The 288,358-nt window shown below is 38.1% G+C and overlaps 1 protein-coding gene and 3 pseudogenes across 8 annotated transcripts; 2 read left to right on the top strand and 2 right to left on the bottom strand.

Annotated features, from left to right (window-relative positions):
• Positions 1–101,472: 101,472 nt before the first annotated feature.
• Positions 101,473–274,397, bottom strand: IL15 (interleukin 15). Of its 8 annotated transcripts, none has more exons than XM_072621123.1 (9): positions 274,299–274,396; positions 264,441–264,639; positions 197,119–197,173; positions 168,311–168,435; positions 112,731–112,837; positions 110,475–110,562; positions 110,154–110,198; positions 106,727–106,864; positions 101,473–104,508 (listed from the first exon to the last, which is right to left on the bottom strand). In XM_072621123.1, exons 4-9 carry the CDS (start codon positions 168,374–168,376, stop codon positions 104,398–104,400), a joined length of 555 nt encoding a protein of 184 aa, XP_072477224.1. In that variant the 5' UTR covers positions 168,377–168,435; positions 197,119–197,173; positions 264,441–264,639; positions 274,299–274,396; the 3' UTR covers positions 101,473–104,397. The 8 variants fall into 8 exon arrangements, with proteins under 8 accessions (XP_072477224.1, XP_072477221.1, XP_072477220.1 ...); XM_072621120.1 differs by lacking the exon at positions 197,119–197,173 and adding an exon at positions 258,270–258,367 and having other exon boundaries at positions 101,473–104,511; positions 274,299–274,395; XM_072621119.1 differs by having other exon boundaries at positions 101,473–104,511; positions 274,299–274,395.
• On the bottom strand, positions 137,240–154,602 carry LOC140511883 (actin-like protein 6A; annotated as a pseudogene).
• On the top strand, positions 147,379–149,494 carry LOC140510821 (acyl-coenzyme A thioesterase 1-like; annotated as a pseudogene).
• LOC140511884 (nicotinamide/nicotinic acid mononucleotide adenylyltransferase 1 pseudogene) lies at positions 253,258–254,154 on the top strand (annotated as a pseudogene).
• Positions 274,398–288,358: the final 13,961 nt, after the last annotated feature.

Here is a 288,358-nt window from a genome sequence, read left to right as displayed (position 1 = left end):
ATGGGTGTTGAGTTGTTTATTCTGTTTTTTTCATCTGGCTTTTTTCTTCTCTCTGTCCTGTTGATTATTGAGTTACCGTACTCTCCTACAATTCTCTTCCTCTTTGGATTAAAAACAAAAACATTAACAACAAAAAAACAACATGGCAAATCTTCCTACTCTCGAGTTTTATTATTTTAGCAAGACAATTATTGACCAAGTGACCGTAAGAGACACATGAGACCCCTTCCCACAAGGAGATCTTTCTCCGAATTCACATGGACTATATTCATGCTTATGGTGACTTTACCCTGAAAACATATGATTAGGCTCCCCTCACAAGTTCTGCTTTGTTATGTTCCCCATTCTAAAGTAGATTTCTAGAGAAGACTTCTAAACAGTGCTTACATAGAGCTCAAATCTATGGGTCTCCTCAAAAGGACCATTAACATGATGTCTTCTTTGAAAAAGTGCTCATTGTGCAAAGTAGCTGTCAAGTATAGGACAGTTATTTATTTCCTCTATCACAAATGAAATATTTAAAATATGACTCAAAAGGAAACATTAACAAATATTTAAAATGTTAAAAAAAAATACCAACATGTATATTATACTCTTTGAGAGGTAAAGACAACTTTGTGGAATTGTTGAATGATATTTCACTTTTGCCTTGGATCGACGCCATCCCAGCAACTCCAGATCTTCTGTCAGTCAGGCATAGCCCTTCAGTCACTTTAGGTTCATGATGATAATATTGATGGTCATCTTGTCCTGTAGGATTTGGTGTAGTTGCAGGCATCCCCTCTTGTTGGGGAGCCATGACCTACTCATACTTTGAGAACCCAAGTGTTCTCAAACATTAGAAATAGTCTTCAAGCCTAGAGGTATCCATCTCTCAAGTTTTCTGGTCACATGTGCTCAGGGGAAAAAACAAACATGAAACAAAAGGGGCAGCCAAGGACTTTTGGTTGTGTCGCAAGTTCACCCAGATATTCAAATGTTTTGCTACTATGTACTTGCAAGCCACAATTGTTTTGGGGTGGATGGGGGAGGGGGCAAGCCATTACCTATCTCCTTGGCTAGAAGTTCAGGCAAAAGCTGACAATGACTCCCTAAAAAGCAAAAGAAAGTTGAGGCTTTTTACAATTTTCATCACCTACTGAGGTAGATGGCTACTCCTTGTTCAGTAGACAATCAACTTTGATGCTACCCCAATTCCTGAGACCAAGGGATGTATCAAGAGTTTCTGGGCTGTACATATGTTTTAGAAAGAGGTCAGAGCCCATGCCCAAGTCCATGGAAAGTGCCCCGGTCTCACAGATCAGAAGGCTCTCTTGATTAACTATGTGACAGACAAAATAGACAATATCAGTTATATAAAATTAAAAAAGCTTTTCCATGAACAAAAGCAATCATGATGGACAAAACAAAACTGATCAATGGAGAAAAATATTTTTGTCAAATATCAAAGATAAAAACCCCAAGATGAAGAGGAAATTGATCTCTCTCTCTCTCTCTCTCTCTCTCTCTCTCTCACACACACACACACACACACACACACACACACACAAACACACAGACTTTCACATTCATATATATATATATATATATATATATATATATATATATATATATATATACATACACACACATATATACATATATGTGCATATAAACTATGGACCATTTCCTCAATAGAGAGCTGCCAAAGGACATGATCAAAAAGATTTCAAAAGAAGAATTAAACACTATAAATGATTACAAGAAAATATACTACAAATCTCTAACAATCATAAAAATTTCAAGTTATAAGACTCTGAAGTCCTGTTCTGCAAATTGACAAGGACTAAACAAAAATGTAAGCACTCAATGTTAGAGGAATTAAAGAAAGGCAGGTACATTAGTTTGCTGTCGGTGGAACTATGAATTTTTCCATTCATTTTGGAAATCAATTTGGAATTCTACAAGAAAAAAGACTAAACTCTTCAGACCCTGTGGCCCAGCAATACCAACCCTGGCCCCATACCATAAGTAGGTCAAAGACAGAAACAAAGGTCCCCATATAGGAAGAAAGTCACAGTAGTGCTTTTTGGGGTAGCAAAGAAGTACAAAGTGGGTGCCCATCAACTGAGGAATGATTGACCATGCATTGTATGCAGTGTTCACTTATGGGGAGTCTTTTATTGGCCTTTTTTTTTTTTGACAATGGAGGATTTGATTTAGAGAAGAGGAAGGGTAATATTACCAGAAATAAATGTAATGTCAAAACAAAAGGTATCGATAGAATGTATTTAACAAATAAGATTACAGTTAGCTCTCTCTACAGAGAGAAACCATTTGGAGATTCTAGAAGACAGTCACTCCTTGAGGAAGGGGTGAAAAGAGTGTTGAACAAGCTATTGCTGTTCACCTCTGCTCTGACTTCCATTCTTCAATAAGGGGATTTTGGCACTCAATTCAATTTTAGTAATAGAAACTTTCTGAATCAATTCCCCCCCCCCCCACCTCCACCTTTCATTCAGCCTTATTCATTCATTCTTCTTATAAAGGGCTCAGTAATTTCAGTCCTTGTACCTGCTACTCTTAAGCCCACTCAGTTCAAAGATATTTGGATTTCTCTGGGTCAGACTATCTTTCTCTGAGTTAATGGATAGATCTTGTTTTGGGAAGTTATGGAAGATGAAACCAGGGCTTCAGGATTTATGCCAACCTCCCACTCATGGCTCTTAGAGCATGTGTGCCCACTTACACTTGTCCCCTTTCACCCACCTCCAAATACATTAGATTGACTTAGGGGAAGAAAACTTCATGTTTGCCATCTAAGGATAGGAGAAGAAATCAGAATGGCATCCTGGGCAGCTGAATTCTACAAGGTGAGCTAAAATAAGAAAATATAAGAGATCAAATTAAGCCTTTACCAGTTTTAGCTGACCTTGGAGAATCTAGTTGCACAGGAAGTCCTTTTCATTTATACCCATGATCTTTGATGGCAAAAAGTGAACGCTTTCTTTCCTAGCTCAACAAAGCTCTAGCACCTTCCCAAACCACAGAATGGGAAAACCATTCCAACAACAGCTTCAATAGGGTGTAGATACGTAGTGCATCACAGAACATTGACTAAGGGTGCTATTTCTATAGCTGTAGGACCACAGATCATTAGGAGTAGGTCCCTCCTATTTAAGTTACTTTTGTCCCTTGAAACTATCCAAAAAAATGCCCAGTTCCCCAAGATTGAATTTTTGAGCACAAGCTCCAAATAGTTGATTTGGAGGGAGCCCAGCAGTCACCTAGAGCAAACTGAAATCTTTTCACAACATACCCCCAAATGGCCATCCAAGCTCTGCTTGAAGACCTCTCCCAAGGTAGAAACTGTAATCTCCCAAGGTGGTCCCTTCCATTTTTGTGTGCTCTCATAGTGAGAAAGATTTTCTTTACTTTAAAGTCAAATTGACTTTGCTTTGACTTTCACTCATTGATCCTAATTCCATCCTCTGGGATCAAGTAGAGAAAGTCCCTTTCACCCTGACAATCCTTCTAATATTTAATTATATGTCTCTCCAAGCCTTCACTTTTCTGGACTCAGTATTCCAAAAATCTTGGATGAATCTTCCTATTGTACTTATTCAAGGTCTTCTGTCATGCTGATTGCCCTTCTGTGGAGACTCTCCAGTTTTGCAAAGTCCTTTTTACAATGAGGTGCCCTGAAATGAAACCAGAACTCCCTACACTAAAAGTGACCAAATCCTCCCACCCCCCCATACACATGTCCTTGCCTTTTTTATCTTATTGTAACTTGCTCCCAGTCTCTGGCTTATGAAAGAAAAGTGCTTTCATTCTCTTTGGTTTAAGCGATAAATTATGAAAGTTGTGTGTTTGCTTCTCATAACCTAATACTGAGGTAAGTTGAGTTTCTTTAGATTTGGGTTTGTTTTTGTTGTTGTCTGCTGGGGGTGGGGTGGTGTAGAGTTCTGATTTTTTATCATCTTGGGGAAACTTCCTGCTTGGTAACAAGTGGTAGGTGTGTTGACTCCCCACACTCTCTGTTCCTTACGCTGAAGTTTTCCAAGGCTAAGCAGAAAATCACGAGCCTTTTGTATTGGTCCTTTTTGACTCCCACTGTGCCCTGACATTCAAAATTGTCTAGAGGATTTGAAAATCTTTAAGTAGGAGGTCAGAGTATTGGAATAGAAAGAGGCACATGCAGTCACCACATCCAAATCCTTGTGTCTCTTGTACTTGTTACTAGTTGCTAAGTTCAGACTGTGAGCTTACTCAAGAGGATTACCTAAACAACAATTCTAGAAGAATTGTGCAGAGATGGAAAAGTTAATTAGGTGCAGTTGTTCTATTGTTATGTATTGAATGAGATTCCCTCTACACTGGGATCCCTCCTTGGGTTAAATGTGGGGAAAAGGAATTATATTCTCAGTTTGAATGCCCATCCAGTGGAGTGTCCACTCACAGATCAGGTAAATAGAATTTTTAAAAAAGGGTTTAATCGCATAGTCTTGTCTAATGTCTAGGAGGATGCCCATGTTATAAATCAGGTTTAAGCCACTCATATAGCAATAGAAAGGAATAGAAAGGAATCCTCCCTCTCACCCAGACAGACTCCTGTGCCAATGAGGAAAAGGAAATAGATGGTAGAATCCTTGAACTGCAGAGACAGTGGACTCCTAATGAACATTAGGAGCTCCTAATGAGCATTAGGAGTGACTCCCCAAGACTTCTCTGGGTGACGCCTTCCCTTTACCTCTGAGGAGATTGAAGAGAATCCCACCTTGAGGGACTCTCCAGGTCAGCTCCTTGACTCTTTAGCAGGCAAGTAGTGACAGAGTGTCGTAAACACTCCCAGTGTCCACCCTAAAGCTGCCACCCCCACCTCTGACTTGCTGACTGCAATCTGGAAAAAGTTTCCCTCTTCTGCTTCCTGATGTTTTGGCTTTCAGCCAGTCTCTTACTTTTAGACCTCCTAGGTCTAAGTATACCCTGGCTACCATTTAGCCCTGGTTTCCTTCCAATAGTCCTGTCCTTAAGTTTGCAGTGTGATTAATGTCTTAGGATCACAACACCAGGACCACGTGAATAACTTGTGAACCATCCCTCAGATTGACTTTTGGATGTTTTTACCTTCTCCATCTAAGTGACCACAGAAAGGCCTTTTGACCAGTTTCTGGGAGACATTTCATCTCTTCTCTCTACAGAAGGTCCCTGGACTTGTACAAATAAAATTTCCTTTACCTCTTTCAGCAAAGGAAGACCTCAGGGGCAGGCAGCAACACTCCCTACACTCTGTTTTATGATGAAGTTCTCTAAGGTTGAGCATAAAATTATAATCACCCCTCTTCTTTGGTCTTTTTTGACTCTCTCTGGGCCCTGCCATTTAAAATTGTCTTGCAGTTCTGATAATCCTCAAGCTGGGGATGGGGGCAGCTAAATGACCCAGTGGATAGAGCCCTGGGCTTAGAAAATCAGGAAGACTCTCTGAGTTCAGATCCAGCTTCAGACACTAACCAATTGTATGACCCTGGGTAAGTTTGCCTCAGTTCTCTCATCTGTAAAATGAGCTAGGGAAGGGAAAGGCCAACTACTTCAGTATCTTGGCCATGAAAACCCCCCAAAATGGGGTCACAAGGAGTGGGATACAACTGAAAAGACTCAACAAGCAGCAACAGGGTGTGAGAGTGCTAGAACAGGAAGGTGTAATGCTGGTATTTCTTCCAGAATGGCAAATTCCTTGTCTCCTTTGTACCTATGCCTTGTTAATCAGTTCAGACAGTGAGTTTTCTCAAGATAGAATACCTAATCAACAGTTTGAAAGTCAAGAAGAATAGGACAGAGGTGGGAATGTTAATTAAAGCACACTGGAAAAAATATGGATTTTAGAGTCACAAAGACCTGCATTGGAATCTTGCCTCAGACATTAAGCTACATGTTTGATCCTGAATTCTGTCTTGATTTCCACTTCTGTAAAATGGGATGATTGTAACACCCATCCCCCAGGGTTGTTGTGAGAGTAAAATGACAGTATTTATGAAGCACCTCACAAACCTTAAAGTGCCATATAAATTGTGTTATTGCTTCTCTGATTCCATTTTCCCCTTTAACCAGACTAAAAAAGATATGTGGAATCATATGGAGACATTTAGAGCATTAGCCCCCTTTGCGGCACATAGAACCCAGCTAGCAGCCCTAGCTCCCTCTCTAACATACCCATTTTTATGTAACCTACTGTTGGGGTTTAAACTCTGCCCACCCAGGGACACTATGCTAAAACCTGTTGAGGTTTCACTATGTGTTGTGGTAGAACTGTCTCAAAAATTCAGTCAGACCACCTCTAATCCAAGTATAGGCATTTATTAGGATTGATGACTCTCATGAAACAGGTTAAGTTCCAAGAGGAACCAGCAACTTCAGAAAAAGCAAGGTGAATTTTTATAGGGTAAAGATGCAATTACATAAGAGAAATGATAAATATTAAGAAGGCAGGAGGGAGTTGTTAAGGGTTTAGGTAATAGGAGAGGTGTTTCAGCCACAGTGGAACTGCTCATGCATACAGAAAAAACCCACTGGAGGGGGAATGTGTGTATAATACTGATGATAAGCCTATGTCATATGTTCACTCTAGGTCAGTTTGTTATTATTACTGTGCAGGTGACTACTTAGAGAAAATCCCTTCTATTATTTTTGGGTCCACATTCTGTTTGAGCATGCTGGTGGTGCTGCTTTCTGATTGGCTGAGTATTGTGGTCCTGTCTCAGACTACTAGATGGATGTCTTTGTGGTTGAGTGCATGGACATACCTGCTGTTCTGGGAGAAATATAAATTCATGGACACACCTGTTGTTATACTGAGCAGTGAGGCATATTGAGTATATGTATGGGGGTGGGGTGAGTGGCTAGGTAGGGGCTATGTGCCTGCTGTTCAGTGAGGCCTATAAAGAAGTTAGAATATTGGGGCTGGGGGCAGCTTTATTAGGATTCCTTCACTATATCTCCTTGGAACCTATTATTTTAAAACCTCCTTCTGGGATTCCAAGTTCAAGGTTCCTGATGGAATAAGCCATAAAACATATGTTGTTCATAGATTCAGCAAAGTGGCCTCAGAGACAAGAAAACATACATTCAAGGCCTATCTCTGGTGTTTGTACCACCACCTCCCTCCATAGTTAGTATAATGCTTGGCACATAGTAGGTACTTAAGAAAAAGTGCCTACATAGTAGGGGCTTAATAAAATACTTGTTGACTGATTGATTGGCATCCCAGCTGTGTGATGGGGACAGATCACTTAACCTCTCAGTGCAACTCCCTAAGCTATAAATTTCAAAGGAGGTGCCAACATACATTAGTAAAGGAAGTTTCCTTTCCTAGGAGTTCCCTATACATAGGAGATCTCAAGTTTAGTACTTACATGCTAGAGTAACAATGTACTAACCTCTCTCCTTTTACAAAGGTTGGAAAGATCAGGAGAATTTTAAATGGGGAATAAATTCTGATTACACAATGGTCAACATTCTACTGTGTGTCCACGTTAGTTCTTTCAGTCATTTTTCAGTCACTTCTTACTGTGAACCCACTTGGGGTTTTCTTTGGCAAAGATCTTGTCAAAAAAGCTTTGCCATTTCCTTCTCCAGCTCATTTTACAGATGAGGAAACTGAGGCCAACAAGTGACTTGCCCAGGGCCACATAGCTGGGAAGTGTTTGAAGTCAGATCTGAATTCAGAAAGAGGAGTCTTCCTCTGAGTCACCTGACTGCTACCTCTACTCTTAAGAGGCTCCAAGTCTAATGGAGACAACATATAAGAGTTTTATTTGGTACATATTTTCTTTTTTTCCCTAACGTTTATTAAAATTAATAAGCATTTATTCTTTTTGCTTCTCATCTTCCCTTCCATCCCCTAAAAAATACAAGGAAAAAATTCCTTGCAACCGTTAAAAATTGATTATCTGAAATAAAAAGGGAACTGAGGACAAAGTTACCAAGCCATCTGTGATTTAATTGGCAGAGCTAGCATATTGCATATCAAACCAGGTCACCTGACCCCTCAAAGGACAGAGACCAAAAGTGACTTATAGAGATGGTTTTTATAACAACAAAAAAAGAGGAATTGGAAAAATGACACAACTTGTTTTGAATACAATTCCATTGGACAAGGCAGCTCACCTGACTAGTGAGTTTCTCCCAGATTTTCTTAATCCTATGCCTGGTAATCTTCTCTCCAAGTGGTATCTTTTGTAACCAGAATGTGTATTGGGAAAGAGGAACTTGTGTTCAGTTGTGGTAGTCGATCTCCACCTTCCTTAGCGCTACACCAAGACTGGAAAGAGGAACTCAGCCTCTAGCTAAATGTTCTCTAGCTACCAGAAAGGGGGATTTAGCCTCTGGGCAACCCCTCTTTCTGCCAGAAAGGAAAGCTAGTTTTTAAAAGACTAATCCTATGATCATTTTATTATGCCTTTTTCTAAATTATCTGCTACTAAACGATAAAGTCTTCTCAATCTATTCACTAAATCTATAGGTAACCTAGATTTAAGAGACTATCTGTATTAGTCTGGCTTATTTTAGAATCTTTCTAAAGAAGTGTGCTTAATCCTATAATCAAATGAAAAATAAATCACAGTAATCAAAAAATAGCTGATTTCTTTTTCATAACAAATTCACAGTCAAAACCAAACAAATTCCCCTATGAGTCATATCGAAAAACATGAGTCCTGTTGTGTACGTTTTATCCATCATTTCTCTCTCAGGATGTGGATAGGGCATTCATTTCCTAAAGAACAGAGAGGGGAATTCTGACATTAGCTTCCAAGTTACAACAGAGAACAATCTGCTTAGTAAGAGTAAGAGTAAGAACCAAACTTCTCATTGCTATAGCTCATTGCTATAATCACAGTGTTAGATTGAAATTGGAGGAATTGAACCATAGAATTCATTAATTGGGTGGAAAATAAGGTATGGAAATCCAAATGAAAACCCACTTCTTTAAAGAGCTGTGTGAGTGGATAGAAAAGATTTGGTCTTTGGGGAGCTTCAAAAGTCTTGCATAATGATAGGAATCCATTGCTGGCAAGGCAAAAGGAATTGCTCTGAATCCTGTGTCTTTCATTCCCTAACTTCTCGGAGACACATTTGAGACGTTCAGGAAATAGTTGAATGAGTGAATTCTTCCCAGTGCCTGGCTGGTTCATACCTTCAGACTCCTTGAAATGATGAAGAAAAATATGCCGGCAAAATAAGTGCCTTAAATTGAATGGTGTCCAGTCCAGGGTTGTCTAATCTGGTTAGGGAAATGGAAGTGAGGTTCTCACCTTTCAACATTTTGGGCCCTCCAGTAATTGTCCTCACTGTCTTAGATGAAAGTAGGTTCCTCATTAGCATGGTTGCTCACTCTAAAGGCTAAAAGAAGATAGAAGAGGACACAGTAGGGAAAACAGTCCCTGATCCTTCCAGAGAAGGAGGAAGGCTGTAAGAAAATCCCTTCCAGTCTCATTGCTGAGATTTCTGGCTTATCAGAATTAGCATTTTTATCCTTTGAAGCAAAACACCTTATGCCATTTTCTTTCGAGGTTATACATTTTCCTCAGGCCTATTTTAATTAAAGTTAAAACCCTGTTCTTTATACATGTGACATTTTCAGTAACACAACTCTAATGGTCACTAGGAGAGTACAGGGCAATCACTTTCTTTGATTTCAGAATGGGACTGGGCAGCATGCCCATAGAAGGTGAGTGTGAGAAAGGGCTATAATGCCTTGGGGGAAATTGTGTACCCACTGTCTTTCCCACAGGCTTCTCCTTGAAGTAAAAGCCCCTGAAATATATACCCTTATGTCTTAAGAATTGACCTGATGATCTCCCAGAGGACTTTTGGTGGATCTTTAGCAGGCTGCAGTATATTGCAAATAAGAGAACAGGGTTTAAAGGATATTATGAGGGAAATGTATAATAGGGAAATGATGAGCTGGTCATGAGGTTCAGTGAACAGAAATCTGGGCCTAGAATCAGGTAGATCTGAACTCCAATCCTGCCTCGGACATTGACTAGGTTGGTAGCCCTGGGCAAGTCACTTAACCTCTCTAAAATGGGAGTCCTGGTAGCACGTATTTCTCAGGGTTGTTATAAGCATAAATTGAGATAATATCTGTATTGCACATAGTAGATATTTAATAAATGCTTGTTTTCTTTCCCCCAATGATGGGAAAAGGAAAGAAGAGTTGTAGAATATGGGAAAGCAAGGTCATATATAACTATAATACAAAATGTTATATGGGAAATTCCAAAACTAATTGTTCTGTGAAGTTTGAGAAAGAGGTTCATTACCTGCTCAGAGTAACAGGAAAATTTCTATTAAAAAAAGTGACATTTGAGGAATTTAATTGTAGAAATAGGGCAGGAAGAATGGGCATTTAAGGCATTCATAAAAAGCTTGGGCAAAGTTCTAGATATACAAAAGTATACAGTAAATTCATCAGGCAAAAAGTAGCCCAACTGAACTAGAACACAAAATGTGTGAAAGAAAATAATATAAAGCAAGACTAGAAAGGTAGGTTGACACCAGAATGTTAGACAAAGGAGTTTAGCTATCACCTGGTAGCCAATGTAGAGACTCTGAACATTTTTTAAAGAGGCATTACATGACTGACTCTATCTACATGAAATTCCTGGCAGCATTATAAAGACTAGACTGGGAGAGTGGGGCAATGAGATGGTTATCGTCCTTTGTCTTTGAAGGGGACCAAAATGACACCACCATGACAAAGTGAAATTTCAGTGTGTCCGACTGTGTCTGATCAGACCAATACAAGCTGGGAATGCTCTACCACAGATTGAGGACAGATAGGCTATGTGAATATTTGGGGTGGATATCCCCAATTTGTGCATCCTGTGTTTACTTTATGCTGTATTAGTTCTGCTTTGCTCAAAGAGCATAGCACCCTTTCTGATGCAGGCACATCATACTGAGTGGTCCTATGCCAGTATCTCCCATGTTGCACAGTTTTTGAGAGAGACTTTGAGAGTATCCTTGTATCGCTTCTTATGGCCACCCTGTGATCGCCTGCCCCATGTAAGTTCTCCTTAAAATAGTCTTTTTGGCAAGCGTACATTCCATCAGAGTTGCACTCTCTGAAGCATAGTTTGAATACTTGGCAGTTTAGCTCGAGCAAGGACTTCAGTATCTGGTACCTTATCCTGCCAGGTGATCCTCAGAATCTTCCTAAGACAGTTCAAATGGAAGCCATTCAGTTTTCTGGCATAGTGTTGGTAGATTGTCCATGTTTCACAAGCATATAACAATGAGGTCAACACATCAGCTCTGTAGACCTTCAGTTTGGTAGTCAGTCTAATACCTTTTCTCTCTCAAACTTTTCTTCGGAGCCTCCCAGACATTGAACTAGCTCTGGCAATGAGTGCATCAACCTCATTGTCAGTGTGTACATCCCTGGAAAGTATACTACCAAGGTAAGTGAACTTATCCACAAAAACTTCTCCATCTGTTGTAACCACTGGTTCCATGTAAGGATGGTGTAGTGGTGGCTGATGGAGCACCTGTGTTTCCTTGGTATTAATTATTAGGCCAAAATTAGCACAGGCAGCAGAGAATTGATCCATACTTTGTTGCATCTCATCTTCAAAGGGCAATGAGATATAGAAAAGCTAAAAACATTTGGACATGGTATCAAGTTTAGATGGACTTGTTTTCACATATGGAATAGAAATGTTAGGGGAGTTCTTAAATCAATCAATTGGATATATGGATGAGGCTCTAGAGGGTTCACTTAGCATAGACCTGCACAACTTGGTCGTAGGTAGGGGCCAACATTAAAACTGGCTAAACTTCTTCAGGCTGCAGATGTGTTAGACAGATGGACAATGGTTCATGTGGACAATGGACAGTGGACAAGGGTCATGTGACAAACAGGAGAGTGTGCAGTGTATAGCCAACCCTATTTTTTTTGTAGGCCACCAGAAATCCCTTGGTGAGCTGCAAGAGGCCCACAGACCACATGTTGTGCAGTCCTGATCTAGCCCCACCCTCCTATTTTCAGACAAAACCATCTCTAATAAATGAATATTTTTTAAAAAGACCTTTAAATCCCTAAAAAGAGGCATTTTGCAATCTCACTTTTTATGTCCTATAAGGGTAAATATCCTTGTTATCAAGAATTCTTCCTTTTATTTCCAGCACAATGCCCAGCATGGAATAGATAATTAAGTAATGATTCATTGTTCTTCCATATATCTGTCCAATATTCTTCCATATATCCATCATGGAAGTCACCCACTATATTGCAGACACCCCCCTTGAGCTCTTCATACACATGGGTAGCAATAGGGCACATGGTTGGCATATTGGTCTTCCTCCATTGGTCTACCTACACAACCAATATTCTACATTTATCAGCTGTAAATCTCCACAATGATACTTTTATAACACTTCTGGTTTGCAATTTTTCTTGTTTGCATCCTACACTGTATTCACATATACCAGGCATCTTGCCTGCTTTGGGTGACCCATGATTTTAACACTCCGACACCGTGACACTCCAGTCACATAGCGTCCTTTCAAGGTATGAGGAATATAAATATGAAATTGAAAAAGTGCTTGCGCACAAAACAGCTTACATTCCTCTAGGAATCTTAAAGAGATCTACTTGGGTTATGATATGTACTCTTAGAGGGAATAGCCCCATTAATGAGATAGCAAATCCATCCAGATATCAAAAATCCTTCCTTATACGAAGTGTAAGAGGCAGCGTAGCTGAGTGGGTAGAGAACTGTCATTGGAGTCAGGAAGATCTGAGTTCAAACTCTTCCTCTAATACATAATGGGTGTATGAGCCCAGAGAAGGCACTTAATTTCTCAATGCACTAGGCAGCTCGCTGGGACGAAGTTTCTAATTAACCTGAGGAAACTTCCTCAGCTGAGAATTCCTTATATCAATGAAATCCCAAGTCCAGTCCTATCCTATATTAAATTTAAATTCCTCACTCTGCTGTTTATGATTGTTTCCTCTTTCCATCCACCTCACAATGCCATTAAAACTGTTAAGAATGGCATTGTTCCACCTCTTCTCTCTTTTTAGTTTGTAAATCCTTTAATTGTTTCCTGCTTCTCCCCTCCCCCCACCCCACCCACACACCTACACACTCCTTTTAAGTTCAAGTAATTCTCTAACAAGAAGGAGAACTGTTCCAGACCATCTTTGAACACTGGGTCCTACTAAGACTTTTTTTTTCTAATGAGAATTCCTCTCTTCGGTTGTTTTTTGTTGTGAGTTTTTTTTTTTGGGGGGGGGGGTGTCGTGGGGGAGGATGTCACTCTGGGGAGAATCACCAGAAATGTAGTATTTATTAGAATCATTTCCTCACATTCCTATCTGTGCCTACCTTGACAAGACTCACTCAAGCTGTTGGGTCACATTGCAAACAGCTGACACAAAAGAAGCTGTCAGTTGAGGGAGAGATGTCACAGAAATAACTCATCTAAGAAGAAGGGTGACTAAGGCCCAGCCTTTCCTTCAAGTTCTGTCCTTTTCTGAGGTCAGAGAAAAAAGTTGGCCAAAAAAAAAATCTGCTTCCTTCTTTATTACTGTCAGAGACATTTGCCCCTTGATCATTTTCTTCCTAACTGAAGCTTGAAGAGTATATGCACTCACATGAGGTTTCCTTGTTTCTCCTAAAGAAGAACAGGTCTCTAAGCAGCACAGAAAGGTCAGGATGGAGTCAGTTCTGAATCCTGGAGCCCCAGAGCACAAGGGGTGCCATATCTCTGGCCAGTGAACCGCTTTTCTGGTCTCTGAGTGAGGGAATTAGAGGGAATATTCCTGAGATTTTCGACTTTGTCATCTAATAATACATCTAGTCTTCTCCAATTATTCAATAGTCACTTGGCCCATGCTGCAAAATGTGCCCCTAATAGCTCTACTGGGATTTTCAGCTTATGCTTCAAAAACAGAACCTCATTTCATTCAAAAGGAGAAAGACAAGCATCTTACAGGTAGTCTAGAATGCTTATTTTTTGCCTATTTCCTACATGTAGGATCTGAAGCTAGAGAGAGAAACAGCTAGAAAAAGAAGAGGTCTTCAGTGTGTGTGTATGTGTGTGTGTGTGTGTGTGTGCACGCGTGTGTGTGTGTGTGAATGTGTGTGTGTAACCAATCCAGACCAAATAGCAAAGACAAAAAAAAATCTCTGCCCTCCAGGAAGTTAAATTCCATTGCAGGGCTCAGAGGGAGAATAAAATGTAGCATAAAAAAAAGATAGGTATATAGATGCCTATCTGTCTGTCTGTCTATCTATCTATCTATCTATCTAGCCATCTAATCTCTCTCTCTATGCATATATAATTTATTTTACATAATATATACATTTATATTATATTATGTATATGTGTATATACATATATACATACATATATATACATATATATATATACACATATATAGTTATCCTTTCCATACTGCAGGGGTTAGGAGTGCTGTACCCCTGAAATCTGGAAAATCCGTATAAAAAATTTTGGCCCTCCCTTTGTACCAGAGGAGTCTGATTTTTATTTTCTTTTTATGGGGTGTTTACAATGCCTTGTTGTAAAATTTGGGTTGATGTTATATAATACTACACAGACATTTTCTGCATTTCTGAGTTTCTAATTTTTTCTCTTGTTTTCTGACTTTGCATATCACATACAGTTTCAGCAAAATCCCCCCCCCCCAAAATTCTGATTTAATTTCTTGTGCCAATATATCAAAACCAATGGGGAAAGTCATGTTGTGGAAAGGATAGCTGTAATTGAGGTTTTCATATATATGTGTATATGTGTGTGTTCATGCTCATGTGTGTACACACATGTATATATGTTTATTTATATATTATATAGTATATATGTGTATATATATGATACTGTATATGCATGTATATTTGTTTGAGGTAGAATAGGGAGTGCTAACAACTAAGCAGATTGAGAAAGATTTCCCATAGATGATGGTACATGAGCTGAGCCTTGAAAAGAATCAAAGATTCTCAGAGAAGAGCACGATGAGAGTGTGCATTCTGGGTATGGGGGATAGTCTGTCCAAAGCTATGTAGGTGGGAGATAGAATGTTATAGAGAGAGAAGTGTACGTAGCCAGTCTGACCAAAATGCAAAATGCTGGAGGTAAAATAAGTCTGAAAGGGCAGGCTTTTCACAACACATTGTGAAGGGTTTAATGCACCAGAAAAAGGAGTTTTTAATTTTATCCTAAAGGTAATAGGGAAATACACAAGATTCTTGAGCATGGGGTGTAACATGGTCAAACAAATGTTTTACATATGTCAATTTGATAGTTGCATGGAGAATGTGCGGGATAGGGAAGAGACCTAATATAATAGCCATCAATAAAGTGACTACTAAAATAGTCCAGCAAAAGGAAACTGAGGACCGCAGCTAGTTTGGTATCTATGTAAGTGGAGAGAGGGGCAGATGCCAGATTATTATGGGGCAGAATCAATAACACCTGGCAATTGACTGGATATGAAAAATGAGGGAGTGAGAGTTGATGATGATGCCAAGGTTACGAATCTTGGTGTAACTGGAAGTGTGGTGGTATGCTTAGCTGAAATAGAAAAGTTTGGAGTGGAAAACTTGAATGGATTGGTCACCTCTTGGGCAGTGAAGTTTGTCATTTTCACAAAGAATGAAATTACCTGTCATGGTGCAAGATAGCTAAGAAGAAAAGAGGATGACTGCATATCAAGTACTTCTTCACCTCAACCACAATCAAATCCATATAGCACAGCTTCAATTGATAAATAGGTTTAATCAGGCTGACTATAGCAAATGGTTTGCTTCAGAACCAAAATGACCAGCTCTGGCTTTAATTCATTAACAGGTAATTGTTCTTGAGAGTTTCATAATGAGAAAATGTCATGGTGCCAGTGAGGCTGTTGGGTGATTGACACAGCTGTTCAGGTTGTCAATGGCCAAAGTAACCATTGTTATTTGGACCCACAGTTTATTATCTTAGAAAATCACTAGTGCCTGAAATGAGACTCCCAAGGGGGAAAGTAGCCAAGTAACTGAGGTAAACTGAACTGAAATGAACACTCCATGGACGGTACATAGTCTAGTGGAAAGCCAGGGTGAGAGACTGTCCTCATAGTAACTGGACAATGCAATTGTCTCTTGAAATTCTTTGCATTCTGAATGCTACCTCTGTTTTAAGGGCTTTGGGAATTTTGTGTTTCTTTTGGGACTGCAACTCAGGCCACCAGAGTCCGACTTTCTAATTCTGGACTATTTCTATGGTAGTTGCTCTTATTAAAGATTAGGTGTTTTTACTTGTCAAGATTCATATTTTTGTCGCATTTGCCAATGTTTTTGCAGCCATTTTGGGACGCTGATGTGAAAGAGAATCTTCCCTACCCCATCTCCCCAGTACAGGTGAAAATTAAACTTTAAGTACATTGGAACCACTACATTCTATTAAAAAATGGCTTTCTAGACTCTGACTTAATTTAAGCCAAGCCATAATATGAATTCTGACAATCAGGGCAAGGAAAAATCAAGTATGTCATTCATGATGTGAAAATAATTAAGTTCTAAAGATAAATCCAATTGAGCAGCAGAAGAAAGGCATATGTTAAATTTTAGTATCCTTACAACTTCAGTACCTTGAAGCAAAGCCTTGAAGCAAAGTTATAGCTCTGACTCCAAGGGATACTTCCCTTCTTCAGTCTAGCTTCTGCCTTCATTATTCAAATGAAACCGTTCTCTCCAAAGTTTCCAGTGACCTCTTACTTGTGATCAGTGATAAGACAAGAGAGCAAAGGATGCCAACGTAGAGGATAGTAATAAAGTTTAAGTAATTTACCAAGGGTTCAATATAGGGGGAGTGGGGCCAGTCAGAGAATGTAACCAGTGCAGGGATGTTGGTGTGAGAAAGAAATGAGAGACAATGGCATCCAAGGTTAAAATAAAGATGAAGAAATTGGGGCTTTAAAGTATAAGGAGTGATATAAGAGATTATGATCAAAGGTGTTTTGGAATTCATGAAGATGAGAATGTAATGTGTGGGTAATGATGAAAGGTATGGCCATATCATAGGTCATGACAATTCAGTCATATGAGGAATAGTAGTGTGTGAGATGATTCTAAAACATTTTAGGAACCTTAAAGCCTTATATAAACACCAGCTATTTTAATTCTCATTCTTCCCATCTTTTTAAGTGGAGTTCAGATAAAATGGTCCTGGGACAAAGCTTTATCCTACTCTCATTCTTTTATGTAAAGTTCTGGGGGCTATTGCACAGGCACATAAAGTATCTGTTTTTTCAGTAATTGAATGAAATTACTGGCTTTTAAACTTATCTTCTCTAGGTTCACTGAAAGCATCTTCGGGACGACTTTAGTATCATATAGGGTGATTGGCATGATTTGTGCATTGTCCTGTTCCCACACAACTGATTTTTTTTCTACTGAGTTTCTGTTTGGAAAGCTTTTTGTTCCATATTACTTAGAGATTAGGAGTATTTGATATGGCTGGATCCATTAAGAAATGTTGTTTTTAAAATTTTTATAGATCAGTGTTATACCTGAGTGACTTGCTGTTACAATTCTGTCTCCAATAATTGTGCAATTCCAATAGTTTATTTTTTTATTCTCAAGAGTATTTTGTGGTCTGTATTTGTCAAACAGGGATTTATCAGCTATTGGTTTATGAAGTATAGTGAGTTTTTGATGTAAAACTCTAGCCACCAGATGGAATCTTTCTAGGTACCCTTTTGGTTATATATATATATATATATATATATATATATATATATATATATATATTCATATATATATTCATATATATACACACACATGCAAACACATATACATATATGTATACATGTGTATATATGTGTGTTGTATGTGTATATGCATATATGTATATATTTTGCATGTTGAAGCATTGCGTTGCATAATGTATACTATTTCCTTGCAAAATATACAGTGATGTATATGTCTAGTGTTACTTTCTAGAAACAATGGCCTACTTCTGAATCAATATAAGCCCCTGTCTTTCTTTATCAGTCATTTCTTGGATGTTTCTTGTTAACTCATTGTTGGTTGAGTTCATGGAGATATTCTCCAAGAAAGGCCTTTTGACCAGCCTTGGATTATAATCATTTCATTGACTCTATCCAAAGATAATCATTTTATAGGTTCAATCCAAAGGTAACCACTCTGGGGTTCATTTAAGAAATGTAATTTGGGGGCAGAACCAAGATGGCAGAATAAAGGAAGGGACTCTACCGACTGTCCCCCAAACCCCTCCAAATACCTTTTAAAATGGCTCTAAACAAATTATGGAGAAGCAGAACCCACAGAAAGACAGAGTGAAAATTTTCAGCCTAAAATAGCAGGAAAGGTCTGTTGCCCCAGAGGGCAGACCAGGTCCTAGGAAATTTGGAGCAAGACTGAATCATTGGTAGCAGTGGTGGTTTCCTGACTTCTCAGCCCACAGATGCCAAAGGCAACTTAGAAGGTCAGCTGGAAAGGTCTGTCAGACCTGGGTAAGAGTGGAGGGCAGTCCAGCGCAAGCTGCACCAGCACAGCACCTACCCCAGTAAATCAGGAACAGGCCATGAAAGTGATTGATCCAGTAGTGGCAGTGGCAGCAGTTGCTTCCAGAGCTCTTAGCCCACAGATGGTAAAGGGGTCAAACAACTGTTTAAAAGGAGATTACAGAGATCTTTTTCATAGTACTGAGGCAAGATTCTGGTGCTTTGTCCAAACTCAGATCCAGATGACAGTCCTGGGTGGCAGTCCCAAGGTAAGTAATATTAGCATAGCAGAGCTTACAATAGCAGAGGAGGAGGGCCCCTCCTCACAGTTCCAGGGCAGAAAAGATTGCTTGTGGTTGCTCATAGACCAGAGCATAGGCCTGGAAAGTATTAAATACCTCTCCTTAGATAATACCACCTTGAAAAAGCTGAAAACCTACAGGTCCCTAGAAGTGTCTCTGAAAAGAGCTACACAAAACCCCTGAAGCTTGGGATAGTATGCCCTCCACATTGGAAGCAGAGCCCAACCATAAAGAGGTAAAAAGCCAGGGTTGGGGAAAATGAACAAACAATGGAAGAAATAAAAAACATCTCTGACTATAGAAACTTACTTATATTACAAGGCAGATCAAAACATACACTAAGATGAAACAATAAAGTCAAAGCTTCTCCATCCAAAGCCTCCAGGAAAAAATATGAATTGGATCATGGAAGAGTTCAAAAAGGATTTTAAAAATCAAGTAAGAGAAGGAGAGGAAAAAAATGGGAAGGGAAATGAGAGTGATGCAACAAAAACATGAAAAACTAGTCAACAGTTTGGTAAAGGAGACACACAGACACATAAAAAAATACTGAAGAAAATAACACCTTTAAAACAGAGTAGGCCAAATGGTTAAAGTCCAAAAAACCAGTGAGGAGAAGAATGCTTTAAAAAACAGAATGGGCCAAATGGAAATGCTGGTCCAAAAACTCACTGAAAAAAAAATTCCTTAAGAATTAAAATGAAGCAAAGGGAAGCTAATGGCTTTATGAGAAATCAAGAAATCATAAATAAAACCAAAAGAATGAAAAAAATAGAAGACAGTGTGCAGTATCCCACTGGAAAAACAAGTGACCTGGAAAATAGATCCAGGAGAGATAATTTTAAAATTATTGGACTACCTATCAAAAAAGAGCCTAGACATCATCTTTCAAGAAATTTTCAAGTAAATCTCCTCGATATTCTAGAACCAGAGGGGAAAAAAGAAATGGAAAGAATTCATTGATCACCTCCTAAAAAAGATCCCAAAATGAAAACTCCCAGGAATATTTTAGCTAAATTCCAGAGTCCCCAGGTCATGGAGAAAATATTACAAGCAGTCGGAAAAAAAAAAATTCAATTGTGAAAACACAATCAAGGTAGCATGAGATTTATCAGCTTCTATATTAAAAGATCAGAGGGCTATATAATACATATATTCCATAGGGCAAAGGAGCTAAGATTACAATCAAGAATCACCTACCAAGCAAAACTGAATATAATCCATGAAGGGGAAAATGGACATTTCATGAGATAGAGGAATTTTAAGCATTCTTGATGAAAAAAACCAGAACTGAATAGAAAATTTGACTTTCAAATACAAGACTCAAGAGAAGCATGAAAAGGTAAACAGGAAAGAGAAATCCTAAAGCATTTATTAAAGTTAAACTATACATCAAAAGATGATACTTGTCACTCATAAAACTCTTCTCATCATTAGGGTAGTTAGAAGTATGTATAGACAGAGGGCACAAATGTGAGTTAAATATGAAAGGATAATATCTAAAAAATAAAAATTAGGGTGTGTGAGAGAGAGGAATGTACTGGGAGAAAAAGAAAGATAGAATGGGGTAAATTAACTCACACAAAAGAGGCAAGAAAAAGCTTTTCCAGTGGAGGGAAAGAGGGGAAAAGTGAATGGAGTCAGTGAACCTTACTCTTATCAGAATTGGCTCAGGGAGGGAATAACATACACACTCAATTGGATATAGAAATCTACATTACCCTAGAGATAAGTAGGGGGAAAAGGGATCAGAGAAGGGGGAGGGGTGATAGAAGGGAGGGTTCATTAGGGGAGGGGGTAGTCTCAAAAACATTTTTGAGGAGGACAGGATGAAAGGAGAGAGAGAATAGGATAAACAGGTGGAGGAATAATATGAAAGGAAATATATTTAGTCATTCACAACATGACTTATGAAAGTGTTTTACATGACTATACATGTATAATCTATATCGAATTTCTTGCCTTCTCAATGAAGTAGGGTGAGGAAACAGGAAGGGAGAGAAGTTTGGAATTCACAGTTTCAAAAGTGAATGTTAAAATTATTTTTATATGTAACTGGGAAAAAATTAAATGCTAAATAAAAAAAAAGAGATGCAAAATCACATACATATTGTCAGCCTTTAGAACTGACTGGTGAAGTAGTATTTACCTATTCCGAAAGAATTTCTCTTAAATGCTTACTTATCGTGTGCTTCCTCCTTGATAAAAAATATTCATTTTTCTATATAACTGTTTTGAGGCAATGGGCATTGTGTTTACAAATGTTGTCCAAATTTTTGTTAGAATATCTTTCAAATTTGTTATGCTCCATTTTATAGTTCTGAAAGCATATGTTAACATTGGTATTGCATAGGTGTTCATTGCTTTAAACATGTTGCTGATGGTCTTATTATTATTTTCCCTGGTGCAGAAATTTTAGATTTCAACATTATCACTGTTACTGTGGTCTTCTCCCATTTTCTGCCAAAAGAAATTCTTTTAGTTTTCACAATAGTATACCTGTAACTTTGTGTCTTTGGAATATCAGATCATAGCTTTAGAAGGGGAATTATATGACTTTTGCCCAAGATCACCCAAATTGTAAAGAGCACAGATAACATTTAATCACAGGTTCTTCAGCCCCATATCCCACACTCTCTATACCTCACCAAACCCTACATTTTCCAATTTGAGCTGAAAAGTGTCCCTGTCGTGATTAGAACATTGAACTAAGATTTAAAACACCTGTATCCTCTCAATTTTGACCCTAATTCTCTATAGGACATAAGGCAGTTATCAATCAACATTGAATTAAGTACCAATTTCTCAACTAATTATAATAATCATGGTGATAATCCATGATTTTTCTATGATAGTTTTTGCTAATCACAGGTATGCGTGTGTTTGTCCTTCGTTGCTGAAGAAGACCATGCCATCAGAGAAATAATGTTATGACTTGCACTTGACTTTGTTTTGAGTGAGGGAGGGCTGTGCAGGTCACCAGCCTCACTTCTCCTCCAGAGTCATCTGAATCCAGTGAGCAAATATTCATCAGGATGACTGGAGATGACCCAGGATGAGGCTGTTGGGGTTGTGACTTGCCCAAGGTCACACAGCTAGTGAGTGTCAAGTGTCTGAGGTGAGATTTGAACTCATGTCCTCCTGACTCCTGCACTGTTTAACTTTAATAAATCCTTTAGAATTTCTCTTTCCTGTTTACCTTTCCATGTTTCCCTTGAGTCTTATATTTGAAAGTCAAATTTTCTATTCATTTCTGGTTTTTTCATCAAGAATGCTTGAAATTCCTCTATCTCATTAAATATCCATTTTTCCTCCTCATGGATTATATTCAGTTTTGCTTGGTAGGTGATTCTTGATTGTAATCCTGGCTCCTTTGCCCTATGGAATGTCATATTCCAAGGCCTCTGATTCTTTAATATAGAAGCTGATAAATCTCATGCTATCCTGATTGTGTTTCCACAATTAAATTGTTTGTTTTGTTTTTTTCTGACTGCTTGTAATATTTTCTCCTTGACCTGGGGATTGTGGAATTTAGCTAAAATATTCCTGGCAGTTTTCATTTTGGGATCTTTTTCAGGAATTGATCAGTAAATTCCTTCCATTTCTTTTTTCTAATGCCTGGTTTATCATCCACCAAGCTTTATCTAGGCAGGGTGACTGGAATTTTGGCCAAAATTATCAAATTTAAAGGAGCTGAAGCACTTTCATTCCTTCAGCAATTAAGAAAATGCAGGGTTTGGAACTTAGCAAGAACATTTGTCTAAAATATGCAACTAGCAGGTGGCCCACTTCTTTCCCTACTAGCTGTACCCCTAGTGAGTTGTTTTTTTTTTTTTTTTCTGACCTAGCCTCTGGATATGGTGATGTTTTCTCCAACAGTAGCATCCTCAGATCAGAACTGGAATCAAGGCTTAAGTTAATTAAGGACATGTTTCCAGCTTCTTGCCTTACCTGCAGTTGGTTATGGCCTCCTCAAAAAAGATCACTACTTATGGCTCTTTTAGTCATTCCCCTGCAGCCATCCTGAATATTCAATAGATGCACTACGAAGTGATTTTATATATATGTATGTATTTTTTTTTACTACAGTGTTGCTACTAAGTTAGTAGTAGCCATTTACTATGTTATTGAAGGGAAGCAAGGTGGCACCAGGCTTGAAGTCAGGAAGACCTGACTAAGTCCAGCCTTAGACACTACTAGCTCTGAGACCTCAGGCAAATCACTTAACCCCGTTTGCCTCAGTTTCCTCATATGTAAAATGTACTGGAGAAGGAAATGGCAAAGCACTGCCAGTATCTTTGCCAAGAAAACCCCAAATGGGATCATGAAACAACTAAATAATAAGAAATTATTGAAAATATTTAGTGAGCATTAAAAGGGGGTTGGAATCTATATTGATGGATGAACTTTCATTGAAATCACATATTTTTGGAGCATTGAAATTTTTATTGATTAACCAATAAGTGAGATCTTGTAGAGTAAATGAGAGCTTGTTCCAATATTCATGTGAATGCTACATATCAGAAGGATTACCTATGCTCTACTTGGCCCCAGAGGGGAAAATCAGGAACAAGTTGAAGTGACAGAGTGGCAAGATTTAGTCTTGATGCAAAGGAAAACTTCCTCCCAGTTAGAGTTACCCCAGGAGGGAACTGGCTGTCACAAGTGACAGTCATTCCCCCTCACTGGAGACCTTACAGCAAAGGTTGACAGGGTACCTGTCAGGTGCATTATGGGATTTTAGACACAGCTCTGATAGGAACTCAGAGGTTATCTAGTTCAACCCTCTCCCCTAGAAGATAGGGAAATTAAAACCTAGGGAGATTAAAGGATTTACATAGAGATAGGGTTTGAACCTGAGCCCTCTGGCTTTAAATCCTACAGCCTGATTTAAAGTGGGTATCACTATGCATTGTTCATTATATTACATTGTCCCCCTAGAAAAACAATGTTTTATCCACACCAGCCTATAAGAAGCATAATCCTGCCTCTTGGTGCTTATCTCTGTACAAGAGAAGAAATAATTTCCATATATTGAAAAAGGGTTCCTGCCAAGTAAATGGTATAGAAATTTGTCTGAAATAATAACAGTGATGAGAACAAAAGATATTAGAGTGCAGAGAAGAGAGTGCTAGACTTTGAGTCAGAAAGACTTGGGTTTGAATTTACTCCCTCCGACCAACTTCTCTGTATTCCTAGACAGCTCACTTAATCTTTACATGCCACAACAACTTCCCTTGGACTTATCTGTTCAGTTGTGAATGGATTATACATTGCATTGATGGAGTAAGTCCCAGATCATAGATGGCTTAGTGTTAGTAGAGGGAATTTCCACAGCAGGAGTTCCCTATGCCAAAGAAATTACAGATTATTCTCATATTTGCAAAGTAATTAAGATGATAGATTTTCAAATCACCAAGGTAATGTAATTTGGGATTCAGTTAACCTTCTACCCTTTAGGAACCGAGAGTTGTTTTTCCCAGTCCTTGGTTCTATTAAGTTCATTTCAAGGGGGAACACTGAGTATTTCTCAGTTCACAGCTGAAGTCTTCTGTTCCCAAGGAAGTCAGCTTACAAGAGCAGCAAGTATTCTTTGCAAATAGCCAGCCTCACACTGCTGGATCAGGTAGCTAATTTAGTTCTTCATAGTGATATGACAATGTTCCTTCTCAGGAGACATAAAGTGGAAATCAGTGTCCTCATGAAATAGGAAAGAAGTCATGAAGCTGCTCAATGAGCTTGGTTTGTTGAGACCAAACTTCCTCCTTTTTCTATAAACTCTAAGACTGCATTTGTAGAAGGCCTAGTTTAGGAATTAGTGGAAACAGGAAAGGTATACCTACAGTTACCACTGCAACTGGACTTCACTCTTCTGTGGATACCTAAGGAATAATTTCATGCCTTTGAAATGCTCTTTCTGGAGTAAGAACTCTCTTACTGAAGATGGAGACCAAAGGAAGGATATAAAAGATGGATTTTCTATAATATGATTTCCCCCCAAATCTCCCCTTTTACCTCATCATGAGGCTTTTAGAAAGCAAAAGATACTTTCGAAGAGCTTTAATATTACATCTATAGAAAACTTCTTCAGAAATAAACGCAAATGATCTCATCATAACAACTCTTTTGAGTAGCAAATTATTGAAATAACCAATTCAAACATAAGGGATAATCAGCTTTTAAATGATTTGACAATGATTCAAGTACCAATGAGAAGAAATTAAGTTCATTCCATGACTTGCAACTTTCTGTGCTTGGTGATATTCAAATTTATGATCAAAATGTCTTGTGCTTCCTTTCTGTTCTCCACCAAGTGATAAAGAAATTAAGGCCACATGTTGATCATAGTATTTTGCAATCACAAGAAATACTGAGAATGAGTCATCAACCCAATTCAGAAGGGTCATATATTGGCACACATACTTCATGTCACTTGTTGTTCAGCTGTTTCATTTGTGTCCAACTCTGTGAGCTGGACCCCATTTGGGGTTTCCTTAGTAAAGATACTGAAGTGGTTTGCCATTTCCTTCTCCTTCTACAGATGAGAAACTGAGGCATCAGCAGGGTTACATGGCTTGCTTGGAATCACACAGTGTCTGAGATATTTAGAACTCAGGTTCTCCTGACTCCAGGCCAGGTGCTTTATTTACCGTGCCATTTTACTGCCCCTTTCACTATACTTTTCACTATACTTTGTAATCCAAAATAAAGCTGTTGCCAATGCCTATCCAAAGTATATAGATGTGGCTGAAAAGATCAGTGCTTTTCCCAATAAATACACATAATTACGGCTGTTCCCTCTCCTCTTTTATGGGTTTCAAACCCTCATTTGTTCTAACTACACAATCATTTGCTATTTTTTTGGCATTATATATGTGGCTTGTTGTGTTGTTGTTATCAGAAGTGTTAAAAATTTCACTCTATATAATGTCTATTCAAGAGAGTCAAGAAAAGAAAGAAAGCAGGTCACATGAGCTGACCAAAGAGCCCACTCTACTGTTACCTAGAGTGACATAAGATTAAAGAGACAATGATGTTCACCTAAGGTGGGCAGAAGGCCAAAGAAAATGTTCATCGAGTTAACAGAAGGTCAATTCCTAGTGGACAGGAGGATAGTGGATATTCACAGAATGTCTATATCCAGAGAGTCAGAAAGAAATACTTGAGTATACAGATGTTTAGGAAACTATCCAGGGAGTAGACAATCAAGGGTTCTGTCCTTAAGTCTTTAGGAAGTTAAGAACTTGTCCAGAGGTGGAACTTATAGTTAGTATATGTGTGGCAGATAGAAGAATAGAAAGTGGAAAGAAGGCCAGAAGTTATCTATTTAAGTGGAGAAGAGAAAGCTATGACCCTGTCAAGGCAGGGTCTTCCTCAAGAGGATATAGCTGAGCCATTTTCAGGAGGAAGCAGACTCTTATGTTTTAAAACAGAGGTTCTTAACAAGGTGGTGATGGTGGGGGCAGTCTTGGACCCCTTTGGCAGACTGGTGAAGTCTATGAACCCTTTCTCAGAATAAATATACAAAGTAGAATACAAAGAAAAGATTCAATGATTAATTTTCTGTAAGGAAACTTGACTTGAGAGCAATGGAAAAGAAAGATGAGATTTTCCTTAATGAGGGAAATTATAAAGACAGAAATCATTCGAGTTGGGACAAAAATGGGGAGATATCTAAAGATACAAATATGGCTGCATAGGGAATTCATTGAGCAATTTGTGTTTTTTAAAGAACTACATTGAAGATGAAAGCAATAACATGTAATTTACAACCAAGAACAACTTACCAAAACTTCCCAACAGAGGGGAAATGATTAAATAAAAAAGTTCTAAGTATTTTTGGTGAAAAGATTAGAGCTGAGCAGAAATTTTGAAATTTGGAACATGAAAATAAAGAAAAACTTTATATTACCTGTGAGCATGTAGAAAATATTTTTTAAGAATGAAATGTTTGCATTCTAATGAGAAGTGATATAAATGTCAAATAAGAACTAAAATGTCAGTAAAGGTCACATAGGAAATCAAAAAAGATGAAGGACCTGGGAATGATTTTTGTGTTGTTTTGATGATCTTAAGAGGAGAGGGAGAGGTAAAGGACACATGTAACAATGGAAGAGCTTCTATCTCAAATCAGGTGAAAATAGAAATCTATAGAAGCAAGGAAGGGAAAGGGTGGAGGAAGGAGATATCAATTGAACCCCACTGTGAACTGATAGAGAGTGTAGTGAGCAGAACCACTGAGAATTTTATATTTTTTGTAGAAGCTTACCAATTGCTCTGGAATTGTGATTTTTACTGTTATAATGGTTTTCAATCATGCTTTTATATTTCCTCTGTTTTAAATTTACCTTGTTCACTTTTTTATTTTGGTAATTTGGTTCTCCTCTCTCTTTTTATCTGGTTAATAATATATCAGTTTTTATCTCAAAAAGAACTCTTGGTTTTGTTTATTGATTCTATAATCTTTTTATTTTGAGTTCTCTCTATTTTCTTCTAACTTTCAATATTTCTTTTATTTATGTTTTAGGAGAGCTACCTTTTTATCAGTTTGTTGATCCATTGTTTTTCTAATTTATCAATCACTAAGCATTTATTAAGCACCTACTAAATGTAAGACGTTGTGATATGCAGAGGATCTATAAATAGGTAACAAGACAGTTCAGGCTTTCAAGGAGCTCCCAGAACATGCAAATAACTATATACAAACATGCTATATACAGGATAAATTGGAAATACCAAAAGAGAGAAGGCACTCACATTAAGGAAAAATCAGGAAAGTCTTCCCATAGAAGGTAAGAATTTCCCTGAAACTTGAAGGAAGCCAGGAGACTGAGATGAAGAATATTTCAGGTATAGGGAATAGCCATTGAAAATGTCCATATTTTGGAAATGGAAATGTCATGTGCAGAGAACAGGAAATAGGCTACATTGCAGAGAATGTGGTATGCAGAGAGAGAAAAAGATTAGAAAGGTAGGAGGGGGTCCATTTGGACAAGCTTTGAATACCAAATAGAGGATTTTATATTTGATCCTGGAGTTGACAAGGAACAACTGGAGTTTACTGAATAGGAGGTGACATGGTCAGATCGACACTTCAGAAAGATTAATTTGATAGCTGGATATGAAATGAGTGGATTGGACTGGGAGAGACTTGAAGCAGAGATAAATCACCATGTTCTTGGAATAGTCCAGTTGTGAGGTGATAAGGGTCTACACTAGGGTGGCTCCCTGTCAGAAGAAAGAAGGAGGGATGTGAGATAGACGTCATGAAGATAAATCAATAGGACTTTGCAACAAATTGGTTGGGGAGCACAGAATGAAAAGTCAAGGATGCAGCCCAGGTAAAGATGGTTGAACCCTTGACAGTAATATGCAAGTTCAGAAGTAGAGAGTGTTTGGTAGAAGAAAATAGTTCCATTTTGGAGCTAAAACTCTGAGTTTTGGACATCTATGAGGCATCCTGTTTGGGATGTCTAATAAGTGGTAGGAGATGCCAGCTTTGAGGCAAAGAGAGAAGTTAGAGCTGGATAGGTAAGTCTGAGAATCATTAGTATAGAGGCGATAACTGAATGCATGGTAATTGATGAGATCACCAAGAAAAATAGCATGGAGAGAGAAGAGAATAGGGCCCAGGACAGAAACCTGCATGATAATTACCTTTAGTGGGCATGACCTGACAAAGGAAACAGGTAGAAGAAGAATCGGGATATAGTAGTATTAAAAAATAGTAACAGCACCCACAGTAGTAGTAGCAACATCAGTAGTAGCAGTAGCGGTAGTAGCGGTAACAGTAGCAATGATGTGAGGAGGAGGAGGAGCAGTGCGGCAGCAGCAATAGAAGCTACTTTCTCTTTCTCTTTCTTTCAGAATATAGCACTAATAAGAAAACAGAAGGTTTCCAGAGAGTGAGGATTCCTGCTCTCCTTCTCTCTCTACCTCACCTTTTTAGCTTCCTTCCCATTAGATTACAGGTTCCTTGAGGGAGCAGGGACTGTCTTTCTTTTTCTTACTTGTATACCTAGTACCTAGTTTATAACAGGTACTTAATAAATGTTTGTTGTATTGTATTATTTTAACTACATGCCATAGGTTTTGTTTTGCGTCTTGTAATTCTCTGTAATACAATTATTTATGGTTTGCATAATGTGTTTATTAGCCCTGTCTTTATTCAGTGCATCATTACTTAGTCTCCCGTTCTATTTATATCCTTTGATCACATTACCTTTGCTGATGAAATTGGTTTGCTTTTCGGCTTTTGTGTTTTGCATTATGCTGTGGAAAGGGCATATTTATTATACCTGATTGGTTATATTGGTCATTGGTTGTAATTCCATTATGACCTTGTAAATGTCAAATTTTTCAACCTTCCCAAGCTAACATGGGCAGCTGAAAAAAATGTATTTTCCAATATTTCTATTCAGATGCTACCATAAATCAATAAAATCAAGTCTCTCCAACAGTTCTTTCAGCTCTAAATTTCCTTTCTTGTTTATTTTTCTATTGAATCTATCCGTCTCTCAAAAAAGGGAATAATAAATTCTCTTCATATGACTGTTCTCTCCAGCACTTTCTACCAAATTGCCAAGCTTCTCTTTGAAGAACTAGCTGTTCCCAGATGCTTGATTTTTAATTTCCTTATTTTTCCATACCTTTAAATATAGTATAGATTTTGTTGGGGGTTTTTGCTTGTCTCTTTTGATTTTTATTCATTTTTGTGGTTGCTATATCTGAGGTCAGAACTACAAATCTTCCTTTTGTTTACAGATGACTTAAGTGTAGTAGGTTTTATTCCATGCCTACAGTTTCACTCTATATATGGTTCTCTGACCATATTGACTTTGACTATACATAGGAATGACAACTAGATCTGTGATTTCATTAATGCAGGGAAGGGGAGGGCCCAGTGACGCATTCTCTTTACCAATACAGGTGACATTATCTGCCTAGAGTCTAAATGAGCTGCCTGCAGCAATGTCTTGGCCTTTATGTATGTGTGCATATGCATAAACACGCATGTGAACATACATACACAACCAAGGAAGCCAAACTGCAAGACCCTTTCAGCAACTCATCAATAAATGTTTAATAGCCTAATAAAGCCCCAAGCTATAGTTATAACTGCTTCCTCAGTCCCACATACACACTTCTACACATTAACGACTTTCCTATCAGGATAAGACCAAGTTTTAATAGCTCTTCAAAATGAGCGTCAGCCCCACATTCTTTGATGATTTTGCAGTCTTTAAGATTCTTCTTTTTTTTTTTTTTTTTTTTTGCATATTCTTTTCCAAAACCCAATTTCAAGCGGATCAGACCTGTTTTTGAATAATTTTCACATTAGGGATACTATTTATTTTACCTTCAAATAGGATAATTCCATTTATAGGGAAGTCAAAGTAGCCTTTCTGGTCTCTGTTAATTTTTACTAATATCTTTTTTCTTATATTATCTTAATTTTTAAAAACCTTAGAATTTAAAAAGAATAATTTTAAATTAAAATAGAATTTAAATTTTTTTTTTAAATTTTAAATAGAATTTTTAAAAAAGTAAACATTTTTTGTAAAAAGACAGTTCAGTAAAACTAACCAATACATCTACCAAGTTTGGTAGTATAGGCAAGGTTTCACAATCAGACTCTCTCACCTTTGCAAAAAATGGTACCCATTCTCATCTCTTCTCTGGCTAAACTTGACATTCTAGTTTCAATAGAGTTTCAGTTCATGCCCAATTCTTTAAAAATACTTTCAGTTACACTTTGCTTTTTGGATGCTGCAGTCTTTTGGATTCAGACCAAATAAGATAATATTTGTAAAGTATTTTGGATTCAAATCAAATGAGATGATATTTGTAAAGTACCTGGCATATAGTAGGCACTCGAATGCTTGTTCCCTCCCTTTGCATTGCATTTAAATTTTTAGATCTGTTTCTTAGTTCATTTTACTTTCACTTCAGTTTACTTCATTCTGCAAGAGTTCATATAAGTCCTCCTATGCTTTTCGGAATTTTTTATATTCATCATCTTTCTTGACTAAATAATAATGTATTACATTCTTGTATCACAATTTGTTTGGCCATTCTCTACTCAATGTTCCTGATCTACTTCAAACATATTTTTGAATATTTTCACTTCCCTAAGTTCCCTATACAACAACAAAAAGAGAAAAGAGAAAATACACGAAAAAAAAGATATTCCCCAGGGCAGAAATTCTCTGGAGTATACTGGTTTTGTTGCCATTAGGCAAATATTCTGTCAAAGAAAAAATTATTCCAAAGACTTGTGAATAATTCCATCCCTTCCTTATACACTCTTTCTCTTTATATCATGTATCAAATATTAATTAATTAATTAAGCTGTGTGAAACATGAAAACTAACATTATTCCTCTAAAAGATGAGACGGTTAAGGTTGGGATTTCAATGAGGTCTTCCCCTCTAAAGCTAATTTTCCTAAATATTTTTTAATGATTAAGTCAAATGGCATTTTTCAATCCTGATCAGGTTAATTTACTAAAAGGAAAACTAGCTAGAAATAATATGTAGCAAGTTGTCCATGTGTCACATAAAACACTACATATTTATTTCCAGAAAATGCCAAAAATGAGACCCAGGTACCAGCACAAACCCAAATAGTCATTAGAGGTACTTGTTCTTTTCCTGTAAATATTTATGTTTGATTAGCTAGTAAATGAATACCAAAACTAAAGGTAGCAGACAGAAGAGATGGAAGAATCAGAGAAATGAAAATGGCATTAATGGAGAGAAACGGGCAGAAAGACTAGAGAAAGGGAAAACCCCAGACTCTGAAGGTCCCAAGGGAAGAGAGAAAGCATATTTTACTCAAAGGTATAAAGATAATTTTTTGGCATTACGCTTATGTACTAGGATACAGGAAAGCCTTTATTCTATGGGCATACAGAATTTGAGATCCAATTCATAAGGATGATATAGTTCAAGGGTGGGGGAACCTGTGGCCTCAAGGCCACATGTGGCCCTCTAGGTCCTCAAGTGTAGATTCAGTCAAAGGGCCACACTTGAGGACTTAGAGAACCACATGTGTCTTTGAGGCCCCTAATGATGGTCCATACTCAGTGTACTGATGACTTAGGATACTTACTTCATTGGGCAAATCGCTTCATTTCTCTAATACTAGCCTTGTTCCCCTTCAAAATGATGAGGTTGCACTAGAGGATGACTAAAGTCCCTGAGGAGATGGAGGCCCAGAGCAGTTAAGTGATTTGATCCATGTCGCAGGGCTGTATATTGGCAAAGATAGGACTAGAACCCTGGTTCCTAGAACCCTAGAACCTCTATATCTATAAAATAATGAAATTGGACTATAACCAGACGAAGTCAAAGGTCAACCCCTTGACATTGCATCCTCAACACTTCAACTAGGCCTTCCTTCTCTATTTGTGCGTGTACAATGGGAAAAGGCAAAGTCTAAAAGATCACGTGGGTTAGCTAGAATATTTCAAATGTGACAATACTAAGAAATACAAAAGGACTTGGGATGATTTCTTAGGTCTCTGATGCCTCCGAAATTCTCTGACTCAAGGTGTAGTTTAGGTACGATATACCACAAGAGGCCTTTCCTAATTCCCCCAGATTTTTAGTCCTTCCCTATCCCACCCCATGAAACAATTTGTATTCATATTGTATATAATTCGTATTTACTTACTTGAGTGTATATTGTTGTCTCCTAGGAAAATGTAAGTTCCCTGAGGGCAGGGGAGATTTTTTTAAGTTTACCTTTGTATTCCCATATGTCACACAATACCTGGCACATGGTAGTCACTTATTAAATGTTTTCTTGGATTATTGGATTGGATTGGATTGAACTGACTTGAATTTTGGATCTATGTATTCATTCCTTCACTAAGTATTCACTGGTATTTCACTGGAACATGAAATTGACTTTGGGTGCTAAAGGCTATGCCAGAGAGAGGCAATTAGCAACCAGTCTTATCAAGCTGGAAAGTACAGGCCCGGTAAAGATAGCTATTTTCTTTGAGCATCATTAAATGTTTCAGTAAGAGACAGCACAGCATGGCAGATGGAGCTGGCCTCAGATTCAGGTGTTGAAATATATGCTTGTCATCTCAGTACCAGTCTAGCTACAATTGCCACATTAGTTTCAGACAATGAATTTTTTGACCACAGAAACCCTTGAAGACCACCTACTGAGTAGAAATTATAATATGTGTTCTCCCCTAGAGCATATTACATTCTTCATAAAAAAATAAATAAATGACTGAGTAATTAGCTATTCCTGGCAAGAGAACCCATACTGACAAAGTCATGTATGCTTGATATATTGAAGTTAGGCTTTATTAATTTTATTTAATGAATTTTATTATTAATTTAATTTAAATAATTCACTGGGGGGAAGGTGGAGGGAACCTCAAAATCTGTGTATCTTCTTCTGCCAATGCAGATAAAAATTTCTATGTAGTGTATAATCTTAAGAGAATCACTGTTAATTGATTTAGCTAGGGTCACATGGCCAGTATTTTGTCAGAAGTGGTTCTTGAACTCAAATCTTTCAGACTCAAAAGACAGCCCTCATACCATTTATCATTGGAATACCTTTTTATTCTCAAAGAAAATAGCTCTTTTCATTTACATACTAAAGATTTCTCATTTTAACAGATTCTCCCATCTGCTCATTGACGATATGTCCTCCCTCACATTATATGCTGTCTTTTAGTGCTTATCTTGATAGTATGTCGAAAAGCCTCTGGATAGAAATTGAAGCAGAGGCCTCCTGAGCAGGGAATGAGCATCTCCAGGATGAAGCAGTTTATCCTCCTCTGCCTTCAGACAAAACCCATCAGGTAGCCTGTCCTCAGAGACAGGGCAGAGAAGCTGTCCAACTCAGGTGCACGTATCGGAGCCAAATGAAGGAATGGCATCTCCAGTCTCATTAGAGTGTGGCTTAATGACCCGTTTCCCTGATAGCTGTAGGACATTTTCATGTTGTGATTTTAAATGTGTGTTCTCTAGCAGCGAATGATCTATGGGGTTTTCTTTGTTTGTTTGTCTGCTTCTTGACTTCAATGTTATTTCAGCCCACTGGAGATTCTTTCCACATTCTTTTCTGAGGGCTCAATTTCATTCCTTTATGATGACTTCCCCTTGAGAAATAGGGAATAGTAAAAACGTTCCTGTCATTCTTTCTGACCCATCCTTGGAGCCGGCAGGGATCTTTTCACCATCCCATGAAAGCAAAAGGTTTCTTGGCTAGAGAAGCCCAGGACCAGAGATGTGGATTTTTGGAACTAGAGGAAGACCTGTCTCTTCCGTTACTCTGAAGTCTTTGGTGGAGGACTCTTTTCCAAAGCCAGTTACATCCTTGCCTTAGCCTTGTCACCCCAGGAAGTGTTTGTTCTCTTTCCACAGCGATACCTCAGCTTCTAAAGACATTAGAAGTCTGTGGTAAAAATGTGTGCTTGAACTTTTAATGACAGAAATCAGCTGGAGGGGAAATAGTATTTTTTCCCCAGAGATAACCACACTAGTCTATTAAGTAAGCCATAAATAAACTTCTTACAGAGAGTTGGCTTAATATTCAGCCAACAAAAAGATGCTTTGACATCTGAAATGTCTATTTAAGGTGTCTATAAAATTATAAAGCATTTTTTAAAAAATATAATGAATGAATTACTAAATGAATGGCTTGAATATGAGAATCATCTATGGTTCTCTCTGTGCCCCAGTGACTCCCAGATAGGGATCTGGGAGGTTTGTTTTTTTTATGGAATTTTTTATACTAGCATTTGCCATGTAGATCTCAAACGTAGACTTAATGTTAGCCTTTTATTCTGTTTTTCCCTTTCTTATACTACACATTCCAGGGTAGTAGGACTCCTTACACTTCCCCAACTTTATTAATTCCTTTCCATGACTTTGTATAGGCTACCCTCCATGTCTGGAATAAATTCTTTCCTTGTCTTCAATCCTGAACTCCACTAAAGGTTTATTAGCCTTTCATGATTGGGTAGAATTAGATTTAGTGCACAGAGAGAATCCTTAAACTTGTGGCTTCATTCAGTTAAAAAAATCAGTCATAGCTTTTCACTTTGTATTTGGAACTTAAGATGATACAATTTAAGATTAACAACGTAGAAAGGCAAGAGTCCTTAGAGATCTTGGAATTCAACCCGCTTAATTTAAAAATAAGGAAACTGAGGTGCAGAGAGGCCAAGTGACTTGTCTCAGATCACAGACGTAATAAATGGCAGTCTGGGTTTGAATCCAGGTCCCTGACTCTGAATTTAATATTCCCTCCACTGCACTGTGTTGTTATTCTCAGTCATCCTGATGAACATCTGGCTACTGGACCCAGAAGACTGGAGGAGAAAGTGAGGCTGGTGACAGCCCTCCCTCAGATCAAAGTCAACTGCAAATCATGTCACCATTTCTCTAATGTCATGTCCTCTCGAAAATAAAACACAACCACCAAAATTAGAAAGTTCACAAGGCCAGAGCTATTTCCACAATAAGCCTAAGATGTTACTTACCTATTAAAATACTCCTCCCCTTTTAACTAAATATTTGCTTGAGGTTGAATTTTCTTCTTTTTATGGTGTTGTTCAGTTGTTTAGGTCATGTGCAACTCTTCTTTTGAACCCATTTGGGATTTTCATGGCAACGATACTGCATTGGTTTGCCATTTTCTTCTCCAGGTCATTTTACAGATGGGGAAATTGAGGCAAATTGAGTTAAATGAATTGTCCAGGGTCATATAACTAATAAATGTCTGAGGCCAGATTTGAGCTCAGAAAATGAATCTTCCTGACTCCAGGTCTACTGCTCTATCCAATGTACCACCTATCACAACAGGTTGAATACAGAAGCAGATATAAGAATGCAACTGTCTTTTATTAAGCCAGACATTAAAACCTGCAAAAATATGTAAAACAATATTATTTTTCTCACTAATGTGTGTAACAGAGAAAGAAAGAAAGAGAATGAATGAATGAGAATGCTTTTGTAGCCTTAAAGCACGATGCAATTGTTAGTGATCATTATTATTAGCTTAGCAGGAACTAAAGATGTTGTAGGGGGAAGATGAGAAAGGGAGAAATAGGTGTGCTTCACAGGCTTTTAGGGGATAAAATTGCATGCAATTCCTTGGCCATTTTAGGAGAGCCAAGCAGCCTTAGAGCTGATGTTGGTTATTTGTAAGTTGAAAAACTAACCAGGGAACATTGACTAAGTAACTGTGGACAAGAAGCTATTATTATCCCTGTCTTACAAATAAGGAAACTGAGATAAACAGAAATGACTTGCCCCAGGTAACACAGTTAAGAAGTATCTAAGGCTAAATTATTCTGCGATTTGTTTATAAGGCTCAACATTTAAATGTGTGTCTCAGTCAGCTTACTTACCTACTTAACAAGTCCCCTAACCTCTCTGGGCTTCAATTTCTTTATCAAATGAGAGGATTTGCACCAAATGACCTCCAAGGTTCCTTACAATTCTAAAATTATGATCATAAATCACTCTAAAACTACTAGACTCAGAGGAAAAGTCTGTCATCTCTATTAGAGTCTATAGAAACTGCAGAGCTAGAGACTTAGAAAGATGTTTTGGCTGAAAAGAAGGTAGAGCAAACATCAAATTACCCCTCCCTGCCCCAGCCCACACACATACTTTTGTCCATCCATTCTCAGGCTGACAATCTCCCATGACATTCCAAGAGTTTTCACTTAAGTGTGTGGAATACATCCAGGATTTTTCTAAATTAGCCACTCAGCTCAAAACAAAACAACAATAATAAAAATGTGTTTTACCTCCAATATCCCCATCCCAAACTCACCCATCAACCAGCCTCTCTTGTCATAAGTGATGCTTAAGCTTCACATGGAATCAAGGCCTTTTTCTTGACTGCAGTCAAAAGTAGTTTCATGATAAGTCCAAAGAGCTTATTCTCCAAATTCTCCAAAAAGAATTGACTTACTGGTCAAGTCAATTCCAAAAATGGCACCAGCAGATTCAGACCACAGATGACAAGCCTCCCCTGGGTAAAGGCAAAGTGATGACCTTCTTTGTTTCCAAATAGGGACTTGTTTACAAATAAGATCTTCCATTACCTTGTAATTGCAATAGACATGAAGACTTGCTTAGAAAAGTACCAGTCATATTTGGTGAACAAAGTAGATGAGACAGACTGAAAAACAGCAGTTTGAGCAGTTACCTTATAAATACTCTTTTTTTCAGAGTTGTGGCATCTTGGTGTCTTGACTATATCTTCTTTCATGTAGAAATAAGTGAGTTTGAAAATGATAAAATGATATTTTTTCTACTCCCCTTTTCTCTAACTTTATTAGTTCTTTAACAATCAATTTATTGAAGTTGTCTCAAATGTTCATTTGGTGGAGAATTGGGAATTTAGGCCAGTTTGGCCAGAGTTTCTTTCCCAAGTTCATGTCTACACACACAGCGTCTATATATGCAGTACTCTTACAATTACTCGTTAGACCAAGAACTAGTTTCTGAGCCTCTTTGAGTCTTCCTTTTCTAATTTATAAAATATAGATGATGATACCAAAATTAGTGCAAATAATGAATACCTTGAGATGTTCTCGAGAATTAGCTACAGTGGCCACATTACCCAAATACACAGTGGATAATCCCACTGGATAAGAGCCAATGAACATGTTTCATATATAATTTTTAATAATGTGATTTGGAATAATGTGACTACATCAAGGGATTCATTATTCACACTAATCAGGACCTAGCTATGTCTCCTAGGGTTACTGGGAGACAAAAATGAGTATATAAAGCAAACTGTATAAGTATCACAAAAATATCAGCAGTAGTATTCGTGAACTAAAAGAATGCTGATGTATGAGTAAGGAAACCCAAGTTCTAGTCTCACTTTTGGGATTGACTCCATGGGATCTTTAGAAAATCCCATGCCTGCACAGGGCTATGCAAGAAGGTTCTAATACACAAAAAGGGGACCAAAGAATTTTGTTGTTAATGTTTTCCTTTGTTCAGGAAGATGATGTCATGACTTACAAATGAATTGGATGTGAGGGAGGGCTGTGCTAGGTCACCAGTCTTACTTTCTCCTATAGAACCTTCTGAGGCCAGTAGAACGATATAGATCCAGACAACTGGAGATGGCCCCCTCATAGAATTTATAGCCAAGATGTATTTAGAGGGCAGACTATCCTGCCTTCTAGGCCAATTGTAAGGCCAAACATAAGAGGGCTGATCTGTTCTGTCCTGATATATCCATTGTAGGGACACGGACCATTCAGACAATACTGAGATACTGAAGAAGAGGGGCCTATGTCAGCTTGGTAGTGAATAGGTTTTAATAGTCTTTGTTAGGTTAATTGGGTTATTTAAAGGAGTTTACTCACAGGACCTAGTCCTTGGTGGCAGGCAGACAGAATGGTGTGATGGATCCCTGTGCTAGCCCCAGGCCCCATCAGATATTATATGAAAACAGAACAGAAAAAGGCATAGGGCCCCAAATAACATGCAAGTGTCCCCATGAGATAGTGGGAGCTTCTTTTGCTGTTTACCTTTACTCAAAGTAGTTTACATTCTTCTGCAGAGTCATAGATCATATTCCCACTCTGGCTACCACAGTCACCAGTAAGAACCCAATTTTAATAATCATTATAGATAGAGCACTTTAATGATTGCAAAATACTTTGACAACAAAATATTAATAACCATAACGTGAAAAGAGCAAGTAGTGAAAATATTATTATCCCCATTTCATAGATGAGTAATGGAAACTTTTGTAGATGAAAGGCATTACCCCCGGTTGCACAGTTAGTAAGTATCTAAGGCAGGAAAAACCCAGGACCTCCAATCAAAACAGTATATATGTGAAAGAGTCCAGATCTGAACTTAGGTCCTGTGATGACTAGGGCCCTTTTTTTGTTCATACAATGCTACCTTTCAAGAAGAAGAGTTCTACTGTAGAAGAGCAGGCAAGAAAGGGAGTTGGCAAATCTCTCATTATTAGTAACTCACCTTTGACACACTTAAATCTTTATTCCAGTAAGTGTCCCTGTTCCTGGAACACAAGATCACCAAGAAATCCAGTGTCTAGAAATAGAATCACATGATTCTTATTAACATTAATAGGCAACAGCTCATTGACTTCTGGAAGATCACACAGAATGCACAAACCAACTTTTAAGTTAAATCATTACTACTTGGCAAGGTGGCAAATGGAGTTTCCATAGCAGATCAACAGGGTGGAGGTGGATGCTTCCTTAACATATGCACTAAGATCTCTGCATTCTCTGCACACATCAGAGTCCTATTGTAATGGTGTCCCTCTCCCAGTTGGTCTTGCCCACAATTCCAAGGGGCACCCTCTTCTGCCAAGATCATCCTTCTGGTTGTACTGTCCTTAGCTGCTGTTGGATTCTCCCAGGCCCACCCCACTTAACTATTTTTTTTACCGATTGAAAAAGTTTCTGTATTGCTGCTCTATTATTTGCCTCTTGTCATGTTTCCTCCTAATATGGCATCAGCTTCATAAATTCATTCTTCATTTAGACCCATCAGACAAATCCTAGTAGGTTCCAGGGGACTTCACCATCTAGGGAACTGGTCTAAAATAGCCCCTTCCATCTTACAAATGTAAATCAGGCAATGATTGAACTCATCAGTCCCTTTCAGTAAGTTGTACTTTATTTTATGCTCCTCTCTGAGAGCAACCAGCTAAACACCTGTTGCCCAATTAAGGGAGAGGATGCACACGGCAAGACTGGGGGTCCACGGTCGTCAATTTAAGGGCAGGCTTTCATTTTCAGTGCAATTAGTTGTCTAATTGAGCATCCAAATTTAGCAGGGCATTTGCATGTGCAATTAATTATGATTTAAAGGCATTCTGCTGTAGTGCTTTCTTTCCCATTATCTACAAATGTAATTACTGAAGGGCGGATTGAATTTGGAAGTCACTTGGGAAAAAACATTTTAGTCCCAAGGAGCCCTGCACTGTTCCTCTGCATTAACTAGGAAATCAGAGCAACGTACATAGTACTCAGGAAGCTTTAGAAGGACAAGGAGATAATAAGATTAGGGATGGGATAGGTGTCTACTGACAATTTTCTACTTTATTCACATTAACTCAAAACTTTGGCAATTGTAGGTGATCATTTTGGCTGACAGTGTCTCATCCATTTAGGAAAAATCTCAAGATTTTGGAAAGTGTAAGAGAGGAGTGGTACTGACTAGTCTTAGCACCTTGTAGTTCTAAATACAATGACTTCACAGAATGTGTTGTGACAAAGGAAAGAGATGTTTTCTGAATGCAGGAAGGCTTTGTTTTGTTTTGTTTTGTTTTTGTCCCAGCTTTTTCTTTAGAAGTATTTCTGGGTTCTCTCTAAAAGCCCACTACAGATCAGAGGATGAGGAGTGAGCACCCTGAACCACACCTTTGCTTGCTGTGTTTTATCCCAACAAGCCTATATTCTGTTCATCATTCGCAATACCTGATCTCAGACATCTGTGTTGTTCCTCATGCTGAAAATATTCTCTTTCACCTCCATTTCTTAGAATCCTCAACTTCCTACAAGGCTCAGCTCTTGGGCGAACTGCAAGAAGACGTCCTGAGAGAATCAATGAATCATAAATATGTGCTTTTCAATTAAAAAAATACACAGAAGTCTCATGAGATCTTTTAAAACTGATCTTTATCTCTTCCTTCCCCCACCAAAAATTATTTTGTATGATTACCTGTGGTTCTTCTCCACTCTAATAGAATATAAGTTCCTTGAAGGCAGAAACTATTTCATTGTTGTCATCATACACCTAGAATCTAACACAGTGTCAGGCATAGGAAGAATTTATTGTTAAATAAATGAACAATGAAGTTCAAGGGCTTGGATATTAAAAGATTTAAAGATTTTGATTAGATTATATCATCATATTCTTCAAAAACTAAAAAGGAAAAAAAAAGACTTCAGAAATTTTCCAAAGTTTAGTAGATTAGAATCATTTTTAGTCAACAATCCCACCAGGACTAGCACCAGACCTGAATCAGCAAAGGAAAACTGACATGGTTGTCTTGATAAAATAAAGGAAAACAGTGACCAGCAAACAGCTTGGATGAAATTAAAATCAGGTGCTAAGAACATATAAATAGAAGAAACACTGATATCAGAGTTAAGGAAAAGAATATATAGTAGGATTTGGTCTTAGTTTTTAGTTTTCTTACTTTGAAGAAAAAATGTAGAATTCAGACTTTTTTGATTTTGTTAAAAAAAATTATTGAAACTGCTCCAAGAATTTGGGACGTCCTGTCTATGGGAAAGGTGGCCTGGGAAAGGAGAGGTTTCAGGATCATCAGGAGTAAAATCTATAGAGCATACAAATGACAAAGTCCTTTCTAGGAGTACTTCTGGCCATCTCCTCACCAAGTAGCTTATGCTCAGTCATCCCCATTCCCAAATCCCCCAAATTGGACTTGACCCTTGGATTTCCAGACCCTGGAGTGGAGCAGAGCACAGCCCAGCACAGGCAGAGCACACTGATGCAAGGACAGGACTGGAGTGGGCTTCAAGGTGCCATGCCACCAGTAGCAGCTGTGGGTCCCAGATTCCTCAGCTCATTAACACCAGACAGCTCCAAAGGCCAGTGAGAAAACTCTTTCACTTGGGTGAGAAGGGAATGCAGTGATCTAGCCCCAGCCCCAGGAGGTGGCAGCTTCCATTGTTGGAGCCCTGGCCTAAAGCCCCTGGAGGAATTGAGCAGCTGATCTGGATCTCAGCCCTGATGGGCCATCCTGGGGTGAGGAGGAGTCCTGGCTGGTGGTGGAGCTGGTAGAGGCTCTGGACAGGGAATCCTGCTCACAGACCAGAGTGCAGGCCAGGAGAGGAATAAACTCCCCTCCCTTGATTGGGCCACCTTGGAGGAACTCAGAACTTACAGGTCCCCAGAATATACCCTCCCCTTGACAAAGAATTCAAAAGTCAAGTACCTGGCTGGGAAAATGCCCCCAAAAGGGAAAAAGAATAAGACAATAGAAAGATTATTTTCTTGGTGAGCAGGTATTTTCTTCCATCCTTTTGAATGAAGAGGAACAATCTAGGTCTTCAGAGGAAGACCTAAAAGTCAAGGCTTCTGCATCCAAAACCTCCAAAATAAATATGCAATGGTCTCAGGTCATGGAAGAGTTCAAAAAGGATTTTGAAAATCAAGTAAGAGAGGTGGAGGAAAAATTAGGAAGAGAAATGAGAGCAATGCAATAAAATCATGAAAAGCAAGTCAATAGCTTGCTAAAGGAGACCCAAAAAATGCTGAAGAACTTAACATTTTGAAAAATAGACTAACTCAAATGGCAAAAGAGGTCCAAAAACCCAACAAGGAGAAGAATACTTTAAAGAACAGAATTAGCCAAATGGAAAAGGAGATTCAAAAGCTCACTGAGGAAAAAAGTTCTTTAAAAATTAGAATGGAGAAGATGAAAGCTAACGACTTCATGAGAAACTAAGAAATTACAAAACAAAACCAAAAGAATGAAAAAATAGAAAACAATGTGAAATATCTCATTGGAAAAAAAAGTGACCTGGAAAATAGATTCAGGACAGACGATTTAAAAATTATGGGACTACCTGGAAGATATGATCAAAAAAAGAGCCTAGACATCATCTTTCAGGAAATTATCAAGAAAACTGCCCTGATATTCTGGAACCAGAGGGTAAAATAAATATTGAATAAATTAACTGATCACCTCCTGAAAGAGATCCGAACAGAAAAACTAGGAATATTGAAGCCAAATTCCAGAGTTCCCAAGTCAAGGACAAAATATAGCAAGTAGTCAGAAAGAAACAATTCGAGTATTGTGGAAATATAATAAGGATAATACAGGCTCTGGCAGCTTCTACATTAAGGGATCAAAGGGCTTGGAATATGATATTCTAGAAATCAAAGAAACTAGGACTAAAACCAAGAATCACCTACCCAGCCATACTGAGTATAATACTTCAAGGGAAAAAATGGTCATTAATGAAACAGAGGAATTTCAAGCATACTTGATGTAAAGAAAAGAGTTGAATAGAAATTTTGACTTTCAAACAGAAGAATCAAGAGAAGCATGAAAAGGTAAACAGAAAAGAGAAACCATAAGGGATTTACTAAATCTGAATTGTTTCCATTCCTACATGGAAAAATAATATTTGTAACTTTTGAGACTTTTCTCAGAGGGCACAGGGTGAGTTGAATAGGAAGGGATGATATCTATATAAGTAAAATTAAGGGATGAGAGAGGAATATATTGGAAGAAGAAAGGGAGAAATGGAATAGGGCAAATTATTTCTCATAAAAAAAGGCAAGAAAAAGCTTTTTCAATGAAGGGGAAAAGGGGAAGGTGAGAGGGAAAAAGCAAAACTTACTCTCATCACATTTGGCTTAAAGAATGAATACTATGCACACTCAATTTGGTATGAAAATCTATCTTACACTATAGGATAGTAGGGGAGAAAGGGATAAGTGAGGGGTGGGGGGGATAATAGAAGAGAGAGCAAATGATGGGGGCAATTAGAAGTAAACACTTTTGGGGAGGGATAAGGTCAACAGAGAGAATAGAATAAATAGGGGGCAGGATAGAATGGAGGGAAATATAGGTAGTCTTTCACAACGTGGCTATTATAGAAGTCTTTAGCAAAACTACACATATATAGCCCATATTGAATTGCTTGCCTTTTCAGTGGGAATGGGTGGGGAGAGAGGAAGGGAGAGAAGTTGAAACTCAAAGTTTTAGGAATGAATGTTGAGAATTGTTTTTGTGTGTAACTGGGAAATAAGAAATACAGGTAATGGGGTATAGAAATCTGTCTTGCCCTATAAGAAAAGAGAGAAGATGGGGTTAAGGGAAAACAGGGATGTGATAGAAGGGAGGGTAGATTGGTGGAAGGGGTAATCAGAAGACATGGTTGTCTGGGGTGGGGGAGGAAGAGAGATAGGGAGAAAACTTGAAATTCAAAATCTTGTGGAAATAAATGTTGAAAACAGAAATAAATAAATAAATTGGGAAGATTCCAAAATAAAAAAAAGGAAAATAAAATTTGAATCTGCATTACAAAAAAGAAATTTATTTTGCTAAGCTCTCACTTCTGGAAATACATCCAGTATCTTATGCAACCAATGTGACTAAACTGAAGAATTCCTTCTCTATGTTCTAAGATGTAGAAGAAATTAATCTTGAAATTACTCCATGATCTTTAGTCTCTATGTTGTGGAACAAGGAAGCATTGGATCATTGGACCATGCATTTTGGGGAGTTAATGGTCAAAATGGCTCAGAAAGCAAGTGGAGACCAAGCTGTAGTTCTTTCTCAATGGGAAAAAAAAAACTGACTTGAGAAAGAAGTTAGGTATAAAAGGAGGGGAAGCTAGTAAGGCACTGGGGGTTCTTGAAATCAATTAAATCCAGACAGTGGAAGAAATGGGGTAAGAGAGTATGAAAAAATAATTTCAGAAGAAATCATAGGTTTTCTGCACTAAAAAATAGTCATTATAATAGATTTTAATGTAACACTTTGCAAAGCACTTTTCAAGGATTATTGTTGTTAACAGCACATTATTCCTGAGGGTCAAAGGAATGGAGTGACATGTCAGTATCCCACAGCTGTCATAAGTCAAGGCTTAAACCTAAGTATTCTGACCCCAAGTCTGGTTCTTTCTATTCTACTGCCTTGCCTCTTGGGAAAGAGGACAAACAGGAAACAGGACAAATGACAAGTTAGGATAGAAGAAGGGACCACTCCCATTTGTAGATCACCTTTCACCTACTGAACCTTCATTCCAGTAAAGGTATTGCTTTTCCTAGAACTTAACACTGAAAATAGATTCAGTGCCTAGCGATAATCACATGATTCTTATTAACATTAATATGTAATGATTGGTTGACTTTTTAGAGAGGGCACTAAATACATAAACCAATTTACTAGAGTTAAATCATCTCTGAAGATTTTTTTTGAACATCATAGAAATATAATCTTATGTTTGCATGTTTTATGATGTGTTATTCATAGCTGATCATTTTGTACAATATTTCTGGGAGTGATGTATTGTAAAATGCTTTAATAAGGAAAGTAGCAAAGAGGCAAGGTAGGGGTGTGGGTAGATATATTGATTGGTTAAGGGATTTCAAGGAAGAGAGAAGAAGTTTCACATTCAATTAATCTTACTATAGGTCTTAATGAATAAGTCAAACCAGTAGTAGATTGAATGTCAGCCTTGTAATCAAAAAAGACCTGGATTCAAATTCTACCTAGGCAGCTAAGTGGTAAAGTGAATAGGGTGCTGGACCTGGAGTCAAGGACCCAAGCTCCTATCTGACTGTTGTGTATACCTGGGCAAATTTCTTCAACTCTATCTGCCTCACTTTCCTCAACTATAAAATGGGGATAATAATAGCACTTACTTCCCAGGTTGTTACAAGGATCAAATGAGATATTTGTTAAGTTTTTAGCACAGTGCTTGGCACTCAATAATTCTTTTTTTCTTTTTGTACTTCTTTCTACCTTTGACACATACTAGTTACATGCCCCCAAGCAGGCTACTTAACCTTTTAACCTGAGCAATTCTCTGGTGGGAAAGAGGTGTCCATAGGCTTGGATAAAAATTAATTTTCTTTGGAGAAGTTCCCTATACAAAGAAGTCATTAGTCTGGTTTCCTCTTATTCCTCTAAAAATTAACTCTGTGGACATATTCATTCAACTTCTTCTAAAATGCATTTATTAAGTGCTTACTATATAAAGGTACCATTATAGTTCCAACCATTCCACCTACTCATTCAGTTCATCGCAAATGTGTTTATTAAATATCAAGGCACCATTATAGTCCCTAGAGATACAGACAGAAATAACGTAGTACTTGCCTTTGTGAAACTTACATTCATGTAGAAAAGACAAAAGAAAAATCTACACAACTTTTCTTGCTGCCTGCTGGTTCCCCTTCTTTTCTTCTAGCTTGGGAATAATCAGTGAATCCCCACCTTTCCAAAAACAAAAAGCCTGACTGATGTCATCAACCCTTTTACTAACACCACCATGCCTGAGTAGGTCAAGCAAGTATAAATATGAGGCTTCTTCTAACACCCTTAGAGACAAGGGCTGCAGCTATGGAGAGGTTTCATTAGCTGCCCCATCCTTCCTCCAACTGGATGAAGAGGCCAGATCTAACCAGTCTATATCAATGAAGAACATCAGCCACATAAACAACTGTTAGACTTCAAACTCAGCTTGTAAAAAGAGAGCTGATGAATGCTTACGTCTTTGCTGATAATCTCTTCAGTCAGAGGATGGGAGACTCAACAAAGGCACCTTGTTGTTATCTTTGTCTAGTGTACTCAGCATTGGTATGTTTGGAAGCTTCTTTTGACCACCTCAATAGAACCATATAATTGCAGACCAACAGGTGATCAAGCTAATTATCTTTGCTCCCTAAAAATAATTACCCTTATTAGTTTTGGTACTTGATTCTGACCAACAGGAATTCTGATTCCTGAAGGGGAACTCAATTCATCAATAATTAATGTTTATCCTCAAGAAAAAAATTCCCATGATGCAACCAAAATATATTCAATGATGATGGAAGGGGGAATAGTATCTAAGGACCTCTCACACCAATAGCTGATCCCATCAGCTTAGATTTTAAAAGGATACATACCAATGATGGTAGAAAAAATCATGAACTTGAGCATAAATGCAAAAAAAAGCAGGTACTGCTTTATAAGAAGGCTGTGTGTGTGTGTGTGTGTGTGTGTGAGAGAGAGAGAGAGAGAGAGAGAGAGAGAGAGAGAGAGAGAGAGAGAGAGAGTTAGTTTTAAGAACAGCTCAAATTCCATAGTATTCTAAAGAGAGAAGCAAAATCAGTTCTACAGTTAAGATTTAAGGTACTATCTTAACATAGTCCTTTCTATAGAGCTAAGCAGAGCAAGGCTAATACAGTTTCACAAACATTTGTTAACCACAAAATATGTGCTAGGCAATAGAGATATAAAGACAAAGTTTGATACAGGTCTCTACCCTCAAGGAGTTTATGTTGTAGAGGTTGTAAAACGCAAATGAGTAAGGATGTAGGTGATCATTTGAAGAGGAGAGAGCACTAATAACACACAACAGAAAAGATGTCTCCTGGGAGGTGATCAGGAAACATGACTGGCCATTCTCCAAGAGCTTACAGAACACAAACAATACTGATGTGGTTGAACTTATCAAGGAATTAATGAAATAACAGCTTATCATAACATTCAAACAAAAGCCTAGGAACCTACTGGGGAGAAGTTTAGTAGGAAGGGTTTATGATAATTACATGTATTGTCACTGAAGGGATTTTGTGATCTCTCTTTGTGTTAATCAGAGAATGGGCAATTTCAGGAATGAGCTATGTGAAGAGAGAGAGCTTGGTGAACTTCAGTAGGGTGATTCTTCAGACTCAGGGCACAGCCTAAGCAAAAGTTGGAAAGTAGGTGGAATGTAGACCTAAGAAAATCAAAGAAATAGACTGTTGTGCAAATATATAAGGAGTAGGTTGGAAAAGCAATCTGAAAAGGAAGAGACAATAAAGGAAACCAGGCAGGGGTTTGCTGGTCAATGTTTAACAAACAGCTCACCAAAAAAATATATATGTATGTCCAGGACACACACACACACACACACACACACACACACACACACACACACACTACAATTAAATGTAAACATTTTTTAACATTCATTTTTTAAAAATCTTGAGTTCCAAATTCTTTCCTTCTCTCTCTGTTTTCCCTCTTCCCTGAAACAGTGAGCAGTTTGATATAGGTTATAATGTACAATCAACCAAAATATATTTCCATCTTAGTCATGTTGTGAAAGAACACACAGACCAAAAAAAAATGAAAGAAAGTGTGGGAAAAAAAGTATGCTTTGATCTGTATTCATACTCCATTCGTTCTTTTGTGGGGAGAGAACATTTTTCATCATGAGTTTTTTTTTTTAATTGTGTTAGTTTGTTGTGGCTGTGTATAGTGTTCTCCTGGTCCTGCGCACTTCATTTTCTATCAGTTCATTTAAGTATTTCTCAGTTTTTTTCTAAAATCACCGTGCTCATCACTTCTTTCTTCTTATATTCTATTACAGTCATGTACCTTAACCTGTTCAGCCCTTCCCCAATTGGGGATGAATTTCCAATTCTTTGCTGCCACAAAAGAGCTGCTATAAATACTTTTGTACAAATAGGTCCCTTTCCTTTTTTTTTTTAGTCTCTTTGAAATACAAACCTAGTGGTGACACTGTGGGATCAAAGGGTATGTACAATTTTATAGCCCTTTGGACATACAACAATAACCTGTTCCATTGAAAGAGCAGTACTTTAAAGGGCCAGTACCTTAAAAAAGGAAAAACTTTCAGGATCTAAAAGTCACAGATAACATTCAAAACGTTTTATGCTGTCTAGTCTTCCAAAAAACTTAATGAGTAGGTTAGACATTATTTTTCTGAAATGATTTGCTCTTACCCAAAGGCAGGTTTATGCTATTTAAATTCCATTTTCCCCCATTACATATGGATTATTTTTTTTTCTCAGATGCAGCACTGAATACCTGCTTCTATTCTGAATGGCTAAGTGTAACCTTCTCACAAATGGCATTTTTTTGTTATAAGGAAATCAGAGCTGAGTTGTTGTACTTCAATGATAATTATTTGTAGAAACTTGCTGTGCCCAGGGAAGGAATTGGAATGGGTTAACAGAGTCAACATAAAAATGAACTGATAGTTTGTTTAAATGTACAAGGGAGAATGACTAATAGTCACATAAAAAAGAGATTACTCATTTGTAGAGCCAGGCAGAGGTCACCGTATCAAGCAACAAAGCTATGTGACACAAATCTGAGGGACGCTGAAAAGGTCCCTTCTTGAGATTAAAAACAAATACTTCTGCCACATAGCAAGACATCCGAAATTCCACCATTAGAGATTCATTTCCTTGAAATATGAAGGAGTTCGTTGTAGGGTTTTCACTGTTGCTGTGATTATTAAGCAGTTCTATTAAAATACAAATATGACTGAGAGGAGTAATAGTTTAACCTTATCTGATGTCATTAGCACTAGTTAATTAAGCAGTGGAATACAAGATAAAATGTTTAGGGAGGGAAGAGTCAGGATACTGAAGAGATAATTTAAAAACATCAAAGGCAAATTACCCTGGATTTTCAGCATTTCCTGAGGACAGTCCTGTGCTGAAGCTGGATTTTTTCCCCATCTTTATTTGAATAATATTTTATTTTTCTCCCAATCACATTAAAAATAATTTTAAAAATCTCTTAAAAATTTTTTTGAGTTCCAAATTTTCTTCCTTTCTCCTTTCCCCCTTCCCCAGATGGAAAGCAATTTGGTATAGGTCATGGATGTGCAGTCATCCAAAATATTTCCATATTAGTTATTTTGGGAAAGAAGACATAGACCAAAAAAGGAAGGAAGGGAGGAAGAAAGGAGGAAAGAAAGAGAAGGAAAGAAAGAAAGAAAAGGGAAGGAAAAAAGTGGAAAATAGTATGCTTTGATCTGCATTCAGTCTCCATTAGTTCTTTCTCTGGAGGTGGATAATGTTTCATTATGAGTCCTTCAGAATGGTCTAGGATCATTGTGATGCTGAGAATAGCTAAGTTATTCACAGCTGATTCATCACTCAATATTATAGTTACTGTGTACAATGTTGTCCTGGTTCTGCTGTCTTCACTTTGCATCAGTTCATGTAAGTCTTTCCAGTTTTTTTTGAGAACATCCTATTTGTCATCTCTCATAACACAATAATATTCCATTACAATCCTATACCACAACTTGTTTAGCCATTACTTAATTGATAGACAACTCATCAATTTCTGATTCTTTGCCACTACAAGAAGAACTGCTATAAATGTTTTGTACGTATAGATCCTTTTCCCTCTCTTTTTTTCATTTCTTTGGGATACAGATATAGTTGTGATATTCTAGGTCAAAGATTATGCACAGTTCTATCACCCTTTGGGCATAGTTTCAAATTGCTCCCTAGTATGGTTGGATTGGTTCACAACCCCTCCAACAGTGCATTAGATTCCAATATTTCCACATCTCTTCAACATTTCTCATTTTTCTTTTCTGGCATGCTAGCCAATCATATATGTATGAAGTGGCACCTTAGAGGTGTTTTTAATTTGCATTTCTTTAATCAATATGATTCAAAGCATTTTTTTTCACGTAACTAGAGATAGTTTTGATTTCTTCATCTGAAAACTGCTCTTTGTATCCTTTGATCAGGTATCAATTGAGGAATGACATATTTTCTATAAATTTTACTCAGTTCTCCATATATGTGAGAAATGAATCCTTTATCAGAGACACTTGGTGTGCAAATTTTCCCCAGCTTTCTGCTTTCCTTCTAATCTTAGCTGCATTGTTCTTTTTGTTTGTTGTGTATGTGCAAGAACTTTTTAATTTAATATAATAAAAATTATCCTTTTCATATCTCATACTGTTCTCCATCTCTTGTTTGGTCATAAATTCTTCCCTTGTCCAAAGATGTGACAGGTAAACTATCCCTTGCTCTCCTAATTTGTTTATGATATTGCCATTTGTTTTTAAGTTACATTCCCATTTTGATTTAATCTTAGAATACAGGGTAGGATGTTGATCTATACCTAGTTTCTGCCACCCTATTTTCTAGTTTTTGTCAAATAGTGAGTTCTTGTCCCCAAAGCTTGAGTCTTTAGGTTTACCAAACACTAGATTACATTAATACAGTGTGTTATGCACCCTATCTATTCTAATGATCCACCACTCTATTCTTAGCCAGTACCAGATTGTTCTGATGGTTGCATTTTATACTACAGTTTGAGATCATGTATGGATAGGGCATCATTATTCACATTAAAAAAAATTCATTCTCTTGATAATCATGGTATTTTGTTCTTTCAGATGCACTTTGTTATTATTTTTTCTAGTTCTTTAAAATAATTTTTGGTACTTGGGTATGGCACTGATTAAGTAAATTAATTCAGACAAAACAGTTATATTTACTAAATTGTCTCAGCCTACCTATGAGTAATTGATATTTTTCCAGTTGTTTAGATATGACTTAATTTGTGTGAAAAGTGCTTTGCAATTCTGTTCATACAGTCCCAAGTATTTTATATCACCTACAGTTATTTTAAATGGAATTTCTATTTCTATCTCTTGCTGATGGACTTTGTTGATAATATGTAGAAAGACTGATTTGTGTGTTTGTTTTATGTCCTGCAACTTGCTAAAGCTGGTAATTATTTCAATGAGATTTTTAATTTCTCAGTTTTTCTAAGTATACGATCATATTATCTGCAAAGAGTGATAGTTTCACTTCCTCATTGTCTATCCTAATTCTTTTAATTTCCCTTTCTTCTCCTATTGCTATAGCTAACATTTCTAGTACCATACTGAATAACTGTCCAAAAAGGTTATTTGGTGCCAGATCATAATGACTCTTAAAAGCTAGGATTACTTTCATGTTGTGCACTCACTGTCATGCAGAAGCATGTTCTCTACTTTATCAATGGATTCCAAAAATGTGGAGCTGAAGACCAAACCCCATAATCCAGATTGTGTCTGAGCAGGGCAGATTACTAGCATACCAGCTTCCTCATTCTGGATACCACAGCCTTCACTGTTGTTCCACCATCTTTCAATCATGTCTGACTCCTCATGATCCCAAATAATACAGCCTTTATCATCTGACCCACCACATTGTTGACTCTCCTTGAACTTTCATGTTACTTCCATTTTTATCCATGGATTATTGCTCTGTCATCATAAAGAAAAAAAGTGAAATTTAGATGTTTTCCTATACATTCAATGAACCCTGTGCAATAGAGGGTAGGGCAGTATGTCAGCAGCAATTTTCAGAACCTGAAGTACTTTTTGAACCTAGCACTCAGTCTATCTTGGTCCACTCTTTGGTTGAGATTGGACTAAATCATATTTTTTGTTTGTTTTTTTAAAATAATGTTCAATTCTAAAAGGGAGGGAGAAGGCAAATAGTCATACTGTGGTACGGTGTATTTTGTTTAAATATCTTTCCATTCTCCCATTTTTCTCTCCCTGGACTGAGAGACCACAGTAAAATTAAAACACTTAATTGTAAGTGGGTATTTGGTATGGCTTAATTAAGGCTGACTTACTACTGAACTCAGATGACCTTTATTATTACAGTAACTATGCTAAATTCCAAATTACTTCCTACAGATTTAATTTATGTCCCAATTCATCATCTATTTTTTTATGATTTATTCAGACAATATAAAATAGGAGGGGAGGAAGCAGCAGAAGTTACTTAGCTTATATTCACCAAAAGGAATGTCATTTCCCCCCCCAAAAAAACCCCACTATTCCGTAGGAATAACAATTCTTGGGTCTGGGCATATGGCCTTTGAAGCAATTGGCAAGGACTCAAGAATGCGGAATGGGGTTAGGAGCAGCAGGGAATTACCAATGTCACTGTATCAATGTTGTGCGTCAAAGTTAGATTAGACTCTTAGAAAAACCTGAAATGATTTTACAAGAGATAACTCATAAGGCAACATGGGGGAAAATTTTTTCATAGTATGATGGCTGTCATTTATATATTTGGATTTGAAAAAACAAAAATTCAGATGATTATCTGTTTACTTCAATAGTACTTTGAATATAATTAGGATAAGCTGCCACTAAGACAAAACAATATCTTATTTGAAACCTCATTGTCCAAATAGCTGGAGATCCTCTAGCTGCAGTGGTGACTCAGGGGGTAGAACACTGGACATGGAATCAGAAATTCCTGAGTTCAAATCTGGCTTGAGACAAATAATCCGTGTATGGTCCTGGGCAAGTCACTTAATCCCTGTTTGACTCAGTTTCCTCATCTCTAAAATGAGGACAATAATAGCACCTATTTCAAAGGTTTGTTTTGGCAATAGAATGAAATAATATTTGTAAAGTGCTTACAGCACAGTGCCTGATACTAAGTAGGTTCTCTATAAATGTTAACTATCATTATTATTATGGTTTTAAAGAAAAGGACATGAACACTTTTCAATTTGAATGATGTTATTTCTTTAAAAAAAGAATTTTAAAAATAACCATTAATTCAATTCAACAAACATATTGTTAAACCTACTATATGGGAAACAGTGTTGTTAACATATAATCATATTAGGCTACAAAATTCAGATCAAATATTTAAAATGAGATTTTTTTTTTTTACTTCTTTGTATAAGTCATGGACCCATTTGGCAGTCTTTTGAAAATTAAAGCTCCCTTCTCAGAATGCTTTTAAATGCATTACATAAAATCCACAGGATTATAAAGACAACCAATTATAATGAACTATGGTTATCAAAGTATTTGAAGTCCTTAATCCCCTGAAATTTGTCCATAGAACCCAGGTGAAGAACCCTTCTTTTAAAGGAATATAATCTCCGTGTTTAATTATTTCCTTCATCGATATTCAAGCTATTGTGAATCACTGTTTAATTTAAAATGCGCACTTGGCTTGAATAGAACTATTAGATTAAAAAAAAAAAACGTTCTCAGTTCCAATATGCTTCAGAGTCTCTGGGCAATTTGTTATCAAATGCCCCTGTAAGCAAACCTTTCTCACCTACCAACAACTTCTTTCTGATCTTGTCATAAAAGGGCTCTGTTGAAAAGATGGAAGTTAATGGAGATGTCTAGTATATACTATACTCCAAGTATATGAGTAAGTACAACAGCCATCTATAAGTAAAGGGTCTTATCTTTTCCTGAGCATTTATCTCTTTTTGTAAAATACAAGTTAACTGGGCATCTTCTGGCCTTCCAAATTTACCTTCCTTTGGAGAGGAGAAGGAAGGGGAGGGGGGGACAGACAAGAGAGGAAGAGCTGTTTCCTTCCATGCCTCACTAAAGGGGCCATTCCCTGGCTACTTCTTAAAGAGGCCCATTCACTGAATGGGCATTACCTCACCCTGAGTTTCCGAATAGACCTTGGCCTGAAGGGGCCAAGGTCTCCCATTGCATCCTGGGTCATCTCCAGTCATCCTGATGAATATCTGGTCACTGGATTCAGACGGCTCCCAAGGAAAAGTGAGGCTATTGATCTTGCACAGCCCTCCCTCACTCAAAACAAAATCAAGTGCAAGTCATGTCATCATTTCTCTGATGGCATGGTCTTCTTAGACAACGAAGGATGAACACACAACAACAACATCTTTTCTTGTATGACCATCCCTTTACTCTCTCCTGCACTAGGAAGAAGCAGAAAGATCTCAGTTGAAAGATCACATTTATAGCATCAAAACCTATGGTGTTATTTTTCAATTTGTTCTTTTTCAGTTGCATGCCCAATTCATTGATCTCCTCTTTCTCTATTTTATTCGTGCAGGCATTCAAAGATATGAAGTTTCCCCTAAGAACTGCTTTTGCAACATCCCATAAGATTGGTAGGTTGTCTCATTGTTGTCATTCTCTTGAATGAAGTCGTTGGTTGTTTCTGTAATTTGTGGTTAAACACACTCATTCTTTAGGATTAGATTGTTTAGTTTCCAGTTAATTTTTGGTTTATATTTCCATGGCCTTGGATTACACATAATTTTTACTGCATTATGATTTGAGAAGGATTCATTGGCTATTTCTGCATTTCTGCACTGGATAGTGAGTTTTTTATGCCCTAGTATAAGGTCAATTTCTGTATATGTGCCATGAACTGCTGAGAAAAAGGTATATTCCCTTCTATCCCTATTCATTTTTCTCCAGAGATCTATCATATCTACCTTATCCAGAGTTTTATTCACCTCCTTAACTTCTTTCTTTTTTATTTTAAGGTTAGATTTATCAAATTTAGAGAGGGGGAGATTGAGTTCCCCACTAATATAGTTTTGCTGTTGATATCTTCCCTTAACCCCCTTAACTTCTGCTCTAAGAATTTGCTATACCACTTGGAGGTATATATGTTTAGTAATGAAATTGCTTCATTGTCAATGGTGCCTTTTAGCAGGATATAGTTCCCTTCCTTTTTTCTTTTGATTAGATCTATTTCTGCTTTTTCTTTGTCTGAGATTAGGATTGCTACCCCTGCTTTTTTTATATCCACTGAAGCACAATATATTCTGCTCCAACCTTTTACCTTTACCCTGTGGATCCCTCTGTTTCCAATGTGTTTCTTGTAAAGAACATATTGTTGGATTATGGTTTTTAATCCATTCTGCTGTCTACTTCTGTTTTATGGGAGAGTTCATACCATTCACATTCACAGTTATCATTACTATCTGTGTCTTTCTCTCCATCCCCTTTTCCTCCATTTATGCTTTTAGTTTTCTCTTCTCCCTTCCCCTCCACAAGAGTTTTAGTTTTTGACCACCACCTCCCTCAGTCTTCCCTCCCTTCTTTCAGCCCCTCTCCCTTTTAATCCCCTTTTCCCTTACTACTTCTTCCCTCCCTTTTAGCCTCCCCTCCCTTTTCTTTCACCCTTCCTCTCCTACTGTCTATAGAGCTAGTTGTATTTTTATACTTAACTGAGTTTGTTGTTCCCTCCTTGAACCCAATCAGATGACAGTAACTCTCAAACAATATTCATCTCCCTCCCCTCTTTCCCTCTGCTGTAATATATTTTTGCACCTCTTCCTGTGATGTAATTTACCTTTTTCTGATTTCTCCTTTTCATGTCTCCCGTGACAATCCCTTCACACCCTTAATCACATTTTTATCATATACCATTCCCACTATCTATGTATATCCCTTTTATATATCATAATAATTATACAATTCCCAAAATTAACAAGTACCATCTTTCCTTATAGGGATGTAAACAATTTGTCCACATTGAATAACAAGTTTTGGTTTTTTTTTTTTCTGCTGTTTACCTTTTTATGCCTCTCTTGAGATCTGCCTTTGAAGATCAAATTTCCTATTGAGCTCTTGCCTTTTCATCAGGAAGGTCTGGAAATCTCTTATTTCAATGAATGTCCATCTCCTTGCCTGAAATATTATGCTCAGTTTTGCTGGGTAATTGATCCTTGGTTGTAGTCCTAGCTCCTTTGCCTTAGAGAATATCATATTCCAATGCCTTCGATCTTTTAATGTATAAGCTGCATGGTCCTGTGTGAGCCTGACTGTCATTCCTCGATATTTGAATTGTTTCTTTCTGGCTGCCTGCAGTATTTTCTCCTTCACTTGATAGTTCTAGAATTTGGCAATGATATTCCTTTGTGTTCTTAGTTTGGGTTCCCTTTCAGGAAGTGAAAGGTGGATTTTTTCAATGACTATTTTGCCCTCTAGATCTAGGACTTCTGGGCAATGTTCCTTGATGATTTCTTGGAAGATATTGTCCAGGTTCTTTTTTTCATCATGACTTTCTGATAGACTAATTATCCTTAGATTTTTCTCTCCTCAATCTGTTTTCCAAGTCAATTGTTTTTCCAATTAGATATTTTACATTTTCTTCTATCTTTTCATTCTTTAGATTCTGTTGAATTGATTCTTGATGTCTCATTTAGTCATTAGCTCATATTTGCCCAATTCTAATTTTTATCAAATTGTTTTCTGTGCATCTCCTTTTCCATCTATCCAGCTGTTCCTTTTAAGGAGTTATTTTCTGCACTTCAGTTTTGTACTTCCTTTACTATTTGTCCATTTTTCCTTTTAAATTCTTCTGTGATTTCTTTATTCATATTTTTAAAATCATTGGAGAGTTTTTCTTCTATTTCTCTAATTTGGCTTTTAAAATTCTTCCTGATTTCTTCCAAGAATGCTCTTTGTACTTCAGACCAGTTCATACTTCCTTCTGATGTTTCAGGTGGTAGTACAATCTCAATGGTGACCTCTTTGGTATTTGTGTTTTGGTCCTTGTCCCCATAGAAAGATTCTATGGTCTTTTCTTTTCTGCTTTGCTTTTTACTCGTGATGATCACCCTTTTCCTGGCTTTTAAAGTAGATGTCTGCATCTGGGGCACAGGAGGATCTGTCCTACAGTTCTTTTGCATAAAACTTGAGGCTTTCTGTGTTGTAGCCTCTGGTTCTTTCAGCTATAAGCTAAAATGCTGCAGCTTAGATGCTGAGCTGACCAGTATTGGAAAGCAGAAGCCAGGTGAAGTCTTTTTGGGTTTCCTCAGCGCTCCCCTGGAGCCAGCTGTGTTAAGTGTGGGGGAGGAGTGGTCTGGCCACAGGAGGTCTCCTTTGCTGAGCTAGAGCATAGGGAAGCTCAGCAGATGATGATTGCATCTGCACTAGTGTCTTCCCAATTCCCCTGGGTTGCTGAGGCACACCTGAGTTTCTAGTGTTGGCAGTTGCTGACTTTACCCGACTGGGGCTCAGGATCTTCTCCCAGTTTGTGGAGTTGTGGATATCTGGGACAGCTCTGGTCCTGCACTTGTCCCCTTCAGCCATAGCAAGAGGGACCATCCTTAGCAATCTCCTTAGCCTCATGGGTTGAGGGACTGTTTATCCTTCTCCTGCTCCCCCTGTTCCAGGGTTTTTCCTGTGGAGATATTCTCTGGGCTTGTGAAGGTCAACAAGGGGAATGAGACAGCAGTTACTGATCACTCTGCCATGTTGGCTCCCGGAACCAGAAAATGGTGTTATTTTTCCATTTGGAATGGATAGTTTTTTTTCCTCTCCCACTGGACCATCTTTATACACCTTCATCTTTAGCTCTGGCCATCCATTTTTTGCATGTAATTTGCATTATAAAACTTCAGTTTGGAAATTAAACATTTCACCTAATAGCCCTGTACCTCACTTATCATGTTGAACTTTAGCTTTGGGGCCAGATTTATTTCTGAAAAAGCTTGAAGTTAAATGCTCATGATATTTCAACTATGTTAATTTCATACTATGATGCTTGCTGAGTAAGTGACAATGGGCAAGTCATTTAACTGAAATTTCAGCTATCTGAGAACCACAAACCAGGTGTTCTAGTGATCATTGCAGAAGCATTAGCATTAACCCTTCCTCTGAGGGATGGTGTCTGCCTGCTCATATCCAGAAAAATAACCTTTTAATGATACACTTAGAAAATAAAACATTTTTGCTCAGAAATATGCAATATATCTGATGGTCAAACGTTTGCTTTAACACTGTACCATCAAAAGATTTGGATCAGGATTTTTTTAAATAAAAAAAGGTCAAGTAGTTTTTACTGTGAATGAGTCATGAAATCAGTACACAATTACTTGAGATGTTATTTGGTTTCTATGAGAGACCTCGTGGAATTCAAACATATAAAATACAGTTGTAAAATAGGTATTGTTATCTAAACAAAACCAACACTACTAGGTCTTTTAACAATGGAGCAAATTTAAATATAAGCAAGTAAATAAAACAAATTATATTAAAGTTGTAAAAGAATGAAGATAACTATCTACATGTGTACAGCGGCAGTATGGTAATAATAGAGTATGCAGGTTAGTCGTGGAGTCAAGGTTGGAGATCAAATCTCTCCTTTGACACTTTGGACAACAGACTGAGAAATGGAAGGAAATGTAGATGGAGAAACTAACTCCTAGAGAGGTTCAGTGATTTAAGTGACTTGCATAAGATCAAATAGTAAATAACTTGGAGAACCTGGATCAGTCCCTTAACCCCAGGCCTCAGGCCATTCCCTAGGATTTATTGTAATGAAGTCACATTTTGGCCTCTAAGCTGTTGAAGTGGCAGATAGTGAACAAAAAAAGGAAGCCCTCTGCTTGTGGTATTGTAAATTATGGTTCATCCCCTTGGAGGGTTAAATGCCCTGGGTATAGTCTTTGCCCAAGTACTATTGGCTATTTATGTCCACATCTTTAATGATTTCAGCATCTGAGAGTTGCAAATATTCTATCTGACCTATAACCTTTTACCATTAACTTAGAAGCAGCTGGTACACTGGTCTGGGAGTTTGGAGACTGTAGGTCACATCCTGGCTGTGTGACATTTGGTAAGTTAAGTCACTTTTCTAGGCCTTGATTTCCTTGTCTATAAAACCGGAATGTTAACTATTCCTAGAGTGTGTTTTGGAGAATGGACTTGATACCCCATAAAGAACTATAAAAATGCAAATTGCTATTTCTATATGTCATCTCCAGTAGGAATTGCCCCTTCTTGTTGAGAGGTTATCTGCTAAACACTAATGTGGACATGTTACCAGCAGTCCTGACTTCATTGGAATCCGCTGTATAAATGTGACTCCAGTTAGAGGGCAGGACCAATGGCGAGCAAAACCCACCCATCACGGCAATAATCTCACTTCTCTGCACTCAGAAGTGCCAGTTGTTTTCACTGGATATTATAATCATGATGCTAATAGTGATAACAGCAATAGCATTTATGTGGCACTTTAAGGTTTGCAAAGTGTCACGTTGTATAAAATGTTACCTCACTTTATCCCCACAACCCTGTGACATAGGTGCTGTTATTAACCCCATTTTACAGATGAGGAAACTGAGACTGAGAGCAAATAAATGACTTGACTCAGGTTATGTAGCTAGTAAGTGACTTAGGCTGCATTGCTCCTCAGGTCTTCCTAATCACAGGTCCATTACATCTCATATCACCTACTTACATAAATTGCTGAAAAGTACCTTAGAGCTGAACAGCTGATTGGAATAGAGCACCAGTCTTGGAGTCAGGAAGACCTGAGGTCAAATCAGGCTTCAGATATGGGCTATGTGACCCTGGACAGGTCACTTAACTCTTGTTACCTCAGTTTCCTCATCTTTCAAATGGGCTGGGATGGTTCAATGAATAGAGCACCAGCCCTGGAATCAGAAGGACCTGAGTTCAAATCCAGCCTCAGACACTTGACGCTTACTAGCTGTGTGACCTTGGGCAAGTTACTTAATCCCAATTGCCTTGTCTTCCCCCCTCCAAAAAAAAAAAAAAAAAAAGAGGTGGAGAAGAAAATGGCCAACCACTCCAGTATCTTTGCCAAGACAATCCCAAATGGGGTCATAAAGAGTCAGACATGAATGAAATTACTGAATAACAACAACGTTTAATACTCTCATTGTACAGATGAGAAAACTCTGACAGAGAGGTTCAGTGACTTGTTCAGGGTCACATAGCTAGTAAGGGGCAGAGGTGGGATTTCAGATGTCCTCAACTCCCAAAACATTATTCTTTTCCCTCACATGGAGCTGCTTTCTTATATCCATGTCACTTGTTAAGTTACTAAAGAAAAGCTACTCAGGATTCAATAAGGCCTCTCCCCGCATCTGAGAGAAGCATCTCAGGTGATTATGAACTGATGTGTAACCCATCCATTCCATGCATAATGTAAAGTGTTAGGCAGGCATTTTATTAAAAGATTAATCCAGGTCAGAGGCTCTGAGTGCTCATTTCAAAAGCAAACATGTTAGACCATCAAACATATGGGCCTACATCACACTCTGTGGATGCACCAGAAACATTAAGTCAATCAATTAGCTCCCCTGATGGTTTAAACTAAGTAGGCTATAAAAGAAAAAAAATCCATCATGTAGCTTTAAATTCCTTCATCAGAGATGGGCAGTGAAAGTAGCCTGTTCAGCAGACCCTTTATGTTAATCTGCTGTAAGTGGCTGCGAGAGAGGCTAGGGCTCTTAATAACTGAACCACAGAAAACTCGTACCAAGTAAGAATTTCCTCATGATGTGGGAAGCTGTTTTTATCTAGTTCTGTAATTACTACACAATTATAAAATAATACTACAAGTGTTTATTAGGCACCTACTGTGTGCAGAGCACCAAACTAGACACTGGAAGAGATGCAAAGCTAAACTAGGGCTTCTCTCTTGGAGCTTAGGTGAAGATAACACAGAATAGGCTTGTAAATTCTCCTTTGGAGAAACTCTGTTGCAATCCTTCCTCTAAAAGTTTTTTGGCTAAGTAAATAAACTAGACTGGGTCACAACTTCTCTGGGCCTAATTTCTTCATCTATAAAATGAGGGCATTGGACTGGATGACCTCTGAGCCTATAATCCTCAGATCTAAGGAGGATTGTAATATGTCATATGTGGCAGCACCTTCGAGAGGTATAGGGCTATGAAACAAAATGCCCTATGAGGGCAAAAGGGAAAGATTATGACAGATCTGGCAAGCAGGATCTATGAGAAAGTGAAATTATCTTTCATCCTCTGTTCTTTGCAACTTTATCTACACTTGGTAAGTACTCAGTTCAGTAATCGCCTGTGTACCAGGCTAGGCACCATAGTTGCAAAGAGAAAAATGAAATGACCCCTGCCTTCAGGGGGCTTATAGAAGAGACATTCATTAAATTTTCAGTATGAACCTCAATGGCTTGGAAATCAGCAAGCACTACAGATCAGGGCTTGACTTGTTCTTTTGTTGATTTCTACGCTTAAAAAAGTAATAGGGGAAATGCTGATAATCTAGATTAAATTTAGAAGTGTGACAAGCATTCCCCCCCTTGGGAGAATATGTATGTATGTTTATGTGTGCGTGTGTGAGTGTGTGTATGTGTATATATGTGTATGTGTGCATATGTATATGTGTGTGTGCATACATGCACACACATATACATATACATGCATACATACCTGTGAGTGTGTATATATGTATATATACACACGTAGATGTACATACATGCATGCATATATATATAAAAGATAATTTTGGGGGGGAAAGGAAAGAAGGAGGGAAGGAAGGAAGGAAGGAAGGAAGGAAGGAAGGAAGGAAGGAAGGAAGGAAGGAAGGAAGGAAGAAAGAGAGAGAGAGAGAGAGAGAGAGAGAGAGAGAGAGAAAGAAAGAAAGAAAGAAAGAAAGAAAGAAAGAAAGAAAGAAAGAAAGAAAGAAAGGAAGAAAGAAAGAAAGAAAGAAAGAAAGAAAGAAAGAAAGAAAGAAAGAAAGAAAGAAAGAAAGAAAGAAAGAAAGAAAGAAAGAAAGAAAGAAAGAAGGAAGGAAGGAAAGAAAGAAAGAAGGAAAGAAAGAAAGAAAGAAAGAAAGAAAGAAAGAAAGAAAGAAAGATTTATTAAATGCCTACCAGGCACTGTGCTAAAGCTTTTTACAAACATTATGTCTTTTAGTCCTGCTAGACAACCTTGTGGGATAGATGCTGCTATTATCCTCATTTTGCTGATGAGGAAACAAAGCAGACAAAGGTTAAGTGACTTGTCAAGGGTCACCCTGGCACTTGTGCCTGGAAGGGTAGAGAAGTGTGGATCAGGAAAGGTTTCATATAGGTCATGCTTAAGTTGAGGCTTGAAGAGTCCAGGTTATTGAGGAAAAACAGGAATGCATTCCAAACATGAGGAACAGCTATCACAAAGGCATGCATTTGGGAGATGGAGCATTATGTGTGTGTAGGTCAGCAAATAGGTCAGTGTGCCTGGACAGCAGATTGAAGGAAGGGGAAGGAGAGAGTAAGAGTAATGTTTAAGGAGGCTGACTATGTAGGATGAGGACACATTAGGAAGAGTTTTAAATGCCAAAGGAATTTTTACTTCCTCCTACAGTTAAGAGAGAGGTATTAGTATTTTTGAATGGGAAGGTGCTGTGGTTAGTCATGCTTTAGGAAAAACATTTGGCAACTTGTGAAAGATGGATTGGAGTGACCGGCCTAGGGGTGATAACTGAACGTGTAGGAGCTAATGAGATCACCAAGGGAAAGAGTGTACAGAAGGAAAAGAGAAGAGATTGCCAGGGCAGAACCAGAGTCTGGAATAATGATGCTGAACTCTAGAGCAGGAGATGAGATTTTTCTGTTTTATTTAGAGAGCACTGTTGTAGTTGACATGAAAATTCACTATTCCTTAGTACTTTGAAATGGAGAACTGTAAGTAATAATACCATAAATGTATGTTAGGTCTAAAGTGTTTATCTCCTTTAAAAGTGTGCATGTTTTCCATTATATACCTCAAAGTTTCAAAGTTAAGTTTGGCATTGGTGCTAAATGAAGATTTTAGGTAATTAGATTGAAATTGTTTTAAGGAATGATTGATTTATCAATTTTCTGTCAGTCAGTCATGTTGGTGGCTTCTAATTATGTAATGAGTGTGACAAATTCCACCAAGCATCTTTTTAAATATAAAGAAGGAAAACAAGAGCCATTTCCCAATAGATTAGTGGTCAAAGGATACTAAAAAGTATTTTTCTAAAGAAGAAGTGCAAACTGTCAACAAACACATGAATGCTTTAAATCCCTAATAAGAGGGATGCAAATTTAAACAACAATTTCAAGGTTCCAACTCATATTTGTTAGATTGGCACAGAAGAAAAAAAGACAAGATGGTAAATACTGGAGGGGCTATGGGAAAGAAAAGTATGTGATACACTGGTGGGGGAACTGTGAATTGGACTGAATATTCTTGAAAACAATACATTAAATTGATTTTGCTTAAAGCTTATTTACACATAGATGTTTGTATGCTGTATCCCATTAGATTATAAGCTCTTTGGGAGCAAGAATTGGCTTTCATCTTTCTTTGTAGTCCCAGGACTTAGCACAGTTCTTGGCACATAGTAGGCATTCAATAAGTATTAATTGACCAACTATATCATACTATAAAAGTCAATAAACTGTACATACTCTTTATGGATAACCCTAGTAGCAATATATACTCAAGGAGGTTAGAGACAGAGGAACAAGTCATAATATACAACACAATACTTATAGCAACTCTCTCTATATTGGGAAAGAATGAGAAGTTTATACCCATCAACTGGGGACCTGTAGTATATGATTGTCACAGAATACTATTGCACTAAAATGATACATTTGAAGAATTGAGATAAATGTGAGAAGATTTGTATGAACAGATGCAAACTAAAGTTAACAGAATAATTTTTAAAAAACACCTATACAATGACCACAATTTTATTTCTTTGAACCAGACCTGGTGTAGGGAATTCCCAGTAAAGAAATCCTTTTCACTGATGTAGAGAGGTACATGTTTTGAAATTAACTGGAACCTGTCCTGAAACTTAGAGAGCTACCTCAGGCACTGAGAAAAACTACATGACTCAATCAGGGTGAAACAGCAAATATATATGTCAGAGGCACTTGAATCTAGCTCTCCCCAACTCCAAGGTATTTGCTACTCTGTGCTGCTTCTGTCTGCAGTCACAGGAAGAACTCATAATTGAAAGACACCCAAACTCTTATCAGTGCAACAATCAATTTTGAGTCCAGAACTCTAATTCAGAAATTTTCTTCCTTCTCCTCAAAGAGGTAGTGGACTGAAAGCAGAACTTTGCTAGTCAGCTCAAACTGATTCTTGAGAGCCAATTGTTAAATTTTTCGTTGTATTTACACTTCAGAAATCAGCAAACTCTATACATCAGGGCTTTTATTGTGAGCTCAATTGTCTAGATTTAAGAAAGTGATGAAGAAAATATTAATAATGCATATTAAACTTTCTCATGCATGCTTTCCCTACCCCTGCTCAGAGCTGATTGTTACATATTTACCACCACTATAACTTGAAATGAGACACGTTGTCAAAAACTGCCAAGTTATCCCTTTATCTTGCTTAGCAATACTTTGTGACAGAGGGAAAGTCTGCTGAGATAAGGGGTTAGGGAAAGAAGAATTACTGGGAAATAACAGTGATGTAGGAAAGACATAAGCATGAATATAATATCTACTTGCAATATAAAACCAAGGAACTTGGGGAAGTCAAGAACCATGGGTTACATACTGAACTAACGAAAATCTGCCAATGGGTGTTGTGCCATAGGTTTATAAGTGAGAAGGAAACTGTCCCACCACCACCCACCCTAAATAGGCTCCTACATGCATCTGCTCCCGCATGTTTTCTGCCATATTTGCATATAAGATACCCTCTTTAGGGGTGTATTTGGGAATCAGAATAGGACATACACATTCTTAGGATTTAGAGCTGGGAAAAACCCCCATTTGACCAATGAGAAAACTGAAGCCTAGAGAAGCTAAATAACCTGTCAAAGAACTAATGGAAAATAAATTGAAAATCTAGGATTCAAACCAATATTGCCTGTCTCAAAATCCAGTGCCCTGCCTATTCACTACACCTTATTATACATCTTCATGGGGGAGCAGTTGATACAGGTCCTGAGACTTTCCTACCCCACTGGGAGGGCAATTTGATTATGTGTAGAAGACTGTGGGCTCCCATACACACCTCTGGCTGATTTCAGCTCTCTCCAGGTGTGAAGAACTAGGCATATTCATTCAGATCCTGAATATGGTTAACATTCGGCAGTAAAAAAAGAAAAGGAATTTGGGAGGAAATAGAGAATATACTAAATATGAGGAATGAACTGCTCTCTTGGAATTTTAATATTAACCTACAGAACTGCTCATCAGTATTGGTTGAGATCTATAGGGAGTTGGCTTAATTTAAAATTTTTCAGGAAACAACTTCCCATCCCCTCCCATTCCATTTTACTTGAGAGTTAACAGACTAAAACTATTACACTTTCAAGCTGTTTTCTAAGTCTTCAAGCTTTGTGCTTCAGATTAATCCCGAGGTAGCTGCTGCCTTTCCCATTGTTTTCTTTATTAGGAAGGCAAGATTCCCATATGTTTCGCTATAAGACAGAATGACTCAGCCATTTTATATTTAGTGCGCCCTCAGATATCTGCTTTAGGTTTTATATGCTGCAGCAGAAGAGTGCCAATTGACTGTGATGCCGTCTGTTGATAGAAGACAGAACATGTCATGGGGGAAATGGAGTTTTTATGTTTGGGGTGAAAATAGGCAGGAAAATGTTTTCTGTTGATTCCACTATTTGCCATTACCTAGGAAATGTACTCTTCTTTCTAAAAGGAAGTCAGATTAGGTCATGGCCACACCTATTTGGACTTGAGAAGAAGAGATAACAGAAGCCACTTCTACCCTGAACACAGTTTTGCATATTTCAGCACCAAGAATTCATGTTAGATTCATAAAGACGTTGCTTGGAGGAATGCATCTGGTCCTTCCAAATTCTGGTTGCCCAAACTGATTCAACTGTTCCAGATGAGTGGTCCTCTCTGGACCCTAGCTTTGGCTTCTGTAAAATGAGTGGACTAGATTTGATATCTTTTCCAACTGTAGGTAGTACGGACCAAGGAAAATCATGCAGAGGGCCTTCCTGAGACATTTTCAGTGTATTTACAGAGCATGGATTATGGGCAGCTACATGGCTCACTGGATAGACTCTTCCACCTGAGTTCAAATCTTGACTGAGGTACTTACTAGCCATATGACCTTAGGCAAGTCACTTAATCCTGTTTGCCCCAGTTTCCTCATCTGTAAAAGGAGCTGGAAAAGGAAATAGAAAACCACTCCAGTATTTCTGCCAAGAAAACCCCAGATTGAGTCACAGAGAGTCAGACATGACTAAAATGAGTGAAAAACAAAAGATTTGGAGATGCAAGGGACTTTAGAGGTCTTTTACTTCAATCCCCTCATTTTACAAATAAAAAAACTGAGTCCCAAAGAAGTTAAGGGATTAACCTGCAGTTACATAAGTAGTGAAAGAGGTGGTGCTTGAACTCAGGTCCTCTGATGCCAAAGACAATGCTTTCTCTCATTTTGCCAGACTACTCCAGAAGGTTAGTAAAGAAAAGGGCATTTTCCATTTCCCAGGTACTCACCAGACAAAAAGCTAATGTCCTGTTCCCAGACATTCAGGACATAATAGTATTACCCCAGATAGGACTCTCCTGTGCCACTCTGGTGTCCTATTGGCCAGAGTCAACTGCCTCTGAGGAAGACCTAGATAGGGCTATGACTTCGGATCTCATTCCTACAACAAGCTGAAGATCATACACAGCTTCTACCTTTAACCCTGGGGAGGAGAACGCTCATTCAGGTGAAGTTTCAAGAAGGCTCCCTAGGAAACTGTCACCTTCTTCATGTTACTGCTTCTGTGAACCTAAAAATGGCTGGTTTTTAGGAGTGTGGCATATAGGAAAGTAGGAGAAGCCAGAAGGCCCCTAGGAAGCCTGGTTGCTATATGCCATGTGGAAAAGCAATGTATAGGTCTCTTTGCCCCCTCAATTATCTATTTTTATGGATGCAAATGTATATCTCCTGCTGCATTTATGTTATAGACATATGGCTCTGGAGGAGAAAGTGAGGCTGGTGACTTTACACAACCCTCCCTCACTTAAATACATTTCACTTGCAAGTCATGGCATCATCTTCCTGGTATCACGGTCCTCTTTGAGAATGAACGACAAATAGCAATACACACATATACATATACATACACACATACATATATGTATAGATGTGTATAGACCTAGAAACTCTCCATTATTAAGAATAATTATTTTCAGCACTTTCTCTGTTCTCCTTGCTCTCCCTCAGTACATAACTATAATTTCTCTATAGACTATATAAATCCCACACAGTTATATTGATTCTTCATCAGTCTGCCTTTTGTCTCCTCTGAGGTTATGCTCCTAGTAAGGCATGTTTATGAAGCAATGTTACTGATCTTTTAACAACCACACCAGAACTTACACATCCCCATGAGTATCATCCCCTGAGAAGGCTATTACATTCATTATTGCCTCAGGATTTCATCAGTTGAGGGAACTTTTAGGTAACAAAACTTATACTACCAATGTAGGTTAGCACCTTCTCTGTAACCTTTGGAGAGTTTCCAAGAGTCCTTAGTTAAGTGACTTCCCTGGCATCAAATAGCCAGTATGTATCAGGATCAAGAACTGAATTCAGGTCCTTTGGTCTTCCAGGCCTTAAAGTCTGTTCATTACCTTGCTGCCTTTTGTAAGAAGGAAGGAAGGAAGGAAGAAAAGGAGAGGAGAGGATAAAGGAAAGCAAGCAAGCAAAGATGAAAGGGAAATTATTTATTTATTGTTTATATTTGATATTTGGGAACTCCTTTGTTGGAATCACCTTTAGGACCTATCCTCAGTGGTGGAAAATGGACATCCTTTGGAAATTTTGTTAATTTCTAGAAATGGCTGGAAGTTATTTGCAACCAAACCTGGACAATCAGATGAGTCACCAAGCAGCATCCTACCATTTTGGGGGGTGGGGTGGGCAAATTGCAAGGAGTGATCATAAATTCACAGCTGACTGTCTCATCAGTTGTCTCTGAAGACCACTTCAAAGGAGTTCCAAAAATACTGTGTACTCTGTCCAATGGCAGCATCAGTGCCTTGATCACATAACTTATAAAAATAATTATGTGGCTTTTCTTGTTCACTTCTAGTGCTTGAAAAAATAAACATTTTAAAATCCACCTTGCTATTCTATTGTCATGCTTTGTATTCTCCCAAGACCCAGTGCCTTGCAAAGCACATTCATGGAGAGGTCTGGACCTATGATTTCATCAGAGGAATTCTCTGTTGACAACTCACCCATAACTTTATGGTCTTTATGGTCAGGGACCATAAGATATTAAATACCTAACTGTACATGGTCACACAGTTAATTTGTGACACACTCAACACTTGAATGCAGATTTTCATGAATTTCAGGTCCAACTTCTATCCCCTGTGCTTCACTCTCTTCCATTTACTCAATAATTATTTATTAAATACTTGATTATGTTTTGGAATATTTTTCCCTCTTTTCCCTCTTCTTCTTCATTCCTTCTCATTTTTTTACTTATTCTGTTTTTTCTTTTATATTTTTCCACCTTCTCTTCCCTCTTTTCTCTTTATTTCCTTGTTATTTTATCTCTTCCTCATCCCTTCTTCTTCAGTTCTTTCTTTCAGAAGTAACAGGTAAAAGCAGTGTTGGCAAAAGCACTTCAATAGCCTAAACATTTTACATTCCTTTGAAGTAATACTGAACTACACAGTGAAAATGTACTCCATTTGTTAAGCTAATTGCAACGATCAGCCCTTCCCCACTTAACAGCTGTTTTATTCCTGCTATGGAATGAACCTCATTCACTAATTATCCTTGTTTTCAATCTTTATGCTCAAAATGGGTTATCATCAGTGTCCTGGAATCATTTCAGGGTCCAAAGATGGCCAAAATCTGACTGTAGTTGGTCTAATTCAGTAGAGAAAAAAGTAGACATCTGTCCATCCAGGGAGAATAGGTTAGAAAATGAGCTGTATTGTATTGTTGTCTATATCAATGGCTATTTTAAAAAGTCATTCTGGTAGCCATATGAAGGATGTGGTCTCTGTAATCCACACAGCAAAAAGTGATGGAATGATATAGCAATTTTCTAGCTCAATGGACTAAGGCAGATAGATCTGTCCAATAACTCAGGCCTTAAAACAATTTCCTATTTGAACTGTTAACAAGACTTTTTTTGCATCAGTCTGTGTGTGCATATATAGAGAAGTATGTCTTCTTGCATTTTATACAGAGAATTCTTGGTGCCTGTGGCCTAATATCTGGGAAAACATGACAAGTGAGAAATACACAAGGTAAGGATTCCCAATGGGGTATGTGAACAAAGGGAAAAGCCAATCAGGTCTTAAGTGCTTCTGGAAAACAAGACAAAGTGGAGTGAAATTATTTCTAGCAGTGTCATTTCAGTAACTGCAAGGGGTAAAAACTGGAATCTCTGGTCAACAGCAGTTAGGACAGTCTCTAGTAAGGTGGGCTTTGTTTCACCCTCAATTTGATAGCCATAGAATAAGGTAAAACTGAACAAGGGAAGCTTCAAAGGAGGAAAGAAATTACCAAAAGGGCACCCTGAAATGTGTATACTGAACTGAGGTGTTAGGAGAAAGACTCTTAGGTCAGGTTCAATTTTTAGAAGAAATGAGATACTTGTAAGTTATTGAATAATTAACAAAAAGAGGTTGACTTAGCCCTAACAAAGCAAAGATATGTAACAATGATATAATGCCACTTAGTTTCTACTGATGCACCTCTCCTCACCATATCCATAAGGAAAAGCTTCTGGTCAGAAGGGCAAGACATGGGGACTCCTATGGTCTTCAGACATCCACCACATCAGAGGGGCCTGACTCCATATAGGTGGGACATTTCTGCCCTTAGGTGATCAGAAAGGGAGACAGAGACAAATCAGGTGTAGATGACAGCTTTGTCTCCTTTTAGTGAATACTAATCTCCTAGACTTATCACAGGAAGATAGGTATTCAAGTCATACCTACTTGTCCTGAGTGATGGTGGGGAATGGGCAAAGGGTTGGTTTACTGGTTATTTGTATGTAAAAGAGCCTCAGGATTCTCTTAGCACGGATTCTTGTGGTCACTTGGGGCCAATTCTTTTCCTTTTACTGATTCCTGAATCATTGCCATCGGGAATAAGTCATAATTGGTGACTCCCAGAGTTCATCTTGGTTTAAACCCATTCAATTGGTTTGTGAGTAGCGGAATCCATTGAAGAAAGTCACTTAACTAGTAGTGCAGTTTCCTTATCTGTGAAACGCAGAGACTAAACAATAACCTCTCAAGTATCTTTTAACTTTAAATCTATGGTACTATGTTTGTGGTAATGTTTTTTTTTTTTTAAAGTTAATGTTGACCCTCATTGGTAATTCTATTTTACTATATTTCTTAGTACTTTGATTAAGTATTTATTGTAATTAGGAATAGGGACTTAAGTGGGGATCAAGATGATGGGGGGGTTTCTTTGAGGAAGCTGGGGGTGATCCATGAGTTCTAACAAGATAATATATAAACTAAATATTAGGCCAAGACCAAAGTAGTAACATAAACGGGGTAGATTTAGAGAAAGAGAGGAGATCAGCTCTTTGGGAATTATAACTTAGAGGTTATGCTCTAAGGTTCACTCACTACTGAGTGCAGAAAATGGTACATGGGAATGAGGAACTGATTGATAGTTCCTGATCCTTATTATTGAATGAAAATCATCCCTAGTTACTACATTAGCAAATCCACCATCTGATGAATGCAAAATTTTTGACTTCATTTTGTTAGCACCTTGAGGTTCGTGGAATGCTAAGAACTTCTTGTGTTTTGGTTACAATTCCTTTTCAAGGAAGAAAAAGTAGTCTCTACATAACTTTTTGATCTGTATTTTTTGAAGTATAAAGAAATTCACCTCTAAAGATTTAAATTTAATTTCCTTGATGGATATCTAGTTTGGTTAGTTTTCTTTAGATTTAGTAAGACTTTTCAACAGAGAACCTCAGAACCTTAAACTCAGAACATCAGTTTACTTCTCTTCATCTTCTACACACATCCTTCATCTTCCATAGTTTGTGAATTCATGGAAAAGATCTTTTCTACGAGTCTGGGTTCTTTAGTTCAATTGGCAAAAGCATTGTCCTAATGGCATCCACATGTGGGTCAAGTTGCTTCACAACTGAGAAAATTTGGACTGGAACCATAGAGTTGATGAACCTGGTTCAGTTTCTAGAGTTCAAGAGCATGCCCCAGACTACCAACATAGGTTTCTTGTCACATGGTGGAAGATTCAGAAAATAATCCCAGTTCCTCAGGATCCATAGTATCATTTTATACAAAGTTTTAGGTCATTACTGTTATTTTTCATGATCCCCCCAGTTAGGAGATATCTTTGGACCCATCCAGTCTTCTTTTTGTTCGTCCTCCATTTTTTAAGAGGACCAGTGACATCACAGATGATGTCTTGACTTGTGCACAAATTGGATTTCAGTAAGGCAGAGTTGAACAAAATTGTTAGCCTCACTCTCTCTTCCAGAGTCATCAGAGTCGAATGTCAAGACATTGAAAATGACGGATGATCTAACCTTTGCTTGAAGACCTCAAGTTCAGAGAGAATAACAATAAACAACAATAATGTTAATAATTTGATATTTAGTCATTTTTTCAGTCACGCCCAACTCTTTGTCACCCCTTTTGGGATTTTCTTGCCCAAGAGACTAAGGAGACATTTTTTGCCATTTCATTCTCCAACTCACTTTACAGTTGAGAAAACTGAGGCAAATAGGGTTAAGTTACTCGCACAGGGTCACACAGCTAATATGTGTCTGAGTCTAGATTTTAACTCACAGAGAGAAGTCTTACTAAGTCTAGGCTGTATCACCTACTTGCTCGATGCTAATACTAACTCCAAGAAATTACTGAAACAGTATCTTTAAGGAGACCAAATTATTGATTGATGCAGATTATATTAATTAGTGTCCTTCCTAAATTTTGGTACCCAGAACTAAAACAAGCACTCCAAAGCTGTCTGACTGGGACAAAATATATTGATTCACCTCCCATGTGCTAGACTCATTTTTTTTTTGTCAAAATCTATGATCTCGTTGATATAGGGAAGTCCCAGTGAGAAAATTCCCTCTACTAATGCCAATGGGCACCTGTTCTGCAAATTAGAGTCTTAGAGGGTAACTGACAGATTACATGACTTGCCCAAGGACACACAGACAGTATGTGTTGAAGTCAGGAATTGAATTAGGTTTTCCAGAGTGATGATGCATTTATGATGCAGAATGAAATAGACATTTTTAGACATGAATAATGTGGGAATTTGGTTTTGACTATGTATATTTGTTACAAGGGTTGTTTTTCTATTTTTTTTTAATTAAATGGCAGTGGGAGCAAGGCGCGTGAAAGAAAGACAATTAAAAACTTGTTAATTGAAAGATGAAATGAACCCAGAGCTCTCTAACATGGTAACATTTAAACTTTATCTCAGTATTTTCATCTGATCTGTGAAGATCAAATCAGATAATACCTAAGTACAGTGTCTAGCATTTAGTAAGCACCACATAGATGTTAGTTATCCTTGTCATCATTATTAACTCTGATTATTATTAACTCTGTTTACTGAACTGTGCTGTTTCTCAATCTGTTCGCTTTTGAGTCCCCTGAGTATTCCAACATCAAACCTAAAAGATTCTCTGCTCAAATTAAGCACCTTTTATGTAATTATTAGAGGAAATCAGGAACCTAATCTTTCTAAAGGGACTCACCCATATGAGAAAGAAAAACATCTGCTGTTTTTAAAAACCCCTGGAGAAAGAACACAACCTCCCTTCCTTCAGTAACTTTTACCAATCCCATTGAGAGGTGAACAGTCAGCAGTTCCTTAGTAGTTTATGGGCGCAGCCCTACAGACCAAGCCTGAATTTCTTTTGTGACAGCAATCCTCATTTCCAGTTGATGAATTTTCCTGTGTCTGATTGCTACAACACTAAAACAAAATCATTCATGGGAACAATTTTATTTTTGAGTTATTTGGAAAAGCAGCTGTGTAGAGATCAAATTATTTCTCCTTGAAGAAAGTGGTAGTAAAAAAAAAAGACATTTAGTCTTGTACCGACAGCGTACAAAATGTTTCCATAACTTAAACTCAGAAGACTCCTTAAAAATAAAATGTTCCTTCCTGTGTTGGGATGGGCAATGAAAGTGTTCTCATCTTGTTTCTGAATCCCTTAACTGACCCAAGGGCAACCCCTGATAGAATTATGGGGAGGGACAGGGAGGACTCTGCCTTACTTCAGTCTAATTTATGCACAAGTCAAGCCATCGTCTGTGATGTCACTGGTCCTCTTAAATCGTGTAGGTAGCCATGAGACAAAGGAAGAAAGAACCTCTCCCACTTCCTGCTTGACTGACAGATAACACCTGTCTGTATGTAGTAGCTATAAAGGAACTGTTTGGATAGAAAAGAAGATGTTTAGCTTGAGGAGTAGACGACTAGGTTTGGAGACAATATCTATTTTCAAATTCTTGAAGAGCCCTCATACAGAAAGGCAATTGTTTATTCCTCTTCTCTTCAAGGGTCAGAACTAGGGGTAGTGGATAGAAGAATGAGAAAGGCCATCCTATCTTCATCAATAACAATGTTTTTCAATAGATAAACTATGGATGATGCTACAGACTCAAATCCTAGTGCCTAGTACTACAGGAAATGAGTGGGTGACTCCTTTATGCACCCTGATGTCAATCAACTGGAGTTAGTCCAGAGAAAGAGAGTCAAAGTGTTCCGAGAACTGGGGACCATGCCATATGAGGATAGAGGGTAAGAACTAGAGATATTTTATTTGAAGAAGAGGAATATTAGAATAGATAAAATAGTTCTCTTCAAGTATTTGAAACCAGTCAAGTGGAGGAGGAAGAGACTTGCTCTTTCTGTTTCCAAAGGGCTGAACAAGGATCGGTGACTGGAAGTTGAAGAAAAGCAGATTTTGGCTCAACAGAATGGAGGGGTCGAGTCTTTTTAATAGAGATGTACAAAAGTAGAAGCAGCAAGCAAGAAGAAAGAAATGGAATCCCTCTCCCTTCAGGTCTTCAGACAGAGACCCCAACCTTCATTCCCTATAAGGTGTGCTTCTGACTTTTTAGACTTCATTCTTATCCCCTCTTTGTTCCCCTGCCCCATCCCCAATGCATACCTTCTTGCTCCTCCCTTTTAGTTGTATTTTATATGTTATTTTCCCCATCCCCTCCATTAGAATGTAAGCTGCTTGAGAGCAGGGACTGCCTTTGTTACTCATATTTGTGTATGTGCTTGGTACATAGTAAGTGCTTAATAAATGTTTGTTCCTGCCCTGCCTACCTATTGTAGTTACCTTCCCTTTTTATGTCTTGCGTTCCTTTAGTACTCTGATTAAGCCCATGGAACCATTATCAAAATAGTTTTTTTAAAGCATAAAATACATAGGACCACAGAGGAAACCTATTACATTGAAAGAGAGATATTGAAATGTTTTTACAAACAAACTCATGGACCCAAAGTTAAGAACCTCTAAAGATCTAAGCATTCCTCTAGTTGCTGTATCATCATGCCTTGGCAACCTAGGGAAAGCAAAGTTGGTGATAGTGAGCAGACTGAGAAAGCTCAGGGTCTGAAAGATGTTGCATCTTATCACCTGATTTATCAAGCTTTGAAATCTGATGGATATTGCTTTCTTAGGATGAGAACCCAAAGGAGGAAGGTATAATTATCCACGGCTTTCCTGAGTGGAAGAAGGGAAATCTCATAGTAGGATAGCTTCTTGGCTCTGCTGGCCCCACCTTTTCTTCTTCCTCTTCATTTCATCCTTCTCCTTCTTCTTTTCCTCCTCCTCCTCTTTCCCCTGCTCCTTTCTCTCCCCCTTTCTCTCCTCCCTCTGCCTGTCTTTCCTTCTTCTTCCTTCCCTGTTCACATCTTGTGTTTTTCCCTCTGTCAAGGCAGTTTGTATTTGATCTCTTATTTAGCACACTGAAAATGTTCCTAGAGTTTGCAGAGGGTATTGTCAACCACTACATTACCCATGGGCTTGTGGAATATTGAGTTCCCAACAAGAAAGTGAAATACCCACATGAATGAGAACATGGATCCACTGATGCCTTGTCTTGGAGTATTGTGTAATTTTATCTACTTCTTTTCCTGGATCTGTGATTTTTCACAAATAGAAATTGTAATCCTTGACACCAAAGGTCATTTTTATCACTTTATCAATGATGTCACTGAGAACTGAAAGGCCGAATGTTTTCTTTAATATTACCTTAATAAAAGACTGAATTCATGATTCACATTTTAATTGTGTAACCCATTACATAATGCTATATCTCTATTCCTGTTGTGACCTTAGATATAAATATAATCCTAGATATGAGTTACTTGATAGTACTGGTCACAACTAATTTATTGCTGTGCTTTTTCCACAGTACTAGGCAACATAAAATAATGGAAAATATCCTAGATGTAGACAGAAGACCTATGTGAAGATCGTGTGGAGGAGCTGAGAATGTTAAGGTCAAGAAACAGAAGGATTGGGAGTGGGGAAACAAGACAACTGTCTCCATATATCTCAAAGGTCTCCAGGTGCAGGAGAGCTTAAATTTACCAGATTATGGCATAATATAGACTCATGGGATCTCAAGAGATCATATGCTTTGACCCCCTCATTTGAAAGATAGAGAAATTGAAGTACAAAGAGAGACAATGACTTGTCCAAGTTGACAGAGATAGTGAGTGACAGAGCCAGGAAGTGAACTCAGGTCTTCTGACTCCCAATCTCTCATGCCTCCTCCTTTCATTGTCCTTCTTTGTTTTAAATGGCTGAATTAGGTTTTATGGGTAAGACTTTCAAAAAGGCAAGTGTAGACTTCTTACAAAGAGAAACTTCCTCCTCATCATAACTATTCCAAAGTGTCATGGGATGCCACTGGTGCTGCAGGGTTCCTCCTTATACGATCAATAGTCTGAATGGCCATAGGTCTCAATCAAGTGGATGCTTCCACCCCTCAGATTCCATGACTTAAGGGTGTGTGAGGCCTCTGTTAGTGAAGAAATTTCATTATTCCTTCTCATTTCTTTTTATCAGAAACTCAGTTACCCAAGGTGATGTCAGGTAATGGTGATCAGGTGGGGGAGGATGTTGAAGCATTAAATCCTAACTAAAATTGTGTCAAATGTAGCAGGAAACTGAACTCAAGAAGTAGATCACTGCATTTGTTCCCATCCCCTCATCACCTTCCTCAGCAGTGATGGATAGGTCGGGTGAGAGCAGGCCTCAAGGGCATGATATCCTGCTGGATTTCAGAACTGGCTGTCCTGTCATCTGGTAGGGAGTAGTAAATTCTGGTAGTAAATCCTCAGCATCTCTAAGCCATAAATGAGGCAGGATTCATGTGGCTGTTTTCTTAGATCAACATGGACCTGGAAACCTTAGCTACTATGCACCTTCCCTCTCTAGCAGACATCTCAGAGAGAAGTTGACCATCTTGTCTGGCCAGTCTATGTCTTGTACTGGCCTTAGCTACCAGAAACAATTCAACATTAACACGCGATGTCACTGGTATAATTGTTCTCTCCTGGAGTCCTTGGGGAAACAGAACCCACTCTGCAGCACGAGGTAAATCACAGAATTCATCTTTATATTTCAGTGATTTGAAGTGACATCCTATTAAAGGTACTTTCAGACACAAACAGGATCAGGTGGTTAGAAGAATTAAACAAGAATTATGCTTGGCTGGTTAACCTTGAGCCTAATATTAACCATCAGCCCTCCCTGGTTGCTTTGCCTTGACCTTTGTAGTGAGTTCTTATTATAGGAGTACTGTCAAAAGCAGAAAAAAATAAAAAAATAGGGTTCCAGCCTTTGCCAGTGCCTCTATTTATTACTCTCAGCTTAGCAACCTGCTGCCCCTCACTTGTGATGGGGATTTTTTAGAAGGTAGACTTTGTTTCATCTCTAGGCTGCGATAATTTTCAGTTTTGACAGTTCCCGAGTGGCAAAATGGCACTCAATAAATTATTCAGTGGGAGGGCTAAGTCAAATGCTAGTGACAGAAGTAAATGAAATAGCAACATCATAGGCACCACCTTCTAAACGAAGCTTTTCCTGATTTCTCTAACTGCTACTAGGGTGGTCAAGTGTCCTGTCAATAGCACCCACAACTCTGAGTCAGAAGGGCATGAGTTCAGAAACCACTTCAGACACTTACTGACCGTGTGAATCTAGGTAAATCACTCATCCTCATTTCCTTATTTATAAAGTGGACATAATAATAAAATCTACCTCATGTGATTTTTACAAGGATAAAATGAGTTATATCAAGCCAATGAGTCAATTCCTGACTCTGCCACTCTCTACATGCATGACCTTGGGCAAGTCACTCTCTAGCCATCAACTCTTCACATGAAAAATTAGATGGTTTAGTTAGATAGCTACTAAGGTTCCTTCCACTGCAATACTTGTGATTTTTTTTTTTATCATTCCATTTAAGGCAGATAAAATAATGGTATATAGCCATTAAAAACTTACTGAAATATATAAAATAAGCACTGAAATGTGATAGTACTCTCTTTTCATCTGATTTGCATTCACTACTTGAGATTATACATCCCAAAATCACAGTCTCAGAAACAAAGCTCACTTGAATAGACCCAGGGACTATTGCTGCACTGGGAATATGGTCAGATGAAATCAACCTTGCAGTTCCTTTCTCCCAGGACATAGGAAATGAGATCCACCTCAATTCATTATGTATTTCTAAATTGCTTAATTGTTTCAGCCACTCTAGCAGGCACTGAAAATATGAAGATCAAAGTTAATTATTCCCCAACATCCCTGACCTCATATTCTCCCCTGAGCTCAGTTCCTAAGGCTGTGGTTAAGGCTTGAACCTGTAATTTAATTGTCATAGAGAACTCCTAAGTGAAGAAACTGTGTCTACTAATGTCAGCACCATCTCTACAATTTATAATTTTAGAGAGTTGCCTAAAAAGGTGAAGTCACTTGCTTGGGGTCACCTAGTTAGCACAGTTCAGAGGCAGCACTTGAGTCCAGCTAAATCTTCCTGGATGTGAGGTCCACTCACATATTTCTGGGGCTCAAGACACACAGTTAAAACATACAAAAGAAACATTTAGTCCACTGCTGGATTCTATAGGAGAAGAGTTTCTCACAGTATCAAGTCCTACATGAGCTTCCTTACTCCATGGATACATAGTCCCTCCTCTGCAAAAATTCTGCAGAAACGAAAGGCAGCAATAAGTCAGGTCACTTATACCAACAAACTTGGATCTGATTTTAGAAATTTCCTGCTGCTTTTTTCAGGAACACTCAGACTCTAACACAGAGATACAAACCATCATCAGTTGTGGTGAGATCCAGCTGCTTAAAATTTATTTTATACCAGCCAAAGAATGGTGAGGAATGTGCATCCCTGCTTTGAAGAGGTGTAACAAAAGAATTAAAAACAAAACAAAACAAAAAACAAATCCATTAAAAAGGAATTGCGGAATACTGAGGTTGTATCTTTTGTGTTTGTTCAAGAAGGATGGTTCAAAGTAGTGCTATTTGCTAGCATTTGGGAGATTAGAGTCATGTTACAGAATCAGGCATCAACCACAATGAAAGAAGTGACCAGTTAAGTTTAAAGACCATGGTCTCATAGAATTCCCACCTGATCAAGAGTGAGCCCAGTGGCAAACAGATTAAGTATGTGAGTAGTTGTTCTGTGGACCCTTGCAAGGGAGACTCAAAAGACTGAAGGCCAGGAAGTATGGGTATGATGTATAAAAAGTTAAGAGGCATAGTTTCTGGGTAATAAATCATTTTATTAGTCATGTTAGCATATAATTACGAAAAGCAATCTGTGGCACTCTCAAATGCAAAGGCCCCTTGTGGAACCTACTCAAGGCTTATATGTCTTTAGAAAAAAGGGTGCTACTGAGGGTGGTAATCAGTTCTGATTGGTTAACAATTAATGAGAAGAGTGAATATTATTATGAGAGATGGGCTTATTCTAATGAGGGGCTGGGGGACATGACTCTCATCTCGGACAAAGAAATTTCTCTCTTATCCAGACTACCCCCACCTGGCAGTTCTCCTGGAGTTGTCAGGCAGCAAACATCATATTGACTGTTCCTCAGCCCTTTCTGAAGCCACACTAACTCACAGGCAGATGACCATCTTACAGGTGAAGGATCAGCCTATTAAGGAGAACTCTGGCAAGAATCTTGCCAGTGATGGTTAAGAGAAAGACACTCCCCCGCTATGATTGCTGTAGAGCAATCTCTTCCCTTTATCTTTACAGATCACTAAACTGAATATCTACAGAGCTCATCGTGAAACCTGTGAAACCTAGACAGTATACCAGCACCATGCCAGGAAACTGAATCGCTTCCATTTGAATTGTCTTAGGAAAATTCTGAAGATCAACTGGCAGGATAAGTTATGACATACTGAAGTCCTTGCTCTAGCTGAACTGCCAACATTCAAACTATGCTTCAGAGAGCACAACTTTGATAGACTGGCCACATTGTTTGAATGCAAAACATATACTTGCCAAAAAGACAACTTTATGGAGAACTTGCATGGGGTAGAAGATCACATGGTGGTCAGAAGTGATAAAAGGACACACTCAAGAACTTGGAATTGATTGTGTGACATGGGAGACACAGGTCCAGGACTACTCAGCACGGCATGCCCATATCAGAAAGGGTGCTGTGCTCTATGAGCAAAGCAGAATTTAAATAGCTCAAAGGAAATGCAGGATGCACAAATTTAGAGTATCCACCCCAAATGTTCACATGGAAAATTTGTGCCCTATCTATGATAGAGCATTCTCAAGCTCTTATTGGTCTGATCAGTCACAGTTGGACACATTGAAACTTGACTTTATCATAGAGATGTCATTTTGGTTCTCTTAGAGAATGAAGGACAACAACCAGCCCCCACCTAGGGCATTCCAGACAAAAGTGAGTCCAGGTCAGCTCAGATCTGGCTAAATGGAACACAATGGGCTGTAATTCACCTTAGATTAAATTCTTTGTAAGATTCTTTCATTGGGTGGGGGTAACAATTCCAAGATTTTATCTCATTACTTGCCCTACCCTAAGCTTTGATCCAATATTCAAATGAGGAAGGATAAAAAAATTCTGCCTCTCCCCTATATTTGGTTATTTAATAATAATTTCTCTCATTGGTATACCCTATCATATATATATATGTGTGTGTGTGTGTGTGTGTGTGTGTATGTGTGTGTGCATGTGTGCATGTATATAGATACACATTCATACATACATATATCTGTACATGCATGTATGTATATGTGCATGTATGTATGCATATGTATATTTGTGTATGTATGTGTATATATATATATATATATATACATATTCATGCATAAGTGTATATAAAATCAGTTGAACATTGTTGAAATGAGTTCTCAGAATAAAACTGTGGAGTGAGGGGGCAGAGCCAAGATGGCAGAGTAGAAGGATGAACCTATTGTAGCTCTCCCCCCAAAGCCTAAAAAATACCTGTAAAAATGACTTTAAACAAATTCTAGAGCAGCAGAAGCCACAAAACAATAGCATGAAAGACATTTCTTGTCCAAGGTGGTCTGGAAGGCTGACAGGAAAGGTCTACTGCACTGGGTTCAGAGCACAGCACAGTCCATGGAGCACAGCTGGGCAGCACAGAAGGGACAGGAACAGAGCAGGCATCAGGGTGTGAAATCCCGGGTAGCAGCCTTGGTTCTCAGATTCCACAAATGCCAGAGACAGCTTCAAAGGTCAGTGGGAAAGCTCTTTCACATGGGTGAGAAGGGAACAGGCTCCTGCCCCAGCCCTGGCCCCAGGTGGCTGCAGCATCCATTTTTGGAGCCCTCCAGCCTAAAGACCCTGGAGGAATTAAGCTGTTGATCTGAATCTCAGCCCTGAGTGGCAGCTCTTGGGTGAAGAGGAGCATTGGAGTGGTGAAGCTGGAGGCAGTTGTGGAGAGGGAACCCTACTTTCAGATCCTGGGCAGAAAAGCTTGTGGTTGCTCCCAGACCAGAGGAGGAACAAACTCCCCTCCCTTGATTGTGCCATCTTGGAGGAAATGAGAATTTACAGGTCCCTACAGTATACTCTCCACTTGACAAAGGACTCAAAAGTCAAGTAAATAACTGGAGAAATGCCCAAAAAAGGGGGAAAAAAATAATAACAGAGAAGGTTATTTTCTTGGTGAATAGGTATTTTCATCCATCCTTTTGGATGATGAAGAATAAAGCATAATGTTAGAGGAAGACACCAAAGTCAAGACTTCATCATCCAAAACCTCCAAAATAAATTTGCAGTGGTCTCAGGCCATGGAAGAGCTCAAAAGTGATTTTGAAAATCAAGTAAGAGAGATGGAGGAAAAATTGGGAACAGAAATGAGAGTGATGCAAGAAAATAATGAAAAGTGAGTTAACAGCTTGCTAAAGGAGACCCAAAAAATGCTGAAGAAAATAACACCTTGAAAAATAGGCTAACTCAATTGGCAAAAGAGGTTCAAAAAATCAATGAGGAGAAGAATGCTTTATAAAGCAGAATTAGCCAAATGGAAAAGGAGATTCAAAAGCTCACTGAAGAAAATAGTTCTTTCAAAATTAGAATGGAAGAGATGGAGGCTAATGACTTTATGAGAAATCAAGAAATCACAAAACAAAACCAAGAGAATGAAAAGAATGAAAACGTGAAAGATAATGTGAAATATCTCATTGGAAAAACAACTGACCTGGAAAATAGATCCAGGAGAGACAATTTAAAAATTATGGGACTACCTGAAAGCCATGATCAAAAAAAGAGCCCAGACATCATCTTTCATGAAATTATCAAGGAAAACTGCCCTGATATTCTAGAACCAGAGGATAAAATAAATATTGAAAGAATCCACCAATTACCTCCTGAGAAAGATCCAAGAAGAGAAACTCCTAGGCATATTGTAGCCATATTCCAGAGTTCCCAGGTCAAGGAGAAAATATTGCAAGCAGTCAGAAAGAAGAAATTCAAGTATTATTGAAATACAATCAGGATAACACAAGATCTAGCAGCTTCTATATCAAGGGACTGAAGGGCTTGGAATATGATATTCCAGAAGCCCAAGGAACTAGGATTAAAATGAAGAATCACCAACCCAGCAAAACTGAGTATTAATACTTCAGGGGAAAAAATGGCCATTCAATGAAATAGAGGACTTCCAAGTATTCTTGAGGAAAAGACCAGAACTGAATAGAAAATTTGACTTTCAAACAGAAGAGTCAAGAGAAGCATGAAAAAGCCAACAGGAAAGAAAAATCATAAGGAACTTACTAAAGTTGAACTCTGTACATTCCTACATGGAAAGATAATATTTGTAACTCTTGAGACTTTTCTCAGTATTTGGGCATTTGGAGGGATTATATACATATAATATCCATATAGACAGTGGGCACAGGGTGAGTTGAATAGGAAGGCATGATATCTAAAAAAATAAAATTAAGGGGTGAGAGAGGAATATATTGGGAGGAGAAAGGGAGAAATGGAATGGGGCAAATTATTCCTCATGAAAGTGTCAAGAAAAAGCTTTTTCAATGAAGGGGGAAAGGATGAAAGTGAGAGGGGAAAAAGTGAAGCTTACTCTCATCACATTTGCCTTAAGGAGAGAATAACATACAACATTCAATCTGATATGAAAATCTATCTTACACTACAGAAAAGTAGGGAGAAAGGGATAAGTAGGCTGTGTGGGGGGGAATGATAGAAATGAGGGCAAATGGGAGGAGGGAGTAATTAGAAGTAACCACTTTTGGGGAGGAACAAGGTCAAAAGAGAATAGAATAAATGGGGAACAGGATAGGATGGAGGGAAATGCAGTTAGTCTTTCACATTATAGAGGTCTTTTGCATAACTACACATGGATAGTCTATATTGATTTCTTTGCCTTCACAGTGGGGGTGTATGAGGAGGGAAGAAGGGAGAGAAGTTGGAACTCAAAGTTTTAGGAATGAATTTTGAGAATTGTTTTTGCATGCAACTGGGAAATAAGAAATACAGGTAATGGGGTATAGAAATCTATCTTATCCTATAACAAGAGAGAGAAGATGGAGATAAGGGAAGGAAGGGGTGTGATAGAAGAGAAGGCAAATTGGGGGAAGGGGTAATCAGAATGAATGGTGTTTTGGAGTGAGGGGAGGAGAGAGATGGGGAGAAAATTTGGAACTCAAAATCTTGTGGAAATGAATGTTGAAAACTAAAAATAAATTAATTAATTAAAAAAATAAAACTATGGAGTAGAGTTTAATGTACTCGTATCTTTATTGTGAAACTACATTGGTCCGGGTCACATTGTGCAGAATATGACTATGTGGACATTGACAGAATGACTTCAACATATATACTATACCTGAGTCATTTGTCATAAACATGCAAAAAATATAAGCTGATTTCCCTTCTTTGAGAATGTAGAAATTCTCAAAGAATTGTTCTCTAGTCTCTGTTTTATTTGGTAGGGTGAGGAGTTCTTAGGCAGGGTGGCAGAAATAAATCTAGGAAGAAGCCAAAAATAATTTTAATAAATCTGGAAAAAGTGAAAATAATTCTAAAATAATGTAGGAAAAGTTGGCAAGTAGAAGAATGTGACAAAGAAAAAATAGTGTCATCTAAAATGTGAGCTTGTTTGAATGTGATTAGTCATGTTGAGGACACGCATATTTCTCAAAAATAGTAAAATACTTACTTTGATTATCCATATGAGAAAACAGGAAGTGGAGCTAGAGCATCATATTATTAATATCAATATTTCAAGAAATCAGTGATAATCTGTGTAGGGAATGGACTTCATCTGTAATATTTAAGCCAATTCAACAAACATCTGTTAAATTAGTCATTAAATATTTATTATGCACCTACTGTGTTCCAGACACTGAGGATACAGCAAGGGGCTATCAACTCTGGCAACACATGACCAAAGAGTCACAGAAGTTTCACAACCACTATTAACTCCCAAAATGTCAAGGAGTTCACACAAGTTAAAAGCACAAAGCTTAACTGTTAAGGAAGAGAAAATAGACTCAGGGTCTCCTCTAGTAGACCAGGAGGCAGTGGGGCTAAATTCTAATTTACATATTTGTGGCTGGATAAAGAATCAAGCAGTGTAGTGTAGCAATAGTGATGAGGCACATTAGCAACAGTGACAAAAAGTCCATTCACAGCAGAGTTGCATGTCTGGGTCTGTTGGTGCTTCCTCAAGCTCAGGGATCATCTGTTCTGTAATTTAGTTGCAGCAAAGTTCATGCCGAAAGCAAGAATTGTGGTTATGACAAGCTCAGGACATAGCTTGCTTGTTGGGTCTTAGCTCTGCAAAAGAGGGTATTTAAAAAGAGAGAGATTTAAAAGAGAGAGTCTTACAGAGGAGACAATAAGCAAATAAATATGTACAAACAAACTACAGAAAGTATAAATAGGAAATCATTAAAAGAGGAAAGTACTGAATTAAGAATGGTTTCCTGTAGAAAGTGGGACTTAATGGGAGCCATTAGGTGAAAACATGGAGGGAGAGCCTTTCAGGTACAAAAGATAGCTAGAAGGGAAAATGCCTGAAGCCAAGAAATAGGGTGTTTTATTTATGAAACAATGAGGAGGCTGGTGCCACTGAATTGAAAAGTACACATTAGGGAGTAAGATATAAGAATACTGGAAATAGGAAGATGAGTTGTGAAGGGTTTTGAATACTGGAGGATTTTGCCTTTGATCTTGGAGGTAACATGGAGCCCCTAGAGTTTATTGATCAGCCTTATACTTTAGGGAAATCACTTTGGAGGCTGAATGAAGGATGAATTGGAGTGGGGAGAGACTTGAGGCAGGCAGATTCACCAGCAACCCACTGCAATATTCATAGCATGAGGTAATGAGGGCCTGCCCTGTGTCAGGGAGATGGTAGTATTTGAGAGGAGAAGGGGGCTTATTTGAGAAATGTTGCAAAGGTGAAGGTAATAGACTTTGACAACAGAATGGCTATTGTGGGGTGGGATACAGTAAGGGGGTAGGATGTAAGGAGTTGAGGATGACACGTAGCTAGGGGAATGGGAGAATGGTGCTACCACTAACAGTAATAGAGAAGAAATGAGTGTGATATGTTTAAAGGGAAAGATTATGAATTCTATTTTTTTATTTATTTTAAGTTTTCAATATTCATTTTCATAAAATTTTGAGTTTCAAATTTTCTCCCCATCTCTCACCGCCCCCTTGCCCCAAAATGCCTTGCATTCTGGTTACCCCTTCCACCAATCTGCCCTTCCTTCTAAAACCCCTCCCTTCCCTTATCCCCATCTTTTCTCTTGTCCATTGGGCAAGATAAATTTCCATACCCCATTACCTGTATTTCTTATTTCCCAGCTGTATGCAAAAACAATTCTCAACATTTGTTCCTAAAATTTTGAGTTCTAACTTCTCTTCCTTCCTCCCTCCTCAACCATCTCCACTGAGAAGGCAAGCAATTCCATATAGGCTATATATGTGTAGTTTTGCAAATGACTTCCATAATAGTCATGTTGTGTAAGGCTTACTATATTTCCCTCCATCCTATCCTGCTCCCCCATTTCTTCTATTCTCTCTTTTGACCTTGTCCCTACTCAAGAGTATTTACTTCTAATTGCTCCCTCCTCCCATTTGTGCTCCCTTCCATCATCCCCCCCACCCTGCTTATGCCCTTCTCCCCTACTTTCCTGTGGTGTTTTCATACCAAATTGAGTGTGCATGTTATTCCTTCCTTGAGCCAACCATTATGGGAGTAAGCTTCAGTTTTTCCCTCCCACCTCCTATCTTTTCCCCTCCATTGGAAAAGCTTTTTCTTGACTTTTTTATGAGAGATAATTTGTGCCATTCAATTTCTCCCTTTCTCCTCCCAATCTATTCCTCTCTCACCCCTTAATTTTATTTTTTAGATATGATCCCTTCCTATTCAACTCACCCAGTGCTCTCTGTTGCTCTCTCTTTCTCTCTCTGTCTTTCTCTGTTGCTCTCTCTTTGTGTATATATGTATATGTATATATGTATATACACACATATGTGTGTGTGTGTGTGTGTGTGTGTGTGTGTATAATCCCTCCAACTATCCAAATACTGAGAAAAGTTTCAAGAGTTACAAATATTATCTTTCCATGTAGGAAGGTAAACAGTTTAACTCTAGTAATCCCTCTTGATTTCTCTTTCCTGTTTACCTTTTCATATTTCTCTTGATTCTTTTGTTTTAAAGTCAAATTTTTTTTTTCAGCTCTGGTGTTTTCATCAAGAATGCTTGAAAGTCCTTCATTTCATTGAATGACTATTTTTTCTCTGAAGTACCATACTCAGTTTTGCTGGGTAGCTGATTCTTGGCTTTAATCCTAGTTCCTTTGATTTCTGGAATATCATATTCCACACTCTTCAATCCCTTAATGTAGAAGATGCAAGATCTTGTGTTATCCTGATTGTATTTCCACAATACTCAAATTGTTTCTTTCTGACTGCTTGCAATATTTTCTCCTTGACCTGGGAATTCTGGAATCTGGCTACAACATGCCTAGGAGTTTCTCTTCTTGGATATTTTTCAGGAGGTGATTGGTGGATTCTTTCAATATATATTTTACCCTTTGGCTCTAGAATATCAGGGCAGTTTTCCTTGATAATTTCATGAAAGATGATGTCTGGGCTCTTTTTGTGATCATGGCTTTCAGGTAGTCCCATAATTTTTAAATTGTCTCTCCTGGATCTGTTTTCCAGGTCAGTTGTTTTTCCAATGAGATATTTCACATTATCTTTCACGTTTTCATTCTTTTGATTCTTTTGGCTTTGTTTTGTGATTTCTTGATTTCTCATAAAGTCATTAGCCTCCGTCTCTTCCATTCTAATTTTGAAAGAACTATTTTCTTCAGTGAGCTTTTGACCCTCCTTTTTCATTTGGCTAATTCTGCTTTTGAAAGCATTCTTCTCCTCATTGGCTTTTTGGATCTCTTTTTCCAATTGAGTTAGCCTATTTTTAAAGGTGTTATTTTCTTCAACATTTTTTTGGGTGTCCTTTAGCAAGTTGTAGACTTGCATTTCATGATTTTCTTGCATTGCTCTCATTTCTCTTCCCAATTTTTCCTCCACCTCTCTTACTTGATTTTCAAAATCACTTTTGAGCTCTTCCATGGCCTGAGACTGTTGCATGTTTATTTTGGTTGTTTCAGATGCAGAAGCCTTGACTTTTATGGCTTCACCTAATGGTAAGCATTGTTCTCCCTCATCTAATAGGATGGGAGAACCAAGAAAATAACCTTCTTTAGAAGTCCTATTTTTTCCCCTTTCTTGGGCATTTTCTCAAATGAGTCCTTTATCAATAGTAGGGTACACTCTGGGGACTTGTAAGATCTCAGTTCTCCAAGGTGGCACAATCAAGGGAGAAGCTCTGCCAGGCCAGGACTCTTCCTTACCCCAGTACCATGCTCGGGCTGAGATTCTGATCAGCTGCTCAATTCCCCCAGGGACTTTAGTGGGAGATCAGCTGCTCAATTACCCCAGGGAGTTTAGAGGGAGTGTTCCCAGGGCCAGTCCACTGCTCAGTGTTAGATAAAGATCAGCTGCTCAATTCCTCCAGGGGCTTTAGGGGCAGGGTAGGGCCTCCAACTCAGGGCTGAGGTTCAGATCAGCAGCTCAATTCCCCCAGAGGCTTTAAGCTGAGGGCTCCAACCATGGACACTGGTTGCTGCCTGCTATGGCCACAGCCTCCTGCATACACCGCCACCCACTGCTGCTGCTTCTTCTGCCTCCCCACTGCCTCGAGCTTGGGTTAGGAGAGGACCCTGCTCCCTTCTCGCTCTGATTGAAAAAGCCCTTTCACTGACCTTTGAAGTGTCTTTGAAGTGGTTTGAGAGATCTGAAAACTGCTGCTGCTGGTGGGCATTCCACCCCAAAAGCCTGCTCTGGCCCTACTCCTCCTGGTCCTGCATGACCAAGGCTGGGCTGTGCTCTGCTCCATGTCCAGTGAGACAGAACTTTCCCATCATCCTTCCAGGCCATCCTGGGCTGGAAATCTCCTCCACTCCATTGTTCTGTGGCTTCTGCTGTTTTAGAATTTGTTGAGAGTCATTCTTTACAAGTATTTTATGGGCTGTGGAGAAAGAGCTGGAGTATGTCCATCTTTTTACTCTGCCATTGTGGCTCCACCCGTGTGAATTCCATTTTGGACATGTTGAGTTTAAGATGTCTATTGAACATCCAGTTTGAGTTGTCTAATTGTCAATGGGAGATATGAGATTAGAGTCCAGTGGAGAGGTGCTTAGGATCAGGGAAGGCTTCTCATAGAAAGTGGGATTGTATCTGGGATTCAAAGGAAACCAGGAAAAGTTCCCATTCCCAACTGAGGAACAGCAAGGAGGTCAGAGTACATGGGGGTGGCAGTGAGAGTAGAGTGCAAGGTATAAGAAGACTTGGAAAGGTAGAAGGGGCAAGCAATAAGGGGCTTTGAATGCCAAAGAGGATTTGGTATTTGATCCTGGAGGTTAAAGGGAGCGGTGGGAGTTTGAGGAGAGGAGTGATGTGGTCAGGCCTGTGCTTTAGAAGATCCTTTGACAGCTAAGTGGAGGATGAACTGAGTGGAGAGAGACTTGTGGCAGGAAGTCCAACCAGCAGACAATGAGGTAACATCAGAGGAGAAAAAAGAGTGTATGCAAGAGACTAACATCAACAAGCCTTGGCAACAGATTGTATATGGAGGTTAAGAGAGGGAGAAGTTGAGGGTGACTAGGCTGTGAGTCTGAGTAACTGAAAAGATGGTGGTGCCTTTGACAGTAATAAGGAGGGGTGGAAGGAAGGAGATTTGGGGTCAGGAGAAAATGGCTTCAAAAGTAAGATCATCCTTGTCTATATCTGAGGTGAGGTGGAGTAGGGCAATGAGAAAGCTAAGGAGAGCAAGAGAGAATCATTGCGTATGTCAAATTCCTTTAGAGACACTGTGAACCAGACTCTGAACAGTTATCAGAATTTCAGAATATGATTGAGTGAACATCAAAGTAGCAAAGGTTTCTGAGCCATGGTGACAGGAAGAACCTGAAAGTGGCAGTGGGTGCCAAGGAGTATGCCAACTCCCCTGCCATGACTAATGAGTCTGGAGAATGAGGATAAGTTCAGCCACTGCTGGAAAGGGTGGCCAAGGAGGCCGTAGCATCATGATAGTTACAAGTCTCAGAGAGAACCAGAATACTGAAAAAAGTAGGAAAGGAAAAGATTTAGGATGACAGCAAGTTTGTTGTCTATGGGACATTCTTTAGAGTACAGTGGAATGAGTGAGTAGTTTTAGATTGGGACATTGGAGATGAGTGAGGGAAGACTGAGGGGAATGGACACATGGGATTGGTCTGTGGGGGACGCAATGTGGTTTAAATGATCACGCATGAGGGTTCAGAATCATTGGGATTGTTAGAATATGGTTAGCAGTGAATCACTAAGAAATTATTTTAGATGGATTTTGATTGTCTGTAAGGTGGAGTCCTCTAAGGACTGTAGGCATCTCAGGTCTGGGAAGAAGCATGTGTTATTTCCCTTCCCCCAACACAGAAAACCAGGCTGAACACTTGATGGAATGGCCTTTTACCTCTTCCCTGGAAGGGAGGAGTCTGACGCTTGATGAAATAATGTTTCTCCTTTACAATCAGGAGGCAAGAGCTCAAACACAAGACCTGGTCCAGTTGAATGGAATCCTCACTCCTAAAGCAGAAGACTTTGAATGATGGAATAGCATTCCTCTTCTTCCCCCAGGAGACTGGAAATAAGGCAGGAGATTTCACATGATAGAATGGCATTTTCTCCCCTTACCCTGTAATAGGCTAGGGCATAGCTGCCTGGGGGAAGAAGAAGCCATCTGGAAGCTTCTTGTTCTAATTTTTCTTGCTAACTAGGTGCCAAACTTTCCTGTTTCTTCTGCTGGATGAATCAGAAATGCCTGAAGCACCTTATAAATCCAGTGTCATGAGCTCAGCAGTGAACACTTTGTCCTAGTTATGGCTCTGATGACCAGGCAGAATTCAAGTGCACAAACAGTCACACAATTAGAGAAATAAATGCCTACCCATAAGTGCTATACAAAGGCAACAGCTCCTCCCTTCAAGCAACTTATCATTATTGTACTACCCATAAGGGGATCTGGAAAGTAGTAGAGAGCAGCCCCCCCATGCCTTCTCATACTCTGTGACTCTTTCCATGTTGTTTTATAGGTTCTCAAATGCATGGCCAGTCTTATTCCAGCTCTTTCTAGCAGCACAGCGTACTTACTCATTACACACTTAATCATATATTTATTTTCTCATGCTTACCCCACCCACTTCCTTGGCCACATGGCATTGGTAGATATATGCTGCCATTTATTTATGGCTGCTATATGTTTTTCTATTTCCCTTGTGGGTTATCTGCCAATTTGATTCTTGTGGTAGTTCTGTGACTAAAAACCCCATGCCAATGCTAGGAGAACATTTGTGTTAGAAAGATGGTATTCTGTGTTCCACATCATTTTTGGCATCTTTGAAAGTGCTGTGTAGGTTTGAACATGAAATCAGGTTCATTCTGTCTTTTTGAACTTTGTTTGCTCAAATCACTGTCTATCTGCTTTATCTGGCCAAGGAACTTGTACTAACTCAATGAAATGGCTATCTAAGGGGAGGTCTTAGCCCAGATAACAGGCATTTTGTTATCCAGTTGATTGTTTCTTTATAGATGGTTAATCTCTTTTGAGTAATCATGACACTTATTGAGGAGATTGCAATACTCTGGAGTGGGATAAAGTGACCCAATGTCATCTCCAAACAGGAACATTTGAGGGGACTCATTCTCTCTCTCTTTTTTTAGAAATACATCCAAAAGGTGATTTTATCAAACTTTCTAAATAATGAGGATATTTGTGTCAGCAATGACATTGTCTAAACATTCCCTACAAGTAAAAGTTATGCTTTCTCTAGTAACAGCTACAAGTACTACAGGTGGACTTACAGAAACTTCTCAGTAAACACACCTTATTTTATAAGGTCCAGTCCCCAAGCAATGTCTGGAAGCAACATGCTGATGTGGTCTTAATGGCTGAGATCCATTTGCTTCCAAATACACCTCTACTATCTCTGTTCTCCAGGGTTTATTTCTCTGGGTCCCTCTCCCTGACCTTCATTCAGTTTCAAGGATAAGGCCAAGGACATAACCTGGTTAATTAGAAATATATCCAATAAAACAAATATTCATTTTATCACAGGCATTTTTATTAGCAGACCATTAGAAAAATAATCACAGTAGAGACCTTTAATTCATTCTTCTAATAAGCCTGTTGATCTGGTGTTCCCTGTTACCAGTATCTCCACCTTCTGCAAAATGTGTAATCTTTTTCTTCATTCTGCCTTGTGGAGAAGATAATTTGAAGGGCCACCAGAAGCTGTGAGAAGCTTTGAAGTGCTTACCAACAGTGCAGATCTCTTGAATCAAGTCCTCCATGTAGCTCACCAAGAGTCTGCATTGCATTGAAGAAAGTGTATTTCTTTTCAGATAAGTTGCTTAGAGGCAGTACTCTTAATAAAGCTGTGTATAACAGCTGCCTCTATTTATTCATAAATACGACACAAACATCTTACTTGTCAAAAGGAGAGGATTTTCTTTGAGAGGATGGGCAGCTAGATGGTGCAGTGGATAGAGCACCAGTGCAGGAGTCAGGAGGACCCAAGTTCAAATCCCACCTCAAACACTTGACACTCACCAGCTGTGTGACCTTGAACAAGTCACTTCACCCCAATTGCCTCATCCTGAGTCATCTCCAGTCATCCTGATGAATATCTGGTCACTGGATTCAGATGGCTCTGGAGGAGAAGTGATGCTGGTGACCTGCACAGCCCTCCCTCACTCAAAACAAAGTCAAGTGCAAGTCGTGTCATCATTTCTCCAATGGCATGGTCTCCTTTGGCAACGAAGGACAAACACATGAAAATATGGTAACAAGAGCAGTTTGTGAGGATCAAATGAAATAACATATGCAAAGTGCTTTGTAAACCCTCAAGAGCTGTTCTTATAAACTATCATCTAACTCCAGCAGTTTTCCTGTATATTCCTCTTTGTGAAAAAGTATGCAAGTAAATAAAGACTTTGTGAACTGAACGTTTTGCCTCTGCCGTGGAATTCTTGCCGATTAAATGAATGTAAGACAGCAGAGACTTGAGGTGAGCGCTTTGAGAGTGTTGTGTTCATTGTTGTAACTTCTAAGACCAGCCTCAAGATAGGCTTGTCACTGGATTTCAAAGCTCCTCAAGAGCTCATGCTGTGTTTGTGGGGTTGAGGACTTAACCCTGGCCTGCTTTAGAATGTCTCACTGAGAGGATGAAATTCCCTCTCGTTGTATGTGTCTGGGGCCAGAGGATCTGTGACTTTTCCTGATAAGACTCCTCTCTCACCAGGTTGCCCCAATTCTATTCCAACATGGCTCCTTTGACCAAATTTTTTTAAAAATGGCAGTGAGGAGAAAGTGTTGGCGTTAGTCCTACTGTTGAGATGACTGTCTTCAGCTGTTGTTGCCTAATAACAATACTGATGTGAGCGGGTACACCCTCCAGCCTCATGCATCTTATCTGAAGCTAGACCTCAAAATCCCAGCGACAACAAACCAAAAAGATATGCTTTGTTTATGTGAGAAATACCTGACGTTAAAGCAGAGGGGTGCTTCCCAGAGAATATAGAATTGTCCTTCCTTTGCTGCAGTTTGGATCATAGGATTGTGGTGTTTACTCTTTAATAAACTTGAGCTCACCAAGAGTCTGCATTGCATCAAAGAGGGTACATATTCTTTCCAGATGAGTTGTTTAGAGGCAGTGCTATTAATAAAGCTGTGTATAACAGCTGCCTTTATTTATTCATAAATACAACACAAACATCTTACTTGTCAAAAGGAGAGGATTTTCTTTTACTATAAAAAGATAATTAATTCAGGCTAGATAAACTTAATGGCGCATTTACCATCTGGGCAAAGCAAACAAAACACCAGAATAGAATTGTGTGAAGACAGAATAATCAAAATATGGAATAAAATTCCATGCTTAAACTGGATGTTGATCTCTTGAGCAACAAATAATTTTCCACCCCAAGTACTTTGCACATGTTGGTTTGAAAGGAGAAACACAACACAGTAGTGCACGGGAAAACAGAACAGCTGAGCTGGGGACCAAAGTGACATCCGTTCGTGCTTTAAATGGACAGCCACATTAAATGTTGGGCTCTGTTGCGGTAACTCAGCAGCTGAATTCCATGGATCCTCATGAGAAATATTTGCAGATATGGACCACTCCCTGAGTCCCAAAGTTAATCACTGAGTCTCAGGGAGCCCTTGTTTTGAAAAGTGAACAGTAATTAGTTGATGATCAAGATCTTCAAAATTTTCAGTTCAATAATTTGAACACTTAGCTACAGCAGAGCTCATCATCTTTCCTCCCCACTCCCCCTGCCCTCCAAAAGCTTTCTTTCTTCTAAATATCATTGTTTCATAAAAAAGGGGCCCACTATTCTTCTAGTCACCCAGGTCCACAACCTTAAAGTTATCCTTGACTCCTCACCAACCCCTCTTAATATATTCAATTGAACTGTTTTCTACCTTCATTACATCTTTCCCAGATGTCCCCTTCTCTTCAATTTTAGACAATCTAGACTCATCTAGATCAGATCCTTATCACCTTTTGCCTGGATGATCACAATGGCCCATTAAAGATCCTCCCAATTTCAATGCCCTTATTCTGATCCATTCTTCACATAGTGGCTAAAATGTTTCCCCTTCTGACCATATCACTATTCTGCTCAATAACCTCCAATGGCTTCCCATTATTTCTAGGGGTAAGTACAACCTCCTTTTTTTGACTTTTAAAGGCCTTTTACAACCTGGTCCTAACCTACTTTTCTACACTTCAGAAAGCATTTTATTATACATTCCTCCCCTTCTTGGACTCTGTGGCATGGTTGAACTAGTCTTCTTTCTGTTCCTGAAGATTGATAATTCATCTCCCATCAGCATATCTTTGCACAGGCTCTTTTCCATGTGTGTAATGTTTTCCCTCTTTATCTCTGTCTCTCGGAGTCTTTTGTTTCCTTCTAAAGTCAGTTCAAGCAAAACCTTTTACACGAAGCCTTTCCTGACTATCCTCAACTGAGTGCCCTCCCCCACAAATTACTGGACATTCATTACATAATTTGTCCATGCTTACTTTTTTTTACTTCATCTCCCCTCATAAAATGTAAATTTCTTGAGGGAAGGGATCGGTGATTTTTTTTTTTTGTATACTCAAGTGAATACTTCGCATAAGACAGTAAATGTTGATTGTTGATTGAATGTTGACAGTGTTGATTAATTGACTGATGGTTGTCTCTTAACTGGCGTCTTAGAATCTAGAGTTAAAAATGACCTCTAAGTTCACCTCATATAACCCTCTGCAATATTCCCAACAAGCAGTCATCTAGCCTTACTATAATACCTCCAGTGACAGATGTTAAGAGTGGGTTTCCAGTCCCATCCCAATGAATCAGCCTAGCAGCAGAGTCAATTAAGTAGTAAGAAATTTTTCTATAGCCCCATCACAAGATGTAGACATATTTTTAATTGTATTGAAAGGATGATGGGACTTTTGGTCATTGGACGAAAAGTAGATGATGCCGCATAGGACACATCTTAAGTTAAGAAGAATAAGCTTTTGGGGGCTTTCTATAAAAATATATACACATATACACACACTGTGTGAGTGTCTCTGTGTGTGTGTGAGTGTCTGTGTGTGTGTTTGGAGAGAGCTAGAGAGAAGATGGAGGATTAGATAGATATTTGTCTGACATGGGCTAAGATAACTGGTGAACCATTTTAGCACTAAAGGACTCCAGGTTTAGAAATCATTTTATCACTCTAGAGAAGAGTTGAGGGGAGAGTTTCCTCTGTCTCTCTCTCTCTCTCTCTCTCTCTCTCTCTCTCTCTCTCTCTCTCTCTCTCTCTCTCCCCTCCCTCCATTTCTCATTTTTCCCTTCTCTCCCCTCTGTCTCTCTCCCCTTCTTGCTGCGTCTTCATATTATTGGAGAAACTGAAGCCATAGAAGGCAACACATCCAACCAAAATCAAGTGAAAGTAAACATAGTATCAGTGATTTAGAACTGGAAATTACCTTAGTGGGCAGCAAGTCCAACTCTCTCATTTTAAAGATGAGGAAACTGAGGCTGAGTCACTTAATGATTTGCCCAAGTTTGCACAATTAATAAGTGTCTAAGGTAGGATTTAAATAAGGTCTTCCTGATTCCAGGACTTTATCCACTGTGTCATCTTTGCTGCCTAAGTGGAAAAAAGGGAGGTTTCAAGAGAAAAGGAGATGCTATACCTCTAGCTCTGATTTCTCCCCTCTTATCTGAAAGGTAAAAAATCCTAGGCCTAATGACCTTAGGGCACAGAAAGAGAAGGGTGTCTGTCTCTCACCCAACAGGAGGCTCTGACCACACAGCAGCTTCTGACTTTATACCTATTTTCCTCTCATCATTGATAAACAAATATTCTGAGTGAAATGGGTGATCCTATTTAATATCTAGGCAACAGATTGCAGATTGCATGGCACCAGCTGAATGACACAGCTCAGCAGCCAACTGACCCATATAGCAAAGATGTCATGCCCTTCAAGAAACCAGCCCAGAGGAGTGACTCATCTAATACTGACACCAGCATCAGATTTCCTAAGGATGTCAAAAGAGAGAAAAATTATTCTAGGACTAGGAGGTGAGAGGTACCCCTTTGCCACACATGTTCTCAATATGTATGCTTCATTATCATAGTACTTTAAATGTGAACCTACTCCCTGAAGGAAGTCATAGGCAAGGTGAGAACATGTTCCTGGTTTGGAGGGGAAGGAATGTTTTTATGCCAACTCTTCTTGCTATCATATCTTAGTCAATACCTTTCCTAAAATACTTTTGCTTACTATCTATAGTAAGCACCCTGATAGGGGCTTAAGAGTGACAGAACTAGAAACTCAGTCCCTCAGGGGACTGAGAACCCTGAGGAGAGTGGGAGTAGAAGCCTCTCTCTGCGGGCCCAGACTAACAAAGCAAGTGAAAGTTGAGGGAACAGCTCTGTCATGCTAGCCCATCAAGCAGTCTGTTTTATTTTAGGATTTTCTAATTATGTGAAAGTTGTTCTTTATATTGAGCCCAAATCTGTCACCTTATAAATGATGTCAAGCAGAACAAGCAAAATCCTCAATCTTGGGGTAGAATTTTACATATTCAAAGTCAGCTATGGTATTCCTGCCCCACCCCACCCAAATGTGCCCTCTTCTAGACAAAGTATCACCCATTCCTATCAGTGCCTGGCACACAGTGCTTCTTGTGTCATTGATGGATTAATTCAACTAATCTTTAAATAGCTTCTTCTCTCATCTACTCATCATCCAAGATGCCCCACCCAAGATATATTCTAGTTTGTCAACATGTCTCCCGAAATCCAGTGCCCAGGAATATGCCCACCATTGTCAATTTTGTCCAAGTACTTCAGAAAACAATAGAACTTTTATCCACCTCCCTCTTGGCTGTTAACATAGTTTAATTAGTAAGCTTGGTTGCATATTCCAATTGTTTACTCATAATGAGCTTGTGGGCAAATAAAGAGCTTGGTTTTAAATGTGTGTGTGTGTATGCATATATGTATGTGTGTGTCTATATGTGTGTCTATATGCATATATATATGTATGTATTGTGGAAAGTGTTTTTTCTTAGTAATTGTTATTGTGGAAACTCCAAGTTTCCCTTTTGCCCTTTCTTTCAAAGTTCGGTACTTAAGAAGAACTTTAAGTTCTAATCTACATGATTCTGTTCCTGCTCGTTATGTTGCCCTGACCATCTGGGAAAATGCTGATTCTTCCTTATTATTAAGATATTTGATATGGAAATTGATATCTTTTTGACCAGGATTAAGGTATTAATATATATTAATATACACTTATACACACACATATATATGTGTATATATGTGTGTATGTTTATGTGTGTGTGTATATATACATATATGTGTGTGTATATATATGTATATATATATATATATATATATATATATATATATATACACATATATGTCACACATACTCAAGACCTCATTTTAATATAGCCCACCTCCCAGCATGTCAACCAATCAGAGTTGATTGGTCTCCCTTGAGAACATCTTATCTTTAAAGGGCATATAAGCTGTATCTCGAGCCAGTTCTCAATCAGCCTCCATAGGGTTACACCGTTTTGCACTGTAACTCCCATGCAATCCATGTCAAGTCTGCTTGAAAGGAATTAAACTTTGAACACACTTACCCTGATTTCATTTTTCTCTTTCTTAGAACAAATTGTTTCAAATTGGAGTTTGTGAGTTTCATAGGGTTCACAGTACTAAAAACTGATTCACTGAGTTATGCCTCTGTTATTCTGTACAGTTGGGTTTTTGAAATTATAGTAAGAATCTGACCACCAGCCTCTCTGACCTTTTCATTCTTTCAAAAATTATTACTTTCTTAAACGCTTCCTCCAAAGACTAACAGTTTTACATCATTCTTCAACATGTCACACAACAAAGATACAGTTTCAAATCCTACTATCCTGTCAGATTGAACTTTTTAAATATAACTTTTATTTATTTAGGGCTTTGAAGTTTACAAAGTGTTACTGACACCTCAGTTCTTGAGAGACAAAATCACTGTCAGGTAGTTCCTATGGGAACATCACCCCAATTTTGCCTGAAGACCAGTCATTTTGGAAGTATTGTATTCTTTGTGTGCCAATCTCAGGTCTACAATCTCAGGTCTTTAGAAGTACTGAACATAGGGTTAATGAGTAGATGCTGACATCAACTCAGCACATGCCACCCGAAAATATGTTTCATATACTTGGACTGAGCTGTGGATTCACTGTTAGAAAACCTGGGTTTTAATCCATCATTATTTGTGAATACTTGTGTGAGCTTGGACAGGTAATTTCATGTTTCTTGATCTTCTTTTGTCATCTGAAAAAATGAGAGGGCTGGACAGAATGATTTTTAAGATTTTTTTTCCCAGATTATATTCAATGAAGATTACTAATTTCTAGGAAAGGGTAGCTAGATGGCACAATGGATAGAGTGCCAGACCTGGAGTCAGGAAGACCCTAGCTTAAATGTAGTTTTAGACATTAGCTGTGTGACCCTGGGCAAGTCACTTAACCTTATTTGCCTCAGCTTCCTCTTTTGTAAAATGAACTAGAGAAGGAAATGGCAAACCACTCCAATATCTTTGCCAAGAAAACACCAAAATGGGGTCACGGAGAGTGGAATACAGATGAAGTAAACTGAAGAACAATTCATAGGAAGAGGTATCGTACATGCTTCTCTGAGAGCTTCTACCAATAGGAAGGAAAGTCCTTGAAGGTCAGAATTTGTTTTTGATTTTGACTTTGTTTTTGTCACCTCAGCACTTAGCAAAGGGCCTGGCATATAACAGTCAATAAACATTTCTTTAATATAATAGACTTAAAGAATTATTGATTTAAAATTGATCAGAGCCTTAGAAGTCCAACCGCCTCATTTTAGAGATAAGGGAATCTAGGTTTAGAGAGGACAAGAGATTTGCAAAGGGTCACAAATCTAATAAATATCGTCTTCCCAACTCCAAAGTCAGCACTCTACTAGAGGCTACATGCCATGCTACAGACGAGATGGAGAAATGGGTAGTGTACTGGGCCTAGAGTTAGAAAGATGTGAGTTCAAACAAAGTCTCTGCCACTTGTTAGCTGTGTGACTCCAGACAAGTCAATTAACTTCTATTTGCCTAAGTTTTCTTACCTGTAAAATGGGGAAAAAATAGCCTCTATCTCTCAGGGTTGTTATGAAGATCAAATGAGACAATTATTTTGTAGTATTTCAATACAGTGCTCAGTGCATAGTAGGTCCTGAACAGATTCTTCCACCCTCTTTAATAGAATTTTTCTATTGTTAACTTTCCTTTCTTCCTTTTATAAATTCAGTTTTATTTTCACTTTCAAATTCCCTCCCCCTTTCATTTCCTCACTCATTGAGAAAGCAAGAAAAATAAAATCTATTACTATGGATAGTCAAGTAAAATTAATTACATCATCAGTCATGTTTAAACAAATTCTCCAGTCTGCTCTCTGAACGTCTGGAGTGGAGAGCATGTTTTAAGATGAGTGCTCTGGAATTACGTTTGGTCGTTTTGTTTGTGTTTCAAAGTCTTTAAAGTTGCTCATCTTTGAAATATTGTTATGGTACAAATCGTTCTGCTCATGTAAGTTTCCCCAGGCTTCTTTGAAACCATTTGCTTCATCATTTCTTTTTTTAAAAAATACATTTATTTTTTTACATTCTTTTTTCTTTTACATTTTAAGTTCTAAATAAGTTCCCTCCCTCCACCCCTTCCCCAACCCACTGAGAAAACAAGCAGTATGACATTATATATAAGACATCATGCAAAACATTTCCATATTAGCCACGTTTAAAAAAAATAAAACAAGAAAAAGAAAGTAAAAAAGTATGTCTCAATTGCACTAAAAATTCATCAGTTCTCTCTTTGGAGGTAAAAAACATGTTTTATCATAGGTCTTTTGGAATTGTCTTGGATCATTGGATTGATCAGAGTAGGTAAGTCCTTGGCATTTGATCATCTGCTGTTACTGTGTACAATGATCTTCTTGTTCGGCTCATTTCACTTTGTGTCAGTTTATGTAAATCTTCCCAGTTTTTTTAAGTCATCCAGCTCATCATTTCTTATGGTCCAACAATATTTCATCTTATTCATATACGATAACTTGTTCAGCCATTCCCCAAACATGGCACTCCTCTGTTTTCAGTTCTTTGACAATACAAAAAAATGCTGGTATAGATACTTTTCTACATATGGCTTCTTCTCATTTTTCTTTGCTCTCTTTGGGGGTTTAGACCTAGTAGCAGTATCATAAAGTCATAGGGTGTGCACAGTTTAATAGCTTTTGGATCACAGGCAATTAGGTGGTTCACTAGCTAGTGAACTGGGTCTAGAGGAAGGAACACCTGAATTCACATCTGACTTCACTAGCTGTGTGACCTTTGACAAGTCACGAAACCTCTTTTTGCTTCAGTTCCTTCTTCTGTAAAGGGAGGGAGGGTAATAAAAAAGCACCTTCCTCCCAGGATATCTGTGAGGATGAAATGCAACAATACAGTAGGCGCTATATAAATGCAACTATTTTTATTGTTATTAGCTCCAAGTCATCCTCCTAAAAGCTTGATACAACTCACACACCATCAATAGTGCATTAATTTTCCTGTTTTCCGACAGCTCTTCCAGCACTTGTCATTTTCCTTATTTGTTAACAGCTAATCTAATGGTCTTGAGGTGATCCCTTAGAGTTCTTTTAATTTGCATTTCTCTAATTATTAGTGATTTAGAGCATTTTTCAGGTGGCTTTGGACAGCTTAAATTTCTTCTTCTAAAAAACTGTCTGTAACCATTTGTTAAGACTAAGATGATTTTTTAAAATGGAGTGGAGCAGCCAGATATATCTTGCCTCCAAGACTTCTGTCTAACTCTTGGCAGTCATTTAACCTCTCCCAATCTCAGTTTTTTCTCATTTGTGAAAAAAAAAAAAAAAGGATAAAAATTGTCCCTACCTCACAGGGCTGTTGTGAGAATCAAATGGGATAATGTATATAAAGTGCTTTACAAGTACTATCGTTATTACTAACAATAATAATTTTTGTTGTTTAGTCATTCCACCTGTCTCTTTCTTTCCATGACCTCATTTAGGGTTTTCTTGGCAGAGACACTGGAGTGGTTTGCCATTTCCCTCTTTAGTTCATTTACAGATGAGAAAACTGAGGGAAACAGGGGTAAGTGACTTGTCCAGAGTCACATACCTAGTAAGTGTCTGAGGCCAGATTTGAACCCAGGAAGATGACTCTTCTTGATTGCAGGGCCTGGCACTCTATGCCATGTGCCACTTACCTGCCCAAAAATAATAAAAATAATGATGAAATCACTGTGCTCACTAACTTTACACTGATTCTGCTAGTAATTGCCAATGCTACTCCCTTCCAGACAGCCCTTTCTCCTCATCAGTGTCCAGAGATCACGAAAGCTTGCTCCCACGAGGACCTTCAGCATTCCTGCCTTTATCAGCATTAATACCTGACCCTGTTGCCTTATTCTCACTCAGCCCACCGTCCCTTCAGAGACCACGGACATAAGAGATTAATGTTTTACTTATATTCCATGTGAAATGCTTTCAACTTTTCAAGGGAAAGGTGAGATAGAAACTAAATGCATTTTTCTGAGATGATGCCAATGATAATGGACATTTATATGGAACTTTATGGTTTGCAAAGTACTTCGCATCTGTTGCCATTTATTATCTCCATTTTAAAGATATGAAAATGTAAGTTTCAGAGGACTCACAGGACTCAGCCATAGTCACACAGCTACTAAGCGTCAGAGATGGGATGAGAACCAAGGGCTTCCTGACTCCAGGTGGATCATTCTATCCATCAGAACACAGTGTGTATGAATGGATGTATAGTCTGCACCCAAGAATTTTTTTTGAGAGAACTCATAACTAAATAGTTATCATTTAAAAAAGAACTAAAGTAAGATACAAACTTATGAATTGAGTTTAAGTGTTTAATGTTAAGAGGTAGCACAATGTAGAGAAAAGGCATTGATTAGACTTAGAGTCAGGAAGACCAAGGATCAAATCCTGCCCTCTATTCACTTAGGATCATAAATCTAGAATCAAGGGGACCTTCGGAGGCTACCATCCAACCCTCTCCACTCTCTCTTCCTCCTGCTGCTTATTTTATAGCTGAGGAAACTGAGGTCCTTGGGCAGGTTAAGTGACTTGCCTAAAGTCTGACAAGTTATGTGAGAGGCAGAATTTGAATTCAGCTCCTCTCATTTCAGAACATCTCCATATCTGTGTGAGTATGAGCAAGTCCTCTGACCCCATTTGTGCCCAAAGATCCTCACCTGTAAAATAAGGGGATTAGATTCAAAGAAGTACTCTCAGCTCTAAATTGATGATCCTAGGAAGTGTGAAAGTCCCTTATATAAAACTTTATTTGCACATATGTAAGTATGTTTATATATATATACATATATGTAAACATATATATGTATGTATATATATATATATATATAGTGTGTGTGTGTGTATGTGTGTGTGTGTGTGTGTGTGTGAAGACAGGATGATACAGAAGACTTGATGAAGTTGAAAGCTCTGGTTTCGAATCTCTCCTCTTGCACTTACTCTCTGTGTAATAGCCACCCTGGGCAAGCGACTTCATGGAATACCAAGGTTGCCTCAGAACTGAAAGCATCAGTAGACCAAGATATGAGCAGAAGCCGGGTCTTCCTGTTGTCAAGGCTGGCTCTCTTACAACCTGGCCCTTCACAGTTGTGCATAAATTCAACACACGCACAATCAAAGTTTTACCAGTGAGATCATTGTTACTTCTCCCTAGTCCTATTTTCCCCTGTGCTCACCTACTACCATCTGGCGCTGAGCACATCCTATTCCTTCTTTCAAGCCATGATGATACCACTGAGTACACTTTGGAAATAAGGCTCGTTACTCAAGAGTGACAGATATAATATCAAATCTATCTCACTGGACCCAATTCTCTAAAATATACACTAAAGATGGTTATAAACCCAGGGAGGTGAGCCAGTCACAGGTAGGAGGATATTCTGGAGAGGGGAGAGAAAGAAAACATTGTGTGTGTGTGTGTGTGTATGTACAAGGCATAAAGGTGAGATCCATTCATATCCCATTAAAATAACAATCACATCCCCAAGAACATATGTTCTACACATTCTGCAGTGACTTATTTTTCTGTCAACTATTAAAAATTGTAGAATAGAAATAAATCAAAATATTTTCTTTAACACAACATGAACATTGTGAATAGTTTGTAACCTGAGTTATGTGCTCTATGCATTGAAAAAACCAAGGATAAACAACACTATAATCCATAATTTTCTTCATAGCATCCTAGATTTTGAGCTGAAAGGCACCTCAGAGACCATCTACTTCAACACTCTCAAAACAGATGTCCAGAGAGGCTGAGTTAGAAGAGTCCAGATTTCAGTCCTTATCCTCTGACTCCAAAGCCTGTGCTCCTTCTCCTGTGTATGGACCACACTGTCTTTTTCACTGATTTTGGTTTGTCCTTTACCTTTCAGCTGAAGTCCTTAGCTTGTGAAAACAGCGTCATACTCTCCCCTCCTATATCTCTGGTATTGCCCCAACCGTTTACCAACTTAAACGCCCTGAGCTATTTACAGATCTTCATTGATGAGTGTAGCAAAACCATCTTGACACATGTGTCATAGTGGGGCAGTGTTGGGGATGGAAGTTAATAATAATGATAATAATAGCTAACATTACATAACACCTACTATGTGCCTGGCACCATGCTAAGTGCCAAATATTCTCACAATAACTCTGGGAGGTGGGTGCTATTATTATACCCACTTCATAGCTGGAGAAACAGGTTATACTACATGTAGGACAATTTTATGAATACTTTATTGTCATCAATAGATGGCAAAAAGAAAAAAAAACCTACAGGATGTCTCCTGTGTTATGTTTCAACAATCCTGACGTAGTCTTCAATTTTGAAAAAAGAAACATTTTATATATGGATTATGTAGACTTAAAATGTAGTTTTTCATCTCATAGAATCATGGATTCAGAGAAGGATCAGATCTTTGAAAGTGTTCAAATTTGGCCTTTTCCTAGGCCTATGACTCTCAACAAACCATTTAACTTCTATCTGCCTCAGTTTCCTAATTTATAAAATGTGGATAATAATAGTATCAACCTCCCAGGGTTGTTGTAGGGATGAAATGAAATTATATTTGCAAACCTCAAAGCTCTATATGAATGCTAGACAATATCATCTTATCTAACAACCTCCTTTTACAACTGAGGAAACTGGTCACACAGGTACTAAGTATTAGAGGCAGGATTTGAGTTCATGTCCTCTCTCTCCAAATTCAGCACTCTTTCCACCGTACTTTGTTGTTGTCTTATTTCGCTTTATTTTATTGGAGGCATTCAAGGTTGAAGGACTTGTCCAGGGACACACAACTAGTAAGTTCTTGAGGCCAAATTTGAACTCAAGTCCTCTTGATTCCCGGGCTGCTGTGCTATCTACCACACCACCTAGCTGCCCCTGTCTCATCTCCTTCTAAAAATCTTGTTCAGATACATCTGTTCTTTAAATGTGAGGCTTAATTCAGGGTAAAAAGGCCTTGGTTGCCCGTGCCATGTCACTTAGGGTACAAGATAAAACTAATAGTAGGACATTGTAGAGTTTCAATAATAAATTAAAAACAAAAAGACAAAAGAGGTCACGAGATGCTTGGTTCTTTTTCTGACTTTGTTCTGTGATGTGAATTAATTCCATAGTCCTGAGCATTATCTTGATAGAAAGATGAATTCTTGTGGCTCTTGGAGATGAGTCCCTGTGTCAGGAGTTCATACAGAAAGTTTTCACTGACAGAAGCAAGGATGGGGCACCAAGTGGCATCAGGATGTGCCAATAAAGGACTGGACTATGTGTATGAAGCTCTGTAAAAATTCTCTGACATTTTTTTCCTCCAACTCTTCACATTCTTTGCATCCTGATTCTGCGATGTTCTGCTAAAGGAGACAAAAACATGACTATAACAAGGTGAGATTCCATCCCCTTTCCTGGTAGTAATATCCTATCCACTGAGCATTATGCCAGGAATCTGAGATGCCCATGAGCCTCCTGGGCAGAGCTTCCAGAGCATGTAAGAAGGGACTATGGGGGTTTGTTTTTCCTTTGATATTGATAAAGGTTGTAGCAGCACCACAACCAAAAAAAGTTACATCTGCACGAGTTAACCCCATGAAACTATCATTCTCAAACAAAAAGTTTTGCATTAATTGAAAAATTTGAAATTATTTTTGTAGCAACTTGGCTATATGTGATTAAATACAGTTTCAGCCTTAAGAACTGTAAACTTATCTTCAGTGCTGATTCAAAAGCAAATTTGAAAACAATAAAAAGGTACTGTTTAGAAAGTTGAGATACCAAATAAAAAACAATACAGTCTATACCTCCCAAAAGCTACTAATTTGATGGAAAGCATTAGAAATAGAATTTAACTGTCTAGAGCTCTTTGATTATCCATAGGACAAGAGCCTTTCCCTGATCTGTCTCCTAACCTCTCTTTGTTAGAGCGTTCCTCCTCTTTAAATTTCTGTTTTAACTCTTATGATACTTTATATTTATCTGTGTGCATGTTCTCTATTGCCCCAGTTAGAAAGTAAGGTCCTCCAAGGCAGGCCCTGTTTATTTTTTGTCTTTGTCAATACAGAGCAAGATACTTGGTGATTGTTAAAGTCAGGTTAAAGTTCCTTTCAGTTTCAGTTTCCTTTTGAAGTTGTTGAACTGAATGACATCTGAAGTCAAGTCTAGTTCTATAACTCCATGCATTATTCTAGGTAAAGGTTCCCAAAGTGGCTGATACTGCCCCCTGAAGGGTGCTGGAACAATGGGGGGAGGGCTGCAGCGGTAGCATTGGGTGCAATTGGAGGGAAATAAATAAAAATAAGGGGGGTGTTGGAAGTCCAAGGAAAGAAGACAAGGAAATTTTGAAAACTTGCTCATACATGTTTCATCTGTTATATAACAGAATTAAAGTTTGTGGTGATTAAGTAATTACATTATTTTCAAATAAATATCACAAAATGTAATTTATAACCCATCAGTGGTCAAGTCTACTGACAGGTCTTAACAAGCACGTATTAGACGAGTGTGTCATTGTCGGGAAGACCAGCATGCATCAGCAGAAATATGTGCATGCAGTGACTTGCTTACAATATGATCACATGACACAATATTGTATCAAAATTTCAATGCAGGAAAGAATCCACAAATTTATAATAAATTATTAAATTTATTACTATATTCCATTATATTATATAATAATTATATTATTATATTTAATAAATAACATTATTTATTATTAATAATAATAACACAAATTTAAAAAACAGAATTAAAATTTTCCAGGGGGGCATTGAGTAATTATTTTGAAAAGGGGGCACTAGGTCAAATAAGTTTGGGGGCCTCTGTTCTAGAACAAAGTAGAAATAGTAAGTTTATAAATTATCCTAGTATGTAAATTCCTTGAGATCAGGAGCTATATCTCATTCTGTATATCTGTAGCACAAGGTCTGGCACATACTAGTGCTTAATAAAAGTGTGTTTGATTGAATGGCCCAATTTGAGGTTCCCCCTATTTTTTTCCCTTCAAATTGAATGAAGCTCATCTAAAAACTGAATGCAGCCAATAAATCTGTGTTCAAATGGCGTCTGGAAAGTCTCCACTCAATCTGTCTTAAACACAATGAATATAATCTAGGAAGTGTGTGTAAAGTAGAATAGATTCCATTAAATCAGATTAGAGTTAGTGATGTATTCTCACTGCAGCCCATCTCCTTGAGCTCCTTGCTTTTTCTGGGAAAGCTCCAGATCACTTGACTGTCTATTTGCTTGGATCAGGTTCCCTCTCAAGCAATCTAATGAAAAGGTTTTCAGAAGTTCTTTAGCCCCTGCTTCTTTGCACAGGTACAGATGCGGAACACGGTGTATGACATCAGACTTTTTTCACTGTGTCTTTGATTTTGCTTTGATTTTTTATCTCTTTTTAAAAATTATTTTTATAAAGCGTTGCTCTCTGAGAGCGACAAAAGAGCAGAAACAAAGGGAAAAATGCAGGTGATATAAAACCAAAATATATCAATAAATATCTACTAAAAATAAACCCAGACAAAAACCAAATTTATATCATATTTGAATTTTACCAACAGAGTGAAAGCTTACCCTGCCTGATGATAACGTGGCATTGGCAATGATGATAATGTTTTCTATCGTCTGACTGAGCCTGGTGTTATCGTATTCGTAGGCAATCACACGAAGTTCCAGAAGGAAGCATCTCATCATGGTGATTTTGCAATTTGGCTACAAGCAGAATCGCGAAAGAGCTGCCTTTACAAGAATTCATTGTTCTTTTCTTTACTATATAATTTCATATTTTAAAATTTGGGACCAAAACCTCATTCTCTCCAAACATTTCCCAAGAAAATGGTATGCTCTGAGACGTTAGTGAAATCTAGGAAGCAGCTAGCTTAGAAAACAAAAGATAGAAAACAAAGATAGAAAACAAATGATAGAAAACAAAAGAAAAATGTGCATTCAGAAACATTCCTAGTCCAGGCCTGCCATGTGGTGGTACGTGGGAAACATTCTGCACTAGCAGACCTGGATTCTAGTTCTCCCACTGGCTCTTCCTTTACCCAGTCCCTCAAGAGAAACTGAGGATCTAAAGCTGGAAGAAGTTATATAGTCAAAACTCCTTTCATACTCATGGAATCTCATAGTCATTCCTTCTGATAATATGGATCTCAATGGGAATCCCTTTCTACATCCCCACGAGGAGGAAGGGAGGAGCAAGGCTTCTACATGAAGTCTTCCATAAGGAACTCCTTACCTCTGAGGCTCATTCATTTTGGACTACTCGAATTAATAGGAAATAGTCCTGTTCAGTCAGAGGTTCTGGGTTTGAATCCCAGTTGTATAATTCACTACCTGTCTTGACCTTAGGCAAGTCACTAAATCTATAGTTATATGAAATCTGCCCATGCAACTTCCTAGGCTCAATGATTTAAATCTAGAAGGGACCTTGGAGGTCATCTAGTCTATTTGCCCCACTGCTTTACAGATGAAGCGATTTGCCTCTGGAGTTGAACCAAGCGTCTCTTTCCCCACAAGGCAAAATGGAGAGTACCTCCTATCCACCCCTCAGAGGTATTATTGGAAGGATCACATGAGTGCTGTCTTAGAAGTGCCTTGAAAAGGTATGAAACATTTACATAAATAGATTTTTTTTTTTTTACTACTAATCCTTAGAAAGTAGTTTTGCTTTCGGAAGGGGAAAGACTCCTAGGACCAGACAGAAAATGCTGGAAGCCAAAGTGCCTGTTCAGTGGTCTGACTCATTCAAGGAAGAAGGTCTAAAAAATCAAAATCTGCTTCAACTAAGACCTTGAGACTTGCAAGCCTACTAAAAATCAATGTCTCAGCTTGTTGATGGTTAATTATTCACATAGTTGCATGGAGAAAGTATAAAAGTACAAGGAAAGCCATACTCAGGGCACGGAAGATGACTGAGGCTACCTAAATAGTGCTCTAGTTGTCTGGGATACTAGAGATCACTTTCCAAATAATGAGAAGCTTTCTCTCAATTTTTTGCAAGAGGCTCTGAATTGGTAACTACATAAAAACAATGCCATGGTCCTGCTGTTGGCAAAGACTGACATAGCCAAAAAGATTCTGATTAGGATACTATTGACGGAAAGCCCAATCATAAATTAACCCAAAAATGTCTTCTAGGCAGTAAAGGCAAAGGGAACAGAGACTTTGTTTTTATACCCAGAAACATGGGAGAAATTGGATGTGCCTCAGGTTAATTTTGGTGCAATTAAGCAAGATCAAAATGTTTCTTTTAGGCTTTTGAGAAAAGTACTCAGTTTTATAGATTTGTTGCTTGCTTTATGTAACTGGTAATAGGCAGAATTTTTGTTTTATTTGTAAGAGAAGGAGAGACCATCTCATTAATGCATGCATTTGCTTAATTTACAGAAAACAGGAAAGTTGATGTGGGTACGTAATGAAGGCCTGGCTGGGTCCGCCATGGCATTCTGAGGAGGGTGTCATACAACTGGTAATATAATTTGCTGGACCTTAATATGTTTTCTAACAATGACTTCTATTTTTCCTTTTATTACAAAGAAAAAGGTCCAGAAAAGGTGAAGGATAGTCTTATTATGATTTGATATGTTTTTTTTCTTCTTCTTATGGCCTGCCCAGTTTCATTCTGAGAAAGGCAACACCATATAATAAATATAGGGCCATGTTTGGAGTCCGAAAGACTTGTGTTCACATTCTACTTCTTACATTAATTATCTGTGTGACCAAGTGAAAGTCCTATTACCCTCTCTGTCTGTTTCCTGGTTTGCAAAAGGAGAGGGTTGGACTAGCTGACATATAAGATCCTATCCATCTATGAAGCTATGATCCTATGAATCTGAAACTGAGTTCAGGTATCTACCTAAGACACTTTGATTTGTACTGATAATTTATACAATCCGGTTCCTTGACACACTGATGTACTGTTTGTTTGGAGCTGGGGGATTGTTTGTTCTTTTCATCCTGTCGCATCCTATGAATAGGAGTTCATGGAGATCTTTTAATAATATTTTTAATTTAAAGATTTACTGACTACAGAAGAACACACTGAAAAGTGAAATGTGAGTTCTACAGCTTCAGCTAAATACATTATAAGTCCTGTAAGATCTCACTTCTTTTCTGGCTTCTCACACTTGTGGGTCTGATTCTTTAAGTCTGTTTCTTCTCATTCGGTTCAGGAAAGTGGATTTGGCATGAACTGACCCTAGAGACAGATCTAGGAAAATCTAGGCCAGCATATGTCACAGAGAAGAAGGTGGGTCTACAGGGGCTGTAATCACATACACCCAAGGGGACATTCAAGAGCCATACAAAAACAAGTTTGTGTCAACTTTGTTTTTAAGCCAGATCTGGGGTGATAGTTTTCTGGATGTGGGTGAGGGGAAACGTTGGGGACTGTAGTAGAGAATCAGGAGACCCAAGTTCTAGCCTGTTTGTAATATTAAATCATTATACTTAATCTCACTAGGCCTTGAAAAATGAGGGGTTTGAATTGTATGACTGTGTGATCTCTATCATAGAATCAGAGAATATCAGGGTGGCAAGGAGATTGGGGGGAAGGGACTTGGGCGTACTCAGAAGTCATCTAGCCGTTGATTGTCAACCTTCAATAATGGGGAACTCATTCATTGTCCCTCATTAATTATCCACCATCAGACATTTCTAATTGGTAAGAAGTTTTACCTTCTATGGAAGTCAAATATGCTTATCTGCATTTTCGCTCATTATATCCAGTTCTGTTCTCTGGGGTCAAGCAGAGCAAAGTTAGCCCCTTTCTTCCCCGTGACAGCTTTTAAATTCCTGAAGGCGGCTATCATGCCCTCCCCTCTCCCCCAAATCTTCTCTAGGATAAGAACATGCCAGTTCTTTCATATGACCCACACAGGGTTTGGTCTTGTCCAGTGCAAATTTTCTGTGATTCTAAGAAAATTCCCTCCTCCGGCCTCCAGCAATTAAACAACACAGTAATTATGGCAAAAAGAAAGTAGCAAATTTTACTCACGTGGGCATTACTTTCAGTATACAGAGTGGTATCAATATCCAAGGACTAAAAGGAAAGAAAATTATATACATGAAAAGTTGGAGGATGAAAACAGCTAAAAAGTTTGAAATTAAACATAAGGATTTTTTTTAAAAAGAAAGGAAAAGTATTTATTTACCAGTCAGCTGGAAGCTGTTTAATGGAGCCCATACATCCCCATGTTTGGGCTGCATACCAGCTTTATCTATCTACTACCCAGACAAGAGGACTCCTAGTGACTCTCCAATGTTATACAGGTGAAGTTGGTTAACCCAGGGAGATGATGGGAAAATGAAAACTTACTTGGATGAGGAACTGAAGGTACTCCAAATCACTTATGACATCTTGCCAGTTAGAAGCTTCAGTTTTAGGCAGATGAGCACTGATGCAGCTGAAATAAAACCAAATTATGAGGTCTTTCTGCACCAGCATGATTCTGGTATTAGTTAGCTACTAACAGGAAGAAAACATGGAATTAGAAGATCAGAGGCTTAAATAAAATCACATAGGTACTAATGAAGTCACAAGTATGAATATTAAAATCAAAAGCATTGATAAGACTTCTTACTCAATGAAAAGTTAAAATTCATTTTTGTTGTTTTCATAGGGCAATTAGATGCCACAGTGGATAGAGTACCAGGCCTGGAGTCAATATGACTCCTCTTTCTGAGTTCAAATTTGGTTTCAGATAATTTCCACCTGTGTGACCTTGGATAAGTCACTTATTAACCCTGTTTGCCTCAGTTTCCTCATCTGTAAAATGAGCTGGAAAAGGAAATGGAAAACTGCTCCATTATATTTGTCAAGAAAATCCCAAATGGGCTCATGAAGAGTCATAGGACTGAAACAAGTGAACAGCAAACATTCATTTTCATAGCATTGCCAAGTAAGTCTTCTTAAAAATAATTTTCTCTTTTAAGTAAGTTAAACATACTCCCTTAAATCATGAGCTCACTACTCAATCTGATTGACACATCCATCTTTTACAGATAACACCAATGCTGGTCTACCAGAAATTTAAAAATCACCTATTCAGATTTAGTCATGCCTGGGTTAAATACAGAGACAGTGACCAAATAATGAACTCATTCCCCTTAAAATGTAGAAAAGTAATTCATATTCCAAAGTGGAAAGACCTATGTATTTTGAATGTGAGTCACCTGTGTGACCTTAGCCAAAGTCACTTTTTCACTGGATCTCAGCTGCTTCATCTGTAAAATAAGTGGGTTGGTGAAATGACCTCTAAGGTGCCTTTTAGCTGTAAATCTAAGATAAAAGAGGCAGGAGTAACAGCTGATTTTAGGGAATTTTCTATAGATGAGTCTAGCCCAACCCTGTTCTGCCTTGCCAGAAAGAATGAGAGATGGCAGCTCATCTCTTTTGTTTCCTCTCTAAATCTGACTCCATTACCCTTCTGATGATGTTTGTTACAGGGTAAAATGGGCTGTCAGATTTTTCAGGTTAGGGAATGTGCCACCCTAGGAGAAGCCTCGTGGCAGAAAACAAATGAGAAATACTTTTGGAAACAACGAAAGGAAGGGAGAAAAAGAAAACAAGAAGGAAAAGAAAAAAAACCTAGAGGGGAAAAAAACCCACAATCAGAGAAAAATGAGTATGTAGCAGAGAAGAATATAAGTAGACTTTCTTTTGTTTCTTTTGTGCTCTCATTGATATAGGGAATTCCCAGTGAGGAAGCTCCTTCTGTCAATGGGGATCATCAACTCCTCTGCAACTTTGAGTCTTCAGGGAGTTGCCTGGAAGTTTAGGTGACTTGCCCAGCGTCATACAGCAAGTAAGTGTCAGAGACAGGACTTGAACCCAGAGCTTTCTGGCTGGCTCACTATTCACTACACCTTGCTACACTTCCATTCTGCCTCATCTCCATTTCCCCAAAACAAACCAGGAGATGGATTCCTTAAGAGTAGGTATGCTAGAGGCTAGGCAAGAAGAAATAGAAAGGGGTCCAATTTATTTCAGGATAGATACAATCATGAGAAGTAACATGGTGTAGAGCCGAGATGTCAAACAAATAGAACGGGACTCCTTTGGACTACATATTGATCTAGAAAACCACATGTTAAATGTCATTATTGGTGTATATTTTTATGTATTTTGTTCAACATTTCACAGTCATGTTTTAATCTTGTTGGGACCCACTTGGGAATTTTTCTAGCTACATGAGGTCTGCCACCAGCCTGAATTTGAGACCTCTGGCATAGTGGATACAAATCCACTTTAGGAAGATTTGGATTGAAGGCCTGATGCTGTTGCCCTCGGCAGCTTTGTAAGATTATAAATTGCAGACAGGTTTCAGATGTGCACTGATAGAGGGTGTTTCCCCCATGGGTGTTCTTCATGGCGATGAAATTGCAAGTCTAGATTCATCACCACAGACACATCACTCTATTCATCCCAGATTAGTCAGAGGAAGAAAATAAATGAGTGGCTATGTGCCTGACCCTTAAACCATAGTTTTGTACCAAAGCACCCAGTTTGAGCAAGCCGAATGAAGCAGAGCCAACCATTTCTACACATAGTCATGATCACAGAGTGTGTTACCTGAGGATGAAGAAATGTGTTCCAGCTTCAGTCAAAAAACTGAAAAAATGGCTATTTAAAATGAGGCACAGGTAGCACTGAATATGTGTGCTTCTTAAGTTGGATTTCTGAAAAACATAATTAGACAAAGGTTATTTGAGCAGTGTTCATTCTTTGAAAGGTGACATGCTATGGCTAATAATATTCCATTTTATTTCTGTATACAAATTAGCTGTTTTTCATAGTTCATTACAGTTCATTCACTTTATTGGCACTGATAGGAAGAATTTATTAAATTCCTACTATGTGTCAAACACTTTATGATTATCATCTCATTTGATCCTCACACTAACCCTTTTTATAGTTGAAGGAACTGAGGCAGACAAATGACTTGCCCAGGATCACACAGCTAGTAAGTACCTGAGGCTATATTTAAACTCAAGTCTTCCAGATTGCAGTCCCAGAGCTCTCTCCATTCTGTCACCCAGATGCCTCTAAGAGGCATATAAACAATCCCGAATTTACTAGTAACACATCCACTCACTCATTCGGTATTCATTCTTTTGCTTACTTATTTCTTACAAGACTTGAGCCTGCATCATTTTACTCTGCCTGGGTCAACAGTAACATTTTTTCTCTCTAGAAGCATAATTGAGTAAACGGTCTAAGGAGGAAGATTAGAAACAACTCTCTTCTACAAATAATTGATTCACAAAGCAGAGAATTCATGGACAGACAATCTAGATCTGGCCCTGGAGGGGACCAGAGTCCATCTGGTCCAACTCCCCTCCTTTTACAAAAAGAGTAACTGAGTCCTAGAGAAGTTAAATGATTTCCCAAAGTCACAAAGGTAGGAAAGAACACAGCTTAAATGGAAAGCAGGTTTCCAAAGCCAGTATCCTTTCAACTATACAACACTGCCCTCCCTGACAGCTGAGAGGCCATGCAACCTTCTGGGTTTTAAAGGTCTGATGGACCTGAAATTCAAAAACAAAAACTCTCACAGTGGGTACTTAGAAAATCCTGGTAAACTTTACACATATTCTCTAATTCATTCCTCTGAATGCTCTACAAATCTAATTATCCTCATTTACAGATAAGGAAAAGAGGCTCAGTGAGATGGAAGTGACTTCCTAAAGGTCCTGCAACCCAATAAGCATTTTAATAAATACCTCAATTCTGTAATGAAACAAAGGCCAAAGAGGGAAAAGTCCCTGTTCTAACTGAGTTTCTTCTTGCTGTTCAGTCATTTTCAGTCATGTCCAACTCTTTGTGGCCCCATTTGGGGTTTTCTTGGCAATGATCCTGGAGTGGTTTGCCATTTTCTTCTCCAGCTCATTTTACAGATGAGAAAACTGAGGCAAACAGGGTTAAGTGACCTGCCCAGGGTCACACAGTTAGTATGTGTCTGAGGGTAGATATGAACTCGAGAAGAAGAGTCTTCCTGACTCCAGGTCTGGCATTCTATCCACTGCACTACCAAGCTGCCCTCATGGAGTTTCTGTTCTACTGGCAAAAGGGAGATAACTAGTTGGGTCTCCCATTAAAAGACGAAATGCCTCATATACGGAAGGATTTATATGGTAAAGGGGGGAAAATTCTAAATCAAATGATAAATGATGAGTTCTAGGTCAGGTCCAAAGCCTTCAGTATTATGTGACTAAGGGGTGGCCAGATGATATAGTGGATAGAGTGATGGGCTTGGAGTAAGGAAACCTGAGTACAAATTCTTGGCATAAATTAAAGTTTCCAGGTTTTCTACATTTATTTTTGTTTCACTGAAAATAATGGTCAGATATTTTGAAAATTGAATAATCTAAGTATTGCAGTCTTCCATGAGTATCACTCTGTTTTAATTTTAATGTATTTGCCCTGAAAATGAACAATTCAGGCCATGAAACTAAGGAGAGATTATAGGAAATCACACGAGTTCACCTTCTCTTTTTTGTAACCTCCTTACCTGAAATTTGTACTTGTGGGTGGATTTATCTGTTAGCTTATGCTGACACTCTATGAATCTAGTAGCACCTAAGGCATGCAGTTAGGGTTAGTGTAACTAAAAGCACATGTTGACATAAGAATGTCAAATTTAACATGCCTAGAATAAGGTATTACTGTAAGTTGCAAAGAAAGGAATGACTGCATTGAAAGAGTTTCCTTATCCAAGAGGAACCTTTACCCATAAAATCATAGGTCTGGTCCTATCAGTTTGTGATCAAATATGTCATCTGTCATCATTTGATAGAGTTAATTTTTCACAACATACACCCTCTTTAAATTATTTAAGTTTTCCTAAGCATTATTCCTGTAATTTAGAAGTCTGACACCAGATGAATAATGGTGCCTATCTAAATAGGCAGGAGAATTAGCTGGGGTACCTGAGAGATAAGAAAGCACAAGACTTTGTCTCTTAATTACACCTTCCATGTTAAATAATATCATGTAAAATAATAGTATAAATATAAAACACTAAGTTATTGTTTGCATATTACTTTTAGGATAAAATATCATTTGGAGCAAGTCTTAAGAGAAAAAAAAGTCCACAGTTGCCTTCATTGTAAGCAATCATTATTTAGTTTTCTTTGTTACTTTAAGAACAAATTTAAATCTATGACAGCAGTTGCCCATAGGTTGCTGGTGACCACATGCTTTACCTTAAATTAAATTTTTATTTGTTTATATTTTCAGAGTAGTAACTACCTATGCACATCTGTTTGTTCTGCATTTGTTTTATCTCTTTTTGAATTCATAAATTCTCTACGTGAAAGATTTCTAATTTGTAACTGTAATTAATACAATTTACAAAAAAATTCAACATAATTCTGTTTCCAAATGTGAGAAGGCCAAAAAAATGGATTAGAAATGCTTTTAGAGAGCCACCTATTAAATTCACGGAAATTACTTAGAAGGAATTTAATCAATAAGAAGCAAATCAACTTTCACTTAAAATGATTAACCTAGAACTCCCAGTAACATGGGAGCAGTTATAAGGGCATGTTAGGATATGCTAGGCATCCTAATTATCAAAAAGTATTTATTATGTTTGCAAAAAGAATGATGCCAATATAATTCCTGTCCTCAGCCACTCTACGTCTGATAGAGATATTCTTATGTTCCTGAAATCAGGTAGAGGAAAGGATGGGGAGTTGTAACCCTCTCCCTTCTGGGTATATCCTTGTTATATAACAATGTGGCTATGTTTTGTCTTCAGGCTATGGAAAGCTTCAAGAAAAGCATGGCTAGATGACCATGCTGGTAGGATTACATTTTAGCTCTGGCCAGCTCTCCTAGAGTGTTTTTCTCAGCAACCACACAGCTATTTTTTTCTTCTTGGACAGAACCCTGATTGCTCATAATAATAACAGCTCATAATTTAAACCGCTTTACTCTCATGAAGATACTTTCACATAGATTAACACATATGAGCTTCACAACCAGCCACCTGTGCTAAATAATCATTATCAAATTTAGCTCATAATATTTCTTTACACATACTCCCCAATCCCCAGTGCTGAGGATGATAATGCAAGGTTATTTTTTTTTTCTCTGACTAATTTCCTCCATGGTGGACTGCCATTATCATAAGCAGCCAGGCTAAACCTATGACAGCTTGCTAAGGGCAGGTGAAGGGATGTGAACAGAATTACACTAAATTCTGTTTGCTGAAAATTTTGCTCCAGGGCACGCATAGCTCTTCCAACTGGTTTTAACAAGCTTTCAGAGGACAAAACTTGTAGATGACACTATTTGCTACTGCTGCTAACCACTTCAGCAGACTGGGAAGCTAAATTGAGGGGATGAAGAACTATATGCTTTGATGCAGCCACAGTCTTTAGGAAAATCAGTAAAACAATGGTTCTATGTTTGAATTACTGAAAAAAAATTAAGTGCATACAATAAGCCAAGCACCAGACACAAAGTGCTGGAAACACAAACACAAAAATTAAGCCAGTGCCTGACATCAAGGAGTTTACACTCAAATGGGGCCACAACATACCATACACAGATCAAGGAGAGTACTCTGATCCAAAAAATTACAGGAAGGATGAGTATTTTGAAAGAACAATTGCAGAGTTGATTCAGTCATGGTTCCGGAAAGGTCTGAGAGGAAGAGGAGCGCAGAGAGTAGGGAATGAAGTGAGAAGAGATGATGGAGGCTTTCCTGAAATAATGGTCTAGGAAAGGTAAATGCCAATCAGGATAGAGAGATTCCAAGGTGGTAAGACAATAATATATTTATATGCTACATTTTTAACAGCAGTTTCCCCAACTGATGAGCATACACTCTGTTTCTAGTTTTGTTATCACAGGCTGCTCTGATGACTATTTTGGCATACCTGAAAACTTGTGGATTTCCCTGGGGTATAATGATTCTGGGTTCTTGAAGGTCCTGTCCACACAGAGCAAAGGATAGAATCCTACATATTAACTGGAAGAGACCTGAGAAGTCATCCAGTTCAATGTCCTCCTTTTCCAGAAGAGGAAACTTGAAATCCATGGAGTTTAACTGACTCCACCCAAAGATCAAAGTCCTAGGGATGTTGACAACCTATGTGAATTCATTTATCAATGATTAATGAACTACCTTCTCTACTGGAGAGAGCATAACTCTGATGGGCTGGCCATGTTGTTGGAATTCCAAACCTATACTTGTCTAAAAGACTATTTTATGGAGAACTCACACACTCACATGGTGATCAGAAAAAGCAATACAAGAATATGTACAAAGTCTCTCTTAAGAACTTTGGAATTGATTGTGTGACATGGGAGACACAGGCCTAAATCTGCCCAGCATGATGTGGCCTCATCAGAGAAGGTGAGTACTCTGTGAATAAAGCAGAATTGAAATAACTCTAAAGAAATGTGAGATGCACAAATATAGAGAATCCACCCCAATGTTCACATGGACTACTTGTGCCCCACCTGTGGTGGAGCATCCCCAGCTCATGTTGGTTTGATTTGTATGATAGAGATATTCTGACGGGACGAATTGTAACTTGACTCTAACATTGTGATGTCATTTTGGTCCTCTTCCAGAACGAAGGACAACAACCAACCAATCTACGTTGTCCACTTCAGAACCTACTGCCATCATCATACAAACCATATTCTCCACCCTCCACTAAACCCATCTTTTGGCTTTCACTAAGACCTTGTTCCTTCTGAAGACATGGCCATCCTTGGCCACCTTTTCTAGCACTGGTTGCACATTCACTTATTCTTCTGACTCCCTGTTCATGGTAGTGGGGGTTGAACTTCTCCTTGCTCCATATTGTGAATACAAGTTCTCTTTCTGTCACCATAACTCAGTAACTTCTCCTCTTTTGAGGTACAGTTTTCTGCCAAGCTCCAAGATACTCCTCATTTCCTCAATGAGATTACTGCCTGACTCACAGTCTTCCTCTGTTCTTGAACTCCTGCCCTTATATAAGGAGATTTAAATGTACATATTGATACCCCTTCAAACACTGTACTCTCACAGTTCCTCAGTTTATTTCATATGACCTATCCCTCTACCCCACTCCACTTTATCATGGTTATACCCTTGCCATCACCCACAAATGTATCACTTCTATGTTCAGGAACTCTGAAATTCCATTTTATTATTACAATTTACTGTTATTCCACCTCTCCCTTAAAACCCCAAGCCCTATTCTTCATCCTCACCCTGACCTCCAAACCTTCAACCTCTCAATTCTCTCTCAAAGGTCATTGCCCTTGCACCTTTCCCATCTTAACCCCTTGCTGAACTACACTCTAGCACTGGTTGCACATTCACTTATTCTTCTGACTCCCTGTTCATGGTAGGGGGGGTTGAACTTCTCCTTGCTCCATATTGTGAATACAAGTTCTCTTTCTGCCACCATAACTCTCCTACTACACTCTCCTTTTTTCTCTAGCCCCTGGTCTAATTAGTCTATCACCAATCTCCCCAAGTCATACCCACTGTCTTTGCTCCTAGCTAACCAAACACTGCTAGCAGAAGGAGAAAATCACTGTGACTTAGGCTCAAGTAGATTCTTTTATACCTCCCTAATTCATCCACTCTCCCACTTACTAAAGTGACTTTTCCAAACTTTTCCATCTCTCCTTAGACCTTCTGTGGTTCCCTCTCCTGCTGTTTTCTCAGCTGAGAACCTTGCTCATATTTCACTGAAAATCTGAGGCTATTTACCAAGAGTTCCTTTCCCTCTCTTCATCTAACATCACTGATCCTTTTGACCACTGTCCGCACCTTCACCAGACTCACAGAGATGAGTTCTTCTGATTGCAAAGGCAAACCTACCTATGACGCACAATGGATTCCCCTCCATTCTGTCTTCTCCATAAGATTGTCCCTCCTACAGAAAAACCTGGAAAGATATATGTACTGATGCCAAGTAAAGTGAGCAGAACCAGGAGAACATTGTACACAGTAACAGCTGCAGTGTTCAAGGACTGACTTGATAGACTTGGCCCTTCACAGCAATGCAAGGACCTAAAACAGTTCCAAAGGACTCATGATGGAAAACACCATCCACATCCAGAGAAAGAACTTTGGAGGTGGAATGCAGAGAGAGGCGGACTGTTTTCTTTTTTGTTTTGTTTTGTTTTCTTTCTTATGGTTTCTCTCATTCATTATAATTCTTCTGTGCAACATGACTAATGTGAAAATGTGTTTAATAGGGATGTATGTGTAGGGCCCATATCAGATTGCATGCTGTCTTGGTGAGAGAGGGAGAAAATTTAAAACTTATGGAAGTGAATGTTGAAAACTAAAGAAAAAAAAAAAGATTGCCCCTACTATTGTTTCCACTCTCTCACTTATCTTCAATCTCCCTGCCCACTGGCTGTTTCCTTACTGTCTGCAAACATGCCCTTGTCTTCCTTAACCTCAAAAAGCCTTATTTAATCCATTCAGTCCCACTAGCAATCATTCCACATTTTTCCTCTCTTTTGTGGCTAAACTCCTTAAGAAAGCTACTTATAATCAATGCCTCCATTTCCTTTCTTCTCACTCCTTTCCAAGTCTGGATTCTAACTTCATCATTCAACTGAAATTTCTCCCTCCAGTTACCAGAAATCTTTTAATTGCCAAATCACATGGCCATTTTTCATTGATCATTTTTATTGACCTCTCTATAGCTTATGACACAGTTGATCACCCACTTCTCCTTAACACTCTCTTTTCTCTAGATTTTTGTCTCTTCTCTTGCCTGTCTGATCACTCAGTCTCTTTTTCTGGAGCTTCACCCAGGTTACACCCACTCACTATATGGAAACCCCCAAGGACGTACTATTCTGTTCTCTCAGAAGAGAGACCTTCTTCACTTAATCTCATGAGCTCCCATGGATCTAATTATCACCTCTGTACTGATGTTTCTTACACCATTTATCCAACCCTAACCTATTCAATCTATTCTCTCCCTACACTCTAGACTTACATCTCCAACTGGATATACTAATGACATCTTAAACTCAACATACCCAAAACTGAACTCATTATCTTTCCTCCCAGATGCTTCTCTCATCCCAACTTTTCCCCATCCTCCAGGTTTATAATCTAGGTGTCAGCCTTGACTCTTCACTCTCTCATTTCCCATATACAATCTGCTACCAAGTCCTATTAATTTTATCTAACATCTAAACTCCCTTTTCTCCTCTGACACAACCACCACCCTGATGCAAGCCTTCATCAACTTAACCCCCACTGGTTGGTCTTCCTGCTTCAAGTCTGTCCTTTCTCCACACAATTGTCAAAGTAATCTTCCTAAAGTGCACATCTGACCATGTCAGCCTCCCTTTTCAATCAACCTCAGTGGCTCCTTAACATTTCCAAAATCAAATAAAAATTTTGTTTGACATTCAAAGCCCTCCTACCCCCAATTCTAGCACTTCTTTATCCAGATCCAATGGCTTCCTTGCTATTTCTGGCACAAGACACTCTATCTCCTGAGTCCTTGAATTTCCATTGGCTGTCCCCCATGCCTGGCTCTCTCCCTTTTCTTATCTTCCTTCATTTCCTTCAAGTCCCAGGTAAAATCCCACCTTTAATGAAAAGCCTTTCTTGATCCCCCTTAAAACTAGCCCCTTTCCTTGGTTGACTGTCTCCTATTTATGTTGTCAGCAATTTGTTTGTATGTACCTTGCAGGTTGTCTCCCCAATTAAGCTGTGACTTCAGGGTAGAAACTATCATTTGCCTTTCTTTGTATCCCCGAGCATAGGGCTGAGTTCACCCAATAGACACTTAAAAATGCTTATTGACTCACTTGCTAACAGCTATTAAGTATCTGAGTCAGGCTTTAAGCCAAGGTTTTCTTGACTCCAGGTCTGTCCAATATTGCATTTGATTCATGAGGTCTACTACCTCTCCCTTGTGACAAGAATGAAAGTAACACAAGAGGGACCAGAAATTATGAAACCACATAGAAATTAATCACACATTGCAGTGATTTGCAAAACAATAACCACATTGTTTTTGGCAGTTGCTTCTTAACCATTCAAAAACTCAACTTTTCGCATTGTTCTTCGGCAGCAAGTTAAATCAATATAAATTCTTTTGCTCGTTTTGATTCAAAGACTAACAAAAAAGTTCCTCTTTTTTTTTTTTTCCAGCCCTGACTACACAGTAGATATGCATGGAATTTCAACCTCCCAAATCACTTTAGCTATAAATGCTGTATACATGAGTGTCCAACAATGAATTCTAGAGAAACAGATCAGAGAAGAGATCAGAGTGAGCAGGCAATGTATCGGATAAGTATAGATAGGGTCTACATCTGCCTGGAGCATTTCTGGAATGACTAATATTGTTGATGCTTTGCAAAATAGGCATATTGATACACTACTGGAATTTTGAATTGATATAACTACCTAGAAATCAATCTGAAATTGTGCTCCAAAAATGACCAGATTGTACACAGCCTGACCTAATAGTACCATTACTAGAAGTACTTCCCACAGAGATGAAAAAAAGAGGAAAAGGACTCATGAGTATAAAACGACAGCAGCTTTCTTTGTTATAGAAAGCCGCTGGAAACTAAGGAAGTACCCATCAGCTGGGGAATGGCTGACCAAATTATGGCAGATAACTGTAATGGAACACTCTTGTGCCTTATGAAGCTAAGAAAGATGGTGTCAGAGAAGCTAGAAAGATTTGTATAAATTTATTTTGAGCAAAAAATGGCATCAACATTATAAAAACAATATTGAAAGTCTTAAGAATTCTGATAAACACAATTATCAACCATGCTTCCAAGAATCAACGAAATGATAGAGAAGTGAGGAAATAAGAATATCATATTTTTTCATCATGGCCAATATAGGAATTTTTCTGTTTGACAAAGCTTACTTCTTTACAATTATTTTTTTCTTCTTTTTTGGACTTTTTTGGAGATGGAGAAGCAAAAGGGAGAAAAATAAAGGTTTGACAGTTGAAAAAATAAACTAATTTGAAAAGAAATAATGCTTTTTTTGTTTTCATGATACGTATCTCTGACTACATCCTTCCCTATTCTAAGCAAAAAAGACATTTTTTTGGTATAAAGATTTTTAAAAAGAGAAAAAAGTCATTTCAGCAGCTAATCAACACTTTAGCTACAGCTGACAACTTGTACAGTATTCCTCACTCATAGTCAGCCACTCCTGAGATGAAAGGAAGGAGATGCAGTTTTTTTCAATTCTTTTCTAGGGTTCAGTTTAGTTAAAATTATATAATATTCAGCTTTGGGCTTTTTTTTTGTCCTTTCCATTTATATTGTTGCAGGTATTATACACATTGTTTCCCTGGCTCTATCTCACTTCATATAAATTATCGAAATCATTTTTCTATGAATTCTTCATATTTGCTCTTTCTAATGGCATTGGAATATTGCATTATCTCCATGTACCAAAACTGGTTCAGCCAATGCTCTAGTCATTAACCACTTATATGATTTCTATTCATTTGCTACATGGCATCTTTTTATTTTCACTTGCAGGCATAAAAAAAAAAAAAGAAACAAAAACCCAAACCCTTCAGTTTTGCTGTTTCTTCCCCCATCTCACTTTTTTTGGCTGTTCTTGTGCCTCTTGTATATTTTTATGTTCTATCTAGGACATTCCATTCCTCAGAGCATCCACCAGTTTACTAAGATATTAAGTTCTTAAGATCTACCATATGTTTTAAGCTGTCATACCATGGTACATTTTTAATCCTACTCTACTTTAAATGATTTTATTTTTAAAAATATATTTTATTGATGCTTTCTGTCTTCACAAAGTTGAAATGACTTGAAAGCAAAGTCATTTCAGACACCACCCCTTGAAGACTGAATCATCCCTTGTGAAAAAGAAAAACAAGTAAGAAAAACCACTCCATATGGTGATTCCAGCTGAGGATGTATCCAGTGCTCCATCTTAGTTGTCCCTCACCTCTCTGCTAGAATGGAGAGCCATGATTCTCTCTTTGTTCCACACACAGTTCAAACTCCTATTTGTGATCTCATTTACACACACACACACAAAGTCGAGGTTGCTTTTCTTTTTGTTTTTGCTGTTTTTACTTTCACTTTGTATTCATTTACACAAATCTCATGTTTCTGTGAATTTCTCATATTCATCATTTCTTGTTTCACTAAATTACTCCATTACCTTCACAAGCCATCGCTTTGTCATCTATTCCCCCATCCAATGGGGACCTACTTTGTTTCCAGTTCTTTTCCACCACCAAGAGGACTATTAAATTATAGACATATAAACATATGTACATGTGTTGTGTATATAAATGAATATAGGCAAACATATTTTACATATGTATGCATACATTTAAGCATATTGTAATATATTACATACATGTTATATATTACACATACACTTATGAGTATGCATATTTCATATTATAGGTATCATACATTGTTGTTAAATGTTGTCCATTGTTGTTAAATCATGTCCAACTCTTTGTAACCCAATGGACAGTAATAAACCAATACTACTGATGCGGTGTTTTTGGCAAAGATAATAGAGTGGTTTGCCATTTCCTTCTCCAGTAGATTAAGGTAAACAGTGGTTAAATAACTTGCCCAGGGTCACACAGCTAGAAAGTGTCTGAGGCTGGATTCAAACTTGGGTCTTCCTGACCCTAGGTCCAGTGCTCTAACCACCAAGCAATCACATTATATGCCTCATTCTATGTGTACACACATGCCACACACATATATACATATACATATGCATATAATGTACAATACATATAAAAACCACCTTTTTTCTGCCCTTGACTACTCTGAGAAATATTCCTAGTAAGTGAATTGCTAAGCCAAGGGGTATGGAAAGTTTAGCCATACTCAGTGCTGAACTATGATTTTTCTGCTTCCATTTATGACAGGCTTAGAAAAGTAGTTTCAGGAAAAGTGACATATGCTAACTTCTTGATATGAAAAGAGCCTCTGGGGACATGTTCCTACTGTGTTTTTCCCCTTCAATTTAGCACTGTGGTTTTAATTTCTGCAAAATAGCAAAGATGGAGGTAAAAAAAGTAGAAGGGTAGAAGGAACATTTCTGAATCACAGGATCATGGACTAAGTCTTGGGGGAATCAAGAACAATCCTCCCTTTTGACAGATGAAGAAATCGAGGCCGTAAAAAGCAAAATGACTTGTTTAAAGTCACAAAAGTGGCAGCCAGGATTCACCTTCAATGCCTTTTCTGCTAAATCTCATTTTCAGGGGTAGAGAGATTGAATAACTGTGTGTGTCAATGTGAAGGAATGATATAGATTGAAGTGGATTGTCCATCTAATCAAAGCAAATTATTTCTTAATCTAATTGTAAATATTTGAACACCTGAAAGGAATTAGAAAAAGAGATATAAAATGATTATAATTATACACATACACATACCATATATTTATGAGCAAGAAAAGCTGGGTCCCAATTCCAGCAAGATATCAAACTGGAAAGATAGCTTAGGAGAATGGAGAACTTAGGTTTGGCAATCCAATAGTTTCACATCTGATGACTCAGTGGGGGAATAAGTAGAAGTGTGAAAACAAAACAAAACAAAACTGCAATATGCATAAGCCATCTCCTCTCTCTCTCTCTCTCTCTCTCTCTCTCTCTGTCTTCTCATTCTTAGCAAACTCATCAGTTCCAATAGATCTAATTAGCATATTTATGCAGATGACTTATAGGTGGCTATTCAATTATACAGTCCTCTGAGCTTTAGTCCCACATTACAAATTGCTTACTGAATATTTCAAACTGATTGTCTTGGAGGTGTCTCAAATTCAACACTGCCAAAACCAAACTCATTCCCTTTCCCCCTAAGCCCATTCATTCTCCAAATTTATCCATTTTGGTTGAAGGCACCACCATTCTTCGAGTCTCCCAGATTTGTAACCATGGTGTTATCCTCAACTCTTCTCTTTTTCTCACTTGATACATCCAGTTAGCTACCAAATCTTATTCGTTCTACCTCCATACCATCTCCCTCATATGATGCCCTTCTCTCTGTATTCACAGAGCTACCACCTTAATTCAAGACCATATTACCTCTTACTCAGATAATGACAATGGCCCCCTCATTGTTCTTGATGTCTCTTCCAATCCAAATTTTAAGCTGTTACCAAAATGATTTTTCTTAAATTCCAATCTAATCATGCTATTTTCTTGCTCAAACATTTTAATAGATCTTCTCTGTTTTGATTTTCAATCTTATGCCAACCTACCTTTCCAGCTTCATTGGATATGGCTCCCCTCCCCACACTGTGACCCAGCCAAACTGACCATCTCTCTTTTCTTCACTCCATCTCCTATTTCTTTGCTTTTGCCCTGGCCATCTCCCATGTCTGGAATCAACTTTATCCATAGTTCCATCTCATATAATTCCTCTCTTTTTTCAATATGTAGCTCAAACATTCCTTTCTACATGAAGCTTTTTCTTCTCCTCCCCAGAAATGCTAGTGTTTTCCTTCTCAAACTTCTTTGTATCTTTAGCTATTCATTCTCTTTATGTTTGTTCTACACATATTTACTTGCCTCCCCTTCTGAATAAGGATTATTTCATTTACTGTATTTGTATGCTCAGGACCTTACCACAGTTCCTGGCACATACATGAAAAAAAACTTGTTGACTTTATGGGAAACATTCACTAGGATCAAAGCTTTGAAGCTGGAAGGATCCCTTAGAGTTCATTAATTTCATTCTCCTAATTTTATAGACCAAAAATTGAGATGTGGAAATAGAAAATACCCATAGTGGTAACTAGCATATTTGGGACTTGAACTCAGGTCTTCTGACTTCACATCCAATGCTCTTTCCACTGTATCAACCAGATAGAAAACAATGATTGGTCTAATCCAGAACAGAAAAGAATGAATATTCTTACCTGGGAGGGATAAAGAAACAGGAAAATGTAGGTAAGCAGGAAAATGAAAGCTAGGTTTTTAACAACCTTGAATTAGAATTAGAAATTCCAGAATCTAAAATTAGAAAGGGTTCCATTTAATATTTGGGGGAGGGCAGAAATTTTTAATCAATCAATAAGCATTTATTAAATGTTTGCTTTGTGGCAGACACTGTGTATGAATGAGATACAAAGAAAAATAGTCTGCACTCGGAACTTTGCATTCTAATGGGGGAAGATTACATACGTAAATCAGAACAAATGCAATAAATACCAAGCCCAGGGAGAACAGCCTAAAAGCGGATTGTGCTATCTGTGGGAGGAAATAGGAAAGACCTCCTGGAGTCAGTAGTACAGAAGGTATCTTTCTGGAAGAGAGGGAGTCTAAAATTTAGAGGTTGGGAAGGAAAGCGTTCCAAGAATAGGGAAAAGATTGTGCCAAGCAATGTGTGAGAAACAGCATATAGGCCAATATGATGGAATACCCAGTGGTATAGACTCTAAGAACATTGGAAAGGTAGGAAGAGGTCAGGGTATAAAGACCTTTAAATGCCAGACAATGGACTTTATATTTGACCTCAGAAGTAGTAAGAAGCTACTGGAGCTGGGCATGGGGGAAGAGGTATTTCAGCAATATGGCAACCATCTAAAGAACCTATTACCTAATGTCTCCTGAATAGGCTAGACACAACTGGTGTTCCTGTGGGGATCCTGTATAAGGACAATGCCATAGTTTTCTAGATGGTCCAACTATGGCAGATTATTCCCAGTCTACATGGAATTGGCCAGGGATGTGCTGGTGCCAGTTGCTATGAGCATTTATACCTCAGAAATCAGGGCTTCATTTATGGTTCTACTGATTATGGACTTAAAAGAAACCATGGAGAAAAATATTAATACTGCACATTAAAGTTAAAACCATGTCTCGTCTATAAGTTTTCCTCCCCTTCTGGAGGGCTGGTTGTTAAAACATTTATTAGCACATCCCTAGATGAGCATGACCCAAATTACCTGCGATGACAGGTATTCTGCACATCTGCTGGCATTCAATAGTGGAAGAGCACAGCTTCAACATATAAGTAATAGGATCTTGAAGAATATATAGTCAACATTTTAATCCCTGGAATGAAATTATTCTATATGGAAATATTAAGTTCAAATACTGGATAATATCACTTGGGATGAGGACTATTAAACAGGTTACTCTATTGCTAAGAACTATAGAAGTAATTATATGACCTTCTACACCATTCAATATGGAATTGATGCATTTATTGACATAAATGAATAATTTCTTACCTTAGATTAGTATAGTAATACCTAAGTAAAGTAATACCTTTAGTATATATTACTGAAGTATAATATATACTTTAGTACAATAACACCTTAGATTAGTATAAGATCCTTATTTTTGCATTAGCTAGCATACCTTTTCTAGGTTACTTCATTGGCTATAACAGCCCTGTGAGGCAAGGATTACTATTATCCACATGTTACAGATGAGCAAGTTGAGGCTGTCAGAGGTTAAATAACTTGAGTAAGGTCACACAGCTAGTAAGTGTCTGAAACAGAATTTAAACTCAAGTCTTCCTGACTCCAAGGCCAGCACTCTATATACTGTGCCATCTACATTTAAAATGACATTTTTCTTCCTAAAATTTCCTCTTGGATTCCATTAATACTACTACTAATTCTATATTCATTTAGTAGTCTGCTACTTAACCTATTATTATCTGGAAAGCACTTACTAACACTTCGTCCACTGATCCTAGAGACAAGATAGGAATACTTCCTGCCCTACTTCCACCTATGTCCCAATCACTTTCATATCTCCCCTTACATCCACAATTCGGCAAATTTCCTCATTAAAGTTTACTAAATCAAAATTTTTCACCCAACCCAAATTATGGTGGCTTTAGGATACCAAACACCAGATCATTCTCAAGGAGTTCATCATCTGACTTAACGTCTTCCTGTCCTCCTCCCCTCCCTAACCCCTGTCCTTATAAGAGGTACTTTAATACTCATGTAGATTCACCACCAAATGCCCTGGGGGCAGGGGGGAAACTTGTGATTTATTCTGTGAAGTTTGGATTCAGTCAGAGGGCCACACTTGAGGACCTAGAGGACTACATGTGGCCTCGAGACTGCAGGTTCCCCACCCCTGGCCCAAACCTTTTAATTCCTCAGCTTTCTTAAATTTCATACACTAGAGGGTGGTCATACACTAGATCTCACCATTGCCAACAAGGGTTTCATTTCTCAAATTAGAAACTCTGATATCCCTATCTGACCATCCTCATCTAACCAAAACCTCCCATCATTCCACCTTTCCTTATGCCCCACCCCTCCTTAAACTATTCTTCACCCACATTGAGACCTCCAACCTTTGTTATTTTCTCAAGCCATTACCCAAGCTCTACCAGTATGGACCCAGTAGCTAAATTTTAACTCTACCTTGTCCTCCACCTTAGTCTCACAAGGGTGCTAACAAGCTAGATTATAAATTCATATTATTCAACCTCAAACTGGGCTCTCACCATATCAAGACAGTCCTTTTATTTCATTCCCTATTTTATTACCCATAAAAGATAATTCAAAGCCTCTTATTCCTTCTCATCTCCATCCCCTCCCCATCTCCCATCTTTGAGTCTTTTCTCTTACTTAACTGGGGAAACCAAGACCATTTAATAGGAGCTCTTTCTTCTCCCAGTCTCTTCACCTGAAACCCCCTGGGCATCCCCTTTTACTCTTTCCATTCATTGTCTGCCAAAGAGATAGCCCTTCCTCTTGTAAAGGCCAATTCCTCCATATGAGCACTTAAATCACATTCCCTCTCATCCTCTACAGCAGGTTGTAATCTCAATCACTCAGAACTCCTTGCATCAGCTTCGTGGTAGACTAGCATTTTCCTAAACATGCACTATCATAAATTCAAATGGATAAAAGTTTTGTGGTGTGTTTTTCAGACATTATTAAAAATTATCAGAAAATTAGACCTCTTACAATTGTGAATAAGGGGAAAATTCTAAGCATGGCTAGAGGAGATTTACAAAAGACAAAATGGACAGTTTCGTAGAACCCCAGAATTGCAGATATACAAGAGACCTCAGAGGCTCTATTATTCAATCCATCTCACAAAAAGAATCCCTTCCACAACAAATCTAGCAAGTAGTCACCTGGGCTTCGTCTGAATACAACAATAAGGGAGAAACTACTACATCCTCAGGAAGGTCTTTCCATTTGGGGATAATGCTAAGTGTTAGGAATATTTTTTTGATATCAAGACTATATTTGCCTTCCTGAAATGCTCAACTATTTCTCCTACTTCTGTCTTTAGGAAAAAGCAAAAAAATCTAATTCAGCTTCAATATCACAGTACATTAGATCCTTAAAGATAGCTATGATGTTCCCCACACATTTTCTTCTCCAGACAAACAAACCTCCTAGCCTTCAAATGATCTTCAAATGACATAAACACAGGACCTTTACCATCCTTTTTTCTCTTCTATGGATGCTCTAAGATTACATATGTCCTTCCTAATATGTGATGCCCAGTACTGAATATAGTATTTTCTGGACACATTTGTCTTTTGCAGAAATAAATCAATGGAACTAAAATAAGAAAGAAAGGCCAAGTTTATTGAGGGGGGAGTGTTTGAATTAAATATCTTTGACAAAAGCCTTATATTCAGAATCTAGAAGGAGCTGACATAATCCTATATGATTAATAGCCATTAAATATTAGACACATAATCAAAGAATATGAACAAGAATTTTCCCCAAAAAGAGATATTAACTATGAACAGCCATCTGAAAAAAATGTTCAAAATCCCTCATCCTGAGGGAACTGTAGATCAAAACAACTCTGAGGTAGAAATTCATCCTCATTAAGTTGATGAAGACAATAAAAACTGAAAATTTTGGCATTGGAGAAGTTGTGGAAAAGACAGGAATGCTAATTGACTCTTGGTGGAGTAATGAATTGCTCCAACTGAAAAACAATTTGGAATTTAATGAAAAAGTCACTACCTTTTTAATACTCAGATTCACTGGTCCCATTAGAAAGTAAATTTATACAAGGAAGTTCAACTGAGTAAGAAAGAGCTCACTTTTTTTTTCTTACTCATTGGATCATTATGTGTAAGTCAATACTTGAACCCAAGCTATTTTTCAACAACTGGGAAACAGCTAAAGAAATCATGTTTATGAGTGCAATAAAAAGATCATGCCATAGTGAACAATGAATGGAAAAATTAAACCAAATATGTGAAGACTTGTAAAAAGTGACAGATGGCAGAGACAAAAGAACACTATATGTTGTACAATTATCAGAATAAATGATGACTGCATTAAAAGGCAAAAAAAAAATTCTGGCTCAATACAATGAACAATGTTGATCCCGGATTTTGAAAGCATAATGATCCCCCTACATTTAGTACTTTAAAAGTCCTAAGTACTTTAAATACATTATCTCCTACATCTTTGCAAATGGTGAAGCATCAAAATGGAAGCTGACATACAATCTGTCACCATCATTTTGTTAAGCTGTTTTGCAACAAAGCATGGGGGGAACGTTCTCTTCCTGGAGTTGTTTGGGTATTTTCTTGAGGATATCTTCTGAGTTGAAACAGAATGTTTTTAGAAAGGGGACCAAAGGAAAGAAAGAGTAACACGTCTAAAGCTGTACTGCCAATAATAACTATGAGACTGAATTCCAATTTTCAGCTTCCAAGCCCTGAGCACTTTCTACTTCAACAACTTGGACAGTCCAGAATGTCCAACCCTCCAGAAGACATAGAATCATCTAATTTTTGAGCGTGAAATGATTTGGAGATTATTTGATCCATTTTTCAAGATGAGAAAACTAAGAATATGAATTTAATTAGTTAGCATCTCACACCTAATAATAGCTGACATTTATATAGCACTTGAAGATTTGCAAACACTTTGCAAACATTAACTCATAAGAAATCTGTAAGGCTGGTGCTTTAGTAATTATTACCTCCATTTTACAGATGAAGAAAATGAAGCTGCCTGAGGGACCATTAGAAGGATTGGAATTTTAAAATACCTGGAAGGACCAAGCTGAATCAATTGTGATGTACTACACTATTTTGGCAAAGAAAATAGAATTTTATTTCAAAATAAAATAACAATGTGTGCATCAATTGTCACTCAGTTGTCAAAGTCTTAGTGGGATTTAAACCTAGGTATTCATGCCTCTTTTTGAGCCCAGTGTCCCCTCCACTAAATGGTATTTCACTGCCTCTTGAATAGCAAAGTACTGGCTAGAACCCAGGTGTCCTAGTTACTAATCTCACTGCTTTTCTCAGAAAACTAAGCTGTTTCTAAAATATACATAACCATAAGGTAGCCTAAAAAATCTTGGCACAATTTTAAGCTTTAATTGATTAAATTCATTTAATTTAAGTTTTTCAAGCTTAAAACTACTTTTGGGACATCTTGCATAATGTTAGTTGTTGTTTAATTAATGCTCAATAATCATCAGTGAACTAACATTTGATGATTGATAAGTTTTGTGCTTTAAGGCTTATAAGGCTAAGAGGCCAGTGAAGAGACTCTAATTGGCTTACATTGGGACATAACATGAAATATTATAAACGCACAGCAACCAATTAACAAGTATGTCTTCTGTGTGCCAGGCACCAGAGATGGGCAGTGTGAGGACCTGGAAGATCAGCAGACAGGGTTGGAGATACAGGAAGCAAGGCAGACTTTTGAGAAACTAGATTTCTCAGAAAGTGATTAAGTATCATATAGACTTGAGAAAAGACAGCCTGGATCCAGAGATTAACTAAATGCTAACACTTATTTACATGGCTGAAAGAAAACCTTGGAGCAACCCTTTCATCCATTTGCTTATCTATTAAATGCTGAGCAGCTGTTTCCTTTATTTGACAAATGTTTCATGTGACTCACAGAGCCATGCAACGTCAGGGTTGAGGAGATCTTGTGGAGCCATGTAGCCCAACCCATACCTCAAAGGGGTTACATGATACCTGACAAGATATTATCTAATCCATGCTTAAATACCTCCAGTGAAAGAGAAGAGAAGTCATTTAGGCTTACCAGCCTAGGAAGGCTGGCTACCTTTAGGGCCAAGTGGACATGAAAGAGTCCTTGGTCAGAGTACTAGTTATGATGGTTTGGATATCGCTTAATTAATTAGTTAGTTAATTCTGTAATCAGACTAGAGAAAGGGAAATAGAGTCAAGACCTCTTTCTCTCTATCTTTTTGCCAGGGAAGAGAAGTAACGATAGAACTTTTGGCAGAAAAGGCTCATGGTGGAATTGGGTCTAAGGAGAGCTTTACTGAAGAGAGATTAAAAATAACATATGATATCTATGAGGGCGGTGGTGAAAAGGGAGTCCTATATCCTTCAATACACAGAAAATTAATTTGCAATATATTCTACCCCATGATACCTTTATCAGGTGGGAATAACTCTTTGAGATTATATCAGGAAGGACCCCAGCATACCCAGGAGGGCCTGCTGTATAGGTTCTTAGATCTGCTTTTCTAAAAGAAAAGTAACTATATGTACATATGTATGTATGCATATCAGAGAGAGAAACTCCAACATGTGGGTTTTCAAAGCTGTGGGGGGAGGGGAAGATGGTGAGGTAGAAGGATGACCTGTAGGAACTCACCCCCCACAGCCCACAAAATAGCTATAAAAAATGACTCTAAACAAATTCTAGAGCAGCAGAAGCCACAAAATGACAGAGTGAAAGAGATTTCCAATCCAAGCCAGCCTGGAAGGCTGACAGGAAAGGTCCATCACACTGGACTCAGAGTGGAGCATAACCCAGCCTTGGCCATGTGGTGCTGCAGGAACAGGACTAGGGCAAGCTTCAAAGCACCACCATCAGCAGCTGTGGTTCCCACATCCCTCAACCCACAAACACTAGAGACAGTTTCAAAGGTCAGTGAAAAAGTTCTTTCACATGGCTAAGAAGGGTATGCTGTCTGATCCCACCAGCAGCAGTCACTGCAGAGGAAGCATCCATTTTTGGAAACTTCAGCCTAAAGACCCTGGGGAAATCAAGGGGCTGATCTGGATCTCAGCCCTGAGTGGCTGTCCTGGGGTGAGGAGGAAAGCTGACTGGTATGGTGGAGCTGGTGGAGGCTCTGGAGAGGGAATTCTACTCACAGATCCTGGGCAGACAAACTTGTGGTTGCACCCAGACTAGAGAGCAGGCCAAGAGAGGAGGAAATTTCTCTCCCTTGATTGTGCCACCTTGGAGGAACTGAGAATTTACAGGTCAGCAGTGTATATGCTCCTCTTGATAAAGGACTCAAAAGTCAAGTAATTGGCTTGGAAAATGCCCAAAAAAGGGGGAAAAAATAAGACTATAAAAGTGACTTTCTTGGTGAACAGGTATTTTCCTCCATCCTTTCTGATGAGGAAGAACAAAGCATACCATTAGAGGAAGACATAAAAATCAAGGCTCCTTCATCCAAAAACCTCCAAAATAAATTTTCAAAGGTCTCAGGCCATGGAAGAATTCAAAACAGATTTTGAAAATCAAGTAAGAGAGGTGGAGGAAAACTTGAGAAGAGAATGAGAGCAATACTAGAAAATCATGAAAAGTGAGTTAACAGCTTGCTAAAGGAGACCCAAAAAATGCTGAAGAAAATAACATTTTTAAAAATAGACTAACCTAAATGGCAAAAGAGGTCCAAAAATCCAATGAGGAGAAGAACACTTTAAAAAGCAGAATTAGCAAAATGGAAAAGGAGGTTCAAAAGCTCACTGAAGAAAATAGTTCTTTAAAAATTAAAATAGAGCAGATGGAAGCTAATGACTTTATGAGAAACCAAGAAATTACAAAACAAAATCAAAAGGATGAAAAAGTAGAAGAAAATGTGAAATATCTCATTGGAAAAACAACTTACCTGGAAAATAAATCCAGGAGAGACAATTTAAAAATTAGGGAATTAACTGAAAGCTATGATCAACAAAAAGAGTCTAGACATCATTTTCCATGAAATTATCAAGGAAAACTGCCCTAATATTCTAGAACCAGAGGGTAAAATAAATACTGAAAGAATCTATCAATCACCTCCTGAAAGAGATCTGAAAAGAAAAATTCCTAGGAATATTGTAGCCAAATTTCAGAGTTCCCACATCAAGGAGAAAATAGTGCAAGCAACCAGAAAGAAACAACTCGAGTATTGTGGAAATACAATTAGGATAACAAAAGATCTAGCATCTTCTACATTAAGGGATGGAAGGACTTGGAATATGATATTCCAGAAGTCAAAGGAACTAGGATTGAACCCAGGAATCACCTACCCAGAAAAACTGAGTATAGTACTTCAGGGGAAAATATGGTCATTCAATGAAATAGAGGACTTTAAAGCATTCTTGATGAAAAGACCAGAGCTGAATAGAAAATTTGACTCAAACACAAGAATCAAGAGAAGCATGAAAAGGTAAACAGGAAAGAGAAATCATAAGAGACTTACTAAAGTTGAACTGTTTACATTACTACATGGAAAGATAATATTTGTAATTCTTGAAACTTTTCTCAGTATTTGGGTAGTTGGAGGGATTATACATACACACACACACACACACACACACACACACACACACACACACACACATAGACAGAGGGCACAGGGTGAGTTGGATAGGAAGGGATGATATCTAAAAAAATAAAATTAAGGGGTGAGAAAGGAACATATTGGGAGGAGAAAGGGAGAAATGCAATGGGGCAAATTACCTCTCAAAGCTGGGGGGGGGTGCTCCTTAATGGGGACTCAGAGTCTCATCTAACATATGAACCTTCTTCCAAAAGATAAGCCCCAAAAGAAAACTTCACCTTAGAATACATATATATGCTTTTCAGAGCTGGAGGGCAAAACCCTCCAACAACTGGGCAATGACCCAGTGGCTCATTGGAAATTAGCAAAAGGTATCTGAGGCCTATTAATGGGTGGGGAAGATCCTTACTTCTTCCCCCCATCCATCATTAACCTTTCATTAACATTAAAGAGATACAGAATTAATCTTTAATCTATCACAGATATAAACTAGGTGTGCATTGAATGACTCCACAAAGGAAAATTTGATTAGTTGCAGAGCAATCACTACTGTCCTCATCACTGCTTTTGCCTTTCTTTGTACCCTCAGCTACAATGTCTAGCTCACAGCAAATGTTTGATTTATTTACTTTGATTGATAATTGACTGGATGGGAGGGGCACTAGAGATGTTGTATAAAGGAATACTAACAACTGAGATTACTGATAAAAGTTCGTTTACAGAAGCTAACAACTGTGCTAGCTCTTTCTATTTTAAAAAGTCAGGAGAACTTAAGCACCTTCTCTTGATGGAAGAGAAAACTAAATTTGCACCCTAAAATCAATTATTTGTATTATCTAGGAATTTCAATTATGCATCGTTTCCCTAGCCATGCTTTACATATAAAATGAAGAGCTGACTCTTTATGAGTCTGAAGCAACACAATGTGGGCTATATTTTCCATGGCCCATCTTCTCTTTGAAAACATTTGGAGTAGGGTGGGGTGAGGGATTTGGAGTATCTCTATAAAGAAAGATGTGTTAAGATGAAGTGAGATGTTAATCATCAGCATGGGAACACATCTATTTAAATGTGTTTTGTTTCATGTTAAATTTTGTGTTGCAACTTGTGGGGAAATATATGGAAAGCCTGAGAGTATCACACAGAATAAGATGGCATCAAAGGATTGTCCCCTTGGTCAGTGGAGGGAACACCTATATTGAAGGAATAATAACTCTTTCAAAAGGATTAGAGTTCAAAAATGAATGTTAAAAATATTTTACATGTAATTGGGAAAAAATATAAAATTTTTCACTTGCAAAAGTATAAGCGTTAACTCTTACTCAAGAATTCCAAACAAATTCATACAAGTAGAAAAAAATCCAGTTTCTGCTCAGTAGAATGACCAAACAATTCTATGTTAGAGGGTCCCAAATTAATGAATCTTGATGTGGTACACAAAAAAATTTCGTTTAGAAAATCCTCATTCCACTGTAGATTTAGTCATTCAGCAGATCAAACCATATTCCATGTAACCAGCTGAGTGATTATTGAATTAAATTGAAATGATTAGTCTACTTAGTCTATAGGATGCTCCCAAGGAAACTCTTGGCTCAGTGGCTCAATGACACATTGATCAAAATCAATGGGAAGGACAGAATTTCTTCACTAACAACCAACCACATAGTCAAACCAATTAATGATTAACAAAGCTTGTCATGTACTTACAGCACAGTGCAAAAGTAAGGTGAAGAAAAGGGAAAAGATCTGCAATAGGGGAAAGAGGCTATAAAGAGGAATTACTTCTTGGGAAACTACTTCTATCTCAATTACAAACAACCAACCCCGTATAAAATTAGATGAAAAGAGGGGTAATGAAACCAATCTATTTGTTTCACTTACACCCCCTTGGGCACCCATTACTGAATAAGAAAAAAATATGTTCTTCAAGTAAACAACACAATTAATTAGAAATCAAGAGGTTTTGAAATTTTCCTCTCATTTATAACATTCCAACATCTGAACTTCCTTCAGCCATTAAAGACAAAGAATGGGCTTAACCACGTTTGTCTAACAATAAGAATGTAGAGGGTATAGGTATTGTGCCATCTCTTTTTTGCTATGGGAAAGTTTGATCTTTTTAAGACCCTATAGACCAGAGATGGGGAACCTGCAGCCTCAAGGCCATATGTGGCCCTCTAGGTCCTTAAGTGCTGCCCTTTGAATCCACACTTCAAAGAACAAATCCTTTAATAAAAGTTTGGATTCAGTCAAAGGGCAGCACTTAAGGACCTAGAGGGCCACATATGGCCTCTAGGCTACAGGTTTCCCACCCCAGCTATGGACTAATTAAGCTTATGGGTTTCTTTTTATTCTCCATCTCTCAAGGAGTGTGTGTGGGAGTGTGTGTGTTTGTGTGTACATACATATATCATATATAATATTATATAAACAAATTATTAAAATTATATATAAAAGTTAGATAAATATATTAAATATAAGAAAATATATTAAGATACTAAATATACTATAAGTATATTGTATATCATATTATATCATATCATATTATTAAAATTTTGAAAGGTTTTATATCTTACCAGGGAAGGGGCCAAAAAATGTTCTAGGGAAAGAGTAAAATTCAATCCTACTTAAATGACTACTATGCACCAGGCACTAATTAACTCCTGGGGATAAAAAGACAAACAAAGGAAATAGTCTCAAGTTTTAGGGAGTTTATATTCTCAACTGGGGAAATAAGATAAAACAGGCAACTGTGTCTAAACTGAAACAAAAAAAAAATCAAAGTAATTTTGGAGAGAAGTATTGTTCGTTTGTTTTCAACTCTTTGTGACCCTGTATGGGGTTTTCTTGGCAAATATAGTAGAGTGATTTGCCATTTTCTCCTCCAGTGCATCAAGAGGTTAAATGACTAGGCCAGGGTCACACAGTCAGTTAGTATCCAAGGCAAGAATTGAACTCAGGGCTTCCTGACTCCAGACCCAGTTCTGTATCAGCTGAGCCACCCAGGTGCCATAATTTTTCAGAGAAGTATGAATACCTAATATAGGCTTCCTAATTGAGGAAGGGGGCCCTTGAGCTGAGTGTTAAAGGAAGCTAGGATTTTAATAGGTAGAGGTGAAGAGAGAGAGGGTTGAAGGTCTAGCAGACAACCTATGTGAAGGCATCATGACAGCAGATGGCAAGTCCTGTCCAGGAACACTGATTGAACCAGTGAACAAATAAGTGAAATATGGAAGAACTCATTTAAGGTACCTTGATTAAGTATATACTATGTGTCATGGCATTGGGCTGGAACCTGGGGAACCTGAACAGCAAAGAGTCAGAAAGGTCTCCTCTGACTCTTGTTGAGCAGTTGGATGCAGAAATCTATCCAGGGGTGGGGAACTTGTAGCTTTGTGACCATATGTATCCGTCTAGATCCTCAAGTGCAGCCCTTTGACTGAATCCAAACTTCACAGAACAAAATCCCTTACAAAAAGGATTTGTTCTGTGAAACTTTGAGGCTGCAGGTTCCCCACCCCGGTCTATAGGGAATAGTGATGATGTGCAGAATTATATGGCAGTGGTGGAGGAGATGATGATGATGATGATGGTGATGACGGTGACAGGTCTGGCATTTCGCCCCTGCCTTAGGATAAGTAAGTGGTGGTAGTAAGGTAGGTAGAAGAGCATGAAGAAATGAGTCCAGTTGGGGGCAGACCATCACGGACAGTGCAACCAGCAATGTGGGGAGGGTGAAAGAAGGGAAATTCTACGAAACACAAAGTTAGTACCTTTGGTAAGGAACAATAGGAAAGTTTGTACCAGCTCATAAAAATAAAGGCAATGGAAATCAATGTACTTATTTAAAGTAAATTCAATCAAAATTAAAAATTGAATGAAATTCATCTTTAAGGAGTACACACAGAGTATGAGATGATTTATAAGGTGCAACAGGTTGTAGTAGAAGGGGAAAGAGAATGAATTACAGAATGGGGATAACATTTGATTCCCTGAATTACTATGTGCCTGACACAAAGAAATCTCTTAATAAATGTTTTATATATCAAATATTATACCAGTCAAAGAAAAAAAAACCTAGTATAAACATGAAACTGAAAGACAAATATAGACTGGGATGGTTTCACTTTCTCTCTAAGATGAAACAGGGCCAGGAGACTGTCTGATTCAGGGGATCTCTGGGAATACAAGTGAAAGAAATGGCCTATAGGAAAGAAAATATAATTATGAGGCTTGAAGCTGAAAAGTTCAGTCAAGAACATCAATCCTAACCCTCCCTTCTTTTTTAAAAATTTATTTAATTTTAAGTTAGGGAATAAAACAAGCATTTCCACAACATAGTATATATTTTTTAAAAAATAATTGCACATGCAACTGCAAATCTACTATATATAACTTGATATTCCTTTTAAATATATATCATGTATATCATGCAAATTTATTTTTTTTTCTTCCCTCCACCCTCCACCCCTACCTCTGAAAAGTCACATGACATACTGAAAGTCATATTTGGTGGTAAGGAGCCCCTTGGAGTTACATTGGACTTTGTCGATTTTAAATCTAACATTCTATTCACTGTCACTGGCTGCAACATGCCTTTAGTAAGTATTGCTAAAGACATGAAGGAACAGAGCATTAAGATCTGGCGAGGGCAAAGAATTGTTCTGAGGAAAAAAATATATCATGAAGTTTCAGTGTTGCTGTTTTAGTATAAGAGGATGGGTGGTATCATGGAAAGATGATATCCAATCAGATTTTGTGAGATTTTTTTTTTGGTTTATAGCCAGGAAATAAAGCAATCTCAATGCAGGAATTCTTACAATAAGCCTTTCTATCAAGTTTTCGACAGTAGAGCCATCTGATATGGATCTCATGTTCAAACAAAAAAAAATGAAAACAATAATATGGTATTCATTCAGGAGTTGAGAAACATAAAACACAAGCAATGACGGGCTTCTGGACAAAGAGCTGCACACATTAGCCCCTTTGCCTCCAACACTCCAATTCATGATTTCCCTCCAGCTATCATAAAATAACGTTATTGAGCTCGGAAATCATTGGGTTGTGTTCCAAAGCACATGGACTCGGTAGTTCCCTATCAATATCCTACAGCTTTATGAAGCCCCATACTGACAGAATGGCCATGTAAAAAGAAAATAAAACTCAAAGAAAACAGATAAACAGCTGTTTGCCTTTGCACTGACTGAAGCATCCTTACTTTTATGTAGAGATATATATGTGGGTACTGGTACACACTGCAAAAGCTCCCTTCATTCCTCAAGTTCCAAATGAAAATGAGCTGGCTTGAATTTTGTACTTCATTTGCCAAACATTATTAATAAGTATTTCCTATGCACATGCTATATAGAACCCTAGCCTCCCAAAAATAAGGACTGCGGCACAGCACTTCATTTTAATGTATTTATCCATTTGTTTGTTTGAGGAAATGCAACAGAGACTTAACCAATGATTTCACTGATGTAAGAAACTCCCAGATGATGGGGACTACTTCTTTCAACGTAAGTTGGCACCTTCTCTGCAAATTATAACCTTAAAGAATTGCCTAATTGTACAGGGCAACTAAGAAGCTTTGGAATTTACGTATAACAAGTCCAATGGGCCGAATAATCACGTAGGATGAATTCTGCATAAACAATGCCATGGATGTCCAAGACACAAATCAACCATTAAAAAAAATTGCCTCTCAGAGAACACATCTAGTGCATATATCAAAGATAATACTTAAATTCAGGTCCATCCTGGCTTCTACTACCCCACGCTGTCTCTCCTGATTATTTGAAGACTTTTTAATTGTAAAGATGCCTTGACTTGTATTCAGGAGCCTTATATTTTTAGGTAATACCATTAAAACAGTGAAAGCAAGATGACATATGATAGGTGTCCTAAAGATGGATGTGATCACCTCTGCGCTCTTGACCATCAGGCTTCCGTCAGCATTCCAGTCAGTCTTCTACATTTTCATGATTAAGGTAGCTAAAATATCCATTTTGGTTTTTGTGCTATGCAAAATAGAGATGAGTAATCTCTGAATGATCATGGGGTCACTTCTGGTTATGTAAGAAAAGAAGCGTGTTATTTGTTGGCCCTCTTAGAAGAGCTGTAGGAGCAAAGTAGAATAAAAGGAGACCTGTTCACATATAGAGAATGCAGACTAATTTTATTAAATATGCAAAACCACACCCATCACTTGGTCATTTTCTTTTTTTTATTTTTTATAGTATAAAAAAATTTATTTTTTATATTTTTATATAATCTTTATTATTTAGTTTTGTAAGTAGGAGGGTAAAAGTATAGGCAGTAAGTTTTACTAGTCAGTAAAAATCAAGTCTACCAATCATTTGAAAAGCAGTTTGCTAACCAGAGGGTTGAAAAGCAGTTTACTAAAAGGAAAATATTTAGAGAAAATTGATATTCATACAAAAATTACAAAATGCTTATAGGAGTTATTGCTTTACAAGGAAGGCAAAAACTCATTTTAAGCTATATGACCAGGTAAAGGCTTTAAAATTTGTTAAATGGAAATTGAGGTATCAAAAACGTATAAACACTCTGCAAAAGACGTTCATTTTTGTTCCTGATTATACTAAAGCTATGAAATACAAGGGATCATAGGGAAGGCCACAGTTTGTTGTTTTGTTTTTTTTTCTGAACTTGTTTCAAGGGCATTTCCTTTCTCCACATTGTTTGCCTCCTTCATACTCTTGTTTAGAAATCCACATCTGTTGAAAGGTACCCAGAGAAGCTAGAATTGAGCCACTATTTATGAACTAAATTTATCAACTAAATCATCGTTCCATAGTTGTGTTATTTGCAACCAACTTCAATGTTATGCTGGGCGGTGTCTTCCTTGACAGCTCCTGATTCAATCTATCAGTGAAATTCTGTATCAGAGTATTTCCTCCTGCCACTATGACACTGATATAAAATCCTGGTCTAATGTCAATGTCACACATTCCAATGCTTTTGGTTACAACATGACTGATGCCCAACATTGTGTTACCTGATAACCCCTTCATATTAGACGGGTCAAATAAACCTTCAGGAATCTTGAAGTGCTCAGCACCAAAGCCACATTTGTAAACATTGGGAATTCATAGTGTACTGTTGGCATCTATGCAGTCATTTGTTAATCATAAGTTGAATCTGAAACTTGGAACACAGAAACTTGAAAATCTTGGATCACACAATTACACAGGTAATTGTGCCAAGACCTCATAATCTGTGGCAACTTTTCTTTTCTCTTCCAATTTGCTGGGGATCCTACATAAATGGCTTCCTTTGATGCTATCATGAATGGTGGGATCAATTCTACATTCATTTTTTGGAACAGTTCTCTGCACTGCATGGTAATAAAGTCTCTTGCAAGAGGTGACTTCACAATGCTTTGCTGAGTGATGTATCCATTTTGGACTGGAATTGCAGTAGTGTGTGTGGCCCCACTATTCAAAATTAGCCCTGTGGAACAACCATTAGCAAAAGCAGTAAGAGCTGCAGTGTTACAAAGGAAGAATGCTGGGATGTTGTAGTGTTCAAACATCAACTCTGTCATTTTCTTTCTTTTTGCTCTGATATTCCATGGTGCTTCTCACTTTAGAAAAGGGTGCAGACTGACTTTTGATTTGACATGCATCTTGTAAGCATGATCCAAAATGGCTTGGAAGGGGGCAGAGCCAAGATGGCAGGGTAGAAAGATGCATATACTCTAGTGCTTCCCCCACAGCCCACAAAATACCTGTAAAAAGGACTCTCAACAAAGTCTAGAGCAGCAGAAGACACAGAACAACAGAGCCAAAGAGGTTTCCAGCCAAAGGTAACCCAGAAGGCCAAAAGGCTGAAAAGAAAGGTCTGTCTCATGGGATGTTGAGCTGAGCAGAGCACAGCCCTGGCCACATGGCACAGGGAGGAACAGGACCTGAACAGACCTCCAGGCAGATCCCAGGCACTTCAACCCACAAGCAACAAAGAAAGCTCCAAAGGTCAATGGGGGAGGGCTTTCCCAGGTGGGTGAGAGGGATGGGGGTTTCTCCAGCAATAGCCCCAGGGGACAGCAGAGGCCAAGGCAGCAGACCATAGGCAGCTCAGAGGCCACAAAACAACCTGGATCCATTGTTCAGTCAGCTCAGCTTAAAGCCTCTGGTGGTAGGGAGCAGCTGATCTAAACCCCAGCCCTGAGTGACAGCCCTGCCACCACCCAAAGCACAGGGGAACCAAGCAGCTGAGTCTAATCTCTTAACAAAGGATTCAGAAGTCAAGTAACTGGCTGGGAAAATGCCCAAAAAAGGGGAAAAAAATAAGACCATAGAAGATTACTTTCTTGGTGAAGAGGTGTCTCCTTCCATCCTTTCAAATGAGGAAGAACATGGCATACTATCACAGGAAGTCAAGGCTCCTGCCTCCAGGGCCACCAAAGTGAACTTAAACTGGGCTCAAGCAATAGAAGAGCTTGAAAAGTGAGTTAGTATCTTGCTAAAGGAGAACCAAAAAATGTTGAGGAAAATAACAGTTTTAAAAAGAGGCTAACTCAATTGGAAAAAGAGGTTAAAAAGCCAATGAGGAGAAGGAGGCATTAAAAAGCAGAATTAGCCAAATGGAGGAAAAAGTTCAAAAGCTCACAGAACAAAATAGTTCTCTGAAAGAGAGAATTGAGATGAGGGAAATGAATGAATATGAGATAAACCAAGCAGTTAGAAAACAAAACCAAAAGTTTGAAAAAATAGAAGACAATGTGAAACATCTCATTGGAAAAACAACTGATCTGGAAAATAGATCCAGAAGAGACAATTTAAATATTATGGGACTACCTGAAAGCCATGATCAAAAAAAGAGCTTAGACATTATCTTCAATGAAATTATTGAGGAAAACTGTCCTGATATTCTAGAACCAGAGGGCAAAGTAAATATTGAAAGAATCTACTCATCACTTCCTGAAAGAGACCCAAAAAGGGATACTCCTAGGAATATTGTGGCCAAATTTCAAAGTTCCAAGGTCAAGGAGAAAATACTGCAAGCAGCTAGAAAGAAACAATTCTAGTATTATGAAAATACAATCAGGATAACACAGGATCTGGCAGCTTCAGCATTAAGGGACTGAAGGACTTGGAATAGGATATTCCAGAAGTCAAAGGAACTAGGATTAAAACCAAGAATCACCTACCTAGTAAAACTGAGTATAATACTTCAAGGGAATAAATGATCATTCAATGATATAGAGAACTTTCAAGCATTCATGTTGAAAAGACCAGAACTATATAGAAAATTTGAATTTCAAACACAATAATCAAGAGAAGCATGCAAAGGTAAGCAGGAAAGAGGACTCATAAAAGGCTTTCTAAAGCTGAACTGTTTATATTCCTACTTGGAAAGAAAATATTTATAACTCTTGAGACTTTTCTCAGTATTTGGCTAGGTGGAAGGATTATACACACACACATAGACAGAGAATACAGGCTATGTTGAATCAGAAAAGATGATATCCACAAAAAAAAAGATATAAAATTAAAATTAAGGGGTGAGGGAAGAAAATACTGGAAGGAGAAAGGGAGAAATGGAATGGGGCAGGAATGAATCATAAAAAAGATCAAGAAAAATCTTGTTCAATGCAGGAGAAAAGGGAGAAGGGGAGAGGGGGAATGTGAAGCTACTCTCTCTTCATATGGTTTAAAGAGGGAATAACATGCTCACTAAATTTGGTATGAAAATCTATCTTATACTACAGAAAGTAGAGGAGGAGGTGACAAGTGGGTTGAGGGGAATGGTAGAAGGGAGGGCAAATGGGAGAAGGGAGTAACTAGAAATAAACACTTTTGGGAAGGGACAAGGTCAAATGAAGGAATAAAAAAATAAAGGGGGATAGAGTAGGATAGAGGGCAATATAGTTAGTATTATACAACATTATTATTATAGAAGTCTTTACAAAACAACACATATGCAGGCTGTATTGAATTGCTTTCCTTCTCAGTGGTGATGGGGAGGGAGGGAGGAAGGGAAAGAAGGTAGAATTCAAAGTATTAAAAATGAATGTTGAGAATTATTATTGCATATAATTGAGAAATAAGAAACACAGGTAAAGGGGCATGGAAATTTATCTTGCCCTACAAGAAAAGAGAGAAGATGGGGAAAAGGGAAGGGTGGGGTGTGATAGAAGGGAGGTCTCACCGAGAGAAAGGGTAATCAGAATACAAGGTATTAGGGGGTGGGAGGAGGGGAGAGAGGGGGAGAAAAATTGGACATGTTACAAAATGATGTAAAAGCAATCAGTATTAAAATAATTGACTGAATTAGTTACTGAGACTAAATCAGAGACATCCTTAGTTTGGGGAAATGAATTTTAGTCTAAGTCTCCTAGAGGCAGGTAACTTAGGGTAAAAATTGGCATTGATGGAAAAGCTATGGTTTTAATGGTAAATTTCATTTTATGATTGTTATTTAAGCAAGAACTAGAACAGGTATAGAAAGGCATGTAAGCCACTTAAGACTTGCCTCAAAAGATGTTCCTTAGCCAATTTGAAATTATAATCATATCTGAAACCTGGTTATTGGAACTTGCTATTTTAAGATGGTAAGGGATTATTAGGTGACTCTTCTTCTGAGGCTAACTCCAGGTAAGGATAGCAACAAACGTGGTCTGAGCCTCCAATCCATGATGCCAGTAAGCCTGTGAGATGCTGGTATGAACTGAAAAAGGTGATCTCATGGGAAGGGTGGGAGAGTAGCTGTTCAGCCTGGGCTGAAGTAGGATTCTCTTGACTCAATTTCTCCACTCACCCCTGGCAGACTCTAAGCCTCACTGAATGCAAGTTGACAATCTACTCCTGCCTGGAACTGACATGAAGCTGGGGAGATATTGTATCCCTGCAATGTCCCTACTCTTGGTGGCAATTTCCTATATTCAAAAGGTTTGTAAGCTTAATATCAGATCTATTATATTATAGATTGTTGGTAGGGGAACATCCGAGATCAAGTCTAAAATTAAGCTATTAGGCTTAGGACTTTAGACCAACAACAATAAGTTAGGGTCCTTTTACTCTTAGTAATAGTGTGGAGACAATTAGGTCAAGGGTTTATGAAGTTAGCATTTATAGTTATTATTTGTGTCTTAGTTGATTAATGTTAAAAAAAATTCATTTGCAGTCTATATTGTAAATGTTTTAAAAGAAATGTCACCTGACCAAAAGTTGGAATTGTGTTATGTGATATGAACTGTGTTAAAAATGAAAAACAAAAAACAAACAAACAAACAACGAGACACACAGACTTTTCAATTTTTATTATTGGTCACTCAATGAAAGCCAGAGCAATGTGGGTTGAAAGGTATTGTCTAACAGTTCTATGTAAAAGAAAATGGGCTTTTTCAAAACCTATCTTTTCAGAACTGTATTTCAAGAAATCAAAAATGCAAACTGCACTGGACAAAAAGTAAATTTTCCTAGTTCTTTGAAAAATAAAAAAAAATTAAATGAAGAATTGGTCATGTAAAAAGGAAGGCATTTTGAGCCTGATATATATCTTTACTCCATGAAGCTATCTTTCAAGGATGTCCAGCTTGCTGTCAAAAGTCTGGGCCACTATCTGACACTTAGATTCAAACAAAGAGTGCTTCTTAGACTCAGGAGAGAAACAGAGGGGCTATTGCTATACCCATTACCAAATTTCCCACCAATCACGTTCGTCCCTATGTCTCAGCTCTGTAACTAGTCATGATGCCCTTAATTCCATGTCATCTACCTTTTTATCTTCTTGGTTCTACACTTCCAAAAACTCTTGGGAGGAGACATACAAGTGGGGTTGGGCAAATAGGGCTGTGCCCTCAGGGCATGCAGCCTTGGAGGAAGGGAGCTTTTGCCTCAGGCGAGTGCCCTTCCTTCCAATATCAAAAATTGCCCCCGCATCCCAGGCAGTTGCAAGTCGCCTTGACTCTTGTCTTGCCCCTGGACTTCCATGACTCTGGAGGAGAAAGTAAGACTGATGACTTTGCTGAGTTTTACCTCACTTAAATCTAATTCACAAGCAAATGAAAATATCACCCTCCTGACGTCATTGATTCTCTTGGGGAATGAAAGATGAGCATCTCCCCCAAATCTCTATAATGTAAACTGTGCTCTTGTTAGAGGTCTGTGGCGTTAATGGAGGCCAGCCCTTGGCTCATTTATTGACAGGTAACATGTCTCTGCTAATAAATACAACTTGTTCAGAGATCTGCCTCAATTCCCCCTTTTGTTAAATTTCATTTGAAACAAGACACTGGTTTTATGACTGTAAGGAGGTCACTTTGATGCCTCAGTTTCCTCAACTGTAAGATGAAGGTGATGGTAATAGCACCTACTTCACAGGACTGTTGTGAGGAACAAATGTTTAGAACATCATCTGACAGCTAGTAAAAACAGGATAAATGTTAGCTTTTCATTTTCTAGTTATTGAGGTGTTTTAAAATTTCACAAGGTATAGATGTAACCAGTTGTATTGTTTTCAATGCAGATGCAGTAGTGAACAAGGAGTCTTATGGTGTCTCAGAATATGTCATCTAAGAGCAAACAACTTGATTATCCTCAGAATTCAGAGGGAAGACTTTAAAGGGAATGCTTTATGACTTTGAGTTTCTTATAGGTTCAGGGCCCTTCCCAGGGATCATAGACCTCTTTGGAATTGGAGGTGGCCTGTTTGAATATAGAGCCAGCCTGCTGGCTGGACATGGCTTTGTTGTATTGACCATGGCATACTATACCACTGAGGACCTCCCCAAAGACATAGAAGAACTTCATCTGGAATACTTTGAAGAGGCTGTCCAGTACCTGAAGAACCACTCCCAGGTTGTCTTCTCATTTTATGACTTCTCTTTGCTTTGATTTCTTTGATTCTGGGGGTAGATTCTTTCCCTGATTGCATTTCATTTTTAGAAATTGTCCCAGGAATGAAAACTCCTATTTAAGTATTTATTGGGAAGTGGAGTTTGCTATTTCCTTCTCCAGTCTATTTTATACATGAGGAAACTGAGGCAAACAGGATTAAGTTACTTGTCCAGGGTCACAGTTAATAAGCTTCTGAGGCCAGATTTGAACTCAGGAAGAGGAGTCTCCCTGACTCCAGGACAGGCGTTCTATCAACTTTGCTATTTAGATTCCTATTTTGCTTTGAAATTTTTCCCTACTTCCAAAAGGTAGTTTAACACTGGCTACTCCCTCTCTTGTTTTTAAAGAGAAAACTGAGAGAAATGCAAATTCCCTCTGATAATGTTTATCTGTGTGGCCTTTGTAAGAGGCAGATTTTTAACCTCCCTGATCTGCAGTTTACTTATTTGAAAAAGGAGTGAGAGTGGACATCTTTTCGAATCCAGGATCCAAGGAAAAATATCAGTGAGGAGGGACTTGAGGTATGCACAATGTCTACCTGCTCCAAATTATATTAACCATCAGCCTATAAGTCTCCTTAGTAGAGTCATTAATAGGTTGGAAAATAGGTAAAGGGAGAGTTTTCTCCAAAAGGCCTCAATTAAAATACGTAATCAGTTCTCCACCATAAGTATGTGAGTTGCTTTGAACCAGAAGGAAGAAAGGATTTATTACATGCCTACTCTGTACTAGGAATCAGGCTGAGTGCTTTGTAAATATTTTCTGATTTGATCCTCACAACAACCCTTTGCTCTTATTATCCCTAATTTACAGTTGAGACAACTGAGGCCAACAGAGGTTAAAGTGACTTGTTTAGGGTCACATGTCTGGTAAGTGTCTGAAGCAGGATTTGAACTCAGGTCTTCCTAACTGTAGAAGTTCCAGGGCTCAATCTGTTCTACTATCTAACTTTCTTGAATTTTAAGTAACTGTGATTGTGGGCAAATATTTATCCTCAGTTTCCTATCTCAAAAATTGATATCATAATATTTCTAATATAGTGTCTTAATGAATATACTATAACATGAGCTTTACATGTCATGTTGATATGAGGAGAGGTTGCTACAAAACTCCGTAAGGTCCCAAAAGAACTGTTAGGGAAAAAGTAAATGTATTGTTAAGTTTCTTGTGCTTTTGTTTTTTGAGGCATTCAAGGTTAGATAACTTGCCCAGGACCACCCGCCTAGTAAGTGTTAAGTGTCTGTTGTCATATTTGAACTCAGGTCCTCCTGACTTCAAGGCTGGTTCTCTATCCACTGCACCATCTGCCTGCCCCATTTTGTTACTCTTAACATTATTCTCGTTCCCTATCTGACTTTCTGACTTTCTCAGGTAAAGGGTCCAGGAGTTGGGCTGCTTGCATTTTCTAAAGGGGGTGATCTCTGCCTCTCCATGGCCTCCCATTTGAAGGACATCACAGCCACTGTCATCATCGATGGCTCAGTGGCAAATGTAGGGTGTGTGCAACACTACAAGGGTATGACCATTCCTCCATTGAAGAGTGACCTCAAAAGTATCAAGATGACTGAAGATGGTTTTTCAGACATCATTGATGCTCTCAGCAATCCTTTGGAGGAACCAAACTGAAAAAACTTAATTCCAATTGAGAAGGCTGAGAGTTGCTTCTTGTTTCTTGTTGGTTTGGATGACCACAATTTGAAAACTGAATTCTATGCCGGTGAAGCTGCCAAATTGGTACGAGCCAATGGGAAGAAAAAACTCAAGATTATCTGCTACCCTAAAACAGGACACTCTATTGAGTCCCCATATTTCCCTGTGTGCCTGGTTTCCTTTAGCAGTTCTTTTTGGCAAACATATAATCTCAGGAGAAGAATTTAGGGCTCACTCCATGGCCCAAATCGATGCTTGGAAACAACTCCAAGCCTTCTTCCACAAACATTTAGGAAATAATCAGATAACACATCCCCCCAAATTGTAATTCACCACTTAGAATTTAAAATAGTGAATACTAAGGTTATGTTAAGATGATACTAACTAGATAGATTGTTTTTAGAGTAATTGGAAGAGGATTTTTTCTCACCATTAAGATAAAGTTGAAAATAACTGTAATTCTAAAAAACATGGCTTGGAAGCTGTCCCAATCTTCAATCATTCCATTCTTTAAAGGCGATATTGCCTCCATATTCTCCCTTAGAACAAGCAATGCATTGGTATCTATGTAGTATATGGGACTTCCTTGTTTGCCTTTATCACTATCGATCTCCATCAACATGCTCCCATCATCCCTTTCAAATACCCCACCAATAGTGGTGGGAAAATCAAGCTTTGGGCAGTCCTCACCAGCATATCCAGCTCTCACTGTATAGGAGCCAATGTCAAGAACAAGAGCCCCAACTTCATCTCCTCCACAGACACCACAGTTCATGGCTGCTGCTGCCCCCACGCTGAAGAGGTCCTGGCATCTCCTGAGTCACTTGGTCATTTTCTTTATAAAAGTCATGTAAAGATATCAGCATAATTCTTTCTATGAGTTCTCCAGAGGTCTAACAAATGTATTTTTCAGTACTCACAGAAAATGAAATCATATGAAAAAGAAATTTAGTCAATTTTCATCTTAACCAAGGCTAATAAGGAGAAATAGGAGATTTTTTTAAATGTACTTCTGAGCTCCTCATTTTAAAGATGGGGAAAATAACTGAGATTCCGGGAGATCAGGTGGCTTTCTTATGTAACTAACATGTTCTTTGGCTTCACCCAACGAAACCTAGGCTGATTACTTCTCCCCCTCAGGATTCCAGGAGGAGCCTCTGAGGGGTTGGAATATCTCTAATACTATAGGCTCAAGTCCCCAATGAAGTATATTTTCCCCACTGTTAGGACTAGAGATTAGCACTGCAATTCCATTTAGCCAATTAATACCAACTACCTTTTACAAAAGGAATATTTACTCTGAAAATATAACAAGACCACAGTAGTACAAACGTTTTACCCTAACTGTAGGAGAACATTGTCTTCTATAAAACCGTGGTGACCAGAAAGAGTGGGCTCAAATTTAATACAGCTTCCATATAACTTTGGCCCCACCAAGTTCACGCTCAAATGTCGCATTACTGCTGGATGAGTCCTTATCTCAGTTACTGGTAGGCTGGATCAGTCCCAAGAGTTATCTCTTTAAGCCTCAAAGCTGGGCTGGCCACAAAGCCTATCATGGATTTCCCTCTTGAACCTTAAGTGGTTGCCTCTCCTGACTTCTTGAAACTTACAATCTCTGATTTCTATTTTTAGTCTTTTTTTAAAATCAAAAACAAAAGAAGAAACATGAACCCAAGGACCAAGGTTAATATTTAGAAGTCACATGATAGCCTCAGAGGGAGGTCCCAAGGCTCTTTTCTCTTATATGACAGAGTCAGGCAGGAAGAAGTCTTACCAAGAGATAGGACGGTTGCTCTGGGTCATCTAGTGCGCTCACCCCAACCACTTTTCCTAGCTATGTAGCCATAGGCAATCAAAGAGGCTCTTCCTCACCAAGTCATTCACAGACCAGAAACAGAAAATTTTGCTCATGCTCCAAATCTGTCCAAAATACTTCTATTACACAACCTGATCTTTACGATTGGACTCAGTGGCCAGTCCCTCTTTACACTTAAGATCTCAGCATACTGTAGAAGTCAGGTCTCCTTATTCCTATTCCACTATTCTTTCCAATATAACCAAATTGTTTTTGATGACACACCAAAGTTAGTCCTTTCACACAGGGCACAATATACCTTCTCCCCACTTCCCTAGCCTTTGTATTGTCCCCAAAACCTAAAATGAGAGGAATCAACATATATATCCCTTACTACATGCCCGGCACCGTACTAAGCACTTAGAAATATTGTCTCATTTAGTCTTCATTTAATTTAATTATTTCATTTAATACGACCTAGGAACTAGGTGCTTTTATTATTCCCATTTTATAGATGAGGAACTGAGGTAAATAGGTTAAATGATTTGCCTAAGGTCACACGGTTGATAAGAGCATAAGATAAATTCAATATGTAATGTTCAAAGCTCTCTTGCTTGTCTGTTTCCCCTTGAACAATCTTTTCATCTCTGCATTAAAAATGCTTCAGTGGCCCCCCTGTAGTTTTTCTTTTTTTAGGGTGGGGGTATTGATATCACAAGGCTCCCCCTTCTTCTCGAATCTCATTATTCATTAAAAAAAGAACACAATCCTTGTAATAAATGGGCATGAACAAAGAAAAGCAAATCCCCAATTTGACATTTCAAATGTATATATCTCATTATTTACCTGGAGTTCGCTCAGTCGGGAAACTGGTAGCATTGCTTATTATAGATTTTTTAATTTTATCATAACTTATTTGTTCTGATTATGTATTATATATAATATAGTAAGCTGATTCTAATTACAGAGTATTGTTCTGGATATGTAGTTGGTCACTGCATTGGTCAGTATTCTTAAATGTTTCCAAGTTGTTTTTTTACAGTATGGTTGCTAAGGTATAGGTTATGTGATTCTTTTTCTTCCAAATTCAACAAACACCTCCCAAAAGAGAATATTTCCGTATATATATAATAGAACAGAAAAGGAACACTATGTGTGAAACCATGAATCTCTATTATATACAACTAGGATTTTAAAAAAATATATAAAATATATTTGGAGCAACTAAGTGGTACAGTAGATAAAATGCTGGGTCCAGAAGACCTGAGTTCACATCTGGTCTCAGACACTTACTAGCTGTGTGACCTGGACTAGTCACTTGACCCTGTTTGCCTCATGTTCCTCATTTATGAAATTTATGAAATTATTATTATTATCTAATATTATTATCTAATAATAGCACCTACTTCCAGGGTTGTTGTGAGGATCAAATGATATAATTATAAAGAGTTCAGCACAGTGGCTGGCACATAATAGGTGCTATATCAATGGTAGCTATTTTTATTACTCTCCTGAATCTGTTCAATTCACTATCAGTCCATTCCAATTTTCTCAGATTTCTCAGGAACTTCATCACTTCATCACTTCTTAAATAATAATGATATTCCATTATATCCATATCCCCTAAATTGTTTGACCATTCCCCAACCGATAGGCCCCCTCTTTATTTTCAGTTTTCTGCTACAATGAAAACAACTACTATTCACATTCTATTTTTGTAAATACCAAAGACCCACTCCAAACTGGCACCTGCCTGAAGCAACTTTATCTCTACATTTTTTTGGAAATAAGAGATTCCCATTTATTCTCCTAGTAGACAAAAATAGCTCAAAGTCTGCCCCCAGTGATTTGTGGGAAATTCCTAACTCTCTAATGATTTTGTCCCCAATTCCCTGAAGAGCCACATTCCATCTATCATCATTTAAAATTAACACCGGAACAAAGGAACAGTATTCAAAGGCTTACTTATTATTTGTTTCTCTCTTGTGGATGGCCAATGTTCAATCTCCTAATTTTCGGTTTTGCAATGTAAACTCCAAGAAGGTGGGTGTAATGTTTTGTTTTGTTTTCTTTTCTTTTTATTTAATGTTTATACCTCGGATATAAAATACTGAGTTATGGAACAAGCAGGCACTCTAGTGGCTCATAGGAGAGCCAGAAGGGGCTCCGGGGTTCATGGGGTTTGACACCTTCATTTTATAAATGAGGAAACTACTCAGAAAAATGGAGTGATTTCCTTGAGGTCACACGGCTAGTGAGTATCTGAAGCAGGATTTGAAACTAGGCATTCCTGATTTTCCTCGTACTTCATCTACTACAAAGGATGTTGATGTACAAGAGACAGATTAAACTCAGAATTGCCTGATATAGATCTCCTAAAAGACATTCTAATAATTAAATATCTTTCAATCAATTCCATTCCACAAGCATTTATTTAGCACTTACTAGGTTGCTACTGTACTATGTCCTAGGGACAAAAGAATGAAAAATGACCTTATCTTCCCTCAAAGGACTCATGGAACCTATTGGAGTAACACAGATAAAAACATTATATAGCATTATATAATATAATATAACATAAAAACATTATACAACAGGCAAATGCGCTTTGGAAAAATCAGAAGGAGAGCTTATTCAAAGTCTTTTATAATCTGGCTTCAATCTACTTTTCCACCTACATTATTTTCTGCATAATTTAACCAAACTAGACTTCTCACTATTCTCCTAAATCACCCCATCCCTTTCCACCTTTGTAAACGTCTGCTATCACTCCCAATACCTGCAATTTACCCTCTCCTATTTTTGTCTGTTGAAATGTTAAACACCCTTCAAGGTCCACTTTAAATTCTGCCTACTCCCTTCAACCTTATCCTTCAGATTCCACAAAGGACATCATTTTGTTGCCCTTGTCTGATTTAGCATTTATTATTATAGATTGCTGATGTAACGGAGAGAGAGCCAAGAAAATTTAGGCCCAAGTTCTGCCTTTGCCACATAGTGACTCCAAGTAGTGGAGCAAGTAAGTCACTTAATCTTTGCTACTCTGAGCTATTCTCCTAGACTATAAATTGCAGAGCCAGGGAAGATCTGGGGCAGGTGCTTACTCCTGCAGAGGGAGTTGTTTCTACCAAGAAAATCTCTGGTCTAGTCTCCAGCCCTAGACTCTTAATATTACAGTGACATGTGTATGTTATCTCTTCAAAGTCTAGGAGGGCTGGTACCATGCCTTGTATCTTCCCCTCCTCCTGGTACAGAGTTCTCTGCACTAAGTAGATAATTAATAAATGCTTATTTCTGTTAAATTCTCTGACCCTTAAGCTCAAAGTACTCCCTCTCTCTTCCTCAGAGCTCAGTATTTTATTTGCATACTATGTACTTCTGTTTAAATTCGTATCATGTTGGATTTGTTTCTATTTATATTCTGCCAGATTATAAACTGCTTAGAAGACAGTCTATGTCTTACTCTTTTTCTTATCTCCCAAACATGGAAGGGAAAGATCAGACTCATGGTAGGGATAAACAGTCTGCAACATATGGCCAATGAAAAGTTTTATAGAAGCATATCTTCATGGCTTTTGACCCAGCAATTCCATTGCTGGCTAAAGACATATATACATACATACATACATACATATATATATATATATATATATATACATATATATACACACATATCTATATACACACATACATACATATACATAGATACATATATATAAAAGTATAAATAATCAATGATCAATTTTAAAGTACTTACTATGTACAAGAAATTATATTAAGTCCTGGAGATATAAAAAAATAGCAAATACAGTTATGACCCTCATGGAATTTTTTCTAATATTATATGATAATATTCATGTATAGATTATAAAAATTATCATAAGAATAGTTGGCATTTGTAGTATTTAAAGCTAGTATCTTAAAGTTGGCACTACATGATCACATATGATAACTCATTTGATGATAACCCTATGGAGTACATACTATTATTATCCTCATTTTACAGATAAGGAAACTGAGGAAGAGGGGGTACATACAGAGTAGATGGCAAATAACCTTAAGTGGAAGACATTAGTGGATGGGGAGATGAGGAAATAACTTTTTGCAGGATGTCTCAATTTGAGTTGAGACAAAGGAACTTTGAAGGTGTTTGAAGAGGGAGAAGTGAGCAGAGAGAGCATTCTAGACATGGGGGAAGTACAGAGACGCAGAGAAAGGAGACTGAATGTCATACATGAGGAATAGGAGGTAAGTCAGTATATCTGGATCAGAGTCTATGGAAGGGGAAAAAGTGTAAGAAAACCATCAAGGTAGGAAAGAACCAGGTTGTGAAGAGCTTTAAAGACTATTCTGGATAAGATCTGCTCAGGCCAGTCCCCTGCTAGTTTAAATTTGATTATGGAATGAAATGAGGCATGTGTAGGTTATTCATGAATTAAAAGGGGAGAATTACTCAACCATAGAAGGCAAAGTTAGGAATTGAGGAGGACACTTCCAGATGATCAACTGAGCAAAATTCCCTCTTGAATTAAGATCCTATGACTACAAATTTAGCTAGGAAGCCCAGTGCTCTCCATACCAGCTGTCTGGACTTCTATTTCCTCATCGTAGTTGACCAAATATAAGAGATAAAATTAGAGAAGTAAAAACAAGCACTGAGGAAAAGGAGTAGGTTGGGATTTATGCTGGAGAAGAGAATGAGAATCCAGAAAGGTTCACAGGAGGGGCTGGCTTTCAGAGTTTATTGATGTGAAAGGGTCTTAAAGAATGCCGAACAATTTTAAATGACTGTAGCTCACATTATACAATGCTTTGCAATTTACAAAGCTGTTTTCTTCCCAACAAATCTATGAGGTATATAGTTCAAACATTACAATGCTGATTTTATGGATGATGAAACTGAGGTTTGGGTAGTTTTTATAGCTTGCTGAAGGCTACACAGGAAGTCACTGAACCAGGACTCACAGAATGCATAAAATCCTGATGCTGGAGAGAACCTTAAGGATTTTCTTGTTCATTGGCCGCCAAAGTTTGGGCCATGACATGACTCCAAGGGTTATGTGTTCAGACAATAAGAGCCAACAAAGATCGGTGGAATCTCACTCTGATTATGATAGTTAATTATAGGTTATATCTCCAACATAGCCACACCTCATATTTCCTATTACAACTTAATCACTCCACCTGTTAGATATGCACTGATCCAACCTTCTCCCTTCTGAGATGAGCACCAGCCCTACAGGGTAGTTGTAACTTAGCCCTGACTGAAGCAGCTGCCAGAAATCACTGGGAATATTGCCTCTTCTTTCCCACCCCCAACCTATCACCCTAATCTGCATACTCCTCCTGAGGAAAACAAAATAACTTATTGATAGACACGTATGAACAAGTTTGGAAATCACTGATCTAGTTCAACTGCCTTCTTTTGTTGCATAATCAAAATGAAGTCCCCTCACTACCGCCACCAATCCCAGGGCTTATTCCTGTATCTGTAAGGGACCATTAGCTTCCCTCCCTATCACAAGTATTTTCCTATCAGGCTTCATGATCTTTTCACTGCCCAAGTAGAGTAGATGGAAAATTACTAAAGCCTTGGGAAAGGGATTTTACCTTGTAATGACAGAGAAATATGCTTCCAGTTGAACAGTGGGCTAGAGAAGGAAGCAGCTGACTTTGACCATGGTCTCAATAAGGGAAGGTGAGAGATAAAAGTATCAAAAAGTACCCAAAATTTGGGACTTTTTTAGGGCAGATGACAGAGGGAAATAAATTGGACGGTGCCCAAAATTAGCATAAAGAAAAGTTCAGCAAAAATTTGGTATATAGCTTATATTAGATAGAGTTGTATAAATCAAAAAGATTTTTTTTTTGGCAATGATAAGAACTGGAATTTAGAATACAAAGGAAATAGACAATGTCTCTGCACACTAGGTTTTTTGAACTGTGTTCCATGGATGTTTGTTAGGGCTCTGTGGGATATCTGGCAAGTAGCTTGGGGCTTAGGGCCATTTGTGAAATTGCTACACCTTTTCATTTTTAATGCTTGACTGAGGACATAATTTCAGAATCCAGTTCCTTTTCCTTCAAGCTCTAAATTACTCTTTCACATCTTTGCTCTGTGGGGGTGACTTTGTTCCCATAGGCAATCAGGGACTGAACCAGAGTAAACAGAACAATATTGTAACCTCTAGGCAGAGAATTCATGACTACTTGGGTGTTTTCATTGTTTCGTTGTTTTTGATTTATTTGTTTGTTCGTTTTTTTTTTTTTAAACCAAGACTTGGATAAGTAATAACATTAAAAGGAAAGAGAGAAATGTTATTACAACCTTGACAATTTCTATCCAGAGACAGATATGGCAAAGGGGAAAGAGAGAGGGATTTGGTGTTGAAAGGTCTAGATTCAGGCTCTAGCTTGGCTACATACTAGCTATGTGACCTCTGGATAGTTAATGAACTTAGTCCTTCAATTTCCTGTAAAATAAAGATCATAATACCCATGAAGGTGTTTGGAGTTGAACTGATTTCACAGGACTATTTTAAGTGTAAGAGTCAGGGTCACGCTAATTATTCCATCTCCCTTAAAGTGATAGGAAACAAAGCCCAGTTACCTCAACCAGGTTGGAATGAATAATTGTTATTCATTAGATATAAACAAGACATGGGCACTTCTACTGAGTAACCAATCAATGACAAGCTTTCAACTAGGTTATACAATGATCAGTTCTATGTCTTTGGAGATCATTGGATCGCATTGCATCATTGGATCACATTGGATCATGCTGCACAGGAAGTCTATTCAGATTGGTGAAAAGATTTGGTCACATCTTGTGGGGCTTGAGTAAAACCAATGAGTTAGGTGGAATTGAGGATTCAAGTGTCTGGCAGAATGGAGAATCAGAGAACAAGGCCTTTGTGAAGGAATTATTTGATTAGGGGAGAAGAACCCTAGCCTCAGCCTTATTCTCAGTCTCCTTTCTGCTATCTTGTGAGTTCTGAGGATTCAGACTTTTCCTTGGAGTTCTAACAGTATCTCTGGAGGGGCTAATGGCACCTGTCTGTATCAGCAGTAAAGAGAAGACACAACATGAGGAGAAAAGGCAGGTCCAGGACTCTACAATGAGCCTAGCACAAAAAATACACCATATATCATAAGGGAAACATCTTGACAACTCCAGTAAAAGGACTTCCAGGTACTATTAGTTACTCCACCACCACATGTTGTCTCTAAGCTTGACCTTACCCTCCTTTGAGGGCTCTTTGTATTTGAGGAAGAGTGTGTCAAAAGACGCAGGGGTGGGGATGGAACTGATGGCAGAGTAGAAAGACACACATACACTAATTCTTCCCCCACAGCCCATAAAATACCTATAAAGAATGACTCTCAACAAATTCTAGGGCAGCAGAAGCCGCAGAATTATGGAGCAAAGGAGATTTCCAGGCCTGGATGACCTGGAAGGCCAACAGGAAAGTTTTGTTGCACTGGATGTGGAATAGAGCACAGCCCAGCCTTGGCCACACAGCACTGGAAAGAGCAGGACCAGAGCAGGTTCAGGCGTGGAATCCCCAGCAGCACTGAAGGTTCTCAGATCCCTCAACTCACAAGCACAAAAGGCAGCTTCAAAAGTCAGTGAAAAGGATTTTTCAGCTGGGCAGGAAGGAAGCAGGTTCCACCCCAGCCCCAGCCTCACGCAGTGAGCTGCAGCAAAAGCAGTGGGCTGCAGTGGTTAGGGTAGGCAGCAGCCAGCAGCCAGAGTCCATTGTTGGAGCCCTCAGCTTAAAGCCCCTGGGGGAATTGTGTCTGAAAGTCAAAAGGGGAAAACACAATAAGACTATAGAAGGTTATTTTCTTGGTGAACAGGTATTTTCTCCCATCCTTTTGGATGAGGAAGAACAATGCTTGCCATCAGGGGAAGACATAAAAGTTAAGGCTTCTGCATCCCAAACATCCAAAATAAATATGCAATGGTCTTAGGTCATGGAAGAGTTGAAAAAAGATTTTGAAAATCAAGTAAGAGAAGTGGAAGAAAAATTGGGAAGAGAAATGAGAGTGATGCAAGAAAATCATGAAAAGTGAGTCAACAGCTTGCTAAAGGAGACCCAAAAAAATGCTGAAGAAAATAAATAGGCTAACTCAATTGAAAAAAGAGGTCCAAAAAGCCAATGAGAAGAAGGCTTTTAAAAAGCAGAATTAGCCAAATGGAAAAGTAAGTTCAAAAACTCAATGAAGAAAATAGTCCCTTAAAAATTAGAATGGAGCACATTGAAGCCAATGACTTTATGAGAAATCAAGAAATTACAAAACAAAATGAAAAGAATGAAAAAATAGAAGATAATGTGAAATATCTCATTGGAAAAACAACTGACCTGGAAAGTAGATCCAGGAGAGACAATTTAAAAATTATGGGACTACCTGAAAGCCATGATCAAAAAAAGACTCTAGACATTATTTTTCATGAAATTATCAAGGAAAATTGCCTTGATATTCTAAAGCCAGAGGGAAAAATAAATATTGAAAGAATCCACCAATCACCAGCTGAAAGATATCCAAAAAGAGAAGCTGCTAGTAATATTGTAGCCAAATTCCAGAGTTCCCAGGTCAAGGAGAAAATATTTCAAGGAGCTAGAAAGCAATAATTTGAGTATTGTGGAAATACAATCAGGATAACACAAGATCTAGCAGCTTCTACATTAAGGGATTGAAGGACTTGGAATATGATATTCCAGAAGTCAAAGGAACTAGGATTAAAACCAAGAATTGCCTACCCAGCAAAACTGAGTATTTTTTCCTTCAGGGGAAAAAATGGTCATTCTGTGAAATAGAGGACTTTCAAGCATTCTTGATGAAAAGACTAGAATTGAATAGAAAATCTGGCTTTTAAACACAAGAATCAAGAGAAGTATGAAAAAGTAAACAGGAAAGAGAACATAAGGGACTTTCTACAGTTGAACTGTTTACATTCCTACATGGAAAGATAATATTTGTAACTCTCGAGACTTTTCTTAGTATTTGGTTAGTTGGAGGGATCATACACACACACAAATATATATGTAGACAGAGAGCACAGGGTGAGTTGAATAAGAAGGGATGAGATCTAAAAAGATAAAATTAAAGGGTGAGAGGGGAATATATTGGGAGGAGAGGGAGAAATGGAATGGGGCAAATTATCTCTCATAAAAGAGGCAAGAAAAAGCTTTTTTCAAGGGAGGAGAAAAGGGAAGAGGTGAGAGGGAAAAAGTGAAGTTTATTCTCATCACATTTGGCTTAAAGAGGGAATAACATGCACACTCAATTTGGTATGAAAATCTATCTTACACTACAGGAAAGTAGGAGAGAAGGGGACAAGTAAGGGGGAATGATAGAAGGGAAGGCAAATGGGTAGAGAGAGTAGTTAGAGGTAAACACTACAGGAAAAGTAGGGGAGAAGGGAATAAACAGGATGGGGGTGATGATGGAAGGGAGGGCAAATGGGAGGAGGGAGCAATTAGAAGTAAATACCCTTGTGGAGGGACAAGGTCAAAAGAGAGAATAGAAGAAATAGGTATCAGGATAAGATAGAGGGAAATATAGTTAGTCTTACACAACATGATTATTATGGAAGTCTTTTGTAAAACTACACATATATAGCCTATATTGAATTGCTTGCCATCTCAGTGGGGATGGGTGGGGAGAGAGGAAGGGAGAGAAGTTGGAACTCAAAATTTTAGGAATGAATGTGGAGAATTGTTTTTGCATACAACTGGAAAATAAGAAATACAAGTAATAGAGTATAAAAATCTGTGTTGCCTTACAAGAAAAGAGAGAAGATGGGGATAAGGGAAGGGGTAATCACAACACCCAGTGTTTTGGGGTGAAAGGAAGGGAGAGATGGAGAGAAAAGTTGGAACTCAAAATTTTGTGGAAATGAATATTGAAAACTAAAAATAAATAAATAAACATGAAAAAACCATTTAAAAAAACCACAGGGGTGGCAGTTGTCACTGTAATGTTGAAATCACGAGTCTATTGGTATATTCAAGCACAAAAATGAATTCTAGAAAATTCCTGGAATACATAGAGGGCCCCATAAATTGTGTTTTCCCCTATATGATCACTTAGTCAAAGGCATAAAATACAGTAATTGAATAATCTGATAATGGAAAATGTTCCTATTTATGAACTGCTTCATTTTACAAAATATTTTCTCTACAACCCTCCTGTGAAATGAAAATGGCATTCATCTTTTTTACACTTAAAAACAATTTTTTCCACTTTTTAGTTAAAGTTTTATCTCTCAGATTATAGCAATCTATTTTCTTTCCTTCACACCCTGTGCTCCACTGGAAAAGGGGGAACATTTTTTATAATAAAAATGCATAATCAAGCAAAACAAAATCTCATTGACCATGTTTAAAAAACATGCGATTCATTTTGCATAGTGTTCTTCATTACTGGTTCCCTGGAACCATGGCCATTCATTGCATTGATCACATTTCTTACAGCTTTCAAAGCTGTTTTTGTCTGTAAAAGATTGGTGTCATTGTAAAAATTGTTGTCCTGCTTCTGATCATTTCATTCTTCATCAGGGTACAGAAGTTTTCAAAGTTGTTCATTTTTATAATGTTGTAAAAATTGTTCTTCTGGTTGTGCTTATTACATTCTGCATCAGTTCATACAAGTCTTCTCAGATTTCTCTGAGACCATTCCCTTCATCATTTCTTACTATTATAATATCCCATCATATTTATTTGTCACAATTTTTTCAGCTATTCTCCAACTTATGAACATCCACTTAGTGTCCAATTATTTTTCCACTACAAAGAATTGATGTCATTGTTTTTTGTACATGTAGGGTAGGAGACAGGAGGGAGGGAAGGGAAGAGGGAAGGAGAAAAAGGGAGCGGGAAGGAAGAAAGAGTAGGAAGTAGGGAAAGGAAAGAAAGGAGAGAGATAAATCATTTATTTAATGTTCATTATATGTCAGGTAGAATGGACAGCTAAAGACAGTTACACTGTAAGCAGCAAACAGTACCTGCAAAGAGGAGCAACACAGAAAACCATAAAGCACACTCAAAAGATAGATAGATAAATAGATGATAGATAGATAGATAGAGACATCTATACCTATCTATCTATCCATCAATCTATATCTTTATCTATTTATCTAGAGCTAGATAGACAGACAGACAGACAGATAGATAGATAGATAGATAGATAGAGACATCTATACCTATCTATCTATCCATCAATCTATATCTTTATCTATTTATCTAGAGATAGACAGACAGACAGACAGATAGATAGATAGAGATATCTATACCTATCTATCCATCAATCTTTATCTTTATTTATCTAGAGCTAGATAGATAGATAGATAGACAGACAGACAGACAGACAGACAGACAGACAGATAGATAGATAGATAGATAGATAGATAGATAGATAGATAGATAGATAGATAGACAGATGATTTTTTTTAAACTCTAGCATCCTTGGCACATTTAGTGTAGGGGCAAATAGGCCCTAAAGGGATGAATTACATCACAACATATCCATCAGTACTCCCAGTGATGACATCAATAAATTATTTATTTCACATACTCCACTCTTTCTCAGAGGGCAGTGAGGATACACTATTTTGTAATGAAGTTTAATTGATATAACTCAGTCTCCACAGCAAGGGTAACAAAAGCCAACTCAACAAGCATTAATTAAGTTCCTTGTATGTGCTAGGCACTGTGTTAAATATTGGAGATACCAAAAAAAGTAAAAACCCACAATCTGTTCTCTGAAGGAGTTCAAAGTCTAATGAGAGAAAAAATGTGAAAATAACTATGTACAAACAAGATATAGACTAGATACAATGGAAATAACCTTAGAGGGAAGGCCTGAGCATTAAGGGCAATCAGGAAAAGCTTCTTAGAGAAGGTGAAATTTTAAGTAGAACCTGAAGTAAGCCAGGGAAGTCACAAGATGGGAGTTAAGGAGGGAGAGAATGTCAGGTACAGGGTGAAAATCCTTGAAAATGTACGGAGTCAGAACATGGAATATCTTATATAAGGAACACAAAGGAGACCGAGTCACTGGATTGCAGAGTACATGGAAGGTGTTAAAGGGTCAAAGCACTGGAAAGGTAGGAAGGGGTCAGGTTTTGAAGGGCTTTAAAAAACAAACAGATGATTTTGTCTTTGACCCTAGAGATAACATGGGGCCACTGGAGTTAAATAAATAGAGAGATATGCTTATAAAGAAGAATTGACAGGAGATTGGAGGATGGACAGACAACAGACAATTGATCTCTTTGCCAATCAGAAAGGTATAGAAACCAAAGATAACCAATGAAGAATATAAAGCTGGAGTCAGGGAGACTCATCTTCCTGAGTTAAAATCCAGCCTCAGACACTTACTGTGTGACCCTGAGCAAGTCACTTAAAGCCTATTTGCCTCTGCTTCATCATCTGTAAAATGGCAAACCACTCCAGCATCTTTCCCGAGACAACCTCAAATGGGGTCCAAAAGAGCTGAAGATAATTTAAATGACTCAACAAGTCACATACATTAATTTAAATGTGGTCTTTTAAAAAGCCCACAAATGGAATATCATTTCCTGTGATCTGAAAACTATAGTTTTATAAATTATATTTTATTTTAAAATGCAAAGCTTTGAGCAAAGTACCATTATAAATACAGATCAATGTGAGCATCGACATCTTGAATGAAAAAATACAGTATAATTTCTGGGTTGATATTTGGGAACAAAAAGCGATTTCTTATCTTCATTATAAATCTACTGTAAAAGCAAACCATCTCAGCTCAACCTGCAATCAATAAAATTCAGTTAGGAAAATACACTCTTTAGTAATCTACCCAAATTGAGCAGATAGATGGGTTCATTAATTATAGCTCGTTAATGGGCTCCTCCAAATTACTTCTATCGATTTGAGTTAAATTGGGAAGAGTTAAGGAACTCAGATTGTTGTTTTTTCATACTTTTCCATAATGCCATGGATTGGGGCCAATTTTTTTAATGGACAGAAACCACAAACTTCCACAGATATAGTATGTAGCCACGTTTCTTGTCACTAAGTGACCTGCTGGTCATAATTCCTATAGCGTGCTGCACCTAGTCAAGCATAAATGTCAGAAGGCTCCATCCTATGCTCGTAATTCAAATGCCTGTTTTTGGCTCCTTGAGGTCTGCACAGTCAGATCTTGGTTTGTGTTCCTTCTCAGGGTACTGCGGCATTAGAGATATCCTGACTTTATTATAACCACTCTGTTTCATAATTTTTTTTAAAAAATGTCTATTTTGCCCAAAGCATACGTTGTATCTAATTTCTTCTCATTTGCATCTCTAGTCAATAGGATCCCTCACAAAACTGATTTACTGAACTCCCAAGGAATGGAGAATGATTCTACGGAATCGTATGTTTGGACAATAAATTTCTTCACCTTTTTTTCCCATTATTTTTCCAAAGGACAAAGCCTTTCATGAAATTCATACTGTCTCCACTCCATAAATCATCCAATCTTATCTCTTATGTTTGCAACGTCCTCTGTCCTTGCTTCCAGGTAAATTTCCTAGCCTCCTTCAGTATTCAACTTAATTGCCATTTCCAACGTAAGACTTCTCCCCATCCCCGTCCTTCCCATTTCCAATAACTGGAAGGTGCCTAAGTTTTGGAGGGGAATAAAAGAGAAAAGATACATACTTACTTATCTAGATATACATTGGTCCTCTCCAGTATTTCTTGAAGGCAGAAATGGGAGTTTAGGTCTATGTGTTTTCAGTTGCACTTAACAGATACTTAATATATGCTTATTTGGTTGAATTGAATTAAACTAAATTCCCTTGAAGAATCCATTTTCTCTCCTGACTTTAACTATCCATTTACATTCCAACAATAACTAAATCTCGTCTCTAGCCTGAAACACTCTCCCAAACTCTATTACCATATTTCCAACAGCATAAAGATCACTTTCATTTGGAAGGAAAATCTTTCCCTCAAGTTCTTCTCTGATGCCTTGTCATAGTTTCTTGAAGGTTACGGCAACACAATTCAGGCAGGTCCTATGAAAGTGGGAAGGCTTTGAGTGTAGATGTAATAATATTTTGTATATCTGCATGTGAGGACCAGCCTAAGCGATTAATAAGAGGTTCATCATCAAACTGACAGGGGGATGATTTTTTTTTGCAGGGGAAGAAGGCGTAGAAACTTTCCACCATTTACCAAGTCATCTATAGACTAAATTTTTGTAAGCTACAAAGGTAGAGCAAGGATCCACAGGAATGATATAACAGATATTTTAAGTATTACATCATTAAATTAATAACCTGATACTATCACAGCATGCCTAATGCACCACCTTTTCTGTCTAAAGTTAAATCTCTACCTATTTTTATTCTTTTGATATATTCTATCCAATTTACTATCTGTATAGTTACCTATATGTAAATATAAATCAATATATATGCATGTATATAAACAATTGTGAACGCATATATTACGTATATATATCTATATGTATATATATGTTTATGTACACACATGCACACGTTGCATGTTCATAATTTTTTACATGTTGTTTCTTTCGTTAGCACAAAAGCTCCCTAAGGACAAGAACAATTTTTGCCTTTGTTTGCATCCCCAGAATTTAGCACAGTGCCTGGCACATAGGAAGCATTTTACAAATGCTTATTGACTTGATCTGATTATAAATAGGTAAATATACATGCCATAGGACTCATAGCAAAAGATATACGATGTATCGATATACATTAATATGGTGTGTGTGTGTGTGTGTGTGTGTGTGTGTGTGTGTATTATACACAGAACCCATAGCCAAGTAAAAATAAGTCCTGGATTTAGAGGCAGAGATCCTAGGTTTCAATCCCAGTTCTACTGTCTCTACTGTTTGCTTAACCTTGGGCAATCATTTGATTTCTCTGTACCTCAATTTCTTCATTTGCAACATAAACGGTTGAACTAAATGACTTAATATCCCTAAATTCATGATCCTTTGGCCCACTTACATTAACAAACCAAGAAAAATTTGTCCTCTTTTACTTATCTTTTTAGATGGTGGGAACTAAAAGCTTTCAAATCATGCTTTCTTAGTCTCTCTGCTTCAAGTGCCCTCCCTTCTAAGGTGACCTTTCATTTACCCTGTATGCATTTTATATGAACCTATTTATGTATGTGTTATCTCTTCCTTTAGAAGGATCTTCCTTTAGGGCAGGATCTGCTGCTGTGGATTTTTTTTATTTGTTTGCTTTTGATTTTATATCCCTAGCATTCATGCATCATGCCTGCCACATAACATATGCATAATAAATGCTTGTTGATTGATTGACTGATCCTGGTTGCCTTTCTCTTGTCACTCTCCAGCTTATCACTGTTTTTCCTAAAATATGATGCCAATAACTATATATAACACTCCAGATGTAGTCAGAAAAAGATAGAGTACGATGGCAAAAAGCTAATACAGATATTGATTTCTCTGGCCTCTATGACCATAACAATTACACCCCTAGGGAAGGCTATCAAATTAGGATCAAATTAGGCTTTCCTGCATTAGCAAACAGGAAAAGGGGATGGGAAATCTCCTTAACCAACAATGGATTCATCGATTAACTAGAAGCAAAACTTAATGACTTTCTAACTCCAAAATTCTGGAATTTTAAATATGAATGAGGAATGACTTCTCTGTAACTCTGTGCCCCTTCCAACCTCTGATTTTTGAACCATCACTTTGAGAAAATCTATCACAGTTGCCAAACAACCTAAATATTTAAATCAAAAAAGGATCCAGTATGTAGGAAAAAAGTGATTCATACTTCCTTCTTCCCCTTAATCAATTCAAAGTTTAACTTGCTAATTCACAACAGGGAGAATAAGCCATCAGTTACTTTATTTCCAGCTTCTGCTAACTTGGCAATGTGGCAAAATTTCATGACCACAAAATATTTAATTGCCTTATAGTTCAGGATGATGGATTTCATTTTTGGCATCTTTACTTCGACTTTTCTCAAAGTTCATATGGATGATAACACCAAGAAGTGACTTGAATATGGCAATCAACAGAAATATGGATCTGGAAAGGCTCTTAGAGAAAATCTAGCCTAATCCAAACCTTAACAACAACAATGTATCATAATCAACAAGTAGAGATGTAGCCTTTATGTGAAGACTTCCAGAAAGCCGTAACCCACTTTCTTTCCATCCAACCCAAACCATTTATGGAGAGCTCTGATAGACAGTTTGTCATTTCTGTAAGTTATTTATTTAACTCTTTCCAGCTTCTACCCACTGCTCCAGGTTGTGTTTTGGGGGGCCAAAGAGAAAGATCCCAATACAACTTCCAACAGAGAACCTCCTCAAAGACTTGTGAGGAAAACGATTATCCCCTTGTTTTTCAGCCTGCAGTTTTCCAGACAAAATATTAGTTTCTTCAAATAATCCTCTTATGACATGAACTCAGACTTTTCATCATGCCAGCTGCCTTGATCAGTCTGTTACTGTTCTTTCTAAAATGCGGTGCCCAGAAGTAAGTACAACGCTCCAAGTGTGGTCTGTCCAGGGCAGAGTACCCTGGATGCTGTACCTCTCATATGAAGATTAAGATTGAATTCACTTTCTTGGCTGCAAAATGTCTATACACCAAAAACTGTGTCTGACTGCTGACTGGTAAAGGGGATGATTAAAAAAAGTCCAGAGAGTGTAGTTAGGAAGAAAGGAAAATGCTAAGAAGACATTTTCTCAATGGCCTGCCCTGTGGTTGCTCATCAAAAATTGTTCAGATATCTGCACCTTCAACTTCTAATAGATCTCACAAGTCCCCTTTTTCTGTTCAAAGTTTGCATACCTAGAGTAGTGCTTCATAGTGTGCGTGTGTGTGTGTGTGTGTGTGTATGCACGTGCGTGTGTAATGAACCCCTTTGGCCATCCAATGAAGCATAAGGACTCTTTCTCAGAATAATTCCTTTAAACATATAAAATAAAATATGTAGGATTATTTTTTTTAAAAAACCACTTAGCTTGAAATACAGTAGAAAGATATTAGAAAAAAATAGCCACAAGTTCAAGCACACCAGGTTAACTCCAGCCCCAATGTGAGAACTACTCAGACACAGACTATTGAAAAGTAGAGAATTATTTCTGTACCTCAAACCCAGTGTTCTTATTCTTCAGAAAGAGACCAAGTAAAATTACTGACAAGATTCTAATCCTGCTTCCTCCCTATCATGTGCTAACATTATGCCATCTGCTTTTAAACAATGTAGTATCATGATCACCAATTTTTCATCATTATCAGCCACATAAAATCTTTTCACATTGTATCAAAGGCTTCTTTTTCATCACTTACCCTACTCCCAATAGACCGGCTGTATGCTCTCGTTGTCTTCCGTGGTGCCCGTGACATCACCAGCATGGTGCATGATGCTGCAACCTTACTCCATGGAGCCAGATGGCTGCATCAGGAATTGGATTCTATGTGATTCAAAAGGAAAAGAAAAATGAATATGATGATAATTACATGTTAAATAGTGTTTTCTGCTTTAGACTTCTGGTTCTCCAAGTACAGGATCTTGTGACAAAAGTGATTTAGGACAGGGATAAGCAGAGCCCTGCCATGATTTAAATTGGAGTAAAGTGAGGCACAAAGTTCCTGGTAAGGCTAGCAATTACTAATAAAACAGTTATCTTAACTCCTCAGCCAACCAAGAGACCATGAGGTAGGGCTTATTAGCCTCTATGTAGTTTTGGGAGGCACAAGAGAACAGGAGGCATCACAGATGGGAAAATAATGATTGGTTACAAATTCTGAAGTATCATAGATGATGGAAAACAATCTGATTGGATGGAAGTCTGGAATACAAGGCTAGCAACAAATACTCCTTCCATCTTGTTGCTATGGAAAGCTTAGTGGTGGTATTCACCTGCATGGCTGGCTAGTGTCATGGCAATAACAGATTTCCTGGCACCAACCTGCATCTTGCAACACTTGATAGTGAGATAACAGATCTCCTTAATGGTACATGGGCATGCAAAGCTGTCTAGAGGTAATGTACTTCTCTGCATCTATAGGACAACTGAATTCTAAACTAACTCAGAGAAGGAAAACTGAACTTCTGCCCTTATGAACTTGTCAACATAATTCAGAGACCCTCAAAAAAAGAAAGGAAGGAAGAAAAGAAAGAAAAAGAACCCCTCCAAAAAACCCACAATTGAGGCAGTTATCAAATAGAATCAATTACAGAACAGAGTAAAAAAAATAGAACATCAGTATTTTCTTTTTTCGTCATACAAAGCTTTAGTGGATTTATCTTCTCTTGAGTTCATCTATTGAGTTCTTGAGAATCAATCAATATACATTTGTTTAGGAACTACTATGTACCAAGCACTGTAGGAATTTTTCAAAATAAAGCTCATGTTTATAGTAAACATATGTATCAGATTTTGGAGGAGAAAGCCTTAAGTTTTTCTACTAGATTATAAACTCTTCAAGGGCAAAAACTGTATCTTTGTACCTTCTCAATATCTAGACTGGTTCAATGCATATAGTAGGCACTTTAATTCAATCTGACAAAAAATCAGTCGACATCATTTATTAGTCATCCGCTACATACCCAACAGTTCTGGGCACCGGGGTTTATTTGCTATTGAGGAAGCAACTTATATCTCTAAAGTTAATAAAAAATACATACATAGGAGATGCAAATAAATTTCCATGTGGAAAGAAGTACTAGCAGCTCAGGGAGGGGTCTGGAAAAACCTTATATAACAGGTTGTACTCAAGTTGAACTTTGAAGGAAGCAGAAGTTCTCAATAATAGCTAATAATAATAATAGATCGCAGTTATATAGTCCTTTAAGGTTTGCACAATGCTTTACATGTGTTATCTCCTCTGAATGACAACAATCTTTTGAAGTAGTTATCTCAGTTTTTCAGATGTGGAAACTGAAGCACAGAGAGGTTAAATAACTTGCCCAGGGTCCCACAGCTAGCAAATGTGCAAGGCAGTATCTGAACACAGACCTTCCTCTTTCCAAGTGCTATACTCTATGCCACTATGCCAACTAGCTGCCCCTAATAAATGGAGGTAAAGAGGGAGAACTTTCCAAAAATGAAGAATTGCTTATGAAAAGTTACTAAGACAGGAGGTGAAATGTAGTATGTATAGAAAAGCACGAAGGAGATTTTTGTATCATAAGCTTGGAAAGGTATGCTGGAGTCAGACTACAAAAGGCTTTGGATGCTATACAGAAAAGTTTGCATTTGATCTTTGAAATAAAAGACCACATGGGAGCTTTGTGAGTCAGGGAGTAGCATGGTAAGTAATGTGATTTAGGAATATGACTTTGACATCTGTTTGGAATATTTGCAAGGTACAATTGTATAAGGAAGAAGTAATGAGGGCCTTACCCTTGATAATGGCCAATGAGGGGAGAAAAGGGATGCCAAGTGACAACTGAGGCATATCCATGAGAACTTGGTGACTGATTCAATATTGGGAATAGCAGAGAATGAAGAGTTCACGATGACAATGAAATTGCAACCTGGATAACTGAAAGGACAGATAGTGGGCACCCTTAACAGAATTAGGGAAATTTTTTAAAAAAGGGTAATTTGAGAAGAAATAGAATATGTTAACACTAAGATTAGAATGGCTATATCCAAAGGAAAATGGCCAATAAGCCATTGATGATGTGGCATAAGAGATCAGATGAAAGACTGGCTAGATATGAAGATCTAGAAGTCATTTACACAGAGATGATAACAAACCTCCCAGGAGTTTTCATAAGTATTACATATATATATAATATTTATTATAAAAGGTTATCACATTTTGTATTGATATAACATGTTTTCTTCAAAGGCCACAGAATTTTTGGAGACTGAACTATAACATCAATTATAGACTGTACTCAAGTTTTAGATAAACTACATTAAATTTTCAAAGTCAGGGCAGCCAATACTTGGATCAATATGTTAACTTATTCATTGTTTTGGTTAGAATAATTGATAAACAATATTAAATTTCTGTTTTCTCTACAAAAGCTAATACGATCATAGATTAAGAGCTGGAAGGAAACTTAGAGGTCATTCTAGTTCAACCAGCTCATTTCATAAGCAAGGAAACTGATCAATACAGAGTGATTCAACATATTTTTAAGTGTGTACTATATCCATGGGGCTGCTAGGTAGCACAGTGGATAGAACACTGACTGGCCCTAGAGTCAGAAGGACCTGAGTCCAAATTGCAGCCATGGACACTTATTAGCTATGTGATCCTGGGCAAGTCACTTAACCCTGTTTGCCTCAGCTTCCTCATCTGTAAAATGAGCCGGAGAAGGAAATGGCAAACCACTCCACTATCTTGGCCAAGAAAATCCAAAATGGGCTCATGGAGAGTTGGACATAACTGAAACTTCTCAATAACCACTACCATATGCACATCACTAAGATACAAAGACAAAAATGAAATAGATACAGCCTCAAAGGGCTTACATTTCACTGGGGAGGATGCAACATATACACAGATGAATACCAATCAAGCAAATGCAAAATAATGTTGAGGTAGAGGCAGAGACATTGTCAGGCATTTTGGATAGTTCTCATGGGGTCAGTGGCATTTATTCCCTTCCAGAGAACTCAAACTTAACATTTCCTGATTGTGAATTCTCTCTTATAAAAGAAGAGACTCAGTCTGTCCAGCAGCAGGAATTACAGGGGTGCATGATAGAATGAGAATAATTTCTGATGACAGAAAGCAATCCCTGTGAAGCACTTAGAGTTTGGTCAGACATAGAAGACACCAAAGATACTAAGAACGTCTACTGAATCTTGGGTCATCACCAGTTATCTTGTCTTTTGTCTTACCATTGGACTTGGATGACTCTGAAGGAGAGAGTGAGGCTGACGATTTTGTGCAATGCTGCCTCACTTAAATCTAATTTACAATGGAGTCATGACATCACTCTGTGATGTCATTGGTACTGTTCAAAATGAAGGGTAGACAACAGTAACAATGCTTACCTAGCCCATGCACATTAAATTTAGGGAAAGCTACCCATCCACAACCTAGCTCACTTGACAATGTTTTCTGGTTGAATTCCTGTAAGTCTTGGGGAGATGACAGATAGAAGAGAAGTGATAAATATAAAAAAGAGAAAAGAGGGAGAGAGAATGAAAAAGAGGAAAAGGGAGAGAAGGAGGGAGATGCCTATGGAAACAGAGAGGAAGGGAGGAGGAGAGAGCTGTTCCCTAGTTCCCTATTACCACTTCTTATACAAATCTGAATCAGATCCACATCTGCTTTCCTTTCTCCCCTTCCTGTTCTACTGCAATCAAATGCCAAATTAATAACCAATTATTGAGAGTACAATCATTAAAAATAAAAGTCAAATTGTATAGCTGTAGACACTGCACTTGAAACAAAAACAACTAGGTTCAAGGTGTGATTCTTCCACTTACTTGACATGTAACCCTGGACAACTCATTTCACCTGAGTCTATTTCCCCATCTATATGAAAAACAATCTTTATCCTACATGGGTGGTATAAGGGAAACAATGCTTATTTTGAATGAGAAGACCTGAGTTCAAATCCCACTCTTCCACCTGCCACATCTGAAACCATATGCCAATCATTTAGTTTTTTTAGGTCTCATTCTCCTCAGCTATAAAATGGAGACATTAGATTCGATGTCCTTAAAGTAACTCCAAACTATGATAGTATCTATGATACTATAGTATCTATGATATAGTATCTATGATGCTATGATGAACCTCTGCTTGAAAACATCCAATGACAGAGGGGTCCACTAATTTATGAAGCAGCCCATTGCAATTTTGGAAGTCCCAATGCTAGAAAATGGTTCCTTACACTGTGCTGAAATTTGCCCCTCAATTATCTCTACTCATTGGTACTAGTTATTCTCTCTGGAACAGTCATTCCAAACAGATGGGCTCATTTGGGCAAAGGAACCAAGGAGGTAGATGTGGTGGTTATAGAGAGCTCAGTCACCGAGAAGAACTGAGAGTCAGTGAAGGCAGACAATAGTAACACATCATAGTTTACAAAGGAGTTATCATAGTATTTCCTTACCATCATGGGAGTCAAGTTTTGAAAGCCAAGATGGTTCTAGAAAGCAGAAGGTCTTGAATCCAGGATAAAGTGCTCTGATATAAAGAATCAGAAGCATCAGGCAATCATCCAAGGCTTTTAGGTCAGGCAGTGACCTTATCAGAGTTATGCTTTAACTTAAGCACATTAATCTGACAAAAGAGTATATTCCTGCTTTGAAGGGCTTTTTGCAGATCACTACTAAAAAAATACTGAGAACAGGATCAAGGATATAGCCCTGTAATATACCACTAGAAAATCCTTTCCAGGTAGACCCCACCCATTAACCAATACACTTTAGATATAGTTTTCTCTGCTAGCTATCAATTCACCTATTACTTCACTCCAGTTTTTTCAAATTATTAAAGTTATTAGTAACATTGTCAAATGTGTCGCTGAAATCTGGATATGCTTCTTTAATGGCAATCCCATTATACGCTCACATAGGGACCCATTCAAAATTCAAATTTGAAAAAAGTATTAGTTCAGTGTGAATTATTCTTATTATTCATAGGCTGGCTTCTCATCATCTTTCTCTGCTTAATAATATATTTTTTAGGAATCTACTACAGTGTTAAGATCACCTGGGTAGTTAGGAGGTACAATGGGTAGAGTTCGAATCCTGGAGTCAGGAAGACCTAAATTCAAATCTGACTATGACACTTTCTATCTGTGTGACCCTGGGTAAGTCACATAATCCTGTTTGCCTCAGTTTCCTCATCTGTAGAATGAGCTGGGGAAGGAAGTGGCAAATCACATCAGTATCTTTTCCAAGAAAACACAAATGGAGTCATGAAGAATCAGACATAATCAAATGAAAAAACTGAATAAACAAAAAGATCGCCTATTTATGGCCTCCAGAACCTAATCATTGTCTCTTATAAAAATTAGTCAGCTTTGGATCATCTTCTAGCAGTTCTTCTGTTCTGTAAAAATTTTCAGATGATCAAAAAAAGGTTCTGAGGTTACATTGCCAGGTTCTTTCTAGATCTTGGAATATAAAGATTCATTTTGGACTAAAGATCTGAACTTCCTTTAAGCAGTTAGAAACTCTCAAAGTAACATATGATCACTCTAGTCTACCCTTTCTAGTTCTGAAGTAATTTCTGGACTACAACTAGGAATGATGAACTCTTGGCCAGAGAGGACTATACCTACAAAGGGTTGTTGGGTTTTTTTTAGATATTTTAGAAGCCTGGAAAATCTAATGAAAAGGCTTTTAACTAAAAAGACAAGAGGGAGGAGAAAACTGACAACCCTTTAATTCATTATATGTGCTTGTTCTTCTGCCTCTACATCCATCTAACTGGATAACAGGGGGAGTAGCAACAGCAACCCAGAAAAATTGTAAAGAAATGTCCAAATTGACAAGAAACAAAACCAAAACAAGGAAACAGCAGTAAAGTCACTGGTCTCAGATGTTCATAAACAAATATTCAAAGTGTCAGTAATATGTGAGAGAGAACTATAGTTTTAGCTTTTTTTTACCAAAACAATACAAAGACCACAAGAATGGTGCTAAATTTCAAGCATGGATTGATAAACTATTTACCTATAGTTTGGCCAGCACCAACTCACCTGCCACATGTCAAGGATGGGTAATAGCACCAGCCAACTATGTATTTAGCATACACTATCAACCAAGGAAAATTCTAGTGTATACAGGTGCTCTGGTGCATAGGCCACATACGTAGAATCCAGAGAAGGAGGAAAGACTATCTGTGATATCCAGCTGGTTTGGCCACAGCTAAATGCCAAGTGTAACTGGGATTTTGGAATATCTGTCAGAAGGTGTGGCCCTGGTTTATATGAATTTTGTTGCATTGAATCAGCTGTCTTTGCCTTAGGTGTCCTTGCAGGCCTGGTCATGGGAGCAAAAACATGACAGAATAATAAGTTGTCCATCATTTGGGGAAAGGCTAAACCTATTATGGAATATGAATGTAATGAAATACACTACTCTGCTGTAAGAAATGCTAAAAGGTGTAGTTTCAGAGAAATCTGGAAGATTTATATGAAGTGATACAGAGTGAAGTAGGCAAAAACAAGAAAACAGATTATACAATTTAAAAAACAGTGCAAAGAGGCATCTAGGTTGTGCCATAAATCGAGTGCTGACCTTGGAGTCAAGAAGACCTCAGTCCAAATCTAACCTTACACACTTACTAGCTATGTGACCCCGGGCAAGTCACTTAATCTCTGATTGCCTCAGTCACTACAACTGTAAAATGGCAATCATAACCTCTACTTGACTGGGTTGTTGTGAGAATCAAACGAGATAACATTTATAAAGCACTGGACAGTGGCATATATTACGTGACTTCCTTAAGGACAAACAATTCTGAAAGACTTAAAACACTGATCAATACCATGGCTATAATTCCAGAGGACTGATGAACAGTGACAGAGAGTTGATGGACTCAAGGTACAAAATGTCATATTTTGAGATAAGATCAATAAGAAATTGTTTTTGCTTGATCATACATGTTTGTCACAAGGATTTTCTTTTTTTTTTTTTCTTTTCTCAGTAGAGGGGAAGGGAAGAAGAAGGGGAAAAAAGGGAGAGAAAAAAATCATTTTCAATTAAAAAAAAGACCATTATAAAAAGGGAGTGGTCAGTGACCCACAAAGACAATGCACTGAAATAATATATTGTCTACTGGATAGTTATTTGAATTCCCTGGTAAACAATAAGAAGAGAAATCAACAGGCAGTAAAACAGATTCTGAGATGAGAGTCTGATTATTTATTACCAAAAAGAATAAAAAATAAAATTTCAGCAAAATGATGATTCAAATTGGGAGAAATATTTTGTACTGACAACATTAGAGAAGAAAAAATAGAACTGAATTAAATTTATTCCATTCTTTATGTTTAGACAAGGATGAAGAATTGAGTCATTACCCTTTCCTGCATAATATTCCAGATACAATTCTACCAAACATTTAAGAAACAACTAATGTCAATATTCTATAAACTATTTGAAAAAACAAGTAAAGAAAGAATCCTACCAAATTCTTTTTATGACACAATTATGGTGCTGATACCTAAACCAGGAAGAGCAAAAACAGGGAAAGAAAAATAGGGACCAATTCTCTTGATGAATATTGATACAAAACCAATTCTCTTGATGAATATTGATACAAAAATTTTATATCAATGTTGTAAATAAAATACCAGCAAGTAGATTACAGCAATATATCACAGAGCTGACATACTATGACTAGGTGGGATTTATCCCAGGAATGCAGGGCTAGTTCAATATTAAGAAAATTATCAGTATAATTGACCATATCAATAACAAAAACAACAAATATCACATGATTATGTTAATAGAGACAAAATAAAAGGCCTTTGGAAAAAAATACAACACCTATTCTTGTTAAAAACACTAGAAAGCATAAACATTGATGGATTCTTAAAATAAAAAGTAGTATTTATCTAAATTCAAGAGCAAGCATTATCTGAAATGGGGAGAAACTTGAAGCCTTCCCTATAAGATCAGGAGTAAAGAAAGGATATCCATTATCACTACTATTATTCAATATTGTAGGAGAATTTCTGGCTTTAGCAATAAGAAAAGCAAAATAAAATGAAGGAATAAGAAATAAAATGAGGAAAAAAGCTGTCTCTTTGTAGATAATATGATGCTTACCTTGAGAACTCTAGAAAATCAACTCAAATCTTTTTGAAAAAATTAGCAATTTCGGGGGCAGAGCCAAGATGGTGGGGTAGAAAGACGCACATACGCTACCTCCGAACCCACTGCCCATAAAATATCTGTAAAAAAAAAGAATCACTGGTGAATTCTGGAGCAGCAGAAGCCACAGAACGGAGCGGACAAGATTTCTGCTCGAGAGAGCCTGAAAACCTCTCACAAAATGTCCCTTGCGCCCTGGATCCAGAGCAGAGCCCAACCCTGCCTCGGCGGCGGGGAGCAGATCTGAGCAGGCTTCAGGGACGGAATCTCCAGCAGCTGCGCGGGTCTCTCTACCCACAGGTGACAAGAGTCGGTGAGAGGGTCTCTTTGGCGGGTCGAGAGGGGAGTGGGGTGTCCCCATAACTCAGGCCCCCTCAGGAGGCAGCAGCGGAGGCGGGAGCAGACTGGGGCTCCCCAAGCAGGCAGGAGCCCGGATCCATTGTTGAAGGTCTCTGCATAAACCCCCTGAGGGAACTGAGCCTGTGAGGCAGCCCTGCCCTGACCTGAGCACCTGAACTTAATCTCACGCTGAACAGCAGTCCTGCCCCCGCCCAAAGCCCTGAGGCTGGGAAGCAGTATTTGAATCTCAGACCCCAAGTGCTGGCTGGGTGGATCTGGAGTGAGGTGGGGGTGGAGAGGACACTCAGAAGTCAAGTCACTGGCTGGGAAAATGCCCAGAAAAGGGAAAAAAAATAAGACTATAGAAGGTTACTTTCTTAGTGAACAGGCATTTCCTCCCTTCCTTTCTGATGAGGAAGAACAATGCTTACCATCAGGGACAGACGCAGAAGTCAAGGCTTCTATATCCCAGCCCACTCAATGGGCTCAGACCATGGAAGAGCTCAAAAAGAGCTCAAAAAATTTTGAAAATCAAGTTAGAGAGGTGGAGGAAAAACTGGGAAGAGCAATGAGAGACATGCAAGCAAAGTATGGACAGCATGTCAGCACCCTGCCAAAGGAGACTCCAAAAAATGCTGAAGAAAATAACACCTTGAAAAATAGGCTAACTCAATTGGCAAAAGAGGTTCAAAAAACCAATGAGGAGAAGAATGCTTTCAAAAGCAGAATTAGCCAAATGGAAAAGGAAATTCAAAAGCTCACTGAAGAAAATAGTTCTTTCAAAATTAGAATGGAACAGATGGAGGCCAATGACTTTATGAGAAACCAAGAAATCACAAAACAAAACCAAAAGAATGAAAAAATGGAAGATAATGTGAAATAACTCATTGGAAAAACAACTGACCTGGAAAATAGATCCAGGAGAGACAATTTAAAAATTATGGGCTTACCTGAAAGCCATGATCAAAAAAAGAGCCTAGACATCATCTTTCATGAAATTATCAAGGAAAACTGCCCTGAGATTCTAGAACCAGAGGGCAAAATAAGTATTCAAGGAATCCACAGATCACCTCCTGAAAGAGATCCAAAAAGAGAAACTCCTAGGAACATTGTGACCAAATTCCAGAGTTCCCAGGTCAAGGAGAAAATATTGCAAGCAGCTAGAAAGAAACAATTCAAGTATTGTGGAAATACAATCAGGATAACACAAGATCTAGCAGCTTCTACATTAAGGGATCAAAGGCCGTGGAATAGGATATTCCAGAAGTCAAAGGAACTAGGATTAAAATGAAGAATCACCTATCCAGCAAAACTGAGTATAATACTTCAGGGGAAAAATTGGTCTTTCAATGAAATAGAGAACTTTCAAGCATTCTTGATGAAAAGACCAGAGCTGAAAAGAAAATTTGACTTTCAAACACAAGAATGAAGAGAAGCATGAGAAGGTAAACAGCAAAGAGAAGTCATAAGAGACTTATAAAAGTTGAACTGTTTACATTCCTACATGGAAAGACAATATTTGTAACTCTTGAAACTATTCAGTATCTGGGTACTGGGTGGGATTACACACACACACATGCATACGCACATGCACACACACATAGAGACAGAGTGCACAGAGTGAATTGAAGAGGATGGGATCATATCTTAAAATATGAAATCAAGCAGTGAGAGAGAAATACATTGGGAGGAAAAAGGGAGAAATGGAATGGGGCAAATTATCTCTCATGAAAGAGGCAAGCAAAAGACTTTTCAGTGGAGAGAAAAAGAGGGGAGGAGAGAGACAAACATGAAGCTCACTCTCATCACATTCCACTAAAAAAGGAATAAAATGCACACTCATTTTGGTATGAAAACCTATCTTACAATACAGGAAAGTAGGGGAGAAGGGGATAAGCAGGGTGGGAGGGATGATGGAAGAGAGGGCAATGGGAGGAGGGAGCAATCTGAGGTCAACACTCATGGGGAGGGACAGGATCAAAAGAGAGAACTGAAGTAATGGGGGACAGGATAGGATGGAGGGAAATATAATTCATTCTTACACAACACTACTATTATGGAAGTCATTTGCAAAACTACACAGATTTGGCCTATATTGAATTGCTTGCCTTCCAAAGGGAAGTGGTGGGGAGGGAGGGAGGAAGAGAAGTTGGAACTCAAAGTTTTAGGAACAACTGTCGAGTACTGTTCTTGCCACTAGGAAATAAGAAATACAGGTAAAGGGGTATAGGATGGAGACAAGGGCAGAGAGGGATGATAGAAGAGAGGGCAGATTGGCAGACAGGGGCAATTAGAATGCTCGGTGTTTTGGGGTTGGGGGAGGGGACAAAAGGGGAGAAAATTTGGAACTCAAAATTTTGTGAAAATGAATGTTAAAAGTTAAATTAAAAAAATTAGCAATTTCGGCAAAGTTGTACTATATAAAATAAGCCCACATAAACACCAGCATTTCTATATACTACCAACAAAATACAATCGGAAAAAACAAGAGGAGAAATTCCATTTAATATAACTGCAGATAATATAAAATACTTGGGAGTCTATTTGCCATGACAAACCCAGGGATTATATGAACACAATTACAAAACACTTTTCACACAGATAAAGACAGATCTAAACAATTGAGGAAATAGTAATTGAAGGTAATTTACTTATTCAGTACCATATCAATCAAACTGTCAAAGAATTATTTTTTCACATTCTTTTTAAAACATTTTTAAAATTTCTTTCTTTATTTAAAATATTCTATTCTTTTTAAATTTTGAGTTTTAAATACTCTTCCTCCTTCCCACTTCCACCCACACCCACTGAGATGGCAAACAATATATCAATTACACAGGCAAAATCATGTGAAACATTTCCATATTAGCCATATTTTTTTAAAATGCAAGAAAGATAAAATGAGAAAATTTTATTTCAGTTTGCACTCAGAATTCCTCAGTTCTTTCTCTGCAAGTGGATAGCATTTATTTCCTCATGAGTCCTTTGGAATTCTCTTAAGTCATTGTCTTGATAAGAATAGCCAAGACTTAAAATTAATCCTCATCACAACATTGCTGTTATGCACAATGATCACCTGGTTCTTTTTACTTTTCTTTGTATCAGTTCATATAGGTCTTGCTATATGGTGGTTTTCTGAAACCATTCCCCATCATTTCTTATAGCATAATAGTACTCATTACAATAATAAGCCACAACTTGTCCAGGCATTCCCCAGTTGATGAGCACCTCTTCAATTTCTAATTCTTTTCCATCATAAAAAAAGTTGCCATAAATATTTTAGTACATATAGGTACCTTTCCTTTTGCTTTGATCTCTTTGGGATACAGACCTAGTAATGTTATTGCTTGATAAAAGAGTACGCACAGTTTTACATCCCTTTGGGTATAGTACCCAATTGTTCTTCAAAATGGTTGGACCAGTTCACAACTACATTCGTGTACCAATTTTTTCCTTATCCCCTCCAGAATTTGTTATTTATAATAGGTGTGAGGTGATATTTCAGAGTAGTTTCAATTCACATTTCTCAAATCAATAGTGATTTTGAGCAATTTTTTCCCCATATGACTATAGATAGCTTTGTTTTCTTCTGAAAACTGCCTGTTCATATCCTTTGACCAGTTATTGATTGGGGAATGATACATTTTCAAAAATTTGATTCAGTTCTGTACTCAGATCATATTTGAGAAATGAGGTCTTTATCTGGGAAACTTACTGTGAAAATTTTTATATTATTTCATAGTCCTTCATAGTACCTTTTAGCAAAATGTAGTTTCTCTGATAATTCCTTTTAATTAGGCTTTTTTTCTTTTGCTTTGAGATCATAATTGCTATCCTTGCCTTTTTTTTTTACTTCAGCAGAAGCATATTAAATTCTGTTAAAATTCTTTATTTTAGCCCTGTGCGTGTCTTTCTGTTTTGAATGAGTCTCTTGTGAACAATATTTTGTTAGATTCTGGTTTCTAATTCATTCTGCTGTCTGCTTCCATTTTTTATGGAAGTTCATCCCATTCGCATTCACAACTGTCATTACTGTGGATTTCCTTTCATTCTATTATCTTCTGCTTCTTTCCCTCTCCTTTTCATCCTGTCCCTCCTCAAAAGACTATTTTGCTTCTAATCACTGCCTCTGTTAGTCAGTCCTCCCCTTTACCAAACCCTCTCCTTTTCTCTAATCTCCCCCTCCAATCTCCCTACTGGATAAGGTACATTTGTATACACAACTGAGTGTGTATATAAATTCTTCCTACTTTGAAATAATTTTGATGAGAGAGGCTTAAGGGTCACCTGCCACCATCATCCCCATTTCTGCTCTATTGTAAAAGCTCTTCCTTGTGTGCCTTTTTTTATATGAAAAAAAATTCCAGTTCTGCCTTTGACTTCTCTCTTCTCCCAGTGCATCCCCTTTCCTCACCTCTTCATTCTTGGTTTGTTTTTTTTTGGGGGGGGGGGGGCAGAATCATCCATTGCAATCAACTAACACTCATGTCCCCTGTCTATGTAAACTCCTTTAAACTGTCCTATAATAATGATAAAATTCTTAGGAGTTCAATATATCATTTTACCACACCAGAATTTAAACTGTTTAGCTTTATTGAATCTTTTATAGTTATTCCTTCTTTTTTTACCTTTTTATACTTCTCTTGAGTCTTCTCCTGAATGGCAAATTTTCTATTCAGTTCTGGTCTTTTCATTAGAAATGCTAGCAAAAAATATCCATTTTCCCCCTGAAGAATTACACTCAATTTTGGTGGATAGGTGATTCTTGGTTGTAATCCTAGCTCATTTGCTTTCTGGAAAATCATGTTACAAGCCCTCTGCTTGATATGGTAGCTACTAAATCTTGTGTGATCCTGCCTATGATTCCATGGTATTTTAATTGTTTCTTTGAGGCTACTTGAAGTATTTTCTCTTTGACCTGGGAGCTCTGGAATTTGGTTATGACATTCTTAGGAATTTTTTTTTATTTTTGGATTTCTTCCAGGACTGGTGAATTCTTTCAATTTCTACTTTGTTCTCTGGATCTAAGTTATCAGGGCAATTTCCTCAATTAATCACCCCAAGCATGTGAAGATTTCTCCTAGCAGAATGAGTGGATGAGAACAAGTTGTTCCAACAGGCAGGAAGGTGAATAAAGCAAGCATTGTGGAGCATTTAGACCTTGGTAAGACATCAAAGAAGTCAAGGTCATATACTGCATCTCAGGACACTGCCAGTGATCTGGACTTCTGTCTTGCCACTGGACTTCAGTGACTCTAGAAGAGAGAGGGTGAGCCTGACAACTGCACTTCCTCACTAAAATCCAATTCACTTGCAAGTCAAGACATCATTACTCATGATGTCTTTGGTCTTCTTCAAAAATTAAGGACAAACAACAGTAACTTTTACAGTCAAATTCTTTTATGTTGGTGTTTGCTCATTTTCCAGCTTTTTTTTTTCTTACTTTGAACTTTATGTCAAAATTGGGCTTTTTTTCACCTGAATGTGGGGAGCCATTATACCAAGTCTCAGGGGTTTTTTGGTGCTGCTATTTTCAGAGTTAATTCTGAGAATCTGCAAATTTTTGGTACTTCAAAAATGGTGTGATCCTAGGGGAGTTGTTCGCTGTTCTCTTTGTCTGCATTCTGGTTTTTACCCAGAAAGGGTTCTGGTCCCCTGCAGCTGCTCATATCTGCTTTGCAACTGTGATCAGGGCCCCTGCTCCGTTGTAACTGACCCCCCCCCAGTACTTCCTTCCACCCTGGAAATGTAACCCAGAACTCTATATTTAGCAGTAGAGCTGCCAATCAGCATTAGCTGTACTCAAGTGCCAGCCAAGGGTCCTATGTAATCCATTTCTGGCCAGTTGTCCAGCCCCTTTCCCATTTCTGGACTGAGAGCTCTGGAAGGTGCTGCTACTGTTCCTATCTACAGCCATGTGCATGGGCTTCAGATAAACCTCCATCCTAGAGGTTTACAGATTTCTCTTCTCTACCTCATAAGTTTTCATTAACTGGAAAAATATCTTACCCTGACTTTTTGTTGACTCTACCACTCCAAAATTAGATATGAGGTAATATTTTAAAGTTGTTTAGGGGGGAATGTTGGGAGAGTTCAGCTATTGGCTTCCCATAATCTGCTATATTGGCTCTAACAGCCCCCATTCACAAGAATTATTTTATAGGACTAGAAACAAATCATAACAATATTCATCTGGAAGAATAAAATGTCAAAAATATCAAGGCAATCAACGGGAAAAATGTGAAGGAAGAGGGCTAGTACTTTCGAATTTCAAACTATATTATAAAGTGTTAATCATCAAAACAATCTGGTACTGGCTTTAATAAAAGAGTACTAGATCAGTGGAACAGATTACATACACACTGTACAGTGGCAAACGACCATAGTAATCTTGTGTTTTACAAGCCCCAAAATCCATGTTTTGGGGTAAGAACTCAACAGTTGACAAAAATTGCCAGGAAAACTGCAAAGTAGTTTAGCAGAGACTAGGCACAGACTAACATCTTACACTATATATCAAAATAAGACCAAAATGGAAATACAATTTAGACATAAAAGGTAATATCACATGTAGAAATGGGACACTAATTCACTGTAGGTGAAACTGTGAACTGATTCAACCATTTTGGTAAACAATCTGGAATTATGCCCAAAGAGTTATTAAACTGTCTATATCCTTTGACTCAGAAATAACACTACTAGGTCTGTTTAGCAAGATGATTAGGGAAAAAGGAAAATAACCTAGATGTTCTAAAATATTTATAGCAGCCCTCTGTGGTAGAAGAGAATTGGAAATTGTAGGGAAGCCAATCAATTGGGAAATTCCTAAACAAGCTGTGGTATATGATTGTGATAGAATACTACTGTGCTATAAAGAAATCATGAGCTCAAAGATGTTAGAAAAACATGGATAGACTAGCATGAAGTAATGAAGAGTGAAATAAGCAGAACAGAGAGAACACTGCATACAGTAACAGCAATATTATTTTAAGAACAACTTTGAACAAATAAGTCATTTTGACTATTATGAATGCATATATTACAAATGGCCTATGAAGGAAGCTGCTATCTCCATCCAGAGAAAGAAGTGGTAAATAGAAGTATGTACTTCTATGATTTTACATACATTTATGTATGTGTGTATTTGTGAATCACAGCAATTTTCTCTGATAAGAGGTCTCATTTCTCAAATATATAGGTAAATGAGTCAAAATAATAAAAATAAGAGCCTTTCCCCAGTTGATAAATGGGCAAAAGCATATGAACTGGCAGTTTTCAGAGGAAGAAATCAAAGCTATCAATTGTCATATGAAAAAATGCCCTAAATCATCATTGATTAGAGAAATGCAAAATAAAACTACTCTGAGATGTCACCTCACACCTATCAGATTGACTAACAGAAGGAAAAAAGACAAATGGTGAAGGAGATATGGGAAAATTGGGACCCTAATTCATCACTGGTGGAGTTGTAAACTAGTCCAACCATTCTGGAGAACAATTTGAAGGGTGAAGTAAGAGAAAGGGAGAGAATTTGGAACTCAGTTTTTTAAAATGAGTTTTTTAAATATGCTATTGGGAAATATTTGATGAAATAAGTAAAAATAATTTAAAAATAATATTCCTGCTAAGGAGGTCCCTAGGAAATAGAGGACAGTATTTTATCCAACCAGTTTAGAAATCAAATTACAAATTAGAAAACCAATTACAATCTATGGATAATCATAGTCAGGCTAAACAATTCAGAAAATTATGACCTAAGTTCCAGGATTGAATTGATTGAATAAATCAATTAATAAGCATTTATTAATGCCTACTGAGTGCCAGTCACTGTGAAAAGAACTATGGAAAAAAGGAAGAAGAAGAGGAGGAGGAGGAGGAAGAAGATGGACAAAGAGGAGGAGGAAGAAAAGGAGGAGGAAGAGGAAGAGGAGGAGAAGAAAAAAATGACAACGGTGACCATCATTGCCTTCAAGGAACTTATAATCTAATAGAGAAGACAAAAAGTAAATAAATATGTACAAATAAGGGTTGTATAAGACGAACAAGAAACAATTAAAAGATAAAAGATACTAGAATTAGGAGAGGTTAGGTAAGGCTTTCTACAGAAGACAGGATTTTTGGTTAGGACTTAAAGGGAGCCAGTGGTGGAGATGAGGAAAGAGCATTCCAGGCATAGGGGGCAGCCTGAGACAATGCCTGGAACTAGATGTGGGATTTCTTGTTTCTAGAACAGTCAGAAGGCCTATTTCACTGAATTGAAGAGTATGTATCTGAGAGCAAGGTATAAAAAGGAATGGGAAGTGGGGTAGATTATGAATGACTTTGAATGCCAACCAGAGGATTTTCCATTTGATACTGAAGGCAATAGGAAATACTGGAGTTTATTGGGAGGGTCATGGGGCCAGCCCTGTATTTCACAAAAATCACATTAGTGGTTAAATAGAGGATAGATTGGAGTGGGAAAAGACTTTAAGCAGACAAACTCACCCTTATGCTATTGCAAGAGTCCCAGAGTAAGCAAGGAGGGCCTGCATCAGAGTGGTGACAGCGTCAGAGGAGAGAAGGAGAAACATTTGAGGGATGTTCACAAAGACTCGATACCACAGTAAGACAAAGTGAGGAGTTGAGGAGGATACGTAAGATGTGAGCCTGAGGGGATGAGAGGGAATAACAGGGAAGTTAGCAGTTAGGGGAGAGAACTTAGGGGGAAAGTTTTGAACTTGTTGAACTCAAGATATCAACTAGACATCCAGTTCAAAATATCTGAAAGGCAGTTGGAGATGTGAGAATGGAAGTCAGCAGAGAATTTAGGGCCAGATAGATAGATTTGAGAATTGTCAACACAGAGATAGTAATTAAATCCTTGGGAACTGAGTGAAGTAGTATAAAAGAAGAGAGTGTCCAGCACAGGACCCTATAGCATACCTAAGGGTAGAGAGGATGAACTGGATGAAGGTCCAACAAAGGAAACTCAGAAGTAGTCTGAGAGGTAAGAGGTAAACCAGGATAGAGTGGTGTCCCAAAAACCTATACAAAAGAGATCAAGGAGAAAAGGGGAATCAACAGTGTCAAAGGTTACACTGAGTTTGAGGGGAATGAAGACTGAGAAAAGGTCACTGAATTTGGCAATTAAGAGATATTTGGTAACTTTGCAGAAAGAGTTTCTATGGAACCATGAGATCAGAAGATATATTGTAAAGGGTTAAGAAGAGAGTGGGAGGACAGAAAGTAGAGGTACCTATTGTAGATGGTTTTTTCAAGGAGTTTAAGCCACAAAGGGCAGAAGAAATATAGAACAATAGTCAGAGGGGACAGAAGTATTAAATGAAGGGACTTTTCTTTGAGAATGAGGGAGACATGAGCATGTTTATAGGCAGTAGCGAATGAGCTAGTAGAGAGGAAGAAATTGAAAATATGTCAGGGAGTGGGAGTGATAGAGATGATGGAGGAGTTGGGATGGAATGGAATCACTTAAAAAGGTAGAGGGGTTAGCCTTGATAAGGAGTAAGGTCACCTCTTCATTTGAGAAAGGAATAAAGGAGAGGAAAATGGCAGAAGGTCCTTAAATGATAGGATATGAAGAAGAGAGAAGAGGGAGCTCACAGCAAATAACCTTTTGTTCTGTAAAATATGAAAAGAATGTAAAATATGAAAGGACAAGGAGAGAAAGTGCCAGGGGAGGTCTGGAGAAAGTTAACAAGATGTGGAAGAGCCACTGTAGAGAATGGAATAGTGGGGTTGATAAGGGAGGTACAGTAGGATTGCCTAGCAGCAGTGAGGGCCCATCCTATGTTATACAACATAAATCTGTAGTGGACCTAGTCAGAATATTTTCAAAAATTTGTCCATCTTCATTCAGAAACATATGTATGGGAGTAAAGACAGCTAATGGTGAGAGTGGTCACATATGTGATATATGAATGTATATGTGTGTACACATGTGTGTACACACATACATATATGATACATATATACCTATATGAAGTTATATAACATAATGGCTGGATGTCTTAGTTTAAATATATGTTATCACATATGCTTTTGATTATATTAGCATTCAAAATTTTTTGGAAGTGCTTGCAGCTAACACATAAATACATATATATAGTATGACTGTCAGTGTTTTGGGTTAACTTCTTGTGTTTATCATAATGTTAATAATGAATATTAAGAAAATTTGCGTTCACAACAATTGCTGGAGCTGCATTTGTTTTTTACTGAAACAATGTAGCAGAGTCACAAAGATGAAGTAGTTATACATTGCTGGGAAAGATGGGCAGAGGTGAAATGCCTTAGAGGATTTTGTAAACTGGACAGCCATTGCTATTTTTGCATAAAACATAGGGGCTGATATAGTAAATTTCAACAGTTTTCTTGCCATGGTACCTCTCATTCTCTTTTTGATTTGAGGAAGAAGAGACTTGAGGAGACTTAGCTCAGTCTGGAAGTTTAATAACTCCTTAGAACTAAAATGGGTTTCTGAGTGCAGTAAATGGCAGTCTGGCACCAAGTTTAGTAATCAATAAGACACTCTGTGCAAAAGCAGCTAATAAAAGAGCTCTAAGGAAAGGACAAAGGACAGAAGTAATTTCAGCCTAGGTCCCTGTAACTTCTAGTGTAACATGCTTGATGAGGGAAGAGTTTTCTCAATGACTGACAAAACTGATCAGGAAAGCTACATAGAGCATTCTGTCTTCTGATTGAGAAACTTGACAGACAGACAAAGAAGAGTCCATAGCTATTAGACGACAAAACTGATTGAATACAGCTCTTTCTCTTCAGGCGAAAGGCTTACTAATCACATCCCTTTGAGAACATAAATGAGATTTGATGGGAAGGCACTGATGCCAGAATAGGGTTCAAAAAGGAAAGAGCCTCTTAAAAAGAAAAATAATGGATAAAGCAAGGGGGAATTAAAATATGACTATAGGTCAAAAATGTATGTTCAGGTAAAGAAATCTAGGAACCTTACTGGGGAAGAGAGCACAATAGAGGATATGTAGGTAAAGGCCAATGGAATTAGAACAGAAGCAACATTGCCATGGGAGAACATTATAGACTATCTAGGGAAGGAAGAAAAGGAAGGGTAAAAATGAGTAGTTTAGGCTATGTGCCACAAGCCTAGCACAGAAACATGAACAAGTCATGGGATGTCAATGACCAGATAACTGTCAGAGTTTTCTCAGTCAAAAGTAGAACAATTTGCAAACTATCAGATTGCTTTCATAATGATTTTATTCTGCAAAAGATTGAGGGGAAGGGAAAGAGAAAAAACACAATGCTATTTGGAACCTCATATTTTAACTACCAAGAGTAAGAGAAATAACAAAAATCTGTTGTTATTGAGGCATTTCAGTTGTGTCTGACTCTTCATGACAATATTTTGGATTTTCTTGGCAAAGATACTAGAGTGGTTTGCTATTTCCTTCTCCGGCTCATTTGACAGATGAGAAAACCGAGGCAGAGTTAAGTGACTTGTCCAGGGTCATACAGCTAGTAAGTGTCAGACACCAGATTTGAACTGACAAAGAGAAGTCTTGCTGACTTCAAGCCCAATGCTCTATCCACTTTTCTCCCTACTAGTCCAACAAGAATCTGAGGGATAAGTAACTAGTATGTCATATAACTTTGTGTTAAGGAAGGAGAGGAAATCAGGCAGATTCTGAAATACAAACTAGATTTGGGGAGAAAAAATTCCAAAGGGTTTGAGAAAAGGATGGGTAGAATCCCCTGGTCAAAATTCCACAGGGAAGACCAGCCCAGTGAGGATGGGAAGTTCCTAAGAAGGAAATTCTGAAGACAAACAGAAATAATCCTGAGGAAAAAGAGAAAAACTTTGTCTAAACAGACTATGTGGATGCCAAAGTAACTTCTTAGTCATCACATTTTTTAAAAGATGTAGAGAAAATGAAAGCAAGGGAAAATTATGGAAAATGGTAAAAATCATGTTAGGCACGCTAAAATTCAAAGTGCATTGTCTGGCAAGAAATGTTAAGGACAGCAAAATGGATTTAGTCGTCAGAGCTCTACTGGAAGAAAATTGAGGTTTCAGAGAGAGAGGTAGGATAACTGGTCTGGTTAGAAGAGACAAAGAAAAAAGAAGATGGAGAAAAAGCAAAATATTCCACTCTTATTTGGATTCTTTTTTTTTCTGTCAAGGAGAATGCTCTTTGGGCAGCAGAGGATACAACAAAAATAGCTAATGGAGAATTGAAATCTCATCTATGTAGAGGAACAGTAAAAATGTGACTAGCTCTCTTTGATGAGTTCAGTTCATCAAGTTCAGGTAAACCAGATCCTTCCTTAACAAATTGTTGAATGTGACTGCTTAGCTATTATCAGTATCTCAAAGATTATGGCAAAACAAGAGTGAGAGTGAGAGTAAGAATGAAAAAAAGAATGAGGGATAGAGGGATAGAAGAAGAGAGGGAGAGGGAGGGAGAGAAAGAAAGAGGAAGGGAGGGAGGGAAAGAGACAGAGACCTGGGAACAAGAGAATGGTCATTACAATCTCCTTTTTGTTTCTTTTTCCCCCAACAAAACCAAGTTAAGATTTATTTCAGCTGAGATATGTCTGTTTGGGCTGTATACATCCAATTTTCCCCAGTTACATGTAAAAAAATTACATTTTTTTCTAAAACATTGTTTCTCCCTCTCTCCTTCTCTCCAAGGCAAGAAATCTGAGATAGACTATGCATGTGCAGTCACATAAAACCTATTTCTATACTGGTCATGTTGTGAAAGAAAATAGACCAAAAAAAACCACACAAAAAATAAAGTTTTTAAAAGTATGTTTCAATTTGCAGTCAGACTCCATCAGTTCTTTCTCTGGAGGTAAATAGCATTTGTCATCATAAGGCCTTCAGAACTGTCTTGGATCACTGATTGGATTGGATTGCTGAGAATAACTAAATCCTTCATAGTTCATCATCATATAGTATTGCAACATTCTCCTGGTTCTGCTTACTCAGTTCACTTGTATAAATTCATGTAAATCTTTGCAGATTTTTCTGAGATCATCCTGCTCCTCATGTCTTATAACACAATAGTATTTCATCGCAGTCATATACCACTTTTTCAGTTGATGGTTATCCTCTCAATGTCCAGTTCTTTGACATCACAAAATGAGCTTCTATAAATATTTTTGAACATGTAGGTCCATACTGTTAATGTATTTTTTACATAATGGGAAGATTTTCCCCATCCATTAATAGGTCCATGTAACCTGCTTGAGTCACATGGAAGCCTAAGTTACATGAGTCTGTGGTGGAAGAAGCTTGCCTAATGGGTGGAGCAGGAACAGAGCTGAGAGGAAGTTGGTCACTGCAGTTAGAGTTGAGAGACAGAGAAGAAGAAACAGGCAGCGAGCTGTGAGTGTTTGTTTGTGAGAAGGCCCTCGCAGGGGAACACTTGGGGATGGTGGTGCCCCCTATATTGTTATTGTGTATAGATTTCTTTGCTGTTATGATGGATTTGGTTTTCTGGTGTCGGAATTTAGCTTTCTGGTGTTTAAATACATGTTTTGGTTCTGTCTTCCATGTGGAAAGTCTGTTATATTTTGCAATTCAGAATTATGCCAGTATATTCATAGCTGCCATAGGTTCTGTGAATATATCATTGGCACTACAAGGGCCTTTCCCCCACCCTTTTAAAAATCTCTTTGGGATACAGACATACTAAAATGGTATTGCTGAGTCAAAGGGTATACACAATTTTATAGCCCTTTGAGCATAATTCCAAAATGTTCTCCAGAATAGCTAGATCAGTTCACAACTTCACCTCTACCAACAGTGCATTAGTGTCCCATTTTTTCCATATCCCCTCCAAAATTGGTTATTTTGCTTTTCTGTCATATTAGCCCATCAGATATATGAAGTGGCATCTCAGAATTGTTTCAATTTGTATTTCTCTAGTCAGTACTAATTTTGAGCATTTTTGAATGAGGTAGCTTTGATTGCATGATTTGAAAATCGGCTAGTCATATCCTCTTACTATTTTTCAGTTATGGAGTGACTTGTATTCTTACAAATTTGACTCAGACAGATTTCTATATCCAACTAAGTGAACATATTATTCCCTTTTTGAGCCAATTCACTTTACAGTAAGGTTCAAGCATTGCCTATTACCCCTCTCATTTTTCCCTCCATTGTAAAAGCTCTTCATTTTGCATGCCTCTTTTGTGTAAGAAAACTTCCTCAATTCTACCTCTCCCTTCCCCTGTCTTCCAGTGTGTCCCTCTTTCTCACCCTTTAATTTTATTTTATTTTTTCATATCATTCCATTATAGTCAACTCACTATATGCCCTCTGTTTGTGTATACTACTACTAACTGCATTAATATTAAGAAAATTCTTAGGAATTACAAGCATCATCTTCCCATTCAGGAATATAAACAGTTTATTGAATTTCTTATGATTTCTCTTTACTGTTTACCTTTAGATGCCTCTCTTGAGTTTTGTATTTGAAAGTCGAATTTCTGATTCAGTTCTAGTCTTTCCATCAAGAATGCTTTAAAGTCCTCTGTTTCATTAAATGTCCACTTTTTCTCCTGAAGGATTATGCTCAGTTTTGCTGGATAGACAATTCTTGGTTGTAATTCTAGCTCCTTTGCCCTCTGGAATATCATATTCCAAGCCCTCTTCCCTATAATAAGGAAGCTGCTAGATCTTGTGTGATACTGATTATGGCTCCAAGATATTTGAATTGTTTCTTTATGGCTGCTTATAATATTTTCTCCTTGATCTGGGAGTTCTGGAATTTGCCTAAAATATTCCTGGGAGTTTTCATTTTAGGACTTCTTTTAGGCGGTGATTTTTCATTTCTTTTCAGGATACTCTTTCCTTTTCTATTTTACCTTCTGGTTCTAGAATATCAGGGTGGTATTCTTTGCTAATTTTCTGGAAAGACAATGTCTAGGCTTTTATTTTTTATCAAGGCTCTCAGACAGTCCAATAATTCTTAAATTACTTCTTCTATCTCTATTTTCCAGGTCTTTTTTAATGAGATATTTTACATTTTCTTCTATTTTTCCATTCTTTTGATTTTGTTTCTTAATGTCTCATGCAATCATTAGTTTCCACTTAGTCAATCTAATGTTTAAGTAAATATTTTCTTTAGTGAGCTTTTGAACCTCCTTATCCATTTGGTCAATTCTAATTTTTTTTCTGCAATGAATTTTTGGGCTTCTTTTACCATTTTTCCTCATCTGTTATTTTTAAAGTATTATTTTCTTCAGTATTTTTTGTGCCTGCTTTACCCAACTATCGACTCTTTTTTTCATGATTTTCTTATGTTACTTTCATTTCTTTTCTCAATTTTCCTCTACCTCTCTTATTTGAGTTTTAAAAATCCTGTTTGAGTATTCCAGGAGCCAAGATGGTAGAATAAGCAGGAAATCTCTGTAACTCTCCCATACTCACTTCCAAACAACCATAAAATAGAGCCATAAGACATATCCTAGAACAAGAATCAGTAAAAAGATGGAGTGAAAGAGTCTTTGAGTCCAGGAAACTTGGAGGAGGGGCAAGAAAGGTCCATCTCACTCAGGTAGTGGGAGAGTGCACTTCAGGACAGGAGAGGTAACCCAGCAAGCTAGCCTCACCCCAGCCAATGAATGGGAGATCCTGAGCCATAGTGTCGTGGAGCATCAAAAGTCAACACCAGTACACTCCACGTGCCTTAGCATAGCCAAGAGAACCAGCAAACTCAGCTTTTAGAACCACCATATGCTTAAGTATAGCCCCTAGCAGGCAGGTATCCTCAGGCAGTGAGGTGTCCACTTGCTGTAACACAGCTCCAGGCAGAGAAAAATGCTCCAGCACAGCCCCTGGCAGGCAGATGTCCTCCTGAAATTGGACCTCCACATGCTTCTGCATGTCCCTGGGCAAAGAGGTAGATGCCAACTGTATTAGGTTGGAGACTAAGCAAATAGGCAGCCAAACAGTTAGCCATGCTGCAGTGTTGCCCTGAGCAAACAGGCAGCCGCCAGAGTATAGGCCTACGTAAATGCAGAAACACCCCTGGGCCTGAGTACATGCCAGATACTGCCAGTATAAGCCCAGGTCAGCACCACGCCCATATGGTCTTCAGCAGCACCACTCACTCCCTACTCTACTGCTCCCTAAACCCTAGCAGGGCACCAAGAGCAAGGGTTCCCCATGGACCTCAGGGTAACATCAGGGCAGCAACCAGGTAAAGAGCCAGGGCCTGCCACCCATTGAAAAAAAAGCCTGAGACAGTGACCTTTCCATTCTTGGAGCAGAGCTCAAATTTGAAAGAAAAGAAAAAGTTTTCCTCCACACAACCACCAAAAAAAGGAAAAAAAGTTGAGCAAAAAACAATTTAAAAGACTGAACATAGAAAGCTATTATGGTGACAGGAAAGACTAAGACACAAACTCAGAAGAGGACAACAATATTAAAACCCCTATAGGGAAAATCCCAAAGGAAAATGAAAAGTGGTATCAAGTCCAGAAAGAACTCATGGTGGGAATAATCTTATAAGAGAAGTAGAAGAAAAACTGGGAAAACATAATGAGAATGAGACAATTATGAGAAAAGAGTCAGCAGTCTGGAAAATGCTTAAAAAGTAGAAATGACCAAATGGAAAAGAAAATTAAATAACCCACTGAAGAAAACAACTTCTTAAAAAATACAGTTGGCCAAATGGATAAAAAAGTACAAAAGCTCACTGAGGAAAATAATACCTTAAAAGTTAGAATTGGGCAAGTTGAAGCTGGTGACTCTATGAGACATCAAAGATCAATTCAATTCAAAAAGAAGAAAATGTAAAGTACCTCATCGGAAAAACAACTAATCTGGAAAATACATCCAGGAGAGACAATATCAATATTACTGGACTATCTTCCCTGTCACCAGAGTAACTTTCCATGGTCAGATTATTTTTTGTTGTTTGCTCATTTTTCTATCCTATTTCTTGACTTTTAAGTTGATGTCAGAGTTGAGCTCTGTTCCCACAGTATAGGGGGCACTGTCCCAAATCTCAGTTTTTGTGGTTTTTTTGTGATGTTTTCAGAGCTAGTTCTGGTGATCTGTAGTTTTTGTTTCTTCCATGGTGGTATTATCTAAGGACAGTTCTGGTCGCTGCTCCTATGTTCTGGTCTGTGAGCAACCACAAGCACCCTTTTCCACCCTGGAACTGTGATAATGACCCCATCCCCCTATGGCATCACACTTTAGTGTGCTAGTGCTCCTCCTCACCTTGGGGCTGTGACCTAGAACTTGCATTGCATGTGGAAAATGTGACAGAGTCCTATACCCAGTGCCAACAAAGAGTCCCTTGTAATCTCTTTCTGACCCATTGTCTGACCCCTTTATCATTTGTGGGCTGAGAGCTCCCCAAGCTTCTACTGCTGATTCAGTCACACCTAAGGCCTGCTTCTGACTTGCCAGGGTATGGCCTGCACTGGACTCTACTCAGCTCTCAGTGTGTTAGACCTGTCCTGCCAATCCTCCAAGTTGTCTTGGGCTAAAAAATATTTCCTTATTCCATACCACTGTTGACCCTGCCATTCCACAATTCATTGTGAACTGCCACTTTAAAGTTGTTTGGATGGGAATTTGGGGGATCTTAGGGGAATCCCTACCTTTACTCTGCCATTTTGGTTTCACTCCTAATTTTGAATAAAGAAAAGAATATAGTATCTGTACAATATAGGCCAGTGAGCAAGCCATTTATTCCTGCCAAAATTGCAAAACATATTATAAAAAGAGTTAGTGAACATACAGAAAATAAATTGATGAGCATAAAAATCCAGCATGGTTGGCAATGGCCAGTTAAATAGGAAGATCTTTCCCATTCATTAACAGACTCATGTGACCTACCTGGGTCACATGGAAACCTGAGTCACATGAATCTGAATCATATGGAGCCTGTGGTAGGAGAATTTTGCTGAATAGGTGAAACAGAAAGAGGCAGAGCTAGAACAGAGCTGAAAGGAAATTTGGTCATTAGTCTAGTCAGAGCTAGGAAGGATGCAGGTGGCTGACCAGCATGAGGGAAAGGTTGTTTGTGATTTTGTTTAAGGGAGCCTGCTTGTGGTTTAATGGAACTAGTTTGTGGGAAGCCTAGCAGGGGAAAGGCTTGAGGCTGGTGGTGTTCTCCTCATTGTTACTATGTATAGATTTCTGTTACTATGATGGATTACATCTGGTGTCTTTCTGGTGTCTGAATAAATGTTTTGGTTCTTCCTTCTATGTGGAGAGTTTGTGGTATTTCACAATTCAGAATTGCATTGGGATATTCATGGCCACTGTAGGCACTGTGAATATCATATTGCCACTACATGGCTTCATCAAGAACATCTCATGAGAGATTAACCTTGTATCTTTTTTTGTGAAAGAAATGCTAGCCTATTAAATCAAAAGAATGTTTTTGATATAGGGACTTACTAAAATGCAAACAAAGCATTTGACAAAAGGTATTGTGTAGTCCTTGTGAACAAGACAAACAAACTGTTAGAAGACAGTTAAGTGGATGGGGTAATTGATTAACAGCTTAATGTCAACTTGGAGAGAGGTCTTAGGGAAATGCACCAGTCAGCTATCTGTCCTCGACTTTGTATTATTTAAATTTTTTTTTAGTAATGACATGCTTATTAAATCTGTAGATAACACAAAGGTAGAAGAAGTAGGTCTACAAAAAGAATGGTAGAGTAAGGAGCTAAAATATTGCACACTCGTGATAAGATGAAATTGAAGAAAAATAAATGTAAAGTTTTCAATTGGGTTTAAAATCAGTTGGACAAATAAAGATGAGGGAGGCATAGAGGCAGCAATTTACCTTAAAACACTGCAGTCTTCAATGAAGTACAAGCTCAATGTAATTCAGTAGTGTGATAACGTTAGACTTATGTGACACAGAAGGTCCAGAACAAGGGAAGTTACATTTAGCCCAGTTACATTTAGTCCTTCTCCAAACCTACGGCGTGGGGTGGGAAGGAGCTCAGTTATAGTTTGGAAATTCCATGGACAAGATAAAGAATATTCAAAAGGCGTCTTGATGATGAGTAGCCTCAAAATCAAGTCACATGAGAATTCCTTAATTAGGGAATGTTTAATCTGCAGAAGAAAAGACCGACGGACGATATGATCGCTGCCTTCAGGAATCTAAAGAACAATTTAGCATAGTGGTTTTCAAAGGGTTCCAGACTCATTCAGGGGTCTGCAAGATCAAAAAAGGTTTTCATAATAATACTAAGATGTTTTTTATTTCGAGCATGGTAAATCTCCATAAATATCACTTGCATAAACAAAAGTTCTTTGACCGGTCCTCAGTCATTTTTAAGAGTGTAAAAAAAAAGTCCTGAGACCAAAAAGTTTGAAAACCATTGAAAAGAAGGATCATGCTTATTCTGCTTGATCCCAGTGGGCAGAACCAAGAATAATGGGTGGAAATTACAAGAAATGTATCTATTCAAAAGCAGAATGGACTGCCTTTCACAGCAGCAGGTCCCCCATTCGCCAACACATATACATACACACACACAATACACAAACACACCATGAGTCCACTAGCAATGTCCACAGGACCTCTCATTTGGGATGCTGTCTAGTGGGTTACTATTCAGAGGTGGCTTTAACCAAATGGTCTAAATTCCCTTCTAACTTGTAAGACTTAAAGTGTTAAGGAAATATGAGTGGTGATTGAGTTAATAGAGAAGAGGCAAACATAAAATACAAGGGGCAGAAAGTAGTGGATAGGTCTGTGTTATGTATGTTTGTCTTATTTGTCAAGTTCTACAACTATCCCGACTTTACTTTGTTCATTACTGTGTTTCAGCAAGGGACATCTCATTGTTCCTGACTTGTAAAAAGTTATCCATTTTACCCACCCTCTGACTCGATCCAGTGCCACCAATAAATTTTTCTTTTGTTAAAATTATAGTGACAGCTCTGCTCTGTCCTGGTGGGACCACCACTGATATACTGGCAGTATGGTGTATTTTGAGTTGGAGGACCTACTCTTCAATTCTGGATCTGCTACTTACTATCTGCATTCCTTTGGGTAAGTCACTTAACATCTGCAGGCTTCAGCTTCCTTCTCTGTAAAATGAAGAGAGTGAGATAGGTAATGTCTAACCTTCAGTTACTAAATTTATAATTTCCATTTCTTCAAAAAAAAATAAAAACCTGAAATAACATTTCTGGAAAACCTGTGGTACAGCTGCTTTCTCCTTTAAACATTTGTAACAAAAGCCATACCAGTCACATATCATGTAGTTGCACGAATCTTAAAGGCTATTGAGTCCAAACCTGTATTTGCTGTATTTGAGTACAGCAAGAGAACTGAGAGTATGTGACTTTCCCAGTGTCTCACTGGTGTTAAAAGGAAGAGCTGGGATTTGAACCTAGGTTATCTGACTTCCAATCTTTCCACTGTACCATACAGCTACCATGTGTAGATGTTGAAAACGCAAATACTTGTTTGAATTCTCTTGATATTTCTCAAATATGATCCTTAAAAATACCATCTTTCATCCTAAAAATCAGCCGTTCATTACAAAACAATTTTCCAGCACTGCCAGGATGGATAATTGTTTGACTATTAAAGTGTAGATGGTGATTTATAACCCTCATAATGGCAACAATCTCCAAACGATCACTCTGAGCTGCCACAGAAGACATACCTCGTCTGTTGCTGAATGAAATACTGTACAACAATTTGCAATGATGCACATATCTTATTACCTGCTGGTAATAACCTATCAGTGAGGACGACAGTTTAATTATACTGCACATCTCCTGCTGGCAAACAACTGAATTCCAAACCTTTCTGCTGCTTTCTAACAATCCCTCATAGAGACACAGGAGCCCAAGTTACCATCCCTACCCTCAGATTTTGCACTTAGGATTACATTATGAAAGAGAGATTTCTTTTAAAGGCAACAGCTGAATCTCTGTTAAATACAGAAGCACTTCTAATGGGAGAGTTCCTCATTGCCATGCCTTCAAATATTTTTCCTCAAAGTTAATGGCCCTTCTGTATACGTACACAACTATATTGCTCTACATTACTTAGGCATAATTATTATACTCTAAGTATATCGATTATATATAATCATTTATTATGCATAATTATTTATAGCTATAATTACATAAATATATTCTATAATACACATGCATACATATAAATGTGCTATATTTTTTATTTTATACATATAAATGTTTACACATATACACATTTTTATTTATATTATGTGATGACTTTCCAGGAGGGGAAAGAGAAACAATAATTAAAGTTATAGTAAGATATCGATAAAATGTGTGTTGTGTTATGTTATGTTGTATTATGTTTTTATTTGTATATGTGGAGGTGGCAGGAAAGCTAGGTGTCACAGTAGATAGAGTACACAGCCTTGAATCAGGAAGACTCATCTTCCTAAGTTCAAATCCAACCTCAGACACTCAGTAGCTGAGTGACTCTGCGCAAGTAACCTAATCCTGTTTTCCTCAGTTTCCTCATCTATAAAATGAGCTGGAGAAGGAAATGGCAAACCACTCCATAATCTTTGCCAAGTAAACCCAAAACAGGGTCACAAAGAGTTGGACATGACTGAAAATGCCTGAACAATAACAAATGCTGAGGTGAGGAGCTAAGGTTGTAGAATGTCATATATAACATCAAACACAGCTGATGTATTGATTGATTTAGCTGAATTTTTCCCCGTTTGTTTTTTATTCTTTGTCCCAAGGGAAGACTTGTTGGGTAGGGGTAGGGATAGGAAATGATCAATTCAACCCTACTTCATTGGATTGACCATTTTTAGCCCCAAAGAAAGACACATTTTTTCATCCTCTCCCCAGAGATGTGAGGTACATGGAATGTGGCAGATAGTACCAACCTCCATCACTATGTCAGCTGCTTCTACTTACTACTTTTATAACAAGGGAGGGATACGTTGGAGGGGAAGGGAGGGGGATAGACATAAGAGGAAATAACTCTGGTGTGAAAACAAAGGACATGAATAAAACTTTTAAAATGTATTCCTTCATAATAAATCTTGGTCAGGTAATATCTGACCTCTTGTGGTTTTGTATCAGCCTGCAGCTTTTCTGCTACATTGACTTTGACCCACTGCAACCAGAAATGGCCAAAGCTGCTTCTGCTTCTCACCCAGTAGCACCACGAAAATACTGCTTCCTGTAAACTTTTTGGAGAAAGAAACTAATAAGCTGACTAGCTCCAGATAATATGAACACTTCTGTGATGTGATGTGATGTGTTTGTGTGTGTGTGTCTGTGTCCGTGTGTGTGTGTGCTTAAAACTTGATTTAGGAAACTTTTGCTTCCTTAACCCACAATCATTGGTTTATTTCAAAGAACATCCTGAAGGCACTGGCCTTCCTTGGCCTCTCTCCCTCTTGAAGTGACTCTGCTTTATAGGATTTCAAGCTAGAGAGGACCTTAGAATCATTTGTTCAAAATTTCTTGTTTTACAGATGAGCCAACCAAGACCCAGGAGGCAAAACTACTTGAGCTGGGTCACAGAGGCAGTTTAGTAACAATGCCAAGAACCAAACTGCAGGTCCCTGATTCTCATTCCAGCACCTTCTCACTGTGTCACACTGCTCCCTCTTAATAGATGAGATAATATACACACATACAAGCATGAATATAGTAGTGTGGACTTTGGTCCATGGGATTTTCTTGGCAAAGATCCTAGAGTGGTTTGCTGTTTCTTCTTCCAGCTCATTTTATAGATGAGAAAACTAAGGTAAATAGGGGTTAAGTGACTGGCCCAGTATCATAGTGCTAGTAAGTGCTGAGGCTAGGTTTGAACACAGGATTTGAGGTCACACAGCAAGTAAATATCTGACACTAGATTTGAACTCCAAGTCTGATGTTCTATCCACTGTACCACCCAGCTGCCCTGTATATATTTCACACACATACACATGTATGTATGTATGTATGTATACAGGCACATTCCTATTTGTTATATACAATGACTCTGGGGGGGATGGGAAGGAATACTGAGGGAAATTAAAGTTATGTTAAAACAAATAATGTTAACAAAATGTATGACACTAAAAATAACATCCATAAAATATGGGATATATTTACTTCTCTGTGTACACATTGTTTCCCCAATCATTCTTTCATTCCCAGTGGAATGGCAGCTCGTTAAAGACAGGTTTCATTTTGCCTTTGTACACTTAGTACAGTACCTAGCACATAACAGGAATTTAATACACATAGATTTGGAGGAAGAGGACCAAAGTTCAAACATATGTTCCCTTATTCATTCATTCATTTATTTCCCAGGGTGATTCGATCAAAAGACATTTTTAAGTATGTACAGCATCGCACTATGCCTTAGGGCTATAAGTGACAAAAAAGGTGCTACCTTCAAGATTTTATTCTACTTGGTGAGGGGTGGGAAGATACAAGATTTAGTAAAGCTCTGACCCTAGCCAAGTCATTCCCTGTTCTGAGACTCAGGAGATTCGTCTATAGAATGAAGGAACTAGACAACTAAATGATGCCTAGCATCCCCCCTTCCCCTAAATCCTATCACCATACACACCACTTAACAAGGGGAGATTCAGGTGCCATGCACTTTGGAGGCTATCTTGCTGTGTAGCTGGGATGCCAACACATTAGCAGGCTGTGCCAATTATAGGAAAATAGAGTGTGCCAGTGTGCATCTAAAAACAATTATAAGTAACAGAGGTTGCAGAACCTCTGTGTCATTACTATATTTGACAACATTCAAACAAAGTATAAGAAAACTATTATGAAGATAGATTGAGACATGATTTGGAAATGGAGAAACAGAGGTGGTCAATAAGCATTTAGTAAATCCCACTATGTGCCAGGCATTGTGATAAGTGTTTGGGTATGCAGTATTGAAAAAAAAAGTGGAATTCTGAATTAAAATATGAAAAAAAATATATAATTCTGTGATTCGCAAGTCTCAGTCTAGGGTTGATCAAAGTCAGAAAAGAGAAAGAATTAAAAGAAATAGAGATAGTGACAGACAAATAGAGATAGATACTAACTGTAAGATTTGAGACTCAAAAAGGCCATGAAAAGGATATAAATGCACTTTTAAATGTATTAAAAATTAATTCAATTCAGTTTTGACTCGCCAACAGTTAGAATGTTAGAACTAGTGACTTTTCACCCAAACAGGATGAAATACTAACCTTTGTCTGATATCAGAATCTCCAGCATGAGTCAAAAGGAAAGTCCAAGATTTAGGAAAGTATTGATGAAAGTTTATGGAATTTTAGATTTCTATGACTCTGGGTGCAGGTTAACCAAGCTAAAACTAGGACCTGAGCTCTGACACAAGGGAAACTTCATTTCCTCTATGGGAATTTGGCTTTTCCCTTATGTTCTTACAGGAGGACAACTGTCGCTATATGACACTAGTTATTTGACACAATAAGAGAGGAGACCACCACATGTTGGGTTCCATTAGCTCACAAATGACTATATTATGGAAGCTACAGATTCAGTAAGAGAAAATGAACCAAACGGATAAATGATTTCAGAGATTCTAAAATTCCCAGGTTGGGAAGTACATAGAAAGCTAAAAATCACAGCTTGGCCTGAGGAGATCTATAGAGTAGTTGCTATCTCAAGTTCAGAAGAAGCAATAATTGGAATTGATATATTGAGTAAAAACTTTGCCCTATGGCAGAACCCAAAAATTAATGTTCAATTATTGATGAGAAAAGTTTTATGGGATCCAATAGACTTGGCTTCCCCAAAGCAAGCTATAAATACGCCTTAGTATAGAATCAAAGAAGAAGATTAGGAAATTTCCCACAATATAGTGAAAGGTGTGAAACAGAAAAAGTAAGGCATAATTAGGAAAATGATTAGCCCTTAAAATTCTATGGTTTGGCCACTGTAAAAGGCCAGAGGATAATGGAGATTTACAGTGAACTATAGGAAACTTAATGCCAAGACTGAACTCATAAAAGGAACTCTTCCTAATAGTTAGGAAATGATTAATTAAAGGACACAACGCACCTTAGTTTTTCGCTTACTGATTTAAGTGATTTTAAGTTCTTTGTGGCTAAAGAAGTCAGGAAAAATTTGCCTTCACATGGCAGAAAGTAAAATACACTTCCTGCAGTTTGCCACAAAGATTTTTTAATAGCCCAGTTTTATGTGATAATTTATGTAGACAAGATCTAAATGAAATTGACAAAGGTACTTGCTTCATACACTATTACACAGACCTTGCTTCATTATTATTCCTTTCTTGGATGCCCCATAGCAATTAGGGGATAAAATCTTCAGCCTTTACTGAAACTCAACAGAACCTTACCAAAACACATGAATGATTGCTTAGACATGACCAAGAGGTTATGTGGGCAATTAAAGGTTTAGGCTAGAGACAGAGATGGGGACCCTGTTGCCTCAAGGTCATATGTGGCCCTCTAGGTCCTTGAGGTCCTCAAATGCAGCCAGAATTTGTTCTGTGAAGTTTGGATTTAGTCAAAGGGCCACATTTGTGGACCTAGAGGGCCACGTGTAACCTCTAGGCTTCAGGTTCCCCACAGACTTTGCAAAACAAAAGAAAAAATACAAGTGATGCGATCATTAGTACTAGCCCAAGAATTGAAGGTCATCAGAGCAACTGGGAGACTAAAATCCATGCAACATCTTGTACATTGGTGCCATTCTTGGCCTAGAGAAGACTTGGTGTAAAAGACTACAGGATAATTGGAAAAATCCTAACCGGAGATTTCCATGGTCCATCAAAGACTTAAAGGTATTTTAATACTTAATGTGATATCAATACTTATCTGTACTATTTGTCTTTATTCTAAGGGATGTAAGTAAGCACTTCATGCTTGGATGGACATTCTGTTAGATGGTCATTTTAGTGACTATTGTGATCTCATAGACCTTCTCACAGGACTTCAGAAGTGGTCAGCAACCAGAAGGTGATGGAATATAGTCTGAATAAGCATTTTAACAGAAAGAGCAACTCCATTTTGTTTTAATTTCCCTTTTTTTTTTTTTTTTTTTTTACTAAGCATTTGTTATATAGTTTTTCTGGGATAAGATAAGCATTTGTGTAAAATCTGGCAACAATATATGTCCCCCAAATTTGGTAAATACCCATCATATAGTATGCATGACTCATAACGGTAGATAATTAACAAAGACTTGCTAATGATGGTAACTTTCCTTAATATTTTTCTTTCATCATAAACTTAGGTAATTAATCACCAATGAGAATTTAGATGTAATTTGTAATTTCCCTTAGCTAGAACCATAAAACTCCCTGGAAGCTCTAGGTATCAGCCTCCTCCTGGGTCATGACTATGAGAGACTCCTGGAAATAATGATCATCCTGTGTTGACAGCAATTCTAATCGATAGTTGTGTGTTCATCCTTTGTTTTCAAAGAGGACCATGACATCAGTGAAATGATGATATGTTTTGCACTGGACTTTGTTTTGAGTGAGGGAGGACTGTGCAAGATCACTAGCCTCATTTTCTCTTCCTGAGTCATCTGGATCCAGAGACCATATATTCATCAGGATGACAGGAGATGGCCCAAGATGCAATGGGAGACCTTGACCTTTTAGGCTAAGGGCTTTTCAGGTATTCAAAGTGATGTAATATTCAGTGAATAGGTCTCTTTAAAGGTAGTCAGGGGAATGCCCCCTTTAATAGAAAAAAAAAATAGATGAATCACTTTGGGAGGGAGCCTCAGAGTTGTTTTGAAGAGAAACTGTTACTTTTGACATTCACTGTAAGCCAGGTGGGTCCAAAAGCAGCCATTGAGTGGAGGTTGGGGAGGAAACCTTCTCTGTTCAGTTTGTGGACTTCAGAGTGCATGGTATCCAAGGCTTTAGGGGGGACAAGAAAGAGGGAAGGGAAAAGGGAAGGGAAGGGAAGGGAAGGGAAGGGAAGGGAAGGGAAGGGAAGGGAAGGGAAGGGAAGGGAAGGGAAGGGAAGGGAAGGGAAGGGAAGGGAAAGGAAGGGAAGGGAAAGGAAGGGAAAAGGAATCTTCTCAGAACACCATCTCAGAGGAAGATACATAGCCACCTACTGGGCAGAAAGGGAGTCTTGTAATAAGCGCCAGAATGAAATATGCTTACCAAGACCTTTAGGTTAGTGGTTTGCCCTTAAAGAGTCTGATGTTTATATCATTGAAGAGTCAATAAAGTTTGATCGTACGGACGGATGAGTATGTCCTATTACTGTACTGTCAGCCCTAATGAGCATAAGTAATGGTAAATAAGCTTTACACAGGCACTGCATGTTGCACCATACTTGACAATTTTCAGGAAAAAAAAAACTAAATGCTTTAAGCTTCTTATTCTAACATGAAAGCAATTATTTTAGGCATGTCTCCTTGAATGCCTTTATCCTACAAGGGGAAGGAGAAAGAGAAGTGAATAATAATTTATATGGTGCCTCTATGTACTAGGCACTGTTAAGGACTTTTATAAACATTATCTCATTTGATCCTCACAGGGACCCTGTGAAGTGGTTGCTATTATCCTCATTGTTTACAGAAGAAACTGAGTTAAACGTTAAGGTCAGGTAGTAAATGACTGTGTCTGCATTTGAATTTAGGTCTTCCTGACTCCAGGCCCAGTGCTTTCTATACTGTGCCACAAACTGCCACCATATTCAGTACATACATATTTGCATTGAATGTAAATGCATGGTAATCCTCCTTTTCTCCTTTTTTTCTAGACCATACCTTCATACTAAGTTTTAACCAGAGGAACTTTTAACATTGGATTTTTCCAATTCATGGCAGTTTATCTTTACATCCCAATCCATGGTGTAAAGTCAAGAATTTATTTACCTTCAATTACAATGGGGCATCTAATTACATAAGGATCCATTGAACAAATGGGGAATGTTTAGCCTGGAAAAGAGAAAACTTTCAAGGGGAAATGAAGGCTGCCTTCAAGTATTTGTGGGAACTGCAAATTTTTGTCTTTTATCTTAGAATCCCCAGCTCTGAACACAATGTTTGTCATGGAGTACATGATTAATAAATGATTGTTGAGTGATGTAATGTGGAACAGGCATCATATTTATTTTACTTGGTACCAGAAAGCAAAACTAAGAGAAATTCATATAAGGGCAAAGATGGGCAAATTTTGGTTTCATGGATGGAAAAATTTCCTAGTGATTCACAATAACCCCAAATGGATTAGTTGCCTTGAAAAACTGGGGGTAGAGAATGGATTCTCCTTCAAAAAATTCTTCAAGCAAAAGAATGGACACTTGGTGATGGTTTTGTAGAATCTTTAGTTATGTGTTGGACTAAGATGGTCTCAGAAGAACCTTGAAATCTTCACATCTTAATTACAACTCATATTTCTACACCTGATTTCAAAAACACAATTTCATAAATATAGGATGGGGAGACATGGCATAAACAGTAATTTCTGTTAAAAAAAAAAGATGGGGGGGCAGTGTGTTCCATGATCTGTTTGGTCAATATGAGTAACAATGTAATATCGAAACTAAAAAGAACTCACATTATCCTAGCTCAGTCAGTCAACAAACATTTAATAATCTACCTACTATGTGACAGGCACTAGGCTAAGTGATGAGGATACAAAGAAATAATGGTTGTGCTGCACTGTACCCTGGTCAAGTGACAACTGGATTACTATGAGGCAGCTAGCATCTATATAATATGGTGTTTAGATCACCAGACTTGTAGGAAGATGGGAGCTCAAATCCTACCATTGACACTGTGTTCTCTAGGATACCTCTTTCACAATTAACCAACTTGTTTTTATCTTAAGCCCTTTGCTTTCTCACTGCCTCTACCTTCTGATTCTCACTGAGTTCTGGGCTTCTCCTGATGAGCACACCTCCTTGGCCACCCTTTCTATGACTTTAACTCATACCTCCTCAAATCACTGGCTATTATGGAAAAGTTAAAGTATTACTAACAGCGAAGTATTGCTATTTCCAGGCTCTACTTCTGCCGTCATCACTCAGTGACCTCTCTTCCTTTGAGGTTTCTTCAATCTACATTTATCACCTAATGAAGATTCTGGTAGTTCTTACCTACTGATGCACAAGACATCCTTCTTAGTGTCTTCAGTGAGGTCAGAGCCTGGATCACAGTCTCTCTTCTAGCCCCAACTCCTGCTCTCCTATTAGGAGATTTAAATATACATATTGATACTTCCTGAAATACCCTAACTTCCCAGTTTCTCAATCTACTCAATTCTCATGACTGAATCCCACACTCCACCTCAGCTGCACACCAAGATGCTAATACTCTTGATTTTGGCACCACCCACAAATAATCCATTCCAAAGTTCTTAAAATCCAAAATTCCTTTATCAGATCACAATCCTTTATAATTTTATCTTTCCCTCTGTATTATGACCCTATGTCCTGTACTTCCTCTTCACTTCTAGTCTCTTAATCTTTCAAGTCTTTCCCAGGCCATCATTCCTATGTTTGCTACAATCTCTGTCTCAACCTCTTGGGAAGCTATTTCAGCTCTATACCATCCCCATAATCTAGTCCCTTGTTTTCTTGTCCTATTATGCTGCAAATCTTGGATTACTTCCGTCATTTATATAGCTTTTGCTCCCATTCCCCTGCCATTGCAGAAGAGCTGGAGAAAATCACTAAATCATGGTCCACCATAAATGTGTTACATAATCCCAACAGGGTCTTAATTAAAGCAAGGTAATTGGTTCACTGCCCCATTATCCATGGTGGCTACTTAAAATCTTTCTTCAGGATCCCTATAGCACACCCCCCTACCTTCTCAGCTGATGACCTTCACCTTATGTTTTCACTGAAAAATATGCAGTGATTTGATGAGAACTCCCTCTTCTCTCTTCTGCCTAATGTCTTTTTCCTTATTGCCAATAAGATTAAAAGAGCCTCCTTCACTCATATCACATGAAGAGGTGGTTTTTCTTGCCAAGGCAAATCCCTCTACATGTACCCTTAGATCCTTCACCATTCCAGACTCTGCAGCAGATTCCTTCCTCTTCATCCTAACTCTCTCAACTCATCTTCATCCTCTCTCTGCTGCCTATGAACATGTCTGTCCCACCCTCAAAAAACTTTTGCTTGGATTGCCCATCCCAGCTAGTGAGTGTCCTGTCTTTCCTCTCCTTTTATGATTAAACCCCTTGAGAAAGTCATCCACAATAGGTCTCTCTGCCTTCTCTTCTCTTACTTCCTTCTAAACCCTCAGCAAGTTGACTTCTAATATTATTATCCACATGAAATTTCTGTCTCAAAGAGATCTCTCAGTTACCAAATATAGTGCCCTTTTGTCAGTCTCCATACTTCTTGACCTCTCTGCAACTTTTGATTCTGTTGGTCACTATCTCTGCCTAGCAAAAGAAAACCTCTTTAGGTTTTCATAACATAGTTCCCTTCAAGTTTTCCTCCTACCTACCTATCCGAAAGTTCTTTCCCATTCTCCTTTGCTAAATTTTTCCCCAGTTCATGACCATTTACTCTGGGTGTCCTCCAGAAGTTTAGTCTAGACCCTCTTCTCTTTGTCCTCTTTACTATAATTTTGTAATTTCATCTTTGTTATTTAGTCATTCCAGTCATGTCCAACTCTTCATGACCCCATTTGGGATTTTCTTGGCAAAGATACTGGAATGGTTTGCCATTTCCTCTTCCAGCTCATTTTACAGATGAGGAAACTGAGGAAAACAGGATTAAGTGACTTGCCAGGGTCACAAAGCCAGTAAGCCTGAAACTGACCTTGAATTCAGGTCTTCCTGACTCCAGGCCCATCTTTCTACCTAGCTACCTCTCATAATCTCATTAGCTCCTACAAATTCAATGATTACCTCTACACAGATAATTCTCAGATCTAATTATACAGTTTTAACCTCTCTGCTGACTCCAGTCTTGCATCACCAACTACTTCCTAGACTTATCAAACTCAACATATCCAAAAGAGAATTCATTATCTTTACTTTCAAGTTCTCCCACATGTTACAAATGAAGAAACCTCTTAGTATTAGCAAGGTGAAGAGCGAAATTCATACAGCTACTACATGGTGGATCAGGCAGCCTTTAGAGACCAGGCCTATGACCACCAAACTCATGTTTTTTTTTTCTCCCTAGACCATGTTGTATCTTCAACTTCTGTTTCTCTACCTAAAATAGGAGAATAAATATTATATAATGACAAGGCATAGATGTCACATTCTCACTTTTCGTACAAAGAGCTTACTCTAATATACAAAAGCATATTCAGTTCTTTGACACAAAAGATGTCATACAAATTTAAGGCACTCAATCTTATTATTGAGATCATTTTTCCAGTATGTAAATTACTTACTTTTGAGGATCAAAGCACTTTGGGAAGTTGCATCCATATCTTTTAGCAAATTATTGCTTCAGTGTACTAAAAATACTTCCTTGGAAGCTAAAAACAACTTTGGAAAGTGCCTAACTCAACAACCTGAGAATAGTTTAAGGCCTGCTGGAATCAGATTACTTAATGAAAGCAGTCCTCAAAACAGTTACTCCAAATCCAACTAGGAAGGATTAAATGGGAGTGAGAGTTTCCTGTCACAAGTTCCTGATCCCTTGATCTACAACTAGCAAGTCAAGCTACCGAGTGGTCCATGACTAAGGAAGAGAAATGGTTCCCCATTTAGCCTGACACAGTCACTCTGCTGGGGATAAAGAACACCTCCCAAAGACTATGTCAGCATTCACAGCTTCTTTCCATATTTATAAGTCCCTAGATGAGAAAGTAAGTAGATAGGAAAGTCTTAATAATTGTCTTGATTCAGTGGTGATGTTGGAAGGCAGTGAGTAATTCTCTAAAACTTAAGATGCTACTGAAGTTCTGAATGCTAAATCAAGTTGCAGGAAGGAAATTTAAAGGGCTCCCACAATACCATTCTGGTTTGGAGGTTTGCTTTCTCCCTTGTCTGGCCACAGCCCCATGGCAAATTCATTCCAGGTAATATTTCCTTCTCTCTGCCTGGCAGCCTTACCACAGAAGTAAGCTTACCCATCACCCTTTCTTGTTGCTGCCACCTGCCACAAGTGTGAAAATTACTAGTTAGGGGAGTGGAGCCAAGATGGCAGAGTAGAAGCACATATCTGCTCAAGTTCTCCCTCCAAAGCCCTTAAAATGCCTGTAAAAATGACTCTAAAGAAATTCTAGAGCATCAGAAGTCAAAAATGACAGAGTAAAACAAATTTCTGGCCGAAGACAGCCTGAAAGGCCAACAGGAAGGGTCTACTGCATAGGGCTCAGAGAGGAGCACAGGCCAGTATGGGCCTGCAAGGCACAGATGGGACTGGAGCAGGCTTCAGGGTGCTGAATCATGGGCAGCTGCTGTGGTTTCCAGATTTCTCAACTCACAAACACTAAAGATGGCTTCAAAGATCAAAGACAAAGCTCTTTCACCTGAGTGAGAAAGGAGTGGGGTCAGGCCCTGCCCTGGTTGCAACTCCAGGGTGGCTACAGCCAAGGTGGCAGCATCAGCCACTTCTGGAGCTCTTGGCTGACAGATGGTGGGTTAATTGAGTGGCTGATCTGGGTCTCAGTCATGAGTGGTGGCTCTGGGGTGAGGAATAACCCTGGCTTGGTGGAGCTGGTGGCAACTATGGAAAGGGAACCCTATTCACATTTCAAGGGAAGAAGAGTGCTTTTGGTTGCTCAAAGACCAGAGTGCAGGCTGGGAGAGGAGTAAATACCTCTCATTTGACTATACCACTTTGGAGGAACTGAAAACTTATAGTTCTCTAGAGATATCTTGGAGAACAGTTGCACAAAACCTATGAAACCTATGATAGTATACCCTCCATTTGACAAAGGACTCAAATGTCAAGTAATTGGCTGGGAAAATGCCCCAAAAGGAGAAAAATAAGACTATGGAAAGTTACTTTCTTGGTGAAAAGGTATTTTCTTCCATCCTTGTGGATGAGGAAGAGCAAAGCATACAACTGGAGGAAGACAGCAAGGTCAAGGCTACTATATCCAAAGCTTCCAAAAAGGTATGCAGTGGTCTCAGGCCATGGAAGAACTCTAAAAGGATTTTGAAAATCAAGTAAGAGAGGTGGAGGAAAAATCGGAAAAGAAATAAGAGTGATGCAAGAAAATCATGAAAACAAGTCAATAGCTTGCTAAAGGAGACACTGAAAATGCTGAAGCTTGCTAAAGGAGACAGAGAAAATACTGAGGAAAATAACACCTTTAAAAATAGATTAATCCAAATGGCAAAAGAGGTCCAAAATGTCAATGAGGAAAAGAGTGATTTAAAAAGCAGAATTGGCCAAATGGAAAAGGAGGTTCAAAAGTTCACTGAAGAAAATAGTTAATTAAAAATTAGAATGGAGCAGGTGGAAGCTATGGTTTTATGAGAAACCAAGAAATCATAAAACACAATGAAAAGAATAAAAAAATAGAAGATAATGTGAAATATCTCACTGGAAAAACAACTGACCTGAAAAATAGATTCAGGAGAGATGATTTAAAAATTATTGATCTACCTGAAAACCATTATTAAAAAAAAAAATAAAACCAGCCAAGACATCATCGTCCAAGGAATTATCAAGGAAAACTGCCCTGGTATTCTAGACCCAGAAGGTAAAATGTGTGTTTGTCTTTCATTGCTGAAGAATACCATGCCATCAGAGAAATAATGACATGACTTGTACTTGGACTTTGTTTTTAGAGTGAGGGAGGGCTGTGCAGGTCACCAGCCTCAATTCTCCTCCAGAGCCATCTGAATCCAGTGACTAGAGATTCATCAGGATGACTGAAGATGACCCAGGATGAGGCAGTTGGGGTTAAGTGACTTGCCCAAGGTCACACAGCTAGTGAGTGTCAAGTGTCTGAGGTAAGATTTGAACTCAGGTCCTCCTGACTCCTGCACTGGTAACTCTATCCACTGCACCACCTAGGTGCCCTATTAAATAAATATATAAACATATTAAATAAGTATTTGTCAATGAAGAAGATTAATTATCCATTGTAATCCATATGTTCTTTTTGAAAAGATGGGTTGATTTCTAAGTACTGACATTTAACAACAATGGTCTCCAGACTTCTTTGACAAAAAAAAAAAACAATGAAATATTTAGTGATAGAAAAAGGTTTTATTCACCAAAATGCCATTTATAATTATCAATTATACAATTAACTTTATTTCTAGTGAATAATATGATTGAATATATTTTATTATTTTTGAAAAGTTTAGAAACTTGCTAGCTATGTTTCTGGGAAAGTCAACCTCTGAATGCAAACTGGAGATGTTGTACAGGGTTGTTGTGCAGATCAAATGTGAAAATATTAATAAAGCATGTAGCACAGTACTTGGCACATAGTAGGTACTTAATGAGGGTTTGTTTCCTTCCTTCTTAACACTTAATAATATAAAGATTCTAAAGTCCGGTTCCAGGGCTTAGCACAGTGCCTGGTACATGCTAGGTGCTTAATAAATGCTTTCTGATTGACAAATTCTAAGTTTCTTTTATTTCAATATGTAGTTATAATGACTTTCATAGATTAAAAAAAGATATCTTAGAACAATGGAAGATATATAGGTCCCTATGGGGAAAAGTGCCTAGCTTATTATGCTTATTAAATCATGTTAGTCATTATTTTATCCTATCAATCAAGTAAATTTTTTTTTAAGTTTAGTTGATGAACTTTTATCTTTTCTATGTCAATCAATTGTTCATGCAAACAAGTTCAAAGGTCTTGTGTTTTTATATCTTTTAACAAAAGGATTCAAAACTCGCTGAAACTCTCAGATTTTTAGATACAAAGGAAAATTCTACTTGCAATTTTTAAAAGTGTAAAGATATGAGAGTTTTCTAGCAACAAAATTATGTAACATTTCCAAACATCCATTTTCAAAACTCTCAGTAGTAATAGTTTCTTTTGAAAAGCAATTACTTCCTGACTCCTTGGGAAAACAAAAAAATATAAATTCTATAAAACATACTTAGCAATTTGATGAACTGCTACTTGTACAATAACTGCAAGGTAGTCATTCTAAGCAATGCAATTTTTTTTAATCTTTGTGTATGTCCTAAGTGGGGGGGGGGGAGGGAAGTGGGGAGTAAGCATTTATATGGCACCTTCTATGTGCCAATCACTGCGCTAAACACTTTTTTACAAATATTATCTAATTTGATCAACACAACCACCTTGTGAGTTAGGTATTATTATTATTATTCCAATTTTTATAGTAAAAAGAAACTGAAACAGACATAAGTAAGTGACTCACCCACAGGTCACAAAGCTAGGAAGTATCTGAGGCTAGAATTGAACTCAGATATTCCTGATAAGCCCAGTCCTCTATTCACTGTACTACCCTATCACCTCTGTCCTAGGTGTTAGAGAGGTCTTCTAAATTACACTCAATTAATAATTATTCCATTAATTTGATTAATGTAGCTAGCTGAGAAAATTAAATTCAATACTAAAAACATCTCTTCCTCCTACCAAAAAAAAAAAAAATGAAAGGTGGGTAAGGCTTGTATGTTTTGGCTGCCATAAGTTAATATGGGAGACAAGATGTGCAGATACTGGTAAGGGAAGTGGGATTTTTTCAATGATGGCTGCCCAGCAACCAACTCCTACCATCAAAGAAGAAAAAGGTGAAAGCCTGCTTACTCATTGGTTTTGGCAAGAAAGGTCAGAGCAGAATAAGGGAGTGTTGAACGATTATGGGTAAAGGGAGTGGTGGGAATCATGTTTTAGACATGCCCATGACTGACAAGAGAGTGATGTAAATCATCTTCAGGTTGGTGAGTCTGTAATAGTTTATAGCTAGCTTGTGGTAGGAGCATCTTTGTTTTTATCCACTCACAAGAGAAAAAAAATGTTTCTTTTGGCACCTAAGGACAGTAAGTGCTATCGTTAGTGGGCAAACTTGTTACAGAGAATTAACATTCTATTTTATGTCAATTACAATTGTTGTGGACATGTGTGTGCATGATTAGAGAACTGGGAAAATACCAAATAAAGCCTGTGCTATTCAAGGCTAAGGGACACGAAGTGCAGATCCATGCCCAGCTTTTGCCATCCCATGAAACCAAATTTAAAAAATAGTTGAGTCATCTTTCAGTCCTTCTCCAGCATGTCTTCAGATGTTACTCCCATTGCCCCAACCACATGCAATTAGAATTAATGAGAACATCAACACCATCTACATCTAGGAAGGTTCCTCAAGTCTTTCTCACATGGAACTCTATACATAAAGATGATAACATTCAAGAAAGAAGGAAATTTTTTTTACGATGTCTGAGAAAAAAATATTACTAAATCTGACCTCATTTCAAGTCATAAGGGGTGAAGGGAAATAAAAGGACCAAACTTCCTAGTATATTTGAGAGTTTCTATCTCAAAATTTTTTCAAACAATATAATGATGATATGTTCAGTGTTTGTAGGAACCACTCAATGTAATAATATTATAATTTCAACTAGAAAAGAAACCTTAGTTTCTAAAGGGTTGGTTCTGACTGCTGACCTAGTTCAAGGGACTTACTCAAACAGAAGTAAAGAATAAAGTAGTACAACTGGGTCATAGGATTTAGGGAATTCAAACACCATTCAACAGAATGGAAACTCCCTGAGGGTTGGGGATTATTTCATTTGATTTTGGGTCCCCAGCACCTAGTATAGTGCTTAGCATTAGGAGGTGTTTAATTAATGCTGATTGAATGGAATCTGGTCCTTCCTTTTAAAGATGATGAAATTGTGGATCAGAGGAATGAAGTGCCTTGCTTATAATTACACAGGTATTTAAAGTAGTTAAGGCAGAATTCAATTCCAGGCCTTCTGGCTCTGAACTCAATACTGTTTCAAGTACCTTACATCCTTCATCAGCATTTGAACCATTCCAGTATCATCTTGGCTTTTAGCTCCTGAGTTTATGCTTCTGACTACTGGTCTGTACTCTGGGCCAGAGTTTTGGTTTTGGTTTTGGTTCTGGCTCTAGCTCAGGCTCAGAATGATCAACTTGCTAGACGTATTTTGGTTTTCTGGCTGACCTATTGCTGACTCCACATCTTCAGTGCCAGACTTTTGCCACAATTGGTCAAAGAAGTGAAAATAACTAAAATTTCATCTTCTGAACACTGCTCCAGTAAAGGGGTTGCACCAGTAAATCAGAATAATGGCTCACTGGCTATGGTGGAAAAAGGAATAGATAGGGCAATGACCTGAGATGGAGTTCTGCCTCTGTCCCTCCCAACTGCATCACTCTGGGAAAGTCATTTGACCTCACACTGAATCTCAGCTGTCTCATCTCTGAAAATGGGGTCAGACTAGATAATCTTAGGATAAATGTTTGTTTATTGTTTAGGAACATAGATTTAGATAAAGAAGAATAAATGATTTTATGTGATAGATGATGATATTAAGACCCAGAAGCATTAACAGTGATTTATCCAAGGTCATACAGATTTGAACTCAGGTCATCTGATTCCAAATCTAAAGCTCTTGTCTCTGAACCATGATCTAATATTTCCATAAGGTCTAGAGGGTCACAATACTAGGCATGCTCCTACAGGATCATAGAATAATGGGATTTTTAAAAAAATGGATTTGGAAAGGAATTTAGAAGTCATCTAATCCAATTCCTTCGTTTTACAGATGAGGAACTGAGACCAAGAGAGAATAAATGACTTGGTCAGAATCACACAACTATTAAGTGCCAGAGGTAAGATTTAAAACCAGTTCTAACTCCCAGTCCACTATTCTATCCATCAAAATAACAAAATATATATTGTCAATTGGGGAATGGCTGAACAAGTTGTGATATATGATTGTTATGGAATACTATTGTGCTGTAAGAAATGATGAGCTCAATGATCTTAGAAAAAACATGAATAGACCAGAACCAAGAGAATGCTGTCTACCCTAACAGCAATGGCAATATTACTTTAAGAACAACTAAATCATTTTGACTATTATAAATATCCAAATTACAAAATCACTCTGGTATTACTTAAAAATCATTTGTTACCAAACTGTATCTCTGGCAGATGAACTGTACAGTTCAGCTTGCTTGGGAAGATGCAAGTCTTACCATATCATGTGCCATGCTCATACAGCTTCACCTGTCAACCCATTTCCCTTGTACCTTATGGCTCTTCACTGGGTTGAGTAACAATACCATTAATACTATAGCGCTCTAAACAAATCATGCTAGTAGGCTTTCAGAAATAAATGACAATGCATGTGGGCTGAGAATTCTAGATTCATGTCTCACAATGCAACAGAGACAAATGCATACCAATATGCCACTGGTGAATACATTGATGCCCTGTTTACTTTTTAAGTTGTGTGATAAGCAGAATTATACCATGTGATTACACTATGAAAGGTTAAACACCATTTTTAGGGGGGGATTGAAAAAACAGGGTGGGATTACTATACAGTGGCAACAATTATGTAGTGAAATACAGTACCCAGATTAAAAACAAAGAACATATGAAGGAAGACTCTATCGTACATTCAGAGAAAGAACTGATAAATAGAAGCATGTATAGAATGACTTAACATACAGATATGCATACACACACATACATATTTGTGTCTGATGGCAGCTATCTCTAGGGAGGAAGGAAGAAAAAAGGAAAAAAAGAAATTTACATGAAAACTTCGTTATATATTTAAAAGGCATAGCAAGTTATACATAACAAATTTGCAATTTCATGTGCAATCATCCTTTTAAATTACACTATGATATGGAAATGCTTGTTTTATTCCATAAAAATTCTATCAAAAATAAAAGAAATAAAATTTAAAAAAATAAAAAGAAGAATAACAGTTTTTCCCATCCTGAAGAAAGACTGTAATTCTAAATTATCCTTCATTTATTAGAGAAAATACAAAATCATTCAAGAAAATATAATCAATATAGATACAATACAAGCATTTGGCAAATAATATGTAGCACATGTAGAAGCCACAAAAACTCTAACTTTTCTCAGAATCAAAGGTTGTATTTTATGAGCAATATTTACACACGTAAGAAACTTTAACCTTCCCTAATTGTTTACATTCTGGAGAACTTAATTCATTGGTCCCAGTCAGAGTAGGAAAGGAAAACAAAGCTAAAACACATGTGTTACATCACAGTTACTTGATGGGTGTGGGGGAAGATTGTGGGGATGTGTGTGGGTATAGTAGGGGGTGGTGTGTGTGTGTGTGTGTGTGTGTGTGTGTGTGTGTGTGTGTGTGTGTGTGTGTGTGTAATTAGCTCTCTGGGACTTCCAGAAGCCAAGATGGCTGAGTAAGCAGTAAATTGCTGTAACTCTCCCATGTTCACCTCCAAACCACCATAAAGTAGTGCCCCCAAACAAATACTGGACCAGAAGAACCAGCAAGAGAATTGGGTGAAACAATCTTTGAGCCCAAGAAACTTGGAAGGTCAGCAAGAAAAGTTTATCTCACTCAGGTAAATGGGAGCACATTCCAGGACAGGAAGAGTCCCTGTAAGAGAGCAGCAAGTTCCACTTCAGCAAACTAGCAGGAGATCTTGAACCCCAGTGCAGTGGAGCAGGCCAAAGTCAATACCAGGACACCTCAGCATAGTGAGGGGAAGGGGCAGACTCCTGCTCCAAGTACCACCACGTATTTCAGCACAGTCCTGGGCAATCAGGCATCCTCCAGCATTCAGACTTCTAAATGTTTCACTGAAGCCTCAGGGAAATACAGAAACACCTCACCAGCCTCAGTACACTCCAGATATTAGCACTAGGACCCCAACTCAGCATCAGGTAAGCTACCAGGCCCCTACAGTCTCCAGCAGTACCAGCCACCCCCTACTCTACTCCATCAGCATAAGATACAAGGGTTCCTGATGGGCCTCAGGGCAACATCAATGAAGCAATAGGTAAACATCCAGGGCATGCAGCATATGACACAAGAAACCTGAAACAGTGACTCTTACATTCTAGGAACAGAGCTCAAATTTGAAAGAAAGGAAAATGAGCCTTCCCTCCCCCCAAAAAGTGAGCAAAATATAACAAAAAAGAGAAGAATCTGAGCAGCAAAATCTATTATGGTGACAAGAAAGACTAAGACACAAACTTAGAAGAGGACAATTATGTCAAAATACTGATGGGGAAAACCCCAAAGAAAAATGAAAAATGGAACCAAGCCCAGAAAGAACTCATGGAAGAGCTCAAAAAGGAGCTTAAAAATAATATAAGAGAATAGACAAAAAATTGGAAAATGAAATGAGAGTAATGTAAGAGAATTAAAAAAAAAGAGTCAATAGCTTGGAAAAAGAAAACAACTGCTTAAAAAGTATAACTGGTCAAATGGAAAGGAGATAAAAAATCCACTGAAGAAAACAACTCCTTAAAGAGTACAATTGGACAAGTAGAAAAGGAAGTACAAAAGCTAACTGAGGAAAATAACTCCTTAAAATTTAGAATTGGGTAAGTGGAAGCTAATAATTCTATGAGACATCAAAAAATCAAACAAACAAATTCAAAAGTATGAAAAATGGAAGAAAATTTAAAATACTTCATGGAAAAAAATAACTGACCTGGAAAATGCATCCAATATCAGAATCATTGGACTACCTGAAAATTTTAATCAAAAGGAGAACCTGGACAGCATCTTTCAAGAAATTATCAAGGAAAACTGCCCTGACATCCTGGAACCAGAGAGTAAAATAGGCATTGAAAAAATCCACCAATCATGCCAGGAGATTCCAAAATAAAATTCCAAGGAACATTATAGCCAAATTATAGAACCATCAGGTAAGGGAAAAAATACTGAAAATATCCAGAAAGAAACAATTAAAAAATCTGGAAGCCACAATCAGTATTACTCAAAACTTAGCAGCTGCAACATTAAGGATCAGAGGTCATGGAACATCATATTCTGGAAGGCAAAGGAACTTGGATTATAAGCAAGAGTAGCATATGTGGTGAAATTAAGTATAATATTCCAAGGGGGGGGGGTCATTCAATGAAATAGAAGGATTTCAAGCTTTCATAAAGAGAAGACCAGAGCTGAACAACCACAAAAACAAATGATCTCCAATATCAAGACCCAAGAGAAGCCTAAAAAGATAAAAAGGGAAAAGAAAATATAAGGGATTCAATGGAGCTAAACTGTTTACATCCCTACATAGTAAGATGATATTAGAAATTCTTAAAATTTGTAACACTAATAGTATATCTAGAAGGAATATACATAGACAGAGGGTATGGATATAAGGTAAATTTGAGGGAGTAACAAAAAATAATTAAGGGATGAGAAAGAGGAGTAGACTGAGTGCAGAAGGAAGGGAGAAGTAGAATGGGGTAAATTACTTCACATGGAGAGGAATGAAAAACTTTACAGTGGAGGGAAAGTTAGGAGTGTGAGCAACAGGTATTGATTGAACCATACTCTCATCAGTATTGGTTCAAAAATAGAGTAATATACTTAACCTGATTAGGTATATAAGAGATAGAGAGCATGATGAAATGTAAAATAGATAATTTTGATTATATTAAATTAAAAATATTTTCACAAACAAAACCAATGCAAACAAGATTAGAGAGAAAGCAGAGCTAGGGTGGGGAAGTCTGTGGTAAGTGGAAGAGAAAGAATGCAGAAGAGATAAACGTAAAAATCTATCTTACCCAACAGGAAAGTATGAAGGGAGGAGATTAAGTAAAGGGGTGTGGGTGCTCACAGAACAGAGTGCAGACTGAGGAGGTGATAGTGATAGATAAATACAACACACTATCGATGAGGGAAAGGTGAAAGAAGAGAGAAGACAAATAGGAAAAACAGGATGAAGGGAAATACCCAGATAGTAATCATAACTGTGAATGTGAATGGGATGAACTTTCCCATAAAATGGAAGTAGCAGAGTGGATCAAAGACCAAAATCCTACAATGTGTTGATTATGAGAAACACACATGAAGCAGAGACACACACAGAGTAAGCAGGGGTATCAATCCTGATCTCAGATGAAGCAAAAGCAAAAATAGACCTAATTTAAAAGGATAAGGAAGGAAATTACATCTTGCCAGAAAGGTACCATAAACAATGAAGTAATATCAATACTAAGCATATACACCAAGGAATACAGCATCCAAATTCTTAAAGGAGAAGTCAAGTGAGTTACAGGTTCATGACCAATAAGAGATAGAAAGTATTATGAAATGTAAAATAGATAATTTTGATTATATTAAATCAAAAAACTTTTTCATAAACAAAACCAATGCAAACAGATTATAATAAAAGCAAAGCTAGGGGATAAATCCGTGGTAAATGGAAGAGAAAGAATGCAGAAGACAGAAAGGGAAAAGGAAGAAAGAATGGAGAAAGAGGAAGAGAGGAGAGGAAAAGGGAAGAAAGGAAAGAGAAAAAGAGAGGAAGAGGAGACAAGAGGCAAAGGGCAGAAAGGAGAGGAAAAGGAAACAGGCAGAAGTAAGGAGAAAAAAAAAGGATGAGATAATAGTTCTACAAATATACATATGTATATTAATACATATGGTATTTGTATATATACTGATAGATTCACTCTATAAGTTGTCCATGTTGTCCATTCAGCTACATATAATGTCCTGAACACTAGGCATTTTTCATTCTCTCAGGTTTTTTTTTTTTCCCGCTTGGATAATTAGGCCACATCCTTTTTAATGTTTTTAGAAATCATTTAGGAGATTCTGCAGTGTTCTGAGGCTAGATGCAGAGAGTACAATGCAATTTGTAAATGAAGCAAACAAAGGACCCACATCATTCCCAGAGAATATCTCTTCAGCTTGGACTCTGTGCTGGATAGCCTTCACAATGACTGCCTACATCTCCTTGTCTTATATAACACTTCCCATCAATAAACAGTTATCTATTATTTATGTCTCCCAAGGATTATAGTATAATTTTGACACATAGAAGGAAAGTAACCTTGCTAGAGAAGAGCCCTCAAGGTGGTGTTTTACTGCACCAAATCAAATGTTAGTCAGCAAAGAATGCACACAGTGGGATCATTTATGTTTTCTATCTTTCAGTCAGCTGCATAAGGACAAAAATATGACCTGCTTCCAAATATCATTGTTGAAAAGCTGCCAGTTTCATTCTATTATTTTAACTAAGGATGTCCTCAGTGTGTATGTAGATGAGCCTTTTAAAATTTTGTATAAATGCGAAAGGAAGAAAGCGGGCCAGTAATTATTAATATTCTCTGGGTTGCCTTCTGAAAGGGTGCATAATAAGAAAGTCTGAGTTTCTTTTGACACATCTCCTAAGACCTTGAAAACTGTTGCTCCTTCCAGCATGGACCTTCATATATACACTTGATTCCGTCCGCTGATTTTCCTGGCATCATGATTTTCAATGCTACTCCCACATCCAATCTATGCATATCCAAGATTGTGATGCTAAATCCAAATGCAGTGACTCTCCTGCCATTAACAAAGAAAACCTCCAGGCTCTTGTCCTCTTCCCAATTTCATCTTTAAATGTCCTCCAGGTTACTTTGTTTAGCTGAGTTTCTTCAAAAGCTTTCTTTAAACTGATTTTTTTTCCCATATTTCTTAGTATTTTATGAAGTAATACTGTTCATAATCTCCCACCCTCCTCCTCTATAAGATGTAATAAACAAGTTTCTGAACTACTGGGGGTTTTGACTGCACTACCCCTCTGCTTGGCAATCAAGCCAAGGTTTTGCTGACTACAGTGGTTTTAGGTTCTTTTGGTCAGCTAGTGGGGCAACTAATTCAAATTGATTAAACTTTTTTGTGAAAATGTCATAATTTTGTCAGTTTCCTTTCTTCTATTTCCTACCATTTAACATCAATAATATTTAAGAGATCATGTTTGACATGTTTTAATTGCATATCATTTCTTTTTTTCATTTTTATCCTTTCTTCTATATTTATTATTTTGATTTTGTCTCTAATAAGTCAGAGGACTGATTGTACACAGATAGAGATGACTCCTACATCAGTAATGGGGAATTTCCTGCAGAACTTCTTTATCCTTTCATTCTCTGCAAGAGATGTTTTAATAGTAGTTTGATTTTTTTTGCAAATACTTATCATGAACAATAAAATAAAAGATGACAAAATGCTCCCCTAAAGTGATCCTTTTTATTGCCTTTGGATGCAAAATAAAAGCAAACTCTTGCCTTTGCTTCTCTAAAGATAATCCTCTAGCCATTATCTCCTCTCTCCCTAACCCTAGCTCCCATCTAAAGTCCAGATTTCACAGGAAATGCAATTCACTCCTCATCATGGTCATGTCTGCTACAATAACTTGCTGAATCATACTTGGATGTTCTTTTCTTGTAAACAGAAACAAGTTTACTTGAAACATAAAATAAATTGGAATACTGTAATATATTATGCTACAAGACTAAAACTTTACAAGGCTAAAAAGCTCTGGAAACTAGAGTTGTCCTGAAACAATTGCTTTCCATGTGGACCAGACACATTTTAGGGGCACCATGAACCTTGTCAGTGACAGGATAAAGAGCATAAACGATATGAACTGGCAGTTTTCCAATGAAAAAGTCAAAACAATTTGTAGTCACATGAAAAAATGCTCCAAATAATTATTGATTAGAGAAATGCTCATTAAAACAACCTTGAGATATCATTGTACACTTGTGTGATTGGCTAAAGTGATTGAAAGGGAAAGCAACAAATGTTGGAGGGGATGCAGAAAAATTGGGACACGAATTCATTGTTGGTACAATTGTGAACTCAGCCAACTGTTTTGAAGAGCAATCTGGAATTATGCCCAAAGAATTGTTAAAGTGACCTTTGACCCAGCAATACCACTATTATGTGTATTTCCAAAGAACATTAGGGAAAAAGGAAAAGAACCTTTCTGTCCTAAAATGTTTACAGTAGCTCTCTTTGTGGTTGCAAAGAAGTGGAAATTGCAGGGATGTCCATCAGTAGGGGAATGGCTGACCAAGCTGTAGTATTATGATAGTAATGGAATACTACTGTGCTATAAGAAAGGATGAGTTCAATGATTTTAGAAAAACATGGAAAGACTTTCACGAAATAATGAAGAGTGAAATGAGCAGAAGCAAGAGAATGTTGTACACAGTAACAGCAATATTATTTTAAGAATGACTTTGAGTAAATGTCACTTTGAGTATTACAACTATCCAAATTAACTATAAAGGATATATGAAGAAAGATGCTATCTGCCTCCACAGAAAAAAATGATAAATAGAAGAAAAATTTTAGGCTATAGAATAATTTTATATAAATATACCTATTTGTGTCTAATAGTAGCCATATCTGGGGGGGTCAGGGAGAGAAGAAAAATAAATAAATTTAAATGGTAACTTTATTATATATTTAAAAGGAATAGCAAGTTATACATGATTGATTTGTAGTTTCATGTGCAATCATTTTTTTATTATGCTGTTATGGAAATACATGTTTTATTTCATAAATTAAAAATAAAATAAATAAATGCAAACGAATAAAGTGTTTTTTAACAATTAAAAAAGAAGAAATTTAAGTTAGAGGTTGACATAAATAATTTCTAAAATATCTTCCAACTCTAAGATTCTATGACCTCAAGGCAGTAAATTTCTAAGTAATAAACGTGATTTTACCACAATTTCTTTTTTCCTTTTGGTTTTATTTATACTAAGATTATAAAAAGTGCTGTTCTAGTTCCTCCAGGAGCAGATCCATTTATTGGTCATTGGATTCAGATATTTCATTTACAATATCAATAGCTGCCATTCCCCAAAAGATAAGTGGTCAAGGGATATGGACAAGCAGTTCTTAAAAAAGAATTGCAGGATTTCTGGGAGCCAAGATGGTGGAGTAAGCAGTAAACCTCTGCAACTCTTCCATACTCACCTCGAAAAAAACATAAAATAGATCCACAAAACAAATTCTGGAACACCAGAACCAGCAAAAAGAAAGAGTGAGATGAACGAAGAGTGAATTTCTTTTAGTCCAAGAAACTTGGAGCATTAGCTGGAAAGGTCCATCTCACTCAACTAAAAGGGGAACCCCACAGTCCAAGAGAGGACTGCAAGCCCCACTTCAGCAAACCAACAGAAGATTCTGAGTCCCTGATTAGTGAAACCAACACCAGGACCTCTCCCGTGGCTTAGCAAAGCCAGGGGAACCAGCAGACTCTAGCTCTGAAAACCATCACACGCTTCAGGATAGTCTTGGGGAAACAGGTATCCTGTATCCACCAGACCTCCATGTACTTCAGCACAGCCCACATGGTACATGTCTACTCTACTGGTGCCCAAGTAAACAAGCAGTAGTCAGCCAGTATCAGCCCACCATCCTTCAGTGTAGACCTCGGTAATCAGGCAACCTCCAGAGGCCTGACCCAACTTGCTTCATTGTGGCCACCTGGAAATGCAGAAACACCTTACTGGGCCTCTCACACATGCCAGACATCAGCACTACAACCTCAACTCAGCACCAGTTAAGCTGACAGACCCTTACAGTCTCCAGTAGTGCTAGCCAACCCCCACCTCACACTCTCAGCACAGCACCAGACACAAGGGTTTCCCATGGGCCTCAGGGCAACATCAGTGCAGCACCAGATAAACAGCCAGGACCTGCAGCCACTAGCACAAAAAGCCTGAGACAGTGTCTCTGCCACCCAGGGAGCAGAACTCAAATTTCAAAGAAAGGGTAAAGGTCAAAAAAATGATGAGCAGAAAACAACAAAAAAAGAATCTGACCATAGAAAGTTATTATGGTGACAAGGAGGACCAAAACACAAACTTAGGAGAGGAAAACAATGTAAAAACACCTATGGATAAAACACCAAAATAAAATGAGAAGTGGTCTCAAGCCCAGAAATACTTCATGAAAGAGCTCAAAAAGACGATTAAAAAAATCATATAAAGAGATAGAAGATAAATTGCAAAAGGAAGTGAGAGTGATGTAAGAGAATTATGATAAAAAGAGTCAACAGTCTGAAAAACTGTTTAAAAAGTGGCATTGGTCAAATGGAAAAGGAGATACAAAAATCTTGAAGAAAACAATTCCTTAAAGAGTACAATTGGCCAAGTGGAAAATGAAGTACAAAAACTAATTGAGGAAAACAACTCCTTAAAAGTTAGAATTGGGCAAGTGGAAGTTTATGACTCTATGAAACATCAAGAAACAATCAAACAAATTCAAAATATGTAAGAAGATGTAAAATACTTCATGAAAAAAATAACTGACATGGAAAATAGATCCAGTAGAGATAATATCAGAATTACTGGACTACCTGAAATTCATAATTAAAAGGAGGATGTGGACAGCATCTTTCAAGAAATTATCAAGGAAAATTGCCCTGATTTCCTGGAACCAGAGAGCAAAATGAGCATTGACAGAATCTGCCAATCACTTCAGGAAAGAGACCCAAGAATGAAAACTCCAAGGTGTATTATAGCCAAATTTTAGAACTATCAATTCAAGAAAAATATACTGAAAGTATCCAGAAAGAAACAATTCAAAAAGCATGGAGTAGGGGGCGGAACCAAGATGGCGGAGTAGAAAGACACACATACACATAGCTCCGAACCCACAACCCATAGAACGGCTACAGGGGAGTAACTCATGGCGAATTCTGCACCCAGAGGCCATGGAATATTGGAGCGAGGGAGATTTCTGTTCCAGAGAGACCTGCAAACCTCTCGTGGGGGGTCCTTCGTGCTGTGCACTGGGCGCCGGGACTGGGAGCTGAGTGCAGCCCTGCCGTGGCCGCAGCACCGAGAGGAAAAGATCGGAGCGGGCATCAGGGACGGGATCGCCAGCGGCCACGCGGGTCCCTCCACCCACAGAGGGACCTGTAAACCTCTCGCAAAAGGTCCGTCACGCTGCAGACACAGAGCCCAGCCCAGACTTGCCGCGGCCATGGCCGCGGCACCAAAACAGATCCGAGCAGGCTTCAGGGACGGGATCTCCAGTGGCCGCACAAGTCCCTCCACCCACAGGTGACGGGGTGGGTGAGAGAGTCTCTTTGGCGGGTCGAGAGGGGAGGGGGGTGCCCCCATAATTCAGGCCCCCCCGGGAGGTAGAAGCTGAGAGGCGGCTGCAGACAGGGGCTCCCCAAGCGGGCGAGAGCCTGAATCCATTGTGGAAGGTCTGTGCATAAACCCACTGAGGGAACTGAGCCTGAGAGGCGACCCTGCCCAACCTGACCACCTGAACATAATCTCATACTGAATAGCAGCCCTGCCCCCACCAAAAGCCCTAAGGCTGGAAGCAGCATTTGAATCTCAGACCCCAAACTTTGGCTGGGAGGATCAGGAGGCGAGGTGGGTGGGAGGAGAATATTCAGAGGTCAAGTCACTGGCTGGGAAAATGCCCAGAAAAGGGAAAAGAAATAAGACTATAGAAGGCTACTTTCTTGGAGAACAGGCATTTCCTCCCTTCCTCTCTGATGAGGAAGAACAATGCTTACCATCAGGCAAAGACACAGAAATCAAGGCTTCTGTGTCCCAGCCCACCCAATGGCCTCAGGCCATGGAAGAGCTCAAAAAGAATTTTGAAAATCAAGTTAAAGAGGTGGAGGAAAAACTGGGAAGAGAAATGAGAGAGATGAAAGAAAAGCATGAAAAGCAGATCAGCTCCCTGCTAAAGGAGACCCAAAAAAATGTTGAAGAAATTAACACCTTGAAAACTAGCCTAACTCAATTGACAAAAGAGGTTCAAAAAGCCAATGAGGAGAAGAATGCTTTCAAAAGCAGAATTAGCCAAATGGAAAAGGAGATTCAAAAGCTCACTGAAGAAAATAGTTCTTTCAAAATTAAAATGGCACAGATGGAGGCTAATGACTTTTTTCAAAACCAAGAAATCACAGAACAAAGACAGAAGAATGGAAAAATGGAAGATAATGTGAAATATCTCATTGGAAAAACAACAGACCTGGAAAATAGATCCAGGAGAGACAATTTAAAAATTATGGGACTACCTGAAAGCCATGATCAAAAGAAGAGCCTAGACATCATCTTCCATGAAATTATCAAGGAAAACTGCCCTGAGATTCTAGAACCAGAGGGCAAAATAAATATTCAGGGAATCCACAGATCAGCACCTTAAAGAGATCCAAAAAGAGAAACTCCTAGGAACGTTGTGGCCAAATTCCAGAGTTCCCAGGTCAAGGAGAAAATATTGCAAGCAACTAGAAAGAAACAATTCAAGTACTGTGGAAATACAATCAGGATAACACAAGATCTAGCAGCCTCTACATTAAGGGATCGAAGGGCATGGAATAGGATATTCCAGAATTCAAAGGAACTAGGACTAAAACCAAGAATCACCTACCCAGCAAAACTGAGCATAATACTTCAGGGGAAAAATTGGTCTTTCAATGAAATAGAGGATTTTCAAGTATTCTTGATGAAAAGACCAGAGCTGAAAAGAAAATTTGACTTTCAAACACAAGAATGAAGAGAACCATGAAAAGGTGAACAGCAAAGAGAAGTCATAAGGGACTTACTAAAGCTGAACTGTTTACATTCCTACATGGAAAGACAATATTTGTAACTCTTGAAACATTTCAGTATCTGGGTACTGGGTGGGAGTACACACACACACATGCACACACGCACACATACATAGAGACAGAGTGCACAGAGTGAATTGAAGAGGATGGGATCATATCTTAAAAAAAATGAAATCAAGCAGTGAGAGAGAAAGATATTGGGAGGAGAAAGGGAGAATTGAATGGGGCAAATTATCTCTCATAAAAGAGGCAAGCAAAAGACTCATTCGTGGAGGGATAATGAGGGGAGCTGAGAGAAAAACATGAAGTCTACTCTCATCACATTCCACTAAAGGAAAGAATAAAATGCACACTCATTTTGGTAGGAAAACCTATCTCACAATACAGGAAAGTGGGGGATAAGGGGACAAGCAGGGTGGGGGGGATGATAGAAGAGAGGGCATGGGGAGGAGAGGCAATTCGAGGTCGACACTCATGGGGAGGGATAGGATCAAAAGAGAATAGAAGTAATGGGGGACAGGATAGGATGGAGGGAAATATAGTTAGTCCTATACAACACAACTATTATGGAAGTCATTTGCAAAACTACACAGATTTGGCCCATATTGAATTACTTGCCTTCCAAAGGGAAGGGGTGGAGAGGGAGGGAGGTAAAGAAGTTGGAACTCAAAGTGTTAGGATCAACTGTCAAGTAATGTTCTTGCCACTAGGAAATAAGAAATACAGGTAAAGGGGTATAGAAAGCTATCTGGTCCTACAGGACAAAAGAGAAGACGGAGACAAGGGCAGAGAGGGATGATAGAAGAGAGGGCAGATTGGTTATAGGGGTAATTAGAATGCTTGGTGTTTGGGGGGGGAGGGGAAAAAAGGGGAGAAAATTTGTAAACTAGAATTTTGTGAAAATGAATGTTTAAAGTTAAATAAATAAATTTAATTAATTAAAAAAAAAAGCATGGAGTGACAATCAAGTTCACACAGGACCTTGTGGCTGCAACATTAAAGGATCAGAAATCATGGACCTTCATATTATGGAAGACAAAGGAGCTAGGACTACAACACTGGGGCGGGGAGAGGAGGGAGAGGGGAAGAATGACCATTCAATGAAATAGAAGTACATAAAACTTTCAAAAGGAGAAAACCATAACTAAATAAAAAATTTGTATCAAAATATCAATAGCCAAGAAAAACATAAACAGGTAAAAAGGGGAAAGGAAACAGAAAGGATTTAATAGAACTAAACTGTTTATATCACTACAGGGTATAATGATACTTATAACTCTTAGAACTTGTACTATCTGTACAGACAGATGGAAGATACATAGAGAGATGATATGGGCATAAGGTGAATTTAAGGAAATGACAAAAACATATTAAGGGATAAGAAACAGTACAAAGGGTGCAGAAGGAAGAGAGAGGTAGAATGGGGCATATGATCTTACATGAAGAGGCATGAAAGACCGTGTACAACGGAAGGGAAGATGGAAGGGTGGGCGATGGGCATCACTTGAACCTCACTCTCATAAGTATCATCTCAAAGAGAGAATAATATACACAATAAGTTGAAAATAGAAATTTATCATAACCAAACAGGAAAACAGGAGGGGAAGAAATTAAATAAAGGGGGTTCAGGTGAGGACTGACATAAGGGAGGGCAGATCAGGGTAAGTGGTAGACAGAAGCAAAAACATTGGTGAGGTGGGAAAGAGTGAGAAGAGAGAAAGTACAAACAGGAGGAAGAATAGGATAGAGGGAAATAGACAGGTAGTAATCCTAACTGTAAATGTAAATGGAATGAACTTTCCCATAAATGAGAAGCAGATACCAGAGTAGATCAAAAATCAGAATCCTACAATATGTTGCTTAAAATGGATACACTTCACACATAGAATAAAGGTAAGGGGCTGGAGCAGAATCTGTTATGCTTCAGTTGAAGTTGAAGAAAAGCAGGGGTAGTAATACTGATCTTAGACAAAGTGAAAGCAAAAATAGACCTAAGTAAAAGAGATAAGGAAGGAAATTACATCTTGCTAAAATGTACCATAGATAATGAAGTAATCAAATTAGAACAAGGAATAACCTGCCTATCAGATCTATGGGGAGGGGAAAAACACATGACCAAACAAGAGTTAGGGAGTATTATGAAATATAGAATAGATAATTTTCATCCTATTAAATTGAAAAGCTTTTGTACAAATAAATCCAATGCAACTAAGATTAGAAGGAAAGCAGAAAGCTGGGGAAAATATCTTTACAGCGATTGTGTCTGATAAAGGTCTCATTTCTCAAATATATAGAGGACTGAGTCAAATTTATAAGAATACTAGACATTCCTCAATTGATAAATACTCAAAGGATATGAAAAAGCAGTTTTCAGATGAAGAAATAAAAGTTATCTATAGTTATCTATAGAAGTGCTCTAAATCAATTTTGATTAAAGAGAGGCAAATTAAAACAACTCTGAAACACCACCTTATACCAATCAGATTAGGTAATATAACAAAAATTATAAATGTTGGCCAGTATGTGGCAAAATTGCAACACTAGCGCATTGTAGGTAATGGTGTGAACTGATACAATCAATCTAGAGAATAATTTGGAACTATGCCCAAAGGGCTATAACACTGTGATTACCCTTTAATCCATCAATACCACTAGTAGGTCTATATCCCAAAGAGATCATAAAAAAGGGAAAAGGGCTTCCATGTGCAAAAATATTTATAGTAGTCTTTTTTGTGGTGGAAATTTGAGGGGATGCTCATCAATTAAGAAATATCTGAACAATCTGTGATGTATAAATATAATAGAATACTACTGTATAATAAGAAATGATGAACAGACAGATTTTGGAAAAATCTGGAAAGATTTGTGCAAACTGATACAAAGTGAAATGAGTAGAACCAGGAAAACATTGTACACAGTATCAGCAGCAACACGTAGGGATCAGCTATAAATGACTCAGCATCAACATAATATTCTAAGAAAAGTGCAAAACACTCATGAAGAAAAATGTTATCCACATCCAGATAAAAAGCCAATGGACTCAGGATGCAGACTGAAGCATTTTTTTCACTTCCCTTATTCTTTTTTTTTTTTTTTTGCTTTTTTTTTTCTCTTTTGATCTTTCTTCTTTCACAACTGTGACAAATATGGAAATATGTTTTACATGACAGCACATGTATAGACTATCTCAAAATGCCTACCATTTTCAGAAGAGGTAAGGGGAGACAGGGAGGGAGAAAAATTTAGTTGATTAATTTAGAGGGGTTGTAGAAAGACAAGTGTATTAGTGCATTGTTGGAAAAGTTGTAAATTAGTAAAAAAAAAAAATCTGGAAAGCAATGAAGAATTATAGAAATAAAATGACTAAAATTTCCATCCTTTTTGACCTAGGGATTCCATTACTAGTCACATATCTCAAGGAAATCACTGATACAAAGAATGTCCCCCTACATATGATCTATAGAAGCACCTTTTGAATTAGCAAAAAACTGGAAACAAAGTAGGTGTCCGTTGATTAGAAGATGGCTAAATAAATTGTGGTACATGAATGTATGGAATATTACTATCTTGTAAGAAATGACAAATGATGAGTACAGATGGGCATAAAAGACTTGCATGAACTAATGCACAGTGAAGTACACAGGGGCAAGAAGCAACGTATACAATAATTACAACAATGTAAATGAAAGAACAACAATCGCAAAACAAAGGAATGGAAATGCTACATAATTACAAAGAACAAATGCGACACCAAAGAAGACATAAGGGAAGACATATCCTCCTCCTACTTTGCATAGGCAAAAGATCCACAGTGATGGAATATACCAGTATAGATTTTCATATTTTTCTTACCTATTGGTCATTTTTGCCAATTATTTTTTTTCCCTCATCTTCCACTTTTAAAAGATATTCTTTGTTATAACAGATAGAGGAGGACAGAGGCAAGAGGAAATTTAGACAATGGGATTTTTCTTAAAAAATACTAATAGTTAATGATTATAAGTTGTCTAACACATGTGATTCTTAGTAGACTCAGCCTCCCTTTTGTGCCACTGTCACCATCACTAGAGAAGCGGAAAGAAGTAGCAAAGGAAGGAAAGTATGGATGGTGGGTTGGTTCATGAAGGGTTGGTTTATGGGTTAACATGGCTGAAGAAATCACCACCAAGTAGTCCATGATGACTGCTTGGACCATATTTAGCTAAACTGTTTAAAATTATGTAATATAAATTACAAAAACTTCTCATATGATCCCAGTTTTAGGTTTTTGACTTAATGAGATTAGTGACAGAAGAAAGGACCTCTTTTTGCAGAAAACAAAAAGCAAATGTATAGAGAAAATATGGGAGGAAAAGGGAATAGAGAGAAAAGGAAAGGGGGGGAGAGAGGAAAGAGAGAAGGAAAGGGTAGAGAGGAAGGAAGGAAGGAAGGAAGGAAGGAAGGAAGGAAGGAAGGAAGGAAGGAAGGAAGGAAGGAAGGAACTTAATCCAATCTCTGACAACCCTGTTTCAGATACAGGTTCTACTACTTGTTACCTGCTAGACCTGGGAATGGTCACTCACACTCTCTGGATTTCATTTTCCTTATCCAAAATAGATTTGGAGCCAGAGTACTTGTATTCAAGGCCTAAATCTCTCACTATGTGACCTTGAACAAGTCACTTAACCTCTCTAAGCCTCAGTTTCCTGACTTGTAAAATTGAAGAAGCAGAATCGGATGTCCTCAAAATCCCTTCTCATTATGAGTTGATGACACCCCTTGAGTTGTCTGACTTCATGATCCTGCTGACATGCCTTCCTTAAAAGAAATTTACTTAATAAATGTCTTTAAACTCAATTCTTAGAAGTCACGAGTTCATTTCAAGAAAAGGCACCTCTGGGGGAGGAGCCAAGATGGTGGAGTAGAAAGATACACATATGCTAGTTCTGAACCCACAACCCATAAAATATCTGTAAAGAAGAACTCCCAACAAATTCTAGACCAGCAGAAGCCACAGAACAACAGAGTGGAGGAGATTTCTGTTCCAGAGAGACCTGAAAAACCGACACGATAGGTCCATCGTGCCCCAGACCTGGAGCAGAGCCCAGCCCTGCCGTGGCCATGCGGCACCAAGAGAAGCAAATCCGAGCAGCCTTCAGGAACAGAATCTCCAGCAGCCATGCAGGTCCCTCCACCCACAGGTGCCAAAGGTCAGTGAGAGCATCTCTTTGGTTGGTCGAGAGGGAAGTGGGGTGTCCCCCATAACTCAGGCCCCCTCGGGAGGCAGCAGTGGAGGCAGCAGCAGACAAGGGCTCCCAAAGCAGGCAGGAGCTCTGATTCATTGTTGAAGGTCTCTGCATAAACCCGCTGAGGGAACTGAGCCCTGTGTGGCGGCCCTGCCCCCCACTTGAGCACCTGAACTTAATCTCACACTGAATAGCAGCCCCACCTCCACTGAAAGCCCTGAAGCTGGGAAACAACATTTGAATCTCAGACCCCAGGCCCTGGCTGGGCAGATCTGGAGGCGTGGTGGGGGTGAAGAGGACGCTCAAAAGTCAAGTCACTGGCTGGGAAAATGCCCAGAAGAGGGAAAAAAAATAAGACCATAGAAGGTTACTTTCTTGGTGAACAGATATCTCCTCCCTTCCTTTCAGATGAGGAAGAACAATGCTTACCATCAGGGAAAGACACAGAAGTCAAGGCTTCTGTATCCCACACATCCAGAATAAATATTCCATGGGCTCAGGCCATGGAAGAGCTCAAAAAAGATTTTGAAAATCAAGTTAGAGAGGTGGAGGAAAAACTGGGAAGACAAATGAGAGACATGCAAGAAAAGCATGAAAAGCAGGTCAACACCTTGCTAAAGGAGACCCAAAAAAAAAAATGCTGAAGAAAATAACACCTTGAAAAAGAGGCTAACTCAATTGGCAAAAGAGGTTCAAAAAGCCAATGAGGAGAAGAATGCTTTAAAAAGCAGAATTAGACAAATGGAAAAGGAAGTTCAAAAACTCATTGAAGAAAATCGTTCTTTAAAAATTAGAATGGAAGAGATGGAGGCTCACAACTTTATGAGAAACCAAGAAATCACAAAACAATACCAAAAGAATGAAAAAATGGAAGATAATGTGAAATATCTCATGGGAAAAACAACTGACCTGGAAAATAGATCCAGGAGAGACAATTTAAAAATTATGGGACTACCTGAAAGCCATGATCAAAAAAAGAGCCTAGACATCATCTTTCATGAAATTATCAAGGAAAACTGCCCTGAGATTCTAGAACCAGAGGGCAAAATAAGTATTCACGGAACCCACTGATCACTGCCTGAAAGAGATCCAAAAAGAGAAACTCCTAGGAGCATTGTGGCCAAATTCCAGAGTTCCCTGGTCAAGGAGAAAATATTGCAAGCAGCTAGAAAGAAACAATTCAAGTATTATGGAAATACAATCAGGATAACACAAGATCTAGCAGCTTCTACATTAAGGGATAGAAGGGCGTGGAATATCATATTCCAGAAGTCAAAGGAACTAGGACTAAAACCAAGAATCACCTACCCAGCAAAACTGAGTATAATACTTCAGGGGAAAAATGGTCTTTCAGTGAAATCAAGGACTTTCAAGCATTCTTGATGAAAAGACCAGAGCTGAAAAGAAAATTTAACTTTCAAACACAAGAATGAAGAGATGCATGAAAAAGGAAACAGCAAAGAGGGGACTTTACTAAACTTGAACTGTTTACATTCCTACATGGAAAGACAATATTTGTAACTCTTGAAACTTTTCAGTATCTGGGTAGTTGGTGGGATTACATACATACACACACACACACACACACACACACACACATGCACACACAGAGACAGAGAGCACAGAGTGAATGGAATAGGATAGGATCATATCTTTAAAAAATCAAATTAAGTGATGAGAGAGAAATATATCGGGAGGAGAAAGGGAGAAATGGAATGGGGCAAATTATCTCTCATAAAAGAGGCAGGCAAAAGACTTTTTAGTGGAGGGAAAAAGAGGGGAGGTGAGAGAAAAACATGAAGTTTATTCTCATCACATTTGACTCAGGGAAGGAATAAAATGCACACTCATTTTGGTATGAAAACCTATCTTACAATACAGGAAAGTTAGGGAGAAGGGGATAAGCAGGGTGGTGGGGGATGATGGAAGGGAGGGCAATGGGAGGAGGGAGCAATCTGAAGTGAACCCTCTTGGGGAGGGACAGGATCAAAAGAGAGAACAGAAGCAATGGGGTTCAGGATAGGATGGAGGGAAGTATAGTTAGTCTTACACAACACGACTATTATGGAAGTCATTTGCAAAACTACACAGATATGGCCTATATTGAATTGCTTGCCTTCCCAAAGGGAATGGGTGGGGAGGGAGGGATGAAGAGAAGTTGGAACTGAAAGTTATAGGAACAGCTGTTGAGTAATGTTCTTGCTACTAGGAAATAAGAAATACAGGTAATGGGGTATAGAAAGTTATCTGGCCCTACAGGACAAAAGAGAAGATGGGGACAAGGGAAGGGAGGGATGTTAGAAGAGAGGGCAGATTGGTGATGGGGCAATTAGAATGCTTGGCGTTTTGGGCTTGGGGGAGGGGAGAAATGGGAAGAAAATTTGGAACCCAAAATTTTGCGAAAATGAATGTTAAAAGTTAAATAAATAAATTTTTTAAAAAAGGCACCTCTGGTGATTTACAGAACTATCATATCCCTATTGTGAGTGAGAACTACACGTCATGGGGAAATTTCTATAACTAAGTCTATTCATTAAAGATCAGTACTTTTCCAGGCTCAAGCAAGATCCCCAGAGTCACATTTTGGGAGGACAATATTTGGCAGAAATGTAAAAAAGATTCATACTGAAACAACTGAATATGGTTATTGATACCCTCCATCGAAGCCACCAAATTCCACTTGAATATATTCACTATGAGCCTATAAGAGGGTAAGTCATCAGAAGTACTATCTATTACTGAGGGAATAACTGGGAATACCAGTTGATTTGGAAGCAATAGAAAGTTACTTTTGTGAGTGTTTTCTTCTCAATCCCTCTACTGTCAATGCAGATTCTCCCTAACTTTGAGTCTGAGAGTTTCCTGGAGGCAATGAGAAGTAAAGGGACTTGTCCAAAAGCATCCAGCTAGAATATGATCAGGTTCAAATCCAGGTTCCTTGACTCTGTGGTTCACTTATGCCACACAGTCTACACAGAATAATCTCTTTAAATAAAGGAGTATATATTTCCAGCCCTAGCTTTGGGCACCAAACATACTTGAACAAGGTGAATAGAGCATCATGATGGCATAAGACCATCATTCCAAAGATCTGGATTTGAATTACAGTAGTTATGCTCCTTACTATCAGTGTGATTTTGGCCAAATCACCTCACAACTTTGAGCCTCAGTTTCTCTTGTTTGCAAAACTGGGGGGGAGGAGGGAACTGGACTAGGAATATAAAATTTTGACCTGAATGTCATCTTCCTGAATTCAAATCTAACCTCAGTCACTTATTAGTTTTGTGACCCTGGACAAGTCACTTTATCCTGTTTGCCTCAGTTTACTGATCTATAAAATGAGATGGAGAAGGACATAGCAAACTACTCCAGTATCTTTGTCAAGAAAACCCTAAATGGGGTCATGAAGAATCAGACAGGATTGAAACAACTGGATAATAACTATATGTTTTATTTTATTTTTTACCTTAGATACAATCTAATCCCAGCCCATCATTTTACAGATCAGGAAACAGAGGTTCACAGAAGTGAGATAGATTTGCCCAAAATTAATCAGTATAGCTGGGACTTCAATTGAAGTCCTCTGATGTCCAATCAATCATTCTTTATACTGGACCATACAGACCTCTGCAAAGTCCAATTCTAGGTTGCATAATCCTAGGAAGGCAAGTTAAAGTAATGTGGAAAATGCAAACAAAATTACTTTGGATGAAAAACACAGGCATTTCTAAAAGATGTTCAAGGAGACTGAATAATCAACACGATTACTAAGGCTTTAGGAACGACTGTGTCCGAGAAGCAGCCTGACATCATAGATGGAGAGTTGGTCTAAAAATGCAAAAACTACTTGAGTCCTGCCTCCAAAAGGTACTGGCAATGTGACCCTAAGCAAGTCACCAAAACCTCTCAATGCCCCTTAATCCACTCTTCAAGTAACAGAACAGGTATCAGGCTATATGAATAAAGGGAGTTTTCCTATCAGGAATTCCCTATACCAATGAAATCATTATATGTGTATACACACACACATATATATGTATGTATATGTATATACACACGTGCATATATATGCACACACATACATATATAAACACACACACATAGATACATATATATTCATATACATACAGAAAGAGTGAGTTTCTCTTTGAGGAAAAGTGAGGGAGAGTTTCTGGAGTTCCATTTTCCATTTTCAACATTGTGATTTGGTGACGTATTTTAAAAGTAGAATAATATCCTTATGAGTGAGAATATTTTCAATGTCTTGGGTCATTGTTTTATCCAAAAAAAAAATGTGTTTGTCAAGATTTGTGGCATTTTAAAACTATGTTTTTCTTTTGAGCAGCCACATTTTATTTTCAAATATATCCTCATGGAATCCAGTCATCCTCTTTCACTTTCTCCCAAAAGACTTTGGACTCTGCTCTTGGGCTCTGATTCATGAGCTTTTACTTGCTCTTGGCTAGAACCAGGCTACAGTGGTGGACCACTTCCTGGCCATTCCAAACTATACTGCCACAAGGGTGCTCAATCCTTCCCATTAGAACAGAAGCCCCCTGAGGACAGGGACCACCTTCTTTGTATTTGTATCCCCAGTGCTTAAAACAATGCCTGGAACAGAAGTAAGCACTTAATGAATGTTCCTCCCCCAATATCACCCCACCTCAAGTAGGCCTATATCCAATTTCAGAATGAAACTGAACAAGAAAATCAAATTCCACAAAAAAGATTTACAGTAATCTTCTCAGTAATATATCAGTTCCATAAATAGTATTAAACAGAACATATCAGCTCATATTTGTACAGTGTTTCAAGACTTTCAAAGCCTTTTACACACCTTATTTCATTTGATCTTCACAATTCTTCTGAAATGCTCAGTAGTGTGCCCACAATGGTCATATTTAGAGATCCTCCAAGTACCTTACAATTCTACTGTCCACTTCTCATGCCCACGAATAATAATAATGAAAATAATGATAAGCACAACCACACGCACGCACGCACACACACACACACACACGCACGCACACACAAATAATGAGGATGGGAACAGAATTTGTTTGCTTCCCCATGCCCTGACTTGTAATTCCATTCCTCCCCCAGAGACTTTCATGGAAAGTTCCCATCTCAAAGACCTGAATCATTTCATTTCTTAACTAACTTGATTAGTTTATAAAGCGGAAATGACCAAATTTCCTCAGTCAGTCCTAGGCAACTTCACTCCCATTCATTCAAGGACTTTTTCACACTTAAGTCTAAAGTGGGAGTTCTTAACCTTTTGGATGTTATGGCCCCACTTTGGGAATTCTGAACATGATTCTGAGAAGGGCTCTAACAGCTTCACCTGTCTAAGGAAACTTAGTCATGCTCATCTTAGAAATGATCAAACTACTTCCCAAGTGATATTATTCAAGAGTTTGGGATGGAAACTTTCCATTAAAGTCCCTGTGGTTGAAAGAGAGAGTCTCAGTGTTGTTGTTGGCATGGGATTCCTCCCTCTATTCCCCCTTAAGTCCACTAGAGGAGGACCTCAAGGGTGTGGAAAATCTTCAACTTCTCATCCATATCTAATTGGCTTCACATCATACTCAATAAGTAACTGTTCAGGTTCTACATGAATATCTCCAATGAAGGGAAACTCACTATACTTCCTGTTTCAGCCTGTTCCACTTTCAGATAGCTCTAATTGTTTTAGGTCCAATGGTTCTATTTGTTTTTCCCCTTACATCATGCGTTTATCTGATCCTTTGCAGTCTCCATCTGCTGCCCCTTGCCGTCAAATCTAATCACCCTTACACTCAAAAGTCTTCATTTTTTTAAGACAACCATCATCCCTCTCCCCAATCTTTTCTTCCCTGACTCTTTCCAAGTTTTTTTAATGCTGCTATTCCCCTTTCCATAGGTTTCCTCATAACAAATTCCTTCTCCAAAGGCCTAAGTCATCCTCCCTAAGTGTCTTTTTTTAAAGGAGTCACTAAAAAGCACTATCAGTATGACTGTACATGTATAAACTATATCAAATTGCTTACCATATCAGGGAGGATGGAGAAAAGGGAGAGAGGGAGGAAATTTGGAACTCAAATATTTTAAAAATGGATGTTACAAATGAGTTTTAGATGCAACTGGGGAAAAGTGAAGTATTATTACAAAAAAGAAAAAGAAACAAATTTTACAGTACATGGGGAAGATGAGGGGTGACGAAAAGATGGCAGCAGAGCAATAGAGAAGAAAGGTCAGATTTATAAATCACAGTAATTCTTGTGATTGTTAATATGCATGCTATGTGAGAAAGCAAGAGAACCAGATCTCAGTCATTCTTAACTTCTGGCCAAGTCTAATCCTTGTTGCTAGCTCTTAGTTCTCTAGCTAGATGAAATATCGTGGCCCAAGATCACTCCAGAATTCCTGGTTATAAACTTGGTGAGGTACAATGTCCTTGCTCATGAATCCCAACAAAGATAAATAACAAGAGCACTTTAAGGTATACAAAGAGCTTTCCACATGTTATATTCTTTGATCCTCACAACAATCTAGTCAAGTGTGGTTGTTGTTGGGCAGCTGGGTGGTGCAGTGGCTACAGTGCCCCAAAACTCATCTTCCTGTGTCCAAATCTGACCTCAGATCCTTACTAGCTGGGTAACCCTCGGCTTGTCACTTCTAAATTTCCTCATCTGTAAAATGAGCAGGAGAAGGAAATGGCAGATGTGCTACTACCTCCATTTTAAAGATGAGGGAAGCTTGGGAGGTCAGATACACATCCTTCCTTTTCCTCAAGCATCTTCTTTTGAGATTCTAGCCTCCTCCCCTCTCTTTCTACCCTGTTTCTATCACCTCCTCTCTCTGCCCTTATACTTCTCCCTTCCTTTTGTCCTTTCTTTCCCATACATACCTCTCTCCCTTTCCTTTCCTCATTCGATCTTCCCATTTCTTCTCTCTCTCTCTCCTCTTCTGTTTTTTTTCCCTTTCTCCTCTTCCATTCTCTTCCTCCTCTTTGCCCAAGTCCTTATGTTCCCTGTTGACTGACCTCACCTCTCCACTAACTCAATCTGAATTGAAATAACCCTTGATGTAATAATAGTAAAGCTAGATAAGGAGTCATGTAACACTTGGCTTCATCCTCCACTTCTCCACTAACATGACAACAAACAATTCTCTTATCCTCTATCACTGACATCATCTGTGAAACAGGCACAATAATAGTAACACTTGCAATACTTGTCTCCCAGGTTGTTGTGTAGATAAAATGGGAGAATGTATGCAAAAACCCTTTGGGAGACACAAAACTTTTTATAGGAGTAAGCTAATCATCTTATTATTACTTAGAGCCAAAGGACACTGGGTAACAGTTCCAGTTCTCAATTATTAATATTAACCACTTAAAGATTCTGTTGAATATTAAGACTCTACCCACATGGGAGTACTCTGTAGACTATATTTTACCCTAACTAAAGAAAAAAATACGTGGGACATATAACAATTACGTCTATGTCTTAATTTATCTGATCCCAACTCTACAGGGTTATATTGCCACCAGGGTCCCCCAGAGCAAACACCCTGTAAGGTGCTTATGAGCATCTATGGGTAAAAGTTCAAGAGTGTCAGAATAAACACCCAATTACCTTTACTTATCGCAAGGCAAGCAAGTGCTTTGGGTGTGACTCAACACTGGAATTTTGCTTTATTCCTGTGGCACATTCACAGAATTTAAAGGTGGAAGGAAGAGATCTTTGGAAATCTTCATGGGACAAATGAAGAAACTGAGGCCCAGAGAGGTCAAATGATTTAACAAAAGTCATTAAGATAGTAATATTTAACAAAATGTCAGGCATTCACATGAATGAAGGCTTGCTTATCAACTTGGACTCATACAATCTTAGAATTGGAAAACGACCTAAGAAATCACCTGGTCTGAGCTCTACATTTTACAGAGAAGTAAACTTGGAATGATTTCAGCCAAATGTTACTGAAATGCCTTTGAGTGAAAGTAGAAAACAGGATCAGTAACTGCTTTTGGAGAGCCAAACTCTTGTTATTACTGAAGTTTTAGAAAACATGAATGGCTAGTTCTAACTCTGTATGTTAAGGGATGACCTATTAAACCACACAATTGTGTTATGAAAGAAAGGACTTCTGTATATGTGTATGGGGGTAAGAGTAACAGAGGAAGGCTACTTTTGCATTACTAAATTAATTATTTTAAACAATGTTGAACATCGGTGATGTACCTAATTAATTTTGATTCATAATTATTTAAATTAAATACAAAACATGCTTCTTATATCAATTTTTCAGTAACTAAATTTTCATTTGGATTCTTTGCCTATTCATTCTCTGTGCATGCTTCATTGTGCATATGATAAAGTATTTCCCATTTCTTTGTGTTCCTTATACCTTCTTGTCCTAACTGCATTACAGGATTCCACTATATTAATGTACTGAATTTGTTTAGCCATTCCTCTATTGCTAGACAGTTTCTAGTATCAGATAGCTTACATTCAGATTCTACAATAATAAATATGAAAATATTTGAACAGCTTTCTTTTTTATTACACACAGAAGGAATTATTGGATCAAAGCACACAAGGATTTTTGTCACTTTAACTAAAAACTTCCAGATTGCTCTCCAAACATTCCTATGATTTTTAAGTCAACCAATAATAAATGGACATGCCTGTTTCTTTATATTCCTGTCCACATTTAAAATTTTATTTATTTTTAATTATCTGATGGCTGTGAGGCAGCCTCATGATGTTGTTTTAAATGGCACCTCTGATTAGTAGAGATATTGCATATTACTTCAAGTGATTATTTAAAAATTGCGTTTTTGTATTTGAAAACTGTCTGGTCATATCCATTTTGAACTGACACTTGCTTCTGTGAATTTTTAAGCTGTTTACGTTAGATGATAGGATTGTAAATTTCAAACTAGAAAGAACCAATCATTTTACAGAAGAGGAAACTGATGCCTAGAGAGAGCCAGTGACTGGTCTAAAGGTCAAGCAAGTACAAAGTGTCAGAGACAGTATTTGAATCCAGTGTCTTTCCCACTGTCACTACATGGTCACCAATTTGTTTTATCCCTGTCTGACCCTTGCCTCAACCGCTAGCCAAAGTCTTCATGACTCATCAAATGCCTTATGGACACCCCCAGGTGGATGCCTCAGTCATATCCTCAAACATATCCCAATGTAAACTTTGTCTTTTCCCCAACCTAAATTTCCCTATTATTATTGAAGGCACCACCATACTCCCAGTCACCCAGGCTCATAATCACAGTGTCATCTCACTCCTGCTCACCCTATGTGTCAAATCCATTGCAAAACACTGTTTCTGCCTTCATAACGTCTTTCCTACCTGCCCCCTTCTCTCCAAATCACAGCCCCCACCCTAGCGCAGGACATTTTTACCTCTCATGTAGACTATTACTATAGCCTTTTTAAAAATGTTTATTTTATTTTTAATTTATGAAAGAAAACAAGCATTTCCATAAACAGCAGAATAATAAAGAGATGATTACACACACAATTGCAAATATATACAAATTGCTATTCCTTTTAAATACATAACAAATCCCATGTGTACAAAAATATTTATAGCAGCTCTTTTTGTGGTGGTCAAGAACTGGAAATTGAAGGGATGCCCATTAACTGGGGAATGGCTGAGCAAATTGTGACATCTGAATGTAATGGAATACTATTGTTCTATAAGAAATGATGAGCAGGTGGACTTCAGAAAAACCTAGAGAGACTTATATGAACTGATGCTGAGTGAAGTGAGTAGAACCAGGAGAACGTTGTACACAGTAACAGCCATTGCATACAAAGACTGTTTCTGATAGACTTAGCAAAGAACTAAAACATTTCCAAAGGACTCTTGATGCAAAATGCCATCCACATCCAGAGAAAGAACTATAGAGTCCAAATACAGAATGAAGCAGACTATTTTCTCTTTTGTTATGTTTGGTTTTGTTTAATTTTAGTCATGCTTTCTCCCATTCATCTTACTTCTTATATGCAACATGACTAATATGAAAATGTGTAGGTAGGATGTATAGGTAGAGCCCATATATGATTGCATGTCATCTTGGGGAGGGAGGGGGAGAAACTTACATAAGTGACTGATGAAAATTGAAAATAAATAAGTAAATTTGGAGAGAAAAAACCAAATAGATACATAACTAAGTTATCATGTACCTTTCTATTTTCTCTTTTTTTCTTTCCTTCCCTCCCCAGCCCCCCATGGCTACTATCAGACAGACAGACAGACAGACAGACAGACACACAGAGGTAAAAGTATCCTAGACATACTCCTATTTATCAGTTCTATCTCTGTGTGCAGATAATATCTTCCTTCCTAAGTCCTTTGTAGTTAATTTAAGTCTCCCTGCCTCAAATCTCTCCCCTCTACAATCCATTCCCCACTCACTCTCACTACCAAAGTGATTTTCCTCAAGTGTAGGACTGACCATGTCAGCTTCCCCTCAACTGATGTTGTTTGTCCTTCATTTTTGAAGAGGACCAGTGACTTCACAGGATGACTGACTTATGCATGAATAAGATTCAAGTGAGGTAGAGCTGGACAAAGCCTCACCCTCTTTTCCTGAGTCATTGAAGTCTAGTAGCAAGACAGAAGTCAGGATGACTTGCTGGCAATGGCCCAGGATGCAGTGGATAATTTTGTGCAGTGGAAAGGGCACCAGTTGACCTGAATTTAAATTTGGCCTCAGATATTAACTAGCTGTGTGACCCTGGGCAATTTACTTAACCCTGTTTGCCTCAGTTTCCTCATTTGTAAAATGAACTAGAGAAGGAAATGGCAAACCACTCTGATATCTCTGTCAAGAAAACCCCAGATGGGGTCACAGAGAGTCAGACATGACTTAAACAATAACAAAAATGCTTAAAATTGCACTGAGATGTTTGAAATACCTTGTATATGGAAATATGTGTAGAAACACACATACACATCAGGATCAAATGAGATAATCTATGTAAATCACTCTGCAAACCTTAAAATGCTAACCACACACACACACACACACACACACACACACACACACTGTGTCTAATAGACTAGAAAACAAAGATACAGTATAACAAAATTTCTTTCACAGTAAATAGGATGGGTATTCTTATTCTCATTCAAGTGATGAAAAATAAGGCTCAAAGCTGTTAATTAACTTAAGGGGATACAGTTAATAAATAGTAGTATTGAGACTTTAAACTCAGATTTTTTGCCTTCAAATAAAGGATTTTTCATATAAAAAGTTTCCTCTGAACCCAGGGTATTAATGCCCTGGTGTAAGGGGAAATTGCTTCCAGGGGGTAATCTTAAGGGTTCTAAGTCGTTCCATGAATCCTGAGATCTAATTTGAAGACTGGGGCAGTCTTCAAATTAACCTTACCTGCTCTATTACTACACTCTTTTTTTTTTTTTTTTTTATGAGGAGTGGAGGTTAGCAAAGAGAGTGTTGGCAAGGACCGTAAACCACAGGTTCTTCTTCGGGGAACATCTGATCTCAGGTCCTGAAAAGGATTATGATTGTCATGCTTCACAGACAATTAGGTGCCTGATATCATCTTCTCTCGTAATCTTGGCGATTTGAACTGAAATATGAGCAAGACAACGAGATAGACAAAATACTTGCCCTTCTTTGCTCTCTACTCCTTAATTTAAGACAAATTGTCTTGTCTGACCTACTGTCACCCCAAACTAGCCATATCCCCATCTGAAATTCCTAAACCTGCTTTCCCTTTCCACTTCACTTTTACTGTTGGTCTTCCATGTCTGAACCCTAGTATCTGTCTTGGACTCTACCTTTCTTCCATATTCAATCAGTTACAAAATCCTGTTGATTTCCAGTATCCTTACATCTGACTCCATCTTCAATTGTCATCTGTCTATGGGCTGAGCTATCCTGACTGAGTGAAGCTAACACACCACATCCAGGCAGTCCCAGAACATGACTCATATCTTATCCAGACATCCACCAGGAAACTGGCACTGACTAAGTCATCTTATCATCTGTCCTGCAGACTCACAAGTACTGTCATTACCACGTCCTTGCCCTCATTCTTCACCTCTTAAGGTAGCATCAGTAATGCACAGAATAAAATTCACCATTCATTTATACTTAATATTTAGAATGTAAGTTCCTTGAAAGCAGGGGCTGTCTCATGCCTAACACCTAGCACTTTGTTCTGCCCATAGTAGGTGTTAATAAATTTTTTTATTCATTCATTTATTCCCTGCCTCTCTTCCTGTTCTCTAACAGACTTGTCTTGGGATTTTCTGGGGTTCTAGGATCAGTGGGGCAGCCACAGACCCATAGAGGTCCCTGGTGCCAACCTATGATCCAAAAGTCTCACTGCCACTACTAGTTTAAGCATATTAGGCATCTGACTAACAGTTCACATTTAAATACGAACTTAAAGGTTTATAAAGTGCTTCCTTCACAACTCTGTGAGACATATAGTACAAGTATTATTAGCTCCATTTGCTAAATGAAGAAATGGAGGTCAGAAGGTAGGTGAATTGCCCATCATCCTACAACTAGCAAGGGTCAGAAGGTCTGAAAACCAGGGTTTCAGATGACAAGTCTTGTCCCTGTACCCTGAGACTACATGAAGTCTTTTGCTAACAGGGAAAGGATTATAGTGGGGGAAAAGCAAACCTTTACGATATTTTAACCTGGTTTCCTGGTGGATAGCTGAATGACATGTGAGGTATGGTCTGGAATTCTCTGGATACAGTGGACTAGGTGAACTTGTATCCCCTCAGCCATTCAGTTTACCATGCTGACAAAATAATCCCCCATCCCCCAAAAAAGGCTGGTATAATTTTTACTACCATGTCAGTTACCAAATCCTAGTACATATTACTAACACTAAAGCATATTACTAATACATCTTACTACCATCATTTCCCTACCCTTGCCCCATCCCTATCAACACAACCATTTTCAGCTTTTATAGAACAAAATATTTTGCCATCCTCCTGCACAACTGACTCCAAATCCCTCCCCTTTTTCTTCTAAGTTATAGCTAACATCTAGAGATGACAATTTTCTGTGGGGGTTTAGAATAAAGTTGAGCAAAACACAGTTTACAAGCTTGTGTCAACTGAGTCCTGGTATTTTAGGAAGTCCCCTTCCTGTTGGGCCATAGAAATGAGCAATCTGTGGTGGCTTTATATCTGAAGTCTGTTTAGTTTTTTAATATTTTTAAGACTATCTAAAAATACCATCTTAAGTACCTAATGCATGAAAAAAGTTTAATATTAGACAATTTATCCTTGTGCAATTTTCTCAAAGAGACATATATTTCATGAGACTACAGTGGTCTGGAGTCGGCACAATTCACACAAAGTGCTTGAAAGTTAAGAAGGCTAGCCTAAATCTATTTGTTTCTAACTAAAGAGCTTCCTTCAGTAGTGGTATATAATAAAGTAACAAATCATCTCAAGCTCAGGTGATCCCAAAAGAGCAGACTCTTGAAGGCAAATCCAAAACTTCCTCTGTCACTAAACTAGCAGGTTTCAGTTCTCTTTGCTCTCTACAAACAGTAAGAGCAGAGGTGGTTGTAGAAACAGCCTAAAAAGTGGAGGCAGTCAACAGTCAAAAAGATTACCCCTTAGAGCTATTATGGCTCAAGCTGTGCAACTCTAATCTCAACTGGCCAGATCCATACGAAGAGAAGGCCAGATGTTAAGTGTGGCACTGGGTAAAGAATACCAGCCCAGGAGTCAGGTGATATGAGTTCTTGTACCAATATTGCTGCTAATTAGCTGAGTAATCTCAGAAAATGATTAAATGTTGCCAAGCTTCAGTTCATTATATATGTAACCTTCTGCCAACTCATTACCAAGAATAACTGATGGAAAGGCAGGTGTTGCACACAGGTATTACCCAATTAGGGAGTTCAACTACATGTTGGCTGAAGTTTTGCCTAGATCTATTAGTTGAGAATAACCAAAGAATCTTAGAATTAGAAGGAACTTCCTTGATATTTTAGTCCAACTCTACTAGAACTAAGACTATTCTCTACAGTAATCTTAACAAATGGTTGTCTCATTATCTTTTTTTATTGCACTTAGTAAATTTTTTTTCCAATTTCATATATAGTTTTTAACATTCATTTTTGTAGGATTTTGAGTTCCAAATTTTTCTCCCTCCCTCCCTTCCAGTCTTCCTCCCCAAGATAGCAGGCAACGTGATAGAGGTTACACATGTACAATCATGTTGAACATATTTACACATTAGTCATGTTGGGAAAGAAGAATCAGAATAAAAAGGAAAAACCATGAGAAAGGAAAAGAAACAAAAAAGGTACAAATAGTGTTTTGATCTGCATTCAGACTCCATAGTTCTTTCTCTGGATGTGGATAGCATTTTCCATCCTGAGTTCTTTATAATTATCTTGGATCATCGTATTGCTGAGAAGAGCTAAGTCTATCATAGCTGATCATCAAAAAATGTTGCTGTTATTGTGTACAATGTTCTGGTTCTGCTCACTTCACTCAGCATCTGTTCATGTAAGTCTTACCAAGTTTTTTCTGAAACCATCCTGCTCATCATATCTTATAGCATAATAGTATTCCATCTCAATCACATACAACTTGTTCAGTCATTCCCCAGTTGATGGACAGTCAATTTCAAAATCTTTGGTACCATTAAAAGACTGCTATAAATATTTTTGTACATATAGGTCCTTTTTCCTTTTCTAATCTCTTTGAGATACAGACTAGTAGTGGTATTCTTTGGTCAAAGGGTATGTATGGTTTTAAAGTCCTCTAGGCATAGTTCCAAATTGCTCTCCAGAGTGGTTAGATCAATTCATAATTAGTGCACTAGTGTCTCAATTGTCCCACATCCCTTCCAACATCTGTCACTTTCCTTTTCTGTCACATCAGTCAATTGGATAGGTGTGAGGATTTTTTAATTTGTATTTCTCTAATCAATAGTGATTTAGAGCATTTTTCATAAGGCTATAGATATAAGCTATGGATAGCTTTGATTCTGAAAACAGCCTGTGTATAACCATTTACCAGGAGGTTATCTGTATTCTTATAAATTTGAATCAGTTTTCTATATATTTGAGAAATGAGGCCTTTATAAGAGAAACTTGCTGTAATTATATTACAGTTTAATTACTTTACATTTCCCTCTATCCTATTTTCCCTACTTAACCTCTTTCTGTCTTTCATTCTGTCTGTTCTGAAGTGTTTTGTTTCTGACTTTTACCATTAGCAACCTCCCTCCCCACTCTCCCTTATCTTTTATCTTCCAAATTGCTTTCCAGAATGGTTGGATCAGTTCTCATCTCCACCAATAATGTCCTGATTTTTTCTATATCTGCTCCAGGGGCAGCTAGGTAGTACAGTGGATAAAGCATCAGTGCAGGAGTCAGGAGGTCCTGAGTTCAAATCTCACCTCAAACACTTGACACTCACTACCTGTGTGACCTTAGGAAAGTCACTTAACCCCAGCTGCTTCATCCTGAGTCATCTCCAGTTATCCTGATGAATATCTGGTCATTGGATTCAGATGGCTCTGGAGGAGAAGTGAGGCTGGTGAACTGCACAGCCCTCCCTCACTCAAAGTCAAGTGCAAGTCATGTCATCATTTCTCTGATGACATGGTCTTCTTTGGCAACGAAGGACGAACACACACACATCTGCTCCAACATCTGTCATTTTCCTTTTTTGTCATATTAACCAATCTGATGTGTGAAGTGATATCTCAGAGTTATGTTCACTTCCATTTCTCTAATCAATTGTGATTTTTGAGCAATTTGAGCATTTTTATATGAGCTTACATAGTTTGATTTCTTCTTCTGAAAACTGCCCCTACACATCCCTTTGACCACTTATCATTTGGGGAATGACTCACATTCATATAAATTTGACTCATTTCTCTATATCAGGCCTGCACAACCTGTGGCTTGCCAAACAATTTCAGGTGACCTGAGAAAAACATAGAGTAAAAGGGGGCAGAGTCAAGATGACAGAGTAAAAGCACAGACTTACTATAGCTCTTCCCCCAAACCCAGCCAAGTACCTGTAAAAAAATGACTCTAAACAAATACTGGAGCTGTGGCACCCACAGAATGATGGAGTAAAGCAAATCTCCAGTCAAAAGCAGCCTGGGAAGTGCCTATCCTGCCAAGCTGGGAGCAGAGTGCATTGTGGCATGCCCGGCACAGACAGGACCTGAGCAGGCTTTTGGGGGGACTGAATCTCTCGCACCTGTGGTGGTTTCCAGGCTTCACAACCCCAAAACACCAAGGACAAATTGGGAGGTCAGTGGAAAAAACCTGTGGGACCTGTGTGAGAGAGTAGAGTGATCCAGTCCCAGGGGTGACAGAGGGGTTGGAGGAGCCTGCAGTAGTCACAGCAACAACCTGAACAGCAGCAGCAGCTCTTTCTGGAGCTCTAGGCCCACAGATTGTGAGTGAATTGAGCATCTGACAATGCACCCCATCACCACCACTGGAAGCAGAGAACTACCTTGACAAAGAGCTCAAAAGTCACATAATTCACTGGGGAAATGAGCAAAAACTGGGGGAAAATAACAAGACCATAGAATCTTACTTTGGTGACAAGGAAGATCAAAATATACAAACAGAAGACAACAAAGTCAAAGCTCCTGCATCTCAAGCCCCCAAGAAAAAATATGAATTGGGATAAGGTCATGGAAGAGTTCAAAAAGGATTTTGAAATTCAAGTAAGAGAAGAAGAGGAAAAACTGGGAAGAGAAATGAGAGTAATGCAAGAAAATAAAAAAAAAAAAAGCCCAGTCAACTGCTTGCTAAAGGAGATCCAAAAAATGCTGAAGAAAATAACACTTTAAAAAATTGATGTACCCAAATGGCAAAAGAAATCCAAAAACCAATGAAGAGAAGAATACCCTAAAAAGCAGAATTGGCCAGATGGAAAAGGAGGTCCAAAAGCTCACTGAAGGAAATAATTCCTTTACAATTAGAATGGAGCAGGTGAAAGCTAATCACTTCATGAAAAATCAAGAAATTGTAAAACAAAATCAAAGGAATGGAAAAAGAGCAGCCAATGTGAAATATCTTATAAGAAAAACAGCTGACCTGGAAAATAGATCCTGGAGAGATAATTTAAAAATTCTTGGACTACCTAAAATCCATGATCAAAAAAGAGCCTAAACATCATCCTTCAAGAAGTTATCAAGGAAAACCAACCTGATGTTGTAGAAGCAGAGGGTAAAATAGATATTGGAAGAATCCATTGATCGTCTCCTCCCAAAAAGAAAAAGTTCTAGGAATATTGCAGTCAAATTTCAGAGCTCCCAGGTCAAGGAGAAAATATTGCAAGCAGCCAGAAAGAAACAATTTGAGTATTGTGGAAATACAATCAGGATAACACAAAATCTAGCAGCTTCTACATTAAGAGATTGAAGGGCTTGGAATATGATATTCCAGAGGCCAGAAATATGAGAAACTAGGACCAAAGCCAAGAATCACCTACCCAGCAAAACTGAGCATAATACTTCAGAGGAAAAAAATGGTCATTCAATGAAATAGAGGATTTTCAAACATTCTTGATGAAAAGACCAGAGCTGATTAGAAAATTTGACTTTCAAACACAAGAATCAAGAGAAGCATGAAAAGGTAAATAGGAAAGAAAAATCATAAGGGACTTACTAAAGTTGAACTGTTTACATTGCTACATGGAAAGAAAATATTTGTAACTCTTGAGACATTTCTCAGTATTAGAGTAGTTAGAGGGATTACACACCTATGGACATAGGACATAGGGTGAGTTGAATATGAAGGGATGATATCTAAAACAATAAAATTAAGGGGTGAGAGAGGAATATATTGGGAGGAGAAAGGGAGAATTAGAATGGGGCTAATTATCTCTCACAAAAAAAAAGAGGCAAGGAAAAGCTTTTTCTTTATTTTTTTTGAGGGGTTAACAATCACTTTAATCAAGCAGATGTATTATTTATTTAAGCAAGTACATATATCATTTACCTAGTTCAGGGGAGTCAGCACCCTGAACTTCAAAGAAAATACAGAGAAATTAAAGATGAACAGACATGGCTTCCCCTGCGTGACCACAACCATCTTGGTTTTCAAAGTTGGGGGTGGGGTAGCTTCTTAGAGGCTTCCAAGAGTCTTCCTCAGTCCAAATAATTCCAGTCAGGAAGCCCCAAAATAAAACTACACTTCAGAGTCTTCATACACTTTTTAGAGCCAGAGGGCATCACATCCCTTGAGAACTAGTGCCTCATTAAGAAAATGCTTGGACCTTCTTACAAATCTTACCAGGCTGACAATGGGTGAGAAAGATCCTCCTTAATCATATTACTCACTGGCACTTTTAGTAAAACAAAAAGAGCAAAAAATTTTACTTTGCTTGGCCTTACAACCTGGATTCTTGACAAAAGTCATTGGACAATAAGAAAGTGCACAAAATCAGCTTTTATACTCTTGATGAAATACCTAGGGTACCAAAGGTGCTTTTTCTATCTCAATCTAGCAAAGGTTTGAGTTTCATGGCCAAATTCTTGAAATTGCTTTAACCTAATTATCACTAATGGAAGTTTATGAATTCATAGAATCACAGAACTAGAGCCAAAAGGGTCCTCAGAAGTCATGTAGTACAAGACCATCATTCTATAGAGAAGAAAACAAAGTCCCTAGAAGACTAAGTGACTTGTCTTGTCATGCAGGAATTAAGTGGCAAAGCAAGGCAAGAAAGAAGGAAGAAAAGAAGGATGGAATGAAGGAAGAAATGAAGGAAGGCAGGAAGAATCGAAGGAGGGAGAGAAGAAAAGAGGAAAGAACAGAGAAAGAAAGGAGAAGGAAGCAAGGAGGAAAGGAGAAAAGCTTTTTCAATGGAGAAGAGGGGAGAGATGAGAGGGAAAGAATGAACCTTACTATTATCAGATTTGGCTTATGGAGGGAATAGCATGCACACTCAATTTGGTATGAAAATCTCTCTTACACTATAAGAAAGTAGGGGGGAAGGGGATAAGCAGGGGCTAGAGGAGATGATAGAAGGCAGGGAAAATGGGAGGAGGGGGGTAATTAGAAGTTCACTTTTGAGGAAGGACAGACTCAAAAGAGAGCATAGAATAAATGGTGGGCAGGATAGGATGGAGGGAAATATAGTTAGTCTCACAACATGACTATTATGGAAGTTTTGCACAACTACACATGTATAAACTATATTGAATTGCTTGCCTTCTCAACTGTGGAGGGGAGGAAGGGAGAGAAGTTGGAACTACAAGTTTTAAAACTGAATGTTAAAAAGCCATAAGCATTCCTCTCTGGGCCAAAACCACAAACAGGCCCTTCATCCCCTGTGACTGCTAGCACTCTTGTTCTCTCTGAGCCTGTAAATTCAATTCAGACCTGCTATCCCACCCTCACAAGCAACAGTGCTCTTCTCCATCCTGGACCTCAAACAAGGAGCATTTCTCCCTGCCTGGAACCTCAACCCAAAGCCATGTATGGGCAATACAACAGTGTCCTAAACCCAGTAAAAGGTCCCCTGGAATCTCCTTCTGGTCGGTTGTATGACCTCTTTATGGTCTGTGTACTAAGAGTTCCTGAAGCGTTGCTCTACCTATACATCCACCCCCCACCCTAGACACAGCCTGTACTTCCTGTGCTGTGCTCCTTGGCAGACCACCACCCTGGCAAGACAGACCTTTTCCTGCTGGCATCCTAAGTTGTCTTGGGCTGGAAAATTATTTCACTTAAACCTTTGTTCATCCTGCCAACACAGATTTCAATTTGAGAGATTATTTTAAAGTTGTGTGGAAGGGAATTTGTTCAAGTGATTTCTTGTTCCTCCACCATCTTTTGCTCCTCCCATTCTAAATATGTCTTGTGATAACTGATTCAATTTCATTTGTTTCATCTAAAATCCCTTGTATTTAATGCATTTAAAAACATTCTGAGAAGGAATCTATAGTCTGTGTCATGCTTCTGAAGAGACCCATCACACAAAAAAGTTTTAAGAAGCCCTTATCTATGGCAAGGTAAGAACCACCAGTGGCAGGAGGAAAAAAAATCACTTTATTTCAACAGCTCTATACTTTTATATGTTAATATAATTACCAATATATCTTAATCTAAAGACTGATCCTTTCATGTCTTGATTTCTGTTCTATCTGTAAATGACTGGGTGAGAAATCTTATAAATTTTCTAACATAGGAAATGGACACATTGGAGTGAAGAAGTAGCTAAGGGATGACTAGAGGTGTGTTGCTGAAAATAAATATTCCCTTTATTTCTAAGGCTTTCTGCTTAGTTCACTTAAATTACCCCTTGATTACTTCCTCCTCCTTCAAAGTCAAGTCAACAAGCATTTTTAAGCACAGTTTTTGGCATGTAGAAAGTGCCAAGCACTAGGGATACAAATGCAAGCAAAAACTCCAATCCTCATGGACCTCACCTTCCAATGAAGGAAGACATCACATAAAAGGGATCTGAAAGGTCAGCTGAAGCACTGTGGTAACATCTGGAGAGTAAAGCATGGCTGATTAGGGCCCTTCCTAAAAATGGAGAGTCCAAGAGGTCACCAATGGGAGAAGAGGTTCAAGGGGCAAAGGGAGAAGGCAGTTAAGCATGGTGGCTAAGTTCAAAGAGTCTTTTCTTACCAGCTGGAGGAAAAAAATTAAATAGCTAAATAAACATATCACTACAAAATAAAAATTCAGATGCCAAAGTGTTCAATTTTAAATGAACTAATTCATGTCTTTTTGGGGGGTGAGGGGGAGGGGACAGATATTTCTAATTTTGCTATTGATGACACAAAAGCTGTACTAAGCCCAGAGGCTATAAAAGTCATATAGCAATCAGTGAGTTCATATTAAATGCAGATAAAAATAGCAGATGCCTTACAAGCTTGTTTTGGAGTTCAAATGAGATAATATCTATACAGTTTTTTCCAAACTTTAAGATGCTATAGAAATGCCCAATATTATTAGAATGACTAGAATGTAGCTGCTGGATCTTATCAGGATATGTGTATTACACCAGGGCTAGTTATGGAGGATCATCATGAATGCAGCTGTAAGGCAAACTAGTAAGCAATGAAGTGGCCCAGAAAACCTCACAAATGACTGAAAAGGGGGTAATATTGGGAAGAATATGCATTTCCTGGTGCAGAAATGCCTTCTACCAAAGCAGTAAGTAGCTCATTCCTAAGAGTCTTAGAGAGCTGCCTAGTGCTCTAAGAGGTTCAGTGATTTACCTAGGGTCACACAGTTGGTATGTTTTTGAATCAATTCTTAAATCCAGGTCTTCTACAGTCTTTATAAACTCATGTATTTCTCTTTTTAATATGAAAAACATTTATTAGGTACTGGAAATATGTGTGTACGTATATGTATGTGTATGTATGTGTACATGTATGTATAAATTTATCAATTAAAAAAAATATGCTGAGAGCTGAATCCAAACTCTAAGTGCAGCCAACACCTTCACCACAGCCACTGCTGCGTTGGCCACTGAGTGGCTTGTACAGATCCAGACATGGAGAATTTGAAAAATAGAACACAAGTTGTCCTTCTGGCCTGTGGTTCTTCTAATTCCATCACTAACATGCATCTGTGGTTGTTTGAGCTTGCCAAGGACTACATGAATGCCACAGGAGAATATAACATTATGATACCTTTAATCCCCTATTGGTGATGCATATAAGAAGAAAGGCTTCATCAGTGCCCACCGTCAAGTTGTGATGGCAGAGCTTGCCATCCAGATCTCCAAATGACTGGAGAGTCTTCATAGGGAGTGGATAGCCTCGGCCAAAGTGCTCTGTTACCATCAACAGAGACTGGCAGCTAAGAGCTTTGACTACAGTGCACCAGACTCTCCTTCCCCAGTCCTTCCTGGAGGGAAGAGGAAGATGAATGGAAATGGCCAAGATCTTAGTGAAAAGAAACCATCAGCACCACAAGAAAAGGGTCCACCACAGTTGAAGTTGCTGTATGGGGCACATTTTCTGGAATCTTTTTGTGTTCCCAACAGTGGAAGCTGAAGAATATCGCCACCATTTCGGAAAATTATGGGCTTGTATGTATCACTCAGACTGGAAATAATGCTGAGAAATTTATCTATGAGTCAGATATTCTTTGGAAACACAGGAACAACATTCATCTGGTTAATGAATGGATTACCAATGACATCTCATCCACAAAGATTTGGCGGGCTTTGAGGAGAGGCCAGAGTATCAGCTACCTGGTGCCAGAGCCTGTCCAGCAGTACATTGAGAAGCACAATCTGTACAACTCAGAGAGTGAGGACAGGAATGCAGGCTGTATCATCACCTCTTTGCTGAAAGCCAAGCAGTAGGCAATCCACCAGCCTCAGTCAGGCTTCAGGACCACCTCCTCTGAAGGTGACGTGACTCAGGTTTTAGCATAAAGGACCTTGTTTCATAAACAAAAGTTAAAAGTTAGAATTTAATAAAAATCACGTTTTGATTTTTTATCTGAAGTTTTACCTTGGCCTCTGATGAATGACATAGTTTGAGATAATTTTTTACCTTGAGTTGACTTTGCCTAAGCCATGAGTTTTACCTCTTCCCTGGAGTCATTTAGCAGCCCCAATCCATTTCAGCAGGAAGGAAATTCTCTGGCTTCAGGATGAGAAATTCCAAAGCCCAATGAACAGGATAAGGCATGTGCCACGTTTACTGCAAATGAAAAGCTGACTTTGGGGTCTAGTTTGACTCTTTCAGCCAAGCAAAAGGAAACCATTGCTCTGTCGAAAACCCCTCTGGTTTCAGTAGCCTGCATTAGTCCAGAAGGATTCAAGAACAGTATTCTTAAAACAGTACTTTAAAAAAAGTTCCATTGAACATCCACAGCTGTGCAAAAAAATCTAAAAGAAGATCATGTTGAATTAGAATGCACACACTACATGGCTTGGGACAGGGAGGAAGCTGGCCCTGGGGGGAGGAAGGCTCGACTTCAAGTCTGTGATCTTTGTTGACTGTGTGACTGATCCTGGACAGAACCCCTGCCTTCTCCAGTCATTCTTTTTAAGACTGTTCAGTTACAGGTCTGATTGCCTGTTTGTGTCAGGGACACAGCTGCAGTGTCCCATGTGCATAAAACATAGGTCTGAGTGGGGAAAGTAATTACAATACTAGCTAGCTTTTAAGTAGTCCTTTAAGGTTTGCAAAGCTTTACAAATATTACTTCACTTAATCTTCACATCACCCCTTTAAAGTAGCTGATATTATTAATTCCATAAACTGAATCAGACGGGTTAATTGACTTACCCAGGGTCACACAGCTAGTTTGTATATCTGAGACAGGATTTGAACTTGGGTCTTCATGACTCTAGGCCCAGTGCTCCATTCACTGTACCATTTAGTTATCCTAAAAGCATTTAAATTAATTAGGATTAATGTTCCTAATATATCCTAGGGATGATATTTATGATAGTAGCCTTGTAAGTTTGGTGATGTCCCCTTGAACATCCCTAATTTCCTATTGATAATCTAGGAATTTATTTGAAGCACACTCAGTTTTCTTTTTTTTAATTGATTGATAACTTTTATTTTCACATCACTTACATTTCCTACTGTATCCTTGCACCATTATATTTTCTTATGTTTTATTTTTCTCATGGAAATAATGGAATAAAATCACTTTATTGTCATTAATGCTATTGCTTATGAAATAATGAAGTCAAAGGTTATTGTCCTAGATCTGAGCTCATACTTTGTTCAAAAAACACTAGCATATTTTGGGGGTTGTTAGAGATGAAAACTCAGTAAGTCTCAAAGAGTCTTTAAAGGAAGAAAGGAAGCAGCTTTTTATGGTAGTCTTGGTATTTCCTAGCTGTGATTTCCAGCTGTGATATAACTAAAAGGAATACAGTTCAAGTTACCTAAAAAATCATCCTGGGATCAGGAGCTTTTTTGCACTTTCAGCCTGGTCTGAACTTGAAACAAAGATGGGAAATGAAGATGCTTAAGCTAGACCCTTTAGCTACATCCTCCTCCTCAAAAACTATACTAAGTATGTGTAGCCCATGGGAATCCTCCCTCCATTACAAAGACAAGCCTGGGGGGCCTAAGGACACCCACTTACTTCTTGATTTGGTAGACTGAGTCACTACAGTTGTGCTCTTGCCTTGACCCTCCCTCACACAAGTGAAAAATGAATCATGCCTGCCAGTGACATTGGGAAGCTCTGGCCAAGAAGAGGAAGGAGCTGTCCAGTCACAAGCTCTGATTGTCTACCCTGAGAAAAAATATGCTCATCATTTGGGAGTTAGATGAGACACAGAAACAGAACACTGATGCTCACAACTTTTTCTTTCCCCACCTCCATCTCTTCCCAACTCTAAGGCCACAGTGGAGCAAAATTCAGATCTCAGAAGAAAATACAGCATCAGGGAAACTGCAGCATTTTAGCTTCTAACTGAAAGAACCAGAGGTCACAAAGCACAAAGCCTCAAGTTTTAGGCACAAGAACTGTGGGACAGAGCTCCCTGTGCCACAGACATGGAGATCTACTTTAAAAACCAGGAAAAGGGTTATTATCATGAGTAAGAAGCAAAGCAGAAAATACCATAGAATCTTTCTATGGGGACAAGGACCAAAACACAGATACCAAAGAGGTCACCATTGAGATTGTACTCCCACCGGAAACATCAGAAGGGGATATGAACTGGTCTGAAGCACAAAGAGCCTCCTTGGAAGAGCTCAGGAAGGATTTTAAACCTAAATTAAAGAAATAGAAGAAAAACTCACCAATGACTTTAAAAATATGAAAAAAATCACAAAAGAATTTAAGAGGACAACTGGACAAATGAAAAAGGAAGTACAAAACCTAACTGGGGAAAATAACTCCTTAAGAGGAACAACTGGACAGAGGAAAAGCAGATGCAAAGGTTAGCTGAAGAAAACAATTTGATAAAAAAAAAATAGAATTGGGCAAGTAGAAGCTAATGAATCTGAGACATCAAGAATCAGTCAAACAGAATCTAAAGAATGAAAAGATAGAAGAAAGATAGATAGAAGAAAATGTAAAATATCTAACTGGAAAAACAACTGATCTGGAAAATAGATCCAGGAGAGAAAATCTAAGGATTATTGGTCTACCAGAAAGCAATGATGCAAAAAAGAACCTGGACAATATCTACTCTATTGAACACCTGACTCCTTACTCCAGTCCCTACCCTCTCTTATTCTATGAGGATCATATAAAAATAGCTATAATGGTCCTGATAAGGATTAGATACTTTTAAATCCTTAAGAATACTTTAAAATCCTTAATAATAAAAATCAAATCCTTGATAAAAATGAAAGTGTCATAGAAACGATGAACATGAACTTGGACAGATTTTGAGAGAGAGTGAAGGATAGAAGGGTTTGATGAGCTACGGTTCATGGAGTCACAAAGAGTTGGACACAACTGAGTGACTCAACACCAACAACCACCAGCACCACCTCCACCACACAACCAACAACAACCACGATCTAGCTGCTTCCTGCCTTTTCAATCCTGTGTTCCACATACTCTCCAATCCAATGACACTGGTCTTTCTGTTTTGCCTTTCTTTGTGTCCCCAATGTTTAGCAAAGTGTGCCTGGCACATAGTAGGTGTTTAGTAAGTGCTTTTTGACTTTTTAAAAATTAGGGTAGTCATATTGTAAGAAGACAACCAATATGCAGTTACAAATTTCTCCAATCATTCTCTATATCAATTTGGAATTGTGTAAATAAGACAACTCAATCATTCCTACCTAGCAATAACTTGAGGGAAGTCAGAGACAGAAATAAAGGTCCAATACATACCAAATAACCCTTGGAACTCTTTTTGTGATAGCAAATAACTAGTTGGACAAATTGTGGTACATGAATATAAAGCATATGATCGTATCATAAGAAATAGTCACTATAAGGATTTTGTAGAAACATATGAATGATATGAATACTTATAAGAATGCAAACAGAATGAAATAAGGAAAAAAACAACTTAACAATATACACAATGACTACAACTGTGTAAATGAGATCAATAAAAGTAAATGATGTTCCCGGGAAAGAGATGATGAAGTTTAACTCCTTCCTGGGGAAGAAAGAGACAGTCACTAATAGGCAAAAAGTCACCACCATTGTCAGACTCCATCTGTGTAGCAGGTATTTTTGATTGATTGATTTTCTTTGTTACAAAAAAGGGTTAGATTTCCTTTGTGAGGAATGGGAGAAGGGATGATAGATCCAGAAAAAAAAAATTGTGACATAAAAACTAAAGTCATCAATATTTTTTTCTTTAAAATGGAGCAAAAAGTAGGTTTGTGATAAGATAACAAGAACATATCCATACATTCATTTCATGTTAGTTGTTCATGCCAGCAATGTCACTGCACAAAATTAACAATTTAGAGGTATTAAGCATCGGTAAGAAAATTAGAAAAGATTCATCCACAAACTAATGACTATGAAATCATGCTGCACTGAGCCTCTAAGTGTCTGACATTTTATGGAGCCTTTTCCAGTAGTCCCAGCGTACTGGTCACTGACCTCTGCAGGAAATCAAAGTCTGTCTGGATGTAGTTCTTCTCTTTCCATCTTATGTACCAAGGCCCTCTTCCTATTCTGTTCAGTTCCTGGGCAAGAAACTGGAATAGAGTACACCAGGTTAATTAAGAGAAAATGCCTGCTTTACCACTGCAGGACATGATTTTGTCATTCCCCTTGTACATATATACAATGTAAGAATTTTACGTAGTTTTCCAGATTCAAATTAATTCATCTTCATCAAGTTGGCAGGTCAGGGATAATGATCCTATTTGACTGATGGCTAAACATGAGTTGCTACCAAAGCATTTAGCACAAGATGTGGTGTTAAATGATTGAATTATAGATTTAGAGATGGAAGAGACCATAGAGACCATCTAGTCTAACACCACTCTCACTTTTCAATAAGCAAATTGAGGTCCAGAAAGGCCATGATCACACAGGGAGTGAGTAGTACAGCTAAGAGTTGAATCCACATCTGTGGCTCTTTCTGCTTTCCCATGCTGCTTCCTATTGAAAGGAAGGACAGGTCTTTTGAAGATATATGTGTTCCACTAAACCAGAAATGGGGAACTTGTGGCCTCAACACCACATGTGGCACTCTAGGTCCTCAAGTGTGGTCTTTTAACTGAGTCCAAGTTTTACAGAACAGATCCAAGCTCAGTTATCTAGCGTTACTTTTTTCTCTTTAAAGGGGCACTGTTATTACATGAAGAGGCAGGAGCATGGCAAAGTGGATGGAGGGTCATCTTGGGAATCAAGAGGGCCTGGATTCAAGTCTAGTCTTTGATGTATATGAGCCACATGACCACAGACAAGTGAGTCATTTAACCAATCTATCAAAGGTAGAGGACAGTTCTACACTCCATGGATACAATCTCAGGTCCAAACCAATTATTAATATTAGTATACAACTAATAATATATTTCACATATTAACATTTTTAAAAGGTTACCATGTAAAATAGGAGCAGTTAGGTGGAAAGATGAATAGAGTGCCAGGCCTGGAATCAAGAAGATTCATCTTTATGAGTTCAAATCTGGCCTCACTTACTAGCTGTTTGACCCTGGGCAGATCATTTAACCTTGTTTGCCTCAGTTCAACATCTGTAAAATGAGCTGAAGAAGGACATTACAAAGCAATCCAGTATCTTTGCCAAGAAAACCCCAAATGGGGTCACAGAGAATCGAGTGTGACAGAAAAATAACTAAGCAACCACAAATCAAGTAAAAGAAAAATAAGACATTTTTTAAAGGTAATAAAATTTTTTTTTCATTTTTCAAAAGTGACCAAGATAGCACACAGCATCATAGCTGTCAATTAGACAGGACCTTAGACATCATCCCCAGTTTTATAGATGAAGAAGCCAAGACCCAAAAAGTTTGAGGGACTTGGCCAAGGTTTCCCAGGCAGTAAGCTGCAGAACACTGGTGTTTACTTATTCCATTTAATGGAGAGGCAAACAAAATGGTCATGATATTATCTCTAATGGAAATAGAGACAAATATTCAAATATCTAATATGTCCAAAAAGTGAACCTCTAGAAGACATCCCTCATTTCATATCAATTCTACCTTCTTCTCACTCAAATGGAATGGAGAATAAGGGTCTACCTCTAGAAAGGTATTAGGAGAACAGAAAGAAACCTTTCTCATCCAATCCACCACCTCCAAAACATCTCAAGGCTCTGCAACAAAAAATCCTGCCATGCATTACTTCTTATGTTAGACAGAACACTAAAGGGAGCTTAGTTTGCATTGAGAAATCAGGTTAAGATTAAGAATTAAAGACCAGAATCTATGAAGAAAGAATTTTGCCTCCTCAGATTTACTTTTTTCTGGAGGTGTTGTTTCTTTTTCTCCTACTGTTCCTACCTTCCTGTAAATCAACAATTCCCAGCATACCTCATTCCCTTCCAGCCTCACTTCACTGCCTTTGGTCATTTATAACTTCTACAAGTCAGCATCTCCCTTTCTGAATTAAAACTTTCCCTTCCTTCAGCTTCTGTTGAGCAAGGTAGAAGACACCCACAGATAGGAAGGAGCTAGCCACACCCAACAAACCCAGTTTTTATTTGGTAATTAACTAAGGGAAAAAATACCATTTCAAACAATCCTATCAGCATTGTTGCTAAGTAATTCTCAGGAGTCTCTCAGAGTCTGGAAGGGTAGAAAGAACTTTGGATTTATAATCAGAAGCTTTGGATTTGCAGTCAGAAGACCTGGGATTAAGAATTCTGTGACCTTGGCTTTCCAGGCTGCAGTTTCCATATCTATGAAATTAAGAAGCAGGAGAGGTGATGTCTCCCTTTGGAGAGACAGCATGATATAGGAAAAAGCACACTGGATTTATTTTCATTGAATCAAATGAGACAACATTTATAAAAATCCTCCACACAATGTCTATCACCTACTAGGTGCTTAATAAATGCTTGTTCCATTCTCTAACTGGAGCTGGGTTCATGTGAGGAGTCATGGAAGTGGCAAAGTGCTAAACCTGGAATCTGGAAGGACTGAATTCAAATCCAGCTTCAGACACTTTCTAGGTATATAACATTAGGCAATTTATCTAATCTCTGGTTGCCTCAGTTCCTTCCTCTGTAAAATGTGATAATAGTTACCTCCCAAGCTTGTTGCGGGAATCAAATAAAGCACATGCTATATAAATGTGTTTAAAGTGCTATACAAATGATAATTATGATCATTTTAACCTGTCATATAAACTTTTTAATTATAAACAGAATAATCTTGAGAAGCAGGGTGGGGATATAATAATAGTTATCATTTATATGGCTCATTTGATTCTCACAACACTAGTGTGAACTGGATAATACTATTATCTCCATTTTACAGATGAGGAAACTGAGGCTAACACAGTTTAAGTAACAAACTGATGGCCTCCTGACACCAAGTCTGACAGTATCTACTGGGTCACCTACCCCTCCCAAGGCCATGAATAAAGTAAATAGAATAAAGAGTTAACCCTAAAGTCAGGAAAACCTGGGTTCAAGTTCTGCCTCTGACGCATACTATCTGTATAACTATCAAGATGCTCTAAATCATTATTGATTAGAGAAATGAAAATTAAAACAGCCTTGAGCTATCATTTTGCACCTATCAGATAGGCTAAAATGATTGAAAGCAACCAGCACGGAGGAGATGTGGAGAAATCGGAACACGTTCATTATTGGTGGAATTGTGAACTGATCTAACCATTTTGGAGAGCAATCTGGAATTATGCCCAAAGAGTTATTAAAGTGCCTATACTCTGTGACCCAGCAATACTACTATTAGGTCTATACTCAAAGATGATTGGGGAAAACAGAGAAGACATACAATTTACAGCAGCAAATAAATACAATAATCTTGTATTTGACAGGTGTAAAGACTTAAGATTTCAGAATAAGAATTCACTATCTGGTAAAATTTATTGGGGAAACTGGAAAGCAGCATGGCAGAAACTGAGCAGAGACCAGAGGTGGGAAACCTGTGGCCTTGAGTTCACATGGAACTTTCTAGGTCCTCAAGTGTAACCCTTTGATTGAATCCAAACTTCACAGAACAAATCCCATTAATAAAAGGATATGTACTGTAAAACTTGGACTCAGGCAAAAGGACACACCCAAGGATCTAGAAGGCTACAGGTTTCCCACCCCAGCATAGACCAATATCTTACACCACTGACTAAGATAAGATCAAAATGGATACATGACCCAGATATAAAGAGAGAAATTACAAGAAGATTAGAACATGGAATATATTACTTATCAGACTTAAGGATAGGTGAACAATTTATGAACAAGAGAGAGAGTGAAGTTAGGTGTAAAATGGATAATTTCAGTTACATTAAATTAAAAAGTTTTTGTACAAATAAAACAAATGTAGTCAAGATCAGAAGGAAAGAAGAAAAATGAGGGTAGGGGATTTATAGACAATTTCTCAGATAAAGGTCTCTTATCTCAAACATATGAAGAACTTTGTCGTATCTATAAGAATATCAATCATTCCCCAATTGATAAATGGTCAAAGGACATGAAGAGACAGTTTTTTTTTTAATGAAGAAATCAAAATAATTTGTAGTCATATGAAAAAATCATAATTGATTAGAGAAATTCAAACTAAAACAACCTTAAGATAGTATTTTACACTTAGCAGATTGGCTAAAATGATTGAAGTGGAAAGCAACCAGTGTTGGAGGGGATGAGGAAAAGTGGGGACATGATTTCGGAGAACAATCTGGGATTATGCTCAGTTATTAAGGTGCTCACATCCTTTCATCGAGCAATACCACTACTAGGGCTATATCCAAAGATGATTAGGGAAAAGGAAAACCACCTATATGTTCTAAAATGTTTATAACAGCTCTCTTTGTGATAGCAAATAAGTGGAAACTGTGGGAATGCTAGTCAATTAGAGAAGACTGAATGAGCTGTAGTATATGATTGCGATGGATTTCTACTGTATAAGAAATAATGATCTCAGAAAAACGTGGAAAGACTTGCATGAAACAAAGAAGAGGGAAATGAGTAGAACCGAGAGAACATTGTATACAGGAACACAATATTGCTTTAAACAGGACTTTGAGCGAATAAACCATTTTGACTATTATAAATACCCAAAAGAACTAGAAAGGACATATAAAGAAAGACTATCTGCCTCCAGAGAAAGAACTGACAAACTGAAGTATTATAGGATAAATTTACACATACATACTTCTTTGTGTCCAGTGGTGGTCATGGGGGGAGGGAAGAAAAAAAGAAAAAAAAGAAATTTACATGTCAACTTTGTTGTCTATTTAAAAGGAATAGCAAGTTGTACATAGTAAATTTGCAGTTTCATGTGCAATCATCTTTTTCATTATACTATGTCATGGAAATGCTTGTTTTCTCCCGCAGATTAAAAATAAAATAATTTATTTAAAAAGTATTGCCAGAACGCAGATAAAGATGTGAATAAACTTTAGAAGAAAGGTGCTGTCAAAATACACGACTTCAGCATTTCTTCCTTACTTCCCTACAATCACTTCATTGGTGATCAACAAACTTCCCCGACATCCAGGTGGGCTAAGAATAGGGTAGTCAGCCAACCAGCATTTATTAAAAGCTTGCTAGGCACTGGGGATACAAAGAAAAGCAAGACAGTCCCTGCTCCGAAGGAGGGGAGAGGAGGCTGGGCGGAGGGGGGAGACCTCACAGAAGCAACGGTGTGCAAACAGTTTACGCACAGGAGATAATGGCAGAGGGAAGGCACTACAGACTGGGAAAAGCTTTTCGCAGAAGTGGGGGTGGGGGAGATTTTTAGCTGGGACTTGGAAGCCTGAAGGGGTAGAAGAGGAGGGAAAGAGTTCCAGGTCAATGCTCTGTCCTGTCAAGGATTCTTCTCTATTCAATGTTTATCTGATCAAGGCAGTGCGGGAGCCGTTGGCGAATACGACAATCATGCGCCCCCTCCCCCCAAACACACACACGGAGGAGGAAGAAGAGGAAGAGGTGATTCCACACTTTCAATAGTTACTGCGAGAAATGTCAACTGCAAATCTCGAGGTGCAGTTTTGCGAGCGTGCCTGTACTCAAAGCCACAAGTTTCCGGCTTCGCAGCGCGCCCCTCCACCTGCCTGGCTTCTCAGTTTCTCGCGCTCCTGCTAGGGTTCCTGTCACCCAGAGCCGAAACTGAAGTGGGCAGCAGATCTACGGCTTGCGGATGGTGGAAAGAAACTGGAAGTGGGCAGAGAAGGCAGGGCGGGAGGGAGCGGAGCGCAAGGAATAGGGGTGCAGCGAGGGGCTAGATGCCAGGTGCCAGGAGGTGGACGCTTGGGATGGAGGATTTGTTTGAGTCTTGGGTCTGCCAATCCCAGACGGATGACTTTGGCCAAGTCTCGGCTTTCTCTTCTGTGAAATCGCACGGGTTGTTGGATCTCTAAGGTCCTGGGTAAGCTCCAAATAGTAGAGACCTCAGGCGAATAAGTGAAGAGCCCAGGGGCCCAGGAGCCTAGCTAGGGCGCTTCCGGGATAAAAGGGAAGAAAATGAAAAAAGCCGCACCGCCAAAGCATGGCTAAGGCAATCTCCTGGAGCGGGGCGGGGGTCACAGGGCTGGAGGGTACCCGAACCGAGAATGACTGAGGGTACTCAGCTTTCCCACCTCCCCCATGCCAAGCCGAGGACTCGCAGGTCTTACCTCCATAGGGTCCCGGCTTGCAAGCAGGTTCTGGGATGCGCTGAGGTCGCGGGCAGGAGCCGGGACTGGAGCAGACAAACGTGAGAGCCAGGGTGACTCCCAGTCAAAGCATTGCACGGCTGTGCGCGGAAGCCGGCCCTCCGCCTTCCAGGGTCAGCAGGGCTTCCCCAAGAGCCAAGAGAAACAACCTTCTCTGCTGCTAAAAAGAAAAGTGAAAGAGGAAAGTGTCCAAGAGCCGCAGCTGGCTTCTGGAGCTGGCCCCAGGCCGGGGGTAGCGTCCGTTGGGGAGGTGGGAGTGGGGAGTGGAATGGGAGCAGCCTCCTTAGACTGCATGTGTCCCAGGGGTGACAAGCCTCCCCAGGTCAAGCCCAGAATCCCGAGTTAGGCAAATGGATTTGGGGCAAGGAATTCTCAAGTTGTCTGCAACTCAGCCGTCAGCTGTTGGGGCAATTGCGTAGGGCGGGGAAATGGGAGGAGGTGCTACCTGTCTGACAGGTGCCCACAGCTGGCGAACTCCAACGCCTGGGAGTGAGAGTTTGACTTTTTAAGAACTCGTGGTGCCCTGGCCCTGGAGCAAGGTAGGGGGTTCAAAAGACAGTTACTGCAGCGTAGAAATGGCTAGAGAGGATTGGAGAAGTAACTAAGACACCTCTGGAATAGAGTGTCCCGGGATCCCTCAGCCTACAGGCACCTAGGGAGTGTGGTTTTATTGGAGAAAATAGGGGAGGCAGACACACATGAGTATCTCCAGGCTATGGTGTCTGCAGGCTCGCAGGAGTCGCGAGCCACGCGAATCACCGAAACTTTCTGAGCATCCGTTTTCCACTCTAGAAAATCGAACCATGCCATGTTCTGCGCAGTTTTTTGGGGAAAGGCGTTTAATAAGTGTTTATTGAACAAATGTAACTAATCTGATGAATACTCCAGGTAAACAGAGGGGCAGCCAGGTGGCACAATGGACTGAGTATTGGACCCTGAGACCAAAAAACCTGAGTTCAAATCCTTCCTCAAAGAAACTTCCAACGTACTGACGTTGGCCAAATCACTTAACCTCTCACAGATTAGGTTTCCCTTTCTGTAAAACAGGGATAATGACAGCACCTACGTCACAGGATTATCATGAGACTCAAACGAGGTAACATCTATAAAGTTCTTTACAAACTTTAAAGTGCCATATAAATGCTAGTTGTCATTATCATGTGTTCAGGACACGAGGTCCACCCACATTAGCTTTCACGCTCAAATGTAAGCTTGAGTGCCAAGCCTGCTTCATTCAGTTTTTCCTCTGCTTCCTGGTTGCCAAGCACAGAACCTTCCACACAGGAGGTGCTTAATGAGGCCCTTAATAAAACCTCCTAGAAATGAATTGATTCGAATTGCCTTGGGATCAGAGGAAGCTAGCTGTAAAAAAAGAAATGAGAAGAGCAAGAAGTCGGTGTGCCAATTTCAGGCCTCAATACATCCTTTTCCTTTTCATTTGCATCCCCAAATATTTAGTTCCAGTTCAGTTTTCTAATTAGATAAAAAGCTACCCCCTGCACCTAGCTAAGGTTGTAGTTAGGTTCTCCGTAACAGCAAAAGCTTTGTAGCCCAAATAGCCACGATAAACTCAGTAGCAGAAAAAATGTTTCCTGAATACAACTTACATTTTTATTGAATGCAGTCCATTTGATCAGATATGGAAAATCTCTGATGATGAGCAACCAAATAATTACTTTAAAACCAACATATGAACATTTTCTGCTTCTGGAGACATGAATGTGTCAAAAAGACTAACTGAAGATTGCAGTCAGAAAGTTCCAAAAGCATGCCCGTAAGTCATTGTTAACCTGACTCTTCCACTGATAACTTGTGTGACCTTAAGGTAAATCACTTAACCTCTTCAGGCTCCCTCAGGCTCCTGATCTTTAAAATGAGAAGGTTGGATTAGCAAATCCCTCCTCTCTAAACCAGTGACCCCCAACATTAGAAAATGAATCTCCACTGGCATTTTAGAAGAATTAAAAAACAAAGAGTTTTGTTATTTTGACAATTCAGTTTAAAAAGTGTTTATATTTTAAGAATAACCTAAAGTAGTGCCTGTCAACTGAGAATTATGTTGACCATAATTATAAGGCTAATAAACATGCCACACTTCCCAAGTGCAATCTACAGTTAGTTCTCTGACTCGCTATCTAAAGCCCTTCATTGGTTTTCAGATCATGATCATTCTCAAATCCAGATTTTGCAGGCATGGGTACCAGCAAGTGGAGGATCTGAAAAGTTCTCCTGTTTGGAAGGTAGTACCTGAGATAAACCTAAGGAAGGGAAGGATTCTTAAGGGATGAAGTGAGGAATTAAGTGCAGTGCAGTTATGGGCTACAATCAATAGTGTGCAGGTAAATGTTTAACGACCAGTTCTCAAAAACTATAACAAAACCATATGCAGGACACACTTTTAAGTTGAATCTGTATTAACATTTTCTCCATCACCTTCTTAAATCTAGACAATTAACAAAACAATCAATCAATCAATAAATCTCAATCAATGAGATTTGCCATTTTCAAGGTATAAATGTTCAGATTGAAGGTTTAACAATCACCTCTGGGAGCTAGTTGGATCTGGCAACAGAACGGCCCTGGTATAGCCTGTGCAAAGACACTGGACCTCAAATTCTTAGCATAAGTAGTCCATATATAATCTCAAAAGATTTATACAGTGGGCTGCTGTAAAGAGGAATGACTTGCCCAGGAAATGTAATAAGCACTTAATTAGGACTTGCCACCTACCTGGCACTGTACCAAGTACTACACAAATATTATCTCATTTGGTCTTTGCAACAACCCTCCAACACAGGTACTGTTATTTTACAGATGATGAAACTGAGGCAGCAGAGGTTGTGACTTGTCCAGAATCACAGTTATATTAAGTGTTCCAGGATGGAATTGATTGCCTGGATTAGGTTTTCTTGACTCTTCACCCAGAGGTCTATTCAGTTGATCACACAGCTGACCTTTGTCAGGGTTACAGTCAGATACAGAAATTAAAACCAGGCTGTCCTAATTTAGAGACTAACTAGACTTGAAATGAAATCTTCCTGACTCCAGGTCTAGCGTGTGCATGTGTTTTCTTTTGTAATGTAATTGATATAGAAATATGTTTTGCATGTCTTTACATGTATAATCAATATTATACGGTTTCACCATCTAGCTACTTCCATAGTAAGTGATTTATAAATATTTAATGGATTTAATTCAATAATATCAAGGTGCTATTTAATATTATAAATTAAGCATGGGGTATTTCAATTGACTAAAAAAAAAAAAGCCCTATTTCAAGCCAACTGACCACAATAGCAAAACCAAAGGTATTTTAAGGAGAGATGTGAACCTATTACTGACAATAAGATTTATGGTTAAATATTGAATATACTTGTTGGAGTGTTAATTTGGAGGAGAAATTTTGATGAAATTCATTCTGGAAATAGATTAATCATAAATGCTGGTGAAAATGAATGCACTTGCATATCAAAATGAATAAGGATTTCTTCTACTCCCTTCTCCTCTGCCTTTCTCTTTCCTCTACCTCATCTACTTTTCTTCCTGTTTTCTTCTTTCTCCTCCTTTTCATAACTTTATTGAGGGAACGAGAGGCCCTCTGAAGGAAAAACAAGAATGGGAGCCAACAATTCAAGCATTCAGTGCCAGAAAAGAGGTCCATGATTTTATATATATACATATATATGTATACATGTACATATATACATATATATAATATCAACAAATCTGGGATTTAAAAACATGAAACAGAGTCAACATTGGGCAGTACTCAGTCCATGACAACCTTAAGAATTGAGGCATGCAAATATTTCTTTGCTATATTTAATTTTTAAAGGCCAATAAGTTTTTCAAAAACAAACTTAAATACACTTCTAAGAAAAGTACTCTCACCAAAGCAAGAACAAGCTCCATTCTTGTTTCTAAATTCTTTTTGTTTATTTCATTAAATATTTCCCAATTATATGTAAAAAATTTTCTAACATTCATTTTTTTAAAATTTTGAATTTTAAATTCTCTTCCTCACTCATTGAGAAGGCAAGCAGTATAATATCGATTACATATGTGAATTCCTGCAAATACATGCATTTTCCATAGCAGTTATGTTACAAAAGAAAACACAAGCAAACAAAGAAAGCTTAAAAAGAATGCTTCAACCAGCACTCAGGGTACTCATCCTTCTTATCTGGAATGTAATCCTAATTTTTTGTCATCTGCCTCAGGCATGTCAAATATCAAAACCAGATTTCTAATTCTTGGACACTATAATGTCTCCTTGACCTATTATGTGAACTTCTGTCTATTTAGATATGCATCTCTGTCTCCTCATCTTTTCTCTGGACTCTCGTTCCCTGGAATCAGACCCCTAGTTACTCATATACCCTATAGATATTCTCCAACCTTGTTATTCTCCCTTAGAGAGAGACCTTTAGTCCTCTAGCTACCATCCAGAACAATGATGTCAAATTCAAATAGAAAGGGGGGGACACTAAACCTTATATAAGGATCCCTACAGGCTACACATGAACTTGGTCTTAAAATGTAATGTTATCCATGTTTTATTGTATTTTCATTTATTTTGTGAACTATTTTCCAATTGTCTTATAATCTGATTGTGGTGATACTAAAGAATTACAGGCTGCAGGCCAGAGGGCTGAGTTTTTGACCCCTCTGCTTTAGAGAATGTCCTTCCTGTCCCCTAGAGGTCACCTTTGAAGTCCTATTCATTCTCATACAGGAAAAAAAAAACTGTCTGGCCTTGGATCTCCTGGTCACCTCCCTTGGATTCTGCCCATTTGTGAACAGCTCCTTGAGTCTCTGTCTATACAAATCTGCAGTTGTCTTCCTGTTTCTCCTTGGTGCCTTTTGACTATCTCACTTGAAGTGATCCAGGAGTCACTAGTCAAGAGGAAATTATTTTTCTTCATCTTTTTGCTGTACATTCATTTCTTTTCATTGTGTAATCTTTTTTATAAGAACAGTCTTTAAACGCAGCCTATTTCTATACAATATGACTAGATAAAAACATATTTTTGCATATCTATCTAGTTGTTTGTGCTGAAATGGGCTGAAATTACCTACCCATTCAGTGAGGATGATAAGGACATGGTGCTGGTTTAAATTGCAACAAATTTTCAGTTATGTCTATTCATGAAAGGTCTTGAGCCCCAAACATTTATTTATTTGCTTTGGAAGTTGCTTTTAACTTTAAAAAAAAATCCATTCTAATATGGGCATTTCTAATAGTCAAGATATTCAGGATACTTTAAAACGGCAGCACATATTCTAAAGGCATTAGTGCACCAACTTCCTTACTAAGTGTCCTTCTTTCTGAACAGTTGTCTACATACTAATATAATAGAGTAGTGGATTTATTCTCAAGAAGAACTAAGTTCCAATCCCACTTCTGGCACTTATTTCTCTGATTCTCAGTTTCCTCTTTTATAAAATGGAGACAATGACTCACAAGGCCCTTTTGGGTCCAAAGTTGATATCATGTATATAAAGTCCTTTGCAAACTTCAAAATACTTAATATCAGATGTATATCTGGTTGTTGATTTGAAGGGTACAACAATATCCTTATGACCCAAAGTGTCTAGGGTCTCCTTGAAGGCCTAATGAATTTAAAACACTATGTTAGTCAATGGGAAGGTACAAAAACTAAATTCCACACGACCCTTTATGAAATTTACAGTCAAGTCGGGAGAGATGGTACATAAGCTATAGTCACTATAATATGGAATGATGGTAGAGAAGTTGCAAAATTAAGATACGTTAAGTTCTGTAAGAGACCAGAGTTGGGGTGAGTGGAGAAGAGAGAGAAGGAGTTTTAGAAAGATGTACATTAGAACCAGAGTCCTTAAATGATAGGTAGAATTTCCGCTGACAGGGATAGTAACTGCTTGACCAAAGATATGGGAAGCAGATATAGCAGAACTCTAAATGACTACCAGGGCATCGAGTATATAGAAGGGTGCAAAATGAGATAAGCCTGGAAAGTTGAGATGGTACCTAATTTTGGAAAGCCTAGAATATCAGGCTAAAAAATTTGAACTTGAAAGCTGTTGAACTTATATTGATGGTATAAGTAACGATTTGGAGTTAGTTAGAGAATGGAGGTGATAAGAGCCATGGTCTAGATGGTTATAAGAATATGGGATAGAATGGGAGAAATGGAAATAGAAAAGAGGAACAGATGTGAGACATATTTTGGAGGTTCAGTGGACAGAACATGACAACTGAGTAGATCTAGGAAATGCTCTTAGAAGGCAGGAACTATTTTCTCTTTTCTGTCTTTCTTTTTCCCTTCCCTCTCCCTTTTTCTTTCCCTTTCTTTCCTTCTTTCTTTTTGTTTTTCTCCTTCCTTTCTTCTCTCTTTTCTTTCTTTCTCTTTGTATCTACTAAAACTTGTCAAATTGATTTGAACTGAAATGAGCGAAAAGCCAAAGGCAGTAAAAAGACACATTGTTGATGAAAATTACCAAGTCAAACATAGTAACATTTTTTGAGGGCTGGGGGATAGCTACATTTGCTTTTTAAGTCATGTTGGGCTTGAAGGCAAGATTATTATATTCTAGAATCAGTAGTTAAAGATGGAGGACTGGAGCTTTGGGAAAAGGACAAGATGTGAGACTCTTCAGCCTAGAGGCAAAAGCAGCAAATGACATGGCCAAGAGAGACTAATTTCCTCTCCACTAAGGAAGTCACATTTCCTGTGACAATGCAAATAAAGTACTTGAGGAACATTTGGGAGACTACTTCACTGCCTGGGAAGGAGTAGGTCATATGCTTAGCTTGAATTAAAGTGGGCAGGCTCTACCCCTGCACCCCCTTACACCTCCAAGGTTACTTCTGCTACTCTTTGCAGCAACAAATAAACAAATACATGAATGAGTGAATGAATGAATGAAGAGATAGATGGATAGACAGAAAGAATGTAGGTGCCCATTAATAGAGGACTCTCTGAACAAACTGTAGTACACAAATATAATGGAAAAGTATTTCACCAACAGCAATAACAAATGTGATGTATTCAGAGAAACATATGAAGAGGAAGCAAGGAAGCAACTTATGCAATGACTGCAGTAATGTAAACAAATTCTAAAATAAACGCAATACAATGACCCAATATTGTGTGGTTATCCTGACTAATCTTGACCCAAGGCTCCGCCCCTTCCTGCTCCACCCATGCAGCAAATTCTTCCCGCCACAGGTTCCATGTAACTCAGATTTCCATGGTACCCAGGCAGGCCACATAGACCTATTAATGGATGGGAAAGATCTTCCCATTTAAATTACCATTACAGGCATCTATCAATAAAACATTAGCTAAAAAGAAGGAAAAACAGCATGAAAAGAACCATTACCCATTAGTCTTTCCACTTAGTAAAAGTGTTACTACATCTTCATATCTTATCTTAGGATCTTCTAGGTCTGAGCATTGTTTTTAGTTATATAGGAGTTGCATAGTTACAGAAGAGCAAAGTCCACAGGTGACAACTATTGCTTAACCTAACTCCTGTTCCCCATTATTACTATCTTCTCATATAACAGGTTTTCCTTCCCAGGTTTCATATTCATTAGGCAATGCCCTAAGAAACTCTTCAGGAATTTGGAAACATGTAAGATAAGTTTTGGCAGAGAAGGAGGTGGTGCTTAGAAGGCCAGGCCCAAATATGGTGCCACAGTAGAGCAAAAGGCAGCCAGGGAAGGCATGAGGGCACTTAGGGTAAGAACAAGAAGGCAAAAAGAAGCCTGCAGTAAGAGGAAAGGGGACAGGAGACCACAGTAGACACATAGAGGTTTCCTATTGAAAACAGCCTACATCCATTCAGACTGGTGTAAAGAAGATCGGTTAGACTTACTTTAAATATCCTGTTTGCCACTGGCCCTAGAACAGAAAGAAATTCATTTGAGCCTATAAATGAAACTTTTTCCTCCCAACTTCCACTGGATTAAGAGAATCCCAGACACACTTGATTTTATTCAAGCGAGAAAGTGATCCTACAAAAAGAATTCCAAGATTTGAAATTTAATCAGGAGAAGTCCAGATGCTAGTGATCATCTAAAGAGTCACAGTGAGTTAGCTATATTGGCGGTGCTCAAGATTTTGAATAACATAAATCAACTCTGGGCCCAAAGAGTCTTCTTGATAACTCTCTTTGGCATAAAGGTGACATTGCTTTCTCCAGGGATACGCCAGAAGAGCACAAGCTCTGGCAGGTCCAATCAAGCCATAAAAGCTTTGAATGTAAGCCCAGTGAGGCAGTCATTGGAAGTGATGGGGAGAGGAAAAGAGCAGGCAGGGGAAGAGGTTCAGCACCTGAAGTTTGGCCTTCAGATGATGAATATTTTTGATCTCTCCTTAAAACTAAAAGTAGACACTAGGCAAGAAGGAATTAAGATTTTTATTGGTTGGGGCAGTGCCCATCCTGATGAAATAATAGTGCTTTGGAAGCCTGAAATTTTAGCTGTTGATAAGCGCAATGAGCAGGTGAAATTAACATCTCCAACTCGGTGTGCTTTCCAATCTCTTTGGTCTACATAGGACTGGTCCTAGTCAAATAAGTTATCAAATAGATAAATTTATCCTCACTGATCTTCCCCTTGCTGGCAATTAATTCCTTCCATCCCTGGCATCATGCTTGACAGGGAGTGTCCTTTCTCTGCTAGATATCTCAAAAGATGGACAACATTCCTTGCTTCCTCCAGATCAGAATTTGCGTGTGTGTGTGTGTGTGTGTGTGTGTGTGTGTGTGTACCATGGACTCATTTGGCAATCTGGTGAAACCTATGACTTCTTTCTCAGAGTTATGTTTTTAGATGAGAGAGATAAAGAGAGATAGAGACACTCCATCTGGGATGCCACACTGACAGACATCAGGTAAACTGAGTCTGGTGCAGGGAAGGGTGAACAAGATGGCGCTGGAAGGGACAGCCCCGCCCCTGGTTTGTGTTTGTTACTATAGTTCCAGCTTGTGTTCATTACTATAGTTTCAGGTTTGTTTGTGTGTGTTACCATGGTTCATTGGGCTGGCTGGCAGAAACTATATAATCAGAATGCTTGCTTGAATAAATCGGAGTTGCTTCATGACCCACTCTCCCACCTCATTCTTTTACTCGCAAGCTCCACAGGAGGACGAGCAACCTGCTGGTCAGGCATAAGACTTGTTCCTCTCAGCGTGCTATGCTGATACCATAGCATCTCTAGACCAAGACACACAGAGAGAGAAGGTTAGAGGAAAGAAAGGAGAGAATATTTATTAAACACTTACCATGTGCCAAATGTGCTAATATCTAAAACAATAAGATAAAGAAAGTAAAGCAGGTCCTACTCTTAAGAGGCTTATATTCTAACATAGGAAAACAAATCATACAGGGGATCTAGAAAACAAAAGCAGGAAGAGGAAATGTATTCAGGCAATACAGGTGGTGTGTGCTGGAGCCAAAGGAAGCTGACCTAAAAAGGAAGGGAAGTGAATAGTGTGGCTGTGATGCCTCAAGATACTGTGGTACTGGCCAGGGACTGACCAGTCAGTCACCAAGGCCCCCCTTCAGGATGGGGTCATCCTCGAGAGGGCAAGTCAGAAGGTGTGGAGGCAGAACAGACTGAGAGGGAGCAGCAAGTGGAGTGAGCCACTAGACTGGGGCTCCTCAAGATGCCACTGTACTGGTCAGGGACTGGTCAGGATAGATGCATAGCAAGGACTCCTCAGGATAGAGTCTTTCAATGTGTAAGATAAAATATCTAGAATTACAAAGAAAACCAATTATGTTAAAATATAATTATAGATTAAAAAATAAAACACAAGCTTATAGACCTCAGCTTTAGAAGACCTCCACATCTTTGCTGGCTTCCTGTACTCTACTCCAAGCTCATTTTGGCTTCATTCTCAAGAACCTCCTCTCTGCCAATGTTAAAATGGTAACATAAACTGATCCCTACCATTATTCTGTTAGATAGTCACAGTGTTACCTTTCCTATGTAACAATGTTCTAGCCCACATTCCAGGTTCTAGAAGGCCTTGAAAAATGATGTTAATAATGGAAATTTCAGACAAAGTAAATTTCCAATCAAAAGAGAAAGTTGCAAGGGTAGGCTTTGAGAGATCTTCAAATGCCTCCTAGGCCTTTTCTTGTTCCTCCCTTTTTCCCTTTATGGAAAATAAAGATATTATTTCATGACATTGACATTTCATAATGTGACATTCTTGTGACATTTCATATCATCATCAAGGGTTTTAACACAAAAAAGCTTTTTTATTTTAAACTATAAGCAATGATAATAGCAATGACATCTTTTGGTAGTTCTCCATGGACTTGATTAAGCTAAAATGAAAGCCATAGTCACCCTGCAGCCTAAAGGTTTTCACCTTTGTGCCAGGTAGTTGTAATCTCCGAGTAGGCACACAACATTTATACTTAATTTAGGCTCTTTGTGTTTTTTCATAAGACCGGCATAAGTAGGCAATCCTTCATATCTGTGCTTAAATTCTCCTTATAATACATAAGAATTAAGAGTTCTTGCTTAGTGACTTTAGCGCCAATGTGATATTCACAGTGCCTATGGGGGCCATGAATATCCCAGTGCAATTCTGAATTGAAAAACACAACAGACTCTCCAAATGGAAGACAGAACCAAAACCTTTATTTAGACACCAGAAAGCCGAATCCATCTCAGCAACAAAGAAATCTATGCACAATAACAGCGAAGGGGGCAACACCATCCCCGATCCTTCTCTCTGTTAGGCTTCCCCCAAGGCAGTTCTGTTAAACAAATCACCAACCAGCTCTTTCACTCACATTAGCCAGCAACCTACATCCTTCCTAGCTTTAGACTGCTCTCATGATTAAAGTCTTCTCAGCTCTGCTCTAGCTCTGCCTCCTCCTGTTCCACCCATTCAGCAAACTCCTGCCACCACAGTCACATGGATCAGTTAATGAATGGGAAAATCTTCTCATTTAAATTACCATTACAGTGACATATCCAGCAAGATAGTGCAGTAGATAGAGAACTGAACGTGGAATCAAGAAGACCTAAGTACAAATTCAACTTCAGACCCTCACTGGCTGCGTGACCCTGGATGAATTATTTAACCTCAATTTGTCTTAGTTTCCTCAACTGTAAATAAGGGTAACAACATCACCTATGCACAAGGTTGTTGTGAGGATTGAATGAGATAATATTTGCAAAGCACTTAGCTAAGTGCCTAGAATTTAGTAGGCACTATATAAATGATTATCCCTTACCCCTTTCTTTATTAGGTTCCTATTTTATCTGAAACAATGAATTCAATATAGATAGTATCACTTTTTTTGCTAGATTCCTTTGTGTCTTATTTCCTTTCCAAAAAGCTTCCCCAGGTGATCTCTTAAAAGGGAATTCAACAAATTAAGTCAAAAAGCATTTTTATTAAGCATCTACTATGTGCCAGACACTGAATTGGAATTGGAAATGTAATAAGTTAACTGGAAATATGGAAGTTACTAATCTACCTTTGGGCTAGGGCAAACTAATAGATCTCTCTATGTCCTTGTTTTCCTCATCTTCCCCAAAGGAATAGCAATGCTTATTGTATGAGACTGACATGACTTGTCACCAATCTGGTAAATATTTAACAATGAGTTCTTGGAGGGAGAAGGGGACATACACATGATACACTTTTAAGTTGAATCTGCATCATAAACATTTTCTCCATCATTTTCTTAAATCTGGAAAATAAACAAAACAAGACATCAACTCTTGATGCATATGTAACATTTGCCCTAAAGTATAAATGCTCATACTGACACTTTAATAATCAGCTTTCGGAATTTTTTGTGAGGATCACCTCATTTCAATAACTTTTGTTCCTTCCCTTGCTCATCATAAGAGAATCACATGATCACAACCACAGAAGCTCAGAATGAGAAAGAACTTCCGTGGTCATCTTGTCCAATATGTACCTGGAAAAGGATCCTGTCTCCAGCACAGTCAATGAGCAATCACTGATGCTTCCCTAGTCAACCTCCACAGAAAGGGAATCAGACTCTTCCAAAGCACTCCATTCTACTTTTGGACAACACTAATTGTTTTCCTCAAATCAAGCCAAAATTTGTAACTTAGAAATATGACTCATAGCTTGTCCCCATGGGGCCAAAGAGAACAAATCTAATATCTTTTCTACATGACAGAATTTCAAGTCTTTAAAAACAAGAATTGTCCCCTCCAAAAAAAAGAAAACATTCCTAATTAAGATGAAATCTTTGACATTCAAGTAGATGGACTAGTTGAGTGAAATGGTGACATCTGCATTTACTCATTAGTCACTTTTCTCACTATTAATTACTTTGTAGACCCAAAGGAGAAAGTCCTCTTTCTTCACTCAGCATCCTGAGGTCACCAATCCGTTGCAGCAAATTATCCTTGATAAGGTAAGAGCTGTTAGGAAATTTTGAGTCTCTAGTTTCTAAAGAAGGCAAAGTGTAGTTCTCACCTTCCAAAAAAAAAAAAGGTGTATATGTGCACATACACATGTGCACACACACATGTTTATATCTCTGTATCTATAAATCAGGTGATAACAAACTTTAAACTTTCCCCAGAAGGAGGAGAGGGGACAGTTAGATACGTGCAACTATAATGAAGGGTGAGCCCATGACACCAGTGGCAATCCAATGCTGTGTTTAACCTTATTTGATCTACTGAGGACTGAAATATTTACAGATAGTTGAAATGTGCACATTATTAATTAATTGCTTTATAAAAGATTCCAGCTCCCTTTATCTACCTCAGTATTACATTTCAACCTCCCCAGGCCCTTCTAAATCAGTCTATAGTTCTGAATGGATCTTATTTCCTAAATTTATTTTTGTGTATTTGTAGCTTTATTTCCCAGAACCAGAATAAGAATGGGGTCCATGGGCAGCATGTCTCCCTCTGTCATTTTGTCACGAATAAAAGTCCTTCCGTTGGCTTGTATGCTATTAATAAACCATATAACTGGATTAAAGCAGACAGAGTATGCTTGGTTTTCTGTTCCTTAAGATCCAGAAAAAGGAAAATTAAGATACTTGGCTTTTAATTCAGTCATTCTTTATTTGTTAAGCAAAATTTAGGAGCTTGAGATAAGATACTTGATAAATACCAGATCCATATGCTAAAAAGATGATTTTCATGTTTGTGTTTATTCTAAAGTAAGATTAATTGTCATGCAACTTTCCTTATGACTCAACTGATGCTTCTTTTTCCACTGAAACATTAAGCATGGCAAGCTGCCATAAAAATACATTCAATGTCTGTAATTAATCTATATATTAGAGCTGCATGGCACTTACTTAAGTAATTCATAACATATGCAGGGCTTAAGCATCCCATTGTAGGATGAGTCACAAAATGACAAGCTTGCCTATGCACAATCAATGCATGTGTGCATGACCCTTTTGCATATGAGGGGGGAGAAAATGGACATTCAGAAATGGAATCCAGAATGAAATTATTTGTTCTGACCTTAGTAGTTCCAAAGGAAAAAGCCACCTTTCTAAGTGAGTTCCCCAAATTAAATAAAGTTGGTGCTTTAATAAATCCATCACTTGATTTCTCATTTGTTTCTAGAGAAACTGAGGCCTCAGATATCAAGGTAGTTTTTGATAAGATTAAGAAATGATACAGTGAGGATGAGAAGCCAATAGAGATGGTAGCCATAATGATCTTTAACTTTCCTCACTTGAGGCTATTCAAGAATTTGCAGCAATTAATACTTAAGCCTCCCAATATCCCTATAATGGGCTCTTCAAAGTTCACTCAAGCAATCAATTTAGTGTAATAAAACAGCTGTCCTCATGGAGTAACAGAACAAAAGAGAAAAAGTAGAAATGCATGCCACATCTAGCTGAAATGGCAAGAGGGGATTTTACATATGCAGAACGTAATTAGCCAGCTTGGAATTTGTCCCAGACAGTGAAGTAAATGCTTGGAGCTTCTAGAAAAAAGTGTCAAAGGATCATTATTGATCACACAAAGTCAGGAGAGCAGGCCAATTTCTCATTTGGTAAAGGGAATGCTGAAATAGTTCTGATTGCTCAAAAAAGAATTTTTCTGTGGAGATATACAGTTAGTGGGATTCCTCACTCCACCCTATTCTGAAAGACAAGTGAGAAATGAGATTCTTAACCAGGCAAAGGAGGGTCTTACATTTGGGAAACTGATGTTCATGCTTGAAAATCACATAAACATGAAGATAGAGCAGGAATCAGATGGAGTCATATATGGTGTCCACACAAAGTAATTGTGCACAAATACGAAGCATAGTCCAAGCCAGCCATGAACAGTAGCTTTTAATTTGTACAGAAATAAAATTGAAAATCTATTTCTCTTATCATTTGCATTCCTCAGCACACCTACAGAAGTTGAGCACCCAACATTTCTGGACATTTCATTCACTTTATTTTGCCAGAGTTTAGTCAGGCAAGAACACAGGATCATACATTATACAATCAGAGATTTGACCCTTGAAGGAATCTCACATGCCACCTAGTTCCACTTCCCTTCATTTTAGAGAGGAATAAATGAAAGGCAAAGAGGTTAAGGAATTTGTACAAATGGCAGAGATAGAGATCCTCTGACTTCCAAGTCAAGCATTCTTTTTCCACTGCCTCACTTTGCAGAAAAGAAATGTTTCGGAGGGAATGGCAATTCCATTCACTCATTCATCTGTTCATTTATTTGATTAAAATTTATTGAGTAGTCTGTATCTTCTCCACTTAGTTCCAGTGCTTCTCTGTAATATGAAAATGTAACTAGATTTTCAAAGGCTGTCAACAGACCATAAGCTTTGGCAGATTCTAACAAGCTGGATTGACCTTGAGTAAGCATGATAGATGATCTTTATGACTTTCATCCAAGAACCGGGTTAATAAAGCATACACAGACTTATACAATACCAGAAGATAGGACAAAGGGGATTTTGTTTTTTGACCAAAGACTGTTTGCTAAAGTGAAAAGGGTGTTGATAGAAGGAACAACCACACTGTTGAAATTCTGGATATGTTAACAACATGAAGCAATAGATAGAATGCCAGACTTGGAGTCAGGAAGACCTGAATTTGAAGGACAGCTCAGACACTATCTGTGTGATTTTTACAAGTTTCAACTTCCTCATTTGTAAAACATGAATGGTTGTATTGATAACCTCTGACATTCCTTCCAGCTCCAAATCTATGTCTTTTGTTCCTTATGATTCTTAAATAAATATTACATCTCACATTGTGTAAGACATTGGGAGTATAGTTAGCAGGGAAGTATAAAGTGTTATCATGGAATTATATAAAGGACTTTAGAGATTATCTAATCCAACCACCTCATTTTACAGATAAGAAAATTGAGGCCTGGAGCAGTAAAATGATTTGTCCAGGGCCTATACACAACTTATATCTTCAACTGATCTTTGAGAGTAGTATAAAATTTGGTTTGAAGAAAGTAAAACATTACAGAGAAGGGCAGAAAATAATAGCAAAGGCATCCTGGCATAGTAAATAGGGTGTCAGATTTTGAGATAGAAAGACCTTGAGTCTACTCCTGCTTCAGATACTAGAAGTGTGACAGTAAGCAAGTCACTTAACCTTTCTTTCCTTGTTTATTCATCTGTCCAATGACTGTTGGGTTGGAGAGGATGGTCTCTCAAATCCCTTATGGACCTAAATCCATGATCCTGTCATCCTTTTGTGTTCAGTTATATTTCGGTAGTGTCCCACTCTTTGTGACCCCTTTTGGAGTTTTCTTGGCAAAAGTATTGGAGTGGTTTGTCATTTCTTCATCCAGTTGGATAAGGAAAGTAAAGCAACATGGTTAAGTGACTTGCCCAGGGTCACACAATTATTAAGTGTCTGAGGCCAGATTTACACTCCTAAAAAAGGAGTCATCCTGACTCCTGGTCCAGAACTCTATCTACTTTACACCTAGTTGCCCATAGATATATCTGTTTACCCATAAAATCAGCCACTCTAGATCCAACCATCCCAACTCACCATTATTCAAGAATTCTATCCTCAGCTAAGCTTTTTGAAAAAGCTGTCTCCACTTGTACCTCTAATTTTCTTCTCACTGTCTTCTAAACCCTCTGCAATCTGGCTTCCAACCTCATCAGTTAATTGAAACTGTTTTCTCCAAATTTACCAATGACCTCCCCTGAAGGCAGAAGAGGGGGAAAGAGTCCCTTCTCCCCTCCTAGGAACTTTCTATTTTTTAACTTTTTCATTCAGAAGGAGAAGGAGAGAAGCCTTACATCTGACATTAGGCGGAGTGGTCTTTGGGGGGATTAATCAATGCATTGACTAGAATGTCAGCCCCTGGAACTGTCACTCTAAATGAGCAACAGTAATTCCCCCAAACTAGCAGGACAGCAGCCCCAGGAACCATCATCCAGCTGGGTGAATCTCCAATGAATGGAAGCTAAAAATCTGTATGGTAGCCCCATTGTGGTAGAGAAAGAGAAAAAAAACAATGAACAATGGCTTTAGAGTCAGAAAGGGAGGACACATGGTAAGCTTTCAGCAGATGACATTGCAGAGGATGATTAGAGAAGCAGAGGCCAGGACATTCTGAGACATCTCAAAGACATATAAGAAAATCCTCCAGTAGGAAGATCAAAGCACAGATCATTGCTTGGAGGCATCACCATGACAATTCAGGCAGGAGAGACTATCCTGGAGAGACAACCTAAAGCAGATGGCCCTGGAACATTTTCTGTTACGTTAAAATATAACATTAGTGGCTCCTCTTTACCTTCCTCTACCATTTTATGAAGCTAAGTTTCAGCTGCTATCAAGTCACCTGATTTTGGATAAATCTTAATATTACTTCCATTTTCAAATGTCACCCAACTTAAAGAATGTCACAAAACTATCTCTCTCCTTGTGTCTCTCTGTCCCCTCCAACCAGGTGTTTCAATAGCTACAATCTTGTTTTTCCTGTTTTTTACTCCTTCTAAATGGTGTATTAAATGTGTAGAAATTAAGGTTCTGGATCCTTAGTCATCAAGAGCCTTGGTCCCGATTGGTTTCTGACACCACATGCATTGCTAAATAAATTGTCTCTGGATATAACTACTTGGTTTCTTTATTCCACTTTAACATTCCTCACCTTAGGCTATTATTGTCTCAGAGACTTGTTCCCTGTCTCACTGACATATACACATGTGGGAGATTATATATCACCCATTAAAAAAAAAAAAACTTGCTATTTTATTCTAATTACTTTTCTCTTAGTCTTATGGTCCTTGCCTCTCCATTGTAGAATAAACACAAGATAGGGGCTCAAGCCATATTTCTCCCCTATTCAACCCAAGTTAACAAGAAATTCCAGAGCTGAGTGGATCTAAATCTGTCTCTTTTCAATGTCTTTTCATTTCTCCTTTCTGGAATCAACAAGCAGAAGTTTATCTCCTCTTTGATAATCCTCCAAATACTGGGAGTTATATATCCCTTTAATCTTCTATTTTCTATATTAAACATCCCTATTTCCTTCATTGATCTTCATATGAAATGATCTTGATTCCTTTACCAGTCTAGACACCCTTTTCTGAACACATTTTTCCATTTTTTCAACCTTATTATTGTTATTTTTAAAGTTTATCAACTAAGAACTAGTTTCTGAAGTTCAAATTATGGAAACTTTGTGAGATAGTGATCATTCTAACTTAGAATTTGTGATAAAGAAAGAAAAGAAAACTGGGTATAGTTTGATATGTATCTTAGATTTTTGGAGAGATGTAATAAGATTCAAAGAAGGCATCCCATGTACTAAAATTCTACGAGGGAAGTCAGGCCAAGACGCCTGAGAAACTCAACTAAAACTCTGAAGAGACAAAAAGAAACAATTCTGATCAGGAGGAAAATGGGGAGTTTTCTAAAGAGACCACTGTGAATGTGCAGGCCTCTGGCCCACTTCCTTCAAAGCTAAGCTCTTCATTTTAGGGACAAGGTTTAGTACAGTTAGCAGACAAAAACAAAATTACAAGCACACAAAGCCTAAGTATGCAAGCCATTGACTAGAAAAGAGGTGGAATCCAATTTTCTAATGAGCTTTTACCCAGTTGGTTTCATCTTTATGTACTCTTTAGATGCTTTTCAGATTATGTCCCTAGAAACTAAACTCTTATGTTGTTCTCTTTCTTTTCTAGTGTAACAACTAGCTGATTTAGGATTGCACACTTAGAGTGGAAACAACTATATGAACAACTTAGTAGCTATAATACTGTGGGCAATTCATATAATCTCTTTATGTCTCACTTTCCTTATCTGTAAAACAGAAGGCCTCAACTTCCTTCTAATTGTATAATCATATGAATTAGAGACTTTTGTATAAGGTTTAAAATTGTCTGATTCTTAACACCTTATGCCCTGCTTTCAGTCACTACTGCCATCGTTATGGAAATAGAAGACAGCAATATAGAAGTGAGGGACACTAAAATTTTTATTTATTTCACATGCATTTTGTGAAATATGTCCCAATTCTGATTAATGGGAATTATGATTATTTAGTCAAGTTTTATGTCTGAAGTGTCTCATATCATTCCCCATAAGCAGCTATACATATGACAATTCTATGAAGATTTATTGAAACTAATTTGCATAAGTGTTTTATAACCAAATAAGAAATGAAAAAAGAAGGGTCCCTTCAAGTTATGGTGTCTAAAGTGATGGGCTACTCAGAAACACAGAAGACAGTCATAAAAATATTAATTGCTGTCATCATCCCTTCCTGTTCTAAATCTTCTGTCTCATTTTAGGATTACTACAACACCCATTTTAGTACTGATTCCATTACTATATCCCAAGATTCTGTTGTTGGTGATACTGTCTTGCCTGGCCTGATGGTGATATCAGGGGAAACTGTTTCAAAAAACCTAAGGAGAAACCTGTGATAAATGCCATTCTCCCAGCTAATAAACTTTGATGGTGACTATACTTTCTAATTCTTCATTAAACTTTGAGTTTAGCATGGCAACAGTTATTAAAATCAATTCAAATTCCAGGTACAGCTTTCAAGTTAGTCTGAACTGGTGAAAAAAAAAAAGCAAGTCACCCTGAAGAGGGGCCCTTTAACACATAGTCCCTCCCTCCTAACATCTTCCCTACAAGAATGCAAATGAAAGTGGAGCTCAAGCACACAAGATATGTGTGTGTGCATGCATGGAGGGGATGGGTATGGGTGTTGTGCAAAAAGAGGAAGAGATTACTTTCAAAGGGAAGAAAAGAATTTTGTCACAGCTTTCGAGTGCTATTTTAGATAAAGATGACGCAGGAACAGATGTAGATTGAGGACTTTAATTTTGGTTCTCTTGAAGAAAAGCGAGTAGAGAAACAGTGAAGACAAGGTTGGGGAAGTGGACTGGAAAGCCAGATTGCAAGTGAACAAGGATTCAGGAATGGCTCTTATCTATGAGCTCGTCCACTTTGCCCTTTGCCACAACCAACAGAACATTCACTGCATGTAGATTTCTCTCAATACATAACATGCAGAGTTTTGCTGAGATTGCAAATAGTCTGATAATGCACATTTTATGAGATCCAAAGCATGTTAGTAAGCAAAATTCAGATCATGCAGCTAGAAATTATTCAGCACCATGCCATGACTTCATCTACGTCCAAAGATCTGTTCTGTCATAGTTCTGGTAAACAAGTAAACAAACATGATTTTTGCCAAATGAAAGGCAAAGCTGAGTGGCCCCATCTGTTTCCATAGAAACGGTGAAATAGAAGAAGGAGGGGCAAAGGAAGGGTGTGAAGAATCACAGTTTTTTTTTGTTTTTTTTTTTTTGGCCAGACTTTTAGGATTTTATTGCAAAAAGATCTGAACTCAACAGAAAATCTGACATACAAGATATAAGAAAAATTTAAGGTAAACATCAAAGACTATTTACAAATGACTCAATAAGGACTATCTGTTTACTTTTTGTATTAATTAATTATATTTATTTTCAGTGCTCCACAATAACTACCATATAACTTAGATTATTATTTTCCCCTCCCTCCCTCTTACCTCCCCCCTCTCTCCCCAAGATGGAATACAATTTTGTGTAGGTTCTACACATACATTCCTATTAAATACATTTTCACTATAGTCATGCTGTGTTGAAGAATTAAAATGAGTGGGAGAAATCATCTAACAAACCAAAATGCAACACACACACACACACACACATACACACACACAAACATGATCTGCTACAATGTGCGATTGAATTCCATAGTTCTTTCTCTGGATGTAGAAGGCATTTTGCCTTAGAATACCATTGGGAATTTGTTTTTACATCCTTGCATTGCAATGAAGTTCCAAGTCAACCAGGAAAAACTCTTGCACACTGTGGTCATTGCTGTGCACAGAGTTCTCCTGCTTCTGCTCCTTTCACTCAGCATCAGATCATATAAGTCTTTCCAGACCTCTTTAAAGTCTTTCTGTTCATCATTTCTTATAGCACAATAGTATTCCATTATATTCATGTGACATAATTTATTCAGCCATTCACCATTTGATGGGCATCCCCTTAATTTCCAGTTTTTGGCCATGACAAAGAGTGTTGCTATAAATGTTTCTGTACATGTGGGACCCTTTCCCATTTTTATAATCTCTTCGGGTTACAGTCCTAGAAGCAATATTGCTGGGTCAAAAGGCATGCATATTTTTATAGCCCTTTGGGTATAGTTCCAAATTACTGTCCAGAATGGTTGGATCAGCTCACAGCTCCACCAACACTGTATTAGTGTTCCAACTCTCCCACATTCTCTCCAACATTTATCATCTTCCTGTTCTGTTGTGTTTGCCAGTTTGATAGACGTGATATGGTGCTTCAGAGTTGTTTTGATTTGCATCTTTCTAATCAAAGTGATTTAGAGCATTTTTTCATATGACTATAGATATCTTTAATTTCTTCCTCTGAAAATTGCCTGTTCATATCTTTTGACCATTTATCAATTGGGGAATGACTTGTATTTTTACACATTTGACTCAGTTCTCTATATATTATAGAAATGAGGCCTTCATCTCCGAGATTAGCTGTAAAAATTCTTTCCCAGTTTTCTATATCCCTCCTGGTGTTGTTTGCACTGAGTTTGGTTGTGCAAAATCTTTTCAGTTTAATGTAATCAAAATTATCTATTTTGCACTTTATAATGCTTTCTATCTCCTCTTTAGTTAAAAATTCTTCCCTTCTCCATAAATCTGATAAATACACTATTCCTTGCTCCACCAGTTTGTCCATAGTATCCATCTTTATACCTAGATCATGTACCCATTTGAATTTTATTCCTGTGTACAATGTCAGGCATTGTTCTTTGCCTAGTTTCTGCCACACTTTTATCCAGTTTTCCCAGCAATTTTTGTTGAACCATGAATTGTTAACCCAGAAGCTGGAGTCCTTGGGCTTATCAAAGAGTAGATTGCTATATTCATTGTCTACCGTGTCTTGAGTACCTAGCATGTTCCACTTGTCTACCCTTCTGTTTCTTAGCCAGTACCAAGTGCTTTTGATAATTACTGTTTTATAATACAATTTGAGATCTAATAGTGCTAGGCCAGCTTCCCTAGCATTTCTTTTCATTAGTCTCCTTGATATTCTGGACCTTTTGTTCATTCAGATGAATTTTGATACTATTTTTTCCAGATCTAAAAAAATAATTATCTGATAGTTTGATTGGTATGGCACTAGATAAGTAAATTAATTTAGGTAGAATTGTCATTTTTATTATATTGGCTCGGCCTACCCATAAGCAACTGATGTTTTTCCACTTATGTAGATTTGACTTTATTTGTGTGAAAAGTATCTTGTAGTTGTTTTCATATAGTCCCTGTGTTTGTTTTGGCAGGTAAACTCAAATATTTTACAGTATCTACCCTAGCTTTAGATGGGATTTCTTTTTCTATCTCTTGCTGTTGGGCTTTGTTACTAATATACAGAAATGCCAAAGATTTGTGTGGGTTTATTTTGTAACCTGCAACTTTGCCAAAGTTTTTTATTGTTTCAAGTAGTTTTTTACTTGAATCTCTGGGATTTTCTAAGTATATCATCATGTCATCTGCAAAGAGTGAAAACTTAGTTTCTTCTTTGCTGTTCTAATTCCTTCAATTTCTGTATCTTGTCTAATTGCTATAGCTAACATTTCTAGTACCACATTGAGTAACAGTGGTGATAATGGACATCCTTTTTTCACCCCTGATCTTATTGGAAAAACATCTAGCTTATCACCATATAATGCTTGCAGAAGGTTTTAGGTAGATACTGCTTATTATTTCCTGGAAAGTTACCTTTATTCCTATGCTCTCCAGTGTTTTTAGTAGGAATGGGTGTTGTATTTTGTCAAAAGTTTTTTCTGCGTCTATTGAGAAATCATGTGATTTCTGATAGTTTTGTTGTTGATATGGTCAATAATGCTAATAGTTTTCCTAATATTGAACCAGCCCTGAATTCCTGGTATAAATCCTACCTGATCATAATGTATTATTCTCATGATAAGTTGCTGTATTCATTTTCCTAAAATCTTATTTAAAAGTTTTGAATCTATATTCATTAGAGAAATTGGTCTATAATTTTCTTTCTCTGTTTTGTCTCTTCCTAATTTAGGTATCAAAACCATATTTGTATAATAAAAAGAATTGGGAAGGACTCCTCCAGTTTTCGAAAATAGTCTATATAGTATTGGAATTAACTGTTCTTTAAAAGTTTGATAGATTTCACTTGTAAATCCATCTTGTAAAAATGATGGCCCTGGAAATTTTTTCTTAGGGAGTTCATTGATGGCTTGTTCAATTTCTCTTTCTGAGATGGGGTCGTTTAAGTATTCAACTTCCTCTTCCGTTAATCTGGGCAATTTGTATTTTTTAAAATACTTATCCATCTCATTTAGATTGACAAATTTATGGGTGTAAAGTTGGGCAAAGTAATTTTTAATTATTGCTTTAATTTCCTCCTCATTGGAGGTGAGTTCACCCCTTTAATAATTGATTTTAGGAATTTGGTTTTCTTCTTTCTTTTTTTAAATCAGATTGATCAAAGGTTTATCAATTTTATTAGTTTTTTTCATAAAACCAACTATTGGTTTTATTTATTAATACAATAGTTGTCTTAATTTCAATTTTTTTTTATTTCTTTAAATTTTTAATTTTTTTAAATTTTTTAAAAATATATTCATTTTATTTATTTTTAATGCTCTACAATCACTACCATAAAACTTAGATTTTTTCCCCTTTTCTACCTCCTACCACTCCCCTCCCTCCCCAAGACATCATACAATTCTATATAAGATCTACACATACATTCCTACTGAATACATTTTCATTATAGTCATTCTGTGTAGGACAACTAAAATAAATGAGAGAAATCATATAACAAACTGAAACAAAATACACACACACACACACACACACACACACACACACAGTGATCTGCTACATTCTGTGATTGAATTCCATAGTTCCTTCTCTGAATGTGGAAGGCATTTTCCCTTAAAAGACCATTGGGAATTTTTTTTATGTCCTTTCATTGCTATGAAGATCCAAGTCTACCAGAAGAAACTCTCGCACACTGTGGTCGTTGCTGTGCACAAAGTTCTCCTGGTTCTGCTCCTTTCGCTCAACATCAGATCATCTAAGTCTTGCAGCCCTCTCTGAAGTCTTCTTTTTCATCATTTCTTTTGGATCAATAGTATTCCATTACTTTCATATACCATAATTTATTCAGCCATTCCCCAATTGATGGGCATCCCCTTGATTTCCAGTTTTTGGCCACTACAAAAAGTGCTGCTATAAATATTTTTGTACATGTAGGACCCTTTCCCATTTTTATGATCTCTTGGGTCCTAGAAGCAATATTGCTAGGTCAAAGGGTAAGCACATTTTTGTAGCCCT

This window comes from Notamacropus eugenii, chromosome 6 (assembly GCF_028372415.1).
Source record: "Notamacropus eugenii isolate mMacEug1 chromosome 6, mMacEug1.pri_v2, whole genome shotgun sequence".
Classification (NCBI taxonomy): Eukaryota; Metazoa; Chordata; class Mammalia; order Diprotodontia; family Macropodidae; genus Notamacropus; species Notamacropus eugenii.
Note: the sequence above shows the minus strand (reverse complement) of the source record. Positions and strands in the feature narration are given on the sequence as shown.

What these genes read in the sequence shown, in the direction of transcription:
- IL15 (XM_072621118.1), bottom strand. Translation starts at nt 168,376, where the DNA reads ATGCTGGTGATGTCACGGGCACCACGGAAGACAACGAGAGCATACAGC. An exon ending in GCCGGTCTATTGGGAGTAGG is followed by an intron (nt 112,838 to 168,310) that starts GTAAGTGATGAA and finishes TATGTTTTTCAG; the next exon opens with AAATCCAACTTAAGAAGCAC. An exon ending in ACCTTCAGTTCCTCATCCAA is followed by an intron (nt 110,199 to 110,474) that starts GTAAGTTTTCAT and finishes CTTTCCTTTTAG; the next exon opens with TCCTTGGATATTGATACCAC.